Genomic DNA, 276,659 nt, shown 5'->3' on the forward strand with positions numbered 1-276,659 from the left:
GTTGACTTTAATGCACAAGGTTTCTTCTCAGGGTGAATAATATTTAATATTTCTATCTACAGACTGTTAGCAGAATTCTGGCTATCATAAAACAAATTAATAAATCAAGCAATATCTGGCCATAATTAAGATAAATAATACATTGTGTGTCACTTGTTTTGGTATATTGAGTGAAGCACAGGCAGCTACAAATCAAGCATTGAATACAAAGATAGACTTCATTTCAAAGGTCAAATCTTAAAATTTAAATGTATCCTAACATGCAATTATTGGATATAAATTGACAAATGCTTAAGGGCCAGATAGAAGATGCATATAGATGATTACGGTATTGCAATGGTATGTGGGGAAGACCTTGGGAGACAGGGCAAAGAGATGCTAACTAGGGAATAGTCAGGTAAGGGATACCACAGAGTGTGCTTTAATGGTAAATCTTAAACAGAGCAGGATAAAATTCTGCTAAATGGAATTTGGCAGCATGACACTGACCCAGAGTCATCCATGTGAGCAAATGGGATTTGTCACAATGACTAAGACAGCTTCTTTCTCTAAAAAAAATATGCACCTGCAATTAATTGCAGTTTGAGAGACTTATTATGGATTTAGGCTTTCTGATGTGACATGTTCTCTCATGAACTAAATGCCATGCTATCTTCTTGTACATATGGTAATCGGGGAGAAACAGGAAACATAGTATGGATGGGCACTGACTTCAGGAACAGTTGAAGAACTGTAAGTAGCATTTTTTTCCTCATGCTCACAATGTCTGAGCAAGAGAGAAAATATAAATATAAAGCAAGTGGATTGAAATATATAAGCAAACAAACAAAAAGTACTCAAAGAAGGCGAAAGATTGCTATTAATGCTGCATGTTTTTTTTTTTTTTTCATTCAGACAAGGCCCTTCTGCAATTTGGCCATACATAAGAAGCAGATGAACAAATGCAATATGAAAATGATTTTAATTTAAAGATAATGTCTCTGGCTAAGGGCACCGGGGATAGTAAAACACCACTAGATACATCATTTTACTCTAATCCAATGTTTTCAAAAAATACCACTGTCAGCACACTCAATAGACAATTTGCACAAATTAAACAATTTATTTCTTGAAATGTTTTTTGTAAGGATACAGGTTGTGGTCTAAACTAATAACTGATTCTTATTTTTTTCTATCTGGTTCTCTGATGTTATGGGAAGGATGCATGTGGTTGCTTCGGATTGAGCAAGGAGTGCTGTGCAGATCTGGGATGGTCTGGGGAGAGGGCATGGGATGGAAAGGATGTGTGCAGGTGTCACATGGGTCAGAGAAGGTGCACAATGGGGTGGCACAGATCAGATAGGGTACGTGTGGGTGTACCAAAAGTGCTGTGGGCCAGGGAAGGCATGTGGGGCAGCAGCATGAGTTGGAGAAGGCACAGATCTGGAGAGCACATGGTGTGTGGCATGGGCTGGGAAGAGTGCATGGGGGTTCATTCATCCCTGTTCTTCCTTTCTGTCTCTTCCTTTCCCTTTCCAGTAGGCAGGTAAGTGGCTGTTGCTGGATAGGGAAGGGAGCAAGGGAATGGTAGACTGGCTGGGAAATTCTCATGGAACCTTGAAAATGGATCATGTGTCCGCAGCAGCAGCACAGCAACGAATAGTAGCACTGAAGCAGTCATGACATCCCCAAATTTCATTTCTTGGAAGTTATGGGTCCTGATTTTGGACATTTCATTTCTTGGAAGTTATGGGTCCTGATTTTGGACATTCCATAAGTTTTGTCAATTGAGACACCTTAGTTCAAAATTGTTGCCCTGTGATGCACCATTTCATCCAGTTAAATGTCATGACAATGAGAGTTTTAGTAGGAGATAGATTGTTTTGTTTATAAAATGTGCGCAGCCAATGGTGCAGACTAGAAAATTCATATAAATAATAAATAATCCATTAGAGCAACAAACATTTCACAATTCCACTGTTAGAAAAAACAAGAAAAAGGGATATATGCTCCTCAGAAACATGTGCTCAATTTAAAACAAAATCCTTTTTGAGATTTTATGTCAGGGAATAGTATATGCAAGGCAGGGGTGGGTTCTACTTACCTTTACTACCGGTTCGCATCGTGCCTGCGCGATGCGCAGATCACTTCTGATAACGTCCGGGTCAGTGGGCGGAGCCTCCTGCCAATTTTACTACCGGTTCTTGCAAACCAGTCCAAACCAGGGGCAACCCACCACTGATGCAAGGAGAGATTGAGATGTCTATACTACATACACTTCACCAGTGGCAAGCATTTTGAGGTCTGAAAAAAAGATCCAAATGCAATCCAGCAAAAGAAAACAATTCAAAAAAGAAAGAAAACAAGACACAATTTCTCCTGTTAAATGGACCTATTAGGCTTCTTCATTATTTTTGTGATGGAGATCCTTCTGGGGAGAAATTATGCCACGTCAAAAACAAGTTCATTTTATGAAACACACATGCAAACAGAACTGGCTGCGTGTTGGCATGTAAATAGGAAAATTTAATCTTGCAAGTTACCGTAGGAGGAAACATGGAAATGTATATCAAAAGCAGTCTACAATGACTCAATCAGATTTCCCCTTGCAAATTCACAGAGCAAAGTGCAAGAGTTAAATTGTTCAGGAAGAAGAGAAGTCCTATCAATGTTCTTCTGAGAGGCTGAACTTCAAAGAGTCAGACTGGAGATTTCTTTTTCTCTTTTTCGCTTGAGAAACTTTCACCTTACAAAAGCCACTATATACCGGTAAGTCTTTTACCAAATCTATTTTCAGCCTCCCGTGGTACTGAACATATTTCTTTTATATCAAGCCTTTTTGCAAGAGAAAAGGTGTTGTGTCATTGGTTCCGGTGCATGGAGATTGAAAAATATTAATTGCAAATGATGATGCCTCCAGGGGACTCTCGTCAAATAAGAGCGCTATCTCTGTCATGTTTTTAATGACAGGAGTGCTCACCTTGGTTTCCCTTTCTCTTTTCTAGCTCTCATATAATTACAGCACTCCCAGGGAGAAAAAGACACCCACAAACAGGCACCTTTTTATTATTGTTACAAAGAAGGGTTGATGAAAATAGCTTGCTAAGTAGATATGGTTTGCTAAATGCATAAAAGGAGAGGAAGTAAAAACTAGCTCCTAAAAGCTAAGGTCCATTCAAGCGCCAGTAAAGTGGCATACTGTTTTCTTAGTCATGCACTTCTGAAAAACCTTTAAAGCTAATTACTATGATGTAGTTTATATGAGGCAACGCCAGAGGAAATTTTTAAAAAGAGGCTTGTAATGTGGCAGCTCTGATTCTCATGCTAAATAATTGGAAGCAAAAAGGGTCATTAATATGAAATTGTGCCAAGAAACCACAACAAGGTAAATTCCAAGGTTGCTTAAAACAAAGCACAATTTGAAAGCTTTGCTTAGAATCGGGTCCTGCCGCATGACATATTCGGCCACATAAAAGGACTTCAGCATCATGGGGCACCTGGCTACCCAATAGATTTCCGTAATCTAGTGCCCTCAGAGCATTGGATTTCACTCACTAAAATTCAAAATAGTCTTTTGGAATAAGCCATAAATAGAGCTCAATAAAAATAGCAACAAGGCTTCCATATAGCTTAACAGTGTTTAATAATATAAACAAATGTGCGAGTCAAGGCCATTGGCTTTTTTTTTTTTTTTTGTGTGTAAACAAGTTTTATTAAAATTTTTCTTAGGCCATTGGCTTTTCTGTTAAGACTTACTGATCACAGTCCTTCAGTACTTTAGGCTGCATTTACCAGGTCTTGCTCTGGATTGAACCTGACATTCTCCATCAAATAGCATTAATGTAGCTGATTTACAATATGTATAGTATACAATTTGTTTAGAGATTTTTGTCTGCATTTCCTAGTAAATATCTTACTGTCCAGTTAACTCTCACTTATACTTTTGGGGTTACCATATAAGGAGCTGGATCATCTTTCCTCTCTTTGTTATTTAAGACCACATTTTTGTATCCTTTGAGTCATAAAACATATATATTCCATGAATACAAAAGCAACACTATTATTTCTTGTTCATAAATTCTGAGGTGATGAACAAAGTATAAATCAGTTCTAATAAGATCTAGATTATTGTGCGGAACATTGAAGATTGAAGAATAAATTGACTTATTGAAATTCATTTGATTAAATGGACATAGTGTTAATTTAGCACTTAGCCACAGCCTCACTGATGTTTCCTGTGCTTGGTTTCCCCCTCTTCTCCCCCTCCTCTTTGGAAGAAATATTAGAGCAAAAAACAAAATGGTGAATTCTGGGAGATCATAACTTACAATACTTCCTATAACCATGATGGTGAACCTATGGCATGTGTTCAAGAGGTGGCACGCAGAGCCTTCTCTCTGGGCACGCATGCCGTTGCCAGCTGCTCTTCCGGGTTCCGTCGTGTGCATGCACACCGGCCAGTTAGTTTGGTGTGCATGTGCACCAGCCAGCTAATTTGGTGCGCATGCTCACCGACTAGCTGTTCTCTTCCGGGTTCCAGCATGTGCATGCACTCTGGCTAGCTGGTCTTTAGGGGTTTCTCAAAGATGGCACCTCTGTGTAGAAAAACGTGATCTCCAATGCCTGATGAGCTTCTTCCAAGGGATGTATCCCTGATTCTAGGGAATGGCATTTTGGGGAAGTAAATTTAGTCTGCTTCTGTTGGTTTACATTATTGTGGTTTATATTTTTCTCCTTTTCCTATTATTTTAAATATCTGTTTCTGCTGAATGCTGCACAGTGCCTTTTAGAGTAGAACAGCATAGAAATATCAGAAATGAATAAATAAGCAAACTGTACTTGAAGAAGCAATTATAGAAAAGAACTGGTATTTTAAGAGAACAGAAAAATAAAATACTTCTGTATCTTTTCCTAAACCAAACAGGATGAATAGTCACAGCAAATTTTTAGGCTGAGCAATCTTATTACTTGCTGTAGAAATCCCAGAAGCCAATGGCTGTTATTCAAATTAAATGTCTGTCAGAAGAACAATTTCTCCCCACCAATACCCACGCACCCATAAGGTCAGGCCAGAATTATTTACAAATCCTAGTAAATGTCTATGGGAATGTCCAGTGATCAAAGAATGCAATTTATATATAAACACTGGGGATGAGTTTATGTTGTTGATTTTGGGATATTTAGGAATGTAAAAAATAAAGACATGAGAAATAAAGCTTTCATATTATTCTCTAGAACAAAGATTAATTGATATTAATTGCCAACATTCTATATTTTTTGCAAATACTAGTGGAGTTAGTATATACAATGATAAACTTTGGATAAAAGTTGATACCATAGGATAAAATGAAATGTTATGCATTTTTTTAAAGGAAGCAAACCAACCACAAATCCATTACATCTAAATAATCTCCTTTAAACTCCCAGGGGAGAATGTTTAGAGCACTCATATGGAAACTTTCTAACTTTGGGACACTGCTGTTTTCCATACCAGCCATCATGTTACTGTGTCCATCCTTGTAGCCAAAAGAACATTGTGTATGCAAAAGAGGCATATATCAGTACAAACTAGAGAAATACCATTTGAATAAATATATTGTAGAACAAAACTTTGTAGAACAAAACTGTAGAACCCCCAAAAGCTTAATGAATGCTTACCCATAGTTGCTCTAATAGCCCATTTGGTCTAAGGGTTAAAGCACCAGGCTAGAAAGCAGGAAACTGTGAATTCAATTCCTGCCTTAGCTATGAAACCCAGCTGGGTGACCTTGGACCAGTCACTATCTCTTAGCTCAATCCACTTTACAGGATTGTTCTGGGGAAAAAAGAAGGTGGAAGCTGTGTTGGACATATTCACTGCTTTGAGTTATTTGTAAAATAATAAAGGTGGGACAAAAATTAAAAAAAAAATTAAATGAAATAAACTTAAAGAGCAGAGTCAAACCCAATTAGAGCAGGGGTATCAAACTCAATTTCATTGAGGGCCGCTTCAGGGTTGTGTTTGAACTCAGGGGAGTGGGTGTGGCCAGGGTGGGTGTGGCCAGCTCAATGTCACTCATGTTGAGGTCGCCTGTGGCAGCCCAAGCGCTCTGCCAGAGAAAACGGGCTCCTGACCTCCGTTTTCACTGGCAGAGGCACCGTGGGCCGGTCCCTCACTGTTTCCAGTGTGGCCGCATGGGCCAGATCTAAGCACCCTGCAGGCTGGATCTGGCCCCCAGGCCTTAAGTTTGACACCCTTGAATTAGAGTATTCCAAACATTTTGTTGCAAGTCCCACTTGTCTGTCAGAAAACAGGCCTTAAAGTGATTTCCAGGATATGTCCTACTGACCAGTGCATGTGAGGTACTGGCCAGTGTTTCTGCAATTAATTCCTGCTCCAGTTGAAAAATACTTACATCTAAAAACTACCAAAATATTATTTCCATTGTTTTCATATATTCTCATTCAATTTCATGGGAAATAAATTTAATTTTCATTATTTTGTTTTAAAGGAAAAAAATAGAAGGAGAAAAGAGTATTGGGTATGTTTGCCAGCTTCAGTTACTTATAAAAATAATAAAGATAGATAGATACATAGGTAGGTAGGCAGACAAACAAAATACATTCTGATTAAAATCTAAAATAGGAGTAGAGTGGAGTTGTGTACTTATCTTAGTTGTAAGATGATCAAGGATGATCTATGATGGTTCATGAACTGGACTGCGCAAGTGGTGGGCGAGCAGGGAAAACTCCATTTCCTCAAGTGATGGGTGCGCACACTCATAAATTTGCCCACTGCTTGCGTGGAGCCATACCCTCTTCCCGCCGCCACCACTGCCGCCGCTGCCGCAGCTGCCACTGATCCACAGAGCCAGAAAGGTTGGGTACCACTGATCTATGACATTGTACAATCTTGTGATTCATACTATTATCTTTTTTCCATCTGTCTACAACTTACCTGATTAAACAATTTTCAATTTAGCCACAAAGGAAAACATCATTAAGAAATTCCTCCATTTAGCTTTTTCAGATTGTGTTATATGCTTTCCCAGTAGTAGTATAAAGAGATGAAGAGTCATGTAACAACAACAAAAATCTACCTTCAGCATAGCCTAACACGAAGCAATCAATTAAATTCAAAGATACAGAAAGGGAAGGGAAAGGAAGGAAAAGTATTAAACTGAGGATGAAGGATTATAACACCTTTTCATAGGGAATAGAAATGTTCAGGAAAAGCACTTTTACTTAAAAATCATATAATGTTTAATATTTATAAATTATAGGAGAAATTTGATAATAAATAGAGCACAACAAACTTTCATTTTGGATAAAAATTCTCCAGCGTTTCTGATGCCTACATTATAATAAAACTTAAGGTACATTGGGACTCCAGAATTATTACAGGAACCTTTTAGGACTTGCTATTTCAGAGCTGTGCAACATTTCAACTGGGTGATTGGATTCAAAACTGATTTAATGGAAATATTGTACTACAATGATCCTACAAAGAATGTTCTTTGTGAGTGCATCAGAACACTCAGATTGCTTCTCTGCTCCTCACTTTGCACAAAAAGTTGACTGAAGCAGATTGGCCTTGATTCAAGGTCTCTTAAGTTCTGAGTATGTAGGCATTGGGCAGTAAAATCTGAAGCACATTTCCTCCTGTATTTCTAGAGCTGGGTTGAACACAGACATCCTGGTTAGAAACACCAGGAACCTCTCAACCCATGTTTTGTTGGGTCATTGCTTCAAAGATATTTTCTTATCTAAATGGGGAAACAGAATGGCAATAGGCCAAAGCAGTGGGAGCAGGAGCAAGTTCTGACTCCCTGTTGGTTGTGGAGGGAAGTGGCAGGGAGTGTTGTAAATCATGATCATGTGACTATGGCTGACCTTGATGGTATGGTGGTGTCAGTACAACTGATCTGAAAATTTTTGAAAATTTCACTCCCACTAGGTTTGAAATAAGTCTAATGGGTCCTGGATTTTGAATGCATTTTTTAAGTTAGCTCATTTGAAGAACCTTGATTCAGAGTTATTGCCCTGTCATGCACCGTTTTGCCCAATTAAAGGTTACAAAGAGACAAGCAGACAGAAAAGTTCTGGTAGTATATAGAGTGGGCAACTCTTGAAAAAGGAATCTGCCAAAGGAGTTTGAATTGTTTTTGTCCTGTTTGAATATTCCTCTTTCTTTGCACAACTAGATTTAACCTAGATTTCATATAGAACTAGATTTCATATAGAAGCATATGCACAATCATTGAAGCTAAGTTACTTAAACAGTTCAGACTTTGGCTTGACCATATAATTCATAGATGAGCTTAGTTTATTATTACAAGCCTTCTTCTGTCCCAGATTTACCCTTTTACATGATCTTTTTGCTTTATAATAATACAAAAGACTTGTTTTTGACAAAGTTCGTGGGAAAACATCTGGCTTCAGAACAGGATCACAGATACACTTGTACTAAACTGTATAACAGTAGTTGTTGGCAGATAAAGAAAGCAACCTACAATGCAGATTTATAGAATTTGTTCCAGTGTATTTTTATTTATAATCTTGTTTACATTCCAAGAACTTGCATTAGAGGTTGCCAAGTTTTGCACTTTAAAAATACTAAATAAGAAATTGTAAATAAAACAAAGTGGATGATTATATTGACATGTGAAAGTCTGTCCCATATTTCAATAGATTTATATAAATTCATTATCAGGAGGCATGTGTCCAATTTTAGAAGAAAAGTATCTTTTAAGACCAGAAAAAGGTTTTGCAAGTATGAGTTAGGTAGCTAGAATCAGAGATATGACCAGAAGCCTAGAGCCAGGGCATCTTCAGTGGAACTTAGCAGTGTCAAAATGGCAGGCTGATCAAATCCCCTCTTTTTTATGTGAGTATGATGCATGTGATGACCATTAAAAGGGTGCAGGGCATTAATCAGCAAGTTCCACCTGCCACTTTGACTCCTGAAAGACGGTCCTACCTACAGCACAAAACATCTTTCAGCTTGATAATCACACTTACCAACTGAGTAACATGTCTGTTGTGAGTGCAGACTAAAAATATAGGAGCCTAGACAAAATTAAATTGTAAATGTATATTTCATTCAAATTAACAGTTAATATGCTTATTTTTTTCCAGTAGTTAATAATTTATCCCTTCTGTCACATTAAAAAGTACAATTCAGCAACCACTTTTAGAGGAACCAGGGTGTCAGAACTTCTACATAGTGCTTACACATTGTGGAATTCAGCTTTACAAGTTATTCTTGAGATTCAAAATACACCACAGAGCAGGGAATAACATAATAGTTAGGGGAAATTGTTTCATAGCATAAAAACATTTGGTAGGCAAATTTTGATCTTTAAGATTTGCTTAAGGACTTCTAGATCGAGGACACAACATTAATTAAATATTACCCAGCCTCTTCTCCAAATCCTAGAAAATTGTTACATAAAATATTAGTGGTGTCTCCACCCAAGCACAGTCTCTTTTTATGTGTTCATACACTATCTTGCTTTTTACTGATCTGCAGACTTTTTACACGTTGCAGACACCAGTGTGAATTACTATCCAATGCTCCAATAGTGGAAATGGGAAGAGAATTTTCAGAAAATTTACCAGAATTTTCTTTTTTGCATAAAAACAAAACGATTGAGGTTCACATCACATGCTTGGTTAATTTTGATTAGTGGTTAGGTTATGATTCAATTGAATTAATTCAGTAAACCATGGTTTAATTCTAGCAAGCCCCAGGATGTTGTGCAAATAAACAAATGTGATGTCCTTGGTGCTCTTTGAGCTTCATTGTTTTCTTGGATACATTTCATTTTATATACTAGTGGCTTGCCCTTTCAGTGTTGGAGAGCGGTTGCTTCTAGATTAGGCTGTCATTTATTGTTAGCTTGTTGGTCTGAGTTGGTAGTTCCTCAATTGTTTGTCTAGAATTAATCTTGGTGTTACTCTCTATTCATTTGGGTGTTGATTTCTGGTGAGGAAGTATTTTGGTCTTTTTGTTTCCTTTTTGGCTTTTTTGATTGTCTCTTTTGGATGGTATATGGCTGTTACCAATGAAGGAAAATATATATGTCCCAAGATAATGATGTGAGATCGAATTTGGATCAGTCACCAGGACCAGAGATTTCTGAGCTTTCGGACTAATGCTGGAGTCCATCTTCAGGGAATTTCTCTCTGCTGAAATATGTGCTTTGCGTTATTCTGTGAGTTGTGTTTATGTGGTGCTTGTGTAGATGTTGTTTATTTATATGTGCCTGTTGATGATACAGTATATCTGAGTGCCAGGCTTCCAGGAACTCTCTAGTGTTTTTTGATTTGGTTGTTTAGGATGCTCACAGTTTCCAGGTTGAAACTATGTTAAGTCTGTCCATGTGTTGTGAAATTAAAGAGTTTCATCATGTCTTCTGACTGCTAATTGGTGTTCATTAATGCATTCTGCTAGTTTTCTGCCTACATAATGGCTGTTACAATCCTTACATTGTATGTTGTAGATGACTCCTTTTTTTTTCTCTTCTAGGGCTGCTAATCCATTACTGGAGCCTAATATTAAGTTTCATGAGATACATAATATAGCTCCAGAAGAATCTAAAAATACCCAAATAAATCAAAATATGCAACCTGAATATGGAATACATCCAGATGAAAATACTGATTTAAAATTCTGCATCTCTGCATGAACTTTTATCTATAATCCCAGTTTTGAAACAGGCATGTTATGATTATAAGCAGCAACCTCCCACCCAAATTCTTTTTCTGTTTTTTTTTAATGATAATGATGATGATAGTAATGATGATGATTAACATTATCATCATTAGTATTTCTTGACTGGCATCTGTGGGGGGACAATTTTGTATTCTATTTCATAAATAGAACATTGACTAGCTGATTCCAGCCTTAGTTCACATATTTATTTAACTATTCATGTGGATTTATACCTATTTAAAAATTATCAATCTTTTTAATAGATTCAAAGTAAGGTTTTAAAAATTTATATATTTTAATCAGGGGTAGGTTCTACTTACCTTTACTATTGGTTCACAATGGGAGTGCGCACATGCGCAGATCATCAATTATGATGTCCAGGCTGGTGGGTGGAGCCTCCTGCCACTTTTATTACCAGTTCGCAAGAACCGGACAGAACTGGGAGCAGCCCACCACTGATTTTAATGGTGGTTTTTGTTAATCTTCTCTCAGATGGGCTTAATTCCTATACTTTCATGGATATATTCATATATTTGTTTTGCAAAAATATGGAAGTGGTTTGTCATTGCCTTCTTCTTTTGGTATGCTTTTTCTCCCCTATTTTATCTGAAAGTCATGTTAGAATCTGAATTGTAACTAAAATAAACAAAATTAGCATTATTTAGTTAGATTTTAAGCCTGCTCTTACACCAGGAATCATTGTGGTTTATAGCCAGATTGCCTTTCATTATCTCTGTAGCAACAATGCTATGAAGTTGATTGAGCTGAGAGAAAGAAACTGACCCTGAGTCATACAGAATGCTTCCATGGCTTTGGTATTCTTTCTATTGTAACTCTAATCTTAATATAACATTTTAAGAATAATATATTATCTTTCTGAAGTATAAAAGTCTTATACTAATAGTTCATAAAAGATATTGATAAAATATTGTTCTTTCATCTGTGATCCTTATGATTTAATTTGTTGAGTGAAGATTGAGATCGACCTTGGTCAACTTATGGTGGATGAATTATAATATAGAACTTGGTTCAGATGGCCTAAATTCATCAGCATTTGATTCACCATTAGGGTGGCACATAACATTCCATGGGTGGTTCTTGAAAGAAAAACATTGCTGAGAACTGACTTAACACCAATACTGTATGCAACCTCTCACTATTGAGAGATTATTGTCTGCAAGAAACTAAGCAAGCTCAGAGACCCCACATTTCAACCCTGAGTTACAAATATTCTCCTTCATTGGACCATCTTATTTCTCAGATTAAAAAGTCATTTTCATTTTATAAGGTATCAGGAATCTTGAAGGATTTCGTAACATATAAATTCATTAAATAACAAAATATTTTTCTGGAACTCATGCAAACTCAATGGTTTTCTATTTAAGAGTCAGTAAAAATACTTATATGCCTCATAGAGCAGCCATTAGTTCTTTATTACAAATTGTAGGCCCTTTGATTAGAAATTCCATTTGTAAAAAGTAAATGATTTATTAAGTCAGAAAGTGACAAAATGGACTTAATTAAATATGTAAAATGATAAAAAAAAATCCCTTTCATAGCTTCTCCTGAATAAATAACAGTCATGAAACTTATATTGCTGAAGAATAATTGCTTTTCAAGTAGCTTACACAAAATACATGAATATAAACCAATGTAGTGAACATAATTAATTTTGGATAGTCAAAAAGCTGTCACTTGATAGTATTAACATTTAGTAGGACTTAAATTTTAAGATGATTTTGTACATTTAGCGGTCCAACTTCTGCTATCTTTAGTTTTGTGTCATACATTACGCATTGACATATGAATCCAGCCAGTTATGGCTAATTCAACAAACAATAGGTAAACATATCCAAGTTATTGTGATGCATAAACTCAGGCAATAACAATTAATAGATGCCAGTTCTACTATAGATTATAAAAACCAATATTTGTGAATATGTATAAATATCCAGCTTCAAACTGTATTCACTTATGTTTCCTTTGAGGAACATCTACTTATAGAATAGACAGATTGATTTTGATATTTTGATATTGATAATATTTTGTGCTGTCAGGGTTTGTTTAACTATGGTTTCCTTAATAAACCACAGTAATTATATATGGTTTTTAAAACACAAACAAGTGATGGGCTGTCTGATAAAATAAAGAATAGAATAGAATTCTTTATTGGCCAAGTGTGATTGGACACACAAGAAATTTGTCTTGGTGCATATGCTCTCAGTGTACATAAAAGAAAAGATACATCCGTCAAGAATCCTAAGATATAACACTTAATGATAGGATACAAATAAGCAATCAAATCATATTAGGAAACCGTCAATATAAATCGTAAGGATACAAGCAACAAGGGTTACAGTCATACAGTCATAAGTGGGAGGAGATGGGTGATAGGAATTATAAGAAGATTAATAGTAGTCCAGACTTAGTGAATAGTTGACAGTGTTGAGGGAATTATTTGTTTAGCAGAGTGATGGCGTTCAGGAAAAAAATGTTCTTGTGTGCAGTGCTCTATAGCGTCATTTTGAAAGTAAATCAGGAAGCCTGTAATTGTGGAGTGTGTCTGGCAAGAACAAAGGATGCTTGTCAACAGGAAATATGCATGTGTAAATCTTGTAACAATTCTGGGTAGTTAGAAAGCTGATAAAAGTAACAAGAGTTAGACAACTTGCAGACTTCAGCTAAAGGTTAAGAATAGAGATGGCCTGCAGCCAATAAATTGTGTATTAGATAAGTCCTAGGGCATTCATTAGCCAAGACTTAGGAATAGGGACAGCTAGACACCAATAGAACAAATTGTAGAATTATTACTAAAATGTTTATTAGATGATATTTTTTATTATCTCGCCTTGTCCCGGCTTCTCCTTTCGTGAAAATGTATAAAGCTTACTTAATTCTTTGTTCTTGGTTCCTGGTATTTTGGCCAGGAGCCCTTTTCCTTGGAGTACTCCAATAAAAACAATCAGAAAACCTGCACCTCATGTCTGGCGTCCATCATTGGCTTCGGCACCAGGCTCAGACCCAATTGGGGACAACACACGTGTGTTCCAAAAACCAACAAGTGCCCTAGTATGGTAAAAATCATATTATGGCACTTGATATAAATATACTCTATGGTCAGAAAGAATAATTAAATCCAAGTAATAATGTTAAATGAACCCTATTAATTTTTTTAATTCCAGTATTAAAATTCCAATGCCAAGGTAAATGTTTCTGTCACTGAACAAGTAGCTTATTAAATAAAAGATCTGTTCTGGGTAGGTTTTATCTGAGATAGAGGAAATAGATTCCATAAAGGATCCTTACTTTAAACTGTAAAACATTTTTAAAAGCATTCTTTCTATTGAAAATTTGTGCTAATAGAGCTATTATATCAGTGCTGCAAAACTAAAATGTCCATTAGGTGGAGATAGTTTACTGTCCCTCTTTGCATATATCTACTAGAATGATTAGTTATTTTAAACGAGAACTGCTAGCTTTAGTGTGGGAGCAGGGCTTGGCTTTATTTTGTCTGCAATTACACACTGCTCTTATTTAAGATATTGTTATGACCAAGTGATGGTAATTCCCTGGATATCCTCATAGAGTCTTTAGGGTACAATGTACACTGAAGAACATCATCCTAAGATCTGTTATTTTGTATTGATTTCTTCCCCTTCCAGCTTTCTTCTCAAGAGAGAAAAATGTTATATATAGAAATAGATTTCCTTTTTTAGTTATTTTATCAGAGAGCTTTTATTACACTACATATTTCAAGCTTGGAACAGTAATTTCTATGAGATTTCTCTATGATTAATTAGCCTCCTGTGATTTAAAATACACTGTTCAAGATATATCACGGAATTCTTTGCAGGAAGAAATTGATTAGATTTCTAGACTATAGCCATTTTCCCTCTGGTGACTTATAGCAATTTCTAGTGATGCTCAACAACTATTAAGGTCATGTAAAACCTGTTCTCATAATAGTTATACCAACCATCTACAATTCAATGACATTGGAAGATGCTGCAAGTCTCTCCCAGAAAAATGTCCTATGATAGGACTACATTATAGACATTGTAGTGAATGGAACTTTTTATCATTCAGCTTATGCTTTTTATGCATCAAACTTTTCATTGAACAAACTTGGCTGTTTGCAGTCTAATTTTTCTGCAAATCAGAATATTCCAATGAAATAGAATTGTAACTATAGAAAAGAGAAGGTGAAAAGCATTTTAACACCAGGCTTTATTGCCACAATCTGGATTCTTGTGGATTCTGGATTCTCTTCAACTATTTTGGCAGAAAGAACAGACAGTTAAAGTATTCTGGGATTCCTCGGACCTGTAGTGATCACATCTCCTTCATAAATGCACAAATATCAAAAAGGAAAAAAAATGAGAAGGTGGGGAAGGTAGGGAATGGTCAAAAGCCCACTCAACAAATATGAGATATTTCATTTATTACTGAGCTAGCTTTGGTTTTGCTCAAAATAATTTATTAATAATTATTTTTCTGCCAGGCAATGGCAGAACTCAATTAAGAATGGCAAAATATGGTACTTTTTGTAGTATTTCCATATTTGAAGCTTACCTGGTTGGTCATGAAAAAGTTATGATTTTCAGATTCAATTATGGACTGACTATTGAAAGGATGACTTTCTAAATCTCCTATTGTCAAGTTACTTTTCAATCAAATCCAAAAAATCTGCTAGCTAACACATTGAAATCACAAAACATAAACTGAAACTATATATAAACTATATATTTATTTGAACCTGTAGTGCAGGGGTATCAAACTTTATTTCATTGAGGGCCGCATAAGGGTTGTCTTTGACCTTGGGCTGCTGGGGTGGGTGTGGCCAGAGTGGGCATGGCCAGCTCGATGTCACTCGTGTTGGGGGTGCCTGTAGAGGCCCAAGCACTCTGCCAGTGAAAATGGGCTCCCATGCTCTGTTTTTGGCTCCAGTGGCATCCTCCAACCTTCTGCCAGCGAAAACGGAGCTCAGGAGGGCCGCACGCAGTTCTCCAGAGCTCCGTTTTCTCTGGCAGAGGCACCACAGGCTGGTACTTTTTTGTTTCCAAGGTGACCCCATGGGCCATATCTAAGCACCCCGCAGGCTGGATCTGGCCCCCAGGCCTTGAGTTCGACACCTCTGCTGTAGAGGATAGTGAAAAAAATCATGCCAAAATGTTCAGATATGCAAGAATAAAGGAAAATGTGAATCTGAATTGCCAATCAAATCTAAACTTGTACACACAGAAAGTGGATGGGACCATCAGAGCCTTGAAAGTTAGAAGCACCTGTTTCAGGTGAAACAGCCTTGTTATTAAGGCTCACCTGTTTCAGGTAAGCCTTAATAACAAGACATAAACATTCCATTTTGCCTTTGTTCCTCTTCATTGAACTGGTTCATAACCAATTCCCAGGGATCTGGAAAGCAGAGATCTTAGAACTATATAGCAATCTAATGAGCAGTTCAGCTTCATGTTGTTTAAGATTTTTGATCATCTGCAATTTGGGGAAATGTTCTTTGTTTTACTTTCTTCTTCTGAGTTTTATTTTCTTCTACTCTTGTTCAGTTTGAGCATGTCTAACTGGAGAGCAGGTGGCTGAGAGAAATATCTTCAATTAATTTTTCTATTCTCCATTTTGTTTTTCTTTCTCCTATTGTCTTCCAGCCTCGAAGCAGTTCCTTAATGTAGACATACATAATACTATAAAAGACTTTCATTAACTCAGCACTCTCACTCTGATGAAAAGTTTGTCAATTACCTCCACTCCCCCCCCCCCCAAAAAAAAGGAAAGGTAGAAAGTTAGCACCTACCCCTCCTGGAAGAATTTAATATTTTAGGAAATATTAAAAAGGCAGAATATTATATTCCCCTAAAAGAAAAAGAAAAATCTTAAGGGAGACGGAAACTCAGAACTTCAGCTCCCTGTCCCCAGCAGATATTTGGTGCTCATTGAGAAGGACTGGGCCAGCCTATCTACAAAACAAAAGACCTTCAGATCCAGGGTGATGGGATTAAGACATGACCGTCCAGGGCATAATAGGATTATCTAGCAGCAGGGCTCACTGCATTGTGAAATCACCTGGGGACGTTGCATCACCCTCCAGGCTTCAACCAAACTTGATTCTGACAAACTGACCCCACTTGGCCCCATGGGAGTCTGACTACAGCCAATAGAATACATTTCTTGCACAGGAACAGGAAGCTCAAGGGCAAGGCCTAAGTGGGGGTATAAATAACCCTTACTCTCCACTCCATGTGGTCAGCTGCCCGGACCTCAAACCCATGTGGTCCTGTTCATCAATAAACCATTTTTCCAATCAGTCTCCATGTTTCCAGTGTCTTTCTCCCTGCTTGGAATTGAACCAGATGGAATTTTCTTCCAACAGAAGGAAGGAAGGAAGGAAGGAAGGAAGGAAGGAAGGAAGGAAGGAAGGAAGGAAGGAAGGCAGGCAGACAGGCAAGCAAGGCTGGAAGTTTTGACTAATGTGAACGATGGCACCATACTGAATAAGCTTGACGAGGGAGGGAAAGGTGGGTGGAGGATCTAGAGCAGGGGTTCCCAACGTGGGGCCCACACCCCACAGGGGGGCAATTTGATTTTTAATGGGGACAATTTGAACCTTGTTTAAACCATGTTAATGGCCTTTTAGGCTTCCTCCGCATGAGTAGAGTTCACTTTTTGAGTAAAGTAAGAATTATATGTCACCGTGGGGGAGGGGAGCATCAGGATTTTAGAGATGCTTAGGCAGGGCATGGCAAAAAAAAGGTTGGGATCTAGAGGCCTTTTGGGAGAATCAGGATGCCCAATCTGCCATTTCTCCAACTGTGTGTGTATGTGTGCAAAGTTGATATCAAATCGTATGAATGATTAATATCCCAATTGGATGGATAGATAGATCAGTAATTTTATTAAAATAATAAATTGAAGAAGTGAAAGAAATGTCAGGGAAAAAAGCATGATAAATCATTTTAACAGTAAACTGTTACAATTCTATATGTATTTAGCTAATGCAAACATTACACAATGTATTTAATTATTTATATACTTTTAATACACATAACTTGTTTTGTTAATAATAAAAAAGCAACATAAAAGTATAATGTATATACTTTTAATACACATAACTATTGTTTTGTTAATAATAAAAAAGCAACATAAACAAACATTTCTAACAAATGAATGCCAATGACAGCAAATATGCATTAATGTTAAAGATTTATCTGATAATTTTCAGTAAAAAAAATCAGTGCAACTGAATAAGCCATGGATTGCAACGTACAATTAATCATAAACCTAGCTACTTTTTCCATTTGCATGTAAATGGTTCTTAAATGTACTGATTCCTTAATCTAGTGGTTAGTGTACAGTAATAGTTTTCTGATTGCAGAAGAATTAGCAGTTGTCAAGTTTTCTTTCAAGAGGGTGATGGGAGAAGCAAGATTCTAGCAGCTTCTTCCCAACATAATGAATGGGCCATTTCCCTTGTCATTAATTTCTTTCCTGGAAGGCTGCAGATGCAATTTTTCACAGGTCCTTTGTTTCCTGGCCAGTGGCAGAGGCCAGAATGTGCTTCCCTTCAATTCAGTTCTGCCAGAACAATGTTTCTTAGCAATTTCCCTATTGCCCACTTATGACCATTATAAACTGACAGACTCATATCCGGAAGATGTGTTTACTTAGCCAAAGCCAAAGATCATTTCTATAAATATATTACATAGGGCTGTCAAATGTATTGTGGTCAGCCTCTCTCTAACTTTAGAGGAAATCCATGAGCCTAGATTGCTATGAAAAGACAACAAGAACTGTTACGGAAAACACTGAAAAGTATTAGGAAATCAATCGACATTGCACTAGTGATGAGAAAGAATTTGGAACAGAGAGGGAAAATAGCATTAAAAACAAAAGCTGTGGTGTTGCAGAACAATAGAACAAAAGTGAGCTTATTTATTTTATTTCATCAACTTAGATAGCTGCCCATCTCACATTCATGTCTCTGGGCAGTTTAAAATTAAAACCAAAAAAATGAAACAGCCTTACAAATACCACAAACATTAAAAACAACCAATTAAAGACATGTAATGTAATCAGCAGGAGAGCATAGCTGTTCAAGAGGTGTACAGTAGTCCTTGATTTATGACCACAATTGAACCCAAAATTTCTTGTGCTGAGTTTTGTTAATTGAGTTTTGCCTCATTTCATGACCTTTTTTTGCCAAAGTTGTTAAATAAATAATTGTAGTTGTTAAATTAATAATACAGTTGTTAAATGAATCTGGCTTCCCCACTGACTTTGCTAATCAGAAAGTTGCAAAAAAGTGATCACATGTCCCCAGGACACTACAACCGTCATAAATATGAGACAGTTGCCAAGTGTCTGAATTTTGATCACATGACCTTGGGGATGCTGCAGCAGTCTTAAGTGTGAAAAACAATAAGTCACTTTTTTCAGTGCCGTTCTAACTTCGAATGGTCACTAAATGAACTGTTGTAAGTCAAAGACTACCTGTTCAGCCATTTAATGGGCTCCATACCATTGTGGGCTTATTCAAGTCCACATTTTTAACCAGGTATGAGCTAACCTAAATTGCAGTTATGGATTCCCCACTGGGTGGATCTAAATCAATGTCTCAACTGCTGCTACCATCACTCTCTTTGCCAAATCCTTCTGTATCCCAGATGTTGCTACCGGAGGATACCCAGCAAGGGGAATCACTGGCACATAAGTTTCCACAAGACCAGCATACTCTTAGTAGCCTCTTACAGAGCAAACTGAAGAGCTGATTGGGAAGAAATTTAAATGGGGAAGAAGTCACAGGAGAAAGACATTACCATTTACAATTCTTTCCTTTATACATTGCACACCTCCTCCTCCTCCTTCCAAATCTCAGGATGCAAGGAAGGGATATTTAAATCTTTACTGTTGTTCCCTAAGATAACCAAATATCAGTGTCATGTCCGTCTGTGTAACTGTGCATTTATCTACATGTGTATGAGATGAGTAAATGAATGTGAAGGCTAGAGTATGGGTGACCAACTCAGCTCTTGGCTTTTTCCCCCCTTCACCTTGTCCCATTAACTATAAGTAATGAGTTTCAATCCACAGGAAAACAGGCAATCACAAAATAAAATCCTTGGGCTTCTCTCCAGGACTTCTATTCAGCATGGGGTACAGTCAGGCCAAAGCTCTTATTAAACATCATGTAAGCAGACACAGAGTGCTAATTGGATTTAGCTAGGATCCCAATCTCTATTGCCAGAAAATCCAATAGGTACTTTGCCTTCCCTATGGCATACTTAATTAAATTTGAAGTTCCCAAATGCTGGAGGGCCTTTATCTCATATCATGTCCTCCCCTAAACTGGCCTTGAAGTTTAATACAGGAAGATTGCTTACCCAGAAGGAAAATAAGCTTGTGATTCTGTACAAACAGAAACAACAGAGCACATGCTTCTCCAGTGCCTGTATTATAGATGTACTAGCTTTATCTTACCATTTGTTGTTGTTAGTCAGGAAGTCCTGTCTGACCCATCGCGACCCCATGCACAATGTTCCTCCAGGCCTTCCTGTCCTCTACCATCCTCTGGAGTCCATTTAAGCTCACGCCTACTGCTTCAGTAACTCCATCCAGCCACCTCATTCTCTGTCGGCCCCTTCTTCTTTTGCCCTCAATCTTTCCCAGCATTAGGCTCTTCTCCAGTGAGTCCTTCCTTCACATTAGGTGGCCAAAGTATTTGAGTTTCATCTTACCCTTACTGCATAAAAATGAGGGATCACAGAAGACCCATTTCCCTATTGCTTTCAGACACCAATCCTGCTACAACATATAATGTTGCCTTGTTCTAGGCAGCAGCTCTTAAAATTCCTTGGATGATGACCTGTGCTATAAACTAGACTTAATTAGTATCCAGTTAGCCATTCTAGTGTGCTCTGTAATTTTCCACATGCTAACCTTTGTATTCTCGTACACCTAACTAATGCTCCTTCCTTCTTCTTTTAGATTCTTTTAGACTCTGATGTGTCTTCCATACTTTTACTCACTGTGCCCCACACTCCTTAAGTTGATCTATGACTGTGATTTGATTTTAGTAAGTGAATTACCGTACAATAGATCAAGGGAGTAGTTCATATTTATTTCATATGTCTGTGTGCATATTTCAGAGTTGTGGGCCATTATTCATCACTGCAACAGAGACTTGTTGATTTAATATTAGCAAAAAAAAAAAAAAAAAGATTAAATATTTATAGCTATGCCTATATGGGATAGCTTACCCACACTTATATTTACAGTTCTTTAGGCATAGCTTTGAACACAGAGGGAGTTTATGGCTCAGCATCTCAAGAGCTAACAGCCTTTGCGTGCAAAATATAGATGGAAGCGAGATTCTTGTGGACCATCTATCAGTCGGCCGAATTTTTGCAGCTCAGATCCGGCAGCCCTATGTGAAAGTAGATTGATCAGATGAGCGTGAGTAACCATTATCATGCAATCGCGAGCCGAGAGATTTATATTGAATATCATATACTGAATATGATAAATTTCCAAAGTAGTCAATTTATATAGTTATCTCCTTTGGGCTTGTGTGTGATTTTAAAAGCCTCTTTGTACAACGCCCAATCTCCTTCTCCCGCTTTCATTTCATTTCTACATTTTCAGTACAGGAAAAAGAGAGAGATTTCATGACCGCATGGCTGAATGTCAGTAGTGGGATTCAAATAATTTAACAACCAGTTCTCTGCCCTAATGATTTCTTCCAACAACCAGTTCACCAACCTGCTCAGAAAGTTAACAGCTGGTTCTCCCAAAGTGGTGCCAACTGGCTGAATCCCACCACTGCTGAATGTTGCAAAGAACCTTATCTACACTTATCTATACTTAAGTCAGGGGTCTCTAACCATGGTAACTTTAAGACTTGTGGATGTCTACTCCCAGAATTCCTCAGCCAGCTGAAGTCCACAAGTCTTAAAGTTGCCACGGTTGGAGACCCCTGACTTAGGTTGTTACAGTGATCGGAGACAAGGATTGCATTTCCCTCAACTCTCCTCTCCTCCTTAAAAAGGTAAAGGTTCTCCTCGCACATAGGTGCTAGTCGTTCCCCTCCAAAGGTGGTCCCTATTTTTCTACTTGCATTTTTTACATGCTTTACACCTGCTAGGTTGGCAGAAGCTGGGACAAGTAACGGGACCACTAGGGATTCGAACCGTCGACCTTTCGATCGACAAGCTCAGCGTCTTAGCCACTGAGCCACTAGGTCTCCTTTAATTTCTTTAGGCTTCCTTTCAGCCCAGATCCAAAATCCATTCCCACTCCCTTGAATGTTCCACAAGGGATTTGCGAGCCAAAGAAGCAAAGTCTTGAGTTTACTCGGAAGTTCGCAGCCTTGAGAAAGTCTGCTTTAATTTTTCTATGTTCCTCGCCTCAAAATTCCACCGAGGCGGTTCGCTTCAAGGTTCACGGACAACGCGATTGGCTAGAGGTCGGTTTCTTTGCCCGCCTTCTGCTTCCGACTGCGGACTGTCGCCATTGCTCGGTGAATCCGGGAGCGTCCCTGGGATTGGCAGAATGACTCGGGAGGCAGGCTCGGGGTGGAGTGAGCTGTTATTTGCAGCCAGCGTCGGTTGGGGAGGAGGCGGCGGGTTCCGGATTCGTAGTAAAGAGCCGCAGAGGGGTTGGATGTAAACAGTAGACCATGGGGTAAGCGGGAGAGCATCGGCGCTGGGCCGTTTTGCGTGGGCTGCTCGGAGCCGTCTTTGGTGCTCAAGCGGCAGGTGGAGCAGCAAAGCCGCCTCTTAGGTTTTCTAAGGCTTCGGCCCCGGCCTTTCTCTTACGAGAGGCTGCCAGAGGAAGATGCCCGGGCTCCGTTCGTCCGAGCGGAGGGGGCATTGCTGCCGGGAGTCCGGCCGCGACTCTCGCCATCCTCAGCCCTAATTTTAAGGCCGAGATGGAAAGAGCCTCGAACGGTGGCGAAGTGCTTGGACGATGCGGCTGCGGCTGCTCGGTCGCTTTTGCCCTTTGAGCTCGTGAATCCGGATCGGTCGCCGGGCACTCCCACCCTCCGGTCAGGGCGCTGTTTGCACAGGGCGCAGTTGATCAGGGCTCAGGTAGCTCAAATCCTCTGGATTAGTTCGGTGTTGCAGCGCTCATTTTATACGCGCGATCCTTTGGAAGCGAGGCTGCGCTTGAAAAGATGTGAAGACGGGCCACCCTGGTTTGGTGGAGGGCGAGAGAGAGAGAGGGGGGGGGGGCGTTGATTGGGCTTATATACTTAGGACGGAAGCCTTCCGCGTTGTGCTTAATTCGAAAGTCATTTACGGTCTCTGCTCCGTTGAGCGTATTTCTGGGTGTCTGGTTCGGTTCTACAGCGTGTTGGTTTCTTGCAATCAAGCAGTCAGACTTTAAATCGCGCTTTTAAAATTTCGGTATTCAAGTCGGTGCCCTTGGGCTAGTTTTGGACCAGATTTCCCATTTTGGCTGGGGTGGATGGAAATTGTAAGCAGCCCCATAAACACTCAGGTCTCCTTAAGCACTTGTCAAAGCAGCAAGTTAAAATACCTGATAGAGTGGAGTATTTCACCTAATTTCTTTTTTTTTTCTTTTTAGAAAAATAATCTGAAATGTGAATTGAGCTATGCAGGATGTGTATGGAATGGGATGGATATCATGGGGTTTCGATTTCAGTGAAACACAAGTTAATGGAGAAATGAAAGTTCAACATCTGAGCATTTTTGGATTCCTAGTATCTATACAAGAGAGCCAGTTTGGTGTAGTTGTTAAGACATCAGGCTAGAGTCTAGACAGTGGCCATGAGTTCTAATCTCACTTTAGATACAAAGCCAAATTGGATGATCTTGGGCCAGTCACTCTTGCAGTCCTGCAAAGGAGGGAATGGCAAACCACTTTTGAACTCTTGCCAAGGAAACTGCAGGGACTTGCCAGGCAAAGTCAACACTGAACCCATACAAATAGTATCTATCTATCTATCTATCTATCTATCTATCTATCTATCTATCTATCTATCTATCTAAGATAATATTTCACCCAATTAAAGTTGCTCCCAGATTCCGATAATAATTCTATTTCTTGGTTGGTTTAAGTTGGACAATTGTATTTAATTGTCTTTTAAAATATTTTCTTATACATTGCCACATGTATATGTTTCTGTCCAGAAAGGTCTTTAAGGTGGCCTGCACTGGAAAATTTTACAAATTTCAAAGCTTCAGATAAAACAACTATTGAAAGCATAACAAAAGGAATAATCAAAGCAGAAGACAATATTCTTAACCATCATTTTAAACTTAATTGGCATACTAAAAAAAAGATTTGAATGCCATCTTTAAATGAAACTTCACAGCTATATAGCAATATATTTCAACCATGGTATTTTGTTCTTAGGTAACAGAATACAGTAATATTTTAATTTATTTTCTTCATAGATTAAGCCAAATTTATTGTGGCCATGTGGTCAAGATTTTGTAGCAAATCAATATCTACACTACTATAAGAGGAAAAAATGAATTCTGACAAATAATGGAAGATTTTGCTAAATATAATGGTTTAAAAACAAAACAGGTTTTTCTGGTTTAAAATGGACTTTGGATATAGTGATATCTGGGATCTTGTATGTCTTGTATGTCTTTCAGTTATATCATAATTTCATTTGTGATCTTACAACTTCCCATATATTAGCAGGAAGTAATTAGTCGTTGCGTTCTAAAATGTGTAATATAACTGTAGCAGTGTTTCCTCAAAATGTTTATTGGAAAATTTTTATGGCAGGTGTGTTTAAGATTGTAGTATATTTTTAGAGTTGATTTACTATGGGCACTTGCTTTACTTTGCAGTAAACTATTTAATTCAGTGGAATTGTTTGGGATAGAATTGGTTCTTCTGCCTCTTTTGAGATAAAATGCATATTGTTTGAGAAAGGTTGTATTGAATTATAATTATAACAACATACTTCAGAAAGAACTGGCTTCTTTTTATTTGAGAGTAAATGAGACTTCCATGAATTTGAAGTATTCAAATTCATGGTGCTGATGAAGAACAAGGCTTATTCCACTTCAAATTTTTTAATTTTAACTTAAGGTTTTTTAATATACAAAAGACGTTTGATTACTCAAGGTTTTTATTATGAAATACAGGTAGTCCTCAACTTATGATCACAATTGAGTCCAAAATTTCTGTTGCTAAATGAGATACTGGTTAAATGAGTTTTTCCAATTGTACAACCTTTCTTGCAATAGTTCTTAAGTGTAGCTGTTAAATTACTAACACAGTTGTTAAGTGAATCCCCATTAACTTCCCCATTGGCTTTGCTTGTCAGAAGTTTGCAAAGAGTGATCACAGGAGCCCAAGACACTGCAACCATTATAAATATGAGTTGGTTGCCAAGCTCTGAATTTTGATCATGTGACCAAGGGGCAGCAGCCAAAAGTGTGAAAAATAGTCATAAGTTACTTTTTTCAGTGCTGTTGTAACTTTGAACAGTCACTAAATGAACAGTCGTAAATTGAGGATTACTGTATGGTATCTAGTTTAGTATTAGATTTTATAGTTTTGGAAATAGGATCTGGTTTGGGTTGCTGTGGAGATGATTTGATCCACTTTGCTGCTGAGATTCAGAGTAAGATTGGGGAAAACAGTGTTTTATAATCCTAGTATAGCTTAATGAAGGGGGGAATATCTAAGAAAATAAGTATGAAGTTTGGGTTCTTCAAACCCAAAACTTTATTTATGGTTGTAAATTCTGATTTATAAAAAAATATTGTAACTCAAAATTTAGATTAATCCTACATTTTTAACATTTTAGCAAAGTTAGAAATCTGGTTTTTCTGTAGAACATTTGAGGTTTAATATCTTTACTATGCTAGACCATTTTTAATTTTTAACATTGATTTGTGATTTAAATTTTAATTCAATTTTAGTTTTTGTTAATGTTGTTGATTTCAATTTATTGTGAAAATGTTATACTATATTAGGTATCTAAAGTTTGTGAAAGTGAGTTGGATATAATTTCATAAATAATAACCTGTATATGTTTTGGGACAGATTGTGATAGTAGCCTGATAGTAGCAGAGGGAACATTCATGACAACTGTAGAAAGATAGACTGAAATATCATTGTACAAAAGAAAATGGGAGCTCATTTCCTGAATATGGTGAAATTGTTTCCCCCCCCAGAAAATTTCATATAAATATAAAAATATGAATTTATTAGTTTTATTCTTCATCATTATTTCTGCTGAACATTGACATAGTGAAAAGATAAATATTATTCCAAAGTTATAGAATTATATATCTCAGAATGAAAATAAATCAATGCTGTTCCAAAAATATTATCATATCACTTATAGAAAAAGAGACTGACAATATTGCAGTGAGGTTCAGCTGTGAGAAACTAATAGTCAATAAGGAATGAGATTTGGATTAATAAGAATTATTGGGAAAAGGTTAGCTTAACCTCACAACTATTTCAGCAAGTACTTCGACATTCCAAAGAGAAATGTCTGTATACATTTCTATATAAGTGCTTTGGAAACAGCTGTTGGACACGTTATTCTGTGAACCAGCTGTCAGATTGTACTACTGATTTAACTCTCAGCATCTCTCTCAAGGACACTGATAGAGTGAGCGATGATTAAATTAAATACTCAGTTTACTTTAAGAATAATGCTGTAGCTCATTAAAATCCAGTTATTGATTCCTCTTTACAGTGCTGAATAAGTAAATGATTTAAAGCTTTTTTTTGGCCTGGTTGCTGCCATAATGCCACTTTTTGCAGCTCTCTGAGGAAAAATGGCATGAAACACTGTGATGTTATATGGTTGCCATAGTGCACTTACTGTAGCCAACATTGCAAATGAGTTGAAAAAAAGCAAGAAAAGCTGAATATTTAAAAAGTTTGTACAAACGAGTCTCCCCATTAAATCAGCTGCATCTTCTATTTATTGTTTTATTTATGAAATATATATGCTGGCCTTATCTATCACAATTCTGGTTAGCTTACAGAATCTAACAAAAAAATCTTAGTGCAACTCATCGAAGGTTCATAGTATATTCATAATTTTTCTGGAATCAAAGACAAGCAGAGATGTAGCTGATGCTTTGGTGTTGATTGAATAACTTTGGATAATGAAAGTTCAGGTAAATAAAGTTCTGCACAGAGAATATTTCCATATTGATTAATATTTGAACCACATAGAACTACATTTATAAATGAGATTGTTTTCTTTTGATTTGCACTGTTGGAAAAAGATGGGAATTCTTTACCAATATTCTATTTTTTTATAAATCACATTTGGAGTAAGATAATGAACACAACTCAGAGAAAATTTGTAAGCTGTTCAGTCATTTTGGAGTCAGACAGAATTAAAACCCAATAAATAAAAATAAATTTTCTATAGTGTTTTAAAATGTGGTGTATCTTATTTATTTATTTATTTATTTATTTATTTATTTATTTATTTATTTTTCATATTTGTATACCGCCCTACTCCCGAAGGACTCAGGGCGGTGAACAGCCATAATAAATACAAATACATATAGAAGTTTTAACTATTTAGAAAACTATTAAGAAACAGATTAAGTAATTTAGGCTCAAAGATTAAAAACATCCAAATTTATCTAAAGAGGTTTAAAACCCAATTTAAAAGCCAGTTTAAAAGCCAATTAAAAAGGGAGAGTTAGGCCAGACCAGCTTGTTGGAATAGAAATGTTTTCAGGGCACGGCGGAATATGCGTAAGTCTTGGATGTTTCGTAACTCCAGGGGAAGCCCGTTCCAGATGGTAGGTGCCCCCACAGAAAAGGCTCTCCCCCTGGGGGCCGTCAGTCGACATTGTTTGGCCGACGGCACCCTGAGGAGTCCCTCTCTATGGGAGCGAACTGGTCGGTGAGAGGCTATTGGTGGCAGGAGGCGGTCTCGTAAGTACCCTGGTCCTGAGCCATGGAGCGCTCTAAAGATAGTAACCAAAACCTTGAAGCGCACCCGGAAGACCACTGGGAGCCAGTGCAGCTCGCGCAGGAGGGGGGTTACATGAGAGCGCCACATTGCTCCCATTACCATTATCTTAGCCTTTGATCATACATACTGGCTTTTAAAGTAGTATCTTTTCCAAGATAACTAACTTTATTTTTTCTGCTGTTTCTTGCATAGTAAGTAGATTTCCTCCCCGTTAAGCTATCTTGATACTGTATGTTCCTGATAGAAAAAGGAAGTAAATGAGATATGTAAATGTCATATAGCCTAAAAACTTTTAAAATAATTTCCTCTACTGAAAACATAGCTTTAATTAATGTAGACTTTAAAAAAAAATAACCCATGATTTTATTAAATATAAAGGCTGAAAGTAACTTTATAAATATCATTTTAATCTTATTATATTTGGGCTGCTGTGAAAATATCATGTAAAGGTATAAAGCAATTTAAAGCAGGTGTAAAACTATAACAGGAATTATACATTCCAGTGATTATCAATATGGACAATTAATGAGTTGTTACTGAATTCTATACTCCAGTTATGTCAGAATTTAATATCTCAGATTCTTCTCAGTTTGAGATTCTTAATTTTGCCCTCGCCCAAACCCCAGATCTCCTGTTTGCCCTGCAGGCTCTTCAAGAGGAAGGCAATCGAGCTTTTGCAATCCAAGCCAGCGCTGCTGCTTCTGCTCCCCTTTCCTCCTCCCTGGAGCCGAAGCAGAGAACAAAAGGATGGCTGGGAAGAGTTTAAAAGAGAGAATCCAAGGTGCTCGTTCTCAAGTTACACACCGCTGGGGGGAGGGAGGAAAGGGGAGCAGGAGAAGAAGCCCCGCCTCCCCCAGCGGTGTGTAACTTGAGAACCAGCACCTTGGATTGAGATCTTGGATTGAGATCTTCCCGTGCTATTTGCACGGGAAGCAAATTAAAAGCTGCCACGATTGCTGGAGGCAGCGGCCTGAGCGGAACTGGCGAAGCAGCTGGTCGGTGCTCTGGCACCAGTCCTCCTGCAGCGGGCCTATGTTTAGGGGCCTCCTGAACCTGAAAAATAACAAGACTCCCCTCCCCCTGATAATAAGGCCAAGGCCATATTTCGGGGGTCAAAAGAAAATAAGACCCTGTCTTATTTTCGGGGAAACACGGTATTAGAATCTAATCTAGCATATTGTTTTCAAGAAAACAATGTTGACAGGAACCTTAAAATCCCCCCCCTCCAATATTATAAAATCCTAGTTTGATAGGAATTATAATTGTTTTCTGAATATCCTGTTTAAGTTAATTTGAGCTTTCCTCTCTCATGGCCATTCTATTTTACATGAATTCCCTTATTTTCTTTAAAATGCTACCTGAACTCCTGTTGATATTTAAAACTGACTTGGATTTTTCATATAGCATAATCTTTTATTATAAATAAAAAAGAAATATTCTAATATATTATTAGAAATTAATGAAAATTCAGCTGCATTATCCTAAACACATTGATAGATAATACTAATCTCAGGAGCTATGTTGCATTGATGAATTAGAGTTATTTAAAATTAGTATAAGAGAGTTATCAATTACATAAAAGCTTTTGATTGTGTAGAACACAATAAGCTATGGGCAGCTTTGCACAAACTCTCCCAGCCCACCTGATCAGATTTATCAGGTCACTCTACACTAATCAGGCAACACTGAGACCACTTTATGGCGACAGAGACTGGTTCAGAATCAGTAAGGGCGTTAGACAGGCATGTATTTTATCACCTTTTTTGTTCAAACTGTATGCTGAAGTGATCTTAATTAGATCTGGAACTGCCTGATGTTGGAGTGAAGATTGAGGGAAGTACCATAAATAATTTAAGGTATGCGGATGATGTAACACTATTGGTTGAAAATAAGAAAGACCTGGAAAAAATGATCTGGAAAATCAAGGACGAAAGTGGAAAAAGTAGGATTGAGTCTCAACATCAGGAAAACAAAGATACTAACAACAGCTGCAGGTGGACATGAAATATTTAATATGAACATGGAGGAAATTGAATTAGTATGAGAATTTATCTTCCTTGGATCAAAAATTCTTCACGATGCCATTTCTACTCCTGAAATAAAATGCAGGACAACTGCAATGGTTAACATGAATAAGATCTGAAAAAGCAGAGATATTGATATAAATACAAAAACCAGGCTAGTTAGAGCAATAGTCTTGCTCTAGTAAAAGGGGCAAGCAAAGAACACGCCAGCTTGATAACATCAAATCTGATGTACAGCTGAATATACAATTGACAGAAGTTGTGTTTGACAGGGTAGCATGGAAAGCACTTGCCTATCAAGTCACCAAGAGTCGGACACAACTAAATGGTTAAAAACAACAACAAATAAGAGAGTTAAAACTCTAGTACTTACCATAATTAGTTTTCTGAACCATATAAAGTGGATAAAGATTTTGGACCAAACCAAAAATCTTAAATTGTGGTTGGAAATTGATTTAAGAACCTCGTTTACCTGAAGTTGATAATTACACTATTATATTATATTATATTATATTATATTATATTATATTATATTATATTATATTATATTATATTATATTATATTATATTATATTATATTATATTATATTATATTATATTATATTATATTATATTATATTATATTATTATATTATATTATATTTATTATATTATATTATATTATATTATATTATATTATATTATATTATATTATATTATATTATATTATTATATTTATTATATTATATTATTTTTGAAATGTGAACCATGTTAACATGCATTTCAGAACTGCAACAGTTGAGATCCAACTGTTGATTCTGAAAGCAAGGTTTTGGGAAAACCCAAGGGGTCGCCAATAGACAGACGATCTCTATATATCTGGAATTGTCACCATGCTATGGGGTGGTCCTACTAAATTAGTATCAACAGAGTGGCATTGACTAATACACTAGTCTACAGCTGTCCCTACCTTTTTGGCAATGGCCGGTTTTGTGGAAGACAATTTTTCTACCGACTGTGTGTGTGTGTGTGTGTGTGTGTGTGTGTGTGCGTGCGCGATTTCGCTCACTCGTCTGCTGTTTACCTCCAGCTGTGCAGCTGGAGGTAACAGGCCACCTACAAAGCTCTGTGGCCTGGAGGTTGAGGACCCCTATATTAGAGTGTTCTTTTGCAGGAGAAACTTCACAGTCCTACTTTATCTTGTTTGGAACATTTATATTGTTTCCTGTTCACAAAAGCTTGTGCCTTAAAAAATGGTGTTAATATTTCATTTACTATTGGATTCTTGAGGTCTGCTGCAGCAGGCTTTGAAGAAATGTGTACTTAAAAATTTATTGTAGTTTTTAATTGAAGAACAGATGGTTTTAGGAAGTGATTTTTGTTTGGGTACGTCAAGGTCCAAAAGAATGTTTTGACCCCAGTCTTGATCAGAGACTCTTAATAGTTGTTATTTTAAAAATGAAAATAAATATATTTAAATATGAAAGGTTATCAAATATTTAATGTAACATGTATTTTAAGTTTAGCAAGGAAATCATTTTCACCTTGTTATTAACTCTTTTTTAGTCCAATAAGCTATCATTTCATTTCCTGCTGTGTAATGTATATTACACTATCACAAAAGCTCTCCCTATGAATCCTACTGAACGAAATAGCATTTCTGCCATCCTATAGTTACTGCTTAAAGGCCATAACATTCATTTTGTGTGTTAATTTTGTGGTTGATCTCTCTTACATATATCTCAAACAAATCACTTCAACAGCACTTTTCAAAATGATACTTCCATTTGTTTTTTCTCTTTTCAGTCATCTAGACCCTGCTGCAATATTCTAAGAATGGACAGAAATATTAATGTTAGCATTGTTCCCAGTATCACTCAGTTGGAAAATTTCCTCACTGAACATAACTCAAATGTTGTTTGGCTCCTTGTTGGTATGTAATATTTGGTTTGTTAAATATTTCTTATGTTTTCCAATATTATATCTAATATCTATTTTATCTCATCTGACATGAAATGTTTGGCAGCAGCTATTTGTTTTAGAAAACATTGATTTTATCCTGGGTGATTTTAAACAGAATTTAATTACTAATCTCAAAACTGGAGTTAGTGGAATGTTAAATACAATTTCATGCAGTTTCTTAATTTTCCATCTTTAAGTTTATTAAAGTTCATTTTTATATCAGCTTGCAATTTAAACATTAAAACACATTTTGCTTCATATTTTCTCTTTATATACATTTTATTGTCTTGTTATAGTTTAAATAATTATATCTATATGAATATAGTACACCATTTATTGGATCATGTATAGTGCACAATATAGAACATAGTCAATACCTAGGCAAAAAAACCCCCCAGCATTTGAAATGTAGTGTTATCTGCAATAATCTGGTTAGTATAAAGCTTCCGTTAAGGCAGTAAGCTATTTAAAAAGCATAATTACCAATTGACATTGCCCTTCCAAAATAATACTGTGCAGCTTTATGTGAAACTGTTTTAGAAAGCTATTTGACACATGAGATTGGGGCAAGGAGGGGAGGTAATGATGTGTGTCCTCAACCACTGTGTGCCAATGAGCATATTTGGAATTTTAGGAATAGATCATGAGCAGCCTTGCAAAATGGCTACCGTATGGCTGGTTACAAGAACCCATTTACCATTAAGTAATTTGGTAATATTGCTTCCCATTGAGTGTGTGGCAGTCCATATCTCTCTCACTTCCAAATAGTTTCTGTGTTATGAATGTATCACTTCTGTGTTTTTTAAAAAATAATTTCCATTCCTCTAAATATATGAATATTTGTTTTGCAGCTACAATTTTGTCCTGTGCCTGGATTATTTACCTAACTTATTACAATTCCCGAAACATTGGCTTTATTTTAACATTGATCCTTAACAGATTACATAAAAATGGCTATATCCATATTGGTAAGTGATCTTGATTTAAATATGAAATGCCAGTATATTCTGAATCACATTCGTAATATTATATTGATAAAAAACCTAGTCAGTGTTACATATTTTATATTCCATTGATTTCAGCAAGAGAAAAATTAAATACGTTCAGTTATTTTATTAACATCAGTGTGATGAAAAGATTAATCCTGTGCTGAGTTTACTTTGCAATGGTGTGGTTAAAATCTGGGCTGCTGTTGCAAATGTGAAATGTCTCCTGTATCCTATATATTGCGAATTTGGGAATATAATTCAAATATGAACCAAAATATTAGATTCATCCATGGCATCCTTTGACTAAACAGGGACTGTGGGCGTACTCATGTCATGCATGGACTCTTAGCAAGGCTTTTTACACTTAAGAATTCTCTTGTGTCACTGTGCATGCAATATAAACTGTGTATTGGAGGGGAGAATATCGTATTTAAAGAGGTTCGGAGATAAAAGACTTAAGCTTCAACGTCATCTAGCCACAAAATTTAAGTTTCAAAACAAAAAGACCATTAGAGTCCAGAAACATAAACTCCTGGCAATCATCCAGTACTGGGTTGTTTTCCCTCTCTTGTAAGATTTTATTATATTTTATCTGTATTTTAATGGGAGGAACAGAGCAGGTTTTTCCTGTTTGACTCAGAGCCTGGTGAATGAGGATCAATTCCTGGAAATCTAGGAAATTTAGTGCAATCTAAAAACTTGTATAAGCTTATTGTGAATTAGAAACTTAAATTTTGTTTTATGAAAAATTATTCAAGTTGTTATTTTTTTAGCCATTCTTTGATTTTATTGTCTTGGCTGTATATGCATTATTGGCTAAATGTCAGGCCATTAGTCCACTGAAGTCACACTTTTTTTCTCTCTTTCTTTGACTTCTAACCATTCCCGAAACATTGATATGTGTAACAAAAGGCTTGAATTTCTTAACTAAACTAGCCTTTCACACTGAAAGGACTTTACCTTTAGTACACTCTCCCCAGTTAGATAAACTAGGAAGACCTGGAAATTTTGCCACTTTTTTCTTCATGAATGCATATATGTAATGAGGGATTCTTCCTTGGAATAAATAGGTAGTTGCAATATACTGAATATGACCTCACCAGTGTTGCAAAATGCAGTAGGGAGGAAAAAACTTAGGAGCCTCTGCTTGACGCAATCAGAGGGATCTCAACCCAATTAATTGCATATCCATGAATGGTAATACATCATGCAAATAGAATAGATAGCTCTGGAGATCAGTAATTTGAACGCTAAATGTTCACTATCCCCTGTACAAATGAGCGTGGAGGAAATTATCTTCCTTGGGATCGTTCTTTGAACCAAGTATTAATTTTGTTTGAGAAAAGGATTTTCCTTCCTTGAGAAGTTTCTTTCCACCAAGTAATCATTTTAAAAGTTTCAATGGTTTTTAAATGTTGTTATTGTTAAATAGGACCAAAGGGGGAGCATAAAAGCACTACAACATCATTTTCTGTAAAATAAAATAAATATTTTAATTCTTACATAGTTTCTGCTAGTTCTTAGATTGTTAGTATTTCCTATATCTCTTACTCCAATTTTGGCTTTGTTATTGCCTGTGAGCAAGAAGAGAAAGAGGCTTCCTTAAGAAAGAAGATACAGCAAATACAAAATGGAATCCCCCATTCCTTCTCCAGAAGCACTGTTGAAAGAGAGGTTAAAGTTTGTACTTGAGCTTGGAGTTTGAGTTTCTTGGGCTTTGATGATATCCATCCGTTATCTATATTAGAACTGATTGAACTGTACCTTTAATTTTTGTTTATTGTGCTTGAGATGGGATGTTTCTATTACACCCTTCCTGTTAGATCTACTACAGTTTGTTCAGTATCAGTGTTCCAGTACAGAACATTCTTTATTGCTCAGGACAAACAGTAGGGTGACACAAGAGAAATCAGTACCCACATAGTTCTTTGCGTGGTAAGTGCAGCGTTTGTATGTCAGAGATTCAAAATTATTCGAGAAGAGAAAAACTATGGAAGGGGGAGAGAACTGAGGAAAACACGAATATTTATTTAAGATTGATAGTGGTATATGATTAAGAGTAGTTCAGAAGTTAAGACACTGAGCTTGTCAGCTGAAAAGCCAAAAACAGCCTGGGTTTAAGATCTGAGTGCTTGGTGACAGGGTGAGCTTCAGTTACTTACAGGGTGGATAAAAATTGATGATTTAAAAAAAAAAAATTTAAAAAAGGATTTTTTTATTTAAATTGGATTTTTTTTTATTTTTATCAAATTTATTTTAATAAAATGCTTTTGGAGTAAAAATTTATCTAAATATAGTTTTCTATTTAAGATATATTAATAATTTGGTTCATTCAGCATGAAATGGAGCCTGGTTATGTAGCATGAGGCTGTATATTCTGCAATATTGGGACTGTCGGTGAGTCAACAGCAGGTCAGAGGAGGAGCCTCTGTGGGACAGAGATGACAGTTGCTCTTTAAAAATTATGATTTAAATCAAGTTGATTTAAATCAAGTCTTTTTACTAGTGATTTAAATCATGATTTAAATTGTGATTTAAATTGCCTTGATTTAAATCAAATCCACCCTGGTTACTGCCAATCTAGCAGTTCAAAAGCATGCAAATACAAGTAGATAAAAAGGTACTGTTTTGGTGGGAAGGTTACTGAGTTTCCACATTTTCATGCTGGCCACATGATGACGTAAGTGTCTCTTAGATAATGCAAGCTCCCTCGGCTGAGAATCAGAGATGAGCACTGCCTGCTTGAGTCGGTCCCGACTGGATAGGGGAAACCTTTAAACCTTTAAACTGTTGACCTAGTGATAGGTTCTCTTCCATTTGTGCAGAAGTTAGATATTCATTTTCTGGGATGCTTTAATTGGATTCTTCTGGAAAGTAGGGAAATACAACTTGAGAACTTAAAAGACTCCTTGGTATTCTGTGATTTAACAGAAACCTTTTTATTGCAGGATCCTTTTCATTCTCTGTTCTGTCTGGAAAAATCATGGTTCGTGAAATCTATTATATTACAGAAGATTTCTCCATTAGGTACTTAACTTTTATACTGTTTATTTCACAGTTATGGCTTTATTAAATTTTATTCCCATTATAGCATTGCTTATAGATAAAGATAGGCCCTAATATGGTTTAGAATATAACATCTTATTTTGTATTTTCATGATTGGTATAATAAGAAAAATAATTCAAAGAAAAAAGAGTTAGGTACTTATTTTGTGACTATGCAAAAATTTCTAAAAGGGACTGTCTCTGTAAATTTAAGGAAATAAGATTTCCCTTATGTAGTAAAATTTGTTATCCTTCTAGAGTTGGATCACAATAATCTAGCACAGTGGTTCTCAACCTTCCTAATGCCCTGACCCTTTAATACAGTTCCTCATGTTGTGGTGACCCCCAACCATAAAATTATTCCTAAAACCATTGAAAATATGTGTTTTCCGATGGTTTTAGGCGACCCCTGTGAAAGGATCGTTCGACCCCCAAAGGGGTCGCGACCCACAGGTTGAGAACCACTGATCTAGCAGATCTGTTAAAAGAGTTATGAATAGCAGTGAGTCACAGGAGCTACAGCAGGATGTCTAACCTATGGATATCTTTTGGTCCTTATTTATTAATCATATTTGTTAATGACATTTATATGACCACCCATTTCACAAAAAGTGATTTCATACAATAGTTAATAAAACAACGATATATAAAATACAAACATAAATATAGAAAATTGTTCTATTTACATTTTTAAATTTAATACTTAAATAATTATTTGAAAACAAAAAAACACTATAGAAAATCTAAAAATTAACCAGAATGGAGCCATCTAAGTATATTTCAATTTCCCTGAAACCACCCCACTCCCAGGCCCAGCATCACAGTCAGGTCTTGAGAGACTTCTGGAATGATAGCAAGGACAACCTGACTTACTTGCTATTATTCCAGAAGGGATGGGGGGAATGATCCTTAGAGTGGGCATCATGGCAGAGAAGGCTTGGATTCTGGAACCAACCAAATCTAGGTCCCTGGCAAATGGTACCTGCAGCATGCCTTCTCTGTCAGATCTAATGGACTGGCTGATGTAATTGGGTAGAGGCAGTCCCTGAGATATGCCATGATATGCCCCAAGCCATGAATGGTTTTAAAAGTAATAACAAATGTTATATGCGCTCTTCTAGGAGCACACATATTTTCCTACACTGCACTGCTGCATTCTGCACCAGCTGAAGCTTCCGGATATTCTCAAGGGCAACCATGTGTAGAGCACATTACAGTAGTACAATCTGGAAGTGATTATGACCTGAGTGACTTGTGAGCCTCCTGATCCAGGAGAAGGTGCAGTTGGCAGACAACAGGAAGAATATTTTAGCTTTTACATGAAAAAAATAAGAAAACAAGGCTCACAAAATAGTCTAGATGAGTTAAAAAAACTAATTTTAAAGTTGAGAGAATCTATTTGGAGTGGTTAAAGATAAAAAACTTTGAGATAACAATAATTTCACATTACTTTACGAAAGTAAAATCTGATAGGCTGTTAAATTGATGTGATCATCTTTTCTGACCTTATAAGCAAAGTCAATGGGAAAGCCAGGTTCATTTAACAACCATGATACTAACTTAACAACAAGAAAGGGCAAGAAATATCATAAAATAGGGCAAAATTCATATAACAAACATTTTGCTTGGCAACAGAAATGTGCTCATTTGTTGAAGACTACCTATAAATCCAGGAATTCATGATAGGTGCAGGATCAGCATAGAAAATTCCCTTCTTTCTTACCTTAGTGAAAATTATAAAGATAAATCTTTCTGTGAGCAGATTTGGGTTGAAAAGCTCAGGTCCTTGAACAAATTGCAAAGAAGCATGTATTTTGGTATTTCAGCTCTTTGGTATCTTTTCAGATTCCGAAAACAGGATGATAAATTCACCTTTGTGTTATTTGAAACAATTTCTTATTAATTGCATATAGAACATAGGTACACTTTAACAGCTCTTTTAAATATTTTATTTATGTAAATACTTTTAGAATCCAAGATGGATTTATTATATTTCGTTGGTGGAAGATGTACAATCCAAAGCAGAAGCAACATGGTAAGTTTCTGCCATTTAGATATTGCTAGATATTGAAGTAAATAAATGATTCCACAGGATATTATTATTTGTAGTTGCAAAAGAAAGTCATTATTTGTAGGTATGCAATGAAATGGGAAAAAAGTTGTATAAATATATTTTAAAGTCAAATGTTTTGAAATTGCCTAGTGTAGGTATTTAAGCCTATTAGAGAAAGGTGATTGACATTTTCTCATTCAATGTTTCCCTGAATTTGTGATTGCATTATTTCCTACTAGCTAATAAATTAGTGAAGTATCGTTTGTAATCTATGCTTTTTGAAGGTACTTGCATTACTTAGCTTGCAGTGATTTCCAAAGGGCAACATGGGTTTTAAATAGGCATAAATATGGATATAAGGTGCAGGAGACATTAAAAAACAAAATGCCTATTGATAAGGGTTAGTGTAGTTCTATATTACAAATGAAATGCAGGATTATTGTGCTAAAATCACTAGATGTTTTGAAGCTAAAGTACCCTAAATATGGAGCTATGATAGTTGGAATTCCCATCAGGAAAATTAATACCTCAAAACATTTGAAATCTGGTTGGAAAAAACTGCAGAGGTGATAATCAAGACAGAAACTAATTGCTCTGAAACTGGTTCTTTGAAAAAAAAAAGAGATTACTTAGATTCCTTATGTTTTAGCCCATTAGACATCAGACCAATAGCAAGGATAAATTTTCACTGTCATAATTTTTAATTATTTGGATGGCTTAATTTGCTATAAGTTATAAATGCCCTAGAAGCTAGTTGCTTCGACGTGTTTTTTTAGAAAGGGTGAAATTATTTATTTTTCTTGCTGTATCTCTAAAATTGAAAATGTTACATTCTGAAGATATCTTTCTTCATTGTGTATAGTTAAAAAGTGAATAAATAATTTGCTAAAAGTATTCAATTAAAACTGTTCAAAATGATTTGTGTGCGGTAGTACTCTTATGTGTTTTTAGGGAAAAAGAAAATTTTCTACTACTTTCTGGATAATTATAGAATACATAGAAAACTGCTAGTTATATAATGTAGTTTAAAAGACCCAGTTTATTGAAATATCAAAGGAGTTCATGTCTCTTGAGTAGATAAGTAATAAGGTTGTCTTTAAAGAAAAATAATGAGTTAATTATAACAAAATTATGTTTAATTGGGTCATACTATATGAAGCTAAAAATATGTGAATCACTGATATGCTACTTCATTATTTATAATCATTTACAGTTTTTTAATTTTCTAAGTTTATAACAATTAATTTTTACCATTTAAACATTATGCTGTGTAACAGTGCTTCCTGACCTTTTCATTTAAGTTGATAATTAATATTCTTGAAAACTTTTGGAGAACAACATATAAGATATGGATTACAGCAACATGTATGCCACTGAATTTGTGAATTTCACATTAAATAAAATTAATTACATTGGTTTTAGTAAATAGTAAAAATCTTGTAAGATAAGATGTCAAAATTTCAAAAGATTTGAGTGTATAATGAGATTGTGTCCAGCTTAATCACATAGATACACTCAGCTGTACATCTCCACCCTGGACCACCCCAATGATGCCCTTGAAGTGATGTCCCGGTGCCTGGAGGCTGTGCGGATCTGGATGGGGAGAACAGACTCAGGCTCAACCCATCCAAGACTGAGTGGCTGTGGTTTCTGACATCCCAATATAGTCAGTTGGTGCCATCACTGACTATTGGGGGCGAGGCATTGGCCCCCACCGAGAGGGCTCGCAACCTGAGTGTCCTCCTGGACTCACGGCTGTCTTTGGAAGAGCACTTGACGGCTGTGGCCAGGGGGACTTTTTATCAAGTTCGCCTGATTCACCAGTTGCGTCCCTTTCTGGATCGGGACTCGCTAAATACGGTCACTAATGCTCTCGTTACTTCCCGCCTGGACTACTGCAATGCTCTCTACATGGGGCTCCCCTTGAGGAGCACCCGGAGGCTCCAGCTGGTCCAGAATGCGGCCGCGCGAGTGGTTATGGGAGCGGCGTGGCGCTCCCATGTGACCCCCCTCCTGCGTGAGCTGCACTGGCTCCCGGTGGTCTTCCGGGTGCGCTTCAAGGTTTTGGTTACTACCTTTAGAGCGCTCCATGGCATCAGACCGGGGTATTTACGAGACCACCTTCTGCTACCAATAGCCTCTCACCGACCAGTACGCTCCCATAGAGAGGGGCTTCTCAGGGTGCCGTCGGTCAAACAGTGTCGACTGGCGGCCCACAGTGTATATAAGGGTGGGCCTCTGCCTTCCCATTGGGCGCAGTCCTGCTGGCTCAGCTTCCTGAAGTGGAAACTGGAAAGGTTGGGGGGGGGGAAATGTGTAGTTTCCCTTGGCAAGAAATAGAATAATATGACCCGCTGCACTTTGCATGTAGGGACTTGGATGGCTGTAATGGATGGGATGGGAGAAGGCAAATCAGAAGAGTGATTCAGGTGGTCCCTGCAATCTGTTGTCTTCCAGAGGTTCCAAGCTTTTGCAGGGAGCCCCTTGGCTGAATGCTGCGGATTTGTGGCAAGGCTGTGGGTGGGTGGGCAGAGATGCATGGTGCTTCTGAAAGGGAGAGATTGGCTAATAATGGAGTCCTACCAAGCACATCCAGAAATCAGGAATTTGTTTTCAGTTTCAGGATCAGGCTTCCTGTGTTCTGAAGAATATGTCAGAAAAGTTTACATAATACCTGAAAGACAAGTAGTGCTGAAATTAAAGACAACTTTTCTGTCAGGTTACAAAGAAGAAAAGGAACCTGAAATGAAGTACTTTGGAATTATCAGTTTCAGCCACATTTGCATAACAAAACCCCCAAGGAAGAGGCATAATAAATATGAAGGAACCCTCTCAGAAAAGGAACTGTCAAACCACATCCTGAAAGCTTCTCCAACCGAGCGTGTTCTCTGTAATTGTAGTCAGTGAAAATAAAATGAAAACATTAAAGAAAGTGATTCTCACAGAGAGACAGAGAAAGAAAGAGGGAGAGAGGGGGAAAAAAATCTCAACATCCACTTGCACAGGAAGAACTAGATGAAATGTCATTAGGCATATGAAAATGTCCAGAAAGATGTTTGCAACAAGTGTTGCAATCTCAAACCAATAATCCTGGTCTGTCATACAACTATTCTTCTAGTCAGTATGTTTTCTTTGATCTTATTAGGATAATGTTTCTGGGGGATCAATATCAGGCGTCTTCTTCTCCTTTTCTGCCTTCTCCTTTCTTTCCCCACTACAAATCCCTCCCTCCCAAACAAGATCACCTCTTTTTTAAAAACAAGGACTAGTAGTCCTCATGCAAGATTTAAGTTCTAACTATGTTATAAAACTAAGTGCTTTTCTCTATAATAAAAAGTGCTTAAAGAGTTCACTGCAGCTTTATACAGAATTACAATTTACTTCTTTTTCAGGTGTCCAGACCATAAATAAAATATTCTCAATTCTCCTTATCCTTGTCAGAATTAATGAGATCAGACTCGATCAGGGCAGTGTTGCAATCCCCAAATTATTAGGATTCTGAACACATCACTGTCCTGATGTGATCACTGGAGGGAGGGGGAGAGAAAGGATATGCCTGATACTGAAAATCCACCAGAAATATCAGTCATCTCCTACTCTTCCACCTTCTCTCCCCTGCACCAGTGATCACATCAGGGCAGTGATATATTCAGAGTCTGAATAATTTTGGGATTGCAGTCACTACTCTGATCAAATCTGATCTGATCTCTGCACACAAAGTGCAGCGAATCATATTATTTTGCTTCTTGCCAGGAAAAAACAACACATTTGCTCTACCTTTTCAGTTTCCACTTTGGAAAGCCAAGCTGGTGGGACTGCATCCAATGGGAAGGCTATGGCCCACCCTCTGGTGCGTGGATTTGCTGCTGGGTCACGCGGCTATTTGTCCCATACTATGAATTGGGCCGAGGTTGCTTGCCTGCCTTGTGTTCACTGTGGCGGGACTGCGGTGAACTGGGTGCAGCCATGTATCTGTGGCTAATTGCCCCATTCCAGACGGTGTAGTAGCTTTGCAAATAAGAGGTTCAGGGGTGGGCTTCATTTACCTTTACCACCGGTTAGCTGTGCATACACTCGCTTCTCAAGTGCATGCACTGTTCACACATGCGCCCGGCCTTCTGCACATGCGCTTTGCTCGCTCGCGCACCTTCCGCACATGTGCCCGGCCTTGAAAACGTGCCTAAATAGCACAACTTAGAGCCATGGCAGGTGGGGTGGGGTGGGGTGGGCCCACACACGATCGCCACTACCGGTTTGCCCGAATCGGTGCGAACAGGCTGACTACCACCTCTGAAGAGGTTGTAGGTGAAAATGTATACAAAATACATACAAAAGTGACTTTGGGTGCCTTTATTTGCTTCTATTTGTTTGCCCATCCTCCTAGCCATTTAGGATAATGGCATGTTAATGGATAAAAAAGACACAAAAACAAGAGAAAGAGAGAAACATCTTGCTTTTCTATGCAAAAAAATCCAAAGTGTATCTTGGTCAGCAAACATATACCGTATTTTATGCACTATAAGACACACTTCACCCCCCCCCCCCGAAAAGTGGGTGGAAATGTCTGTGTGTCTTATGGAGTGAATATTGCTGAAGCCCCACTCACCCACGGCCCCCACAATTGGCCTCCGCACCCGCTGTTTTTGGCCTCCACGTGCCCAGTTTTTGGCCTCTGTATGGGATGCCTGTCGCCGGCTATCGCCGCTGCCATCTATCGTTGCTTCTGCTCACCGCCACCTATCGGCAATTGGATCAGCCTCCCAGAATATAGCTGATCAGTTGTTCCAGATGGTGGGGATCGCTGCCACCGCCGCCGCCATTCATGCGGCGAACGGTGGTGGTGATCCCCGCCACCTGGAACAGCTGATCGGCAGTATTCCAGGAGGCTGATAGGCAGCAGTGGCGAGTGGCGGCAGTGAGTAGTGGCGATAGCTGGGGAAGCTGGCAGCAGACAGAGAGGAGGCAGAAATAGCACCATTTCTGGTTGGCCAGCCCGCTGATTGGTGGGACTACGGGAGGCTGGGATCCAGCTGTTGCTCAGCTGATCAGTGGTGGGCGCAATGGAGTGGAGCCCTGACAAGCCATGTTCTGGGGCTGGGAGGCAGAGGCAGATCTTTTGTTTTCTTGTTTTCCTCCCCAAAAGCTAGGTGTCTCTTATGTTCCAGAGCGTCTTCTGGAACAAAAAATACAGTATTCAAAACAAGTCATTTAGACTTCACAGTAACAGCGAGCGCTTTTTGGTTTGCTTCTGTGAGTGTTTGTAAATCTTTCCAATCATTTTTTTTGTCTTTGAGAAGAATTCCAGCCATAGCTAAAACCTATTTTGTGTTTAATTATTAATATTTTATTTTCATCTTACTTGCTGGCTACTAGACAAAAGCTACTAACCAGTATTCTCATGAAATAATTGTTATAAGTCTTGTTGTTGAATGTTGACTGATAATACAAATGATGCATGTGATTGTTTACAAACTGAATTAGATACATTATTCATGCATATTAGTTGGTTAATTATTTTAGAAGGTCATCCTTGTGTATGTGGCATATAATTAATGATTTTGTGTATAATATACATGCAATTATATGTCTCTACATTTGTTTGTCGACTCTTAAAATCAGTTTGCAAATGAAATATACATCTTGTTTAACTCCATAGATCCTAAAGCAGAAACAAGATTATATATCATGGTGAATGATTATGAATTTCACGTCTACAACCGCTCTTCTATTTATGCACAACTTCAGGAATTATTTGGTTTAGAGCCAACCATAATTCCTCCAAAAACAAAGGATGAAAAAGCACAAGAAAATGGGCAAGAGCAAACACATACAAATCTTGACAGGTAAGGATTATGTTCATTCACATAAGTCTTTGAACATGGTGTTAACTTTACTGCTTTACCAGTAACTTTTGATTAAAATTTACCAGTTAATTTAAAAAAAAACCCACAATGAATGATTCCTTCCTTTGGTTCTAAGAATTAGATCTCTTACTAGACTACTAACCATTTTAGCCATTCAGTCCTTTATATGATAAATCCGTATTGAAGGAATATCTAATATTTTAAGACATTTGAATACAGTACAGAAAGTGGTTTACGCTTAATTTGATCATGTGATTATTTAGCTTGGACCTACTGATTCGTGCACTGGGTTTTTAGAAAGAATTAGCCTGTTCAGTAATATGCTTTACAATTGAGGTATTTATACATTAAGATGGTATCTCCCATTATCTACAACTAAATAGTAAATAAATGCACTCTTTTAAATAAAATATGTCCAGTTATTGGGAGTATTTCCATTAAAATTCTTTTGCTCTTTTGATGGCATTGTATATTTTCGTTTCTTATCTAATCCATGTGCAGGTCTTTCTATCTTGTCTTGTGATGCCAAACATGTATCTTTCCATGCCTCTTTGTGCCAGTTATAGCTTTTGTATTGAATTGGAAATGGAAATCCTTATCTTTATGCCCAACAATACATTTTAATTTGTAATGAAATGGAAATGGGCTGGTCACATAGGAAGAACTAATGGCAGATGGACTAAGTGGTATCCATTCCAGTCATTCCAGTCATAGAATGGATACCACTTGATAAAAAGCATCCACAAAAGAGACCTAAAACAAGATGGAGCGACATCAGTAAATATTGGGGGGCCTAACTGGCAAAGGAAAGCTCAAGACCATATTGGTTGGAAACATGCAGAAGTGGCCTTCATCCTTCATAGCCTTCATAGACAATGGCTAAGATGGTGATGGTGATGATTATAATGATTGGGAGTGTACTTATTTTATCAGTTTTTCCTCCTAGCCAAGTTAAAGTGTGTCCACTAGTTTCCAAGTTGGCAGAAACTATATGAGTATAAAATGTACTACTACTACTACTAGTCCCTGTCCTGACACAGGTATCATGCTGGCAAAAGAGACTATCCTAATATATGCTACATAGGATCATTGAAACAGATTGGTTGATTGCTCTGGCTATGTTTCTCCCCTCCATCAAATATCACCTCCTGGTTGGAAAACTATTTTTTAAGTCAATTTTTTATTTTATTCAAAACATTAAAATACAAACTCCAAAAAAAAGAAAAAAATATACAAAAGCAAAAGAAAGCAAAACAAGACTACACCAAAATAAAAGTGCATAAATAGAAGAAACAAAACAGACATATACATAAATTGTCCCCCTTAATTTAATATTGATAAATATATTTCAAAGAAAACTACTCCCTTTTTAAAATCTAGAAAATGCTGAAATGAGGGCTGGGGGAGGATGAAGTTACCGAATCAATCTTGCTAAGGCTGTTGAAAAACATCTCCTGTAGACTGAAGATACCTTCTGAATGTGTTGGGATTGATGATACCTAGTTTCCATCCCGCTCCTGTACCATACAACTGCTCAGGGTAATTTTCTGATTCTTGGAAAATCATTTGGAGAATGTTCCCAGGTGGAATAGACATAATCTTCTTTCTGCTTTCTCTTCTTTCTTATCTGGATTGAAGCCAAAATTAATTAAACATTATAGCAATATAGCATTTCAGAATAAGGCAGGGCATTACTTTGAAAGGTTTTGCATAATACAGTTGAAAATATTCTTAAAAGATTACTGGAACTGCCTGCAGTTGTTTTGTTTTACCTCATATTTTAGCCTAATTACAGTAGTTTAAGGCGAGAGCATGTCCAGGGGATTATTGGCCTAAATCAGATGTGGGGAACTTTGGCCCCTTTATGAATTGTGGACTTCAACTCCCAGAATTCCTGATTCAGCATGGGCCATAGTTCCCCACCCCTGGCCTAAGAGCTCTTGCAGAAAATTATCTCATTATTCAGCTTTATATAAGACATCACTATTTTTAGAATCATTGTTTTCTTAAGTGGAAAATCTGTGGGAAAATATTATTACAGTATTTAAAAACATAATTGGTCTAATAATAGGTGCCACTAATACAAGTTTTCTTCCCACATGACACTCTTGAAGTATGAAATTTTCTAATAATGACTTCTTTGTAGATATTTACTGAAGATAATACTAGTATTTTTGATTCATTTGTTATTTTCAGTTCATTCATCAACGTGCTTTGTATTCAGAGGAGGCCTACAGGAAAGGAGATAGACTTTTGTACAATCAGGCAAGGAATGTATTAACAAGAGAGATCAGGGTACCAAAGAGAAGCTATTCCGAAAAGCTGAGAAATCGGTTCTCAGCTAATGAACCAGCAACTGTGTGGAGAAGCCTGAAGAAGATCATTGGCTACAGCTGACCTCCATCCTTTTGGCTCTGTTTTGGCCAGAAAAGTGCCAGATGAGGCCTGTGCAGGCCAAAATGGTGCATTAGAGGGGCAGGCCCATCTTTCCGAACCTCTGTTTTGGTTGGCAAAGTGCTGGGCGAGGCCTGCACAGGCTAAAACGGAGCACCGGGGGCGCAGAACTGCCCCTCCGAAGCTCCGTTTTGGCTGGCAAAGTGCAGAGTGGAAGGGAATAGGCAGGACAAATGTTACAGAGCCTCTGCTGTTGTTTGTAAGGGTGAACAACTGCCATGGTGCTGCAACATTTGTAGTTTTGGGATTTGTTTGTAAACACTAGGGGGCGCTTATTGCATAAATTCAAATGTTTGCTAAGGGAATGCTCATAACCCAAGGTTATGAGTTTTCCTGTATATTGTGCAGGTCAGAAGGAGGGTTGAGAAAATATCTACAGACCCCTTGCATCCTAGACATGAACTTTAAATTTCTCCCCTTGGGATGCATGTCAAAATATATAGGGCTTTGCATGCCAAAGCAACTAGACACAGGGACAGTTTTTTTCTCTTGTACCAGCCTCTGCTGAATATCTAATGCTCACATGTGGTCTATGTATATTCACCCATGTAATTAGTCTGGCTGTAGTATATTATTATCCTTCTTGTTATCATCTTTACTACCCCCTCTTATTGCTATTATTATTATTATGATCATTATTCTGTTGCTTTCCATGTACACCAAAAGCTTCTGCCCAGAGACAAATTCCTTGTGTGTCTAATCACATTTGGCCAAATAAAGCTTCCCGTCCATCCTATCCCACACTTATATTAATGTATGTGATTATTAACATAAGGTTAATGCATGGTGGGAAAGGCTGAATGCATGGTGGGAAAGTTTTAAGGTAATTGTCATAAATTATAGCACTGTGTTATATATATTTAGCTTTTTAAAAATGTGTGTTGCAAGTATTTTGTTTTTCTGGTCATGAAGTTCTGTTCCATTTTCTTGATACGAGTTGATTTGCATGTAACTTTGGGGCTTCTATTTGAGGCAGAGGAAGATTTCTTTTTCTTCTTTTCCTCACAAAAAAGGTAGGTGTGTCTTATACTCCGGTGCATCTTATACTCCAAACAATACGGTAATTTGTTTTTTTCCTTCAGTGTCAAAGCAAAAGGTGATTCTTACGACCCCTCATCTTCATGGAGATCTCTTATTCCTGTAATTAAAGTCAATGTTAGCACGGTAAGTAAAACCTGATCATCTGCGTTTTAGATGTTCTATGGTTTTTGAAGATCACCTTCTTCAGTAGTCATTATAATATTTCATTTTGATCTTAGAAGCATTATTTAGTTGACATGATTCAAATATGTGTGTGCATGTGCATATGATTTCATATGTATTTCTACAGGTGATATATATGGTTTGTTTAAAATGATAAGTAAAATTGTTTAAAAAGAATGTCTTGCTACCAAAGAATTAAGAATTAACATGCGGTTGCCTTTCTTTTAAATTAGGGCCGCTTAGCCTTTGGAAATCATTATCTGCCTCAGACTATATGCATTAACTTTGATGATGCTTCCTTAATTTATACCACAAAGCCACCTTCAAGCCATCTGGATCAGTTTATGCACATTGTAAAAGGAAAACTGGAAAATGTGAGAGTTATGCTTGTTCCAAGTCCAAGATATGTTGGTCTTCAAAATGATGAGTAAGTATTATAAGTTAAAACTATAGATGGTATAATATAGTAGTGGGGTATCCAACCATTTAGGAGTGAAACAGTCTTAATAATTTACAATTCCAATGAACTGTCATGGGTGTTTATATAAAATGACATAGGGGAATGAGACCTGCCTTACTGAGTGCTTACCTATATGCTAGGCATAACTTTTCGATCTCCTAGCAAAACTCACGATTTTGTTCTTTTAATGGTTAATTTCCGGATTATCCCTTTGCAGAGGATAAGTATTAGTTACAACCAAATATTTATTATCATGGCCAGAGCATATTGTTTAAAAGAATAGTGATATGTACTCTCAGAGTACATCTAAGTTCTATTTTAACAGGAAACTATTTATAAGTGACTGAAATATAGGACAGGATATAACTTTTTTAAAAAAATAAAAATAAACCAACATTTAAATTATACTGTGAAAAATTTTCAATTAAAAATTTAGTTTGGCTACAACAACTTTCTCTACCACAATCCAATAATTTTAGGAAGTTTATCATGTTAAAGTTTAAAAATGTATGCTTTCAAATGATTCAATTAAAATCTTTATTTTGAAATTAATTTAGTTAATACTAGAAAATGTTAATATGATTATCAATATCTTACTATTGATGAATCAGGCAACAATGTTTTGGATCAGTCCAAGCATGAGAAAAATGCAGATTTTTTATATTGCCTCAAAACCTTTTTAAAGATTTTCTTAAGTGAGTTAACTAGAAAAACAAAGGCTAAAACTTAACTTTTAATAGTCAGAAATTTTCATTAGAAGTCTTGTGGCAGTTGTCAGGGTTCCAAGTAACACCCCCAATGAAACCAAAACTCAAAGGCAAGCATTTACCTCAAAGTTTGAATTTATTAGAGATGTCATATTGGCACATCTGGGAAAACCCAAATCTGAAAGCTCCAGGGTTTCCCCACCCAAAGTAAATTCAAAGTTCCTTCTCCTACATCCACATGGTCATCATACCGTTCAATCAGGTCACTGTCGCAACTGTAGATGACTCCCAGTGACGCCTCCCCAGGTGCAGGCTGAACATTTTTGACTCCCAAGGGAAGAATGTTGTTATGACTATACACCCCACACTGTCTCCAACAACCCCCACCTGTTCCCACAGCTTGCCTATCCACCACTGTGGCAGCCCTGAAGATTCCAATTTAAAGATGGCCCCAGGGCTGATAGGCTGCCCTCCCCCCCCAGCCCATGAATAGCTCCTGAAACTAGATAAGCGGTTAGTACGGTTGTTCCTAACGATCGCTCCTTCCACAGGGGGACCCTTAGGCTTGCTAGGGAATTTAAAGACTGACATATGGATTGTAACTTTCCATAGACTAGAATCCCATTGATAAATGCAGTGTTTACATTTTTCCTTTTCCTTTTTTATTTCTCTCTTATAACAGGCCTCCAAGATTAATGGGAGAAGGCTTTGTTGTGATGCAGTCAAATGATGTTGACATCTATTACTATATGGATGAACCAGGTAAATGTGAATCTTCTCATTTAAGTGTAATAACAATTTTTTCCCAATGTTTTGAACTGGAAATATTCATAGAATAGTTAACCTTTCCCTTTTTACAGAGAGTACGTTTGTCCATTTTGATTCAATTTAGTCTTGCTTTTTAACTTAAGAAATGGCTTAGTTCCTCATCATGGATTGGTACCCAGTTTGACTCTATCCTAAATAGCTATAGAACTATTACTAATGGCCTTTAATTATTGAACAATTAACTTTAAATCATCAAATTATTTGAGTTGCTGCTGTGCAATGACTGTGAGAGTGAGCTGCAAATTTCAAACTTTACTTAGTTTACTAGCTGATCTTTAAGTAAATTAGCTCACCAGCCCAACCCATCAGCTGTTTTTTCCCCCTAAAAATCAACTCTGAAAATTTGTATAATTATGCCATTATCAGATTAGATATTGTATTTGCTAATATAAAATGGCAGGAATTGTTTGATGAAAATATTAGCAAAAATACATCTGAAATTGGATTGCATGTCCATATTTCCAGACTGTTTAATTGTAGGATTTCTTTGTGTAACAGATCTAGGTTTCAAGAAGAGTGAAATTTGATATAGCTATGAGGCCTCCAGGTTTTTTCTTCTGTGCTATTTTACAATTGGAAAATTCTAACCAATGTAGCAAAGTACTGGATTTAGATAAATGTTGATTCTTGTGATTTCTGGGAAATTCTTAGTTTTACTGACTAAATTCTTAAGTTTCTTACCATTCAAGGTCAGTACAAAATATTTCAACACATTTTGTTAGAATTTTTGGTAGTATTTGTGTATTTCTGGTTTTTAATTTTAGCAGGCTTGTAAAATGTCTTTTTAATCCTTTATGTACTTGGTTTTATGAACCATTAATTAAGCCTTCAAGTTACGAGTTAATTGAATATATATTATGGAGGGGACTGTTTCACAAAATACAGGTCTTGTACCAGAAGAAACAGATGAAAGCAATGAGGAAGAGACAAGTAATGAAGATAGCAAGTTGCAAGACTTACCACCATGCTGGGGATTAGATATTGTTTGTGGCAAAGGAACAGACTTTAATTATGGACCATGGGCTGACCGGAAAAGGTACTGTTATCATTTTTAAAATGACTATGCTAGAGAAAGTGACGAATGTGGAATAAAGTTCATGTACAGATGTTCTGTTCATTCTTGTATATGTAGAATAGAAAAACAATTATGTTTCTTTAAAAAACATTTCTTCCTGCTGTTCTTAGAAAACTTCTAAAATCATATAATATAATATATAATATAATGGCTTTCTAAAAATAAAATTCACCATTACCAAGTGACAGAACAGCTGACAATTATGAAAATACAATCCATTTATTAATTTGGTCTGTATTAATTTTTTTCAACCTTTTTATTTTGGATGAATTCTTAAAATAATGTTCAGTTTTCAGGGAATCCCTGTAGAAAAATAGCAAGAAATAAGAAAGCTTCACAATACAGTTCACTTCTGACATACACAATCCACTTGTTAGGTTTACAACAATAGCAAAGTCGCAGGCCAACAGATGAATTGCAATGAATAAAAATTCCCACTACTATGTTTGTGTTACATAGATTTCATAATTACAAATATTTTTTAAAAAAAACACAATCTCCTGCGGAAATCTAGGATTTCATGAAAACACTATTGAAAAAGATAGATCTAGATCAGAGGTGTCAAACTCTATTTCATTGAGGGCCACATCAGGGTTGTGTTTGACCTCAGAGGGCCGGGGTGTGTGTGGCCGTGAGTGGTCGTGGGCATGGTCATAGTGGTCGTGGGCATGGTGGGCATTTGACACAGGCTCAAGATTCATTTTCCCCCTTCTCTTCTTTCTTTCCACAGTTCTTTACTATAACCATTTTCTTATCTCTTCTACCAGATATTACTGGCAAACATTTATTACTTATTCTTCATTAAACTTTTTATTTCTAAATTTATATCCAATTGTTTAATAGTAAATTGCTTTTCCAAGCAGAAAAGCTATTTATACTATTATATTTTTATTATTCAACTAATAATAAAAATATGATAACATAAATAACATGATAGTACAAGATCTAACAGCAGAGGTAAATTTCCAGAATAGTAAATAGAAATAGCTATCAATTATAGATTGTAGATTAAAATCTAACATTAAACTTAGTATTAACATAGGATGTTGCTTGTTTTCTATCCAGATCAGGCACTTACTTGAGGCCACATAATTGTAATTCAGTCCAATCCAGTCCTCCTGCAGCACTCTGCCAGCCAAAAAGAGGCTGCGGGGGGCCACACATGGCTACCCTATGGCCCATTTTGGCTGGCAGAGGCACCACGGACCGGTCCTTTGACATTTCCAGGCTGGCCCCACGGGCCAGATTTAAGCATTCCACAGGCTGGATCCGGTCTGCGGGCCTTGAGTTTGACTCCCTTGATCTAGATGTTAATCTAGGGATAAGGCAAATACATGACTTATATATTTAATAGGCCAGTATGTCTCTTCAAAGATTTTGATTGCAGGATCTCATTTAGCAATGTAAGGTGATCTTTATGAAGGACTAGATGATCTCCCCCCTACCCAGTTCATTTCAAAGATATTTGCTTACTGGATTAATGCCTTCAACAATGGCAGAGCTTCTGATGCATTGGAAAAGTTCTTTAAAATTCAGGAATATACTCAGAGTTGTATCTGCCTTGAAAGCATGGTGGATTTGATTTAAATTAATTGATTTAAATTATAATTTTTAAAGAGCAACTGTCATCTCTGTCCTGCAGCAGCTCCTACTGCTGTTGACTCACCGATAGGCCCAATATTGCAGAATATACAGCCTCATGCTACATAACTAAGCTCCATTTCTGAATAAACTAAACTATTAATGTATCTTAAATAGAAAACTATCCTTTTTTACTCCAAAAGCATTTTATTAAAATCAATTTGATATAAATAAAAAACCCTGATTTAAATAAAAAAAATCTGAATTAAATTTTAAAAAAATGTTTTTTAAATTATTTTTTTAAAAAAATCATCGATTTTTATCCACCCTGCTTGAAAGTAGTCCATGTTGAACTCTATAGCACAGTCATACATCAGGAGCTGACAACAAGAAATGCTTTATGACATTTTGCATCATGTCATAAAATGTTTTATTACAAAATTGCTGAATGTTAATTCCATGGGAGTCATGGGTCCTGGATTTTGAAAGCATTCTGTAGTTAGCCCCGTTTGAAGTAGTTTGGTTCAGAAACTATTGCCTTATAATATACCATTTTGCCCAATTAAAGGTTACACACAAAGAGGAATATTAGTAATGTATAGAGAGTCAGTGATTGATGAGGATGCATGAAACCTGGCTCATTCATTCATGGGAAATTTTTTAAATGTAGCTTGATCCTGAGGTAAATTCATATAAATGTAGAGAATTTGAATCATCAGTGTTGCTCTTGTGTAAATATACTACAGAAAATATTCATAAATGACTGACATTTATTTTAGTGTAATGTTACTCTTTGGATTTTTCTTTTAGGGATTGTTTGTGGAAATTTTTTTTCCCACCCGATTATCAAGTAATGAAAGTTACAGAAGTTCCAATTCCTGGGAAGCTAAGACAGATCCTTGCTTTTGAGCTACGTATGAATATTATTGCAGATGCTACTATTGACTTGCTCTTTACAAAAAATAGGGTAAATAAATATAACTTGGCTAGAAGCTTTGGAAATTAGCACTAGTTGTTGCAGCACATGTATTATTTTCTTTAATAAATAATTTCTTTTTTTAATAAATAATATTTCTTATAATTTATTTTTGGAAGTATTGAAAATAGTACAATACAGAAAGCCTTAAGGGAAAAAGTGTAGTTAAGCATTCCTTCATATTTGAATATTATGGTTTTTTTGCATTTTCCAACAAATCTGTATTTTTAATTTTGTGTACCTGGTATATATGTGTGTGTATTTTTCTTGATCTATTGATCAAAAATATTTTTTCTGTACCCGAGATATTGCTTCACATCAAAGTAAACAAACACATAGACACACCAACACACAAACATAAAGAGACATGTCTATTCTCTAGTTTCCTATAATGTTAATCCATATTCTAAGAAAACAAGGTTTTTCTTGAAATGGAGGAAATCTGCCATACTCTAGGAAGAATTCACTTGAGTCAGTTCATTTAAGAATTTTGCTTGTTAAGGAGAGTGTAAAGCCTTCAAGCTGAGTTTGATTCTTAGTGACTATATAAGATATATACATACATACACACACACATATACATACACACACACATCGTATATATACACATACTGTGTTTTCCCCAAAATAAGACATACCCTGAAAATAAGCCCTAGCCTGATTTTTTAGGGTGGTCCTCTAATATAAGCTGTACTCCAAAAAGGCAGGCAATCCTGGCGGATCTACATGGGCTGCAGGCAAGCCGAGAGATGCGAAGATGAGCCTCCTGTGGCCAGACACCCACTCCATCTCACGTCTCTTGGCTTGCCTGTGGCCCCCATGGCACATCAGGATTATGTGCTTCCTTCCCATTTCTCTGCTGCTGTTTACTGTTTGGACAGGTAATCAACCTGCGCTGCGCGGGCTGCGCAACCCCAGAATGCGCTGACCAAGGGGCCAGCAGACTGCAGCTGCTGTCAGACAACGTCAGCCCACACGTTCTTGCCGCCTTTTTTGCATGCACTGAGAGGATGTGACACCCAGCCAGGCTGATCACCTTGAAATCATGTTTCCCTGAAAATAAGCCCTATTTCTTATTTTGGAGCCTTCAAAAATATAATGGTATGGAGACAATAACTTGACACTTTAACACCAATAAGACTAATGAGCTTATAGTGAACTATAGAAGGAATAGATCAGACATCCAGCCTTTGCTTATCAATGGAGACCGAGTGGAGCAAGTGGCCAGTTTTAAGTTTCTGGGTATTATCATAAAAGAGGACCTGACCTGGAGCATCCACATTGCAGCACTGGTCAAAGGGGCCCAGCAGAGAAAGATTATACTACCTGAGACTGCTCTGGAAACAACAACTGAACGAAAAACTGCTAGTGACCTTTTACCGCTGCACCATAGAAAGTATTTTAACTTACTTGTGTATGGCTTGCCAATTGCGCAGTGGCGGGTAGGGCAGTGCTCCAGAGGGTTAACATCATTGCCCAGGGGATCATTGGTTGCTCTCTCCCCTCTTTAGAAGAGCTTTATAGTTCCCGCTGCCTTAAGAAAGTTCAAAACATTCTTAAAGATCCATCTCATCCTGGGCACACTTTTTTTTGAACTATTACCATCTGGCAGACGGTACAGGATAATAAAAACAAGGACAAATAGGCTGAAAAACAGCTTCTATCCCAGAGCAGTAACTATATTGAATTCTACTGTATAGTGGAATATTAATGCAATATCGGGGGTTTTCAATTCTATTGTATAGAATGTGAAGGATGTGTGTTTGTGTTTTATTTTTATAGTTATAATGTACACTGAAGATGGCATTTAATTTTGTTGTACAAGGTGCAACGACAATAAAGTAAACTAAAAAAAATAAGACCGGCTCTTATTTTCGGGGAAACACAGTAGACATACTTATACACACACACACACACACACACACACACACACACACACACGCACACACACACACAGATACATTTAGATTTCTTGGAAGAGTATGGAATGTTTACTGATGCTTTTTTCTAGATTTTTGTCTGTTTATTCTATTTTACAGCTTTGATATGTACAACTTTGTTATGTACTCAAAAGACACAGTATTTTTTCTCCTTTCTGTTTCTAATTTTTATTTTATTTTTAATTATTTGTACTATATTTGCTTTCTTTAATTTTTACATATGATGGTTATACAGTAGCTTGAAACAAGATATGTTAATAAAAGTAATTGAACTAATTCTGAAATTCATTGGCAGGAAACTAATGCAGTGCATGTAAATGTTGGAGCAGGTTCTTACTTGGAAGTTAATATTCCCATGACTGTCACTGAAAATGGTAAGTTGAAGCAAAAAATTTTTTGTATTCTTTGTGGTAAACTATATTGAAGTAGTGACCCTTACATATTGATTAGCATTTTTAAAAATTCAGTGTTTCTTAATATATCTCAACCCCTATTAATGTAGAAAGTTTGTTGTATATTATTTTCTTTTTATATAATTTTTTATAGAATATTAGTCTACCAATGTAGCTAAACTGATTGGATTCAGTTTTTCTGTGCCATATGATAAGCTACATAGTGAATTCTCAAAATATAATTCTAAAAATTTTGATGACTGAAGATGCAACTCTATTTGCCATTCTCTGTTATAGTCCACAAATATTTCTTATTTATTTGTTAAAACTTTCTACAAAGAATTGCATTGACAATGTATCTGTAATATTCACATCACTTTCCTTTATTAAAAATAGACATTTGATCCAAACTGTTTATTTTTAAATTGATTCAGTTCATGTTATATATTTACTACTGATAGTATGCATGAAATAATTTTAGAAATAGATACTTCCTCAAAATCATGAAGTTGGAAGGGATTTCAAATTCTTTACTCAGTACAGCTCTGCTAAAACACTTTAGATTGATGGCTACCTTTAAAGATCTCCATTGAAGAGAAACATACCACTGTATAAGACAATTTTTGAAGAGAGGCATAATCCTAAAACAAAGATTTGTTCTGTTTACTAGGTTACTCTCCCACTATTAAAGGACAACTTTTACATATAGATGCTACTAGTAGTATGCAGTTCCGGACTCTCTTAGAAGCTGAAATGTTAGCTGTAAGTAATATGCATACTCTCAGAATAATTTCTGTTGTATTTGCTTTCAATTTACTTCAACAGCAGATCCAAGTGATTGTAGATATCTGAACAATATATGTGATAACAATATATTTTTTTGAATAAGAATCATAAGAAAAAAACACATAAAAGATTAGAAATTTCCCCAAATTTGGCACTTGCATATAAATAGTGTTACTTGATTATGTGGAAGTTTAATATAAAACATCGTTTCCAAATTAAATAAGGTTTGTTTTTAACACTCAGTAACTCAAACCTGAGGAGGGGCCTGTTGCAGATTTACCTGCAATCTCATCAGGGTAGACTGGAAATGCTATCAGGAGGGCTAATGATTTGGCTCTTCTGCTTTTGGATTTTTGTTTAGTATTCAAGTATAAATACTTCAATGGGACTTTTATTGAGGTACATATTTGGAGACTAAACTTGCAATGTTGGCTGTTACAGTTATTTAATGCTTCCTGAATAGTCACATATCTTTCATGGATGGAAGTAAAAAAAACTTTATGTGATCACTTCAAAACAGTTTCAATCTTTACAAAATAAAATCACTGTTCAGTGAGTTACTTATGGAAGAAAATCTCTGGGACAAAGCTTTCAACATATTTGTTATCAGAGCATTTGACAATTTTCAGCTAGATGGTTTTGTATTTGAGTAATTAACAGAAGAAGGATTTGTAAGTTAATAAATAGGCGTTATATGGCTCTCTGTTTTATCTTTGCTGTTACAGTTTTTGGTTGTGAATTATACATTGTTAACAGTATCTATTTTTTTTATGTCTATTTTTTAGTTTCACATTAACGCCTTTTATCCCCAAATATGGAACATGCCACAACTTTGGCAGACTGAAGTTGAAGTATATAAAGCTACTTACCATTTCATATATGCTCAAAAAAACTTCTTTACAGGTATTCTGGATCATATATAATTTGTTGTATTCAATTATACCATTGTCAGCATGATAGAATGTACTATCACACATTGAAGTTACATATTCTCTTACTTTTCAGACTTGATTGAAGATTGGTGTGGTGACAGTTCTCCTGATATCTACTCATTTGTTCCCTATACATGGAATTTTAAAGTGATGTTTCATCAGTTTGAAATGATTTGGTCTGCAAATCAGCACAATTGGATTGATTGTTCTACAAAGCAACAGGAAAATGGTGAGAATTCTGTGTTGTAAAGTATGCATACTAAATTTCTTCTCAAAGCTATTTGAGCAGCTTAAATTATTATAATTATCCAAAAGATCCAACTGTATTTAAATAAATACCATGTCACCTGAAGATTATTCCAGATCCTTTTTAATCTTTTTTTGTGTGATTGTAATAGGGTGGGAAATGTGCAATGAAAGAACTGTTACTGGTATATACACATATTTCATTTTCAACAATTACTAGATTTGCATTATCAGTGAAGAATATTCCGTAGAGGAAAACATATTTGGCAGCTAAATAAAATGATTATTTTAGTTTAGTTTATTGTCAATGCACCTCGTACAACCAAATTAAATGCCATCTTCAGTGTACATCATACATAAGAAAATTATAAAAATAAGACAAAAACATAAATCCGTCACATTCTAAACAATTGAATTGAAAACCCCTGATACTGCATTAGTATTCGTATTCGTATTTAAATTTCCCACATACTGTATCTAACCCTCAGATAACCATTTTTTCTACTTGCTTTTGTTATTTCCACTGGAAGGAAGGAAACTGGAAGGAAACGTGTTCTGTGGTAGTCTTTTCTGTGAGTGAGAATGCATTCTGGGGGTTGATTTTTGTAGGTGGAATAACTTAGTTTTCAAGCAATTCATTTGAGAAGTAATTGTTCAGTTAACCCTAATCATTTTGCCATATGCAGCCAGGGTGAAAGGAAGGAAATCTGCTACATTGATTTGAGTTGGAACTGGCGTCCTGAAGCTTGTCAAGATGATGAAACTGGCCATTGTTTTTCTGTCTAGCTTTTATTAATGGGGTGGTGGTGAAGCATACTAAATTTAGGGTGTCTTCTAGTCAGGTAAACCCCCCCCCCCCCAAAAAAGCTGTACATAAGAAAGAACTATAATAATTTAACAATATACAGGATAGCAGTATTTTTTAAAGGGCAATTCTCCTTGTGTATTTTCTAAAGTAAAATTTAAATCAGGATAGTCTGAAGCTGTGAATACAAACTTTTAAATAGGTATTTATTTAAAACATTTTATCACTAACAAAAAGGTTGTTGTAATAACCACAAAGACAGTAATGAACTAAAAGGAACATTCTTAAAATATATTACATATATTTGCTTTTAATGTAAATAAAAATAGAAGTGAAACGATTCCCACAAAGACAAAGTCAGACAGAAATGTAGTTTTTTGTGTCAGAAGTATTTAATTGGCATACTGTATAATACTGAATGAAACAGAGAACAACTGTCTACAGTATTTCTCTTCACAATGAGAAGAAAATAGCGAGGTCAGTTGGATAAAGGGAAAGACACTGGGTGCTACTCTTAGTCCAGGACCTCATTGTCCCTCTTCCTTCAAATGGAGAGAAACAGAAACAAATGTCTAAAATGCCTCTTTCTCATTCTGTAAATCAATGTTTGTACACAACATATTTTTGTTGAGGAGGCACAAGTCTTCATCTATCTACTACAATATGTACAAAGTACACAGATATTGTCTGCCTTACACTTCCCATAATAATAAAGTATTTTTAAATTGTATACAATTGCAACTCCTACATAGAAAAATTAAACCAATATTATGAGACGTGGAGGCTAGGGCACAGTTCTCATCTTCGTTTCTTGGCCAAGAGAGCTAGTGTTTCCGAAGACAATTTCCATAGTCACGTGGCCAGCATAGCTATATGCCAAAGGCGCACAGAATGCTGTTGCCTTCCACCAAAGTGGTATCTATTAATCTACTTGCATTTCCATGCTTTCCAGCTGCTAGATGGGCAGGATCTGGGGCAAGTAATGGGAGCTCATCCTGTTGTGTGGAGCTTGGGTCTCGAACTCAGCTTTCCCGCTCACAAGCTCAGCATCTTTAACTGCTGAGACATTGGGACTTGGTGATGCAATGGCTTAATGACAAAGGAACTGCCAACCAGAAATGGTCTGTACTCCGGCAGTTTGAGCCTGGCTCTGTGAGATGGAATGAACTACTGTCACCTGATCCCTAGTTCCTGCCCACCCAGGAGTTGGCAAGCATGTAATATTGTGAGTAGATAAATGGGTACCCATTTTGGTGAGAAAAACTAGCTCTGTTTGTGTGTGTGGAGAGCAGAAGCTGGCGCTGAACCTGGACCGAGACATTGCAAGGCAAGGTGAGACTGGAACCCGAGTGCTGCTAGATAATAGATGTAAAACTAGATTTAAGCAGCCTGCGGGCTGGATCCAGCCCACAGGCCTTGAGTTTGACACCCTTGCCCTACATTAAATAAATAATAATAGAAAAAAAAATCTCTATTATTTTTAACTAAAGCTCCCAAGCTAGTTGTCATTCCATTGCTTCTCAGTTCCAGTACTAACAGAGGCTTCTCCTGCATTTTTTCCTTAATTTTGCAGGTGAGCATTCTAACACACAATAATTTTTTGAAAATAATTGCAGAGAAATTGTAGAGCTCTCAGTTTTAATAAGTACTTAAGTAGTTTAATATACTTAAGTGTATTAGGAAGCATACTTTAATGGTGCTTATAGAATAGCAAATAGTCTTTATAATGTCATTTTGATAAAAATAAATATTTGTCTGATTAATTTATACAATGTTTTTCTCTTGTTCTCTTTTAGTTTATGTGGCTGCCTGTGGAGAAACATTAAACATAGTTTTCTCTTTGCCTTTTCTTGACTTTGTTCCAGTTACATGCAGTACTAGATTCTCTTTAAGGGTAAGTGGGTATCTTGATCTTCAAAATAAATTGCATTTGTTTCCATAATAAAACAAAAAACAAATAAATTGGAAAATAGAAATTTGACAGTATATATTGAAGCAGGACCTGAAGAACATGAACAATGATGTCTAGCAGGAGCATAGAAAATTCTGGCTCAGATATCATTGCTTAATTGTTCATGTCCCGCTTCTGAATACATGCTATCAATTTTCTCTTTTTTTTCAATTTTTTAAAATTACTGGACATGTAAGGCGGCACACATCAAAAATTGATCCTTTTATATTGTCTTTAAAAGTGGTTTTATAAACAATGATAAAAATTTTATGTTAGTTCAGTATTTGTGCCATTAATTTTACCTTTAAGTATATAGATACAGTAACATTTGTAATACTGAAATTTGAATCAAATATAAGAGGTTGACATTTGAGACCATACAGTACGTAGTTTATTCTATACTATACAGACAGAGTACTAGTATAGTCCTTTTTTGAAAAGGTAGATTCATTTGAAAAATATTTGTTTTTTAATACTGAAATTATTTCAATTGATTTTAGGCTACTTAATTTTATTGTACATTATGCACAATGTACAAAGGGAAAATACTTGATACTTTTTCCCCAAGGCATTGTAATAGCTCCTTCCTTCTATATAAAAATTGAAAATACTTTTGTTATGAATAACTGTCTTTCTTATATAAATTTATAATGAATGTTGTCATTTTCCTAGATGTCAACAAAGTCAAATTTGTCATGACTGATTATAAAATTAAAGAAATTTATGATCGTAATTAAAATAAATAATCTGCTTGAGAGATAACTAAAATCCAATAATGTCTTTTAACTTCTAAGAGGTATTAGTTATGTTTCATTTGTTTTTATTATTCACAAGAATAGATGAAGTCATACATCAAAAGGAAAGATTTGCTCTATGGAATAAAGAATGTTGAATGCCATTTACTTGTGTCAGTTTCAATTTATTTCATGACAAATTGGATTCTTTGGGCAAAAAAAATGAGATACAGAAATACTTTTGTCCACTTCTATATGTTTTAAATATAATAGATTGAAATATGCATTATATTGTATTTTCAGGGAGATGGTCTTGATGTTCACTTACTTCTTCCTGATTGCCATCCTAGTAAATACTCCCTGTTTATGTTGGTGAAAGATTGTCATCCAACTAAATTAAATCCTGAGTCTTGTGCTCCTGCTGATAGTCAGAGTGGTCAGAAGCTAAGCAAGTCCAAATGGAGGAATATGACTCAAGAAGAGTAAGTTTGGTTTCTCTTACTTGAATGTCAAAATATACAAGAAAGTAATGTGTAAATTATTAAAATAATTACTACATAGACCATTTTTTTAAATAGGGCTGGCTGGGTTGAATGCTGGACAATACCAAGTATTATGCTTACAATTGATTATGTTTGGCATCCAATTTATCCTCAGAAGGTTAAGGAACATTTGATCCAATCATGTAAGTTTGTTTCTTTTTATTCAATTGTTTGTTTCTCTTTATTCAATTGTTTTTTTTATTCAATTGTTTATTCAAAAGTGGGCCAGACCAGGCACAGAACAGTTTGCTTATAGAAATTTCTTGGTTTTTTTCCTACCTTCTACTACGCCACAGAATGGAGATATCTCTAAGGGGATGATGTTCCAAAAGTAAGGTAGATCCTTCCACCCAAGGATCCACCTCCTGGGAAGCCCAGCTGAGCTGTTTGGGGAGTGAATAATGGCCATTCAATGGAGCACCTCCTGTGGTCTGCCAAAACTGGGCAGCATTAAGTAGAACAAGAGGTGGCTCTGTAGCCACTCATCAAGCTGTGACCCCTTCACAGTCCCCTCTTTGTAGTCAAACTTTTCCTTCCATAAACATACGATAAAAACAGTTTTAAATATGCTTCAGTGTAAAGTACTTTGAAGTGCAATTGCATGAGAAGTATTGTAGAATTGTATCAAACAAACAAAAAAGTTAATATACTGAAAAAATATAAGGAGCAAATTCAAACAGATAAGATCGACTTTTCATTCTTATCATTTCTAAATGTGCCAAATGATAAAATTATTTTGTGCCTATTTAAAATGTTGAAAAGAAAAAGCATATAAAACAAATGCCTATCATAGTTTTCCTTAATTTACTATCCTTTTCCTTAATTTACTACCCTAAAATACTGTTATGCTCTTATTGGGCATGTCACTTTGAATTATATATTATTAAAAATAAAACCTTGCATTTAGATCTTCAGGTTAGTTGAGAAATACAATTTAAAATAATACGAAACACCAACAATAAAACAAATTACATAGCTTTTATTTTCTTCAGATTTGTTGAATATAAGTCTGATTTTTTTTTAAAAAAAGTTTACTTTCACTGGTACTCTGGTGAAATGTTATCAGTATTCGCTTAATTGTTCTACTTTTTCATTTATGAAGTGTCAGAAATGGAAGAAACCATATTATCTGCCCAGCGACCATCACAGAAAATGGCAGATAGAGGAACATCTCCTTCAGCTTCTTCCCGTCTTCCTATTGACCCTTCTGAACTTCCGCCTGACAAGCTTCGTGTAGAACTAGAAATTTCCCCAGATTCCCAGATAACTTTATATGGACCACTTTTAAAAGCATTCCTGTCTATAAAGGTATTAGCTCTCCCTGGATTGTAAAATATACATGGGCCTTGTTGTCCTATTAAAAAATGTAGTATTTTGTAATTATAACTTATTCTTCTACATGAAGAAAATCTCCAATCAGCCTTCTATTTTGGGGGGATCCTTCAAATGTGTTAAATCATAATTGTACATTTCTGACTAGCATGAGAACGGAATCAAATGTTTCCAAAGTTGCTGTCCATAGAGTGGACAATATTAAAGAGCGTTCCTAGTTTACCAACAACTCAAATATTTGATATGTTCTACTCATTGCCCCCAGCTTTCCAATTACTTAAAATGTTCAGAACCCCCCTTAATCTCTAAAACATTATCAGTATATGTGGTAATCATACAGACTATAATGAAGAAATGAAAATTAATATTTCTAAATGACTTGCTATAGGAAAGCTATACTAAGGTGTGAAGGTTTATTTATTTGTATCCATCTTTATTATTTTTAATAACTCAAGGTGGTGAACATATCTAACATACCTATCAATTTTACATTATTATAGTTATATTTTATACTTATATATATATATATTGTTGTAATCTATTTATATTATACCATTTAATGAATATTGTTAATTCATCTCACTAGGAAAATTATTTTGGTGAAGATGATATGTATACTGATTTTGAAGAAGTCATTTCAAGCCCTGTACTTTCTATGTCAACATCTTCAAGTTCTGGGTGGACAGCAGTTGGCGTGGATGCTGACAAAAAAGAGTGTGATGCATCAATGAAACAAGTTAATCCTCTAACTTTACGCCCATGGGATATTACAGTGCTTGTTAATGTGTACAAAGTTCATGGACGCTTGCCAGTAGTAAGTATTATGAGTACTTTATCCCTGATTTTAGAAAATTGTGCAGATTTTCTATAGTTGGCCTATGAATATGCTAGATTTTGTCCTTAAAAACATGTGAAAGAGGCCTTCATCCTGCAGTGGATAGACCAGTGATGATTAACCTTTTCGGCACCAAGTGCCAAAACTGGAACGCATGCATGCGCATGCGCACATGCATACACCGGAACACTAGAACCCAGAAGAGAGCAACTGGCTGATGCACATGTGCGCCGGACCAGCTGTCCAGCGTGCATGTGCATGATGGAACCCGGAAGAGCAGCTGGGGACAGCTCGCGTGCCCACAGAGAGGGCTCTGTGTGCCACCTCTGGCACATGTGCCATAGGTTCACCATCACGGGGATAGACAATGGCTGAAATGATGTTCCTTAAAAACACATTACAAATAGTTCTTGCTTAATGACCTTTCTTAGCCTGGTAGTTACACCAGGTCCTAAAAGTTATAGTCATTAATGTACCCCCATGATCACATAATCAAAATGTGGGTGTTTGGAAGCCTGCTTTCACATACCATCACAGGGGTGCCTCATATAGAAGATTTATCTTGGTTTGAAACGTAACAACTTCTAAATGAAAAGCATATTGATAAAAATAAGGAAGTTCACAATTTGTTGTGGGGGTTGCTTTTTAAATAGAATTTATTTATGGAATGTCATGTATAGCTGTCATTTTTGCTGTCTACATAATGCAGCTTTGGGCTGCTTCCTTCAATTTACTTGAATGCCTCTTACATATATTGTGCAAGTATCTCATTATAATTTTTATTGTGGTGGAATGAGATGGTAGATTACTAATTATGATTAATTTAAGATTAATTTAAATTACATTGGTATTTTAATTTAAAATTAAATTAAATTAAAATGAAATCAAATCCAGGTTTTGCCCTAGTTTGCTCATTTCTTGGTCTCTTTCCATGCATTCTTGAGACAGAAATAAAATGAGTTCTAGGCAAAAGCTATGTTCTGATCTTCTGATATGAAGGTTTATTCTCATTATAACTGAAGTTGGGTAAAAGTAGTTACACAGTAATACTAGTTAGACTGAGATTAACTAGCCTTTAATTCTTGAAGGTAATGCATAGAAAGGATATTTTCCTGGTTCTTCTCCAGTCTCAGAATTGTTGTTTTACTGGCTAAGAATAGTTCAAGAGAATTTTTCATGAGCAACTTAGCAATACAATATAAAATAAAGAATGATTCTTAACTTTAATAGTTTTAGAAGAATTACCCACTGATGTTACAAAATGTGATGTTACTTTTTGAAAAAACTGTTATCTTCCAGTGTGACTTTTGCCTTTTTAAAGACTATTTTAAATATTTTCATAATTTAACAATTTGAGAATTATTAACATTTAATTAAATGGTTATTTCTCATTTTAATATTCTGTATTCAGCATTGCACCAGTGATGGCCCAGAATGTCCTACTGGTTTTCTGGAAAGATTATGTTTTGAGATGAAAAAGGGATATAAGGAAACTATGTTGCAACTTGTATTATCACCATTGAATATATTCTTGAGTGACAATTATCAGGTAATATTACTTAAACTTACTTTCCAAGCTAGTTAAATAACTAGGAAAAGTAAACATAAGTAATTACCTTTTTTTTATCATGCTCTAAAGTGCTCCATTTAACACTGTGAACCAATTACAGTTATTCCAATTTGAATGATTTTTCTCCTGATGTTCCCTTGTAATCAAATCATCGTTGTTCTAGAACAGAGATGTCAAACTCACAGCCCGGATGCATCATGTGGTGGCCCCGCTCGGTTTAGCGAAGAAAGAAAAAGTCCCTATATGTCATGTGATGCCGCCATGACGATGTGAATTTGACACCCCTGTTCTAGAAAATCTTCCCACTGTCAAGAACAGATTAGTTTGTATGTTGTGACAGCATGACCAACATGATTTTTCTGTGGAATGACACCATTTATCTCAATTTATATACCTGCTTTAGTTACATTTATTGTTCATCTTATACAGATACACCCAAAGGTAGTTCCCTGAATTTACTTTTTTTAAAATGTATATAACTATGGTTTCATGTGACTTTATAATTTGCCAACTTGATTCATTGATAAACAAAACAGGAAGTATAAACAGCTTGTATATTGCTTTGCATATTAAATGGCATAATGACAATAATATAAAGCTAACAAAAGCATTAGTGTTTACTAGCTATATAGCACTAATCCCTACCCAGCTTGCTTTTTTAACAGAGACCTACTGTGGATGAAGTACTTCGAGAGGGTCATGTAAGCCTTTCAGGTCTGCAGCTACGAGCCCATGCTATGTTTTCAGCAGAAGGTTTGCCTGTGGATAGTGACACTTTGGAATATGCCTGGTTAATTGATATTCAGACTGGGAGCCTGACAGCCAAGGTTACGGTTCCACAGGTTTGTAACTAAGTTTCAGATTAAAATGTGTACATTGCTATTTTAGCATATGTTTTATGTATTAAAGGACAGAAATAGAAAAACAATTAATTAGAATAAATTCTTTGTGGTTTTCTTTACAAATGCAACATATTTGTGTAAATCAAAGGAGTTCAATAATCTAGATAGGAATTTCAGACTGAAAGAAATTAGAATCCTGCATTTGTGAATATTAAAATCTCATAATACTTATCTATATTCTCAGAATTCATAATTGACTACTTCAAATAACATCAAGGTTAGGATCTTGGTTTACATAGGACTTGTTTGGTTTACATAGGACTTGTTTGGTCTAAATTAGAAAAAAGATGCAACTATTTTTCTGAAAGTGAATCTATTTAAAACTGAAATAATTAGTAAAATATAATATACATGTTTAAAGTACTACTAGCCTTGATTATTCAACTCCAGTTTCAGCTCTTATTCCATGAGAAATCTGGATACTTTTTAAGGGTATAAAAACATATTCAGTAAATTCTAACATTTTTGTTAATTATTATTGCAAGGCCCATGTAATGTTTGAATTCAGAGGAAGAGATGCCTCAGAGTGGGCCTGAAGACATGAAGAACTTTTTAGCAACTTAAACAAAGGAGAGAAGCTGTACAATTTTAGAAAGAAACAGCTACTTTTTAGTTTTAATTCCATTTAGTATTCTGTACTTACCTTGCTTTGCCTTTTAACGCATTTCCACAACAATATTTTTATTTCTATCAAAATCTTGCATTATCTGTTTCCTATAATGTTCTATGCCTTTTCTTTTTTACTATGTTCTATGTTTTTCTTTGTATATAAAGTATAAAGAAAAGTTAAAGAAAAATTCATTTTCCCATCCACATTTTGGAGCATTCATTCTCTTCTGTGTGTTTTTTATCCTCATTCATAGTCTCTCTCACTTCATCCTTCCATGAAGCATCCTTTTCATATTTCTCATTAGCATTCCATGTAATGCTTTTTATTTGGTTTCAAGATGATTTCACATCCTTTCTCATGTTCATGTTTGATCCATTCTTTTAAGAGGTTTATCTTTTACAAGCATCCTCCACAGTCTTGAATAGATGATACCAATTCATACTTTATGGCATACATTTTTAGCCTTTTCATTTTTAATTACACAATTGTTTCTCTTCCATCAGCTCTACAGGATCAAATCACCTTAATCTTTTCCTTTTCTTTAATTTCATATCTATTTTTTTCATTTCCTTTTTCAATTTACACTATTTGCCATTTATTATTACTTATTTATTAAATTTATATGCTGCTTATTGTGGTTTGGGGCAACTCTGAGCAGCTTACAACATAATAAAATGTATGGATATAAAAACAATTATAAATATACAAAAGATTAAAATTACAAAAGATTAAAACAAACTAAAAAACCATGGGTTTGGAGCAGAAAGGTGATAATGGCTTCTCTGTTAGTACATTAGCCACCTCCAGCCAACAGCTTCAGGGCATGCCAAGCAGATATAGACAAGTTTTAAGGCATTTCCTGAAAGCCAGGAAAGAGGAGGAAGAAGAAAATGTGTTCTCCACTTTAAAATACTAATTTTCCACTGCCCATATTTTCTATTCTTTTTCTTGTGCGTAATGTAAAGATTGAAAATGCATCCATTCTATTTTCAGAGTTCTAAACACAAAACAATAGAATTAAAGTAATGATTGCACATACAGTAAGTAGATTTTCATCTTGTGAAATGTTAGTTTCATGTAATGTCTTATTCATCAAGTTTCCTTCATATTTTTGCAAATTAGTGGAAGTTGCTCTGTTTCTAATTTCCAAAGTACCCCCTTTTGCTGTTAAAATATAGCTCACTGTATTAATTATAAAGTATAAAATTTAGTTTAGTTTATAATTTGTTGCAAAAATCAAGAACTGTAATCTTTTCAAAGATCCATATTTCTCTGAGTATATTTGATTTATGTGTAGTCAATAGTCCTTATTTATTTTCAGGTTGCATATCTATTTGAATGGGGACAAACATTTGTGTTTCATGTGGCATGTCGTGAGTTTCAACTGGAAAGACCAAAATCTGTCGTCATATGTCAACATGGAATTGATCGTCGTTTTTGTGAAGCTAAGGTAACATCTTGTAAACTATATAATCTGGCTTTCTGAACAGTGGTTTAATGAGGCTATGCCTTATAAATATACAATTAGCAAGGCATTCTGCTTTTTCAGTTCTGTTCATTGTAGAAGCATATGTACAATATTGTTCTTAATATTTAAACTGATGACAAGGGACCAAATGTTTTTTACCTTGACTTCTGTTATCAGTGTATCCAAGTTTTTATCTGACAGTCTAGAACATTTTACTGTAGTTGTTGTACCAGTGTGCTTTTGTATTTGTATTTTTATATCTTATTACTGTGTGAGCCATAGGCTTAATATTTGATCAGACCAGTAAAGTATTTATTTTACTTTAAACAATATGGAAATACTCATATACTCATATGAGTATAAATACTCATTCAGTTTTAATTGTTGGGTTTTTAATTGAATTATTTTTCTATTTCATTTTATTGTTGTCATTTTATTGTTGTCATTTTATTGTTGTGAGCCGCCCCGAGTCCTACAGGAGAGGGGCGGCATATAAATGTGAATAAAATAAAAAAAAAATATATATACTACCAGTATAATTATATGACTATAGAAGAACAAAATGCTTTCAGCTTCAATAGCCTTAATCTATCACTTCATCTTTTTTTGAAGTAAAATGAATACATGCCAAGGATAACATTTATTACTATCTTCTGCCCTCCGCCCCCCCCCCCCCCAAAAAAAAAAACCCCCTTTAGATGAGTTGCATTTCTGGCCCTTGTCTAACATCTGATGAATTAAAATATGCTATGATCCGCCTGGCAGTGGATGGTGCAGATGTACACGTTGTTGATCATGGTTGTGCTACAAATATAAAGGTAGTAGTACTTGTCTTACTTCACATCTTCATTTTTGTATACAGATAATCCTCAGATTACAATAATTCATTCAGCCACTATTCAAAGTTACGATGGGCTGAACAAATGGTGCTTATGACAGATCTTGTAATTCTGCCCTCTGTAATCACACAATCATAATTTCTGATATTTTTTGCCAAAATATAAAAAAGTCAGTGTTTTAAAATAAAAGAATTTATTTTCAGCATGATTTTAAAGCGATTTCTATAGCATATATATTCTTTGTCTTGAATGTTATTCTTATGTGTAGACATTATTATAGAACTAATTTTGGAGATCTTTGGCATAGGCTATAACAATTTGATTTTTAATAAACATAATTATTAACATTTATGTCTAATTTGAGAAACAAATTGGATTACACACATACACACTCACACTTATTGCAGAAACATACTGATCTTCATATAGTTTGGTTTATTAGCTAAGTATGATTTCATCATATCATGATATCAAGCCTACTTACAGTTTGAATTACCATCTTAATATTAACAATTTTATTACAACTTGTAAATAAGAAATATAGAATCTCACATTTTTATTACTAGGGAGTAAATAACCTATAGTAATTTGAGTTGGTACTCTTCTAGGATTTCTCCTGATCTTTTACTTGAATTTGATATTTAGATGGGTGCTGTGCGCATTGCTAGTTGCAATCTCCACAATCAGTCAGTCGGTGAAGGTATAAGTGCTGCCATTCAAGACTTCCAAATACAACAGTATATTGAACAAGCAAATAACTGCCGAACTAGTCTTCAACCTGCGATACTACGGAGGGCATATTGGCTAGAAGCAGGATCAATCAATTTTGGCCTTATCACTGCTGATGTTGCTTTAGCAGCTGACCGCTATTCAAAGCATGAAGCACAGAGACATTTTTTGGAAATTCATGATAGCAGAACAAAGAGGTAAGAAAAACAAATAAAAAAATAGGTTAGTAAAAAGATCTGTTAATGAAAAAATGAACATTCATGTTAGATTCTCCAAAAATGTAAAAGTTTTATAGATGTCTGATGCAGAAAATAGATTCCAGAATTTTTGTTATTATTATGCATGTGTGTATCTATATGTATCTATGTGTATGAATTTATTTTAAAAATATTCGTTATTGGCAATGTTTTAATATAGTTTCATTATAATCTAATGATAAAGATCTGACATTTTTTGAAGTTGAAAACTGTTAACAGTGGCAGAATTTTATATTTATTTTATAATATGATCACATCTTTTAAATCTATTTCTGGGAAATAAAATCTATTTAGAATGTTGTATCCCCAACATTTATTTTCCAAAAACTGAATACATTTGTTTTGGAGGATTTGGGTTGTTGTTACTGTTGAATGAATAGAAATCACTGTTGTAACAAACTCTTCTTACCTTTGTCTCACCATTGCAAAAAATTGTAATAGGAAAAAGAGAATAGGAAATATCCCCATATCCTACACAATTGTAGAAGCTTATGACTAATCTGATGCTTCCACAATGAACTGTGTTTGATTTTTGAAATAGCCAACTTCCATTTTAGTATCTGAGCCAGGTTCCATGTATTTTCTGAAGGATGCAGAGTTATGGTCGGAATGGAACAGAAAAGACTTGTTTGCTTGACCCAGTTATTTGTAATGAAAATTAATTTTTTAAAATGAGGTACAGAGAGTTTTCTCTTAATGACCAATCACTTGAAGACCATTCGAATTTACAAAACACTAAAAAAAAAAATTACTTAGCACTTTGAAGTTTGGGTGCTTTGCAACCAGCTTGCATTTACAACTGGTTGCAACATCCCATGGTCATGTGACTAACATCACATTTTTTGTCATTTTCCATCAGGAAATGGGGGGAAAAACACTCATTGGATAGACTGGATTTGCTTAATTACCACATAACTCACTTAACAATCACAATGACTCACTTTAAGACTTTTGTAAAAATGGTTGTAAAATTGAGTCAGGTCAAATGGTGACCTGCTTAACAACTGCAATGACTTGATGATTAAAATTCCAGGTCCAGTTGTGATTCTTAAGTGAGGACCATCTGTATTTCTAAAACAACTTCATTCCTGCTTCATATAGGCTTATGCATTGGTGAGGAATCTGAGTGGATGCATGTTATAGATAATGTCATTAATAATGGTTACCATAGAAATCTCTTAACAATACTTTCACTCCGTGTATTTCAATGAACTCCTTCTTTTTCTACTAGACTATGGTTTTTATGGCCAGATGATAATATAAAGAATAAAAGAAGCAAGAACAAATGTGGTTGTCTTGGTGGCTGTCGTTTTTTTGGTGGCCCTGGGTCAGGATTAGACTTCTTCAAGTTTGAAGAATTGACACCATCAAGTAGCTCTGCTTTTTCAAATGCAAGTGCAGAATCAGATATGTTTTATGGGCAATCTTTACTGCAACCTGGAGAATGGATTATTACTAAAGAACTTCCGAAAATTCCAGATGGTAAAAGATTTGCGTCTGTCTGTCTAACTGTCTCTATCTGTAAACCTGTAAAAGTTTACCGTTAATTAAACATTAGCACAATTGGAATACACGTATTCAAGTTAAAGAAATCATGCATTTAACAGAAATATTGCAGAAAAAGTGATACTGAGTACAAACTTTTGCTCACACAAATACATACTGTTTAAAACATGCAATTAGAGTTATGGGAAAATTCATGATTACAAATATTCTACTTTAAAAACTAGGCTGGTTTGCTAATAGCTGTCACACTTTTTAGTATCTCTTAAAAGAATATGCTATGTATTTATTCATTTATTTAAAAAACAAGAAAAAATATTGGTATCTTTAATATTCATATAATTTAGCACAAAATATATAATTGTTTTTAGGTAAGGCAAATGGTGTAAAGACAAAAGAATGGGAATGCCGAACTGTAGGTACAGAATCTGGAAGAAAATCCCAGCAATTAAATTTGCAAGTACCTCTGCGATCTCATAGTTCTTCATCATCTTCAGAGGAGAATAGTAGTTCTAGTGCCGCGCTTCCCTTGCTTGCAGGTGATCGGGAAAGTCCTTCTTCTGCCATGGAAGACCACTTAGGACAAAAGGCGCTCTTGACAGGTTCAAAAAAAGAAGATGCTCATGGAAGGTGAGATTTACTTCTCAGTAACATCTTATTTCACTATGGAATATCACGTTTACGTGTTTTTTCAAATATTTATTGTTTGCTTTATTTGAGTAAACCCTCCATTGTTAAATTATGCTGCTTGGGATTTGGGAGAATTGAAAAACAAAGTAGGGGGTCATGTTTCTTCTAGAGAAAGTATGGGGAGCCAATGACTTTTTGGAGGTTATTTAACTGCATTTCTAATCACTGATTATGGTGGCTAAGGCTAATAGAAGTGGGTTTCTATTAGCCTCAGCTAATAGAATATATTAATATTTATTATATTATATTATATTATTATATTATATTATATTATATTATATTAATAATATATATTTGTAATATATATATATATTCTTACTGAAACACACACACACACACACACATACACACACACACACACACATACACACACACACAGATATATATATATATATATATATATATATATATATATATATATATATATATGTAGGTCTTTGGTTATTCGGGTCTTCTCCCACGTAAAATTGGAAGTGTCTTGGCGACGTTTCGACGAAGTCTCATTCGTCATCTTCAGGCTGGTGTTCTCGGCTTCGTGCTTCCAGGAGCAATGTGAGATCGCAGCTGTCTCTTCCTTTTAACTGCTAGTGGAGGTGTGAGCTGATTGGGTGAGAACTTGGCTGTGTTCTGATTGGGTGGAGGTGTGTTCTGATTGGTTAGGGGCTTGGCTGTGCTCTGATTGGCTGGGGTTGTGTTCTTTTTGGGTGGGGGCTTGGTTGTGCTCAGCTTAGTCTGAGTTGCAGGGGGATTTGAGCTGGTGAGCTGCGTTGTTGTTGTTGTTTGGCTTCGTGTTTGTGGCCGTGCGAGCTCTTCATGGTGGGTGTCAGTCTGCTTCATGTATGGATTGGAGGGGTTTAAAGTGGCTAATGATGCAGCTGCGGTCTGGCTTCTGGTCCTTGGTCGTGGCTCATTATCAGTGTGGGTTTGAGTCTGCTTTCTGCGTGGATGTGTGGTGGTGACATCAGGTGTGGCACTTGTGAGTGTGGGTCTGGTGTCATTCGTCGTGTTAGGGACTCGTTTGTCAATAAGGGCGGGTTTCCAAATGGCTGGTAGGCGGGAGGTATCGTCTCGTTTGTTCATGCTGTGTGGGCGTTTTTCTATCTCAATGGCTTCTCTGATTATTCTGTTGTTAAAGTGTTCAGTTTTGGCGATAGTTCTGGTCTTTTTAAAGTCAATATCATGTCCTGTGGCTTTAAGGTGTTGGACCAGGGAAGAAGTTGGTTCCTCTTTTCTGACTGAGTTCTTGTGTTCTTCTATGCGTGCACTTATTCGTCTGTTGGTTTGTCCGATGTATGTGGTGGGGCAGGCGGTGCATGGGATTTCATATACTCCTTGATTTTCTAACTCAATTTTGTCTTTGGGGTTCCTTAGGATGGTGGATATTTTTCGGTTTGTGCAGAATGCTGTCTTGATGTTATGTTTGTGGAGGATTTTGCTTATTCTGTCTGTGGTGCCTTTTATGTATGGGAGGAGGGCCTTGCCGTTTTCTTGTTCTCTGTCTTGGATTTTAGTGGGGGTTTCTTTTTGGATTAGGTTGGTGATCTTATTTCTTTGGAATCCATTGGATGTGAGTACGTTAGTGAGGGTGTGTAGTTCGGTTTTTAGGTGTTGTTCGTCAGCTAAGCGTTTTGTTCTGGAAATGAGTGTCTTGGCTACAGAGTTGATCTGGGCAGGGTGGTGGTGTGAGAGTGCGTGCAGATAGCGGTTTGTGTGTGTTTTCTTCTGGTATATAGTGTGTCCTAGGGAGCCATTGGATTTTCTGTAGACTAAGACATCCAGGAAGGGAAGTTGGTTGTTCACTTCTGTTTCCATGGTGAACTGTATTTTGGGGTGTAGGCTGTTGAGGTGTGTGAGGAAGTTGTCCAGTTTTTCTTTCCCATGTAGCCAGATTATGAAGGTGTCGTCCACATATCTGAGCCAGAGTTTGGGTTTGTGATCGGATTTTTCTAGAGCTTGGGTTTCAAAGTATTCCATATAGAGGTTGGCAATGACAGGTGAGAGAGGTGATCCCATGGGTGCTCCTTCTGTTTGTTTGTATTTCTGTCCATTATAGATGAAGTATGTGTTGGATAGGCAGTGGTTGGTCAGATCTAAGATGTGCTTGGGGGGGTTATATTTGTTTTGGATAACTGTCAAGGCTTCTTTGATTGGTACTTGGGTGAAGAGGGATATGACATCAAAGCTCACGAGTAGGTCACTGGGCTGTAAGTTTTGTTGCTTTATGATGTCTATGAACTGGAATGAGTTTTTTACGTATGAGGTGATGGATTCTGCATAGGGCTGTAGTTGTTTGGCGAGAAATTTGGCTAGGTTTTGTAGGTTTTGTAGAGGTGAGCCTATGGAGCTGACTATGGGTCTAAGTGGGGTTCCTTCTTTGTGTATCTTGGGGAGACCATAAAGCTTGGGGCATCTGGATGATTTCTCTCTGGGTATGATTCTTTGCTGAATCTCTTCGCTGATGGGGGAGGCACATACATCGGACAAACCAACAGACGAATAAGTGCACGCATAGAAGAACACAAGAACTCAGTCAGAAAAGAGGAACCAACTTCTTCCCTGGTCCAACACCTTAAAGCCACAGGACATGATATTGACTTTAAAAAGACCAGAACTATCGCCAAAACTGAACACTTTAACAACAGAATAATCAGAGAAGCCATTGAGATAGAAAAACGCCCACACAGCATGAACAAACGAGACGATACCTCCCGCCTACCAGCCATTTGGAAACCCGCCCTTATTGACAAACGAGTCCCTAACACGACGAATGACACCAGACCCACACTCACAAGTGCCACACCTGATGTCACCACCACACATCCACGCAGAAAGCAGACTCAAACCCACACTGATAATGAGCCACGACCAAGGACCAGAAGCCAGACCGCAGCTGCATCATTAGCCACTTTAAACCCCTCCAATCCATACATGAAGCAGACTGACACCCACCATGAAGAGCTCGCACGGCCACAAACACGAAGCCAAACAACAACAACAACGCAGCTCACCAGCTCAAATCCCCCTGCAACTCAGACTAAGCTGAGCACAACCAAGCCCCCACCCAAAAAGAACACAACCCCAGCCAATCAGAGCACAGCCAAGCCCCTAACCAATCAGAACACACCTCCACCCAATCAGAACACAGCCAAGTTCTCACCCAATCAGCTCACACCTCCACTAGCAGTTAAAAGGAAGAGACAGCTGCGATCTCACATTGCTCCTGGAAGCACGAAGCCGAGAACACCAGCCTGAAGATGACGAATGAGACTTCGTCGAAACGTCGCCAAGACACTTCCAATTTTACGTGGGAGAAGACCCGAATAACCAAAGACCTACATACAAACACCCGCGAAAACCTGAGAAAACAAATATCCCACCTCTACGGGGAGGAAATCCACCATCTGACCAGGACCTATGAAAAACTCGAAGTCCAAAGAGCTTCCATTTTATGTGACCTTGCATTCCTACGCAACTGCCGAGATCAAAATTTAATCCCCACAGGCTTCCAACTGAAATTCCACTTCAACTCTGCAGCCACCAAACGCATTCTGAAAAGAACAGAACTAGCCCTAATCAGAAATGAACTCCACAGAAAAAGATTCCTCCTAGACCAAATCAACAAAGATCTCCTCACACTTCACCTCAAACTCAGCAACAAGATCCACCCCGCACTTTGGGACAAATCCAAACAACTTGCCATCTGGAGAGCCGAAACACAGACCACCCTCAAGACAGACACACACACCAACAAACTCCGAAGACTACAAGAACGCCAGAAACAATCCCCTCCACCCTCACAGCCACACATGAAACAAACAGTGCATAACATCTCAGATAGGATCCTCACCAAAGCCGAAACCAATGTCCTTTCCAAAGGATTCAACTTTGCAGTCGCTCCCAAAAGCATCCCCACTGAAACCATTATATGCGGAGTTGAAACCAGCCTGACCAAAATCAACCCCGACGATGCAAACAGAATCAGACTCGAAATCACCAATATCCTCTGCACCAGCAAGCCACCCAAAAGTAACTTACCCAAAGAGGAACAGACAGCACTACTTAACCTGAAAGAAGACACCAGCATAATAATCCTACCAGCAGACAAGGGCAATGCCACGGTGGTTATGAACACATCTGACTACCAAACCAAATTAACCAACCTACTCCAAGACTCCATATACAAACCCCTAAACACAGACCCCACCACCTACCTGGAAAAAACCACCAGATCCAAAATAAAAGCCTCCCCCATCAGCGAAGAGATTCAGCAAAGAATCATACCCAGAGAGAAATCATCCAGATGCCCCAAGCTTTATGGTCTCCCCAAGATACACAAAGAAGGAACCCCACTTAGACCCATAGTCAGCTCCATAGGCTCACCTCTACAAAACCTAGCCAAATTTCTCGCCAAACAACTACAGCCCTATGCAGAATCCATCACCTCATACGTAAAAAACTCATTCCAGTTCATAGACATCATAAAGCAACAAAACTTACAGCCCAGTGACCTACTCGTGAGCTTTGATGTCATATCCCTCTTCACCCAAGTACCAATCAAAGAAGCCTTGACAGTTATCCAAAACAAATATAACCCCCCCAAGCACATCTTAGATCTGACCAACCACTGCCTATCCAACACATACTTCATCTATAATGGACAGAAATACAAACAAACAGAAGGAGCACCCATGGGATCACCTCTCTCACCTGTCATTGCCAACCTCTATATGGAATACTTTGAAACCCAAGCTCTAGAAAAATCCGATCACAAACCCAAACTCTGGCTCAGATATGTGGACGACACCTTCATAATCTGGCCACATGGGAAAGAAAAACTGGACAACTTCCTCACACACCTCAACAGCCTACACCCCAAAATACAGTTCACCATGGAAACAGAAGTGAACAACCAACTTCCCTTCCTGGATGTCTTAGTCTACAGAAAATCCAATGGCTCCCTAGGACACACTATATACCAGAAGAAAACACACACAAACCGCTATCTGCACGCACTCTCACACCACCACCCTGCCCAGATCAACTCTGTAGCCAAGACACTCATTTCCAGAACAAAACGCTTAGCTGACGAACAACACCTAAAAACCGAACTACACACCCTCACTAACGTACTCACATCCAATGGATTCCAAAGAAATAAGATCACCAACCTAATCCAAAAAGAAACCCCCACTAAAATCCAAGACAGAGAACAAGAAAACGGCAAGGCCCTCCTCCCATACATAAAAGGCACCACAGACAGAATAAGCAAAATCCTCCACAAACATAACATCAAGACAGCATTCTGCACAAACCGAAAAATATCCACCATCCTAAGGAACCCCAAAGACAAAATTGAGTTAGAAAATCAAGGAGTATATGAAATCCCATGCACCGCCTGCCCCACCACATACATCGGACAAACCAACAGACGAATAAGTGCACGCATAGAAGAACACAAGAACTCAGTCAGAAAAGAGGAACCAACTTCTTCCCTGGTCCAACACCTTAAAGCCACAGGACATGATATTGACTTTAAAAAGACCAGAACTATCGCCAAAACTGAACACTTTAACAACAGAATAATCAGAGAAGCCATTGAGATAGAAAAACGCCCACACAGCATGAACAAACGAGACGATACCTCCCGCCTACCAGCCATTTGGAAACCCGCCCTTATTGACAAACGAGTCCCTAACACGACGAATGACACCAGACCCACACTCACAAGTGCCACACCTGATGTCACCACCACACATCCACGCAGAAAGCAGACTCAAACCCACACTGATAATGAGCCACGACCAAGGACCAGAAGCCAGACCGCAGCTGCATCATTAGCCACTTTAAACCCCTCCAATCCATACATGAAGCAGACTGACACCCACCATGAAGAGCTCGCACGGCCACAAACACGAAGCCAAACAACAACAACAACGCAGCTCACCAGCTCAAATCCCCCTGCAACTCAGACTAAGCTGAGCACAACCAAGCCCCCACCCAAAAAGAACACAACCCCAGCCAATCAGAGCACAGCCAAGCCCCTAACCAATCAGAACACACCTCCACCCAATCAGAACACAGCCAAGTTCTCACCCAATCAGCTCACACCTCCACTAGCAGTTAAAAGGAAGAGACAGCTGCGATCTCACATTGCTCCTGGAAGCACGAAGCCGAGAACACCAGCCTGAAGATGACGAATGAGACTTCGTCGAAACGTCGCCAAGACACTTCCAATTTTACGTGGGAGAAGACCCGAATAACCAAAGACCTACATACAAACACCCGCGAAAACCTGAGAAAACAAATATATATATATATATATATATGCATATTCTTTCTAGCCAGGTTTTAGAAAGAATATGCACATAAAAGCCTACGAAAAAGAAAAAGACATATATATATATATATATATATATATATATATATATATATATATATATATATAATTATTACAAACTATTCTAAAAATATGAGTTCCAGGTATATTAGTAAAGAAAGAAGCAGACATCCTGCGAGTTCCGGAACTTAAAATTTTAAAATAATTAAAATTTTATTTTACTAAGCTTTCGTCAGCCATCTGCTGACATCGTCATAATGAGAGCAATCACCCCATGGCACATAAAATCAGTTGTATTCGGTAGGATAGATACTCATTGTAGTACACCAGCAGCTAAAGCCAAGGTGCGGGCATATCTTTATCAGGTCTGCAAGCTCAACGGATATTCAATGGACTTTATCCAAAGGTGTGCTACACCTAGGGTTCGGCAGCCTATTGAAGGTGCTAGTGGAACTGCTACATGGAGGCTGCTCCCATATGTACAGGGGGTATCCGAAACTGCTGCATGTATCCTCTCGGCACATGGAGTCAAAATGACGCATAAGCCGGACCAGACACTGAGAATGAGAGTAATGCGCCCAAAGGAAGCATTACCCAAGGAGGAGACATCTTCAATAGTTTACTGCATCAATTGTAGTAATTCTGCAAGCAAATGGCCAAGCGGTTACGGACCAGAGTACACGAACACGATCTGGCTATCCGACGCAAAGAACAGCGCTCCCAGATCTGGACGCATATGAAGGAGCACAACCACATATTTGATTTTCAAGAAGCTGAGGTTATTGCCCATGATAGGACTAAAGGAGGACACCTATTAAAAGAAGCCTGGTTCTCCAATAACAATTACATCAACAGGCATATCGAACTGCCACTGGCCTACGAGGCTTTGAGACACCAGGAAAGACCCTGCAGGATGAGCAGAGACAGCTTTCCATCAGTGAGCAGGGATCAATGGTACCCACCCCCAGTCGAGGATCAGAAGAGCCGAGACCCCCCACCTCTGAGCATGCAGACTCAGAGTCAGTCCTGACCAAACACAGAGCAACCCGGCAGGGCTGTCTCAAACTGTAAGAGATAGGATTAATGAGAAATGAACCTGGCCAACCCAAGGTCATGGACAAGGCAGCAAATTGCAATAATTGACAGGTTAACATCATCCCCCACTGATAAGCAAGCTAGGAGGGAGGTAGAAATGTTCTGCCCCAGCTCCAGATTTCCAAGGATATTGACACACACCAACGGTCCTTATCAAATTTATTAAGTAGCAAGAATAAATAAGACCGGCAAAGGTTGGCAACCAGCCCAGAAAACAAGATATGATAAACCAAAATACTTTGATAATAATATGAGTTGTTTCCAGCAGGAATGCACTAGCTGTGTGTGACTTAAATAGGCTAAGGGAATGGCCAATTATCCTCAAGCCCTACTCTCGAGTAGACCTCCTCCTCCTGAGTAGCCACTCCTGCCTTTTGGCAGCCCTGCGTGCTTTAGCATTGAGGAGAGGCTCCTCCACTTTGCTCTCTCCACTTGAAGGAGCCTCTGGAGGTTCTGAAGGCCCTGGCTGAGTCTCTCCCTCTGTCATCACACCCTCTTCAGCCTCCTCGCTGTCCGACGTGAGCGCCGGCTGTGCAGGCTGCTGGCGCAACCCCACACCAGCCTCCTCGTCGGGATCAGCCACGATCCGCGCAGGCTGCTGGCGGGCCACAACGAGAAATTAAGCCTCCATCATCCAGCATGACGACAGCAAAAACAACTTGGCTAATTACAAGTGGGAGACGGCTGGAAAGGCCTATTACACGTGCAATGGCCAAATTGATTAATGACATAAAAAGGCAGAGATCTCTGTAATGGTAGTTTAATACTCTGACGATGTCAGCATGGCTGATGAAAGCTTAGTAAAATAAAATTTTAATTATTTTAAAATTTTAAGTTCCGGAGCGGATTGGAGCTGAAAGGTGAAAGGGATGCAATATGCTCCGTCCCACATGCTGGGTAGACCAGGTGCCTCAAGATCTTTATACAGCCATAGTTCAGTGAAATCTCATTCACTAGTTTTTAGGCTTTATCAGACATCAAAATGCTGGTTTGATGTCTGATAAAGCCTAAAAACTAGTGATTGAGATTTCACTGAACTATGGCTGTATAAAGATCTTGATTTACGTAGGAAAAACCTGGCTGAGAGAATAATACGTGTGTGTGTGTGTGTGTGTGTGTGTGTGTGTGTGTGTGTGTGTGTAAATGTTTCTAATCATGCATATTTCCTTTCAAGTTTCTCAGTGTAACTGTGAAAACCTGTGCGCTTTTTTTGTGTTTGAAAGAAATCTACAATCACAGTTTCTATGTCAACCCTGGATAAATGTTATTGAATTCTGTGCAGTTTGCATCACTGTGTATAATTTTTTTTTTCTAGTAGTGTAGCAGAAGGATCAGCAAATAGCCCAGTATCTCCTAATCTACAAGAAAAGCCTGTTGGACAATCTCCTCTTAGATCTCCTTTGAAACGGCAAGAGTCAGTATGTTCTGGTCGACTTGGAAGCACCAAAAGTCTTACTGCAGCTTTCTACGGTGATAAGCAGCCTGTTCCAGTTGGTGTACAGTTCAGCAGTGATGTTTCCCGTAGTGATGAAAATGTCTTAGATTCTCCAAAGCAAAGAAGAAGTTTTGGTTCTTTTCCTTATACACCTTCTGCAGACTCAAATTCATTTCATCAGTATCGTTCTATGGACTCTAGCATGTCAATGGCTGATAGTGAAGCCTACTTCTCAGCTGCTGAGGACTTTGAACCCATCAGTAGTGATGAAGGCCCAGGAACCTATCCTGGGAGAAAAAGGAAGAGAAAACAAGCCAAACAAATTGATTATGGGAGGGGATCAATGTATCACAGTGTAGAAGGACCACTTACTACTACCTTTCAGGGAGAAACTACTCAAGATACAAAAACTGTACCAATAAAAATGCATCCCTCGCAAGCTTCGTTTGTTTCTGCTTTGGGAGGAGAGGATGATCTTGTTGAACATATATATATCATAGAAACTGAGAAGGCTCCTGAGAATGAACAAATCACTTCCCAGCAGCCTTTAATGAACTGCTATCAAAGCTACCTCACTCAGTACCAAGTGATTAACTGGTCAGTAAAACATCCAACAAATAAAAGGACTTCCAAATCATCTTTACATAGGCCATTAGATCTCGACACTCCAACTAGTGAAGAAAGTTCCTCATATTTTGAGCAACTTTCTGTTCCAAGTTTTAAGGTAAAAACCACAATGTATTTATTTGTTGAGCTACCTGTCTACATGTATGTGCAAAAACAAAATGGAAAAAAATCAACAGTAAAAAAAACCCTATCAATCACTTATGGTAGTCCTAATTCAGATTACCTGGGGGGGGGCTATAGTTTACTATAGTAACACAAATGTTTACTTGTTTTTGAAACATAACAGAATAGTAGAGGTGGAAGGAATCTTGGAGGTCTTCTAGTCCAATCATCTGCTTTAACACCCACATTAACGGTGGATGCTACATATTTTTAGGGAAAGGTATTTCAAAGAGGGGGGGGCTATCCCACAGAAGCCTGTCATCCTGTCTGTCTGTCTGTCTATCTGTCTATCATATGGCATATGACACATGAATTAGCAATATATATAACCTTTCATCTAGATTAGTAAAAAACAATAAAATAAAATGTTAAAAAGATCAATATTCAAATACCAATGTCTAGACCATCTAACCATGTGATGTGATATACAGTTTGATGTGGGACCACACAGTCACACTGAAGGGAGGATACTATGCCCCATTTATACTTTATACAGAGAGACCCAGCAGATTGCGTGGGAGGTGCAAATCCTATTCAGGATTGTCTATTGCTGGCATAGTAACTCAAAGCCTAGCACCTTTTTTGAGGGGTCATTTATATATCTTCTTATGTCTTGAGTATTCAGCGACCCATTTGGCTTTCATTGGGAATCAAAGTTGTTGGACAGATATTATACAAGTGCAAATGGGGGCTTCCTTGATTTGAGTCTTCTAGCTGATAAATGAGGAAAGTCGGCATGTACTGGTAGGAGTGAGTTGTTCATAATTTTTCTGTAGTCATCATTTTTATTTTACATGCACTGCTTGTGGGGAAGGAATTCTTAACATGCCTTTTCTAGATGAGTAGATCAGATAGCAGAGTCAATTCTGGCAAGACTTGGCCTGATCTTTCTTTCTTCTGTATCATGACCAGCACTTTGAATTGGGCCTGGAAGCTTAGTCTCAACTGATACAGTTGCTTTAACATTTATATTATTTCATATGCCACTGTTAATAATTTTATATTAGTTACATCTTATCAGATTTCCAAATGCATCCCCATGTTACTGCAGTTCAATTAGACAATGATCAAAGCATATCAGAGTATTATGATTCTGGTAGAGTTGCATTTGGCATACCAGCCAGAGCTAGGCAAAAGCCCTCCCCCCCCCTCCCCAGCCTACTTACTGAATAGGAACAAAAAGTCCATGAGAACCCTCAGGATATAATCCTGTTCTGAGTAAGTACTTGGGATTGTGTCACTGCATTCTTCAAATACTTATTGAGAAGTGTTAATGTTCTCTTGGTAGGATTTAATTTCAAGGTTCTTTCACTCCATATAGATCATAACCGTTTCCAGATTAGCATAAGATTTCCATATTGTCTGCAGCTCAGGCTGGGGTATCAGCTTATAATTGAATGTCATCAGCATGCCTCACCCCAAACCAACAGATAACTTCTCCCAGCATTATCATATAAATGTTGAACCACTTCAGAGAAAATCCTGATTGCTGAAGGACTTCACATTGGCATTTTCATGGATTTCAGTGGTTTTATGTTACAATAACTGACTAGAATCATCCATGGATACAGGAGTGGAACCATTCCAAAAGAGGGTCTTCAGTCTTTTCAGTCAATTGTAAAGAATATTATGATCAATTATACAATGCACTAACAAGAAGTCCAATAGGATTAAAAGAGTGCATTCCCTCCCATCTCTATCTTGAGAAAGGTTATGAACCAGAGTGATGAGTGCCATTTCTATTTCATAACTAGGCCTGAATGGAATTAAAAAGAATCTAGATAATTTGTTTCTTCTAGAATTTCACATCACAAATAAATTGTAAATAATGCATTCAAAATAATTTATAATTTCACTGAATCCTTAATGGTGAATTTTTGAAATGTTAAAAAAATATAGAAAAAAATTTCTGTTTCCAAATGAATGAATTTACTCATTTGGAATTTAGCATAGTAAAATCTGTTTGAATTAGGAATTCATTTTGAAAGCTCTCAAAGAGTAATAGCATATTATTTTTTCCAGATTGTTAAACAAGGTCTTAAAGCTAATGCTCTACTGGATCGAGGCATGCAGTTTACAGGATCAACTTCTAAGTGAGTAATAAGTTATGATGCATTTGTAATATGTTGAAAGTTAAATTCTCCCTTTTACATATTACAAAGGTGGTGTCTATAAAGTTTTGTTCCACATTTTGGGAATATATATATGCATATATATATGCAGAAAATTAAAATCTTGAGTGTTTTCCCACGTCATATTAAATAAATATTAAATAAATTAAATAAATCATATTAAATAAATTCGTTAAAATGTTTAAAATTCTGGTTAAAATCCTAGCTTAAAATCTTCTAAATATCCTTACAGAACACTCTGCAAGGATTCACTCCTGTAAGGATTTTTAGAAGATTTTAAGCTAGGATTTTAACCAGAATTTTAAACATTTTAACTAACTTATTTAATATGACGTGGGAAAACACCCGAGATTTTGATTTTTTGCATATACACACCCGCGAAAACTTAAGAAGACGTGTGTGTGTGTGTGTGTGTGTGTATGTATACAGTTAATATTTTGGGTTTCTTCCCGTGTAATTGTGAACATATCCCTAAAAGGGTAGAAGCGACGTTTCGACAGAATCTCATCTGCCATCATCAGGCTTATGTGAAGGGTCTTTTGCTGTAACTGCCGTTACTATTTCAAATCTGGTGCTGGTAGTCTGGGATGGCTCCACCTTTCATTATGATTGGTTGAGAGTCTCAGTTTGTGTTTATTGGCTTGGCTTCGGGTGTATGGTCGGTTTTTCTCCACCAGGTGGCAGGGCTTCATCTTTGTGGCTGGCTGGAATGTGATTTGGCTGGAACTTGTGTCCATACAGGCCTTTTGATTAACACTTGATCTATGTTTTATATTTTGTGTTAAGATTCGTCTATCTATGAGAGCAGGTTTCCAAATAGTAGGCAGACGTGAAGTGTCATCACGTTTATTCATGCAATATGGTCTTTTCTCTATTTCCATGGCCTCTCTGATTATTCTGCCATTGAGATGTTCTATTTTTGCAATTGTTTTGTGTTATTAAAATTAATATTATGTCCTGTTGTATTTATGTGTTGAACTAATGATGATGTGTGTTCTTGTTTTTGTATTGAGTTTTTGTGTTCCTCGATGCGCACACTCATTCTTCTGTTGGTCTGTCCAATGTATGTTGATGGGCAGGAAGCACACGGGATTTCGTATATGCTTCCTGCCCATCAACATAGAAAAACCGACCATACACCCGAAGCCAAGCCAATAAACACAAACTGAGACTCCCAACCAATCAGAATGAAAAGGTGGAGCCATCCCAGACTACCGGCACCAGATTTGAAATAGTAACGGCAGTTACAGCAAAAGACCCTTCACATAAGCCTGATGATGGCAGATGAGATTCTGTCGAAACGTCACTTCTACCCTTTTAGGGATATGTTCACAATTACACGGGAAGAAACCCAAAATATTAACTGTACACACATATATACTCGTGAAAACTTACATAGACAAATATATATATGTGTGTGTGTGTGTGTGTGTGTGTGTGTGTGTGTGTGTGTGTGCGTGTGCGTATATGTATATGTATATGTATATGTATATGTATATGTATATGTATATGTATATGTATATATATACATACAGCATTTCATTATATACAGGATTATATACATTATATACAGGAACAATTGTATAAGATACAAATATTCAGAGTGTGTGTGTGTAAGTAACAGTCCCCTTCAGTGGTGCTGAATATTTGTATCTTATACTATAATTGTTCCTGTCAAAAGATAATGAAATGCTGCTCATATTTATTTGCACTGAGTTTTCACACTATAGAAGTAGCTTCTAGGTTGTTGATTTTTATAAGCTGAATTTGTTTTCTGACTATTCTGAACATTTTTCAGATTCAGTAATATTTATTAGATTAGCTTTTTTGAAAAGTAAGCTTTTAAAATTTTTAAAGGAAAGTTAAATTCATATAACGTTATCTAAGAAATTATGAGGCTTATGCTGTAGGACTTAATTGATATGATGAAATGTATAGTAAGCTGTAGCTTGCTAAGGATAGCACAAACATGATGAAAAGTATTTATGAACACTGTCTTATATTTCCTGTGCATGTCAAATAGTTTCGGTACTATGCTTAAGAAAAACACCTTGCTTTAAAATGTCTTTGGAAGGCAAAAAACTGATGAATTCCTGTTTAATCATTTAAATGTAATTCATATATCATTTGGATATATTTTTATTTATTATTGATTAAGAGGTCTTCATTATATACAGTTTGTTTACAATGATGAACCAACATATATTTTCAAAAAGAGTGACATTTATTTGATGTCAGAAATATTTATCATTTAAGACATTCTAGTATTTGAAGCTTGGTTTTCATAATAATTGTAGAAATATAATGTCTACCACCTTCTTATACCAAACCGGCTTATTGGAGGATATGTCTTGTAAATATAATATTAGATAATGCATTTATATCTCTGATTCTATTGCTCTGAACCGGTAGGATACATTTTATGTTTTTGTAAAAAAAATAAATAAACTACAGATAGAAAAATACATTTAAAATTAGTTCAAACCAATAACTTGAGAAAGCATCAATTCAGTACTCGGTTCTATTGTCTTCTGGATACTTATCCATGTTATTACTTTGTTTTTGTATGTGAACGCTTATTACTTTTCAAATTAGGAAATTTACACTTTCTTCATTTATTGCACTTATCATACATAGATCATATTCTCCTGAAAAGATGATTAGGTAAATAATCTTTTCCAATAAATTCTATTGTGGCAAGTAATCAGCAAAAAGATACAATTAAAAATTTAATGTTTTGTTTTTCACTTATTTATTTAGCACTCCATATACTCCTTTGGAAAAGAAAATCCTAGATAACACAGATGATGAAACAATAACAGAGGAATGGACTCTTGATCATCCAGTTTGTCAGACCAGAACAACAGCTATTGTTGAAGTAAAAGGAACAGTGGATATAGTTCTTAGTCCTCTTGTAGCAGAAGTTTTAGACAGGTATTTCTTTGTTTCAAGAGCTATATGCATATAATATGGTTGTCACATTTCTTCTTGGCCTGGGACAGTACAATGTTGTACTGAAACAGATATGAATAGAGTCTTTTCAATAGTTTTTTTTGCCCTGCAGCCTCATGTGCTATGTCTTCTTATCTCTCTTCTTGCATTACTGGAAATGTATGGCCATATAAACCAGTATAATAGTAAAGAGACACATGGTCATGTAAGTTATAGAAACTTACTATGTGACTTTGATGTCACCCAGCTCTTTTAGCCTAACCTACTTCACCAATTTGCTATTATGTGGCTAAAATGAAATGTGATCACATGTAATCTTTCTTGAGCTCCTGTCTTATATTGGTACTTATAGGCCAAACAAAACCATTATTATGGCTGTACTTGAAGTTCCAGCAAAGAGCTTATTCTAGGGAGATACTAGGAAAAAACCCAAGCCATTACATGGAAAAACATTTCTTCATTTTTTTTTTTTTTCATTTTTATCCTGCCTTTTCTCCAAAAGCTCCTATTATTTTCTTCTGGAAAGTATCAGCAATGTAAGATAAGTTGAGGTAAGAGAAAGAGACTAGCTTAAATATACTTGAGTTCCTTAATCAAGTATAGACAGACAGAAAGTTATTTTCTGGCTAGGTGGCCATTCAGAATCTAAAAACCAATTTTGTCTAGAAAATATTAGTTCTATAGTAGCAAAATTGTGGAAAAGGTTTTCCCTGTTCAGTCATTTTTGACTCTATGGGTTGGTGCTCATCTCTGTTTCTTACCAAGGGAGCCATTGTCCAAAGACATTTCTGTGGTCATGTAGGCATCAAGATTATGCGCCAAGGGCATGAAATGCTGTTAGCCTCCCACTAAAGTGGTACCTATTTATGTACTTACATTTGCATGCTTTTGAACTGCTAGGTGGGCAGGAGCTGGGGCAGTTAACGGGAGCTCACCTTGTCAAGTGGCATTTGCATTTTGAATCTTGTCTGTCAGGTTTCTAGCCAACAAGCTCAGCATCTTTAACCGCTGAGCCAACGCGTCCTCCCCTTATTAATCTGATACACATTAATATATCCCAAACTGATTTGATGTCCTAACACATATAATCTTTTTTAAAATTCCTTATGATTGGTTAAGGTTAAGAGGAACAAAAGTATATTTTGATAAAACAAAGGAATTGGCATTTTGGATTACACTAGTTCATTGATTGATATAATTCTGTTTTCACAAATTAACTTTTTAATGTTTTTTTAAATGTTTTTCATGCGAGCTACCAAAGCCATTGGGAGATCAGGCAGCGGACAAATTTAATAATAAATAAACTATTGGGCTTCCCTATATTGTCAGATCCTAAATTTTCTGCTACCTGCTTATTTATTTATTAAATTTATATGTTACCCATCTAGCTATCAAGTGAATCTGGATAGCTTACAGATTATTAATAACAATATAGACTGTAAGAAGTTTAAAAATATAAAAACATTGAAATTTAAAACAGAATTTTTAGTTTATGAAGAAAACTTAATAGCAATAGCACTTAGACTTACAGTATATACTGCTTCACAATGCTTTACAGCCCTCTCTAAGCAGTTTACAGAGTCAGCATATTTCCCCCAACAATCTGGGTCCTCATTTTACCGACCTCAGAAGGATGGAAGGCTAAGTCAACCTTGAGCAGGGGGCCATATCATGTTAAGGGAGCACGCACCCGCTGTCTTCAAGCGGTAGGGCGCTCCGGCCCCCAAAGCTCTACTCGTTTTCCAGGTTGCACAGATCCTCAGGGCCTGTGCCTTTGTCTGATGTTGTGCAACGCCAGGTCTGTAGTAAATAAAGCCCCCCTCATTTGTGATCTTATTCAGGAGGGGGAAGCGGACCTGGCGGGTATTACGGAGACCTGGTTGGGCCCAGAGGGAGGGGTCCCTCTGGTAGAAATGTGCCCACCAGGCTTCCACGCATTCCATCAGCCAAGGCCTCAGGGGAGGGGTGGGGGAGTAGCGGTTATTATTAGAAAAGGCCTTAGGCCGAGGGAGACCACTGTTCCTCAGACAGCCGGTTGTGAGTCCCTCCTTGTGAAGTGGGGTCATGGGGTTCAGATGGGCTTGTTAATCACGTACCTGGCTCCCTGCCACGTGGCTGCAGCCCTGCCCGAGCTACTCAATGTTATCGCCCCGGTGGCGGTTGACACCCCCAGACTCATGGTCATGGGGGATTTTAATCTGCCGTCCGCGGGTGAGGCATCTGAGATGGCTCGGGAGTTCATGGCTTCCATGATGGCCATGGACCTGACCCAGCTAATTCATGGCCCTACGCACAGGGGGGGGAAACACACTGGACCCGGTTTTTGTCTCTGGACAGTGGTTGAGTGATCTTGAGATAGGGGACATAGTCATTGAGCCCTTGTCATGGTCGGATCACTCTCTCCTTCGCCTTGACCTTCGAACTGCGGTACCCCCCTGCAGGGAGGCGGAACCGGTAAGATGGTACCGCCCCAGGTGCCTGATGGAACCTGATAGGTTCCAGATGGAGCTTGGGCCAATCCCCGAGGATCTTGCACACGCTTCGACTGGAGACCTAGTGGCCACCTGGGATAGAGCGGCCGCTGGAGCTCTGGATCGAGTCGTGGCTTTGCGGCCTCTGACCCGGCGCCGTTCTCACCTGGCTCCTTGGTTTACCGAGGAGCTGAGGGAGATGAAGCGCCGGAAAAGACGCCTAGAGAGTAGTTGGAGGGCTAGTCTTTCTGAATCAGACCGGACACTGGTAAGATCTCATATTAAGAATTACCTAGTGGCGATAAAAGCAGCAAAATGTACCCATTTTGCTGCTCTTATTGCGTCATCAGATAATCGCCCGGCCGCCCTGTTTAGGGTGACCTGCTCCCTGCTCCACCAGGAAGCGCGGGAGGACCCCTTAGAGGGAAGAGCCGAGGACTTTGTTCAATATCTGCATGACAAAATCACTCAGATTCGGGAAGGTCTGGACTCCGACTGGGTAGGTCCAGCAAGGGTGACGGAGGCAGGTCTTGAGAATGTTATCTGGGACGAGTTTGATCCTGTGACCTCAGATGACGTGGACAGGATTCTGGGTAAACTGAACGCGACCACATGTTTATTGGACCCATGTCCCTCCTGGTTAGTACTGCCTTCCTGGGAGGTGATGCGAGGCTGGCTCCAGGGGATTATAAATGCTTCATTGGGTGAGGGTACCTTCCCTGCCGCCTTGAAGGAGGCGGTGGTGAGGCCTCTCCTCAAGAAGCCTTCCCTGGACCCTGCAGTATTGGCTAATTATCGTCCAGTCTCCAACCTTCGCTTCGTTGCGAAGGTTGTTGAGAGTGTGGTTGCGCGACAGCTTCCCCAGTACCTGGATGAAACGTCGTATCTAGATCCGTTCCAGTCGGGCTTCAGGCCTGGGTACAGCACGGAAAAGACATTGGTCGCGTTGGTTGATGATCTCTGGAGGGCTCGGAACAGGGGTTGCTCCTCTGTCTTGGTCCTCTTAGATCTCTCAGCGGCTTTTGATTCCATTGACCATGGTATCATGCTGCACCAGTTGGTAGAGTTGGGGGTGGGAGGCACCGTACTACGGTGGTTCTCCTCCTTTCTCTCCGACCGGTCGCAGTCTGTGTTGACAGGGGGGCAGAGGTCGACCCCAAGGCCCCTCATATGTGGGGTGCCGCAGGGATCGGTCCTCTCGCCCCTTTTGTTCAACATTTATGTAAAGCCGCTGGGCGAGATCATCCGTGGTTTCGGGGTGAAGTACCATCAGTACGCTGACGACACCCAGTTGTATATCTCCACCCCGGACTACCCCAACGATGCCCTTGAAGTGATGTCCCGGTGCCTGGAGGCTGTACGGATCTGGATGGGGAGGAACAGGCTCAGGCTCAACCCATCCAAGACTGAGTGGCTGTGGTTTCCGACGTCCCGATATAGTCAGCTGGTGCCATCGCTGACTATTGGGGGTGAATCATTGGCCCCCATGGAAAGGCTCGCAACTTGGGCATCCTCCTGGATTCACGGCTGTCTTTAGAAGAGCACTTGACGGCCGTGACCGGGAGGATTTTTCATCAGGTTCGCCTGATCCGCCAGTTGCGTCCCTTTCTAGATCAGGACTCCCTACACACAGTCACTCATGCCCTCGTCACCTCTCGTCTGGACTATTGTAACACTCTCTACATGGGGCTTCCCTTGAGGTGCACTTGGAGGCTCCAACTGGCGCAAAGTGCGGCCGCGTGGGTGGTGATGGGAGCAACGTGGAGCTCCCATGTAACACCTCTCCTGCGTGAGCTGCACTGGCTCCCGGTGGTCTTCCGAGTGCGCTTCAAGGTTTTGGTTACCACCTTTAAAGCGCTCCATGGCTTAGGACCTGGTTATCTACGGGACCGCTTCCTACCACCAATAGCCTCCCACCGGCCAGTATGCTCCCATAGAGAGGGGCTCCTCCGGGTGCCGTCGGCCAAACAATGTCGACTGGTGGCCCCTAGGGGGACAGCCTTCTCTGTGGTGGCACCTACGATCTGGAACAAGCTCCCCCCGGAGATACGGAGGATCCCGGATCTTCGCACCCTCCATCGCGCGCTTAAAACGTTTTTATTTCATCAAGCTGGCCTGGCCTAAATCTTCTCCTTTTTTAAATTTAAATTTTAAACACAAATTTTAATGTGTTTAATTATGGGGTATTTTAAAATTCAGCCTAAATTATTTAATTTGTTTTAATCTATTTTAAATTTTGTATCTCTGTGTTTTTTTTTTTTTATTATTATTTTTAACATTTTATATTTTAAATTACTAACATTACAAACAACATATACAATATTTCACCCTGTGCTATACATAAGAAAGGAAGATTTGGTTCTTCGGATATATCCTCATGATCGCCAAAATTCACGTTCTCGGGGTACAGGTACCGAAGCATCCAATTTTCCCAGCGCATAGTCCACAAATGGTTTCCAAATTTTCCAGAAAATATCTTCTTTATAGTCACCATTTCTAATTTTAATATCACATGTCATTTTATCATTTAAAGCTAATTTCCACATTTCACAATACCATTCTTCTATTCTAAAATTCACATCTAATTTCCAATATCTGGCTATTATAATTCTACCCATTATAATCATAATTCTAATCAATTCTTTCTCATATTTTGTTGGTTCTATTTCCTTAATTATCAACAGTAATATAGTTTCTGGTATCAATATTATTGCTTTCCCCATCATTTCAAATATCATTTCCTCCAATTGTTGCCAAAACTTTTTAACTTTTATCACATTTGTACCACATATGTTCATAAGTCCCTAATTCCATATCACATCTCCAACATTGTTTACTAATTTTTTTATCCATCAATGACAATCTTAATGGAGTCAAATACCATTTCCATCTCTGTGTTTTATCCTCTGGCTGTTCACCGCCCTGAGTCCTTCGGGAGAAGGGCGATATAGAAATTTAATAAAATAAATAAATAAATAAATAAATAAATTGAGCCAATCAGGATCGAATTGCTGAATTGCTGGCAGCTGGCAATCAGCAGAAGTAACCTGCAGTACTGCATTCTAACCACTGTGCTACCACATGTACAAATGTAATCATTTAAAAAAATAAATTTTACAGATGCATTTATTATAAATATCTTTAAAGTTTTAAACATAAGTTAATTTGGCTATATTTTTCTCAAGCCTTTTATAAAGAAACAAGTAGATAAAATCTTGTTTGAAATCTGCTTTCAACATATATTTTGGACTAACTTTCCCTATAGGTATATAGAAGCAATGGTGCACTGTGCAAGCACACGTCATGCAGCAGCCATTGTGGATGATTTGCATTGTAAGGTTCTCAGAGAAGCTGTCCAGAATAAAAAAACAACATTTTCAGAAAATGTATGTATAATTATCTAATTAAATTTCTTATTATGGCAAAGGTTTATTATTTCCATACAGCTTGTTGCCTTCCCCAAATGTGCTTTGGCTTTTTTTTTTCTTATTTGGCTTACTAAACAACAACAGAATAATAATATTGTATATTTAGTCCTCAAAGATAGATGAAAAGGAAAGTAAACCCTTGCTTCAGGAGATGGGGTGGAAGAGGAATATGTTGTATTTACTCCATTTATTTTTTATAAATAAGTATATGCTATAGTACATAAGCAAAGAAAAAATGCTTTACATAAGTAAAGAAAAATATTTTTATATTTTTGGACTTCAGTTCAAAAATTATTTGCTTGAAAATTCAGTTCTCGTCATTCTCTCACCTATTACCAAAAACATAACTGCCAAAATGGAGAAAGAGTCAAAAATAATATGTGGGTTCCAGAGAGAAAGGGATGGTGGGGAGAGAATATGAAACAAAATGGAAGATTTATGGAATTACATTTAAAATATTCTATTGTCTAAAAGAATTAGGACTTCCTGAATTTGGAGTATATCTGGTGGTGCTTATTTCTACTGATATTGGATGAAAGGGTAGAAGAAAAGACATGATGCTATTCTGAAGCACTGTAACTTTAAATTAAATTAAAGTCCTTTTATATTTTATTGTTCCCTTGCCTACTTTTTGGAACAAGACACGCCAGTTCTAGGCCAAATAAAACACTTGATTCAAAACAGTTAAACATATTTCCTTTAAATCTTAATTGCAATGTGTACTACTTGTTCTTCTGTTTTAAAGCTATCTTCTAAACAGGATGTGAGAGGAACAAAAATTGAAACTCCGGCTACTGGAACAACTCAAGTAAAGACACAAGCCAATGTTTCTCTCAAACAAGATAATGTGACTATTAAAGGCCTACAAGCCAATGTTACAGTACCTAAGGTAATTAACAGTTTGACCGAGTAGCCTTGAAAAATGCACTAGAGCTTAGCAAGAATTATCTTGAATATAAACAGGTTGGAAGAACCAAAACTCATTTTGTGCAGATTTGGGCTAGGTGAAGGATCTAGGTTTCTGGTATCTTCACTATTTAAAAAGATGACTACCTAGTCTGGATCCTAAGAGAAGAACACTAATATGTTGAAGAGAAGCATAGGCATGAAATTATTTGAAGCTATGTATCATGACCTTGTAATTGTACTAGCTGTGTCAATGCCAAAACTGGCCAGTGGGAAAATGGTAATCAGCCTCAGTATGGATTCCTTCATTGTCTACAGAAATACAGGTAGTCCTCATCTTATGACCACAATTGAGCCCAAAATTTCTTTTGTTAAATGAGACATCTGTTAAGTGAGTTTTGCCCCGTTTTACGACCTTTCTTGTCTCAATTTTTAAGTGAATCACTGCAGCTGATACGTTAGTAACCTGTTTGTTAAGTGAATCTGGTTCCCCATTGACTCTGCTTGTCAGAAGGTTGCAAAAGGTGATCACATGACCTTGGGATACAGCATAAATATGAACTAGCTGCCAAGCATCTGAATTTTGATCACATGATCATGGGAATGCTGTAATGGTTGTAACTGTGAAAAACAGTTATAAGTCACCTTTTCAGTGCCATTGTAACTTTCAGTGGTCACTAAATGTACTATTGTTAGTCAAGGACTACCTATACCACATAATGTATTAGTTGGAACAACAGCTAAATTACTGGTTCATTTAGCCAATTGCAAATGCAGGTAAATTTCCAGGAAAGTGATTATTATGTCAAGGTACTACTGGACCAAAGTAGCACTTACAAAGATTCAAGATGTTTATGACTAAATAAAGAAAATATGGATGAGTCAGGAACATTTTATTTCTAGTAAAGAATAGGGCCATACTGGTTCCATGCAGCAGTGTAGAAAAGAATTTCATGGCTGAGCATAATTGAACACAGAATGCTGAGGATGTTTTTTTTCAAATACTAGTTGTACTTTCAATAATATATAAATCTCCCATAATATATCAATTGTACTTATCCTAATTCAATGGCAAAATGTGCAACATGAATGTTGATAACATCTCTTTAGATAAAGTGATGCTCATGCTTTCATGAAATTTTGAAAAACATTTGTTGAATGAAATAAAAACACTTGATTTGTATGTCTCTTCTTAAAACTATGGGATAACTTTTCTAGGTAAATTTATGCTTACTTCAAGCATCGATTGAAGAATCATCCGGGACAGCCACAGCCAAAAATGTAACTCATGTTTCTTTAGTGGCTTTGTGCTTTGATAGGATTGCCACACAAGTCCGTATGAACAGGTAAGGCAACGTTTTAAATAAGTCATACCTTAGTTACATTTTTAATAGAAGATTTAACATTGTGACAAAATCATTGCTTCAGGATTCTTCTTCATCTCCATGGGGTCCCTGTAGTCCAGATTTGGTCTGTATAACATATTTTTAAAAATCTTTTTGTTAAATAATATGGGGCAGATTTATAATATAAATGAGTAGCAAATGCCTTCAGCTATGCATATGTATTAATAAAAATATTTTGTTAGCAAACAAAAGTATTTAAATTACTGATACAAGAAACTGCATTTCCTGAGATGTCTCAAATATTTATCTTTTTTAATTAAAAGAGGTGTGGTTGAAGAGAATACAAACAGTGCAGAAACTAGGAGAGGTTCTGTAACTTTTGAGAAGTATGTCCATTCCAATAAAATGCAGCCCCAATCCTCTGGCTCTCTACGATCAAATGCTGGAGCAGAAAAAGGAAAAGAAATTGCAGCTAAACTTAATATTCATCGTATTCACGGGCAACTCAGAGGCTTAGATACTTCAGGTAAGCCTTTTTGTAATGCTAATTTGGCAGTGCTTTGCTACAAAAATCTTATTAAGACTAGAATATGTCTTATTAAGACTTGAATATATATATATGCAAGAATTTCTTTTCCCCCCTATTTTTATTTTAGTTGAGAAAAGTTAAAGTGCAAAACTCCAAAAACAAAAACACACAGAACAAGACATTTTTTAAAAGTGCATTAAAGAAGAAAAAAAAGATCCTATATATACACATATTATCCCCCCTAGTTGAATACTTATTAATAAATTACTAAAATATTTTTTTCTTGTGAAACAGACCCCCCAAAAAATTTAAACTACAAGATCTATTTTATTTCATTTTTTTGAATATACATCAATATCAATACATGAACAGTGAAGCATCTGTATATCATTCATTTGAATACAGTAGTAATGATAGTATTAATATTATTTGTTATTTAAATCATGTAATTGTAATATTCTTATACATATTTGACTTTAAATATAAGCCTTCATTATTTAATTGTTCAACATTTTAGTCCCCCATTCTAATAACAATAACAGTACCATCTTTGAACCTCTAATCTTCATATTCATATTTCAACCTCTAATCTTCATAAGACGCCTAGAGAGTGGTTGGAGGGCCAGTCGTTCCGAATCCGATCGAACACTAATTAGGTCTCATATTAAGACCTACTTAGTGGCGATAAAAGCGGCAAAGTGTGATTACTTTTCTGCTCTTATTGCATCAGCAGATAATCGCCCAGCTGCCTTGTTTAGAGTGACCCGCTCCCTCCTACATCAGAGAGCGCGGGATGACCCCTTGCAAGGACAGGCTGAGGATTTTGCACAGTATCTGCACGATAAAATCACTCAGATTCGGGAAGGCCTGGACTCTGACTGGGTAGATTCCGGCGGGGTGGCTGAGGCGGGTCTTGAGAATGTTATCTGGGATGAGTTCGATCCTGTGACGCCTGAGGACGTGGACAGGATTCTGGGGAGGTTAAACGCAACCACATGTTTACTGGACCCGTGTCCCTCCTGGCTGGTACTGGCTACCCGGGAGGTTACGCGAAGCTGGCTCCAGAGGATTATAAATGCTTCTTTGGGGGAAGGTTTCCTGCCGCCTGCCTTGAAAGAGGCGGTGGTGAGGCCCTTCCTTAAGAAGCCTTCTCTGGACCCGGCTGCTATGGCTAACTATCGTCCTGTCTCCAACGTTCGCTTTATTGCGAAGGTTGTTGAGAGTGTGGTTGCGCAACAGCTCCCTCAGTACCTGGATGAAACCGTCTATCTAGACCCGTGCCAGTCCGGCTTCAGGCCTGGGTACAGCACGGAAACGGCATTGGTCGCGTTGGTTGATGATCTCTGGAGGGCTCGGGACAGGGTTGCTCCTCTGTTCTGGTCCTATTAGATCTCTCAGCGGCTTTTGATACCATCGACCATGGTATCATGCTGCACCGGCTGGAGGGTGGGAGACACCGTGTTGCAGTGGTTCTCCTCCTATCTCTCCGACCGGTCGCAGTCTGTGTTGGCAGGGGGGCAGAGGTTGACCTCGAGGTGCCTTGTTTGTGGGGTGTCACAAGGGTCGGTCCTCTCGCCATTCCTGTTCAACATTTATGTGAAGCCGCTGGGTGAGATCATCCGTGGATTTGGGGTGCGATGCCATCTGTACGCTGATGACACTCAGCTGTACATCTCCACCCCAAATCACCCCAACCATGCCCTTGAAGTGATGTCCCAGTGTCTGGAGGCCATGTGGGTCTGGATGGGGAGGAACAGGCTTCGACTCAACCCTTCCAAGACCGAGTGGCTGTGGATGCCGGCATCCCGATATAGCCAGCTGGTGCCATCGCTGGCTATTGGGGGCGAGTCATTGACCCCCACAGAGGGGGCTGGCAACTTGGGTGATTCCTTGTCATAGTATCATGAATGCTTTGAAACATTGCCACCAACTCTTTTTGCAACCCACTTATTTCCCCCTGCTGAAACATCTTGCCTTCTTTCTTGATAAGTCCAAATATCACTCAGTTGTCTGTCAATGTTCTATCACTGCCCCAGAGTCTCAATTATTTTTGCTCTCAGAAAGTTGATTTGGAAACTTTTCAAAATTCAACTTTCCATGAACTTTGAATTCACTCAGTCCTGATGTTTCTCCTCCAGAAATACAATAATATGGTTCTTCAGGTCCCACAGTTAGTCAGTTTAGCTTTTTTTAGGTAATCCAAGAAAATTTCCAAATGTCTCCTTAAGTTCCCACTATAAGTTCAATCATAGTTCCTGATATTTAAAAGTCACTTTACTTAGATATCTTCCGTTTTTTCAACATTAGAGCTCCAGTAATCATGGAATAAATAAGTATAAAGCAATAAATAGCACAGCAGTCTTCCAGGTGTTATTTCCACTTTCTCCTCTGTCTTATTAGTATTTTTCTCAGGATTGTAGGGATGTAATGTATTCCATTCACCAGTAGATGGTGCCTTCCGTTTAATTGCAACATTGCATAGATTCGAACAAGTTCCGTTTGTATTTATTCAAACAAATAATCAAAATTCTGACAAGTAATTCCAGCATTTTAAAATGTCTTATTGCCAATAAAAATTAGAGATCCAGTCTTTCTGTGTTTTTAAAGATTTTGCACTCTCTTCTTAATATCCTTTTCTTTTCTTTCGGGTCTGTGATTTTTCTCTTTGTAATTGTTCACCACTTAAACAAACTCTTCAAAGAGTCCCTTTTCCAGAGTTTATTTTCTTTAAGGTAGGTTTCAGGTGTAAAAAAAAAAAAAAAAAAAAAAAAGTCACGTCACACAGTTTCAGTCACTGTTTATCCACACTGCTCCAGCACAGTCTTTGTTTCTCTGGCTGCCCCAGCTTCACAGCAGCCATAATGGCTGCCTATTTGTCATCGGCTGGGAGGGAATTAGCCCTGGGTTAAGCAGGAGACCCGCCACTCTCGGTGACCTGCAGGGTACCCCTCCACTCTTCGTCATCCCTACAGGGTGACTAGCCCCTTATGGGGCCCTCCAACGAAGGGATTTGGCGCAAGTTCGTGGAGCTCTGCTTTTCACATCCGATAGTGCCGCAATGTCAAGCGGAAGTCTATTTGCAGATTATTGACCTGTCATCTTTATACTGTATTAATGACAAAATAATTAACAGGAAAAACAATAATAATAAAAAAATGTAAAGTTAGTTTTAAAACCAAATAACAAAACTATTATTACAATCAACCCCAACGATGCCCTTGAAGTGATGTCCCAGTGCCTGGAAGCTGTGCGGGTCTGGATGGGGAGGAACAGGCTCAAGCTCAACCCTTCCAAGACTGAGTGGCTGTGGCTCCTGGCATCCCGATATAGTCAGTTGACTCCATCACTGACTATTGGGGGCGAGTCATTGGCCCCCACAGAGAGGGCTCGCAATCTGGGAGTCCTCCTGGATAGGCAGCTGTCCTTGGAGGAACATCTGACGGCTGTAACCAGGAGGACCTTTTGTCAGGTTCGCCTGATTCGCCAGTTGCAGCCCTTTCTTGATCGGGATTCCCTGTGCACAGTCACTCATGCCCTCGTCACCTCTCGCCTTGACTACTGCAACGCTCTCTAGATGGGGCTCCCCTTGAGGAGCACCCGGAGGCTCCAGCTGGTCCAGAACGCAGCAGCGCGGGTAGTGACGGGAGCAGCATGGTGCTCCCATGTAACACCGCTCCTGCGCGAGCTGCACTGGCTCCCGGTGGTCTTCCGGGTGCGCTTCAAGGTGTTGGTTATCACCTTCAAAGCGCTCCATGGCATAGGGCCTAGCTATCTTCGAGACCGCCTGCTGCTACCGATGACCTCCCATCGACCCGTGCGCTCCCACAGAGAGGGCCTCCTCAGGGTGCCATCAGCCAGACAGTGTAGGCTGGTGACCCCCAGGGGGAGGGCCTTCTCTGTGGGGGCACCTACCCTCTGGAATCAGCTCCCCCCAGAGATAAGGAGAATCCAGGACCTCAGTGCCTTCCGTCGTGCCCTTAAAACCCATTTTTTCAAGCAAGCTGGGCTGGTTTAAGATGAAATTTTTAATTGTTTTTAAATGTTTTAAACGTTTTAATTGGTAATGAGTTTTAATTGGGCCAAATTTATATATCTTTTAATTGTTTTTTAATATTTGTCCTGCATGTTTTTAATTTTGGCTGTACACCGCCCTGAGTCCTCAGGGAGAAGGGCGGTATAGAAATTCAATATTAAAAAAAAAATAAAAAAAAAGTTTTAGAACTTTTAGAAAATTTATCACGGCATTTTATCTATCCCAATTATTCTTAAATCTCATCCTAAGAGTTAAACCAATTTGTCACTTCTCCATTTACTCAGACATCTGCTATTGTAAGAGTGTAGGCTTGAATTTCAAAGAAGTATATGCAATCAGCTCAGTTAGTTCTATGTCTTTATAACCCATATCTCTTTCCAATGAGTCTGTAGCTTTCAAATTACATTACATTTGTGAATCTAATTTATCCAGCACTACATGTATCTGAATATTTTCCACAGCCATTATCAATTTATCAGACTTTTAAAAATGCTTTCAACCAAGAATTGTATGTTACCAAAAAGTTTTTTTTTCCCAGATATCACCCACTCTTGCTTATCATAATTTGATACATTACTCTGTGTAGCTTAGGCTGAGGCAAAGGTATTTTATGGATATTTTGATTCAAGATTAAAAGGATAATTAAAAAAAAGAACTTGAAATATTTTGCTAATTAAAAAAATGCAAAAAACCTGTGGTGAGAGTCCAGTATTAATGCAAATCAAACGAAAGCATTTTCCCTATCCAAGAACATGCTGTGTTTCCTTATGGGAAAGCGAAACTTATTCAAGACGATAACATAAATCAAAGCGAAATAGAACAAAAAAAGCTAGAGTCCGGCAGGAGGTTGAAATAAATCAGCATTCAGCCAACCAGTGAATTTTTAAAGATAAAAAGCAGAGTAAAACAGAAAATTCAAAAAGTGAAGTTAAAACCCAGGCATACTTAAGAAAATGAACTGCCGAGAGGAAGATGGATGACCGGTGACTTTTCAACCACTTCCAGAAAAACTGGAATCTTCAAGATACCACTGCCCAGATGGGTCCACAACCATCCAAAACCATCTTGGGTCATTCCTCAGGGTTCCCATTCAAATCCAGGGTGCAACACTGCCAGAGAACCAGCTTTTGGCAGCAAAATCAGATGATCATCAGCAAGAGAGATAAAAAAATCCAAGTTTTATTTCTTTGAGAATGTTTTTGGCTTGTCTTTCCAGAACTTGGAAAGGAATTATTTCAATTTACGAGAAGCAATGTTAGAACTTTCCTTGTTGTAGTTCCAGAACAAATGGAATAGAAATATGTATTCTGCTGTAGGAAAAAGGTTGTTTCTAGAAAGTCCAGTTTACTGTAGTTTTTTATTGAAAAAATAATCTTTCCAATAAAATTCTCTTATTTTTTACATTGCAGATATGGGAATCTGTGCCATAACAGCCATTCCATTTGAAAAATCAAAAGTTCTTTTCACTTTGGAAGAGTTGGATGATTTTTCTTTTGTAGATGAAACTGATCATCAGGTAGTTCAAGATGTAACACGAATTGGGCCTAGCCAAGAAAAATGGGGCTGGATAATGTTTGAATGTGGAATTGAAAATCTGACAATAAAAGGTAAATGATTTTTCAACATTTTTAATATATGATAACACTGGAAACATTGTAAAGAAACTGATACTTTCTATGTTTGTATATTGACAGGTGGTAGGCAATGTGGTGCTGTATTATATAATGGATTTGGGAATATAAGTAAATCTGTAGCTACCGACAGAGGTGGATTTCTTGCATCGAATAATTCTTCAGATTCTCCAACTGGCAGTGGTTACAATACTGATGTGTCTGAAGAAATTCTCCACTGTGATTGCGCTAGTGCTGGTTCTGATACTCGTTCAAATTCAGTTTCAGATGAGCAAGTAAGACAGTTTTAAAACAGTCTTTGGACCATTGCTACCTGTTACTATTATGACAATTAAAATATTTTTCAATTTGCTAAATTAAGCTGTTTTTCAATCTGATTCACTTTTCTGAGAAAATATGTAATTTGCATGTTTTGATAAAAAAAGTTATGCCTTTTATTTTTTTGCAGGTGACACAATAAGCTTCCATCTTAAAAACAAATTTAAGAAATCTGACCATCCACTTTGGACCAGGGGTGAAATGCTCCCAGTTCGGACCCGATCGCCCGATCTGGTAGCAATGGCGGCGGGTGATCGTGCGGCTCAGCTGGGATCATCAGAGGCTTTTCAAAGCATTTTTTTCTGCAACCTCTTGGCCGAAGAGGTGGTTAAAAAAATGCTTTGAAAAGTCTCTGACGATCCCAGCTGAGTTGCCTGATCGGCAGAGAGGTAATTTTTTAAAAAGCCTCTCTGACGATCCCAGCTGAGTTGCTTGATCGGCAGAGAGGTAAAAAATACTTCTCTACCATCAGGCAACTCAACTGGGATCGTCAGAGAGGCTTTTAAAAAAATACCTCTGCTGATCAGGCAACTCAGCTGGGATCGTCAGAGAGGTATTTTTTAAAAAGCCTCTCTGACTATCCCAGCTGAGTTGCCTGATCGGCAGAGGCTTTTCAAAGCATTAGAAAAAGTGCTTTGAAAAGTTAAAAAAAAAAAAAAAGTTGGCCAGTCACATTCCCCCCCCCACCAAGCCACGCCCACAGAACCGGTAGTAACAAATTTTACATTTCACTCCTGCTTTGGACTAATCTTGCACTTTTTCATCTTTATTACTCTTGTTTAGGATGAAGGGGTTGAATCTGATGAACTAAAAAAGGATAATCCTTTACGGCCACCCCCACCTGACTCTTGCAGCATGAAACTGACAATCAAAGAAATCTGGTTCAGTTTTGCAGCTCCAACAAATGTTCGTTCACCTGCCCATATATTTTCAAGGTGTGTTGGATTCCATTTCATATTATTTGAACTTTGGTCAATGGACTGTAGTATATTTTATTGTCTAATATATAAAGCATTTAAAATCTACATGGATTTCACATACAAATTCATATAAATTTAATTTATGGAGTTCATTGTGTAGTTTAATCTAGAGTAGATACCAACTTTTTTTTGAGAATGTGCACTAGGCATTTCTACTTAAAATATATTTTATGTACAGACAGGCACATTTTTAGAGTTATAATTTTGTTGCTGAATGAGAACAATAGTAGGTTAAAATTACAAATTGGAATATTTATGTTAATAGATACAGTTTAAATTTTTAAAAATTCTTTATAAATAATTAAATAGTTCAATCTTTTTTGTGTTTGTTATGATTAGGGTAAAGTTCAGGTATCAGTTCTTTTAAATACTTGAATGATTCAGACTGCTAACTTTTTATTCCAAAGTGTAGAGTGCTATTTTGCCCTAAGATCTCATTATTGATATGTTTCTGTAATTGCAATTAACTCAAATTGTGATACTTTTTCACTGTTTTAAATAGTTTACCTAAACTCTTTTAATCTTAGTTTTGTCTTTGATTGCAATGGTCATAATAGAAATATTGATTTTTATATATATTGTAGTTATCTAGTCTTACTTTTGCTATCCTATATATACAAATGAAAATCAAAAATTGTTATGATTGATATTTCTATGAAAGTAGTCAAATTATGCTGATAATCTTACCTATTTGTAATGAAACGTCTGCAAGAAAGCAACCAAGATCAGAGAGCACAAAGGACCCCATGATATTTAAATTAATTCCTTGTACAGTTATGGATTACTATGGATATTATCCTGTTTCCCCTAAAATAAGACATCCACTGATAATAAGCCCAATCGGGCTTTTGAGCACATGTGCTAAAAATACCCCCCCCGAAAATAAGCCCTCCCTGAAAATATTTAAACACATGCGCAACCAATCCCCGCTATTTCCTCTGGTTTCCTCCATGTGCCCCAAAATAATAAGACCTCCTGAAAATAAGGCCATGCGCTTATTTCGGGGTTCAAAACCAACTGTTTTATAATTCATCTTTTTTCTAATATTGTAGGCAACTGAATCTTCTGAGTACTGCAACTCCAGCCATTGGGGCTTGGCTTGTTCCTATTGATCAAGTAAAGTCTTCTTTAAACAAATTAGAAACAGAGGGAACCTTGCGTGTTTGTGCTGTCATGGGATGTATTATGACAGAAGCCTTAGAAGTAAGTATCTATTAAGAGAAAGAGTTTGGATATATTAGCCAAAGACTTAACTCTTGAGAAGTGTACGATACTGGGAAAAGTGAAGAGAAAGAGAAGATGACCAGCAGACAGATGTAAAAAGATTAAAAAACGATTTAACAAGAAAAAGAATATCATACCTCTGTAAAATGCATCCAATTATCTCTATAAAGCACAGAATGTTGCTCCCTTTAAACCCCATTTCTTAACCATTAGTTTTGAAAGACACACACAATAACAATATAATATTATTAGAGGATGATCATAAAAACTAATGAAGTTCTAAATAATTTTGTATTTAGTTTTTCAGTAAAATTAGACTGTTAGCATAGATTGTGTGTATAGATATTAGCCACAATATTAGATTGTGAAAAAATATTCTCTCTATAGAACTCATATAGCTAATTGCTTTTATGTATTCAGAATAAAAGTGTACATTTTCCTTTGAGAAGCAAGTACAACAAGCTCACAAGATTATCTCGTTATCTACAAGAAAATCCTTCGTGTCTGCTGTGCAATATACTTCACCATTATCTTCATCAAGCAACTTTTTCCATCATTGAGGAAGCAACCATGGTAAGTTACTGCTTAAGAATATGGTCTAATTAAAAAAATTACTAAAAATTTTTATTGCTAATAACAAACTCTAGAGCATCCAGAGAAAAACAAAAGCCAAAGAAACAAAAACAGAACAGAGACTTAACAAAGAAGCATTGTTAACACGTTCAGAAAATCCCTACATATGTAAAAATATTTTATTTTATTATATTATTATAAGCACAAAAATGAATATTGTATTGTGTTTTTGATCAACATAACTTTTTAAATTTATTTTATTGTTATATTGTTATACTGTTATTATTTTGATATAGTGGTATTTATGTAGTGTTGACTTCACTCTAATATAGTCAACATTACATAAACACTCCAGTGTTTAATTTTTTATTTTTTATGGTCTCAGTTTTATCACTTTTTATTGTGATTTAAAATGTTGATATTAATAAGCATAAGATTAGCTATTACATCCAGGAATTTAACAGCTGCCAAGTATATCAAACTATTTGTTGCACAATAAAAGCTTCTATCTTAAGGTGATCACTTAATGCTAAGATCTCCAGTGTGTTATACTTGTTGTTTATACAAAAAAGAAAGAAAGAAAATAAAAATAGAGCAAAATAGACAACAACAACTAAAAAGAAAAAAAAAAGGGAAAGGGCTTATCCTTTGAACATTTTAAAAACCTTGAATCTAAATTGTAGGAATAAATAAGAAAACTCAGAGGTATTTATTTGCAAGCAAATTTGGATGTGATGATATGTAAGGGGGCATCCCTTTTGGAGCCTGCATTTTAGAATGTTCTGGGTATGTGTTTGTATTCTAGAGTGATGGCCTCCCTGCTCTGGTGACATTAAAAAAAGGTCTCATTGCATTAGCAAGGCAATGGATGAAGTTCATTGTGGTAACCCCAGCCTTCAAAGGGGTAAGTTTACACAGACCAACTCAGCCACTAAAACTCCAGTCAACTGTACAACAGGAACAAGAGAATGGCTTAGGTTTGGACAATGTGGGAGGACTTCAAAGTGACACAAGCGCTGATGGAGCAGAATTTGAGTTTGATGCAGGTATTGTATTCATTTTCACATACTTTCTCTTCCTCTCCCTCCTCCCTTCCCTCTGTCCCTCCATCCCTCTGTGTGTTCTTAAGATCAGTTTATTTTGCATTCCATCCACATATGGTATTCTTTCCTCTTTAACACATACTTGGAGAGAAATATGTTTTAAAAATTATTTAACCTGGCCCTGTCAGTGCATAAAATGGATTTTCCTTCCAAGTGCAATTATACATTTGTAAAATATTGTAATATTCTAAGCTAATTCACGGGGGAAAATATAGGTGTTTACAGTAGCATAAGCAATATAATTTTAAAATTCATAATCACAATAATTAAAAAGCGGGAGGGAGACTGAAAAGATGTTATAAATAGAAGAATTTCAAAAAATACTGCTTCAGTTTTACTACTTGCTGTTTTGCTGAGATTATTGAATTACATTATTCAAATATTGCTGTTTCTTTCTTTTCCTTCCTTATCTGTACATAGCAGCTGGTAGCTGATAAATTGATTCCCTTAAATTAATACATAGCTAACAGATACGGAGTTGTAATCCTGGCCTATCACTTAAGCAAAGACCTGTGCTGAGTGTGCATTTTAAGGGGAATTGTAATTTATATATTCAAAAACCAAGATCTGCAATAACCATTTCTTTTTCTTCATGTTTTCTTTTGAGGAAAGAATATTTGGATTTATGAATTCATTTTTCTTTTTGTGTTTCGGTTTAAAATAATTGGATTTTAATTTGTTCAGACAATTGGTGACTGCCTTTCAAGATAGATTAGATTAGGAAACAGATTCCACAGGAAGCCTAGAATTATATTTTATTGAAATAGGCTAAAAATTAGAATTTTGCAAGTCTATATTTTCATTCATCTTCTTTTTATAGCCCAGAAATTTGAGGGATGGGAATTAGCATGAGTCTTTCTATAATATTTTCCTTCCTCTCTGAGAGTTTTCATAAAGGTAGCCTCAATTTATGACCATTTGTTGAAATGAACGTAAATCATTGAAATTACAAGGGTGTCAAAAAGAGCAACTATGACCTGTATTTGCACTTATGACTATCACACCAATCGCACAGTCATGTGATTGCAATTCAGACATTGGACAGCCAACTCACATTTACAGTTATTTTTTAATGTCCTGCGGTCATGTGGTATGCTTTGCATTTTTTGCTGATTTCCAGCAAAAAAAATCCCCTTGGGGAAGCTGGATTCACTTAATGACTGCAGTGATTTGCTTAATGACCGCTATAGAAATTGTTGTAAAATCAGGTCCGAGACAAATTACTACTGCAATGATTTAGGATGGAAATTTCCCCAATTGTGGTCATAAATTGAGGATTATCTATATGTTTCTTCTGCACCTGCTGTTTCTCTAACAGCCTCTGGATTCCTCTACAATTGCTTATCTGACTTATCTTGTATAAGTAGCAATAATTATGCATGGTAATATGCTACCCAGCCTGTTTTACAGACTGAATTTATAAATTTCCACTATAAATAACTGCATATAAGGGTGTTCCAATCATCTGTAGGATATATACCTTGGTGGTTAGCAAATGCTGGTCTCCCTGTTATGTAGCAAAATCCCTGTCACAATTCCCAGATTCTGTTCCCAGGCTGGTACAAAAAACCATCAAGGCTTATCGCCTCTGGGGATATTAATTTATATTTGGATGGCATTGAGTTAGGACAACTCAGGAGTTCATGTCAGAAAGATGTTCTCCATGTGGGATTTAGTTGTTTAATGTGTGGATTAAGGCTATGAGATACCATTGCAACATCCTCCAGATTGGCTCATAGGTGGTGCACTAAGTGGAACTGGGCAGCCATGGCCTACAACTACCTATGGCCTACAACTACCTATGAAGCAGTAGCTATGGAATGCCCAAATCTGGGCTGGTTGTCCATAAAGAGATAACACCATAACTATTAAAGCACCTTAATAAAAAAGAGGAACAAATACATTTAAGTAACTTTTTAATTGTGTTGAATTACATTTTAATTATTTATTCTGGAAAATATCTAGTAAACAGATACCAAAAATCCTTCGAAGTTTTGAAAATATATAAATATATATATATATATATATATATATATATATATATATATATACATACATACATACATACACATACACATACACACACACACACACACACACACACACACACACACACACACACACAATATAACAGCTTTCCAGCTTTGCGAACCAGCGGGTGGAGGGAGAGAAGGGATGGGTCCGTGCTTGCCCACCGCAAGCAGCTCCATTTGTGCAAGTGGAAGACATGCACACCGCTCATGCAAATGGTGCAAACACGCTCTCTCTGCTGCTTGCGCAAGTGAGGATACGTGTGCACTCACTTGCCACTTCCGTGGCCTGGTTTCCAATGGCTCAAGGCTCGATAGTGGGCCACGGCCTGGGGGTTGGGGACCCCTGCAATAAAATGTATGCACTCCAATAAAACTCTTCTAAAGTTTTTCAGTACAGGTAATCTTTGACTTAGAAACATTAGTTTAGCTTCAATGGGGGAAGGTAGATTCACTTAACGACTGTATGACTCAGTTAACAGCTGAATTGATTTGCTTAACTGTGGCAAAAAAGGTGGTAAAATGGGACAAAATTCACTTAATAGCTGCCTTGTTTAGTCAAGGAAATGTCAGGCTCTCATAAATCAAAAACTGTCTGATTAATGTAAATTGGCAGAGAAGTTGTTTAATCAAAAGTACTTGTAAAAAGAGTCCAATATATTTATTGATGCTGAATGAGCTGATTCAAATTTCAGTATTTTTCTTGAATTTTGGATACTCAATATTAATAAGAATTTGTTGTCAGCTAAGCAATATCTATTTTAGTAACTAATTGTCTTGGCTAGATTTATCCTCTTGATAATTTCTCCATTTCTCAAATGTTTTAGCTACTGTCAGTGAACATACGATGCTTCTGGAAGGAAGTGGTACACGCCCCCCACCTGCTGCTGGGCCTGTAACTGGCGCTGAGATTATGAGAAAATTATCAAAGACTCATACTCATAGTGATTCTGGCCTTAAAATAAAGGTAAATCTGTTTTATTCCATATCAGTATGAAATTTTATATCCTATGCATACATATACTTTTTTCTTGAAGAAAAAATACAAAAATATAATTTGTATCTAGATCTTAGCATTCCTTATAATTATAATATGAACAATGCATTTACCACTTTGTCTCCAGGTAGAGTTTTATTCAGGTTAAGTTCTTGTGATCACCAGCTATTTCTTATACTATGAATAAATCTGGGCAGAAAACAGATTGAATTTAGTGGGAATTAGCAATGGATATGTATTGGAGTTGGTTTCTTGTTATCTTATTAACATTCTATGTGTATTTGCTTTTCAGGGTATCCATCCATATCATTCTCTGAGCTATACCAGTGGAGATACAGCTACAGACTCACCAATGCATGTTGGTCGTTCTGGGCTACTTGTTAAAGAAAGTCCAAGAAAAGAGAGTTTACTTAGCTATTTGACTGGAAGTTTTCCTAGCCTACATAATCTTTTGGATGGGACTCCTCAAAAAAATACCACCGCCCCCAAAAGTAGCTCTTTAACAAGAACAGGTAGAAATCATTTCGTTGCTATTGCATTTTATTGATGAAAGCAATGAATGATGGCTTAATATCACACTATTCATTGTTTTCAGTATTACTTCCTTAGAATTCTCAAGATACTATAGCAATTTTCTTTTCACCAAGCACAGGTTCAGATGTAAACTGCATAGCCACTTCTCTAAAACTAAACTTGATTAAAGTGGCAATAAATCAACTGGTACAAACACTGTTACCAAAAGAGATCCATATTACTTTTGGAATATTTTTTTAAATAAAGTGTAATTTATTCTTGTGTCAGTATCTGTGGACTTAAAAACAAAGTGTAAAATATCTCTTCTTGGTCTGTTACTTAGATGTTTGTCTGCTGTCAGCTTATTTATTTAAGCTATATCCTCCTAATAATGACCTAATAAATAAGTAGAAGAATTTGTAGACAATTTTGTAACATATAGAATTCTGTTGTATGCTATGTATATTCTGTGTATATGTAATTCCAATAAAGTTTATTATACAGGTTTCAGTTCTATAGAAATTTTATTGGTAACCTATTTTCTCTGTAATTTATAAAAATATGGCCATATGGCTTTTTTTTTTCATTGTGCCTTCTGGTATCTGCCTAGAATCTGTCTAGATTTTTTAAAATCATTTCTACTTTGGGTTTTTATGGTTCGTCACGCACTCAGTCAGATGTTCAGACTAGATTTGATATTTTTGCATGACTATTAAGTCCTTCCCTAGGACCCTGGGATAGGCAGATATTGATGTTTGATGGTGTTACAGATACCACCGCAGGATGTAAGCTGTTCCAAGTAAAGCTCCCTTTTATAATTGATGAATGTTGAATTTGACAATGCCGATGGTGTGCAAATGTTGCCCCAATGGTTTTGGGATTGTAACCAAGATGCCTATTACTATTACTTTTGCTCTCTTTTGCCACTCTGTATTTCTATTTGCAGTCTTTGTATTTTGTTATTTTCTGCAGATTTTTCTCTTCTATTATTATTACTAAAATGTATTAGTGTCCCAATTCCTTTGGACTCCAGTAGAGATCTAGTTTCTATAGAGATACATAGAATCTAATTTCTATGTATCAATGTACAATTTCATTGTAATAGGGCAAAGAAAGTTCTTCTAGCTTACTTTTTATTAACAAGAAATTGACCAATATTTAATGCTTGGTTGACACTTCATCATCAGTGACAGAAATGTATGTAGAGTACAAATTTTTTTGCATAATCTCTTAAAATGAATTTCAAATTGGTTTGAAAAATATATTATCAACATTTGTTTTTAAGGGCTTACAGTATGTAATTATTTTTATTCCTATCTAGCAAACACCATGCAATCTGAAATTCTATCAGAACATCCATTATTATCAGAACCAACTGTGAGTTTTTATAACTGGATGTCAAATGCAGTTGGCAATAGAGGAAATACGGTTCAAGAATCTCCTGTCACCAAAACTGGTCACAACAGTCTTCCAACAGGTATTCTGAAATTCAGAGTTTGCTTTAATACAATAACTGAATGCCTAAGTAAAATAAAATAAAAGCTGTCTTTAAAAATAATCTACTCTGTGCTTGTTAATTGAAATGAAAAAATTAAAAGAATATACTACTGAACTTAAGGTATTTAAAATAGTAATATAAAATGAACTCTAATGATAAACTTGCCCATTATCCTGTTTCTAATAGCATCATCTAAACATTTTCAAAAATTCATCAAAGAAAATTTTTCTTAGTAACTGTCCCATTGAAGTCAGTTTGGAATATAATGATATATTTATGCCTTTTGACCTTAAGAAAAAAGTCTATATATTATCATTTTCAAAGTCGAAAGTTTGACTACTAATAGTTATCCCAAAGGAGTATGGTCCTGAATTCAAGGCAATGATCTCTCCTCAAGAAATTTTAGAATGAAAAAACTTCCTCTTTCACAATTACTACGTTCTCAGTAAAACTGAGACTGTACTTGGAAAAAAAATATATTCCTTTGAGGTGAATGCAGTATTTGTTTGATGTGCTTTATCTAGTAATGAAAACAATGTAAGATAATTGTGCAGACATTTTAGGCTCTGAAGAGATAAAAACTTTTTGGCTATTTTTCACCTGCTGGAATTCATGATTGTTCTTCATATTCTGTGTCAATAGTGATGTATGTTTGTGTGTGTGCACATATATATACAGACACACACACACACACACACACACACACACAAACACACAGATGCTTACATACATCAACTGAAATTGATGTCATGCAGAGTGTATTTTCCTCAGGATTGAATTTTTCTTTTATCTGAATAATTTTTGAGCTTTCTGAATCCTGAATATAGTAGAACTAAGTTTGCTACTAGAAAATTAATACAGGAACTGTTTTATAGGTGTGGCTCCAAATCTTCCAACTATACCGTCAGCATCTGACTTCAATACAGTAATGTCTAGTGACCAAAACACATTGGATGGAACACAGTCACAACATAGTACTAGCCAAGATGATATTGTTGGTATTGAGGAGGCAAACCAGGGACTCCCTGCTGTTCAACTTGCTGATGCACAGGTATATGCTTGTATTTAAAATTGGAGGCTAGGCATGGTAAATAAAGTTTATTGTATAGTGGTTAAGGCACGAGTGTAGAAATCAGGAGACTGTGAATTTTAGTCCTGCCTTAGGCACAAAGCCAAGTTGACTTTGGGGCTATACCAATAATTAGGCTGTTCTGTTGCAGGAAAAAAAAGTTGTATACAGTATATGGAGATTTTCTACTGGAAGATAAAATATTCAAGTTCTATATTTATATATTAGACCTAGGGTTTAAATATGAAGCTTTTTCCACTTGACTTTTCAAATCAACATAATTCTTTTCCAGTTTAAGAATTGTAGACATGCATTTCCTATCTACATAAGTTTTCACTCTACATAGGTTTTCATCTCTCCAACTTCAATTATGTCTTTGGCATGAGAATTATAAATACATTGTTCTTCCTTCTTTTTGTTTAATTGCACACTAAATTGAAAGATACACATAGACACTGAATTTATTATGTCAACCTGCAATCTTTCACTGCTTTAAAATATTGGAAGCATTTTCAAAAGTGTAGTAACATTTAATGAATGACAATTTCAATAGTTATGATTTAAGAAAACACCTGACTTTATTTTTTATAGGTTGTTTTCAAACCTCTTCTGAGCCACACAGGAATTCAGCCTCAGGATGTAGTACCATTGTGCTACAGGATGTACTTTGGTGAACATCTCTCATTCTCAGGAACTCTGGATTGCCTTAGGGCAGACATTGTTGATTCAGATACAGCAAAGGAGAGAAGAAGTAAAAGAGCCCAAAGGTATGACACTCAAACTCCAAAAATACATTTCATATTAAAAAAAATTAATTTTATTTTCCTCTTTATGAAGTCAGAAATAATGTAGTCCTTAAGAAAATTATGAAATGGCATGCAGCAGGCAAATTAGATAATCATGTAGTTGGGATATCACTTTCTGAAATGTTACCTAAATAATGTAATTTCAGTTGCTTTTATGGTTCTTAATGTAAGAGTAATTCTTGTGTTTTGTTTCCTAGGCAAGGATTAGTAAATCTTCCTCCACTTGAATTCAAACCAGCATTAATGTTGGAAACTTTTAGTATTAGTGCTGTTATAATGGAGAAGTCGGTGAATACACCTCAAAATTCTACCAATGCTCTTTCTTTTCATGACTTTAACAAACGTCATTATAGCACATTTCATTGCAATTTTACAATCTCTTGTCAATCTATAAGCCAGCATGTTGATATGGCACTTGTTCGACTTATTCACCAATTCAGCACCATGATAGATGATATTAAAGCTACACAAACCGACATCAAACTTAGTAGATATACAGCTGGCTCAGCTTCTCCAACACCAACCTTTAAAACTCGGAAACACAGAGACTTCCGTTCTTCTGATTTCAGTCGCAGTTCTCGAGGCAGTCTTAATGGTGTCAACAGAGTGAACAATGCAAAAAATAAACGCTCAAACAGTGAGAACAATAAAAAAGAATCTCGGAATAAAAATTCACTGGGAAGGGCAGAAAGAAGGACTTCTAAAGTATCCAGAAAAGGTTCCAGGGATGTTGTTGACCATGTCACCATTCATATGGATGACTCTGATTCAATTACAGTGTCGGAACAGAGTGAACCTTCTGCAGAGTGCTGGCAGAATATGTATAAACTGTTGAACTTTTATTCTCTTATCTCAGATCCCACAGGGATTTTAGAAAAATCTTCTGAAACATTTTATCCAGCAGGTAAGAAAATCTTTGATGAATTACCATAATTTGCCTCTCTTGGAGAGGGCAAATGAATTACATTCTGCCCCTTATGATCCTGCATGCAATGTCCCAAAGGACAGAGCTTGCATCATACCTACATTACATATACATACATACATACATACCCACCTTTATTATTTTTAGAAGTAACTCAGGGAGCCAAACTTAACATATTCATTATATTTTACTGCTTTTTAAGACTAAATAAAATAGCCTACAAGATAAGAAACAGTACAGATATAAAAGTTAAAGACATATTGAATTCATCAGGAAACAGTGTTACGTATTGCCTTGTTAAATTCATACTTGATGGGCATATTTTTATGAAGTAATTATTTCTGAATAAATTATATCAATATTTCTTGGTTTTATTTCCATGTCTTGTAGGAATTCGGAGCCCTACAGAACCTGCATGTAAAGTTGCATTTGAAAATGAACAGGATAGCAGCAGCTTGAGCAGACCCCAGAGAAAACGTAGTTTGGTCACAACTGAACCTCAGCATGTGACTCTAATAATCTTTGGAATTGGCATGGTAAACCGCACACATCTTGAAGCAGATATTGGTGGGCTAACAATGGAATCGGAACTGAAGAGAATCCATGGTAGCTTTACACTCAAAGAAAAAATGAAAGGTAAGAAGTTTTTAATTGAATACATTTGTTTTGACTAATAAAAATCCGGATATAGAATAAGATATATAATACAACAATATGAGCCAGACTGCTTTTGGAAAAAATGTTTCTCTTATTGAATAATGAAAAAAATGATTCTGTTTAGTGTGCTTTAATGTAAAAGTAATTAGGATATTGCTTGGAATCTCAGATTAAAACTGGAGAGATTTGAATTCATACTCTTACTTACGTATATGAAGCTTACTGGGCAACCTTGACTAATACAAATCTTAGCTACCTCATTGGCTTATTTCGGGAATAAAATGAAGTGGTATTATGGATCACTTTAAGTTAAATGGATAAAATGAAGGGTATAACAGTGTTTTGCAAAACCATAAGAAACTGAAAAAGTATATTAGTTGCCTGGCCCAAATTATATTAAAATGTTCTAACTTCAAAATTTGTTATTAAAAATATTCATATAGTCTACTTTCTCCAAACATGTTAGAAAAGTTTATTGTTATAAGGCTATAAGAGCGTTATATTTTGCCTGTTGTATTTCTAATAAGAATTGTGCATGAATGTAAATAAATAATTTTTCACTTTAGTTTAAATATCCCTTTTTCTTATTAAAGATATACTGCACCAAAAGATGACCGAGACAAGTGCTACTGCTCATATAGGTGGCGTTAATATTGTTCTCCTGGAAGGGATCACACCAAATATCCAGTGAGTTCAAATAAAAAGTGATATTTGTATTGTTATCTATAAAGACAGAAGGTATGCCCAGTATAAAGATTAGGTCCATTGTTTAAGAAGTAGATAAAGACTCAAGGACCATTTTGATACAACAAGATTTTAATTAAATCATTAAACTATGTTAATCCTGCCACGTTTTAATTTGATGTCTCTAATATATTGTCTTTTGGTCTTTTTCTGTCTCTAGCAATTAGATGTATTTAACCTAACGATAACAATTACGATCAACCTATTACTATTTTCTATGTCATATTTTTTTGTTTCTGATGATCATGCTGCCATTTTTTTCCTGATGATTCTGCCATTATCGAACACTGTAGTTATTTATAGTTATGGAATTTTTGGCAAGAATAATTTAAAAAAGAAAAAGTTATTTTCTTAATATAAATACATTTTCACTGGATTCTTTTTTGACAAATTTACTAAATTATGTGTAGGATTTCCTAGAAGAACTTTTTTTAAAAAAAGTATTCTTAATTGAAGTAGTTATATTTTTAGAATATGTGTTGCTTGGTAACTAATCATTTAACTTTGATGAGGTTTATTTGATGTTAAAACAATTGTTTCTCTTTTTGTGCATTTTAGTCCTTGAATATTTTGCTAATATATATATATATATATATATATATATATATATATATATATATATATATATTTCATTTTCTGCTTCTTGCGCACTTGAAAATGTATGGTTGTTACAATTTTATACTTAAACACTTTAAATAGAATAGCAATGTCAGGACACTATAAGTATGTTGGATAGTTCACTTTCACATATTTCATCAAATCTATCTGCAGTCATGTGAAAAAAGAAAGTATACTCTCTTTAAATTCTGTGCTTTTACAAATCAGGACACAGTAAAAATCATCTGGTCCTTAACAGTTATTAAAAGTAGGTAAATAACAACCTCAGATGAACAACCAGACATGACATATTACAGAAAGCCAAAATGAAGAATGGGTGTACTTTCTTTTTCACATGACTGTAGATAATGGATTTTTTTTTCTGTCTGTAAAATATATTAGTTAAGATTAAGAGAATATGGGATCAACTAATTTTTGGATCAGCTTTTCCCAGGTGCTATATATTTTCATATCAAAGATGTTGAGAGTCTATTAATTCTATAAAATCTTTTTCTGGATAAATTTGCATTTAACAAACTTAAATAAAACATATTAATTATATATTACTTAAAAAGATAGCCAGATGTTTTAATGTTTGTATAAATGCAGTATTTACAGTAATAAGAATGCTATAACAAAATAAGAATTAATTACAAGACTTCTTATAAATTTGCACCTGTCCTGAGAGTTCAGTGTATGATCCAACAGGTGAAAGAGGTTCTTATCTGATTAAATTTATCCAGTTATTGATCTGATAGAAATTTTGCATGCATACACTTTTGGAGCAGCCAGAAACATTATCAATATAGTATTTATACTGAAATGAATGGCTTGCTTATTATTCTTTGCAGTATTGAGATTCACCAATTGTCACTGCTTATATAATAATATTTCAAGTATTTGAGCATATTTTAAATTAACAATATCTGACTAACTCTTCTGCATGACTCTTTATTCCTTAATTTGCTTTGTTTTGTTTTTGCTTTCATCCAATCTTCACGTGTAGGCTGGAGGATTTTCCTACATCACCAACAAGCACAGCCAAACAGGAATTTCTGTATGTCACATTGTCTTTAAATGACTTTCAGATAGAATGTAGTATAGTTGAAGATGTATGTAGTACAGTTAAGATGCATTTTTTGTGTATACTTAACTAGTTTTATTATGAAATACAGTACAAATACAATATGAAATTTGAATTGGCATATGTTAGAAGTTTTGAACCATGAGTTTATGCTTTTTATTTATTGACAGAATGGGACTTCTGTCAATAAATTGACAGTCCTATTGTTATACTATAGTACTGTTATATTAAATACTGTTAAGATGTTGCAACAAAAATTGTTACATATTACAGAAATATTTGATATAAATGCCATCCCAAAAGTGTGCATGGAATTTCTCTTCTAAAGGAGCTTTTCTGTATACAATGTAAGCATTTACAGTATAATATTTTTATGCACATAGCCGTGCTCCTGATAGCACAGGTTCTAAACAGATATTATCATTACATAACCTGATACTTCTCTTAGTGGAATGGGATGGGAGGAAGCGGAGGTCTAATCCTAACTAATAATTGTGTGACAGGGTCAGGACTTTTTTGCCATACCTGAATAATCTGCATATATTATTGAGCCGCTTTGACTATTAAATTATTTGGTTAATTATATGCTATGAAGTCCTCATTGACTCATAACAACATAAATTGATTTGCTCCATGATAGTGTATCCCTAACCTGGTCTTTCAGTTCTTCTAATAGTACACCCATCACCAATTTAACTGAATTAATCCATCTCACTACTGGCATCATCTTTTCTTTCCTTCCATCTTCCCAGCATGAGAACCTTTTCTAGAATACTGAATTTTCACATAATGCGTCCAAAGTATGATAATTTGAGCCTTGTTATTTGTGCCTTATGATAAATCTGGATTGATTTGTTTGAAGGTCCATTTGTTTGTTTTCTTGGATGATCACATGAATACTCTTTGCCTTCTGGTTCTTCAAAGTCCAACTTTTGCTTCCATAGACTATTACAGGGAATAAAATTGCTTGCACTACTCTGATATTTGTAAATATAGACACATTGTAATATCTTTTCCAAGGCCTTCATGGCTGCTGTTCCAAATGCTAATTTATGGCATATTATTATTCTTTTACTATTGATTGTTAATCCTAAAAGGCAGAAGGTATCTACTAGATATCTTTATTATCAATTTTAATGTTTTGTTTTCATTAGTTTGGTTTTCTTTATATTTATTGTTAATTCCATTTTTCTCACACTGCTTGGCTTTTATTACTAGACCTTGCAGATAGAGTCACCAACATAGCATCGGTTATTTGATGTTTCTTCCTCCAAAACTATATTCACTGATCCAAATTACCTTAATCTGTATTCAGCACATAGATTAAATAATTAAGGTGTGATTATACACTCTTGTCTAATTCTTTTGCCAAACTGGAGCCAATTTAGTTTTATTTATTTAGTTTTATTTGTTTTGCCATGTTCTGTCCAGACCAGGGGTGGGCAATTAATTTTCCCAAGTGGCCACATGGGAAACTGGGACTGTTATGGAGGGCCAAACTAATAGGGCTGCTGCCGTGGGCCAGACAGGGACAGCCAAAGGACCAGATTTAGCCCGTGGCCATAGAATGCCTAGGTCTGGTCCAGTCTGTAGATCACAGCTTAATGTGTTCAACACAATCAAATGCCTTCCTATAATCAATTAAGAATAATGGTACTAATTAGGCTCAGCTGAACATTGGCCAAAGGCTGCTAATATTATTTGATAATACAAAATAGACTCATTAAGGCCACTAAACATATTTTAAATGTTTTTGAAGAAGCTAAGCATGTATTTTCTTTTTAGAACTGTGGTGAAATGTAGTATTGCCAAATCGCAAGCTCTTTATAGTGCCCAAAGAGGAGTGAAAACAAACAATGCTGCCATCTTCAAAGTAGGTGCTATCAGCATCAACATTCCTCAGCATCCAGCTACTCTTCACAGCATGATGGTTCGCAGTTCTCATCAGCTTTCAAAACAAATATCGGATCTCATCAGACAACCATCTGCAGTGTAAGTATTTATTTGTTTATTTATTTAGTAAGCTTACATTCCCTTGCCTAGAGGTTTTACAATTGGTACAGTCATCACGTGGAAGCCTAGCTCACTATACAACTTTAACTACAGTTCTTTGACCAAAACAGTATTACACTGTTTCAAACATATGATAATTGTATGTCCCTTTTGTATAAATAGTACACAACCTCCCAAAGAAGATATTGCAACCCCACTACCTGCAGAAAAAACACCTACAAGTGTAAACCAGACACCGGTGGAAACAAATGAATTTCCGCAATTGCCAGAAGGTTTGGAAAAGAAGCCGATAGTTCTTAAATTCAGTGCCATGATAGATGGAATTGCTATTGGAGCAGCACTCTTGCCTTCATTGAAAGCGGAGTACAAAATGGGAAGAATGCGAAGTCATGGAATGACAGGTAATGAATTTTATTATTATATGAAGCATCTTAAAGTAACAGTTGTAATTCCATTCAACTAAAATTCTAATACATGCCACTCAGATTTGTACAGCTCCTTCAGTGGGATATTTTTCTGCATTTAACAAAGGAATTTTGTCTCCGTTTCATGCCTGTTTGTAAACTTCTCTGAGGCTCCTCAGTTCAGAATTCTAATACAGAATAATTGATAAGCAAATTTGTGCATTTAAAATAGCCAGTATCGGTAGTTCTTTGGATCCTGTTTCTCTTATGAGATTGACTACAAATTTTAAGATGCAGAAATTGGAATGGGAATGAAAAATATTGTTAAAACATTAAAAATTTGGATTGTGCAGCATTTTTAATTTTAAGGGAGAAGATACTTCAGAGGTAAGAACATAGCATCTTTCAGCCACCCCTTGAAGTAGTGTTTGGATTTTTCCAGGATCAAGGGCTACCCTCTGTAAATCCCCAAGCTAGGTATGCTTGCTGCAAGAGCTTGCAGGCAGATGTATTGTTTATACTCCTGTGTCTTGTATTGCATCTTTTTCATTTGAATTAAAGGGCTGCACAAACTTACTAAAAATATTTTCACACAGAATATATATTATCTATTTTGCAATGTGTTATCTGTAAAAATATGCTCAAAAATCTAATATTGGTTTATTTAAAGCAGGTTTGCTTATTTCCTTAGTGGTCTGTTTGAAACTTGCAAAATTTGAAATGGCTGTCACTAGGCAAGATGTTAGTCACAGTATTTTGAATAAGAATTGCTCTTCTGAATTTTAGGGTACCCCTTACTCAAAAATGTACAAGGATTACATAGTCTTCATGCATTAATTTATAATGTATCTTGGGTTTCTTGGTTTTATGGAAAAATTAATAAAAATATGAATCCATGTGCATTTGGAAGTAGCTCACTGTACTTAGAAAGTAAACCAGCAGGTGGGAAATTATTTCTATAATCACTGTACTTATAAGAGATTATCACACTGACCTTACATCTTTTTCCTTTCCCAGGTGCACAAACAAGATTTACATTTGAACTCCCAAATCACAAGTTACGATTCACTTCCAAAGTGTCTGCCACTGATATGTCTACCATACCTCCTTCAGCTAGTCTCAACCTCCCTCCTGTGACAATGTCAGGCAAATATATTATGGAGGAACATGATACTTACTCAGATCAAATATGGAGTATAGATGAACTGCCAGCTAAACAGGGCTATTATCTCCAGGGAGACTATTTGCGTTGTGTGGCTGAGGTTTGTATTACAGTTTGCCTTTGCAGATAGTCCTTTACGTATACCCACAATTGAACCCAACATTTCTGTTGCTAAGCAAGACATTTCTTAAGTGAATTTTTCCTCATTTTACGACCTTTCTTGCCACAGTTGTTAAGCACATCATTGCAGTTGTTTAAATTAGTAACACAGTTATTAAGTGAATCTGGCTTTCCCATTGACTTTGCTCATCAGAAGGTTGCAAAAGGTGATCACATAACCCTGGGACATAAATATGAACCAGTTGCAGAGTGCCTGAATTTTGATCACCTCACAATAGGGATGCTGCAGTGGTCGTAAGTGTGAAAAATGGTCATAACTCATTTCAGTGCCATTGTAACTTTGAACAGTCACTAAACAAACTGTTTTAAGTCAAGGACTGCCTCTGCTATCTCATTTTTTTATTTTAATTTAAAATTTAATTTAATTTATTATAAGATAAAATACAAATAACAAAAGTCAAGAAAGAGGAAAAGAAAAAGAAAAGGTGCAAAAGTAAAGAAAGAAGAATAAAAAGCAGCAATGTCCGACTTTTCAGTGCAGGAAAGTACAATAGCTTTTCCTTTTGCTTTACATTTATTATTAATTCAGTCTGTTTGTATAACTAGTCAATCTAACCATCAAAACCTTCCATTTTGAAGTCCAGAATATCCCAACTTTTATCTTTTGAGTCCTTTTTAATCTCCGCGTATAGTACCACTGGTTGACCATATCTAGGCTGGCAAAATGAATATGATTGAGTCTGATTAGTTCTTCAGCGGGAGACTTTGAGGAAATACTATGTCCGTAAATGAGATAGGGACATTGAAAAATAACATCCTGATAGATGACAGTGTCAAATCAGTCCTATATGTCTGCAAATAAAATTAAATAGATACAGCAGTCAACACAACCTCAAAGAAAAATTTCCTTTTTCAACATCCAATATAATTCTTAATTTGAATTATTTAACAAAGTCAAAATTACATATCATGAATTAATATTTAACACATTATCTTCTTTCTCCTAGGTTGGGTCCTTTGAGCATAACCTTTCAACAGATCTTTTGAACCATTTAGTTTTTGTGCAGAAAGTATTTATGAAAGAAGTCAATGAAGTAATACAGAAAGTCTCAGGTAGTCTAATGGCTTTAAACTTTTATTAAGCCACTTGATGGGCTAAAAGGAGTGTTTCTTAGGCTATTTTAAGCACAAATAATCTATTGTTTTAATACTTTATAAATTCTACAAGTAAAAGCAAGTACTGAGTGTATACTCTTTGTTAAAATATTTTTGAAAATCATGTAGTATTTGATGAGACCAATGAAATTAAAATTGTCCTGGAATAAAATACAATCCCATAAAGGACAGAATTAAGATTTATGACTTCTTGGGTTTATTAATGTTTAAGTCTCAGGAAGGTGTTTAATGTATTGCAAATGAACTGTACATTTTTGTTTTTCCATTTAGAAATGAATATTGAATTTAATGCTGTTTGTTCCTAAATAAATATATGAAGGATTGCAGCTGTAATAGATCCATTCAGTTCTATTAAAATTTTATAAAGCTTTATGTGGACTAACTGAACAATTGTCAATAATTACTGCAAAGACTACAGTATAAAATAAATCATTACATTTGTTTTATAAATCAAACAAATAGTATTCAGAAATCTGAGCATATTTTAGGATAACACTAAACAGCCAAACACTAGCATTGCATACTCTCAACTATCTTCAATTATCAAAATAAAGTCTCCTTATTTTTGGTTCTAGATAATTACCTTTGGAGTGATTTTTTTATTATAACCTTAAATTGTTTTGAAGATTATGGAATTTCTTCATTTCATGAAATAAATTTATTTTAGGAGCAGATTTACCTGGCCTTGTATTCTATTTTTAAAGAGAAATCAGAGTTTATAGCTGGGCTGGAATAGGATGTCAAATATTAGTCCAATGATCAGAAATAAAGATACATTAAGCATAATATAATATTCACCTACTACCACCATGCAGCTCATTGCAGTTTTTTAAAAAATAATGGCAGATAATCATGTGTAGTTTGGCTCTTAAATATGATATCAAATATTGATTTTAATAACAAGATACAAAGTTATGTGTACAATTCTGTAATTATATTTATAGGAGGGGAACAACCTATTCCTCTATGGAATGAACATGATGGAACAAATGATGGAGAAAAACCAAAAATTCTCCTTTATTCTTTGAGTCTTCAATTTAAGGTATTTTTATTCTATTTGAATCTGGAGATTTGTTTAGGTGTATTCCAACTGGGACAAAGAAATTCTTTAAAAAACAAATTAACTATAGAATGAATTATATGTGTGTATGCAGGTAGGAATGTTATTTATATGTTATTTTATTCAACATCTCAAGTAGTTTCAACACATTTGCAACTTAGTAATTGACCCCTTTTACCTTTTCTTTATTAGGGAATACAGGTAACAGCTACAACACCATCAATGTGGGCTGTACGCTTTGAAACAGGACTGATAGAACTGGAGCTTTCAAATAGAATACAAGCCAAAGCCATGCCTGGTGGCACCAGTTATTTGAAACTTTTTGGGAAATGCCAAGTGGATTTAAATTTGGCTTTAGGACAGATTGTTAAACATCAGGTTAGTGCTTATTATTAGTTTCTGTAATTACAGTTTCATAACCAATTGTAATATATTCTTTTCCCTCCCAAAGGATTAAAAAAACTAAAACATTAAAGCAGAGTGTGTCCAACCTTGGCAACTTTAAGACTTGTGGATTTTAATTTCAAGAATTCCCAGACAGCATGGCTGGTTGGAGAATTCTGGGAATTAAAGTTCACAAGTCTTAAAGTCCCCGTGGTTGGACACCTCTGCATTTAAGGCTCAGTCCAAAGAAAGTGAAAAAAAGAAAAGACTGTTTTTTCTTCAAGTTTTGAAACTGATTTCCACATAATATTAAACAAGTTTCCAATTTTTTAATGAAAGAAATACAGGTTCTCTTGTATATGTGCTGTTTGTAAGGGAAATTCAAAATCCATGTAAGGGTATAACTGACTGCCCTACTCTTTTCCTTTTTAGTATTATATGAGAAAGCTAAAGCACTTCGTATTTTCTTCATCTGATGGGACTTATAAAGTGGACATCAAAGCATTCCTGCTCTTTGGAATAACATTTCCTTAAAGATTTGAGCCACTCTGATCCTAGAAATTTTGATTTGATCTTAAAGGCATAACTCTTCCCCTAAATTCTGGGATAGACTGTGTCATGCCCATTGGGTTTGGCTTGGCTATGGCACGTCACTCTCCTGTTATGCACAATTTCATGTTATTTTTCTGTGGGGCCTAGATTATGGTCTGTAACTATACACCATCTAAATAAAGTGACTTACAAGTCTTATTCTTAATTTAGATCTATACATTCAATTATAATATCAATTATAAATATAAATAATAGTATCAAGTTTGGTTTTTCCTATGTTATATTCTAACATGAAATATGTTTTGAATATATAAAGGTATATGAAGAAGCTGGTTCCGACTTCCATCAAGTTGCTTACTTTAAAACTAGAATTGGATTAAGAAATGCCCTTAGAGAAGAAATCAGTGGTTCATCAGATCGAGAAGCTGTACTTATTACTCTGAATAGACCAATAGTTTTTGCTCAGCCTGTGGCCTTCGACAGAGGTACTAATGGGACTGAATCTCTTTTTATTTTATAAAGATAAAATAAAGGTGGTATCCATGGCATTCCCAATTTATAAAAATAGACCTGAACCTGTCTATGGTAAATAACTTTGAACATTCTCAAATTTTGTCATCAATTCTAATATGTCTGTTATTTTGGCCAGAAACAAAAGCACACTTCTAGACAGCCCCATTTCCCAGCAATTCTGATAAGCACCCTTTCTTATGGTTGAAATAAGGGGATTAGCAAAACTATGAGCAGATGCAGTTTGATCAGCTTACTTTCTTGTCCTCTGGATCAAAACTAAATTTTTGCCACCAAAACATAGTATATAAATAGGCTTCATTTAAAAGTTAAGCACTTTTTGAAAGTCCTGTGGTATAAATTCGAATAAATATAAGTAATCAAAACTTTGAGGTTTGTTTCATTATTTGCTCCAAAGGACTGCGAGAAGGAAAGTCTGATCACTGTATATAGTTATCCTGTGCATTGTATTTTGAATGATTTCTCAATCATTTTCCAAGACCCTAGGAATGAACTCCTCAATTTCCATAGGCACAAAGTCTTGTTAACCACAGTGTTGTCACATCTGTTTGCTTGCTAGAAAGTACCTCCCATCATCAATGAGGCCTATATACAATAATGTGACTATATGGAAAGGAGTCTGTTAATTTACATTAAAAGGCCAGTTGTAGGAATTTTGCGGGTTTGATTTGCTATAATGTTTATTTACTTTGTTGTAGAACAGAATTTAGAAAGATTGATATTCTAAGGTTGTGTAGTGTGTTGGATTCAATTCCGAAAAGGTGCTTTAGAACTTAAAGCAGGGGTGTCAAACTCGCAGCCCACAGGCCAGATGCATCACGTGCTGGCCACTCCCACCCATGGTTTAGAGAAGGGGGGGAAAAAAATCATGATACATCACGTGACGACAACGTGATGCCACAAGTTTGACACCCCTGGCTTAAAGGATCTGTTTCCATTATTGCATGACTGTAGTGGAAATGTCTGTGTGGTACCTATAAATTTTTGGAAAAAACCACAATTATTTTAATGGAGAGATGGTATATTTGTACTTCTACCTGTTCCAAAGTCAAATTCTTTCAGGGAGCAGAACTTATTTATTATTATTTTTTTTAAATATCCTGGAATCTTAGATCAAGACTCAAAGGTCTAGTAATAGAAGATGGGCTTTAGTCTTTCATGGAACACATGAAATTTCCCTTTCCAGAGTACCTGTTTTTAGCTGCATCCGAGCAACTGCCCAGCCCTAGTATGTTCCTGTAGTTTTTCTACCTTCTCTCTCTCCCTCTCTCTCTCTCTCTCTCTCTCTCTCCCTCCCTCCCTCCCTCTCTCTCTCTCCCTCCCTCCCTCCCTCCCCCCCCCCCTCTCTCTCTCTCTCTCTCTCTCTCTTCTATTTTTCTTTCTATTTTTTTCCTGCAATTTCTATTATTTTATTTATTCTTTTATTTTTTAGGTTTGTATTAGTTTTTATTGTAATAAATTGTAATTTTTAATAAAATTTCTATAAAGAAAGAATAATTATAAAAACATGAAATTAACATTCTGTAGTATTTCCTTCTGAAAATAGTGAAAAATATATTTGTTTGTTTATAAAGCTGTGCTCTTTTGGCTGAATTACAAAGCTGCTTATGATAACTGGAATGAACAGAGAATGGCCTTGAATAAAGATGTTCATAGGGCTACAAAGGAAATTGTTGATATGCTACCAGGAATACAGCAGACATCTGCTCAAGCTTTTGGAACCCTTTTCCTCCAACTAACAGTTAACGATTTGGGAATTTGTCTCCCAATTACAAACACACCACAGGTAATACTAAAAATAATAAGAATAAGTACACCTATTTGAGTTGTTAACTTTTGTTCAGATTAACAATTCTTAAAATCCTTGATATTTTATTATTGTGGCAGCAAAATACTTTGGAAATACTGCTGATTTTTAAAAAGAAAAGCAATTAAATTGTCTTGTAGCTAACAATTTGAAATAGTTCTATAAAATGAATGTTGTGTTAGAGATCTTTTTAACTTCTTTGCTGCTTACCAGAATGAAACTCTTATTTGAAAGCTAACGGAACTTTTGTTTAAAATGAATGCTTAGTTTAAAGGTTAAACAGTTTATTAAAAAGCATATTTAGATTTTGTGATAAAATCTTCAGTTTTGAAAATAATTCTTGTTAATCTTTTGAACTTTGCATATAACTTGAATTTTTTCTATGTGACATGCATTACATACATACACAAACATGTATGTCTAGAAAAATCAATATAACATAGGACATAGGTAATATTCCTTTGTATATTTATGTTACAGTTTCCAATTTTTCAATTTTTGTTTCTTCTTAAATTTCATGAATTTCCCCCTTCTGTTTAATATAATGTAACTAAATCTTAATAGTGAAATGCTTACATTCATCACTGAGTTCATTTTAGAATTAAAAATGTATTATATAGATTTCTGCTATTGTTTAGCTATTATTGAAAGCCTAATATTTTAAAAATGCTTCTTAAAACATGTTTATTTTTGACTTGCTTGACTTGATAAAGAAGTAGTACTTTTGTTCTAAGGGCAAGTTTTAATAAACTATTTCAAAAATAAATGGTTTGTTAAGCATTGAAAAACATTTATTTTAGAGTAACTCTGAACATGGTGTGTCTAATGAAAAAAGAGACTATAAGGATTGGGAGGAGAATTCTTAACTGTGAAAATTTTGATGTTGAAATAAATTTTACTGCTATAGTTACCTTCTCTTACTGCAGACAACCCACACAACTGACCTGGACACTGGCTCTGCATTAGTCTTGACTATTGAAAGCACTTTAATTACTGCCTGCTCTTCAGAATCCCTGGTCAGCAAAGGTCATTTTAAAAACTTCTGCATCCGCTTTGCTGATGGCTTTGAAACCAGCTGGGATGATTGGAAGCCAGAAATAATAGGAGATCTTGTGATGAATGCTTGTAAGTATTTTTCTTAGTAACTTGACTTTTTAGAATTTTAAATATATATTCTAGGCTATAGTTTAAGTTTACAGAGGTAGTAGAGTTAGTTCTCATGAACTTCTTAATATATTGCATCACAGAAAAATAGCTCTTAGTAAACAACTACAAAACTGGGAATTTCAGTAAGAATTTGCCAAGCATTATATTTGTCCAAATCAATGGCTTATAAGTTTGAGAAGGACAATACATGTCAGGGTTCCAAGTAACACCCTAAACGAAAGAAGACTCCGAGGCTTGAAGTTCCTCAAAGTTCCATTTTATTAGAGATGTCATATTGGCTAATCTGGGAAAACCTGAATCTGAAAGCTTCCAAGTTTTTCCACCCAAAGGAAAGTCCCTGCCTAGCACCTACATGTCCATCACATGGTCCAATCAAAACACTGTCCCAACTGGAGATGCCTCCCAGTCACGCCACTCCAGGTGCAGGGCAAGATGTCCTTTACTCTCTGAGAAAGGAATGTTATTATGACTATATCAGTCATGCTCCATACAATCCCCCCTCCCAATTTCCCACAGTAGTAAATGTGGCAGGTCTGAAGGCCCAATGCAAAAGATGGCTTCCAGGCCTGACAATACATTTAATTCAATTTTGTTTAAATGCTTATATACCTATAATTTAAAATAAATCTTTGGTAAACTGGTATGTTCATTATGTTCTATATTCTTCATTTTTTAGGTGTAGTACCAGATGGCACCTATGAAGTGTGTTCAAGGACAACTGGGCAAGCAGCTGCAGGTAAGATTTAGGCTCCTTTATTGGCAGAATTTTACAACGTTGTCTTAATATTCTTTTTCAAGTCAACTTTGATAACTACGAACAAGTATTTTTTTTCTAGCATGCGCCATCTTATCTCACTGTTTAAATTAAGAGAGTTAAATTCAGCAACAACAAACTGATTGCTATTGCCAGATTTCACACCAGGGTTTGGTAGTAAATTTTAGCTCTCCAGACATTTAATCATTTTGACAGAAGAAAACTCCGATCTGAAGCTTTATTGCAGACAAGAGCTAAGCTTGAAAGATTTGTTTGCCCAGCATGATGCGAAGAAATTGGAGCCTTTATATACACCCATGCTCCAGAATTTAAACTTTAAAGTTTTACTCATGACTTTCCAAGTTAACAGATATTTAACTGGTCTCTGGGTAGCCTGGAAGCAACAAGTACATAATGCTTCCCTCTAGCCTGGGATCCTCAGTTCCTGCCTTGTCAGTCTTAGCTCTTACCTTTTTTTGATTCTTAATAGTAAGTAGTACATATTTTTAAACAAATGAATCAGGACACTAGACTATCTTGGCACATTTTAGCATAATTTCTTTTCAACATATGAGAATGATGTATTATAGAATATGATGTCAACTTGAAGAATAGAGTATTACATTTGCTTTAATTCTCTATTTGAAGGATCTTATAGATCCATCCTTTTCTTTATGGTATTTGTTTCCTGTGTATCAACAAAAAAAGAGTTTTATATTTCGAACTATTATGTGTGATATGGTTTAAAAATTGTTCACATATTCCTTAGCATGTCTAGCGCATAAGATTAAGACTGTCTTAAAAGGATTTATGCAACACCCTATCTTAGTTTTGCATGCTTCAATCTTTAATTTTTGAAAAGCATAATCCTAATACATTTCCCCGATTTCTGTTGAAACAGAGAGTAACAGTGCTGGAACATGGACTCTTAATGTGCTGTGGAAGATGTGTGGCATTGATGTACACATGGATCCTAACATTGGGAAAAGATTAAATGCTTTAGGAAATACTCTCACAACTTTGACAGGGGAAGAAGATTTAGATGACATTGCTGATTTGAACTCCGTTAATATAGCTGACCTATCTGATGAGGATGAAATTGATACAATGTCTCCCACTGTTAGCATGGTAAGTGAACTAATCCTTCCTTCATTTATTGCACTAACAATAAAAACAAGTAATATATTATGCAACTCAGCAATAATATAAAAACAAGTGCACAATTATGCAAACTTTAGGTTGTCGTACTCTTTTCTTCTATATATATATGTTATCACAGAATAGTGTTAATCACTAAAGTGCTCATATTTAGCAGTGCTGAAGATGTATTTGTTAGGACTTGGTTTCTTGCTGGTAACTTACATTATCAAAATAGAATCCTTAAAGTTTTGTGTAATAACTTTGCATATACATTCAAATCTTGGAAATTATTACTAGCTTCAAAATATGAACTGATATTTAAGAAAAACAAATCTAAAGTACCCTGGATTTCCAGAACCAGTTTTGCAGTAATTATTTGGTGAAAGATACACATTGTGAACCCAAAGTTAGTTGAAATTAGCTCAGTTTGCTTACCCAGAATAGTATAAATTCAAATTGATTGACCATTTTGAATTATGACAAATAGTGGCTGTGATCACAACATAGGAGATGGAAAGCAAGTCACACTGACAACATGTAGTTTGGGAATAGTTAGTAGCGTATTTAGGTAATACCTGAATAAAGTCTAACAAAGATGTTTGAAAGAATACTACAGGCAGAGAAGGGGCAGACAATAAGAAAAATGGAAGTTTCATTTCCTGAAGTATTAATCTTGCTATTTATTATCATCTAGAGATCAGATGGTGGTTCTTTATATGGAGACATATGCAAGCTCACTTTGGGGCAGCGGATTGTAAATCACCTCTTGGGTTTGAGCCCCAAAAGTCAACGTTACTCTGTTCCTGTAGAATATCTGGTGGGATCAGCATCAAGTTATACGTCTTATTCTAACAGTTCACACTTACAAGTGGGCAGGTCTTGCTCATGGGGACATGTATGTAGCATGGGTAGTATCTCTTTAAACAAATGATGACTATATGGGTATTGGCAAATCAAAAATCATCTGACTTCTTAAACTGATTCTGCATGTATTTTGATTGGTGGTGCTAAACTTCTTCTGTCTTCATCTTAGTCATTAAAACTGCTTGTGGGCAATGAAGTAAATGCTTTCCTTATTTTTTTAAACAGGAGAATGCTGACTATCGGAAGCAGGGATCATCTAACAATCAGCCTGGAGAACAAAGAGGAAGAAAGTATGTGAAGCGCTTAGTTGATATCAGGGAGTTGAATGAACAGGCTAAAGTAATTGATGACTTAAAGTAAGTATGTTGTTTCCAAGCAACTTTTGGAAATTATTGTTTATTTTTATTTTACAAAGATTTAATTAAGAGGCTCTCAATCTGTGATTTGACACCCCCTCAGGCAATTTTAAATTGAGGAATTGCAATCTTTTTTTAAAGCTAATCAGAATTCAATAAGGAAAGTAGGAATGATGTGAAAACTGACTTCCATTTTGCCTGCATGAACTCTGAGCAAGTCTTAACAGTGTGCCAACTTTACCTGTGTAAGAAGTAGGAGTACTGTCAAAACCTACTCCTGCTTTGCCCACATAATCCCACAGTGCAGTGACCCTAGAAAAGTGTAAACACAGTCAAAATTTGCTAGACTCTTTGTTTCACATTTGCATGTGCAAGTCCCAATCATTTTTGCCAGTAGCTAATTCCATGGTATGCACTAGTTTCCCACTAGAGGTTAGTGAGTTTCAATGTGGTGAATAGTAGCATAATTGTTATTGTAGTGCCCATGGTAGTGTACATTAATGACATTTTTGTTAACTATTTCATATTTCCAGCTTTTCAAAAACCAAAGTTTTGATTGAGGAAAGAAAAATGTCTAAAAACCAATCTCTAGATATCACTGATAAAATAAGCTGAAGTTAAGACATTAAGATAAAGATTCTGTGTATTTTAGAAAGTAATGTATTTGGCTGTTGCCCAGCATTAATTCTAGTTAAATCGTTAAATATATTATTGTTTTTTCCCTCAGAGATTGTGGTGTCGCTCAATTTAAGAACCTGTGCTTTAATTAGTGGTGCCTGACAGAATTCTTTTTTCAATTTATACCCTCTGCTAAAAATTACAGGTCACCAATAAAGGAGAATATTTGTAACCCAGGGTTGAAATGAGGGGTCCTTGATGCTCTCAGCTTGCTTGTTTTCTTGCAGATGTTTCATTACCCTAAGCAGATAACATCATCAGTGCTAGGAAGGATGATGTCACCTAGTTAGGGTAATAAAACATCTCCAAGAAAACAAGCAAGCTCAGAGAGCACCAACTGCTCCTAATTACAGGTCATTATAAATCCCTTAATTTATTTTGGCAAATATATTTTGCCAATTTACTATAGTTCATGGCAATAAGTCAAAGTGTTTTGCATAATTGTTTTCCTTTATGGCCACCTTTCAAGATGAAGAGAAAACCTCTGCAAATGAGCCATCATTCTTAACAAATACTATTGCTATTGAATGATTGATTGCGGGATTTTATTTATCAATCTTGTCTTTAGGAAACTGGGTGCAAGTGAAGGAACAATAAATCAAGAAATTCAACGATACCAACAATTAGAGTCAGTAGCTGTCAATGACATTCGCCGAGATGTCCGTAAAAAACTACGCAGGTCAAGTATGAGGGTGAGCAATTTTTAAGCTCCTTTTCACTCATATCAATTTTGTTTTCATATTATTAAAAATAGATAGAACATAGTCACACATGCCAAAAATAAGATTTATAGATACTTTTTTTTTTTTTTGAGATATTGGTGGGACGTCATTCAGTACTGGAATTTTTCAAAAAACAAAGTTAAATTTAAATCCACCTCCATCTAACTTGAAGTAATCTCCTTCTCCATCAATCCTTCCTAACATTCTCTAAAGGCTTTTCAAAGGTTGCAAAATATTTCAAGGCAAGAAGAAAAAAGTTAATTCTATCTATTACTGTCTGCTTGCAGAATATTTTGTTTTCAGCTCCCAAGTCTCTAACCTGTTTACAGTATATACTATTTTTATAACTGCTCAGGGCTTTATAGAAACCTAAGTCTGCTTATTTCTGGATTGCAACTATTTAGTCTTGTGTGATCGTTAGTATTTTATTTGCCAAATTCCTGAATTATGCAAGAATACTGTCAGATTAAAATGTGAGAATAATATGCTTTGTATATCTCAGGCAGCATCTCTGAAAGATAAATGGGGCTTAGGATATAAACCCAGCTATAGTCGAACTAAAGGTATTTCAGCTTCAGGAAGACCACCTCTGAAGAGAATGGACAGAACAAGGTAAGATGGGATAGGGATCTTTTTTAGATCAGTAATATTTTGATTTTTGAGTATATGCAATGAGAAAACTTACAAAATAGTTGTTATGAAGACTGTGGCCAGTTGTAAGTCATGTATTGTAAGAAAGTAAGCTACATGCTCAGAATGTTTTATATCATCACATTGAGCCCTTGTGAGCCCAAAGGCTTATTAGAAATAATGATCAAGCTTTGTTTTGCATCATGTCCTCTTTAATTATTTCTGTTTAATGTTATTTATAATTTGTTAAAAAGTGAGGTTTCTGTTAGGCCCCATTGAGTATCACTTTGCCAGCTCTAGAGATAACAGTGATTTGAAATATATGCTAATATATGAAAAGAGCCAGCGCCTTTAAACTACATGCTTTCTTTGTAATTTTTTAAAAAATATTTGAATAGTTCCTTAAAGTGTGTTCAGGTTTACATGTATTTAATTTTTCCCATTAGTATAACAATAGCTATAACAGAGAAATGTGGCATTTTGGGGGAATGGAAGGAATCATATTTTGCCTTCTCAAGTAGTAGTAATAAAATATGAGTATTTACAAATATCATAATTCCTTGTTACTGTAATTTTATTGTACAAGGCTTGGGGAAAGTGAAGAAGTTCCAGAAATTTGTGTTGAAGGGCCATCTGCTGGGTCCAGAGTAATTTTCAATCTACAAGATATGGTAAGGCAATACCTAAGAAGTTCACTAATGCTTTGGGTAAACATGTATGCTAAGATTATTTCTTTTTATTTGTGCCAGTGTCATATATTTACACACACACACACACACACACACACACACACACACACACACACACACACAGTAGAATTGGAAGATGCCTCTAGGTCAGTGGTTTCAAACTTGATTTCATTGAGGGCTGCATCAAGATTGTGGTTACCCGCAGGGGGCTGGGTGGGTGTGGCTCGGGTGGTTGCGGCTGTCTGGGTGGGCCTGGTCAGCTGGACAATGCTCGTGTTGGAGGGCACCTGTGGTGGCCTGGGAGGAGCCATTGTCTCCGGCAGAAGGGGTGGGACCAAGGCAGGTGCTGGGGACCTCATCTACCAGAGGAGCCTCGCGAATCCTGCAACCCAGCCCCGCTTTCCTGGGTGGACTCCTGGCTGCGCTTGCCTCCTTCTCGAGACTGCTGCTGCTGTGCTCAAATTCTTTGCCTGGGCTGGGAAGGGGCTGAGGGGTTGTGTGGCTCCTCCTGGAAGGGTGGCTGCTAGAGGGGGCTGCTGCTGTTGGTGCCGCCGTCGCAAGGTGAAGCAGGTGGAGGGGCATGGGTGGTCTAGCTGCGGGGCCTTAAAGTGCGTGGGTGCAGGGCACATGGGACAGCTCCGGGCTGGGCTTGGGTGGAGCTGGGAGGGGAGTCCCCGCCCTTCCCGTTCGCCAGGGCTGTCAGAGGTGAGGCGGACGGCATGCTCACTGGAGAATGAGGTTGGATGGTGGGGACAGAGTGCTCAGGAGGAGCACAAAGAGCCCCAGTTCTGCCATCTGGCTTTGTGCGTTGCCGCTGTGGCTGAGATTGGGCAAGCAGCGGCCGGCAGGCAGCGGCCTGGTGTATACAGCAAACCAGATTGCATGCCTCCCCCCATGCCTTTGCCTCTGCCTGCTGCTTGGGCTGGGCCGGTGGTTCTGGCGCTCAAACTCATCTTTGCTGCATGGGCTATGGAGCCCCGGCTGCTTTTGGGGGATGGGGGCTCCCCACATTTCCTGTTTTCCGGGGCCATCACAGGTGGGTTGGCGGGTGGGTAGCTCGTCCCACGTTTGTGGCGGAGCTGAAGGACGAGGTTGGACGGTGGGGGCTGAGCCTCAGGCAGGTACCAACAGCATGCGGAAGCAGAGGCACGGGGGAGGCGTGTGATTCGGTCCATGGGGCAGCCATGTGGCCACCTGGCTTGTCCCAGCTGCGACGGCCTTGTGCAAGCAAAGACAGATAGTGGACTGGAGCAGGTGGGCGGGCAGACAGCTGCTCAGTGCATCTGGCAAGCCGGATCATTGCCTCCCTTTGCCCCTCTGCCTGCTGCTTGGAGGGCCAACTCAGTGGTCACAGCACTCAGATCCACCTGCGCTGCATGGGCTGAGGAACCTCTTGTGCGTGTGCCAAGGAGGGTGCCTAGGTTGGCCTGGGAAGAGGAGGCCGGTCCCTCGCCATCTCTGGGGAAGTCTTGCGGGCCAAATCTGGGCCCATGTCTGCTCTAGGTCATCTACTCTTAAATCGCTGCTTGAATTCACAATCTGCTAAAGTATTTTTGGCAAATATATACCTATTTATTTGAAAATCTATAGTGAAAGCTGACATACTACTTAATGGAGCAGCCTACTCCACTAGGTGATCATTTTTACTATCAGATAATTCATTTCAATATCTAATTGAATCTCCTTTCCTGTAGTCCATCCCTCATGTTAATGGAGAACAAACCTACTTCTGTAGGACAACCCTTTAGCTATATGAAGACTTCTGTTCTGCTTATGTTAGCCTTCTGCTTTGCAGGCTAAACATACCCTCATGGGACTTGGTTTTCATCCCTTCATTACGTTATAGCCTTTGCTGTAATTTCAGTCTAGTTCATTAATCTTTTTTAGATGTCAGTGTGATCTACCAGAATCTTTGGATCGTTGTCACATTTACTACTTCTGAGTCAGGACTCACCCATCCTGCACTTGTGTGTCTTTCTATTCACTTTTTAAATGTTAGCAGCTGCAAATTTGGTATTCCTGGATTAAAGGGAATATATTGATAGGAATATCCCGTTCCTTAATCTAGGTCTTTAATAAAAAATATTGAAACAGCAGAGCCCAGGATTATGTATTGTGTTGTTTTAATAATTTCTCTTTTTCGTTTTTAATTAAGTTGAATGGAACAGGTTTGGGGATTGCACAACAATCCAGCTATCCAGGGGAAGGGTATTTTCAGGTATTTGTAAAATCAACAGGTATACTAATTAACTGCATGGAAAATCTGCTTCATTGATCATATCTGCCAGCTAAGCAGCGCACATTATAATACAGTAGGTCACTGTATTATAATACAGTGGAAGTATTATAATAATTCAGTATTACTTGTTATTTTGGAGTGAGAGTATTCATCAGTGTACTGAGGGAATACCCCTTGGCACCATTTTTTAATAGTTTTTGAATGATAAAACTTTTACACCAAAAACAACTAACTTGTAGAATAGAAGCTCATAGGAAACCTTGTAAAATAATTTTAAAAATCATTATTTTTCAGCCATTTTGGTTGATATAACTTACTGATAGTTCAATAATAGGTGTTACTCACTTTATGCTTTCTAATTGAATTGTCTAGGAATATAAATACAACAAAGAGGGTGTTACTGAAATTAATTCCTTTCAGTTATGAAATTAATTTTAAAATAATTCGGTTGAATCCAGATGTAAAGAGTTGACACTACATTAAGGCACTGTTAATTAAGTTACACATGGTTTATAATCCCTACCTTTGTTATACTTGGAACAAAGTCCGTCTAATTTAGTCTGTGTTGACCCCAGTTCTTTTATCAAATACTCCTCCCCTATGCTGTTAGCAAGAGGGAAAATCAGAATATGTGATTACTTGCTTTGAACCTGAATCACAGATTTTATAAAAATCTAAAAATACCATATTTCTTGAGAGAGAATGACTTTCTTCTCCCAAATACTTTACTGTGCGTTAGAGAGAAATAACAAAAGATGCATGAATGAGTGAAAATGCAAGCCATTGATGATGTGAATTATGACAATTATCTTTGAAATATAAATGAATTAATAATCCTTGGGAGAGGTCTGCTATCCTAAATAAGTTAACATTTTCCTAAGGATACCATTCAATTAACTCTTCTCCCACCTTTAACCAATATTATTCCTCATTTTCTTCACCTTCCCTTCCTACCAATGTTACCTTTTTCCATTAACCTACCTCTAGTGATCTTTTTCATCATAGTTGTTTTTGATGAAAGGAGGATAGGATAATGTTTTTCTGTGTAGTATGTTTCTCTGTATAGAGGGGTGAATGTATGTGTGAAACCATAGATGCTATCAGCCTTAGATTATAGATCATTTTAAACATTAGCTTCAATAAATTTTCTTCTTTGTGCTGGCCCCACCCAGTTGTGGTTTGTGACTGCCAACAGAAGGCTGTGTGTGTGTGTATGTGTGTAGATGTGTAGAGAGATAGACAAAATGTCATGTTTACATATTTATTGGATGGGGAACTCCAGGATTGATTTCAGCTGCAGTAAACATAAATCTTTGTCTCTGTGTGTATGCACATGTACACATGCATGCATTCAGAGACACAAAATACAAATAAAATAATCTGTCTTTTTGGAAGACAGTTTTTAGCAGCATGACTTACATATATTAACATTAATAATATTTTATATATGAAGAGCAGGCTTCCAAATAAAGCTTCAATATTATAAGAGCATTTTAGGAATCAAGTCCTGTTACTGGTTTTTCTGGGTAGAAAAGAATGACCTCTAGTAATGGGCATGCTGTAGTTTTCTATTGGACTCTGCAGCCTTACACAGTCTTTGGAGTAGCTCTCTGTACTACTCTGATTCCCATAATCCTTCTCCTTTCCCATGTGCTGCCTCTTTTGATCCTTACCCAAGAGCAGGAGGCAAATTTCTTCCATTACCAAGCTGTTATTACCAATTTCTTGAAAGGATCTGTTTCTGTATAGATCGAATGAGTTTTTCATTGTGACAGTTATCTGATAATTGAGTTTATTTAGTGAGAGACTTCCCTAGACACATAGTGATAAAACAGTGCTTTCTGAAAATTGGCAATGACTACAACATGTGGTGAATTATGCTTTAAGACTTCAATAGCCTTTCTCTGCCAATCTCCGCATTGATATTGTTGAGTGCAGGAGATTTGCAATACAAGAAAGGCTTACCATAGTGCTTTCATATGCATGTATATGAATATATACACAAATAAGAGGCTCCTGAATAGTCAACCCAAATCATTTGTGATCCTTAGAACCAAAGAGGTTGTCTATCCTCAAGCTTTCACTGATAAGTGACAGAGCTTCCAAGTTTTCTATCTGGACAAGTATGAAGATATAAATTTCTTCTAGTTTCAGTTAAAGTTGAGCCAACATTAATTTAATCAGTTCATTACAATAAACAGTTTACCATTTATGGTAGTAGATTCCATTTTTACTTTGAATTTATGAGTCGATGCTTAATCATAACTGTTCCCAGATATTCATAGATATTCCAATGTGTACAGTATGCATACAGTATCCAGGTGTGTTAATTTTTGTGGAGCATAAAGATCATTAGAGTCATAAAAGCAAAAGTCTTCAGGTAAAATATAACAACCAAGTACAATCAGCATCTCAGTGCTGCAGGTCATCATCATTGGTTCATTTTGCGCGAAGCACATAGGGCAGCAGTGTTGCTGGTAATGAGCAGCAATTGGAAAAGCCAAGCACAGCCATGTTTTTTTCAAGAACATTTAACTCCATTCTATTCCCCTTTCCATCCTTAATTTTTTCCCATAGTTTCTTATCATTCCATACTTATAGAGCATTTTACCCCACCACTTTTTGGGGCTATTTTTCTAAAACTAGTTTTTAAAAAGTTGTGCCTTTGCAAACCTTAAGGGTTTTCCACACCTAATGATATCTTAGATTTACTTGAAACCTGAAGATTTACATCTTAGCTTATTTGGAAGCAAAACAACATTCCAGAAATTCCCCTCAGAACATTACTGTCTAAAAATCTAGCTTTTTAAATTAATCATATTTACTACTTTAAAATGAGATTATAGGGTGCATACTGTGCCAGCATTTTGCATGAGCTTCCATTTTCTAATAATTTCTGCTAATTTCTCTTGTTAATTGGAGGCCTATAAGGTTCTTGCTTTTTTATGCTTTATAATGCTTATTTCAATTATTGTAGTAGGATATATTGCAATCTAAGCTGTTGCTATATCTAAATAACATGCATTCACTTTTCTTTTTCTGATATACTTCTTCAAGGCTATTCAATCATCTATTTTTAAAACATATTTCAAGGATGACTTCATTTCTTTGGCCTGTACAAAATGAAACATTTACTGCTTTGCCTTTAAGAATCTGATTTTTCCTCCCCACTCCTTGAGATAGTTGGTAGCTATAACTTGAATATTTTTTTTGTCTCTTTGTAATCAGTTTCCAGAGGAGACAGAATTGGATCTTTTGTCAGTAACTATTGATGGTCCATCCCATAACTCATACACTAGTGAAGGATCATGCTCAGTATTCAATTCACCCCAAACTCCAGCTGTCTTCTCACCAAGCATTCCTTTCCAGCCTGAAGAAGGAAGACGAGATGACAGCTTGTCTTCATCAAGTGAAGATTCAGAAAAAGAGGAAGATCATGACAGAGAGAGGCCATATGTTTATCGGAAAGCACTGTGAGCATATTTGTAAAAACAATATTCATTTCAGCATAACCACTCTGAATATGTGCATATTGATGAATATAAAAAAACCTTTGGCTTTCTTTATACAATATTTGGTCTGAACTCTTTATGTTATGCTGATGTTATGAGCTATTAAATTTTTAAAATGGCAGGATATTTAATCTGTTCTGATAATTCAGCTAGCAGAGCTAACAAAAAACACTAAATGCAGTTGCCTGTGGCAGAAAATAACCATGACTCTTGGAACTCCTGCCTTGTAACTCAATATTTGACACATCTTTGGATGTTTAGGATGTCAAGTAGCCTGAGAAAGTTTCCTTTCTATTTAAGTATAATGGCAGGTAGCTAGTGCATTACAGATCTGATTTGAATGCAATTAATAAATTATTCATAAATTTCATATAAAAAATTGTTCTATATTTCATTAAACAACAATATAGCATCAACATATTAGGAACCCAACATTTTCATTTGCACTTCCTGTTCTGTTTTTAAGCTGTAGAAATATAACATTTGTTGGGAATTTGCTAGTTACTTTGAATGGGATGAGCGTCTGGAACATTTCTTAAAACATTATATGCTGCTATATTAACATTTAATCAGAGCTGCTTTGTGGCTGCATAAATGTTTTTTTAGTGTAGTGTAGGTTTAAATTAAATAGTGTAAGAACACTGTGAATAAATTATATCTTTTAAATTCTTTTAAAGCAGCTATTTTGACTAGTTTTGGTTTTCTCCCATGATCCATGAATAGAAGAAAAAAACCAATGAAGATTACTATTGTATATTTGTGGATTTTGTTCTCAAAGGTTAAATGTATTTTAGTGAGAAAATGAGATAGATACATTACATTGTAATGGACCTGCCCAATCACAGAATCTCCATACCACTTTCAATGAAAATAAAATACTGGTTATCTCAGATAGTTTAACTATTGAATTCATCAACACTGTTAAAAATATCAAGGGAAATATATTTTAACAAATTGCATGCAGTAAGGTAAGTTTGTCAAATCTACATTTTTAAATATTTTGCAGGACTGCTTCTCGTAAGAAAGCTACAGGTTTTGCTGCCGTTCACCAACTGTTTACTGAACGTTGGCCAACATCTCCAGCCAACAGAAGTGTAACTGGAACAACTACTGAGAGGAATATTGACTTTGAACTTGATGTGAGAGTTGAAATTGACTGTGGGAAGTGTGTACTTCATCCAACAACACTCCAGCAAGAACATGATGACATAAGCTTAAGGAGGTAAAATCCTGCAAAAAGCTGAGCAGGTTTACCAAACTACTGTATGTTTAGAGCAGTAGCAACATTTTTTATGTTGAAACTTGTATGAAATCTCTAGTGATATTGATCAGCAATCAGTTGCAAAATTCCATATGAAGACAATTTGACAACTTGAATAATGTCCCCTTTTTTGTGCCAAGAACTTTGACATAAAAACTGTGTAATCAAAACAGTCCATCTTACTTAAATTGCATATAAAATAGTCATAATCAGGTATGGGACATACTTTGGAAAATGTTGGCCTACTTAAATCTTGTTTAATCAGATCAAACTTAAGCAATTTGTATGACTTTTTACAGCATGATACGTTATTACTGTTAATTCAATAAACATCCAACATTTCTGGCTTTGTTGTGTTATGAATGGAAGACTGAATATGATGCCAGAGGAAATAAATATTTAAATGCAATTAAACACATTACAAATATATAAGTACAATAATGCATTTACAGAAGTAGAAGAATTTGTTTCATTTAAAAATAGGCTTGGCTACAAAATAGACTCTGATCATGGAAGAGATTCTCTTCTCCCACCTCCACATTTGTTTTGGAAGATTCCCCAATGATGTAGTGACGACATCACTACTTCTGTCTACCAGACAGAAGAAGGAGAAATATTTCTCCTTCTGGTAGAAGGAAGAAGGAGAAATATTTTGCTGTTTTAAAAATTTACTCATGGAAATCATGAGTTATTTCATCTTGTCTTATCTTTAAATTTACTGGCTGCCCAACTCCAGTAGACTCTGTATAATGCACAAAACTAGAGAAAATATACAGCTGAAACCATTGAATCACATAGACAAGCCAGACTTTAATTACATTTGTGAAAGTTGAGAGAGTTTCTCAGGACAAGGGTGTTATTTATATCAACAACCAACAGTTATCCAGCTTCAAGGCTAAAACTGTAGAGTAAAAAATCTATTAAGTAGTGAGAAGTGTGGAAGAAAGAAGTGTTGGAATTTTTTAAAAAGTGTATATAAAATTGAATTGGACTGTTGATAGAGGACAATCTAATACTTTAGTGGCTTCTTCCTAGTTCCCCATTTGTGTCAGAGGGCACTATTTAAGGTGCTTCTGGGTTGAAAGGATTAGCTGGTGATATCAGTGTTTTCAGGGGTGGGGTATGCCTACAGGGGCTCCTTTCATGTCCCTATTAAGGAGCTGGAGCAAATGACAGGAGTTCACCCTGCCATGTAGTGGCACTTAGGTTTCAAGCATGGGCTTGCTAACTTCCAACCCAGTGTCCTAACCAACTGAACTACTACACTCCCTTCTTCCTAGTTGATAAAGATTCTTTCCTACTATGCTGTGTGCCTGAGAGCCTTAAGCCAAATGTAAGCTAGAGCATAATCAAGTCATGCCAAATATTTCTGTTCTCGGTTCTCTGAGGTATTCTCAGTGAGTTTAACTAACAATGAATATTCAGAGCTTTTGAAATGACTTAATATTGCCTTTATGTCCAGGGTAATTAAATAATGACTATGTGTATGTATATATATATATTATAAATATATATATTTTAGGACCTATGATCGCAGTTCCCGAAGTTTAGATCAAGACTCTCCCTCTAAAAAAAGGAAATTTCAAACTAACTATGCATCAACTACCCACTTACTGGCTGGAAAGAAAGTACCAGCATCTCTTCAAACAAAGTCTACTGATGTGGAAACAACAGTATTTTACATTCCTGGTGTTGATGTTAAGGTAAAAAATAAAAACTTTGACATTTCCTCTATATAATGTGATAAAATAGAATTGCAGTTTCACATTACTTTCCTTAGCCTGTCATGTAATGTAGTTGTTGCTTTGAAACAGGTAAATATGCTAGGAAATGCAAGTATTATTTCTGATAAGCATTAAGGCTAATTTAGAGTGCCTCTGTTCAATGCAGAATGTATGATTCATTATATGTCTAGCATGTCCACTTTATTGTCTTCATAATTAAAAAAACATTTTAATATCAAATTCTACAATACCTTTATCCCTGGAAATACTAGTAAGATTGGATGAGTAATTATTTGAAGAATAAGTTTTGAGGTAAACCAGTGTGCCACATTGCCAATTCAACAGATCAGTGGCACTGTCAGTCACACAAGAGTTGCTACCATGTTGCCAGTGATAATTTTTATCCTTCTCTCTATGTCTCACTTGTTATTTGATAGCATTATTCTTGTATATATGTGCTGCATCCACTTTGGATGTGTGGCACAAACTTATTCTTCAAATACACTACCAAATCAAATATATTTGCATACATAATTCTATCTGAATACGATTTCAGATAGTGAGGCACGGGAATTTTGTGGTGGCAGAGTTTTGAAGAAAAGAGAAAGAAAAATTAGGTGTCTGGTACAGTAGTAAAAAGGGCTGACAAACGTTGTATATGTTATAGAAAACTTTAAGGCTTTTTCCTAGGCAATTAAAGGCTAGGATAAAGAAATGACAAGTGGGACATATGATGCCAACAAGATCTACATTTTAAAAGTGATTCATGTTATTAAGTTGCTGGTGGAGAAGATAAACATTCATTTTCAGAGAGGGTTATTGCATCTAAATACATTTTGTTTAACAAGATCTCCTTTCTTTGTCCTTAAAATACATTTCACATTGAAAACATTCTTTTTGCTGTAGTTCTATTGTTTTAAAATGGCAAAGATACTGGGATTCTTTTCAAAAATAATTTCAGGCATCATTTAACAACATTTACAAATGAAATAGATTAATTATATCCAGTCAGATAGTTCTACACATTTTATAACTTATTTAATACTGTTGTTTCACATAACTAGGAATAACTGTACATCATATACTGGTAGGCTGTGTCTACACGACCTAACTTTCCAGAACATTTTTTTTATCTAATTTGGCCCATCAAAATTCTGTCAGTCCCTATATTTTCCATTTCAGTTAAAGTGTTATTTGTAATTTATGCTCTTCTATTCTTTACACTGCTCTTTGCCCCCCCCCCAGCAGTTTTGGCTATGCAGAAACCTATGGTTTGAATCTTATTTTGTCTTGTTTCAGCTACATTACAATTCTAAGATGTTAAAAACTGATTCGCCAAATACATCTCGAGGCTCATCTCTTCAAAGAACCTTTTCCAAAGAATCAAAGTTGTATAGTATGAAAGATGTTATTCCTCCTACCCGGATCAAGGCTAAAACCTTACTAGCTCCTCAACCCCCACCTATTCCATCAGGTAAACATTTCTTTTTTTCATTGTTTGTCTTTTAACTTTAGTAATCTTTTGTCATAGTGTAGAGGCCAATACTTAGATCAGTATTTGTAACTTTATTAAGTATTTTTCGGACTATATGTCGCACTGGTGTATAAGACGCACCAAGATTTCAAAGAGGTAAATAAGAAAAAAAAGGTTTTTGTCCTCCTCAGCCCCCAGGAGCACTCTGCAGGCCTTGCAAACCCTTTGCGCACCCCATTTTTCACAAAAATGGGACGAGCGGTGCTTCGCGAAGCCAAAAATGGCTTTATTCGGTGTATAAGATGCACCAACATTTCCACCCTCTTTTAGGAGGGAAAAAAGTGTGTCTTATATGCCGAAAAATACGGTATTCTGTTTGATGATGCGATACATTTTTCGACATAATTTTTTTATTTTTAGTACTTCTGATTATTTTATTAGTTTTTCTCTTTGTTAAATTTTACTTTATCAACTATTATAAATGGTTTTTCTTATATTCTTTAGTCTATTTTTGCTGCATTAATGTGTCAATGTTTGGGAAAACTGGAAATAAAATTTGGATAATTTTCACAATTCCTAAATATGCTTGAAATCCATTATATGTGGAAGACAAGAAATCAGTGATTCTTAATGTAGAATGTTAAATAGAAATCCTTAATTTCAGAATCGTGTCTCTAAGTATATACACATTTTATAATACCTAACTATTTGAATTCTTACTAAATTTTGCTGAAATTTGGATAACAGAGGAACTATTTTAGGTAGTAGTTTTGATTTTAAAAAAGGACTACATTTGCAAAGATTACTTAGAAGCGTGTAACTCATACATCTTTCATCATTTTAGAAGGCTAAAGAATGAGGACTTCCGGTTTGCTCTTCGTCGCTGCCAGACGGTCCCTCGGGACCGCCAGCCCCATCGCCTGTAAAGAGCCGCCTTTACAACGGAAAGGTGGCTCGAAAAACTCCATTTCCACAAGGAAATGTGAGATAGAGCAGGTGAGGGCAGGTAGAGCTCTCTGCGAAGCCCCCAGAGTTTTTTTTTACTCTTGGGGGCGAAGCAGATGAGGCTCCCTATTTCCCTTGCCGCCGCTCCGGGCTTTGGGAGACCTCTGCCTTTTTGCAGAGCCAGGCGATGAGAACAAGCCTTTTAAAGAAAATTAACAGGTTAATTAAAGAGGATGAGATCTGGACCTGTGACCCTAAACCGCAAGTATTTTCATTTACTTTATAAAAGATATTGAAGAAAGGAAAAAAGAATTTTAAAATGGCGACTGCCGAGGCTTGAGAAGGGAAAGCTGAAAGGGAAAGTCCTTCCGTTTCTTAATAAGCCACAAAGTAGCGGAATAAATACTGCTGGCTACAATTGAAGAAAAAGTTCTACTTTTATGTTTTCTTTTTCCTGGAGATCTGATACTGATCTTGTTCGGAAAGAAGCTTTCTTTTCTTTTTTTAAAAAAGAGTTTGTCTGTGTGGAAGTATGGCGTTTAAATTAATAAAGCCAGACAAACAAGCAGTGGGGGGGGGATTCCCCCATCTACAAACTACATGAACAAGTTTTAAACCTACAGACTCAGAAAAATGATTTTAATTTAATTGAATTTCTTTTGGGGGAGATTGTAAGAAGGAATGAGATTGTGAATCAGAATCTTGAAAAATTCAAGCAGGAATTAAAGAATTGATGCAATTAAAGTATGATAATTTGCAACGAAAGATTGTAACAGTGACTAACGGTTTTTCAGAAATTGCTATAAAGTTGGATACAAATATTAAGTTATTAGAGTCTAAAATGGAGGAAATTGATGACAAGATTTACAATTTGGACAATAAAATACAAAGAATTGAAAATGATTTGATAAATACTCAAGACAATAGCTTAGAAGAAAAATCTAAAATGGAAGCTGATCATAAGACTTGCAATGTAGAAAATATAAAACAACGGATTGAAAAAGAAGTTTTAATGATGCAACACAGCTTCACAGAATTTGCGATTAGATTGAGAGGATTACAGGAAAATAACAGAGATAATTTAAGGAAAATATCTGCTGAAATTCTGGCTGGGATTTTAAAGGTTCATCCTGAGGAAGTATTTTGCAGGATTGACAGAGTCTACAGAGTAAATTCTTGGATTGCAAAGCAAAGGCAACTGCCTAGAGATGTGGTGATTTACTTTACAGACAAAGAAATAAGAAATAATATTGTGCAAAAATCTTTTAATTCTACTTTACAACTGTATGGAAGAAAGATTTGGATATATAAAGAGTTACCGCCCAAGATGTTATTGGATAGAAAGAAATTTGGATTCCTGGTGACTGAGCTTAAAAAACAAAATATTTTATTTAGGTGGGATGTCCCAGTTGGTATAATATTGAGATATCAAGGAGAAAGATACCAATTAAATACTGTTGAAAAAGCGGAAGAATTTTATCATAAGATTTTGAAAATGAGTTCAATATCTTCATGCACAACACAAGATAAGCAGAAGGAGTTGGAAATAATGGAAAAACATTGAGCTACAGAGGTCTTTGTAGATGAATCGCCTTTGGATCCTTTAGATGTCTCAGTTGGACTACCTATAAATAAGAGAGAAGCGGCGTTGGATTCTAATGTGATGACTCATCAAGTCACAGACAAGCATGGAAATCAATCAGTTGATACACAATTTATAGAAAAGAAACATGAATGGCGATCTAAGCCACAAAAGCAAAACCAACAAGATCAAGTTATAGATCAGAACGAAAACCGAACAGTTGATATACAACTCATAGAAAGGAAATTAGGATGGAGATCAAACCCACAAAAAGTCAAGAAAAAAAGAAATAGGTCTCACAAAAACAAAAATTTTTTAAACTAGGCAACAGCGAAGCCAGTTATCTAAAAGATGGTTGAATACATGAAAAGACAGTCGAGGCGAAGTATTGGTTAATATTATCCTGAGGAGAGTGACAGATCTCTGCAATGCCGTATTTTTGGGATGTGAAAAGGGCCTTAAACTGTTGGATTGGAATTATCTATTTTGGATTCTTTGATAAATGTATTACGTTTATGCTGAGTTATATGGCAAGAGAGCTACGTTGGGGCACGCAGAAGATCTGGTTGTTACCCCATTATGATGGTTGGAATTAATAATCTTGAAGAAAGCCACTACTACAGATACTATATGGAATACAATTATAATGTCACTCGGGTGGTTGTTTTCTTAATTTTTATATACATGAAGATATTTATTATATTGATGGAGGCAGATGATAACTGACGATTCCGAACATTCTGTTGGAATTAGGATGTGATGTTACCCTAATATGGGTGATGGAGTTAACAATCCAGTTGAAAGACATTATAGAAGACATTATATGGATTACAAGTTTAAAGTCATTGATTTTATCTATATAAGGGAATATTTTTAGTAGGGTGGGCAGAAGAATAAAGATATTAAGAATTGTTATGTATGGTAATTTTGTAGGAAAGTGGGTGGAGACAGGCTAGTTTATTGATTGTTTAGTTTAAGAAAAGGGATGTTAAGAGATATATTTATGGGAGTGGAGGAAATGGATAGACTATGAGTTGAATAAATGTTAAATTAGGATTTATTATATAGCTTTATAGTGGAAGGTTGCTTTGAAATGTTATATTAATATACACAAAAGATTAAATGTTAAATTAGGATTTATTATATAGTCTTAAAGTGGAAGGTTGTTTTGAAATGTTATATTAATATACAGATATATGTATGGGGGAGGAGAAAAAGGGCAGACTATTGCTAAATTGGGAGTTATAATAATATTACTATGCTAAATCAGAAGTTATTATACAATGTTATAGTAGAATGTTATTTTGAAATGTATAGTAAAAGGGGGATGTAATAATATTATTAGAAAGAAAGGGTCAGTATTTGGGGGATGGAGTAAGGGGATGGTAAAGTATTATATAATCTGTTATGAATTCAGATCTTACTTTGAAGAAGTCACAGGGGGAGGGGTGGTGAGGGGGGGTTAGGGAGGGGGGGAGAAAAAAGGGGGAAAAATCTGTATTTGAAAAACTTTTTCAATAAATAGAAGGCTAAAGAATGGGAATGGGAGTGATTTGTAAATCTTTTCCATTGCCACTCTTAATTCATGCCCCTTAAAACTGTGAAAAATGATAAATACCGGTAGTTGAACATGCCTTAACGTCTATTAAATTCTGAATAATTTCTAGCGTTTCAACTTTCGGAACTGTTTAATGGTAAGAAAATTAATGGGAAATTTTTACGTAACAAATTACACCCATTCCCACTCTTAAGTTCTTAAGCTAAAAATTGTTCCAAAAACGCACTGCTAAAAATTAGCTATTTCAGCAAATACTGGTAACATGATCTTGGGTTACTAGTACTGCAAGCAGACTACATTTTCCATGGGTTGCTCAACTTTGTATATTGATTGTTGTTTCCTTCAAACTAAATGAAGAATGGGTGTGGGGAGTGGGGGAAGTATTGACCATGAAGGGTTGTTGATTTTTTTTTGCTTAGCATGAGAAAAACATTTGAGTTACATACTTATTTACAGGATACTTGACATATGCTGAATATGTTCAGACAATGTGGCAAGTCGGGCATGTGTATCTGAAATCTCATGGTTTTAACTAAAAGAATCCAATAGTGATCTTAATCAAATAAGATCATCTTAAAAACTGAGGCATGATTTCATGCACATGCCTCCTATACGGGTGATACCATATATAAGAAATAGCAGCTGATATAACTCCAGGCAAGCCTTAAGCCTAGTTTGCCATATTGTTTGACTGCACCCATTCATTCCAGTCTGTACAGGTACATACAGCATCCTTATTTATTTAAGTTAGACCATTTGAGGGCACTCTACACTTGGTTTTTCTCATTTTCCCTATCCACAGTTGGCCACAAGATGAAACTAGAGAATTACTAGTTTGCAGTACTGGTGCTGTAATCATATCTTTTTCTTTTCTTTTCTTGGATAATTATAGCGGAGCTAATCCACACTAGAGTATTTTGTCACAGGAAGTATCCAATGTTTCAATTTACATACATACATACATACATACATACATACGTACGTACGTACATACATACATACATACATACATACATAAATACATAAAGTATTTTTCTGTTGAAGCACCTGGTCTACCCCAATATGGGAGGGAGCATACTGCTTCCCTTTTGCCTTTCAACTCCAATCCAGGAGCCCTCAGGCAATCAACTGCCTGAGGGTTTCTGGATTGGAGTTGAAAGGCGAAAGGGAAGCAGTATGCTCCCTCCCATATTGGGGTAGACCAGGTGCTTCGATAGAAAGACATTTAATCTCTCCCCTGGCTCATCTGATAAAGGGAGGAGAACTTGTGGCTCAGAGGTTATTACAACTGCCTAATATGCAGGCAGCCCAAGTTCGAATCCGAGTAAGGGTATGGCTAGCTGATGAGAGCTAAATAGCTTGAAATAGATCTATACTAGTCTCCCTTTATTTCTTTATCAGCAAATATAAATTTGATCTATCTATCTATCTAATGGAAATTTCATTTTAAGATTTTAAAAGTGATCTTTTTTAGTTATCCTGATTATAAAATTAGAAGCTTTATTAAACTGCCAATTTAAATGTATTCTTGATGGTTTAAATCAATCTCAATTAAGCCATATTCTCTACAGAAATGCTGAGGATCTGTTGGATTAGCCAGAGATACATTATTGACTTAATAATTTAAGTTATTAAATACCTCAGGAATTGGGTTAAGGATACCTCAGGAATTGGGTTAAGGTAACCTCACCTTTGATCTATCATTAATTTTTCTTACTTTTTTATTTGTGTTTTATTTGATGTTTGTGATCTGGTATTTCACTTTATTTTTCAAATCTTTCAGCCAAAGGTAAAGGAAGTGGTGGCGTAAAAACAGCCAAATTGTATGCTTGGGTTGCACTTCAGTCTTTGCCTGAGGAAATGGTGATTAGCCCTTGCCTGTTGGACTTTCTAGAAAAGGCCCTTGAAACAATACCTATAACTCCAATAGAAAGGAATTATACAGGTATCATACTTTTCTACCATAATTTTTATAACATATTTTTCATTTTTAAGAAGTTATATGTAATCACTTCCTTATTCTTTTAAAGCCATCAGTTCACAAGATGAAGATATTGGGCAATTTGATATGCAAGATCCTTTAGAAGAATCTACAGCTTCCTTAGTATCTTCATCAACATCAGCATATTCTTCTTTTCCTGTTGATGTAGTGGTATATGTAAGAGTTCAGGTGAGCATGGATGTCAACTTAAGTAATACCTTAAAGGCTGTTGTAAATTGGTAGGACTTATTTGTACACAGACAAATATTTTGTTTTTCAAATGCTAAAATAATGAATTCTATTTTAAATTGGGACTTTTTTCATTTATTCTATAGTTTCTATTTCATCTTCATATGAGAAATACTATTGATACCTTGTAAAGAAAAGTACTTGCTGTGTCTGTTCGCTTATTTATTTATTTGTATTGCTCTTAGAGCATACTTTGCTTTAAATGTTGCACTGTCTGGTAATGAAAACTAGGTTATGAATTTAGATATTGTATTCTAACTTTTTCCATGGAATCTAAAGCAACATTTGGTTTCACAACTTCATGAAAGTCGGATTAAGCTAAAATCTGCCTATGGTTTGGCAGTGACACTTGTAGCCAAATGTAAAATTGAATGTTGCTTGCTTAGACTCAGCAGTCTAATCAGATGGAACAAATTAAAATTCATTGCTAAGATGTTTGCAGCTTGTTGACTCAAACTATACAGAGCCAGGAAATGTGAAACTAGGGCTGATGCTTTTATTAGCCAAGACGTACTAAATTCCACTTGATGTATTTAATTATATAGTTCTTCTCTACAATATACTCTTCTCATGTTCCATATGTGGTGTCATACTCCTTAGAATTTCTTAATACAGTTTTTATGAGCCCCCCAAAAGTCTTGTTTTAAACCTTCTGGAGAGGTAACATATGTTACTTTCCTTATTTCCGACCCTAGGTCATCATCTGAACACAATTATCTTCTATAACTTAGGATACTTTCTGGCCCTTCTGTTGTTCTTGAATTCCAATTTATAGTTTATCAGCCTAGACCCAGGAATGAAGGATATTTAGAATTGAATTAAATAACATCTAGATCAGTGATGGCTAACCTTTTTGCCATCATGTGCCAAAAGCAGGGGGAGCATGGGGGGGTCGCAGGTGCCTGTGCCCACATCCATAATTCAATGCGCCCCGCCCTCCCACGCATGCGCACGTGACCCCCCCCCCCACACTTCCCCTGCTTTTGACACGTGATGGCACGGTGGGCCCAGTAGGCCCGTTTTTTCCCTCTCCCCAGGCTCCAGAGGCTTTATAGGAGCCTGGGGAGGGCAAAATCAGCCTTTTCCCCCCAGAGGCCTTCCGGAGGCTGGAAACAGCCAGTTTCCTGACTTCCAGTGGGACCGGAAGATCTGAAAATCAGTTGGCTGGTGTGCGCATGCGCACTGGAGCTGAGCTAGAGCAACACTTGCGTGCCGACCAATATGGCTCCGCGTGCCACCTGTGACACCCATGCCATAGGTTCGCCATCACGGATCTAGATGGTCACACATTATTTATCTCTCGCATTAAAAATTTATAGTATTCCATCTTTAAAATTGTTCTGTTGCTTGTTGCTTTCTTGTCATTTCAATTCTCCGTGTATGATAAACACTGTTTTTCTTTTCTTTAGCCTTCACAAATCAAGTTCAGCTGCTTACCTGTGTCACGGGTAGAATGCATGTTGAAACTTCCTTCCCTTGATCTTGTATTTTCTTCTAATCGAGGAGAATTAGAAACTTTAGGTTCAACCTGCCCTACAGAAAATTCTTTACAAAGTGGATCAAAGATGCCAGTTAAAACTATCTCGCCAGGTAAAATCCATTTTTATTGAAAAACAATTTCAGTTCTTTTTAAGGGTGTATTCAGGTCTAATATAAAATAAGAGTTTAATCCTGCAAGAATAAATTGTGGATCTTCTGGTTCTCTCAAAAGACAGAAATTAAAATGTGTGCTTACAACGATTACCAGTATGCCTTAACAAAACCAGTGGTTAGTATTAACTTTAAGATCAAATTAGAATTAAAAATTTGAAATCACAATACAGATTGTGATCTTTCAGACATAATTGCTTGTTTTGTAAATAATGGTTTGATGTATGTCTGAGCTCCATTATCAACTTACCAAACTCCTTTTGATCTTAGCCTAGTATGACATTCTGGTCAGTGATTATAATAATAAACTAGACTACATTGTACTCCCCACTAATTAATTTAGCAGGAGGACAGCTGACACAGAAAAAAATCTTTCACATTTCAAATAATCTAGCATTTATCCATATTAGGCTGCAGAAAGAGATTTCTTTATCAGATCTTATAATGAGACCAGTATGAGGGAAAAGCAGTTCTTTAGATGCATTGATTTAAGCCATTCATGGAATAATGCTGAAAGCTTGTCCAATACCAGTTTGGTCTAGTGATTAAGGCATTAGGCTAGAAAGTGGAAGATCATAACTTCAAGTCCTGCCTTAGGCATGAAAGCAAGCTGGGTCACTTTGGGCTGGTTACTCAATCTCTCTCACCCCAAACCACCTCACAGGGTTTTTGTTGTGGGGGGAAAACAAGGAGGAAGATGTGTTGGACATGTTCGCTGCCTTGAGTTATTTGTAAAATGATAAAGATGGGATAGAAATGAATACATAAAAGAAATAAAAAATAAATAATTTGTAAGATTCAAGCTTATACTGCTATGAGTTGTCATCTCCAATAATGCATGATTGTAAGAGTCTCATCAAAATATGTTTCTATTTTCTTTTTAAGGAATGTACCTTGGCTGATCTTTGTGATTTTTCTAGAATACATTTCTTTTTCTGCTTTAGGTTCTTCTCTTGGATTAGGTAGCCCTTTTGGCAGAACACGGCATAGTAGCAGCCAATCAGATTTGACAGGTTCTAGCAGCAGCTCTTCAGGTTTGAGTTTCACAGCCTGCATGTCTGATTTCTCCCTTTATGTATTTCATCCGTACGGAGCAGGAAAGCAAAAAACCACTGTGGCTGGCTTATCTTCTGGAACAGGTAACAGAGAATATTGTGGTTCATAGAAATGTATTGGTGATTTTTTTGACTTTTTAGATTAGCCTTTAAAAAGGAAATACAAAATCCCTTTAAAAATGACATTGTTCTGGTTTAACAGAAAGCAAATATTTAAATTTGTATGAAGGTATATTAAAATATGTTTTGCATTCATATCTCACAATACATCTATATAGTAAGGCAATACAGTAAATGCAGTAAAAATTATTTGTTCAATTGTTTAGAAACAGTATTAAAATTATTACATGATATAGCAATAGCACTTAGACTTATATACCGCTTTATAGTGCTTTACAGCCCTCTCTAAGCAGTTTACAGAGTCCACATATTGCCCCCAACAATTTGGGTCCTCATTTTACCCACCTCGGAAGGATGGAAGGCTGAGTCAACCTTGGGCCTGGTGAGATTTGAACTGCCAGATTGCAGGCAGCCGGCAGGCAGCAGAAGTAGCCTGCAATACTGCACTCTAACCACTGAGTCACCATGGCTCATAATAGCATATAGCAAGCAATATTTTATAAACCATATTTTATACCATCCAAAGTTTGCACACACTTTTGTGCAAAGCTCAACATCTGCAGACATTATGTGAGAATAGGTTTCATCCGTTTAGATTTAGCCAAAAAAGCATTTACGTTTTTCATGGTTTCAGGGACTATAGATGAAGAACCCTCATCAGTTACTGGTCGCAAGGATTCATTGAGCATCAACCTTGAGTTTGTAAAAGTTAGCCTTTCAAGAATAAGGCGTTCAGGAGGTGCTACATTTTTTGACAGTCTCTCTGCAAGCAAATCTGCCAACAAGATGGAGACTACATTAATAAACATATCTGGTATTTATCAATCGTATGAAATAAACTTATTGCAGCATAGAAAATACTACTGCATTACATGTAACAGTATCAAACTTAACATTTTTTCTCCTGTGATACTGTAGGACTTGTAGGTCTTTTGAATGGATGTTGCATAATTGCATTTTAAGCTAATAATAAAACTTGATATATCTTCTCTACGTTTCATTAAACAGAAGCTCTTTCTTGATCTTGTCATAGCTCTCTACAGCCAATATACAGATAGTCCTTGATTAATGTTCTCATTCAATGACAGATCGAAGGTACCGCAGCGCTGAATGAGGAGGACTTACAACAAGTCCTTATACTTGTGACCAGCAAATTCCTGCAGTCACATGATTAAAATTTGAATACTTGGCAACTGGCTAATAATTATGCTATCAATGCATTCCTTGGTCACAGGATCACTATTTGTGACTTTCCTGCTGGCTTCCAATGAACAAAGTCAACAGGAAAGCTAGCTGGAGGTCACAAATGGTGATCACATGACTGCAGGATGCTATGATTGTACAAGATTTGCCAAACAACAGCAACTTGGATTGCTGGAACTGCTATTGTAAATCAGCATGATCACATCACATTGTGCCTTACGATTATGACAGTTAGCAATGGAGTTCCCAGCCCCAATTAGCACCAGTAAGTGAAGATTACCTGCATAATCAAAATAATAGGCAGATCCCTCTAGGAAATATTTGAGAAAACACAAATTCGCAAATTCTTAATGAAATTTTTAAGGGGACCCGGGAGGAGGGATGGAAATAATGATTTTTAAGGGGAACTGGGAGGAAGACCAAGGGGTTTGGGGAGACAAACCCACTAAGGTCAGAGCCGAGCCCGGCCCAGGGGGACGGCCTGGAGGGTGCGAGTCGAGGGATTGGGGAGGGGCTGGAGGACCATCCGGAAGAGGAATTTTCCATCAGCACGGTGAATGGGAGGGGCAGATATGGCGGGAGTAGGGGACCATATCATGTGCTGGGGGTGCGCACTCGCTGTTTGAGAGCAATTGCGTGCCCCAGTCCCCAAGACTCCACTCAGATACTAGGTGGCTTAGATACTCAGGACCTGGGCCTCCAGCTGATGTTATGCAATGCCAGGTCCGTAGTTAATAAGGCCCCCCTCATTCAAGATCTTATACAGGAGGGGGGAGTGGACCTGGCAGCTATTACTGAGACCTGGTTGGGCCCGGAGGGAGGGGTCCCCCTGGTTAAGATGTGCTCACCGGGCTTCAGAGCATTTCATCAGCCGAGGGCGCAGGGGAGGGGCAGAGGGGTGGCGGTTATTATTAAAGAAGATCTTGGTTCGAGGGAAACCACTGTGCTACAGATTGCCGGATGTGAAACCCTCTTTGTGAGATGGGGCCATGGGGTTCAGATGGGCCTGTTGCTCACGTACCTGGCTCCTTGCCGCGTGGCAACGGCCCTGCCTGAGCTACTCGACGTGATAGCCATGGTGGCAGTTGATACACACAGGCTTATGCTCATGGGTGATTTCAACTTGCCATCCGTTGGTGAGACGTCTGAGATGGCACGGGAGTTCATGGCTTCCATGACGGCCATGGACCTGACCCAGTTAGTTCATGGCCCCACTCACAGGGGGGGTCACACTCTGGACTTGATTTTCGTGTCTGGCCAGTGGTTGAGTGGCCTTGTTATAGGGGATATAGACATGGAACCCTTGTCATGGTCTGACCACTCGCTCCTTCGCCTAGATCTTCGAACCGCTACACCCTGCTGCAGGGAGGCGGAGCCTACAAGATGGGTCCGCCCCAGGCGCCTGATGGATTCTGATAGATTCCAGATGGAGCTTGGGCCATTTCCTGAGGTTCTAGCTCAGGACTCGGTCGGGGACCTGGTGGCGGCCTGGGATCGGGCCGCTAGCGGAGCCTTAGATCGAGTCGTGCCTTTGCGGCCTCTGACCCGGTCCCGATCCCTTGCGGCTCCTTGGTTTACTGAGGAGCTGAGGGAGATGAAGTGCCGGAAAAGATGCCTGGAGAGTGGTTGGACGGCCAGTCGCACCGAATCTGACCGAACACTGGTAAGGTCGCATATTAAGACCTACCTAGTGGCGATAAAAGTGGCAAAGTCCAATTACTTTTCCCCTCTTATTGCATCATCAGAGAATCATCCAGCGGCCCTGTTCAGAGTGACCCGCTCCCTGCTTCAACCGGGAGTGCGGGAGGACCCTCTGGAGGGCAGGGCTGAGGATTTCGGACAGTATCTGTATGACAAAATCGCTCAGATCCGGCAGGATTTGGACTCTGACTGGGTAGATCTGGGCAGGATGACGAGGAATAGTCTTGAGAACGTTATCTGGGAAGAGTTTGACTCTGTGACTCCGGATGACGTGGACAGGATTTTGGGGAGACTTAATGCGACCACATGTTTACTGGACCCGTGTCCCTCCTGGTTAGTACTGGCTTCCCGGGAGGTCTCATGAGGCTGGCTCCAGGGAATTATCAACGCTTCGTTGAGTGAGGGTCACTTCCCCGCTACCTTGAAAGAGGCGGTGGTGAGGCCTCTCCTCAAGAAGCCCTCCCTGAATCTGGCAGTATTGGCTAACTATCGTCCTGTCTCCAACCTTCACTTTGTGGCGAAGGTTGTTGAGAGTGTGGTCGCACGACAGTTCCCACAATTCCTGGAGGAAACGTCCTATCTAGACCCGTTCCAGTCGGGTTTCAGGCCTGGGTACAGCACGGAAACGGCATTGGTCGCGTTGGTTGATGATCTCTGGAGAGCTTGGGACAGGGGTTGCTCCTCTGTTCTGGTCCTATTAGATCTCTCAGCGGCTTTTGATACCATCAACCATGGTATCATGCTGCACCAGTTGGAAGAGTTGGGGATGGGGGGCACCGTGTTACGGTGGTTCTCCTCCTTTCTCTCAGACCGGTCGCAGTTCGTGTTGGCAGGGGGGCAGAGGTCGACCTCGAGGCCTCTCATCTGTGGAGTGCCACAAGGGTTGGTCCTCTCGCCCCTTCTGTTCAACATTTATGTGAAGCCGCTGGGCGAGATCATCCGTGGCTTTGGGGTGAGATACCACCAGTACGCTGATGACACCCAGCTGTACATCTCCACCCAAGGCCACCCCAGCGATGCCCTTGAAGTGATGGACCAGTGCCTGGAGGCTGTACGGATCTGGATGGGGAGGAACAAGCTCAAGCTCAACCCTTCCAAGACTGAGTGGCTGTGGTTCCCGGCAACCCGATATAGTCAGCTGACCCCATCACTGACTATCGGGGGCGAGTCTTTGGCCCCCGTTGAGAGGGCGCGCAATCTGGGAGTCCTCCTGGATACGCAGCTGTCTTTGGAGGAATATCTGACGGCTGTTGCCAGGGGGACCTTTTGTCAGGTTCGCCTGATTCGCCAGTTGCGCCCTTTTCTTGATCGGGATTCCGTGTGCACAGTCACTCATGCCCTCGTCACCTCTCTCCTGGACTATTGCAACGTTCTCTACATGGGGCTCCCCTTGAGGAGGCTCCAACTGGTCCAGAATGCGGCCGCACGGGTAATTACGGGAGCTGCATAGCGCTCCCGCATAACACCGCTCCTGCGCGAGCTGCACTGGCTCCCAGTGGTCTTCCTGGTGCGCTTCAAGGTGTTGGTTACCACCTTTAAAGCGCTCCATGGCATAGGAGTTATCTCCGAGACCACCTTCTGCCACCGACGACCTCCCATCGATCCATGCGCTCCCACAGAGAGGGCCTCCTCTGGGTGCCATCAGCCAAGCAATGCAGGCTGGTGGCCCCCAGGGGGAGGGCCTTCTCTGTGGGGGCACCTACCCTCTGGAATCAGCTGCCTCCAGAGATAAGGAGAATCCAAGACCTCCGTGCCTTCTGCTGTTCCCTTAAAACTTTCCTTTTCCAACAAGCCGGGCTGGCCTAACAATGCCTTTTAAATGATTTTAAATTTGTATGTTTCTTAAATTTTTGGCCAAATTGGGATATTTCCTTTTAATTTGTTCTTAATGTTTATATTATGTGTTTTTATCTGGCTGTACACCGCCCTGAGTTCCCAGGAAGAAGGGCGGTATATAAATTCGAAGTAAAAAAAAAAACATGAATACCACTGCTTACTTGACATTGCCCATTCTTCCCTCTACCATGTGGGAATATCACTTTTTGAACTTGCAAACAAAACTAATACTACTGTGAACTTACATTTGTATAATTCTATTTAAAAGCCTTTCAAGCATGTACAGGTCTGGTTCACCATAACACTAAATCAAGCTTTTGATATATTACCATTTTTTAACATCTATTTCTATTTTCCTTGATCCTTTTTTTGAGATGAGATAATAAAATTGTGCCAGAAATTGCTGAAGAAGAGGGAGACATCTCTTCTTATAGCAAGCAATTTCAATATTGAATACATTGGAGTGATACAAACATTTTTGAGCTGACTATTACTGTAGTGAGCCTAGAGTTCAGTGCTACAATGCTAAAAGAGATTAAAAATGATATATAATATAGACAAGTTTCTTCTGAAAAATGAAATGTACTCTAGACTTGCAATCTACAATAGCCATCAAGCATCAAATTGATTGCAGCAGGTTACAAATCAAATAAACAAACATTGATAACCTTGATCCTGGGTGGGAGATCCGTAGCTCTTTCTATGTTGTGCTGAATTAAACTATAGTAGGCCCAGTCAGTTTGATTGATGGTAAAAGATACTAAAGAATACAATCTAAATTAAATTAATTATCCCAATTTTGACTATTTTCATTATAATCTATTAAGCACTTGGTTTTGGTTTATAAATGATGGATGTTACAAGAATGAACAAAACAATGTGAAATGTCAAATATAAACATATTTTTGTAATATTTTGCAGCTGTTTGTGATATAGGATCTGCTTCTTTTAAATATGACATGAGGAGACTGAGTGAGATTCTAGCATTTCCAAGAGCGTGGTACAGAAGGAGTATTGCAAGACGCCTCTTTCTAGGTGATCAAACAATAAATATGCCAGGTAAATAGCCAAAAGAATGTGGAAGACATTTTTTTTCATAATAATCAGTCTTACTGTGATTGACGTTAAAAACATGTTATTTTTTCCATTTTGTGTTAGGAATGCTATGATGAAATAAGAAGCTGGGTAGCAAATGGATTAGAAAATGTTCGTGCTTAAAAGCTGTTTGAATGTCTCCCTTGGTTCCCTTAAAATAGCTGGTTTTAGATTATTTTTAAACAAAGAATCCCCTAGTCGCTAAATAAATAACTAGGTGACATTTGAGAATGGCATATTGTAATAATCTTGGTAGATTTGTGTTGAATTAATAACAAGCTAAACAAATCATTTATTTTGTTATATGTGTTCCTAGTAACATCAGGTCCTGGGACCCCAGATTCTGTTGAAGGGCTGAACCAGCACATGTCACCTGAATCATCAAGAAAAGCATATTGTAGGACCTGGGAGCAACCAAGTCAGTCTGCTTCATTTTCCCACGTGGCTCAGTCACCAAGTGTTTTCAATGAGCACAGTACTAATAGCAATATGGCCTGTGGAACAGGGTCTCATAACTTAAAATCCCCTGCTGTTTCAAGATCCAGAAGTGTATCAGATTCTTCAGTCCCTCAGAAAGGTGAAAAGAAGCTTAATTTCACTACTTTTGAATCACACACCACAGTGTAATATGGGCAACTGATTATACATCTACAAAAAAGGTCACCAGCATGTAATCATTTGCCATGTAAAACACTGAAATGGATTAATTCTACATTATTATGAAAACTAGAATACTGACATTGAACCTAAAAGGATGCAGTTTGTAGAATTAATCCAAAATTGCTCTGCTTTATGATTTTTCTTCAAACAAAACAGAATTACTAATTTCTTTTCCATAGACTTGTGTATTGCCCTACAAAGTGTATTGCTCTACACAAAATACTAAGGTGATTGAAGGCCTGGAGACTAAAACAAATGAAGAATGTTTGCAAGATTTGGGTTTGGCTAGTCTAGAGTAAAGGACTAGGGGGGACATGATAGCAGTATTCCAGTATTTGAGAGGCTGACACAAAGAGGAGAGAGTCAATTTATTTTCCAAAGCAGCAGAGGGCAGGACAAGAAATAATGGATTGAAACTAATCAAGGAGAGAAGCAACCTGGAATTAAGGAGAAGGTTCCTAACAGCAAGGACAATTAACCAGTGAAACAGCTTGCCTTCAGAAGTTGTGGGTGCTTCATCAATGGAGGTTTTTAAGAAGAGACTGAACAGTCACTTGTCTGAAATGGTGTAGGGTCTCTTGCTTGAGCAGGGGGCTGGACTAGAAGACCTCCAAGGTCCCTTCCAGTTCTATTCTGTTTGATTGAAAATTTCCCTGTATTGCCTTACAAAGTGAGAAGAAACTAATTTTACATGCCTTATGCGTTTTAAACAGACACTTATGTAACACAAGGAAGATGCAAATATGTGAAAATGCTTTTATTCAAGTGTGCCTGGAGAACCCATTCTTATTTCATCTCTAAGGGTTGAGGAATACTGTACCTTGGAATAGTATGGAGGAAGTCCACTGAAGAACTGAAAATTTAATCAGGCAACACAGGATGGAACAGAGCTTAAAATTTCAATAGCTTCTGGAAAGAAAAAAATAGTAAAAATATTTAGTATATTTCATCAAACTTATCTTGGAAGATTTGGAAAAGAATATTTTCAGTAGTCCCAGTTCAGTTGCACAAATGTTGTTCTATTCTGTTCTCTGTCAGTTAAACAAAAGTATAATTATTCAGGCTTCGACTCAACCCTTCCAAGACCGATGGCTGTGGCTGCCGGCGTCCCGGTATAGCCAGCTGACGCCATCGCTGGTTATTGGGGGCAAATCATTAGCCCCCACGGAGAGGGCCCGCAACTTGGGTGTCCTCCTGGATGCGCGGCTGTCTTTAGAAGGGCATATGACAGCCGTGGCCAGGGGGGCTTTTTGTCAGGTTCGCCTGATACGCCAGTTGCGCCCCTTTCTGGACCGGGACTCCCTACGCACGGTCACTCAAGCACTTGCCACTTCTCGTCTGGACTATTGTAATGCTCTCTACATGGGGCTCCCCTTGGGATGCACCCGGAGGCTCCAACTGGTGCAGAATGCGGCTGCGCGGGGGATTATGGGAGCGACGGGGCGCTCCCATGTGACTCCTCTCCTGCGCGAGCTGCATTGGCTTCCGGTGGACTTCCGGGTGCGCTTCAAGGTGTTGGTGATCACCTTTAAAGCGCTCCATGGCTTAGGGCCAGGGTACTTACGGGATCGCCTTCTGCCACCAATAGCCTCCCACCGGCCAGTTCGCTCCCACAGAGAGGGCCTCCTCAGGGTGCCGTCGGCCAGACAATGCCGGCTGACGACCCCCAGGAGGAGAGCCTTCTCTGTGGTGGCACCTACCCTATGGAACAATCTACCCCCAGAGATACGAGTGATCTCCGACCTCCGGATTATTCGTCGGGCCCTAAAAACTTATTTTTTTCAGCTAGCCGGTCTGTCCTGACTTTAGGGTTAGTTTTAAAAATTTTAATATTTATTTTAATTGACAAGTTTTAAATTATGGGCCAAATTTATAAATTATTTTAACTTTATTTTTAACTGTGATGTTTGTATAGATGTTTTTTATCTGGCTGTTCACCGCCCTGAGTCCGAAAGGAGAAGGGCGGTATAGAAATTTGAATAAATAATAATAAATAAATAATAAATAATAATTCAGCTGTAAAAAAACCTTTGTTTTTTAATTATTAGAGTTGAAAGGTAAACTTCAGAAATTTTAGCAATATGAAAAGTTCACATTTCTATCCCATATATTTTCTGAGCATCACCGTTGAAAACATTTAAATAATATTTAGATTTAGAAATCTCTGATGTTTAAAAACTCATTCAGTTGTGACAACTACCATGTTAAAATTATCATTCACTGAGAAAAAAGTTCTCAAAGGTTCACAATGTACAAATCTTCTCCCTAGATTAAATTGACCAGGTATTGTGCAAACAGATGAAGATGAAGTTAAGAGTCAATCAGTATGCTAGTTTCTGTTTGAACTCGGTTATTCTGAGGTATTTTCCAACAAAATCTGCAGAGTGGTATTAATATTTGATTTTTTTCAGTAATTCTTTGCAATATTACATTTACAGTATTTGCTTTGTGTTTAATTCCAGATCTGCTGTCAAAAACATCAACTCCATTTAATAAATCAAATAAAGCTGGAAATCAGCAAGTGACACCATGGGAAACACTGGTTGTATTTGCTATTAACTTGAAACAATTAAATGTACAAATGAATATGAGCAACGTGATGGGAAACACAACGTAAGGAAACCTTTTTAATTAACCATTTTAATTTTTTGTATATTCCAAACAATTTTTTTAAACATGCAAAAGTGTGTGCATGCACATGCAGGTATATTTGAAGAATGCTTTGATTCAGGAAGCATCAATTTTCATTTCAAGTTAGGTTATGTAGAATTGGAGGACTTTGAACAGAGACTTCCTTGAAAATCAGCTGTTTAAGACATTGATTAGCTGCAGAACTAGCTAAATGTTCCACCCTTGTTCTTATCTTACTATACTTACTGATAATATAGAGATGGTCCATTAATATTTTTATTATCAAAAATTTGAGAATTTGTTCCATCTTGTTTTGCTAAATGAGATTGAGAGAATTGTGTCTTTACTACCATGTACATTATGTTAAATGCATTTCACAACTTGCATTTTTGCATGTGAATGGACAAATAAGGTAAACAATATTTTTTTCATATTTTGTGCATGTTTTAGGTGGACTACTAGTGGTCTGAAAAGTCAGGGTCGTTTATCTGTGGGCAGTAACAGGGACCGCGAAATTAGTATGTCAGTAGGACTGGGAAGATCACATTTGGATTCTAGAGGTGGAGTAGTTGGTGGTACCATAGATGTTAATGCCTTAGAGATGGTGGGTAAGTTGAAAATTAGCAAATATTTTTTGTCAATGATTAGTTTTTGTATAGTGAAGACATCAGCTAATTTTGTTTTAATTGAAAAATTAGCATTAACTGAAGTAGCAGGCTACTTCAGCTGACTGCCAGCTGCAGTTCAGCAGTTCAAATCTCACCAGCTCAAGGTTGACTCAGCCTTCCATCCTTCCGAGGTGGGTAAAGTGAGGACCCAGATTGTTGGGGGCAATATGCTGACTCTGTGAACTGCTTAGAGAGGGCTGTAAAAGCACTATGAAACAGTATATAAGTCTAAGTGCTATTGCTGTTTACTCATTACTTTTAAATTGAGTAACTATTAATTGTTGAAAGCATTTTCTGGACATTTTCAACACTATTTGTGTGTGTGTATGTGCACTAATACAAAGAGAGAGAGAGTTTGGAGGCCTTTTGATATTAACTGGAAGCTAGTGTTAGAGAGCCAAAATAAAATATCTTGTTGTTTCCCTTTGCTACTGAACTGATATATAAATGTTTTTCAGCTCATATTTCAGAACATCCTAACCAGCAGCCAAGTCACAAAATTCAGATTACCATGGGCTCTACTGAAGCTCGTGTGGATTACATGGGGTCTAGTATTCTAATGGGTATTTTCAGTAATGCAGACCTTAAACTGCAGGATGAGTGGAAAGTTAATCTCTATAATACTTTGGATTCCAGCATAACTGATAAGAGGTAAAGATTTTTGCTTTATCTAATGTATATAATCTGCGGTTTTAATCAAATCGTCACTAAATATTTTTGTATTAGCTATTCTCTCTTCAAAGCTTAATAAAGCTTTATAAATTCATGGAAAACATTATTAATTTTATATTCCAGTGAGATATTTGTCCATGGTGATTTGAAATGGGATATTTTTCAAGTCATGATTTCCAGATCAACTACACCAGATCTCATCAAAATAGGAATGAAGCTCCAAGAATTCTTTACTCAGCAGTTTGATACAAGCAAGCGAGCTCTATCCACATGGGGGCCTGTTCCGTACTTTCCTTCCAAAACTGTTGCCAATAATATAGAAAAAAGTTCACAACAATGTATGTATAAAACCAGTTTCTTTCATGTCATGAAGCTTTTATCAAAAATATTACATATAGCCTTCCCAATTTCTGAACCCAGAGTACATTTGACTGTTGTTAATACTATGATGGCAGGAGAATATGACCATTTTTTTTCATTATGACCTTAGTTTAGTATCCATGCATATCTTCTTCTTTAGCAGCATCACAGTGTTTTTTCCAGAATCTATTAAATAACCCTGGAGACGGGCTAGAAAAGAGTACTGTAATAAAAAAAAATGATCTAATCTATATTTAGAACAATAGACAGTGAGGTATCTGGGGGGGAAAATGAGCTGATATCCTAAGACTGAACCTCAAAATCTGAATTTCAGCAAAAATTTTATAACTGAGCATTTTGAAAAATAATAATGTGTGCATTTTACTATGGAAAGACACAAAATGGTGTCCACCATTTCCTTTTAGTCATTATGTCATACAAAACCGAAGCCATTTGAAGCACATAATACTTCTAAATATTTAATATTGTATTAAGTTATACAAAAAAAATACAGGTAAACCTCGACACACTAGAATTTCCATCACTAAACAATGCGGTCATAAAATGAGATGTCTTAACAACAGCACTCTCCACTCAAGTCATTAACCAAAAATCATAGGTTGTTAAATGAGTACCCATTTCAAGACACTCCAGGCTTGGTCCTTCCCAGCTCCAAGTCTCACTCCAAGGGCCTTCTTCAACTACCCTCTGTGGCTGCCCTGCTCCCTGCCTTGCAGGACAGTAAGCAGCCCCAGAAAAACGTGGGTCTAGGACTGACTGCCCCTTTTGGGAAGCCTTGGCCACTACCCAGAAAGCATCAGCATTATTCATTCACCCAACAGCCTTCTTTGCCAGTTCGCACACTGTAAATACATGCTTGTTGCGAAATGGTTGGATTTTGATCATGTGACCATGGGGATACTATAACTGTCATAACTGCAAGAACCAGTCATAAGTTACTTTTTTCAATGCCATTGTAACTTTGAAAGGTTGTTAAATAAATGATCATAAATCAGGTATCTACTAGTGGATTCTATGACAATTTTAAAACCTATTTGCTATACACAGATGAAAATCAGAACAATTATTTGTTCGTCCCTCTCCTAAGCACAAGCATTGAAGTCTAGAAAAAAATGAAAATTTATTAATGAAATTTCTGTTCATTATTTGTAGCTAAGGCTCATCATTTTTAGAAGGATTTTTTGAATCCATAAAGTTAATTGTAATGCCATTATCCTCCTTTATGTGTGCTCCATTTTCTAGTACTAGATGCAGCACATCATCGTCACTGGCCAGGAGTTTTAAAGGTGATGTCAGGGTGCCACATATCCTTATTTCAGTTTCCCTTACCAGAAGATGGAAAGTTTGGAGGCTCTATGAGTTTGCATGGAAATCACATGACTTTGGCATGTTTTCATGGACCTAATTTTCGTTCAAAATCGTGGGCTCTGTTTCATCTTGAAGAACCTAATATTGCATTTTGGACTGAAGCACAAAAAATATGGCAAGAAGGTATTCAGGCATTTTATGCCTTCTGTTTAATCTTTTCCCATATTAAGTTGTAACCAATACTTAAATAACAAAGACTAAACATTGATTGAATATTTTAATTTTTGTTGTAACCTACATACTAGATTTAATAAAATTCTACATGGGTGTTAAAACGATAGTTTGCCATGGTATCAAGAGATTTACTGAGCTCATACAAATGATCACAAAGGAAACTGTTCTCGCAGGGGATATTTTCTTAGATTAATTTCACTATATGTAGACTGTGCATACAATGGCAGACTACTGAAGTGATGACTTTAGAAAATACACAAGAATATATATTTTTTAATTGCTATGCTCAACTTTTCCTAGGATCCAGTGAACAATCTACATACGTTGTGCAAACACTAGACTTCCATTTGGGTCACAATACTATGGTAACGAAACCATGTGGTGCCCTACAAAGTCCCATGGCAACAATTACTAAAATAACAAGGAGACGTCATGAAAATCCACCACATGGAGTTGCAAGTGTAAAGGAATGGTTCAATTATGTTACAGCTACACGAAATGAAGGTAGGAACAAATAAATTTCTCTTTATTGGTCATTTGGAAAACTGGCATAAATTTAAAACAGTTCCAATTAATAGTATGAAAGAATGGCATGTGATGGAAAGATGCCCAAATATTCATTATTTTCTTAGTTTAAATCTTGAAATAATTGTATATTAAAAGGATGCACTCAACTTTACAGAAAGAGACATAAAAATAATAGTATTAACATCAGCAAACACCATCTGCCTTCCTAATTCTTAGGAAGAATTCAGTGGGTGGTCAAAAATGCCAAATCCAGTTTAAATATATATGCAATGAATCATAATAATAGTAATAATGTATTAAACTTATATGCCACCTGACCCTCAATGACTCTGGGCCGCTCACAAGAACCAAAGAAATTACAATAAAATTTAAAACAGAAAAGGTAAATATAAAATATGGCAAACACAATGAAATGGGGGGGGGCACTTTTTTATACCAATATATTATAAAGGTTGTTGATTTTCATTCACTTAAAGATTCACAATGTGACTTATTTTTTACATACCTAAATTTTATTCATTCCCCCCCAGCACAATACACCCACTTACACAAATATCTGAAGAGTCGTCATTTCTAAAATGATGTGCAACATCTGCATGTCTTAAAATTGATTCTGTGTAGAAATATAAATTTTGGTAACATGTAATTTCTATAAACTGAAATACTATTAAGTTACCTCATACGAATAATTTATTTAAATGTGTTATCTCAAAAACATTGCTATTTTCTTTCCAGAGTTAAACCTTCTCAGAAATGTTGATGCAAACAACCCAGAGCATACTACAACAGTGAAAAGCTCCAGCTTGTTAAGTGGTTTCAGAGGTGCCTCCAGTTACAATCATGAGACTGAAACAATATTTGCATTACCAAGGATGCAGCTGGATTTCAAATCCATTCATGTTCAACAACCTCAGGAACCTTTATTACATGGTAGCCTGTTCTTTTCTTTCTTTCTTTCTTTCTTTCTTTCTTTCTTTCTTTCTTTCTTTCTTTCTTTCTTTCTTTCTTTTTCTTTCTTTCTTTCTTTCTTTCTTTCTATCTATAAATATGAGATTAACTTTATCTGTATTTCGTGTAAGTGGAATTACAGCATAATTTTATTTAAAAAATGGAAAAATAAATTTAACTCATGACAATTGTGACTCCATACATATCACTATTAAATGAGAATTGAAATAGAATCAGGTAAACTTCTTAACACTGCAATTCTATATTGTCTACTTGAGGGAATGTCCCACTAACTTCAGTTGCATGTAGCATGACCAATATTGCATAATAGTTTAATTATAAAATATGAAAACAAAGTAGAACAAATTTATAGATACCATAGTTGATAGCTGCGCTTCCAGCTGTGAGTATAAAATGTTGATTTTTATTACAATTGATTTATTTCACATTGATGTGAAATTACCTGATAGCAAGTGCTTTAAACCAAATATAGTATCGTATAAGAGTTCATTGGTTGTGCACACAATCAAGAGGACTTCATTTTAGAATTGCTTTAAATGAATGCATGTTGCGTGTACAAAGGAATTGTGCATCAGTCAGAGACATTATAAGGCCTTAAGTACAAAAATATTCTGAGGAATTTCATTTCTAATTTATGCTGAAAGAAAATCAATACAGTACATACAATTAGCATTTTTCCCTATTTTGCATTTTAAAACTTTTTCATTAAAATGTTTTATTCAGGATATTAATTCATGTAATTACCAGTTTCTCTGAATGATTTATGGAATTACATTACAGATGCCAGTGCCAAGCCAAAGGTAGAATGCAGTGTAGTAACAGAATTCACAGATCACATATGTGTAACTATGGATGCAGAATTAATAATGTTCCTGCATGACTTAGTTTCTGCTTATCTTAAAGAAAAGGAAAAAGGTATGTAAATCAACTAACACTAATCCTGTGGGTTTATATTATGTGCTCTTACTATTCATATAGTAATTAATCTGAGTTTTTTATATATTTTAGTAGTAAAATATTTGACTTTTTTGGGGGGTCTGCCATATTGAATATCAATCTTCTGGAAGTGGTTATAGCTAATGAAGCTTCTTAAAAATAATTACTAAAACCATTTTTCAGGATAAAGGGTCAGGGTTTGTTAAATTCAAAACATCCATGTTATCAATAAACACATTTCCAATTGATGCTCCATTGAAAACTATTGTGAATTTGTAGTAGTATTGTTAATTTAATTGTACCAGAGATTAATTCTGTGTTTTAATCCCAGTTGCTACTCAGTTCTTAAATTTTAAAAATTCAAATTCGGTGATAAATTTTTAAATATGATAAGGAAGATCTACTCCTCTCAAAATGCAAAAATAATGATAAATGGTGATATGACAGAACAATTTGAAATATCAAAAGGAGTGAGACAGGGATGTCCCCTATCCCCCTTATTGTTTATAATATCGTTAGAAACGTTATTAAATGAAATCAGGAAAGATAAAGAAATAAAAAGATTGAAAATCAAAAAAGAGGAGTACAAACTTCAAGGCTTCGCTGACAATGTAGTTTTCATCCTAGAACAACCAGCATTAACAGGAACCAAATTGTTAGCAAAAATAGCAGAGTATGGAAGAGTGGCCGGATTTAAAATTAATAAACAAAAAACAAAGGCATTAACGAAGAATCTTACAAAGCTACAGGAAAAAGAATTAGAAGATAAATTAGGAATACAAATGGTAAAAAAAGTAAAATACTTAGGAATCTGGCTCACCAATAAGGGATCATCACTCAGAGAAGATAATTACGATAAATTGACAAAACAGATAAAAAAGGATTTAGAAACATGGAGCAATTTACAACTATCATTCCTAGGAAAGATTGCATCTACTCTGTACTATATTTGTTCCAAGTAATCCCGATAAGGCCAGGAAAAAACTTTTTCAAAGATTTTAATAAAATGATTGCAAACTACATTTGGCAGGGGGAGAAGGCAAGAATTAAAATAAGACATCTTCAGGACACACGAGAGAAAGGAGGATTAGGACTACCGGATTGAGAAACGTATTATAAAGCGACATCATTGATTTGGATAAAAGATTGGATAGAGCTCAAAAATAAAAGAATATTAACATTAGAAGGTTTTGATTTGCAAAGCGGTTGGCACGCATTTTTGTGGGGGGGGGAGACATACACCAAAGATACTTTCAACAGCATATTATTAGAGAAGCATTAGAAAATGTGGCAAGAGATTAAAAAAGTACACTATGACAAAATCCCAGAATGGCTATTGGCCATGGAGACGCAGATCTATCCCAATGCCAAGGACATGGATAAAATGAAAACTTACAAGGATCTGTTGAACAACAAAGGAGAGCTAAGATCGAGACAAGAACTGAAAGAACAGGGTAGAGACATTGATTGGTGGCCATATTTACAGATAGAATCCAGATACAAGACAGACCTGGTGCAATTCGGATTCCAAAAAGAGCCATATGAATTAGACAAAAGTTTACAAGGAACAAGATGATAAATAACCAAAACCTATAATTACTTATTAAGATATATATTAGAAGGAGTGGTCAAAGAAAATATAATTTGGGCGAAAAATTTTGGATATAACATTGAATTGGAAAAATGGGAAAAACTATGGAACATAAATTATAAACTAACAATGTCTATACCCTTCAAAGAGAACATATATAAAATGTTCTATAGGTGGCATCTCCCCCCTGCGCGTCTAGCAAAAATGTTTCCGAATACCTCCCCAATTTGTTGGAAGTGCAAATTGCAAAAAGGAACGTATTACCATATGTGGTGGTCTTGTCAGAAGGCAAAACTGTTTTGGCAGGCAATTAGGATACAAATAGAAGAAATCACAAACCAGAAATTAGAAATGAAGCCAGAAATTTTCTTATTAGGAATAATCACAGGTCATTACGAAAAAGAAATAAAATATTTAATTATCCACATACTAATGGCAGCAAGGATAGTCTTTGCCCAGAACTGGAAACATGAGGATATACCAACAGAAGATAAAATAATCACTAAAATTATGGAATGTGCAGAAATGGACAAACTTACAAAAGAAATACAGGAAAAGGAAGAAACCGATTATTATTTAGTATGGCAGAAATGGTATAACTGGTTGGAGAAAAAGAAAGGAAAATAAAAATAGACACACAAAAGAGAGGTCGAAATACATAGACAAAAATTGGGTACCAATTAAGAAATATAATTAATTAAACATGGAGTTTAAGATACTATTTTGCATGTAAATATATAGAGATAGAGATAGGAATATAAATATAGTTTACTGATGTGACAAACTTGAAAAAGAAGTTGCAAGACTTGATTTATGTTTATTTGTTGTGTATGCTGTACTGTTCTATGTTTATACTTTTTAATCAATAATTTTTAAAAAAAAAAATAAAAAAAAGAAAACTATTGTGAATTTGTAGTAGTATTGTTAATTTAACTGTACCAGAGATTAATTCTGTGTTTTAATCCCAGTTGCTACTCAGTTCTTAAATTTTAAAAACACACTTTTTACATTATCTTGTCATATAGTGTGAAACTGAATGTTTCCCTTTACAAGTATGGAAATACTATGAAATATCGTGGGTTAAAATCATGTTGTTTTGAAGTATACGGACTCAAATTGTTTTATAGTATAGTACATATAGTATACAATATAAAGTATATCTATGCAAAAATATAATTGAAGTTTTCTGAAAAAAAATAATTTGTATCACAAATACATGATAAAGGTATACTTCAGGAATAATGTGCAAATCATTCAGCGAGTACAGCGCTAAGCTGTTTGTCTGATGGAGGTGCCTTCACATGGGCATACATGCCTAGAAGGCTTGTGGAGGGCTTTAAAGCAACTGACTGAAACTCTAAGTACTTGTGCTAGTTTACAGCTTCACAGAATGCATCTTTACTATTGGCAAAGGTGTGTTGTTTGCACGATCTAGTAGTAGCATTTAATAGTTCTCTTCCTTATAGCTTTTGATATGCAATTTTTATATAGGTAATCAATAGGTTACAATGGCAATTGCAGCCACAATTTCTTTGCTAAACTATGTGGTCATTAAGCTGGTCGTGACTGCATTCTTAGCGATAGCAATCCTGCAGTCCTGGTTGTTATCAGAACCCCAGCATTATGCAGGTCATTAAGCAAGATGAGGTGGGAGACCAAGGTAAGCACACTAGGAGGTATGCAGGTGCTGCAGGCAGATATTCTGGAGCATGGATAGGTGCTGCAAGGGGCTATGGGCAGGTACTCTAGAGTGCAGGTGGCTGAAAAAGCAATGACTTCCAATTTCCTGCTGGCTTCTCCATTGACTTTGCTTGTAGAAAGCTGGCAGGATACATTGAAAATCACAACCACATAACTCTGGTTCACAGTGACATCATAATCACAAGCCAGGACTGAGTACCCAGTTCACGATCACAGCTGTGGAGATGCTACAACAGCTGTACCTTTGAGACCAATCATCAATCCCTCTTATTCAATGCTCTCGTAACTTTGGTTGCTAAACATGTGGTTGTAACTTGAGAACTAGGTGCATATTAATTTTTTTTGAAATAGAACTATTCACTTAAAGAAAACTCATTTTTTATTTTGAAATCTTTCCAAATACTATACTACATTAATAACTCTAGATTTTAGTATAGTATGTAAGTATTAAGTAATTTATGGCACCAATGAATTTATGTCATGAAAGTTATAAGAACGTGACAATATAAATCAAATGGCTTGATTTGCTGATAATTTTTAGTTTTGTTTTATTTCACTTATTTTATGGTGGTTATTATCAATAACCATATCCATACTTTTAGTATCAATAATATGTGCAATTCTAATAGTTAGGTCTCAGTATGCAAGTCAACAGTTTTTTCTGACCAATCAGTATAATTTTGTTATATTAAATGTGCTACAAACCTTAAATTTTTATTTCTGGAATGATTGCAATACTTCTCTATGACCAAAATGAAGTTTATGGCCTAAAACAGAAACATTTCTGTTCTTTTTCTAGCAGTCTTTCCACCTCGTGCTTTGTTTAGTCGGCCAGGACAAAAAAGCCCCATCAGTGTACTTGATGAGAACACTACTGAAAAAGAATTGGAAGAAAGTGCTACTTATACAACTGTGGATTGGAGAGAATTTATCTGTAATACTTGGCATTTGGAGCCCACATTGAGGTAATTAACATTTGTTTTCAATAATCAATTTGAGTTTCAGATAATTATTCCACTACTTATTACTACACAGTGAATTGTCATTTAGAAATAATTATTTCTAAATGAAAATTCTAACTAACTGTAAGCAACTCTAATGCCTACAGTTTTCACACGGCTAGGAACTATTTACAAAAATGCATAGAAAAGAAAATTTATACTATGAATATTTTTTCTATATTAATACAGTTTTATATATACCACTGAACATATTAAATATTAGTATTTAATATTATTTATATATTGTATATTTTATATATTAGTAATTAACATTAACTGTAATCACTGTGGTGGCATTTGCCACTTAGCTTTTTATTTATTTAGTTTTAAATTTATATTTATATTCTATCTTTAGAAGTTAGAGGCAGTGTTTTATTCTTGCAAATATTTATCATGTGAAACAAATTGCGCTGAGAAATAATGATTGGCCCAATGTCGCTTAGAGAGTGCCATGATTCTGTGGGAATAACTTGGATTTCCTCCAACCAAATCCAACTTCTTAACCAGAGTAGCAAAAATTATCTTTCTATACCTATCACAATTTTTTGTGCTGTATCACATTTTTCTGGAAAAATAAAAAGCTACAGTGGCATTGTTTATGACTTATCTCCTAGCATTTAAACTTTCAAACCCAAAGACATAAAACCATAAGTGCAGCCATCAATGTTCCCCTCCCCCTAAAACAGACTGCATGTGGCCCTGGACAGCTAGTAATGCAACCCCACAGGATCATAAACATTTAACATTATTATATGATCTATATACATTAACTATATTTTATATCTTATATGCAGCCCAAGACAATTCCACTTAACTCAATGCAGCTCAGGCAAGCCAAAAGATTGGACATCCATGCCTTAAAATAAAAAGAGAATAGCAATAGAAAAACATTTACACTATTTGTTCATTTGATTTATGTCTCTCTCTCTCCCCCCCTCCAATTTTATAAAGTTCAGTATTACTACAAAGCTTATGCCTTAGAACTATATAAGAGTGCAACCTGGTGTCTTTAGAAAACTCAAGCTAAGGAACAATATTTTTTAACAATGCTCATTTTACCCAAAAGCATCAGTATTATTTATTAAATTGGTACAAACATATTTTTCAAATCAGCAAAATAATTTTTAAATAGATCATATAATTCACTTGTATTCACTTTTGTCCTTAGATACTGGCAAATGGAATCTAAGACTGTAATCTCCACAGACAATAAAAAAAAAAAAACCAATCCAAGGAAGAGTCCTCCTTCGCATATACAAATAAAAAACAGAAAAGGTAGTATAGTATAGCTGGAAATTAGGGATTGCCAACCATTCCATGCATGGAACAGTTGGTTCTCCTTGATCTGTACCAGAACTGAAACATGTTTTTGATGTTTTGGTTCATAAAACCAACTTCTGAGTAAAGGGAGAGGGAAGGGGAGGGGGAGAGAGCAGAGAAAAATACCAACTATTGGGTAGTGGCAGGAAGATTAGTGGGACAAACAGGCCAGGCGGCAGGGGACAAAATCTGGGACGGCCGAGGACAGGAAAGGCAGGGCCTGGAAAGATGCAGGGAGATGCAAGACCTATAAAATCCCCTTACTGTGGAACCTACATATATGTAGAACTGTAGAAAAATAATTTATTCTTGCTTATTGAAAGTGATATGTTTTAATTTATAGGTTAATCTCTTGGACTGGAAGAAAGATTGATCCTGTTGGTGTGGATTATATTCTTCAGAAGCTTGGTTTCCATCATGCAAGAACCACTATTCCTAAGTGGCTTCAACGTGGAGTCATGGATCCCCTGGATAAAGTTTTGTCAGTTCTCATAAAAAAACTTGGCACTGCATTACAGGATGAAAAAGAAAAGAAAGGAAAAGACAAGGAAGATCACTAAAAATCCTAGAATTAGGATGGCAAACAGAGACTTTTTAATTTAAAATCATTTGTTTTATGGTATGGTCACTGTATAATTTTAAAACAATTTACACTGAAAGAACCTAACGGCTTTTTTTGCTGCTATATTTAAAACTTCATCAATATTATGAATAACTTATTTTGAAAGAGGATTCCATTTTGTGTTCAGTCTAGCACTGCATGACCAATGTTGTGAAGAAAACTATGAAACTATGAACTGTTTTGATATTTACAACTATATTGTGTGCAATATTCTGCATCAGTTGTATCAGTTTGTTATACTTGAAATAAAAATTAATATCAAATGTAACCAAGTTTAATTGATCATTTTTTACAAGGTACATTTATAAATATTAGACGGATATATGGGGAAAGTACTGGATATTGTCAAATAAAAAGCTCCAACACTAATGGCATTATTTACTTTCAGATGAGATTTTAAAACCGTGTATTGTACCCATTGTGTTACTCTCACCAGAATACCAATTTAATAGACAATATCTACATAAATGTAACTATACACCGTCATATATTTTGGAATATCTTGATCACACATTTTTAAGATTTCAGTGAAAAAGATTAAATTGAAGTGCAGTATTCCTTCTAAATTCAATGTAAATTAATAACATACATTAATGGCAGGAATAATAAACATCCCAGATTATAGGTTTAGGATCCAAATACATATTGACAAATATGTATCTGTGTGTACACCAGAGGTGGGTTTCAGCAGGTTCTAACCAGTTCTGGAGAACCGGTAGCGGAAATTTTGAATAGTTCAGAGAACCAGTAAATACCACCTCTGACTGGCCCCGCCCCATCCTCTGCCTCCTGAGTCCAAGCTGATTGGGAGGAAATGGGGATTTTGCAGTAACCTTCCCCTGGAGTGGGGAAGGAATGGAGATTTTACAGTATCCTTCCCCTGCTATGCCCACCAAGCCATGCCAGGCCCACAGAACCGGTAGTAAAAAAAATTGAAACTCACCACTGGTGTACACCCTATAATCTGGGGTGTTAGCTATTCCTGCCAGTTTAGTGTAATCTAAAAATTTGATGAATTCCCCTTCTGTTCCCTCATCTAAATTGTTTATGAAGATAATGAGTACTGGGCCTACAAGAGTATCTTGTTGTACCCCACTGCCTACTTCCTTCCATGTAGATGTAAAACCATTAAGGACTTACTCGTTGAGTAGTTTGTCAACCAGTTACAAATCCATCTAGTAGTGCTATCTATCTATCTATCATCTATCTATCTATCTATCTATCTTATCTATATATATATCTAGTCAAGCATGTATTTTATGACAAATACAAGTGTAAACATAACTAGAAATACATGAAAAGGATACGATTAAAAGAAAAATATTAGGACAGGGACGATAGGCATGCTGGTGCGCTTATGCACGCCCCTTACTCGCATCTTTCTAATTTATCAAAAGTAGGTTATGGTCTACTTTGCTGAATATCTTACTGAAATCCAGGTATAGTATGTCCATAGCATGTCCACATGTATATTCATTGTTATGTATGGCGGAGGCTGTAAAGTTACATTTGGGCCAGCCAGACTCGGTAATACGGCCAAGCTGAGCCAAGCGGCGCTAGATCCATCAGGTGTAGCTTTTCCCACTAATTCCGCCTCGGAATAAAGACGTTTCAGAAGCTCCCTCTCCCTATTCGTCCAACTCCTTAAAGCGGGCGGCAACCCTCGCTCTTAAAAACGGGCGGCCAGATAAAGCCGTCTTTTCCTTTCCAACTGATCCCACCTCCCTTCCACAGACGCCGCTCCGCTCTTGCAGCGGCCGGGAACGCTCGTTTGTTTCCAAGAGGATTCCCAACCAGCAAGCCGCCGCCCAAGAACGTTAAAGTGTCGGGCGGAGGAGGAGGAGGAGGAGGAGAAGTGTTAACCACGTGACCGGCAGCCTTAAAAGCGGGCGAAGACGGCGCTTTCCCGCGTGGGATTCTAGAACTCCGGAGGTTCGGTCCCGCGCGGTGCGCGCTTTCTTTTCAGCTTCGTGTAGTTTCTCTCGAAGGCGGAGTTTCCGTTGGAGCTCGTTGGGTGGGTTGAGGGTTAGTGAGTGGCCGCCTTCGTTTCCTAAGGGTGGCAAATTCCCCTCCTGCCCCACCTTCCCGCCCATTCTTCTCCTTGGCGCACAAGGAGAGCCGCCTTTATTGACGCCGGAATGCCCTGCTGATAGATAACGCGCTGTTGTTTCGACTTGGTTTTTAGGTGAGAAAAGATGGCAAATGACTGGGCTCAGGTTTCTAGAGTACCTAGTTTTGCTCAAATGTTGAAGAAGAACTTGCCTGCCCAGCCATCCCAACCTTCTGCCCCGTCTTCGTCTCACAGTAGTTTGTTTCGGCAAGCGGAGAATGCTAAACCGATGTTTTTAATCCCAGAAACATCCAGTGTATCAAACTTGGCGTCTAAGGTGACCCCTATTACAGGTATTGGTTTTGAATGATGGCTTTCCCTATTATGTTGTCTACCAACATTAAGGAATTAGGATTTAAAGCATTCTATAGGCAATGTAGTAAATGCATATAAACTAGGACTATGATTAAACTATGGATATGTGCCTAGCCCAATCTTTGGATGGTAGATTCTCATCCTTAAAGGTAATACCTAATATGGTATTAAAAGGTAATACCATAATACAGATGCTGGTGTATAAGTGTAATGAGGCCTGGCTGCTTTTACTTTAATAGATTAACTTGGTTACAATTTAAAGTATTCCTTTTTAAGTTATAGTTTAATGTAAATTTTAAACCTTTATTCCACATATTCTCCCATTGTTTAAGCATTATATTATACTCAAAGTTCCTTGCCCACTGAATCATACAATGCTTTACTTGTTCATTTTCCAGATTTAAATTCAATAACATTTTATAGACTTTAGCAATAATATGTTCATCACTACCACACAATAGAATTTATTTTTGACAAAGTTAAACCCATAATTCTTTTTGTCTACTTTAAATCTTTCTTTCAATTGTAGATATGTAAACCCATGGCAGACATGACCTGAATCTAGCTCCTTCTTAGATTTGAGGGTAGGGTCACCCAAATTGAAAGATTATTTTACCAGAAGTCTTAACAGTTTGGCCTCACCATTTCTTTTCTTTAAAAAGCTTCCAGTGGAGAAACCCAAAGAGGCAGCTTCATGGAAAACCTTGTTTTATATTTATTCCAAACTCTCAAAATGGCAAGTCTGACAAAACGGTTGTTGAAATCAACATTAACTTTCTCATACCATAGGTAACCTTGCCATCCAAATCTTAATTCATGACCTACCAAGTCCAGTAGCCTCTTATTCTGAAGGTTCACCCATTCTTTTAGCCAAACCAAACAGCAGGCGTCAAAGTACAGTTTGAATTTAAAGTATTTCTTGATTATTTTACATTTTTGCAAAATTGTTCTATAGAAGCATTTGATTCAAAAAGTAATAACTAGCAAAAAGAGTTATCTTTCCAACATTTAATAATGACCATAGTAAAATTAGTATATTGACACTTTTGAGCCTTGGAACAGAACATTAAAAGAAAACAGTATTTAGAGTAAAATACTAGAATTTTGAAAATAATATTGAAAATAACTGGCTGGGAGTTGAAGTCCACACATCTTCAAGTAACCATGATTGAGAACACTGGTATAGTGAGCAAAGCAATATGTAGTTGTAGCATACAACTACAGTATAGTAGTGGAAAACTGTACACTGTTTTCTTTTTACTGAGGTCAGAATTCAGATATTCCAGTTTCACTTTTGGATCAAATCTTTACAGTCCATTTGAATCTAAGGCAACCATCGGACCTGTTCCAAGTCATTCTTTTTCATTTAAGGGTGATTTCATGGGCAAGACTAAATTCTCACATTGGATGGGCTTAACTGTTCTTTTTGAAATCAATTCTCTTGAGACAAGACATTTTTTATTTGGCAGTGTATATGTTTGATATTTTTTAGCTTTTTTAAAAAACTTCATTGAGCTGGAAACCATAAATTTTCTTCATAAGAAGCTACTCTTGATGGAATGCTTAGGAGCCTGGTGGCAACTCTCTCAGATGTTGCAATACACCTCCAACCATATGAAAGACAGTATATTCTTTGCCACTGGCCAGTTTTAAGTCTGCTCCCAATTTTTTCTTGGCATAGTATTCGGCAGTGTCTCATTAAAGCTGTTTCCAATTGTTCAAGACGTAGGAATTTCATTGAGAATGGGAGATATTTCCTCCTGTTGATTAGGATGCAAAACGTGTGCTGCCAGATGAGCTGAATTAAAACAAAATTTGGATCTCTCAAAAGACAGTTTTCTTATTTTTCCTTCATTTTTTGTGTTCTGGTGATTTGGACAAAATCTCAAGTGTTAATAAAGTTATATACATTAGGAGCATTTGACAGATAAGCCCTATCTCTACATTTCTTTTTTTTATTATTATATGCCGCCCTTCTCCGAAGACTTAGGGTGGCTTACAATGCGTTAAGCAATAGCCTTCATACTATTGTATATTTTATACAAAGTCAGCTTATTGCCCCCACAAACCGGGTCCTCATTTTACCTACCTTAGAAAGGATGGAAGGCTGAGTCAACCTTGAGTCTGGTGAGAATTAAACTCACAGTAATTGCAGGCAGGTGGAAGCTAAATAGTACATTTAACAGTAGCATTAGTCTGCTGCGCCACTCAGGCTCCTTTTCTTGATGGACACTAAAATTGATAGAAACAGATTGAATATCCCAGAGTTGCTTTTTTTTTTTCAAAGGTCAATTGAATTTTCTTGGTTTTTTTCCTTTGAAAACTGAAGAAGCTACTTGGATGAGAAGTGGACAGGAAAAAAAAAATAAAATCCAGTTGCATTTTGGGGGAAAAAATAGCACCTTTGGCATAACCATGACCTGGATGACTGAGAATCTCCATTGACAAGCAAATTGAACGTTACTTGTCATTGGATACAAAACACATCAATAGAAAGAATTGGTTTCTTTACAGTGGATTGCAAATTTATACAACATTGTGAGTTGTGGCTATCTGTTGTGAGTATCTGTAGAGACTTATGTCTTTGTGAAATAAAATCCAATTGTTAGAAAAGATCTCATTTAATGCCTTAAGGAAAAGCCTTATTAAGAATCATTCAAGAATATTTGATCTTGGACGGACCAGAGATAATGATTGCTGTGACTTATGGTAGACTAGAAGCCATTGTGGACTTTCTGTAAATGAAGTACAATAAATAGATTGTTAACTGAGGATTTAGAAGTTTAATTCAGCTGTTGAATGTTTTCATATATTAGATAGATGCCAGGCTAAGTGGGTTGGGTAAACAGTATTATAGAAATTGGTCTGCCTGCTTCACAAGGTGGGGAATAGTTATTATTTTTGAAATATATTTATGAGTTATTCAGCTGGGGGGTACAATTTATGTATATGTTTGTTTTGTCTTGTTTATGAACTTTTTTGATTTAGTTTTTTGTTTTTGTATTTTATCTTTTTGGAATTTGTGTTTTAATGTTTTGAATAAAATAAAAATTGAGTAAAAATTTTTGGTTTTGAATGCTCTGTAATTTGGGATATAAAATCATTTGTTGTAGTACATTGCTAATCGTTATTTTAAAAAAGAAAGATCTGAAAAGGAATGGTAGCTGTATTGCTAGTTTCCTGGCATTAAGCCTATTTTCTTTTCCATGGTTCTCTTTCTAGAATCTTCAAACTTTAATTAGCAAGATATTAATTGTTGAATAGTTTCACAATAACTATATAGTTTGTTACTATTGTACAGTATTCCCATTTAGGTCTCTTACCAGAGTATGAGATAGACAATACTATACAATTACATTTAATATTTTCACTGCAACTTTCATGTTATTCATTATCAGTTATAAGAGCTGTTGTGAGACCTATATTTTCAGTCTGTACAGTTAGTAATTTGGCTACACATATACTAGTATGCTAGATTTGGTAGTACTTGCTTCTCCATCATATTGCAAACATAATGTTCATTAACAGAGTTCTTTGAATATGATTATCCATCTGACATTAGCTGTTGATACAGCTTGACAAACCTTTGGCACAACTGTTTGAATTGTTCTTCTTAGATGTTGCTCCAGTTATACATATTAATGCATTTGTAGTTCAGAATATCCAAGCATTTCATTTTGTTATATATATAATTATTTAATCTTACTAGTTACTGATTTTCTCATACAGTATTTATCTTGATAAACTTATAATGGTATTTTTTAAATAACTGTTAAAAATTCTATCCTTCCCTGTACAGGTTCTTAAAAGGGGCTGTTCAAGAATAAAATAGAATAAATGCAGAAAAAGTCTCATTTCTAAATTGACTCTAAAGAGGAATTTTTGGAAGAGAAGAAATATAAATAACAACAATGAAGGATTGCTATGTTTCAGATCAAGTAAATGTTGTGATTCACATTAGTTTTTTTGTGCTCTTTACCAATGCACTTTAGGTCATGACTATCAATATACTAAAACTGTTCCTATAGTTCCAATTACTTCACTTCCCCCCAAGAAAATTCCAAAGGAATTCATTGCAAAATACAAGCGAGGGGAGATCAATCCAGTCTCAGCTTTGCATCAGTTTGCACAAATGCAGCGCGTACAGCTTGAATTAAAGGAAACCGTGGCAACAGGTAATTTTATTTTTAATTGTAAGTTATCTGCACTGTCCTAATAGCCGGATGTTGAAATAGCTTAGGAAAAGCCTAGGAAACTGGTTTGCTGTAAATAAACTGCATATAGGACTCAATGGCTTGTTACTGTGTGGTTTTTCCTCAGTGTGGTGCAAGAAACTAGCAAACTAAAGTTTTTTTGACACACTGGTGGTGGGTAATTCTTTTCAGCTGGAGGCTGTATATTTATACCAGCATTAAGGAGGGGTTAACTGATGATGTCATGATGGCTCCAATTTTGGCCCATTGTGGTTCTTTTCCAAAGGTTCATACGATCTATAATGGGTGTCAAATTCGTGACCCATGGGCTGGATGCGTCACATGCTGGCCATGTCCATCTCCATTTTAGCAAAGGGAGGAAAAGTCACAATATGTCACATGACAACAATGTGACGACACAAGTTTGACACCCCTGATCTATAAGATCCGAAGCCAAAGCAGAGTATGAAATTTATATTTATTAGATCCAGCCTTTATTTGTACAACTCAAGGTCTTGAACATAATGTTCCTGCTTTCTATTTTTTTCCCCACAACAACAACCTGATGAGGTGGTTTGAGTTAATAAAGATTGGTCCAAAATCACCCAGTCAACTCCCATGCCTAAGGGAGGACTAGAATCCATAGTCTCCCAGTTTCTAATCCAGTGTGTTATCAAATGGTGAAAGGGGAAAAATAGGGGAAAATATTAGACGTGCCTTAAGCTTCTAGAAGGCTTAAATACTTACTGCACTTTTTAAATTTCCAACAAAAGAAAATAAAAATGTATCCCAACTACTATAGAGGCACTCCTGAATTAACCAGACCTAGTTAACATATTTTCTGAATTAAGCTATAGGAAACACTCCGAAAGCAAATCAAAGATCTTGATCCCAAAACTCAGAAATCCTGGTATAGTATATTTGAGAAATATGTGATGGCTATTCTAAATTCCATCTGTCAAGTATTCACATTGTTCTACAGGCTTAGTTGTGAAGTCAGATCCTTAAATTGCTGTTCCCAATAGTTTACTACGATATTGCCTGCCAGACTTAAATAAGATTGTTAAGATACCTCTTATCACCTAGCTAAAATCTAAAATTCTCTTATCTAGAAATCTGATATAACACATTATGCTAGGAACTGGTAAATGGATGCTTACTTCACCCATTTATCAGGAAGAGGGTTTTATTTGGTGGTATGAAACAACTGTCACCAATCAATTTTGGAATATTTAAACATGTATTTCAATTTTGTTACCTTGACAAGAAGATTGCAATTTAATTGCATTTTGGATGAGGACAGAAAATCACTAAAGTGCTAACATGCTTGAGAATAACTTTTATTTTTTATTTTTTCTAAATCGAGGTAGACTAGAGTTTGATATTAGTAAAACATGCTTAAAGTTGGATGAAAACGTGTTAATTTTTATAAAACTAGAAATAAATGTTTGCTTTCCTTTTTGCATTTTGAAGGAAATCTCTTGGGAACTTACTTTGCTTTTTGTGCTGTAGTTGATGGCATTCAGTATAAGACTGGATTGGGCCAAAATAAAAAGGAATCAAAATCAAATGCCGCAAAACTTGCTCTTGATGAACTTCTGCAATTGGAAGAGGCAGAACCAAAAGCTTTGGAAAAACCAGGTAAAGCTTTTATCTTGAAACATAAATGGATATTCTCTGTGTGCAATTGGAATTTGAGTGATGGAAGTAATATCGCCCCAACTGTTTAGTGCAGCGGCCCCCAACCTTTTGGGCGCCAGGGATCAGTTCCATGGAAAGAGGTTTTTCCAACAACTGGGAGGGGGGATGACACGTGGTTTCACATGCTGCCTGCATCTCGAATATGCGCTGATGGAGCTTCACTCGTTTGCTCGGTTCAGCTTCTGATGCCAGTCCATGGCCCAGAGTTTGGGGAACCCTGAATTAGTGGTATTCTTTATATCTAAAATTTAGTATTAGGGGCTTTGGAGAAAAGGGCAGATAGAATAATATTTCCTAACCTTGGAGTGGTAGGTAGGTTCTACATTATTGGAATACATTATCAAATGTAAAATAAGAATAGATTTAATATTAAGAGTATAACATTTTCTTTAGAACATTTATTTATTTGGTAAATTTATGTAGCTACCCATCTCATATATAGTATGTGACTGAATAGCCTACAGATTTTTTTAAAAAAACACAAAACAATACTGCAGAATAAACCACAAAAAAGCCAACAAAAATATGAGAACAATAAAAATCATTCAAAACAATCTGCTGGAAAGCACTCAATTTTCCTACCATATGAGTCTAGATGAAGAGAAGTTGAAATCAAATTGTAGAGTCCTAGATTTAATCTTTATGTAGAAGCTGCTGCCTTAAATAATGTTACATTTACAGGAGTCATTTTATAAACCTACCTTGGTAATGTTTTCTCTTCTGCCGATATGATATTATTCTCTCCACATCTTAAATTGTTCTTAAGCATGTGATATTGAAGTGCTGATTTCCCTCTTACTCTGCTGCCATTGAAGAACAGTTCCACTATCTCATAGTTTTGTTAACAATTACCTTGGAAGGAAGTCATTTGACTGAATTAACTGGGAATAGGGTCAGGACAGAATAGTAATGAGACAGAAAATTTCATACCGGAATATATTGGGGGGGGGGGGGTGGCTCAAGGATAGCATTTTACCTTAGTAGTATGGAAGGGTTTTCTCTTTATAACTGCTACTATGTTTGCAGGTCCTGTCAGAAATTTTGCTGAAACTATACATGCAACCAAACCTCAAATAACAGAAAATATCTATTTTACAAAGATTCATTATGGTAGGAATGTGCTGTTTTATTCTTAAACACCTTTTTGAACATCTAAATAGTTTATCCATTTTATTGATGAAGTAATGCAGTATCTGTGACAGCATTGAATTATCAGTCTGTTAAGTGCCTGTTTATCTGTGTTGCAGATAAACACGCCCACCCCAGCTTTGCAAAGGCAAAAAATGCATCACGATTCGGCCCATGATGCGATCAGGTTTGACACCCCTGGTCTAGATTATGGTTGTCCAATCTTTTGGTTTGGCTAGGCCACATTGAGTAAAGAGGAATTGTCTTCGGCTATATACAATGTATATATATATTATAATTAAAGTATTTTTTAAAATTTCCATTATTTTTTATATTTTGGGGCAGCATTACTAGCTATGCAGGGATACATTTGAGCCAGGGGTTGGATGTGCCTGATCTAGATCTTAAGGGGCCTTTCCAGTCCTCTGGTTCAAGGGAAAATGGATTTGGCCTGGCCTGGATTTGAGACTCATACAGTTCTGGTGATTATGGGCAGAGAAATCTGCATTTGGAGCTAGATGGAGCAATAATACATGCAAGAAGGTCACAAATAGTGATCATGTGACTGCAAAATCTTGTAGTCATAATTATCACTATACAGTATCATTGTAAGTCCAGTCCCTGAATATGGAGTCATTGAGCAAGGACCACCTGTAGTTCAAATGTCTAAGTTTTGATAGAGGGATAAAGATCACTAGCTACATAATACATTAAATTTTCTCTAATTGGTTCCAAGTACAATTTTACTTTGGTATTATCAAGATAAATAGAGTCCTACAGATTTCAAGAAAATGATTTTCCACTCACAAATTACCCTGTTTATGCACTGAAAAATGCAAACTTTAATGTTCTTTTTTTTTCTTGAATAATTATATCAGTATAGCTAAAAAAAACCCTATCTTGTTTACTTTTTTAAAAAAATATTTTACTAGAGGGGCAGCATCTCGCACATAGAAAAATTTCTCAAGTTGTCAGAGAAACATTCGATAATTTGGTGGATAAGTATCCTGAGTACCAGAGTTGTAGCAGTTCAGTAGCTGCCTTCATAATTGAAAGAGGTAGGCATGCTTTCCGTAAATAATACCGTTTAGGTGTTGGTTGTCTTTTTAGCCTGAACACAAAAAATTACTCTTTTCCCATAGCTACAAAATATGAAGTGGTAGCTGTTGGAACAGGTGAATTTAACTATAGCCAATGCAGTCATCCTGATGGAAGAGTGTTGCATGATAGTCATGCAGTTGTTACTGCAAGGCGCTCTCTACTTAGGTAAGTATATAATGATGCTCCTTCCCCCGCCGCAGTTACATTTATGTAATTCTATGTTGTTGAAGTTCATAGAAATTCAACTGAATTTAATATGGATTTTAAAGATTTGATATCTAATGTCTAAAATGTTAATATTTCTTTAAAGGTATTTTTATAGACAGCTTTTGCTTTACTACAGTAAAAATCCTGCTATGATGGACAAATCCATATTTTGTACTGAACCAACATCTAACCTGCTTACATTAAAACCAAATATAAAAGTATTTCTCTACATGAATCAGTTGCCAAAAGGATCTGCTCAGATAAAGTCCAAGTTGTAAGTAGTGTTTTTAAAGGTAAAGCAGAGTTAATTAAAAAATACACAATTTCCCTCATAAACACATTCTTGATTATGTATTCCTGAGGCTTTTTAATTTATATATTTCATTGTGTTTAGAAGCCCAAAGTGGTATAGATAGTGCTGTCTCCTATTTTTTGTTCCCCCAAAGCTACTCTTTGAGGTAGGTTGTCCAAAAGCTATTCATTGAATTCCTGAGACTGAGTGGATTAGAATCTGTATCTTTGTACTCCTTGTTCCACACCTCATTTGTTATACTGTGATAAAATATTAGTGCAGAACAATAAAATACTTTTCAGTGTAGCTTTTATTTCAGTGTTTTGTATCTTCTTTAAAATATTGTTTTTATTTCTCTTATCTATATGTTTGGGATACATAAGGGCTGAACTCTATCCTTTGTTGTAGACACCTCAATCCAAACTCAGTATCTGCATTTGAAGCTGATGAAGAATTGTGTCTTCATGTGGTTGTTGAAGGCAAGGTTTATCTCACAGCTTTTTGTCCTGCTGAAATTGCCACAATAAGCAGCATGTCTACCAGTGATAAACTGACAAGGTGGGAAGTATTGGGTGTTCAAGGAGCCCTACTAAGTCACTTCATTCAGCCAATTTATGTTAGCACAATAATTCTTGGTAAGTAAATTATTTCTAATTCAGTAGTGCTATATTATAAAGATTACAGTCATGTGAAAAAGAAAGTACAACCTCTTAGAGTTCTATAGTTTTAGTTAGCACATAACTAAAAATTGTCTGGTCCTTTGCAGATCTTAAAAGTAGGTAAATATAACATCAGATGAACAGCAATGCATGACATATTACATCATGTCATCATTTATTTTACAAAAGAAAACTAAAATGCATATGTGGAAAAACTAGTTACACTCTTACTGCTTCCATAGGTATGAAGCAACTAAGTAGCGAGGTGGTGCTAATCTAGTGCCCTTAATTAATTGATCATTGGCAAATGTGACTACCTTTATAAAAATCAAGATTTTAGAAGATTGCTGATCTCCAGCATAGAAGTGTTTGTTAATACAACACCAAAGAGTAAAGTCATCAGCAGTGATTTTAGAGAAGCAGTTGTTGCTGCCCATCAATCTGGGAAGAGTTATAAAGCCATTTCCAAACAATTTAAATCCCATCATTTTACAGTGAGGAAGATTACTCATAAGTGGACAAACATTCAAGGTAGTTACAAATCATACCAAAAGTGGATGTCCCAGCAAATTCACTCCAAAGTCAGACCATGGAATGTTCAGAGAAATTGCAGAAAAATCAGAGTTACAGCTCAAGACTCCACAGGCTTCAGTTAGCATGTTAAAGTACATGACAGTAAAATAAAAAGACTGAACAAGTATAGTTTGCTTGGAAGGGTCACAGGAGAAGGCCTCTCTTCTCTCTAAAAAAAGAACATGACAGCATGGCTTAGGTTTACAGAGTTGCATCTAAACAAGTCACAAAACTTCTGGAACACTGTCCTTTGGACAGATGAGACTAAAGCGGAGATGTTTGACCATAATGCACGGTGTCACTTTTGGTGAAAACAATGTATATCAGCACAAACAACTCATACCAACTGTCAAACAGGTTGGTGGAGGGGGTGATGTCTTGTTTTGCAGCCACAGGACCTGGGCATTTTACAGTTTTTGAGTCATCCATGAACTTTTCTATTTAATAAAATATTCTAAAGTCAAACATGAGGCCATCTGTCCGACAGCTAAAGCTCTGTGGCATTGGGTCATGTAACAGGAAATGATCTCAAGTGCATCAGCATATCTATAACAGAATGGCTGAAAAAAGAACCAAGGATTCCAATGGCCCAGGCAAAGTCCAGACCTCAACTCAATTGAAATGTTGTGGTGAGACCTCAAAAGACTTGTGAATAAACATGCCCGCAAACCTCAATGAATTGAAGTAATGTAAAGAAGAGTGGGTTAAAATTCCCCCACAATGATGTGAGAAAGTCATACAGAAAACAATTACTTCAAGTTATTACTGCTAAAGGTGGTTCTACAAGCGATTGAATCACAAGGTATATTTAGTTTTTTACAGATGATTTCTCCATTTTGGTTTTATTTTTGTAAAATGATAGTGTAATATGTCATGCATTATTAATCCAAGATTGTATTTACCCTTTTCACATGTCTCTATTATAAGAGTGAAGTTTATTAGATAAAAATACAGGTTTAAATCAGTGGTGGGATTCAATTTTTTTAACAACGGGTTCTGTGGGCGTGGCTTAGTTGGGGGTGTGGCTTGGTGGTCATGTGACTAGCTGGTCATGTGACCGGGTGGGCGTGGCTATGTGCATAGGGACTACTCAGGGCTGAAAAAAGTCATTTCTGACAGATCCTCGCACTTTTGACCGGTCCTCGCACTTATGACCATCCTCACATTTATGTCCATTGCGGCATTCTTAACAACCGTGTCAGTCATTTCACCACTACTTCTCTTCACTATGGTGACAAGATAGGGTGCAAAAGGTAAAATGTGAGGACAGTCGTAAGTTCAAGGACTGATCAAAAGTGCGAGGACCGGTCAAAAATAATTTTTTCAACCCTCTGAGTAGTCCATATGCACATAGGGACTACCCAGAAGGCTGAAAAAAGTAATTTCTGAGAGATCCTCGCACTTTTGACCAGTCATCATTTATGCCATCAATAATTTTCTAGTCCAGAGATCTCCAACCTTGGCAACTTTAAGCCTGGCAGACTTCAACTCCCAGAATTCCCCAGCCAGCTATGCTGGCTAGACCTCCAAAGGTCCCTTCCAACTCTGTAATTCTGATATTGGCAAGCAAGCACAGTTAAGCTACTTAAATCCTCCAGAGCCTTAGAAGATGGTAAAGCAAAGCCCACCCACACCCGCCCCGGCTTTCCGCCCAGAGCCTTTTCTTCTCTTCCTAAGGCTGAATCTCCCCTAGTTTTGGAGGAACTTCAGTCGCAACACTCACAGCGTGATCTAGATTGGGATCTACCTTGATGTGGTGCAACTTCAGGATCGCCCCCTCTTTCTGCACCAAGGTAGCAGCTCACGATTGGTGGGGCTGAGCCAGCCTAACTTGGCTCAAATCAGCGGCCCAAGCACGAGTTCTGGCTTCTCACAAATCGGCGGGCCTGGCTCTCTCCACAGATTTGCTGCCTTGCTTCGATCAATCAATCCAGCCCCACTTTCTCCCTGCCTCCACGGTGGAGCCAACCCCAACATCGCTTTGGCATCCCTCAGCGTTGCCCCTTACCAGGCAAGGGAATGCCATTGCGTCCCAAGAGAGCCGCAGCAAAACCCAAGGACCGCCCCGATTGTTGCCGCCAGAGGGATTCAGCTTGCCCGCTCCTCCAAACGCCTTAGTAACAGCGTTCCTGCCTTTAAGGGGAAGACAGTATGGAAAGGGGAAAAATAACAACAACAACTCTCTGCCGACGCAAAAGGGGCCAACTCGTAAGCGGCTGCTTTAAATTGGTCAGAGCCAGCAGGAAATTAATTCCCTCGGTTTCTGGAATGGGAAGGAAGGAAGGAAAGGGAGACATTTCTCGGGAAATAGCTGGGCTGCTTATTATATATACTGTAAAACAGAGGTCTTCGAACTTGGCAGCTTTAAGACTTGTGGACTTCAACTCCCAGAATTCTCCAGAATTCCCCAGAATGGGCTAGGCGGGAGTTGAAGTCCACAGGTTGTAAAAGAGCCACAACTGCCCACCCCTGGGCTAGGGTAGGCTGATGCCGCGCGTGTGGGAGGCGGGGCAGGGCTAAGGGTGGGCAAGCCAGCAATTTAACAATCGGTTCGGTGTGCTGCGAGGCCAATAAATTACAAAAAAACCACCGAACAGTTAGTTAAATTACTGGCTCGCTCGCCCCGCCCCGCCCCCGCTATTTTTTGGCAAGGGGCAGGGTGAGCCAGCAATTTAACAAACGATTCGGTGTGCTGCGAGGCCAATAAATTACAAAAAAAACACCGAACCGTTTGTTAAATTACTGGCTCGCTCGCCCCGCCCCCACTATTTTTTGGCAAGGGGCGGGGTGAGCCAGCAATTTAACAAATGGTTCGGCCGAACCGCCTAGAACCGGCAGAATCCCACCACTGGTTTAAATGCTACATTTATTTTCAATTAAAAATATGAATTGTTTTGACTTTCTAAACAAGGTATACAAAATTGCAGTGCTGAAATTCTATGAAATCCTCATTCAGAACTTAAGTATACAAATTTCAGTATGTATTCATAGGCAGTCCTTGGCCTAACTGATGCTAGTTTTATAATGAATGATTTAGGAGATTTATGTATTTAAACTGATATATGAATCTGCTATTTAGTTGCAAATGCATTGTAAATAGGTCTGAAATAATAAACGCAAATTTTATTGTCAGTATCTGGTTTTCAGTAGCTTTAAATTTTACTGCTCTACATAAGTAAATGTCTACTGTAATTTCATAGAAGTTCAGCTTGATATTTATAGTGACAGTGACAATAGAATTAATTTCCAAGTTAATTCTTTGATCTTTTTAATATTTGTGATATGAATCTCAATTTTTTTTAGGGGACGCAAACTGCTCTAGTACAAGAGGATTAGAAATAGCCATCAAACAGCGCATAGATGATGCACTTAGTAAAAAACTTCCCATGTTCTACCTTGTGAATAGACCTCATATTAATTTGGTAACTGCTGCATACGCTGTGCAGATTGACCTGGACCATAGGTCTCTTAGTCTGAATTGGTCACAAGGGGATTTATCCCTGGAGGTGATAGATGGATTAAATGGAAAAATCATTGAAAGGTCAGTGTTGCAATAAACTCCATTAAATAAAATATGAACTAACATACTTGTTCTTTAGAAACACAGACATCTTAATTTTATTGAAATAATTTTGACAGGGATTTCTTTCAAAATATTTTTCAAATTTATTACGTAATGATAGTTTACAGTTTTAACCAGTGGTAATTGTTCTTGGAATATGCTCATTATTATTGCTATCTTTTTCAAAATTAGTTCACCCTTCAAAAGTGGTATTTCAATGGCAAGTCGTCTTTGCAAAGCTGCAATGTTAAGTCGCTTTAAGTTAGTGGTTAAAGAATCAAAGAGAGAAGATTTACTTAAAGCAACAACTTACCATGAAGCAAAGGTAACATTAGCTAAAATAAATGTGGTCTAGTAAAAGTGTCATAATTTCTAATGTAGAATTATAGCTATTGAACTATTGGCTTCAAAGCTAAGTAATAATCATGGTGTGATTTAAGTATTAGCAAGGAAAAGTGCCATTATTTGAGATTTGTTGGAGAATTGATATTAGATTTGGAAAGTGGATCTGCATGTTTCTTGTCTTAACTTCACAGGATGACTTCATGTTACTGTCTAGTCTATAAGTAGGAATCATATTATCAAAAACAAGCCACTTTTACTTAAGTTAATAGCTGTTTTCAGAATTTCTTCCCATCTTTCTATCCCTTGTTTCTTTTTTACACTTGTAACAAAAGAAGAAAAATTATTGAATATTCTTTCATTGTAGCCTTGAGGAATTTAGGATATGTAAAGAAAAGCATCCCATACTATGTGTGCTTTTTTATAATGGCACCTATAATTGGATTTCTCACAAAATGGAAACGAAAATAAATATATACCTCTTTTGTCATCTAAAGGCAAACTTTGTGCTAACTCGTATTTAACAACTAAAATACGGGCTAGATAGAAAAAATGGAATTGCCTATACGATCTGCATAGGCTTTTTCCTATTCCCCCAAACTACTACATTAATAGATTGTGGAAAGCAAAAAGTAACGTTCAAGCTCAACTTCATTCTTAGCAACTATAGGACCAGTATACAACCCTAGGATTTATTTATAACCTCTGTCCAATGAATCCCAATACTGTTTACTGTTTCTGTTCCATATACATGTAGTCCTCAATTTACGACCACAGTTGAACCAAAAGTTTCCATTGCTAAGCGAGCAGTTAAGGGAGTTATACCTCATTTTGCAACCTTTTTTGCTACAGTTGTTATGTGAATCATACAGTCATTAAGCAAATCTGGCTTTCCCCATTGTCTTTGCTTGTCAAAAGACGCCTGGGAAGAGTACAAATAATGATCTCATAACCTCAGAACAGTGTAACTTACAAATACATGCCAGTTGCCAAGTGCCAGAATTTTGATCATGTAATCATGGTGTTATAAGTGTGGTAATAAGTCACTTTTTTCAATGTTGTTGTAATTTCAGTCGCTAAAAGAAAGGTTGTAAGTTGAGGACTACCTGTAGTGACTTCTGTTCAGATCATTCATTCATGTGTTCATTCATTCATGTGACAGGTGACATACAGCTCTTCTTTAACTTAAAACAAAATGTAAACAGAATAAAAACAAAATAAAGTCAAAACCATAAAAATCACAGTATAAGAGCTAGAAAAAGTTCCAGCCATCCATTATATCAGTTAAAAATCAGAAATAACATGCATTTATTGAAAAGGGTTATTTTTAGGATTTCTTACCAATTCCTTATCAATTCCTCTGTTTGTTTGTTTTTTATTTAGATTATGGCAGAATCTTACCAAGGGACAAAATACTTGCTGAAATCCTACTTGGAGCAACATGGTTATGGGTCTTGGATTGTGAAGTCTCCACACATTGAATATTTCAGCATGTAAAGGTTAATGTACCAGCTCTATGACCTAAAAAATAAGCTTTTGCTCTTGAGAAGAATTTTGTAATTGGTTAATGATTGTGGATCAGTGTTGACCAGTAATATGAGCTGATAGATAAAAAAAATGTGCATAAACATAAGCAAAATAAATACAATATTTAGTTAATATATGCAGGTCTTTTTATTTCTTTGTCAATGTAAAAATAATAAAAGTTGAATTAGTTTATGTTATGTACTTGGTGCAACCTGCTATCTCAAAGACTGAATTTGAGGAGTACCTTTGGGAAAACAGTGTGGTTGACAATAGTTTTGATCTGTACCATGTTATACAATAGTAGAACCAGCTATATGTCATTGACTTGCTTTCTGAAAAGTTATGTGCAATTCTGGCATAAAAAGCCACAGTTCACCTTGTTAATCATATTGAAACTTTGTGGGTTTAAATCCCTTTTCAGTTGTGGGACTTAAATTTATCTGCAGGAAACTACACAAATTATGCTTGCATTACAAGAGTAAACGCCTACAAATACATTTTGAACAAAGTGTGTTATCTGTTTGCTGTATATTATGGAATTAATTCTGTAACTTGTAGAACTTTCAAACAATATTTGGCTCATTAATATAAACAACTTAGAAAATGTATTGGGTATGTCAAAATATTTAATTTGTAATTTGATTCCTTTGTTTTTCTTAATACTTAAAGTGAATATGGATACTGCTTTGTATCATAATACTACACTATTTCTAGTAAAATAAGCATGATTTGACTAATTTTTGAGAGTATAGTTCATTAATATACTGAAACACTCCAAGCCCATAAAGTACTTTTTGCTGGAAAAGGGCAACAAGCAAGAAAATGCAAAACTACAAGCAAAAGAGAATATTCCTTAGAAGTTAAACTATTTTGAGGGTGGGACAACCTTTAGAGTTAAATATTTTCATTGAAATGAAAATTGAAATATTGAACATAGAAAAGTGTTATAGAATGGCCCTATGGAACAGTTAAAACTATTTGAAGGAGTAAATCTTACAACCACTTTAATCGATAATTCACTTTATGGATTTGTCTTTAGTTTAAGAAAGAATCTTCATGATGGTTACTGAAAATGATTGTTTATGCAATTGTACATGAATGCAAAGTATTTGCCTTGTAGAGACCATACCTCTCATAAATGATTTCCTTTTATTTGTGGACCAACCAAACCACTGAAAGTCAATCTTTTTTTTTTTTTAATTTTTTGGGTGATTAGTCTTCCTATGTTTAAATTTGGCATAAGAATTTGTATACAAGCATTTTTACTTTATTTCATTGTGTGTATTGAAATCAATATATAATAAATTTAGCAATATTCAATGTTTATTTCTTTGCTAAATTAATATTTTCCAGTAAAACTAGTCTCTGCTATAAATCAAGAATTGTCTAAATTTTCCTTTTATAAGAAAATGAGCCATTTTCCCTTCCCTGGAGCAATTTTTTTCAAGTAGTATTACAACAGATCTTTGGAGAGATTATTCTTCCCAATCATAAAATCAAGCATTCAACAAGTAATAAGCAGATATTCTATATGTATCTTGCTGAAAAGTTATACAGTCACAAGATTTGCTAGGAATTGTGAAGAAGCGAATGACATTGTCCTTTTTTCAAATCTCATGTCTGTAGACCTATTCACAGAAAAGCACTTGTTCCTAATGGCAAGTATTTATTTGTATGACCCTGTATAGCAGCAGCCTCCAGCTTCTCCAGCATTGCGGACTGATGGGGAGAGAGGGGATGGTTCCATGCGAGCAGCTCTATTTGTGCAAGCGGCAGGCATGTGCATCTGCTGCTCATAGAAATAGAGCTGTGTGCGCTCACCTCTGCTGTGCATGCAAGTGAAACAGCATGCATTTGTGTCCGCCACTTCTGCAGCTTGGTTCTGAATTGTCCGTGGCCCAGGGCATGGAGACCCCTGCTGTATATGATTGAATTTTGCAGGTGGTATACAAACAATCTGCAATTTATCAAAATGCAATCTACAGAAGGAAACAAAGATAATTGCCATAAAGAAAAGTATTTCATGAATTTATGATGATAACCTAATATTAAACTATTGAAATCAAAGCATGGGTGTAGGCTCCTTGAGTCATAGGGCAGATAATGTAGAACTATCTTATTGATGAGGTTGCAAGACTAATCAATTAATAAACTATTCTAATTTAGAGCTGTCATTAAATAGTAATACTTCTTGGTTTTAAGTCCTTTTACATTATATGGCTTAAAGACCCAGGCAGTGTCTCTTGAGATGGATATCTAGATCGGTTGATTTTAATTAGACAGTCCTGGAACAGAGTACTAAGCCTTGTAATATTTAAAATGCTTAAGCGAGCACCTTGAATTGGTCAGAAATTACTGTAGTAACTAATGCAGCAACCTCAATGTATATGTGACACTACCAGATCTGTCACTTCCTGAACCAACTGCAAGTTCTGGGATAGATTCAAAGGAAGCTCCATGTAAAGGATGTCCAACTTTTTGGATTACCTGGGACACATTGAGTGAAGAGGAATTGTCTTGGGTCACATATAAAATATATAGCTAATGTATGTATATAAAAACTTCCTTTTTTAATACATGATGTGGGGCCAGCTGTTCAGGCGCATGTGGCCATCAGTTGGACATACGGGGTCTAAATACAAGGGCATGAGTCACAGTTGCAAGAGAGTTTTGATCGAAAAAGATAGAACATATAGAATAACAGAGTTGGAAGGGACCAACTCTGGAGGTCTTCTAGTCCAACCCCCTGCTTAGGCAGGAAACCCTACAGCATTTTGGGCAAATGGTTATCCAATCTCTTCTTAAAAACTTCCAGTCTTGGAGCATTCACAACTTCTGGAGGTAAGTTGTTCCACTGATTAATTGTTCTCACTCAGGAAATTTCTCCTTAATTCCAGGTTGCTTCTCGGTTAGTTTCCACCCATTGCTTCTTGTCCTCCCTTCAGGTGCTTTGGAGAATAGCTTGACACTCTTCTTTGTGGCAACTCCTGAGATATTGGAACACTGCTATCATGTCACTCCTAGTCCTTTTAATCAAACTAGACACCCAGTTCCAGAAACCATTCTTTATGTTTTAGCCTTCAGTCTCCTAATCATCTTTCTTGTTCTTCTCTGCATTCTTCCTAGAGTCTCAACATGTTTTTTACATCATGGCGACCAAAACTGGATGCAGTATTCCAAGTGTGGCCTTACCAAATCATCATAAAGTATCCAGTACAAATGGATTCAGAAATGTCCTATTTTGGCAGAAACATACAGTATGTTCTTCAAAGCTGATATGTCCCCCTCTCTCAAATAAACTGATCATTTACCAAATAAAATCTTACCTCACAATTTATCTAGCCACTCAAAGAAACCAACCCCTAGGGAATATTATCCACTTCCACAGTTTTTATGAATTCAAAAGAACTTTGATTGCTCTTGGAAACCGGAAGTAAAGTTATAAGATTGCCCCAGTGGCATTTTTAAGTGAATGAAAATAATTTTATCTGCAAATAGCATCAGAAAATTATTATAGCAGCCAATGGATACATCTTCCATTTCCAAGCAAATTGATAACCCTAGGTAACCCTTAGCAAGGCTCGCAGTATACAGATAGTCCTGGATTTAATACCCCCACCTCTCCTCTTCCTAATGTTGTCAAATCATACAGGTTACTAAAAGGAGCTTCCTTGAAAGGCCTATCCTGGAAGAAACTGCTATTTTCTGAATGCCTACGTGGAATTATGGCTGCTCAGAAAATAGCCGCTTCCAGGATCACATTGCATGGGTCAGTGTTCTGGCGGCGCAGAAGCAAGCCTCTCCATTGCTGAGTTGCACAGCACAATTTCACAAGCAGGTATCATTCTTTTGAGTGGCTACTTCCAGGATGATTCTCTGCAGCCACAAGCCAAATGGCACGATCCCAGAAGTGGCCACCTGGAAAATTGTGGCCGCATGTGGGATTGCAGTGTAGTGCAGTGTGATCCTAGCAATGGAGAAACCTCTTGGCTTCACTAATTCGAGCTCTGCAGCATTCTGCTGCTTTGGAATGTTGTGAAATGCTGCAGAGCTCGTGTTAGCTAAACAAGCCTCTTGCTGAGCTGCAAGGTGTGATACTGGAAGTCTCTATCATTTTCCGAGAATCCACAATTCAGTGCAGCTGTTTCTTCATTTTTGGTGTTCTTTAGAGAACTAAGGAGACACTATCCCAAAGGTGCTTTTTCAAGAAGCGACTGGACTTTCTGGTTTTTCTTTGAAGACATTTTTCATCCAAGAAGCTTCTTCAGCTCTGGGACTACAGATGTTAATTGGATGCAATCTTGCGTTGTGCTTTACTCCGCATTGAACTCCAGAAAGCAATCATGTATACTGATTGCTGAGGAAATCCCTAAATGCTCTTAATAAATTATTTGACTCAGGCACCTGTGTCAAATCAGCTTGCTTGGCCTATCACCCGTGCAGCGGTCGCACAGTCTAATAATTGTGAATAAAATAATGATCTGACTATAGCAGTGGATTGATAACAATGTCCTCCAAGTTTAGATCATGCTGCCATTGTACCAAAAATTAGTATATGATCATTTGTTTCAGGACAGATATGATATAGGACAAGATCATGGAAGCTATGGAATCTGAAGTCTGACCAGAACTCATATTCAGGGAATAAAAATCGGAGCCTAGACAACTCCAACACAAATTCTCATTAAGAGTTGCAGCTTTATAGGATTTGGTATAGGATTTGATGGACATACCTTGGACAGGGCCACATTGTCATCTTCATTCAATTTAGTTTATGTGATGCAGTTGTGTATTTATTTATTTATTTATTTATTTATTTATTTATTTATTTATTTATGTATTTATTTGATTTCTATACCGCCCTACTCCCGAAGGACTCAGGGCGGTGCACAGCCAAACAATAAAATACATACATACAAAATTTAAAAGTAGAATTAAAATCAAATTAAATAGTTTTGGCCCAGACAAATTAAAACCCCAATCAATTTAAAACCAATTTTAAAATTTGAATATATAAAATACTAAAAGATATTAAAAATCTTTTATAAAAGGGAGAAAATTAGGCCAGGCCCGCCTGGTGAAATAATAAGGTCTTTAGAGCACGGCGGAAGGTGCGCAGATCCGGGATCCTCTGTATCTCCGGGGGGAGCTCGTTCCACATAGTAGGTGCCCCCACAGAGAAGGCTCTCCCCCTGGGGGCCACCAGTCGACAATGTTTGGCTGACGGCACCCGGAGGAGCCCCTCTCTATGGGAGCGTACCAGCCGGTGGGAGGCTATTGGTGGTAGTAGGCGGTCCCGCAAGTACCCAGGTCCTGAGCCATGGAGCGTTTTAAAGGTGGTAACCAAAACCTTGAAGCGCACCTGGAAGACCACCAGGAACCAGTGCAGCTCGCACAGGAGGGGTGTTACATGGGAACACCATGTCGCTCCCATTACCACCCGCGCGGCCGCACTCTGCGCCAGTTGGAGCCTCTGGGTGCTCCTCAAGGGAGCCCCATGTAGAGAGCATTGCAGTAGTCCAGGCGGGAAGTGACGAGGGCATGAGTGACTGTGTGTAGGGAGTCCTGATCCAGAAAGGGACGCAACTGGCGAATCAGGCGAACCTGATGAAAAATCCTCCCGGTCACGGCCGTCAAGTGCTCTTCTAAAGACAGCCGTGAATCCAGGAGGACGCCCAAGTTGCGCGCCCTCTCCGTGGGGGCCAATGATTCGCCCCCAATAGTGATGGCACCAACTGACTATATCGGGACGTCGGAAACCACAGCCACTCGGTCTTGGATGGGTTGAGCCTGAGCCTATTCCTCCCCATCCAGATCCGCATGGCCTCCAGGCACCGGGACATCACTTCAAGGGCATCGTTGGGGTGGTCTGGGGTGGAGATGTACAGCTGGGTGTCGTCAGCATACTGGTGGTACTTCACCCCGAAACCACGGATGATTACTAATAATTATAATAAAATAAAAATAAATACAACCATAATTAAAAACAACAAAATAACAAAAAATAGCAGCCAAGAAAACTCATAAACATTCAAATTACCCATAAAATGGGTTCACCCATAAAATCGGAGCTTTGGGTTAATGGCAAAGCCAGATTTTGGGTGCCTTGTGGAAAGCCAGCAGGGTTGAGAGAAGTGTGATTTTTAGAGATGATGTTCCATAGGATGGATTAAAAGTCTTTCATTCTGAGTCCTGATAGTGACAATTTTGTGGATGGAATACAGAGCCTGCTTCTACTGCCAGATCTAACCGGATGGGTAGATGGTACTGGGGAGATATTATCTCACAAGTAACACTTTTAGCATCCTGTATTAAAAGAGTGTTCTTTTTGCTGTTATCTGTGCTTTCAGGTGAGGCAGTTTCATGCCCAGATTCTGATCCTGGCTCTGTAGAAGGAATTGTCATAGACTAGAAGGATGGAAAGTCTGTAATGGGGAAGACAGCAGAAAATTGCAAGAGTGGGAGGAGACATAACCATACCAATGTGGCTGCTCTGGGAAGTTACAGCCTGGTCATATTCTGCAATTTGCAGAATCTTGGGAGGAATTTAAGAGAAATGTTGGGGTTTTTTTTAGAGAACACTCCTTCAGCTACTCCACCATTTGATATATCTTCAAAATTAAGGTTTCATGAGATTTATTGAAAATAAATTAGGTTTCATGAGATTTATTGAAAAATAAGCAAGCCTCTCTTTTCTGTTATAAATACAATTTTTACTCAATGTTTTATATATTTACTGCTTATTTCCACTGAAATAAGTTTATAAAGCGGTGAGCTCTATCATTGCCTTAATTGATATAAAATAATATATTTAACTAATATTAAATATATTAGTTCAAAATTAAAAATTAATTTTGGATTGCTGCTATATTTCTTGCTTAGTCCTAAACAGAATGAAATCATCCATTTTCTCCATGAGGCTACATTGGTCACACAAATTTATTTTAGTATTTTAAGAGGCATTTTAAGAGCATTGCTCTTGGGACTCAACAGCCTTTGCAGTCTTTAAGGCAGAGGTCTTCAAACTTGGCAGCATAGCTTAGTTGGCTGGAGAATTCTAGGAGTTGAAGTCCACAAGTCTTAAAACTGCCAAGTTTGAAGACCTCTGCTTTAAGGTGATGGTTATCAAACTCTAATAAAACTAAGAGGACCTACTGGACAAGGTAATAGACGACATAAAATGATAGATGGATTATCGAACCATGGGTTCATTTTTGAATGAGCAAAATTCAATGATTTTGTTCAGGCTAGTGATTGGCATTTGGGCATATAAGCACAACGAAAACATTTTTTTCTATCACTGGGTGGAAAATACAAGATACAAAGGATTGTGAAGAAATTTCTAGTGATTAAAATAGATCCACTTGCAATAAAAATCAACCAGAGATACAACTGAATAGCAGTGAAAAATTGCTTTTGTAGCACACTGTAATTTCAAAAAAAAAACAAAACCTCATAAATTTTAGAGTATTGTAAGTAGTGGCAAACAGGGCAAAATAGGGCCCCTTTTGATCTAAGAGGAAATACTATGTTGCCAAGGAGACCTGACAACTTGATGACAAATAAGGCTCCTAACACAAGTTTGTAACTTGTTTGTACTCCAGAAATCTTTTTTTTTTTTTTTTGAGCCCCTGGTTCCCTTAAGGCTTAGGGTTCAGTGACTTACTTATAAATATAGCAAAAGGATCGGATCCTCTCCAATTATTTTGGTAAGTTCATTGGTTCTATTTAGTTAGTTAGTTAGTTTGTCAAACATGTACGAGATAACAGATATAAATATAAACATGGATATGAACACAGGAAATGGGTATGAATAAATGGGGACAGTAGTCACGCTGGTGCGCTTATGCACGCCCCTTACAGACCTCTTAGGAATGGGATGAGGTCCACAGTAGACAGTTTAAGGTTCAAGTTTTGGGGGTTTGATGAAATAACAACAGAGTCAGATAGTTCACTCCAGGCATTGATCACTCTGTTGCTGAAGTCGTATTTTCTGCAGTCAAGTTTGGGGCAGTTTACCTTGAGTTTGTATCTATTGTTTGTTCGTGTATTATTGTGGTTGAAGCTGAAGTACTCATTGACAGGTAGGACGTTGTAGGTCTTCTTTTTAAAAAAGGGTGCTTCTTTCACCTTTTATTGACACTGTAAACAAGATGGAAGTTCTTAGAGTGTGGGGGAATAGATAGAGAGAGAGGCCATGACTATTTCAGGTTTTGGAAAGGGCCTTTTTTTTAAATTGTAAGTCATATTTTCTGTTTAAGCTCCTTAATGAATTAGTTTTTAGTTTTTATTTCTTTTGCTGTGCTGAGTTTTCTTTTTCCGTGTTGAGGAAGGTGCTTATCAATTTCATTGGAAAGTGTGGAACACTGACATTATTCTTCAGGAAGATCACCAATTTGCATATTGAACTACCAAGGTCAGATAGCTCTTTTCTATTTCATTATTTCCTGCAGCAGAAAGAGGATGATGTAGAAAATTGAGATGATGTAGAAATTAAGACAGTGTCTTGGGGAGAGTTTATTTATTAGCAAGTATTTTGAAAAATTTTGAAAATTATGGAGAGAAATAGGGGCAAGCTCTGTGCTTTATTTACAGAATTGGTATGGTATGTACCAACAGGTAACAGTCTCCAACTTCCACATATTGGCACATTCAATTTAAAGCACTTAAGTTACATGTGCATTAACTGAAGGCTTGGGACTGATAAGTTGTCAGCCTTACAAGCAAGATCAGTTTAAGAAAATGTCTCCACAGGAAACTTAGAATTATACTTTACTAAAAGTCCAGGCTTCAAATACACCCTCATACATTGCTATGGAACTTAGCAGTTTATTCAAGGTCAAGAAAATAACAAATAATGCAAACCAAAACAGAATCTCAGAAAGTAGCTTGCACAAGTGGTTTTGCTTTTAATGGGAGCACACAGAAAAAAAGTCAAAACCCAGTCCAAGATATCAAAAGCCAGGTCAAGGTTGTCAACCAGTTCAGAGTCAGAATTCCAAGAGCAAAATCCACAAGAATCTCATGCAACAGCTGGATATCAGACAGTTGATTCCAACAAAGAACCATGGGTTAGGGCTATCTCTTAAATTAGTCTGCAGTCAATTGTCTTTAATCAAGAGATTTACTTCCTTGCTTGGCAAGGAGCCTTATAGAATACTAGCTGGATACCTGTGCTTCGCTATGAAACTATGTGATCGGGCTTGATAAATTGACATATATCTGGAGAAATGAAGGCTGCTGCTGAGGCCCTGCCATGATACTCCCTATACTGTGGTAGACCTGCCCCTGCCCTTTGAAGGTTGGCATAAAATTTTCCTCCTTCACTTCTCTGGCTCCAAAAGACATAATTTGGAAGCATCTGTTGTACTTCCGGGCAGCGGAAAGAAAGTGCTCTGCCACTGGATGCTGGTAGGTGAGAAAGGGTTCAGGGTAGGGATTAAGGATAATCAATCTGAGGTTCATATTTAAAACCAGACAAATGCTTATTAGTCCAAGGCATTGATCTGATTTGTGATATCTTTTCATTGTATTTAGTTGTAGCTCAGTGGTGGGTTCCTCCCGGTTCCGCCCGGTTCCGCCGAGCCGGTAGCGATGACAATATGACATCACCAAACCGGTTCTCCCCCCCGCCCCCCTGACCCCGCCCCCCCTGTGTTATTCTTACCTTTTATTTGGCCCCACCCCCAATCTATTGCTGCCTCCCGAGTCCCAGCTGATGGCTAGAGGGAAAAAACTGTTTAAACTCTTGCCGCGGGGCTTCAAAGGGCAGCCCTACAGATGATCAGTGTTAAAAGAAAACAATTGAGTAGACCAGTGCCTGCAAAAATAAATGGGTAGACCAGTGCCTGCAAAATACATGAGTAGATCAGTGCCTGCAAAAGTAAATGGGTAGATCGGTACAGCTCTGCAAGCAGTTAAAAGCCTGGTAGACTAGTACCTCTGCTAAATCCTAAATAATTGTCACATGACCATCAAGCCACGCCCACGAAATAAACCACGCCCACAGAACCAGTGGTAAAAAATTTTAGAACCCACTCCTGCTGTAGCTGCCTGATTAATGTAGGGGTTACTAAATGTATACTTTTTTACAGCCTCTCTATTGACTTCGGCATGACTTTGACGATACTTTTTTACAGCTTCCCTTACTTATTTTCCAAAATTTCTGTTGCGAGACAGTTGTTAAGTGAGTTTTTTGCCCCATTTTATGTTCTTTGTTGCCACAGATGTTAAGTGAATTACTTCAGTTGTTAAATTAATATTACAGTTGTTAAGTGAGTCTGGCTTCCCCACTGACTTTGCTTGTCAGAAAGTTGCAAAACATGACTGAAGGACACTGCAACCGTCATAAATCTGAATCAGTTGCCAAGTGTCTGAATTTTGATCATGTGACTATGGGATACTTCAACTGTCATAAGTGTGAAAAATGGTATAAGTCCCTTTCTTTCAATGCCATTGTAATGTTGAATGGTCACTAAACAAAATGTTGTAAATTGAGGACTACCTGTATTTGAAAGACAGTAGCTTAGATGAAGATAATGTAACTATTTATGAATTGTTGGTAAAAACATTGGTCATTTTCCCATATACATATATGTTAAATATATTTTTATGCATAGAGATAATATTTGAACTGTTAAATTCTGCTATACCACTTATGCTATATTAAGCAATGCAAAAATAATAAATTACATTTTAAATAATTCAAGTTATATTTTAAATAACCAAGCAGATTTTTTTCATTGAAATGTATAGTGTTTTCAAAATCCAGTTTGATATGCAAACTGTAGAAATTCAATCAGGTGTTTAAGAAAAACTTTTGAATGATGCGCTTCATACATTTCACACTGAGGACACGTATTTTCTTGGTTAATATTTTGTAGATCTTCTCTCTGCAATTAAAGATATGAGACTACAATTATTTCATCTAATGAATAATAATGAGAGAGAAGTCTTTCTTGTCATAAATATGATTTATATTGCTAACAAGATAATAATATTAAGAAAAAATAGCCATAGCAAGTTTGTTAGTCTGTACAGTTTGTTTCTGATGCCAACCTGCCCAACAGTATATGTGTTTAATCTCTATTCAAGATTCACATAAATAAATATAACTAAGTTCATACTGAAAATGGAGAAACTTATCTGTATTTTTCTACACATAATTGCTAACATACTGAAAAGAGAAAGAATTCAACAACCCAAGTTTTTATAACAGGATTAAGTTTCCCATATGAATTCCATTCCCAATTTTCACCTTATTACCAATTCCTAATACAAAATGTGGCAGGATTATGTCTTGTTAGTCACAATTTTAATTGTAGATTAACAGATATTATTTCTTTTGGCATAAACTGTTAATATCTCATTTATTACTTCAATGTATACATTCTTCTTGAGAACAGCAACCAAAATGTAGCTTCCTATGTTTTCCTAGATGACATTTCATTAAAGACGTAAATGATAAAAGATTTAATTTTATTTTGTGGACTGCATAAAAAAGATTGTCTTTAGATCTCATGCAGTTTACAAGAGTAATGAGAATTAGGCTGTAGTCATTTGAGTTCCTACATTTTTCAAGACTTAGGTTATTTACAGATTTTGGCTTTAAAATATGTAAATGCTTAAAAATACTTACCCAAATATCATCGATATTTCTTTGAATACGATAAATAATATTAGTGATGTTTTCGTTATCTTGATTTTCCTCTTTTAAAACTTCAACTTCTTTCATAAAGCATTTTATGGCCATTCTTGTACAATTCACCTTAAATAAGTAATGTGTCATATGTTACAAAAGGAAGTAAAACATGTGCATGAATAATATAAATTCATTAACTGCAAACAATCTTAAGAAATATTTTTTTATGGAATACTTCCACCTATTCTTCTTTCCTTTCATTCATGATCAAATTGGATGGATGGATATCTTTATGTACAATTTCAGAGATTTTACCTATAGTGCTCTGCATACATATTTGGAAATAAATCCTATTGAATCCGTGGCTTTTCTGAATACACACACACTAGAATTGAAACGTGTACGGTAATATATGAAGGAGAAGTTCAACATTGTCATCCTCAAATTTCAGTTTTGTTTAGCTTTGGGAAAACACACTTTGAATATCTTTGCATTTCCCAAATTTTCACTTTACTCACTACATGACTGGCTTGGTGCTTGTAGCGATAGAGTTGGTGGTAATCTTGGAAAAGACATTTCAATAAAAAATAGCTGATTTTTGTAAAAGTCACCTTGGTGTTTATGTCCTTCTGCTGTTATAGAACAGCAAGAATATGTGGAAATACATAGTTGCAATGATCAAAGAGAAAAGAAGGAACCATATGAAAAGTAATGGGTTCATCTCAAAAATACTATAAAAAAATGGAGCTAAAGTAAGTTTAGGTTCATTCAGGGGAGTTCTTGGTAATCCAGACTTCTTCAGGTGTTTGCCTGAACATATGATAACTTGAATATTGGGGAAAGAAAACAGGTTTGCATGCTTAACTAGCCCCCTTCTTATTCCAGCCTTGAAATATTAAGCTGTGAGGTCTCATGAAAAGTCACATATAAGAGATTGTGGCAATATATAAGAAAAAGGCAATGAGTTTGCTTCTAAACTGTTGGAGTTGGAGAGAAACTTGATTAAATTTGCAAAGGCTTTCTTTTTGTAGGTTGCCAATTGAAATACTTAATAGGAAAGTAAAGTAGCATAAAGAAAAATATTTTTTAAAAAGCATTTGATTCAGAAAAATCCAAAAGACTGAATGAAATAGAAAATGTATCTGCACTATTTGTATGAAAGTACAGATACATCATTTTATTATCATTGCAATTTTTATTATCAAACCATGCAATCCAGTCTAATCAGGGGTGAAATGCTCCCGGTTCGGACCGGATCACCTGATCCGGTAGCGATGGTGGGTGGTTCGGAGAACCAGTAGCAAAAATCCCTGCCCCCCCCATGCCCAGCTGAGCCACACGGTCATCAGAGGCTTTTTTTTTTTACTTTTAAAAAGCATTTTTTCTACAACCTCTTTGGCCAAAAAAATGCTTTTAAAAGTAAAAAAAAAAAAAAGCCTCTGATGATTGTGCGGCTCAGCTGGGATCGTCAGAGGCTTCTAAAAGCATTTTTTCTGCAACCTCTTTGGCCGAAAACGTTGTAGAAAAAAAATTCCTTTAAAAGCCTCTGGCGATCCCAGCTGAGTTGCCTGATCGTCAGAGGCTTTTAAAAGCATTTTTTTTCCTGCAACCTCTTAAGGTTGTAGAAAAAATGCTTTTAAAAGTAAAAAAAAAAAAGTTGGCCATGCCCACCCAGTCACATTACACCCCCCCATCAAGCCACGCTCACAGAACCGGTAATAACAAATTTTACATTTCACCACTGAGCCTAATCCAAACTGTATGGTCCATTTTGTTTTCAAGCCCTCACAAATTTCAGGTCTTTAGTTTACTATATCTGATACTCTAACTTCTTTTCAAAAACTAGGAAAAGTGAAACCTAAAAGTCAACATAACAAACCATGTACTCCAGCCCAAACCAAACATGGTCCTTCCCCCCCCCAAGCTCTCATAAATTTAAGTGAATGTCTAAAGTAGTCTGTATGTAAACCATCCTTGTGGTCTGCGCAACTTTACTTGCTTTTGATTGCTTTCATTCCTTGTGACCAAAGCATTATTTTAATTATAGAGGGATCATAAAGCTCTCTTGCCTTTGTCAATCTGGTATTTGATAAGAAAAAACACAATTGATGGCAGTCTGAATAAATTTCTTGCTGAGTAAAATGAATGGGGTCAAATACAGAGGACTGAAATATAAATAGTAAAAAGGGACCTTTAAACCATATCTCAAAAGTACAATTTAAGATACTCAATTATTTTATATTTCATCATTTTATATTAGGTATATGTTCACATTTCAAACTTATTTGGCCACAGTAAAAGATAAATACCCTGTGACACTCTAGGAAAGCAAAAGTTGGACTTTAAAGGAGCAGGATAGGAAGAGTAGTGATATCTTTGGCAGCCAATGGATTATCAAAAAAATCAAGCCATAATTTTCTCTCAAGGCACAAATGACCAGGCTCAAATTATCCTACTTCAGGCACATTATGTGAAGACTTAGATCTCTGGAAAAGGCACTAATTCTGGAAAAGATGGAAGAAAAGAAGAGGAAGATCAACAGCAAGATGGATGGAGTCAGTAACAGTGACAATGAGTGCACCATTGGGTGATTTGAAAGAACAGGTTAGGAATAGATTGTTATGGAGAAATTCTGAATGCTAAGAGTTGAAAACTACTTATGACACATTATCAATAAAAATATGAATATGAATATTGAAATTCAAGAGAATTGCATGCTGAAATTTTACAGTATAAAAAAGTTTTGATTTCAGCATTATATATTATATTATATTATATTATATTATATTATATTATATTATATTATATTATATTATATTATATTATATTATTATATTATAACATTGCATTGCATTGTATTACATTATTATTATTATTATTATTATTATTATTATTATTATTATTATTATTATTATTATTATTTACTTTGGAAAAGGATTAAAAGGCAAGACAAGAAACAATGGTTGGAAACTAAGCAAGAAAAGAAGCAATCTAGAACGGTGAGAGCAATCAACTAATGGAACCGCTTGCCTTCAGAAATTGTGGGTACTCCATCACTGGAAGCTTTCAAAAAGAGACTGAACAACCATTTGTCTGAAATGGTATAGGTCAGTGATGGCTAACCTTTTCTGAACAGAGTGCCCAAAACATGTGCGTGCGCATGCCTGAACCCCCAAAATGCAATGTGCTTGCCCTGTGCATGCACCCCATCCCATGCATGCACGCCCCCGCCTCCACACATGAATGCCCCCATGTATGTGCCCCACCCCTGTGCATGCGCGCACGGCCTCCCACATGCAACCTGCCCCCTGTACATGCATGCACGTGCCCTGTACGCCCCCATCCCCTGTGCACGTGCACCCCTGCATGCACCCTGCCTATGCGCCCCACCCATGTGCATGCCCTCTGCACGCCCGTGCCCCCCCACGCCCATGTGTGCAGCAGAGACCCGATGACTTGCTGTCTGGTGGGAGGCGCGCAGGCATGCCTGGCAGAGCTGAACTGGGGCAACGGCTCACGTACCCACAGAGAGGGTGCTTCGGGCTACCTTTGGCACGCGTGCCAAAGGTTCGCCATCACGGGTATAGGTTCTCCTGCTCGAGCAGGGGGTTGGGTTAGGAGACTTCCAAGTCCTTTCCAACTCTATTATTCTATGTTCTATCTTCTGTCTAGAGATTAAAGATATCTCTTGAATGAAATATAATGCTTGACATGTCCCTTTATACTCTACTTGTCCAAGTCATTCAGTTTATAATTTAATGTAAATTTATGAGTTAGCAGATAGGACACAAAACAGGGATGGGCTCAGGAAGACACTCCATCTGCTTTCACTGGAAGAATAAGGCAATCAAGTAAGCCATTCCTCAGTATCCTCTACTATGCTTTTCCCAAAACTATTCCTGATGGTACTGAAATTGTGCAAGGGAAGAGACAATTCTCCTCAACAACGTCCTTCCCTAGCATAACAATCAACAGGACTTTGAGAAGATTAAATAAAACCTCACTCTGCCTCACCTATTCTCTTCAATATTGCTATTCCCTAGTAATTGAAGCAGCATGAAACTATTCTCTTGACAGCTTAGTTGAAAATGTTGTGAAAAGGTAGAAACTTTCCTTTGAATTGAAACAATATTAGGAGAACTATACAATACCTATTAATACAAAATTAATTACTTTTAGATAGTGCCACCTACATCTTTCATGTGTTAGCTGACATCATGCATTAAACCAAAACTTGGATTTTCATGCAGACCCGGGTACATAAAATTCAAGTCACATCATTTCTGGTATTTTGTTTATACATACCTACGCTAACTTGCAAAGCAGAACACAGCCACTTTATTCAATATATTTATATATTAAAACTAATAACTATGTAGGAAACACTGGATATGTAGGGATAAGCTTAAGCCTGTAAAATTTTACTTTTCAACTGAAATCACTGGGATTTTAAAATAATCGTTGAAGGCCTGGAGTCTCTAACATTTTGATTTAGAAGCACTCATACAAAACTCCATTATTTGATTAAAAGGCAGAACGTGCATGCATGCATTCCACTTACCCCTATATTCTTTGGTGTGTATAATTTATCTCCATTGGACTGTAAAAGAAATAAAATAGATTTAGCATATAACAAACTCAGTGCATCAAATAATAACTTCATATACTTACTGGCAAAATAGGTAGAAGCATGCTGATATCAGCCAATATTGCATCTATACCAGCTTGATTGGTTAAATGTATTTCATCTACAAAAACTAAGATTTGTACAATAGCACATAACTGTAATCTTTCATACATTGTGCAATTGTTTGAGTAGAGTTAACTAATTGATATGTGTCAATGTAGCTCTCTCTATCTAGACACACACAGTATAAATTTTGGAAAGAAAGAAAAAAAAAAGCTGGGTGACACAAGTTTTAACCCCTTTTTAAATTCTGACTAGGAAATAATTTTTTCCTTCCATTGATGACACTTTGGAATTTCTATTCTGAAGGAATACAGACAAACTTGCAACAGAAACCTGCCAATAAACTATCTATACTTTTTCCTTTCAAGGTTTTCCCCACCTTCTCAATTTACTTAGACAGGGACAAGCACTTGAATAGTGAGCTATGTAAAACCCTATGAACCATGTAGGTGGGGGGACAGGACACTGTTCCACTGTTAAGCAGCCTATTTTTTTTTAATTGATTATGTCATTTTTATTTACAAATTCTCTGGGTACATTATTTTCCTGAGATAAAATTTTAATATAATATTTTAATAAGTTGGGAAAGCAACAAAAGTTTATCTAAAAATCATAACCTTGTAGTTTAAAGAAAGAAAGACTGCTTCATATATAAGTAGGATTTCTTAAAAAAAAAAAAACCACTTACTATTTCCACAAACAATGAATTAAGCCTAGCATATAAATCTGGACACTGTACTGCTTCTTGCCAAATAAGCTATTTTATTTAATTATTTAAAACATTTATATAGCCAAAATGTTTTATGGAGAAATGCATAGTCTCAAATTGTCTTTCAGCTCTCCCATCCCAACCCCAAATTATTGGCCAGAGCTAAAAAAAGAAAAAAAAGGAAGCATTCATATTTAAGATTCCCTCTTCTCAGAAAACAATAAAGCAAATATTTTCTAGAGGTTTCTAGATCAGTGATCCTAACATACTGGCAACCTTTTATTTTGAACATAATATAATGCTTATCATGTAATCCTGGATAGCCTTCTCATCCATGAATTAATGACAAATATTACTATAACTAATGGTAGCATATTCCACCGTTTTCTCACCATTTGTTGTTTTGTCCTGCATCTCTCACCGTGTAGTTTCAAACCTAAAATCTGTAGTTTCAGATCCTAAAATTATGAGAAAGGGAAAACCACTTTCTCATAAAAAAACAACAAATGGTGTGATAATGAGCTATTAGTTATTTCTCATAAAAAAGCAAGTTTCTCATACAGAAATTGTTTGCTCATCCAGAAGGATCTTGACAGATATGAACTCTGGGCCCTATCTAACAAAATGAAATTCAGTGATGGGAAAAGTAAGGCTCTACATTTAGGCAAGAAAAACCAAATGCACATGTATAGAATAGGTGGCACCTGGCTCAATAGTAGTAACTGTGAGAAGGATGTTGGAGTCCTAGTTGACAATCACTTAAATAAGAGCCAGCAGTGTGCTGCAGCCACCAAAAAAAAAAAAAAAACCCAGCACAGTCCTAGGCTGCATTAATAGTGGGATAGAATCAAGATCACATGAAGTGTTCTTACTATTGTATAAAGACTTGGTAAGATCCTACTTGGAATATTGCATCCAGGTTTGGTTGCCATGATACAAAAATGATGTTGAGACATCTTTCATAATAAAAAGGACCAACTAGAGAACACCCATGAAACTATCGACATTTTCCTTTCTGGATATCCTTATTAGGCATTGCAGAGACTGCAATGGCAAACTAGAAACCCAAGTCCACCAAAAAAACACCCACATCAATCAAGTATTCAACTACCAAAGTAACCCAACTCCCACAAGAGAAGATGTGTAGATAACTATTTAGATGAACACAAACAGAAATGGTTATCTATGCAACTTCACCAAAAACTGCCTGACCACACAACCCAATATAGCACAACTAACACAAGCTGTGAGAAGGATAACAATGCCATATGTCAACCATATCTCATAAACCACCAACAGACTATTACAGCCATATGGCATCAGCTTAGCACACAAGCCAACTAAAGGCCTCCAAAACATCCTAAGTAAATCAAAAGACCCAGCAGCTTCCAAAGAAAAAGTAGGAGTCACCTACAGCATACAATGGAGACTGCAACAGCCCCTAGGTAGGATAAACAGGCAGAAGACAAGCAGAATGCATCCATAATACCAGCTAGCAATCAGAAGTCATGATGAAAATGCTTTAATTTCACAACACATGGACAGATTTAACCATAGTTTCAGTTGGAAAACTGTGACCATCCTAGACCAAGCCAAGTCCAAAAACACAAGGGAATTCTTGGAAGCCTGGAATCCTTACAAATCGACCATCAATAGACTCATAGACATAAACAACATCTATATACCATTCAAAAGAGTCAACCAACAAGACAAAAAGGGAACAAAAAGACCACAACATCACCCTCCCAGCAATCAATTCCCAGATAAGCTTGATTAACATCAAGATTAACATCAGATCAACAGTCAAGAAGGAGACAATACCCCAATCAAGGAACTGCCAAACAAGTTAACAGTAACAGCATAACCAAGGAACCACTAAGACCAGGGGTGAAATGCTCCTGTTTCGGACCGGATCGCCCCATCCGGTAGTGATGGTGGCGGGTGGTTCGGAGAACCGGTAGCAAAAATCCCTGTGCCCCCCCCCCCATGCTCAGCTGAGTCGCACGATCATCAGAGGCTTTTTTTTTACTTTTAAAAGCATTTTTTCTACAACCTCTTCCAACAAAAAAATGCTTTTAAAAGTAAAAAAAAAAACAAAGTTGACCATGCCCACCCAGTCACATTACCACCCCCCACCAAGCCATGCCCACAGAACCGGTAGTAACACATTTTACATTTCACCCCTGATTAAGACCACTCCCACAAACAATGGCAGGACAAGCCATTAGAATATAAATTGAGAGCCAACCCCGCTTCCTTATAATACTGATGATGTTACCTAGTTGGGTAATGAAACATCTGTAAGAAAACAAGCAAGCTCAGAGAGTACCAAGGACCCCTCATTTCATCCCTGAGCTACAAATAGTCTCTTCCTTAGTGAATATATTGTTTAGTAAACTTTAATAAAAGTATCATACTATCACTGGAAGTTCTCTGGGCCCATCAATTGCCTAGGGCAAGGAGGGGTCACCCCAAAGAACTGAAAGGCAACCAGAGAGTGAGTTATCTATGACAGTGGACTGATGTTAATGTCTTTCACTTCCAGATTTCAACCAAGCAGATCAAACATATGGCATCAACTATGCATTGGGCAATCAATGACTTGGGACAGGTCCATGATTGCCATGGAGTCTAGTCCACAGACTCCTGAGTTACCCCCTATTTAACATTGGAGGGTGGCAGATTGAAATTCTCAAGAACCAGCAGATTTTAGGCTCCACTGACAGCCCAGGAATGGAAATCAGCAACTTAGGCAATGAAAGCTCTGGGCAGCAGGAAGTGTCCCAACTGTTCCCTTGATTCAAACTTTAGCCAGAGCGCCTCATATCTTATACCACTTTTCTTCTAGTATTCAGGGTAAATTTAATATTCTTCTGCCGCTGAAATTTCCACTGTTGAATATCTGTTTCTACATCTACTTCTGCAACCATTTGATCTTTGACTTGTTCAGTTTCTGAATCAGCTTTGTTTTATTTCTAGTTGCAGCTTAAATTGTTATTTTTTTCTGGATTCAGTCTGAACATGTATTATTATGAATCTTTCTTTAGCATCTTAGGTTTGTTCTTCTAGACACCATGATAAATTTTTCCCATATACAGCATCATTTTTTTTCTGCCTGCCCAAGGCACTATATTTTTGAGCAATATATTTGCTTCCACACATTTTTGCATTGTCTTTTTAATACTCAGTGTTATATGGGCTACTTTCTGATCCAGGTTTAGAGGCTGGTTTCAGAGTCATTGCATATTAGTGACGTTTGAAGTATTTTCAGGTGGATAGAATGTAGTCATCTGTTTACTTCATCATTTGTCATCACTATTTGAATGTAAATCACATCAATTTAAAGGAACACAGTTAATCCTAACTTGAATCAGACAGGAAAAAAATCCTCACTTTAGTAATTGGTTTGAATAAAGTTTCCCTTTGTATTACTAAATATTTTTATTTCCATGTTCTTCTTACCAGATTCCAGTGAGTGAAAATGTATAAACCTATTAATTCAAATTGGGAATTTGGGAATTGGGAATTTTTCATTTTACTTTTCAAAATCAGATAGTGGGTCTGATTAAGGATAATATATAAAGTAAATTTATTAACTTTAATGGATTTATATTTAGCATGACTAATATTTGCTTCCCACCCCACCATCCCCTTCTCTTCAATTATTTTTTAAAGATCTCTAGAGTTCCAGAGTTTGGATTAGAGAAGTAGAATGGATTACTTTGCTGCACAGCTACATGCTGTAATTTTGCGAGTGGTCACCATTTTCCAAGTGGCCCCAGTGAATTGTTGCTTGGAAAATGGTGATCACTTCAAGAATCTTGCCATGCTGCCATGCAATGAAGCAATAGGTTCTGCTTCCCTAATGCAATTGGTGCACCGCTGTGTAGCACTGTTCAGCACTGCAGAAAGCTGTAGAGCTCCAGTGCTTTCCACTGCATTGAGCACATTGTTATGCAGTGAAAGTACCAGGGAAAGGCCTGCAGGCACCTGGTGTGTATATGGGGGAAAGCAGGCCCAATGGCTGTGGAGACCCTAAGGGTCCCTGTGATCTGCTTAATGACTCACATGGCTGTTTAGTGACTGCACCAGGGAGAGCAGGGGGTAGGAGGTCCTTAAATGAGTCTGTCTCACTTAATGGCCATTGTGACATGCAACCATTAGGGACAGGCTCCATTATGGTTGTAGGTTGAAGACTGCCTGAACTATGCTAGAAAATATATAACTAATATGACTTCTAGGAGTGGGTTCGGTCTAATGATTAAGGCACCAGGATAGAAAGCTGGAAACTGTAAGTTCTTGTCCTGCTTTAGCCATGAAAGCCATGGGTGACCTTGGGCCAGGCACTGTCTCTCAGCCCAACCCACCTCACAGGGTTTTTGTGGGGAAAATAGGAGCAGGTGTGTTGGATATGCTTGCCATCTCGAGTTATTTATAAAAATAATAAGGGCAGGATATAAATAAATAAACAAACAAACCAGTGGTGGGTTGCCCCCAGTTCAGACTAGTTCACAAGAACCAGTAGTAAAACCGGCGGGAGGTTCTGCCCACTGACCCGGATGTCATCATAGGCGATCTGCGCATGCGGGCACGATGAGATCCGGTAGTAAAGGTAAGTAGAACCCACCCCTGAAACAAACAAATAAACAAACAAATAAATATTTGTTATAAATATTTATTATATAAATATAATAAATGTATTAGATATAATAAATATATTTATTATATAAATATAATAAATATATTAGAGATAACTGACCCAAAGTTTTTCATCAACTCCATATTTAAAGTGGGCACTTGATTCCTGTTCTCACCACTCAGTGTTCAACATCTATGCATACTTCTATATTAATGGAATTATCACATTCCTAGTCTTTGTCATGTGCTTATTCTTGTTCTTTTGCTCTGTCCTGCTTTGTCCTTCTTTTTTTTCTTCACAGCTGTTTAGATCAATTTGTGCAGTGGAAAGATATTTTTTTCCCTCCTCTCTAGGCATTTAATTGGCTACTCGTTAAATTTAACAGACAAAGCTAAGAGAAGAGCTTACCATAACCAGATAATAGTAACTTCAGATTTATTTTCTTGTAAGGAGATTCAAAAAGCCAATGTAGTGTACGGATTCAACTCTGGGACCTTAGGAAGCCCTAGACAGCAGACAGTGGCAAATTACTTCAAAAATCTTGCCAAGAAAACATACAACAACAACAACAACAAAAATCTAAGTGCATCAGCATGAAGAAATTTCTTTCCATGTTTGTTGGAACTGCAACTTACATTTTACTGTCATAGTTGGAATGTACAATGGAACAAATAGATCTATGGGAGCTTTGGGCCATTTCACCAGCCCCTTCAGTCTGTTTTGGTGCCCAGTCCAAACGGCATTTGGTGATGAAGACTGCAAGTCCAGCCAGGGAAAGAAGTTGAACCAGTTTTTCCTCTTTTTAAGTATTGAAGATGCTACAATTGTTACTGTAGCAAGAAAACAATTACTTGTGATTTGAAAGGAGAATAATTGCAATACTGACTATAACTAAATAAACAGTTGTAATGAAAACAATGAGCAACATGTAGACATTGCTGCTCAAAGTTTCAGTAAACCGTTGCTGAGGAAGAGCTATTTGCATGGTGAATATAAACCTTTGTAATGTCTAAACAAAGTATTTCTGCTTCCCTCCCCCACCTCTTCCCTTCTCATTACCATTCAGGTTTGTTCACTGTCCTTTTCTCTTTTTTTACCTTCTTTGTGTAAGAATTCTCTTTCTCTCTTCTAAACTTTACCCCCTCCCCTTTGTTTTTTTTTCTGTTTCTTATGGAGGAACGGAGGAAAATACGTTTTTATATACTTGTGTATGTCTTCATATACATAAATATATATGCCAACCTAGCAGTTTGGAAGCACATAAAAAATGCAAGTAGAAAAATAGGGACCACCTTTGGTGGGAAGGTAACAGTGTTCTGTGCGCCTTTGCCATTTAGTCATGCTGGCCACATGACCATGGAGACGTCTTCAGACAGCGCTGGCTCTTCGGCTTTGAAATGGAGGTGAGCACCTCCCCCTAGAGTCGGGAACGACTGGCAAGTATGTGCAAGGGGAACCTTTACCTTTATATGTCTTCATGGGATTGCTTATGTGCAAGTGAGAGTACTGATAAGGGAAGGGGGTCCTTGGTGCTCTTTGAGCTTGGTTGTTTTCTTGCAGACGTTTCATTACCCAATTAGGTAACTTTATCAGTGCTAGTTCTAGCACTGATGATGTTACCTAGTTTGCTTAATAAAAAGTCTGCAAGAAAACAACAACACTTAGAGAGCACCAAGGATCCCTCGTTTCAATCCTGAGCTACAAATATTCTCCTTTATTGGTGAGAATACTAATAATTTGGCCAGATGAAAATAAATCAATGATTGTTCTATTAATATTTAGTGTGTATGCATTATGCCTCTGCTCTTTTTTTGAGCATGGCTTTTGGTGGATCTTTAAGCAGATATTTACATACAGGTATGTTACAGAATAGAATAGAATAGAATAGAATAGAATAGAATAGAATAGAATAGAATAGAATAGAATAGAATAGAATTTTTTATTGGCCAAGTGTTATTGGACACACAAGGAATTTGATCATCAAGAATCATAAGGTAAAACACTTAATGATAGTCATAGGGTACAAATAAGCAATCAGGAAACAATATCAATATAAATCGTAAGGATACAAGCAACAAAGTTACAGTCATACAGTCATAAGTGGAAGGAGATGGGTGGCGGGAACGATGAGAAGATTAATAGTAGTGCAGACTTAGTAAATAGTTTGACAGTGTTGAGGGAATTATTTGTTTAGCAGAGTGATGGCATTCGGGAAAAAACTATTCTTGTGTCTAGTTGTTCTGGTGTGCAGTGCTCTATAGTGTCATTTTGAGGGTAGGAGTTGAAACAGTTTATGTCCAGGGTGTGAGGGGTCTGTAAATATTGTAAATTTAAATATAAATTTAAATTTAAATATTGTAAATGTAAATACAGCATCTATTTGGTGAGTCAGGAGAAATTCATGTACAAGTAATCCTTCCTGATCTAGGATAGAAGGGAGTTTATAAACAATACAAATGTTGCTATCTTTGAGCAGGAGAACCTCCAAATTATGTAGTTCTTCTGTCTGAAGTAGTGTTCACTACTTCACCATTCACTACTAAAACTAGAAAATTAGCAGATCCAGGGGGCTCAACAACAAAATCAGAGTTAACCCATAGCCTATTCATCTCAATCCAGATCCCTACTGCTTCCAAACACTGAGACTGAATCTGTACAGATCACTCAGCCAACAAAGGCCGTATATGTACAGCTGAATACACAGGCACAATTCAATCCAAAGTCCCATTAGTTCTCTCATTCCAAGCAGCAACTAAGGCTTTACCCCAACTGTACACCAAACTTTTGGGAACAACTCCAAGTTTCCCCAGGAACTTGGAGCAGACTATGGAATAGTTCCCACCATCTGCAGCAGGCAGCAATCCTAGATTATTCTAAAATACTCAGTAAGTGATCTAATCATGACAGTAAAGTGAGGGAACAATTTCTCAACTTAAAATCATATTGCCTCTTCCCCAATAAAAAAACAGGTTAAACATATGGTCACTTCTATGTGTCATGCCCATGATTACCAGTTTCAGGCCTACCTTGATGGCCAGGATTGATTTTCAGATAGAGCTGGCAACCACAGTTTAACAAGATGAGGAAGATGGGCATTGGCCTTTTGTTAGTAGGCAGCAACATTTTGGTAAATGTTTCTCAATCTCAGCAATTTTAAGATGTGTGGATTCCAACTTCCAGAACCCCCTAGCTATCATTTATGTCTATGACTTTCCCTAGAACGAGCTTGATTCAAAGAAAATTTTGCTTCTTTTACTATTTTTAGTGCTTTTCCCTTTATTAGTCTGAATTAATATTAGTTTTTACCATCTTTAGATGAAGAAGGCTATTCTTCAGCCATCTACATTGGGATTCCAAATTGTTCCCTGTAAAAGATGAATAGAGAATGCAATATTAAAGAAGGAAACCCTGGGGGTTAATTCAGAGGACTGAAACCCAAGTTTTCATCCAAGTAGTTTCTTAGAAAAGACCTTTTTCTATTTCTCCAAATTAAAATTGTTTGTGAACCCAGGGACCAAGGCACTCATATTTTCATTAAAACAGTTGAAGCAGGCAGGGGAGAGATTTTGGCTGAGAATCATGAAAGGGGTAAAAAAAGACGTATTCTACGCTTCACCATAAATAGCCTAGATTGAGATCAGATCTTGTGGTCTGATCACTCCCTTCTTGCATCATGTCAGTTTCCAATTTATTTTTATCAATTGTTTTTTGAAAAATCAATAAATCTGAGGAGTGCAGAGTCTAGCAGCATCAAAGACACTGAGATCTGTTGGAAGACTCTAGTGCTGAAGTGTGCATTTCTCATAATTTAAGAGAAGGCTGAAATAAAATAGGGTATTTCCCTACACCCCATAATTGGTCTATTAAAATTCATGAATGGATACAGGTGAAATCTGAAACATAGCTACCTTTTCTCCTATTCTTAATAATGTCTATAAATAATCAAAACACCTATTTGTGGTTTAGCAACATTAGTGCCACGGATGAGGCATAAATTGGATGGAACACAGGGGATTCCCCAAAATGGCATTTCCTTGATTGTGGCAAGTATGGGGGTTTCCTTTCATCTTCCTACCTCATTGCTTCTGCTGAGGATATCGTTTCTTTCAGATTAGCTATCCCCTAGGACATTGGAAATTAGAGATAAATGCTTAGCCAGTTAGGTTTTAGTCAGGTTTAGTCAGGTTTTAGAATCCAGCAGGTTCTGACAGGTTCTGGAGAACCGGTAGTGGAAATTTTGAGTAGTTCGGAGAACCAACAAATACCACTTCTGGCTGGCCCCAGAGTGGGGTGGAAATGGGGATTTTGCAATATCCTTCCCTTGGAGTGGGGTGGGAATGGAGATTTTGAGGTATCCTTCCCCTGCCACACCACCAAGCCACACCAACCAAGCCACAACACGGCCACCAAGCCACACCCACAGAACCGGTAGTAAAAAAAAAAATGGATTTCACCATTGGTTTTAGTCCCTATATTTTGAAATGTCCAATGAATAAAGATGGTATAAATTGGGCAAAACATGCTGTAACTGTCACTCGAATAGCTGAAATGGCCATGAACTTCCAGACAGTATCATTTATGAGACAGAATAGAATCATGCATAATCTATTACTTGTTTAGTGCAAAATTAGTAAAGTATTGAAGATTAAAGTAGAGTGTTCATCCCAAATCTTTAACAGTCGTTCTTCTGCAGACTAGATGTTTCCTATTTCTGCTTCATATTATGTTAGTATAGGTTCTTTTTTTCTACATTAGGAAACTATATGTAATTCTAGATGCTTTTTCTCTAATAACAGTGTCCAGAATGACAGTGCTTTTCTGGCTGTGCAAGACTGCTTTGATATTACAGGTTCAAACCTTATTGCTCTTTCCTATCCATTTGCCTTGATTTTTTAAATTCTTAACAAATGTGAATACTGCATATTCTTCTAAGTGCTATGGAAGGCATTCCTTGTCTCAGCAGGGCATTACTTCTTGGAGAAAATAGGCAGGGTCCATAAATAAGCCTGCCCCTTTCAGGTATTGCATTGTCCACTAACCAGACTTTTTCTGTCTTCTTATAAGCAACAGTTAAGGCTGGGTTTTATGTAGCAGGTCTGTTTGAATTCTACAATCCCAAAGCACTTCAACTTCTTCATTTTCTATTGCTTCTATTTTGTGGTCTCAATCTCAGTTCTTGATTACAGGCAAATGGTATTGCAGTGCATCATTGTTTCTACTTTGCCATGGCATTATTGAAAGTGGAAAAATATAATCTTGATGAATATGGTTTGCAGTAATTTAATAACCTGTTATAAGATAAAAAAATATTAACACAGTGTTTGTTGCAGTTGATTTCATATCTTCTTCTCTTGAGGCAAGGGGGCTATCAGCTTTCAGTAGCTTAATTCAGTGAGATTCATAGTATCTTCCTAGTAAGTCAACCATACACACACACACACACACACACACATACACACACCATGTATGTATATATGTGTGTATGTATATGTATATGTATATGTATACATATATGTATATATGTATATACCATGTTTTCCTGAAAAAAGATCCAACCAGAAAATAAGCTCTAGCACAATTTTAGCATATGCCTAATATAAGACCTACCCCCAAAATAAGCTCCAGTCACACCCACATCCAGGGTGTGGGTGGCCTGGCTATGGGGTCCTGAGGTGCACAGGTGTCCACTTCCCACCTGCCTCCCCTCATCTAGTGGCGTCTGCCTCATTGCAGCTGCAAGCAACCAGATGGTGGGACAGGAGTGTCTTGCAACAGACCTCTGGCTGATGATCCTGTCAGCCAGAGGTCTGTTGCAAGACACTCCTGTCCCACCATCTGGTTGCTTGCAGCTGCAATGAGGCAGACGCCACTAGATGAGGGGAGGCAGGTGGGGAGTGGACACCTGTGCACCTCAGGACCCCATAGCCAGGCCACCCACACCCTGCCACCTGTTTACCAGGTGCCACTGCTATGGGAACTTGGGATTGTTAAAATGCAGGACATGCTTTGAGCGCTTGAGGAGATGCTGGACCACATGCCATCCCACACCGGCATGCTGCATGAAAAGAACCTCAGCAGCCCTTTGAACCACTCTGGGAGCTGGGTCAGAGGTGCTTGTGGGCCAGCAGGCCAAGAGGTAGTGGCCCTTGATTTGGTCCACATTGACCATATGGGCCTCCTGGACCAAGTCATAGGCCAGCTGGTCCAGGTACTCCTGGGGACCAGTCAGGCGCACAGCCCACACCAGGCTCTCCAGGAACTGCTCCCCTGGCTGCTGCTCCATCACCCCGAAGGGGTCTCTCCTGGGTGGGAGCAGTAGCAGCAGCAGCAGAGCAGCAGCACCCATCCAGAACAGTGACAAGTGTCCCCAGTGGCCTCCATCACAGCTTGCCATGGTGAGACAGCATCGGAACAGTGGGCTACAAGGAAAGAGAGGGGCATGAACAGGGGTGGGTTGTACTTACCATTACTACTGGTTCACAATGGGATCATACATGCACCCTCACTTCGCTCAGGCGCGTGCCTTGCTTCTGCGCATGACAACATCCAGGGTGGTGGGTCGGACCTCCCGCCAGTTTTATTATCGGTTCTTGTGAACCAGTCCGAACCAGGGGCAACCCACTACTGAGCATGAAGGGAGCCCCCTGGCCGGCCAAGCATCAGAGGCCTTCCTCGTCTCTGTCTGCTCTCTCGTCGCCTGAGGGCAAGGGTGGGTGGGCTGACTGTGGGGGTCCTGAGGCTGTGGGGGTCTTGAGGTGCATGGGTGTGGGGAACATGGGGTAGCTCCACTCCCTGCCACCTGCCTTGCCTGACTTGATGACAGCAGCAGCACCACGCCACACGGCCGCTGCCCTGTTGCAGCCGCAAGCAGTAGGATTACTACTTGCGTAGGATTAGCTGAGAGTAGATCTCCCTGGTCATCATCCAACATCCAATAACTAGTGCAGTTATTACTGCACTAGTTCACTTTTGTTTACATTAGTTGGGTTTGTACAGTGCCGTAGACTAAGGAGTGGTTTTATAATTCTCAAGTGTTATATGTACTTAGCCTATTGAGTTAGTTCAGTGTACTGTACAATCCAAGCAAATTAATAAACCAAGGTTAACATTAAACATAGATTACTATATCATATGTAAAAACTGCTATTTGACTTTATATTGACTATGTATAAATAGCATACCGATCCATGAATGAGTCAATCACATTTTCGGCTAACATATTATTACACTGCATTTAGAAAGTATTCAGATCCTTTTATCAATTTGGTTATGCTGCAGCCTGATTCTATAGTTGGAATTCATTTTTTTCTCGTTAATCTACACTCAGTACTCCATAATGACAAAGTGAAAACAGAATTTTAGAAATGTCTGTAAATTTATTAAAAAGAAAAAACTGAAATATTACGTTGGATTAAGTATTCAAACACTGCAACAAAACTTAAAGTTTAACTCAGGGGTTTCTCATTTCTCTTGATTATTGTTGACATGTTTCTACACCTTAATGTGGTAAATTAAATTGATTGGCATCTCTATAGAAGGCCTCACAACTGACAATGCATACTGTGGCAGAGCAAAAACTGCTACAGTATAAGATCAAAGGAACTGCCTGCAGAGCTCAGAGACAGAATTATTGCAAGGCACAGATCTGGGGAAGGTTACAATAAAATTTCTGCTGCACTGAAGAGCACAGTGGCATCCATATTATCAAATGGAAGAAGCTTGGAACAGCCAAGATGACAACTGCCTTGTCAAACTGAGCAATCAGGGGAGAAGAGTCTTAGTAGGGAAAGTGACCAAGAACCCTCATTTTGACTGAGTTCCAGAGATCCTGTGTGGAAATGGGACTGAGTTCCAGAAGGACAAGCATCATTGCTGACACCACTGATTTGGACTTTATGGCAAAATAGCTGGACGGAAGTCTCTCCTCAGTGCAAACTACATGAAAACCCGCTTGGAGTTTGCAAAAAAGCACCTGAAGGACTCTCAGAGTGTGAGGAATAAGATTTTCTGGTCTGATGAAACTAAGATTGAACTGTTTGGCCTCAATTCTAAATATTATATGTGGAGAAAACCAGGCACCACTCATCACTTGCCCAATATCACCTCAACAGTGAAGCATGGTGGTGGCAGCATCATGCTGTGGGGGTGTTTTTCAGCAGCAAGGACTGGGAGACTATCAGGGTTGATGGGAAGCTGGTTGGAGCAAAGTACAGGGATAACCTCAATGAAAACCTGTTCCACAGTGCTCAGGACCTCAGACTGGGCTGAAGGTTCACTTTCCAACATGACAACAATCCTAAGCACACAGCCTAGACAACATAGGAGTGGTTTAGGGACAATTCTGTGAATGTCGTGGAGTGGCCCAGTCAGAACCCTGACTTGAACCCTATTGAAAATCTCTGGAGGAACCCGAAAATCGCCATCCAACCTGACTGAGCTTGAGAGGATTTGCAAGGAAGAATGGCAGAAAATTGCCCAATCCAGGTGTGCAAAGTTTGACATGTCATACACAAAAGACTCAAGGCTATAAGGCTGCCAAATGTGCTTCAACAAAGTACTGAGTGAAGGATCTGAATACTCAATGCGATCTTTCAGTTTTTCTTTTTAATACATTTACAGACATTTCTAAAATTCTGTTTTCACTTTGCATTACAGAGTACTGAGTGTTGATTAATGAGGGGAAAAATGAATTTCAACAACTGTAGAATCAGGCTGCAGCATAACAAAATTGATAAAAGTGAAGGGGGGTTGAATACTTTCTGAATGCATTGTAAATTGTTCTCAGTGTGACACATCTGAATTACAGGACAGGATCTAGGTCCCATCTGCAAAATCCAGGCAACCACTAGATGTCAGCAAAAGGTTACTGTTTTCTGTTCTCTTTTAGTTGCCTATTGGTTATCAGAAATTTTGCAGCTAAGATCTGGTAGCCCTAGTAAAGAAAGAGTGCAATAGAAGGTTACTTCCATTATCCATTCAGGTTCTGATTTATAACTAGGAAAGTAGAAGAGAGAATTGCTGTTATTCTTTCGATTCTTGATGTTGGGTGAGGAGTGTTTCTAAGCAACATAAAATAATTGAAGGGTTTTAAAGCTTCATATTTTTGATTGCATAGCTAAATTTGAGATCATTTCAGCACTATACATTTAACTTACAGGAATCAGGCATTTTGAAATTGCACTTTAAGCCAATTTAAGCAGAAATTAGTACCCCATCTATACTCAAGAAACCATTGCTGAACTCCATCATTCTGGACAATTTTTATCTAGTCTCCACTTCCCTTTTCAGGAAAGGTGGATGAGAGAATGTGGCTTTGCAACTCCAGAAAATCTTGGAGGAAATGGATTTCATCAGGTCTCAGGCCCTGATATAGAACAGAAACATCCTTGGGCACATTCATGAATGATCTTTGGGAGGAGCAGGATGGAAGTGGTGCATCCATCCTTGCTCTTCTTGACATCTCAACAGCTTTCAGTACCATTGATCATGGTATTCTTCTGGATTGATTTATGGAGTTGGGAGTGGGTAGACAATTCTGGGCCAGTTTGCCTCCTTCCTCAGTCAACCCCAATTGATGTTGATAAGGATCAAGAAGCCCAACTCTTGGCTCCTGCTTTGCTGGTTGCTGCAGGGCTCAGTGCTTTCTCCACACCTGTTTAACATCTACATGAAACCACTGGGTGAGATCATTCATCACCATGAGATGAGATACAGTATCTACAGTATACAGCTGTCTTTAAGAGCACTTGACGGCTGTAACCGGGAGGATTTTTCATCAGGTTCGCCTGATGCGCCAGTTGCGTCCCTTTCTGGATCGGGACTCCTTATGCACGGTCACTCATGCCCTCGTCACCTCCTGCCTGGACTATTGTAACGCTCTCTACATGGGGCTCCCCTTGAGGAGCACCCGGAGGCTCCAACTGGCGCAGAGCGCGGCCACGCGGGTGGTAATGGGAGCGACATGGCGTTCCCATGTAACATCCCTCCTGCGCAAGCTGCACTGGCTCCCGGTGGTCTTCTGGGTGCACTTCAAGATTTTGGTTACCACCTTTAAAGCGCTCCATGGCTCAGGACCTGAGTACTTGCGGGACTGCCTACTACCACCAATAGCCTCCCACCGGCCGGTATGCTCTCATAGAGAGGGGCTCCTCCGGGTGCTGTCGGCCAAACAATGTTGACTGGCGGCCCCCAGGGGGAGAGCCTTCTCTGTGGGGGCACCTACTATCTGGAACGAGCTCCCCCCAGAGATACGGAGGATCCCGGATCTGCGCACCTTCCGCCGCGCTCTAAAGCTCTTTTTATTTCACCAGGCGGGCCTGGCTAACTTTCTCCCTCTTTTTAAACATTTTTAATATTTTTTAATATTTTTTAGTATTTTTAATATTCAAATTTGTTTTAAATTGATTGGAGTTTTAAATCTGTCTGGGCCAAACTATTTAATTCGATTTTATCTCTGCTTTTTAAATTTTGTATGTATGTATTTTATTGTTGGCTGTTCACCGTCCTGAGTCCTTCAGCAGTAGGGCGGTATATAAATCAAATAAAAGCAAAGTAAAGTAAAGTATCTCCATCACAGGTGAAATGAAAGATGCTGTAGGTGTTCTTTCACAGTGCCTGGAGGCTGTAGAAGCTTGGATGGGGGACAACAGACTTCAACTGAATTCTGGTAAAATGCAGGGGCTGTGCATCTGGGAATTCATCATCTTTGGTCTTGGATGGGTTGCACTACTCCAGACAGACCCAATACTTAATCTGGAGGTCCTCCTGGACTCCTACTTGAAGAGCAGGTGGCAACCATGGCCAGGAGGGATTTTGCTCAGCTTTGTTTTGTGCACCAGTTATGCTCATTCCTGGATAGGGAGGCTATCTACTTAACTACTCATGCCCTTGTCAACTCCTATTTGACTATTGTAATGCACACCATATGGGACTACTCTTGAAAAGTATCTGGAAGCTTCAGCTAGTACAAAAATGCAGTCATTTGGGTGATTTTTTATGTCCAAATAATGGCATACATAACACCTTTGCAATGTAAACTGCATGGATTGCCATTTTGCTTCTGGGTCCAATTCAAGCTGTTGGTTATGACCTTTAAAACCCAACATGACATGGAGGCAGGTTACTACCGAACCGTCTTTATCCCATTACATCAGCCTGTCCCACCTGGTTGGGTAAGGAATGTATGTTTAGGACTCCATCAACCAAAGTATTCAGTGGTGGGTTTCAAATTTTTTTGCTACCGGTTCTCTGGGTGTGGCTTGGTGGGCATGGTGTGGCTTGGTGGGCATGGCAGGGGAAGGATACTGTAAAATCTCCATTCCCTCTCCAATCCAAGGGAAGGTTACTTCAAAATCCCCATTTTCTCCAGATCAGCTGGGACTTGGGAGGCAGAGAATAGATGGGGGCAGAGCCAGTCAGAATTTTTACTACCGGTTCTCCAAACTAATCAAAATTTCTGCTACCGGTTCTCCAGAACTGGTCAGAACCTGCTGAAACCCACCTCTGAAAGCATTCCAATTGATAGAGTCCAGGAAGAAAACCTTCTCTGCTATTGCCTCAGCCATGTGGAACACACTTCCCACCCCGCCCCCCCAGAGATGCCCACTCTCCTTGCCTTCCATAAAGATGTAAACACAAGGCTCTGTACCTTTGCTTGGGGTGTACAGATGAGTCTGCAGCTGTGGGGTTGGTTGGTGTCCTGAAAGTCCCCCCACCCTCGCCTTTTAAATAATTCTTAACATCCAACCTTAACCCTTGTCTCTTTTAATGTTGCACTTAAAAATACTGTCTTATGCTTTTAATATTTTATTTTACACTGCTCAGAGTCCCTCTGTGAGGGAGATGGGCAGTTCTTAAATATGACAAATTAAATAAAATACATTTATAATTTAGGGTGTTTTGCTTCAATACCACAACAGGTGGCAGTACCTTGTCAACATTGGCTGATCTTGAAAAAGCTAGAAAGAGTCAAGAGCCAGTCAATTATTTGCATGAAAAACTACCAAGCTAAGGTATGGCCTTAGGGCTATTCTCAGAACTCACCAAAAACCAACTTGGAAGAAGGAAATGGCAAATCATCAATGCCAAGGGAGAAAACATGGACATATCCATCGAACTACCAGGAGTCAATACCAGCTCAAAGGAAACCTTGACTTCTTGAGTTTTAAACAAAACATCACAAAATAAGAGTTTCTGAATGTAATATAATTTACAGAATAGGAGTTCCATGGTTTATGATAAACAAGTTGCTTCGAAGTTGTAGTTTTGTAAAAGAATATATACTACAAGAATAAATCGTATATTTGAATTTATTTCTTATTTCAAATTTTAAATACATTAGTTCAACTAACATATAAATAAATCATATTTTAGAATTACATAAGCATAATAAATATTAAATTAAATAGTTAGAAGGACACAAGAGTGCAGGCAGCATCCAGCACAGGCTAACTTATATTGAAATACCCGCTGATAAGTTATTGTTATCATAAACAAATATTTAATCTTCCCTAGGAATAAATTATTTTCTATTATTTGCCACAGTACAAATTTTCATCAGCTTCTTGTCTTTTGGAACCTGTTCTCAGCAAATAATATTAAAAGACAGTCTAAAGTGAATTGAATTTGATCAAGTCCATTCTTGCTGTCCATATGAATTTGGTAATACATAGCATTACCAAAAGCTGAAAGAAGAATGTCTTTCTCTATGGTTGCAAAATGTCCAAAGCGGTAAGTCTACATTTATATTAATTTACTTGGTAGATTGAAAGTATACATTTTGATAGATTCTTTCAACAATTTGATTTAGGCATCCCATTGGCCTATACACAGCTTTTACAAAAATTGACTCATAAAAAAAAAGTCATAGCATTAATCTGAATATATGGTCATAATGGCATACACTTGGGAAGAATGCTGTGCATAAATCCTGACTTAGAACATAGCCTCATTTAATCAGACTTTCTACCAGGTCTTGCTCTGTAGAAAATAAGTACTGGGATGCAGCTATGACTGTTGCTTTACTATTAATGTAGTCTATAACATGGAAAATTATTAATATTCTTTAAGAATAAAAATCTGCTCTATTAAAAACTAATATAGTCTATTATTTTATTTCAATGGGAAAACGTATTAGCCCCAGAAAGGGCAATAAAGGAAAAGTAAGACAGAAAGGATTTTCATCTGGATAGCATTTAGTTTATGCCACTTTTAAAATGAGAAAAAACAGATGAATATGCAATGTGTGTCATTGTGGATATTTAATTAATGTTAGTGATTACAGATGAAAATCTATAGTGATTTTTTTTTATCTAAAGGCATACATAGAAAACTGCAATGTGAACAGGCACATAGGTGCCCAATATACCTATTCAAGGTGGGTAGCTAATGCAGAAGATAGAGAAGACTAAATTTGAACTATTCTTCACATTACTTAACTATTAATATTATTAATAGAAATTAAGCAATGCTTTGTACAAAAAAATTGATAAATTTTATAGATGAATTCCAATACAAGACACAATATTTCTTCTTCAGGTTAAGACAATATTTGCATAGCTTATTGTTCAAGGTATTGAATAGATACATTCAATACATTTAAAAAAAAAGGAAATAACATATCTCCATAGAATGATAAATTAATCCAAGTTTTAAAATATATGTGAAACTGAATTTCTTTTCAATGAATTCAAATATTCAGTTTTATGATAATTTTCATGTACGTTAGATCCTTAAAAAGGAGTGCTTCCTGGAGCATACGCATGAAGTATCTCTCTTCTTATTAAGCAGCTGCAGATTTTTTTCACACTGATATGGAAAACCCTGAAAAAATTCTACTCATGTAATTAAAAAAACAACACCCATACCCTCAACTTGAAACAACAAATGTTCCATTATAATGAAAATTTAAGGAGTAGATCTTCTGTTGCCTTTAGGTCTCATAAAAGTACTTTGATAGAGCTGTAAAAAATAAAAATGATTGAAAATGTTAAATCAACAAAATTATTCACATAGAAATTGTAAGAGAAAATGTCAATAAGAATAAAAATAAATCATTACCCTTTGCAGCAGTGTTTTAAAGTCTTCCAAAAATTCTGTTTCTGGTTGCTTTGAATAATTCGCACAAGGATAACAATTCTGGAAGACAAATAAAATGTCATTTTATTAACAGTATTGGGTAACATAAATCAATATAACTCATTGGAACACAACATTTTTGCAGATTTAAGAAAATAATGCTTTTATATTACAATTGGCAAATACAAGCATAAAGAAATGGCTGTGTTCCAATATCATTTATTCATTGTTTTCTAACATCAACTGTGTGATATCCTTACACCAGTGTTAATCTTTAGAAATATTACAGTATAGATACAGATTACCAGAGTTGGAAGGGACCTTGTAGGTCATCTAGTCCAACCCCCTGCCCAGCAAACCCCAATATCTTTCTGTAGCTATCAGCCTTTGATGTAGAAGACTTGCTTTCAGAGAATCTAATGTCTATTAGAAGATCCAGAATCAAACCACACATTAAAAACTACTATCATTCAGCTGCCTGCAATTACTGCTAGTTCGAATCTCCCCAGGCTCAAGGTTGACTCAGCCTTCCATCCTTTCTAAGGTAGGTAAATTGAGGACCCAGTTTGTGGGGGCAATAAGCTGACTTTGTATAAATATACAAAAGGATGAAGGCTATTGCTTAGCGCATTGTAAGCCGCCCTGAGTCTCCGGAGAAGGGCGGCATATAAATCAAAATTAAAAAAAAAAAAAAAGAAACAATGCCCAATTTCTAGGACAAATGAAAGCATAACTATAGTATATATAGTATGTCAAAGATTTACAGCAAATCACCTTTTTTTTTACATAAAATCAGATGTTTGATTTAAAAACTAAAATAAATGTGGGAGGAGTTGGAATAGATTCTACTACCAAGTTTTGAGAATGAAAACATGATTCATAATGTCAATTCATTAGCTTAGATAAAGTGCTCAGCAATAAAATATTATGTTCTAATTTTAGATAGGATATTTTAGATAGGATGTTTCAGAAAGTAAAATTTCTCACAACACCAGCATTGTTATTGAATTTTAGCATTCAAAGTGTTTTTTTTTAATGAAAAATCACTCCAGTTAATAGAACTTGTACAGTATGTTGAAAATCTGCTTAATACCAGAGATGCTTATAAAATTATAACATCATTCTCAGCACTTTCATAAGATTATTCTTTTGCATAAAAATATTATATTGCTTTAGCTTCAGCAATACTAATTTGCCTAAGGCCAGGCTTTCTGTATCCATAAAAAGTCTCATGTTTTGAAGGTTCTTATTATGACCACTTCTGCCACGCCAAATACAGTAGGACTAATTAAGAATTTTGAAATATATTCACAAATTAGTAGTAACCATGTGTTAATAGTGATCTCATTATTACTTGCATCTTTGCTGATAGGATGGATATCCAATAGCCAAAAACACACCAACCAAAAATCAAGGAAAAACCTTTTCCATATTGGTGCCAAGAAACCTGTATTGACAGGAGTTGAACTTAAATTCAAAGAAACTTTTCTTTTTATAATATAGTGGATTTAAGAAGAATATATCTGAAACTGTTAACCAATTTATTATAAAATATATAGTAAATATAAACCATACCTTGTCACAATCAGACTCAGAATTACAAAGGAAGACCTGAACATTACGCTGAGAAGATTGGATGCGAGAAAGAGTGGTGTTGAAAAGTTTCTCACTTTGACTATCTGCTGGCTTTAAAAGTAAGGTTTCATTTACAAAGCATTTAAATGCAGACCAGCAACAAGGCTCCTGGAACAAAAACCACATAAATCAGTGTTGCATGATCTTTCCGAACAATACATTTTCAATAATAGAATAAGCAACTTCATTGATGTCCTGGGCCGCCATACAGACAGCTTTCAAATTTTTTTAGCAAATGTAATTATTACTGTGCATAGTAAGAAGTGATTTTTAAACATTCAAAGGTGTTATTTTTTTCTACTTTTGATGTTTGCATGATAAGTTAAAATTTAACAGTATTTGAAAGAAATAGTTCAAAATAAATAAAGGTTCTATTGAACGTCTTCATAATCAGCATCAAAAAAGTCAAAAAGTATTTCCCACTACTATCACTCTTTAAAATTTGTATTCTGTTTTGCAGTGTCCTAAGATGGCATCTGTGAGACTTTTTCCTCTCCCGATGCTTTGGCTGGCATACTCATATCATTTATTACACAGTGTTTATATTTAATAAGACAGTATTATGGTACTCTAAGGAAAAAGCATTTAGCATTTTAATAAAAATTAAAATGTTATTCCCAAGAAGTAGCAGACAGTTAATAAGGCACAGGATCCCAAACTTGCTGTATTATTACTGAATATTGTAAAAATATAAAGTTTACTATCTAGTAGGGATCTGCAGTGCTTTGGAAATTGAGAAAAGATATTCAGAGTTCAGAAGACCACAGACATAGTAATTATGTGTTGCTCTTTAAAGCATCCAGGAATTCTCCAGGGATTGTATAAGTAGCCCTATTTATCTATAGTACGGTAATTATTTAGATTAGTAATGTAAAGTAAGAGTATCTCTTTCCATTTTCTATTTTAAGCTAGGATAAGGAAGTTAAGAAATTCTACCTATATACATTTTTTAAAACACTAGGGGCAGTATATCAGTACTTAAATTTATTTTTCTGTCACCTGGTATATTATAATCAATTTAATTTATTTGGTGAATAGAAAAATTAGTTCCAAACTTTCCATCTTCCAGATAAACTGAGAATATTTTAATTACTTCTGAGAGACATACACAGTTGTATATTTATCATGTAAAACTTCACCTACATAATTAGATATAGATGGGCTAAAAACTGACTGAGCAGTTATGTCACTGCACTGTAAATGTACATAGATGAGTTATATAAATGTTGTGGTCAGCATTTACAATATCCTTTTCTTAACAAAATCTTTTTTTGAAAAACTTCTGAAGGAAATCTATTTTAAAACTTAGCTGGGGATAGTAGCATAATACTTAAGCAAATAGTTCCATATTGCTTACTCTAGCAAATCAGGTTCACTGATGCTAAGCAATGCCAAAAAGACAAAAGATCATATTATTTTTGGCTTTAAATTGAATGGAGGGAGGGAGGAACTTTGATGAAACAGAATTATATTAGGAGTCCTTGGTGCTCCCTGAGCTTTGTTGTTTTCCTGCAGACCTTTCATTATCCAAACTAGGTAACATCATCAATGTACAATGTGAGTATCTTCATATAAATATTCTACATTTTGGACCAACTGCATTTTTCATACTGTCTTTAAAAATAGCTCCATGTGGGCAATATTGAAATAACCTAATTTGGAAGTCATTACATCTGTATAAAAATAAAACTTAAGTCTCTCAAAGGTTGCGCTCAAGTTTTTGACTTCACAGACATACGGTGTCCATGTAGGTTTTTTGGCAATGATATGAACTTATTTGCTATTGCTATAACTGTTGAGCTGTTGAAAAAAATGCAGCTACATTAGCCAAGGATAACAAAAAGCAGTCCTGGCTATTGCTCCCCCTGAGCCTTCAAGGAAAAATCTGTGCAAAAGCATTCCCCAGCTATATATAATGTAACATAATATAAATAAAATGCCAGTTTGTTTAGCAATGTAAAAAGTGCACACATATTAAAATAATAATCCAGGAAGTTTCTACTGTGCTGAAGAAAAGTTGGTCAGGTCTTTAAAAGATGCTTGCATGTGTGTGAAACCACTAATTTCCTGAACTTGGCAGGCATATTTGTTGAGAAGTTATGATTAAGCAATTAGTTGCTAGCTGTAATTGTTTTGTCTGTGGAACACTGGCAATTTTTAAAAAGTGATAAACAAAACTATTTCATGCAAACATTGGAGCATTCTGATTAGAGATTCTTGGGTTAAAAAAAAGAAGCACATCAAGCAAAGAAGTGGAATATATATTTTGCCCATATTAGCACCAAAACTAACAAGTCTGTAATGTTGAATGTACTAAAAGAAAAGGAACAGGTGAGTGGAAGTTGTTTATCTTGTTTCTTTAACTTGCAATTCGATTACAATTCTGAATATAAAGCAATTGCTATGTACTACTGAAATGTCAGTGAATGGAACCAATGATTTTGCATATTTCAGATTTCAGAAATATCCTTTCTTTTAACATTTCTGTTGATGTTAACTGGAAATTTGAAGATTTATGGAGCAATGTTATTCTGCTAGGTTTAATTATCTATGAAACATGTTCAAAACATCTAGTAAATGTTTTTATCTGGTTCAGAATTCTTGTTATATGGAATTATTTACTGCATAAAAGCAAACTTTATGAGCTAATGCCACAGTGCTAATTAGGAGTTTCTACCAGGGCCATTTGTCTGATAAAGCACAACTATACAATGATGACTTAGCAATATATGTTGTAAATATCCATCACTTCAGAATCTTATACTTTGTGATACACACTGTTCAAAATCTTTTACATGTGCCTATAATAAAACAAGTTATAGCAAATTTTGATAAAGTCTTACCGGGATATTTCTGGGTGAATGTAGACTTTGCATACCCTAAATAAATGCAAAAGTAAACACATATTAGTGTTTGCAATTTCATATAGTATTTCAGTTTTCAGTAGTCTAGAAATGTGACTTTTCACATAATAATTAAGTAGTAATTTATAATAAAAAATATACATATTGTACTTACCACTTTTATACTTTTACGCAGAATGTCTATACTCTTAATGACTTCCCCATACAAAACAGCTTCATTAATGGGTGTAGTGTTTATCAAGCTGAATGTAAAGGCACAAACCAAAAAGCAAGCAAATAACAGTTTCATATCTGCAGGAGTTTAAGTGTTCTCTGATGAGTTGAATTAATTTAGCTGTCCTCAAGTACACTACCTATTTATTAACATTTTATGGACAGATAAGAAGAAAACCACGCATTTCACTTTGGAAAGCTTTATTTCATGGATTAATGAGTAACCCTTTTTCTTTTCCATTGGCCAGATGAATATAGGTAAGTGAGTTTGTGCGTAGGAGCCAGGATTTATGAAGCTAATGAAAATGTGTCCCATTCGCACATTAAAAAGGAAAAAAAAGTGAGAGGGTAATTCCCATTTTCAGTATGAGTCAGACACTACAATACAACATATCTGTACACATATCTTGATGTACAAATCTACTAGCAAAACAAACTTTGCATCAACTTCTAAACCTGAAGGTGGGTAATGGTTTTGGGATTTTTTCTTATGAACACTTAAATTGGCATGGAAGGAACCATGATAGAGATGGGATATTCCAATATTACTCACTCATAATTACAAACTGATCATTAATATTTTAAGGGTTGGTTTTAAATTACCTAAGATATTGAAAAGAGTCTTCTGCAACTGTGTCAGATTATTTTAAAAGAAATATAGATTTGAAATGGTCCCCTGTCATAATTCTGTATCATGTCAAACTTTTATAGATCAGAGAAAAGTACAATAAGCTATTTGCTTGTGTTTACTGAACATTTTCTTCCAATCAAAAAGGTAGCAAATAATGGTCATTTATTATTCTACTCACCCAATAACCCAGTAAAGCAGATTAAGCTGAGGTATTTTGACAGGCCCATTGTGTCCAACATAGGTGGACTTGAACTTCAGTGTGAGCAGTCTGAATTGAAAAGAAATTGCATTGTGAGGGTAGGGCAGTCACACCTATTTCAGGCCAATCAACCTCATATGTTGTTGTTATGGGAATAAAATGAATAGAAATACCCTTATAAGATACTTTGACGACATGAAAAAAAAGAAGAATATAAATCTAATAAATAAGGAAACAAACAAACAAACAAACAAACAAACAAACAAACAAACAAACAAACAGGAAAGGCCTAAGTGGCTAAAAAAAAACCCTCACTTAGCTACTATGTGGATATCTGGACAGAGAATTGAATCAAAGAGCATTTTTTACAGAAAATGAGCTTAACAGAAGACATTGTCAGCATTTCCTAATATCTTTATCTCAATTTCAATTTGTTTACTATATCTAGTCCATCAATCTTTGTTGTCTTTGAGTTGATGATACATGAGCCTGAGTCTTTGCAGATATTTGAATATTGAACTTTTCAAATAATTTCAGCCACCAGTTGTAGGTATTGAACAGCATAGAAAACAAGATGAATGCTTGAAGATTTCTGTAAAATCTTATCTAAGAAAGATTAGAACAGTAATCCTATTTCTAAGCCCAGGAACTACTGGGACCACATAAATATGATATAAATCTAATAGTTTTGCAGTACCTAGTACTTCTCCTCCCCTCAATTCTTCTTTATATTTCATTATATACTGTATAATCCACTAGAAGAAGCAAGGCAATCTCAAGAGGGTCTAGGACAACTTGGTGTGGCCAGCTCACTGCCACCAGCTTGCCAATGTAAAGTTGGCGCTGCCAACTCACATCAGCCAAGTTGTTACAGGACAATGCTACATGGTCAACTCACCACAGGGACAACTATAGCGGGTGGCTTGAGGGAAAGCTAGGCAGGTAAGCAGGCAAGCAAATGAGTGGGCAGAGCACAGAGCAGTGGCGGCAGCTGGAGGGAGGCTTCCCACTGGAGGGAGAATCAGGCAGACAGCTGAGCAAGTGAGTGAGTAAATTCAGGGTGGTAGTAGCCAGGGATTCCTGTTTTCACATCCCTTGCTGCTGCCATCACTGCCACCACACTGAACTCCAGGCTGTTTGGATTTCAGCTATTCAGTGGCAGCAGTGATATTCAGGGGTTCAGCAGTGGTGGGCAGCAGGGAGGAAGTGGTGACCGAAGGCATCCCATTTTCACACATACTTTTGCTGTGGCTGCCACAGGCCATTCAACAGCAGCAATGGTGGTTGGGGTGTTTGTCAGAGGTGACATTGTTCGGGCTGTTCAGAAGTAGTGGCAGTGGGCATGGCAAGCGAATGGAGTTAGCAGTTCTATTATCACACATACTGCCACTGCTGTCATTGCCACTCTGAGCTCTGGGAACTCTGCTCAGGGAAGGTGATGTGAAAATAGGAAACCTGCGGCAGCTACTGCCACTCTGTGCTCTAACCCACCTGCTTCCTTGCCCACCATCTGGCTCTTCCTCTGGCTGATCCTGCCAAGTTAGTATGTGGCAAGTTGGCCATGTGGAGCTGTCCTGCAATGACTTGGCTGCAGTAAACTGGCAGAGGCGACTTGGTGGTGGCAAGATGGCTCTCAAGATCAGGTCAGAAGTCAGTTACATGCCCATTCAAGCATCAGTATTTATATTTATTCAGAATTTCAAAGTTCCAAACAAGTGCCTTAGAAAGCAAGAATGGGACATAAACTAGCACATGTTTGCAATTCTTTAAAGCAGTGACATCTTTTCCTAAGATCATGTGTAGCTACAGAAGAGAGCCAGAGAAATCCAGAAAGGAGGCAGCCATTTTAAAAAGTTGCAAACAAAAAAAAAAAGCTATGTCCACACATCCTGCCTTCACAGCCTTAGTAGTAAATAAGACTAAGGAATGAATTGAGAAAAATACAGGATAATTCTGCCTACTAATAACCTTCTGGATTTCTTCCATTGAACTGCTGTAACTTTGGCTTCATTTTCTGTTCTATCAAACATTTCACTGAAAATTTTTCTGACACTTTGGTTTAAAGTGATATTGTGGTCACAGTCTTATATATGTCAGCATTTCTAGACATCCTACAGATTCCCAAAATGACTTGCAAAAGTTAAGACATATCAATGTATTGGAATTAAGACCTTTCAGAATTGTGACACATTTATTATAAAATAAGCACAGCCCATCATTTTGTTTTACACACATTACTCACATGTAGGCATACTGAAAATATACATACCAGGCTTACTATATCTAAGCTGCAGAACTCCTGGCAATCTTTAGATAGCACCAAACTATTAGAACTTTTGGTATCTCTTTGCTTTTGTCTAAAGGTCTCCCAGTTTCTGTAAGCCCAATGTGGAAACACCATCATACACAGTTACTGGGTCAAGCACAGGAGTGAAATGCTACCGGTTCAGACTGGTTTGCCCGAACCGGTAGTAAAAAATGCTACTGGTTTGGGCGAACTGGTATTTCCAATGATCAGCTGTGCCGCACGATTTATATTCGCTAGAAAGCAGGAGATCCTGCTTTTTAGTGAATCTAAATAACGCGGCACAGCTGTCCCCCCCCCCGCTGTTCTACTTACCTTTGCAGACTCAGAAAAGGCTTCTTAATCCTCCTTTTTCAGTGCTGCACGGTAGTGCCTGCGGTGCACATGCGCTTGAAGCCTGCATTTTGTGCGTACCATGCATGTGTGCACAAAGCAAAACCGTAGCGAAGCGAACCGATAGCAGACATCAGAGCATTTCACCCCTGGTCAAGCATTTTAAAAACTCCTACTGTATCTCATTTACTCATAGTTTGTTGAAGAGGTCAATGTTGACTAAGTTTGCACATTCTATGAAGTCATAAATCTTGTCTTACAAACCATAAGGGAGCTAGGTTCTAAGAATATACTAAGCCAAATCACTACTCCATATGCAGAAATTCAGTCATAATTCTTAATCCATGCATGCATAACACATATGTACTTACTTGTATCAATTTCTATAAACTTTATTTTAATGTATTTATGATGTATGTGAATCAAATAGTTCTGAAATAATTTTATTTTTGTACTGAATAGCCTTCTTTGGCATTTCCAGGGCAATATTCAAACATCCCTCTTGGCAAGATGGGCAACATATAAATTTAATGATAATAAAAATAATAAAAATATTTTATTTTAAAATCAAGTCTAAACATCAGTTATAAGCACACAGAATATAACCAAAATCACTCAATAAATATTCAGATAAAGTAGACATAGATTTAAAAGTCTGAATAAACAAACATTCATTTATTTAGCAAGTGCTAGATTTGTAATGGGTGATGTCAGCAAAGGAAGTGGGCTCCCAGGGGAGGATGTCACTATTGATTTAAAGTGATACAATTCTCCGTAGTCCCCCTATGTCATTCTTTCTGAAGCCTGATATACATCTCATCTGGTAGCAACAAATGCTTTTTCTAACCTGTATCTTGGAAACATGCTGAATCAACAATTTTCATGCTTTGAAGTTTAATTCCACTCTGGAAAGCTCAGGCAATTTTACTTCACTCCGCCCATTTACTCTCCATTTCTTACTTCCCGGTTATCTTACTGTCTTACATTATAATATCTAAGTTTCCCCACCCACCATTTTTAATGTTAAGAAATGATTTTCCTATAGTTTAGTCATTATGGGTTAGATGCAGTTCATCTGTTAAAAATGATTGAGGGGAAGAACTGCTTTCAAAGAATGTGACAAAATTAGATTGTGAAATTTCAATTACCCTGTGAAACCAGGTACATTATAATTGTGGATTGTAGATCTCAAGAGATAGTTGGAGGTTTTATTTGATAAAACCTGTGCATATCTTGTGCTCATGAATTATCTAAGTGCCAAAGAGAAATGCCTTGGAAATAGATGATTCACCCTTTCTCCCCAAACCACTAAAAACTAAACAGGTATGATTAACTATCTCATTGTTGAAATTGTCATTGTGTTCCCTTCCTATTTGCATGATCATAAGCACTGCAATTTTGAGGTTACTATTCTGGCAATGTGGTTACATTTTACTTGAAACTGGTCTGCTGCCTTTAGGGACTTTTTTTTTCTTTTTGTCTTTTGCCTCAGTTCTCATGACATCAATGAAAGCTAAGCTGTTTTTCTTAGTAAACATTTTCCACAGAATATGCTAAGACTTTAAAAAAAAAAGACATCCTGCAGTTAAAACGAAAACATTAAAAAAATCTATTCAATATTATTTTTACATTCATGTTATTCCTATCAGTATTTTAGATCAGATATCTGGGGCACATTTAAATGGGAATACTAATCAGTATAAACATCTGGATAAATTTGTGTGAAAGATGAAAAGATATTTTCTCCAAGGAAATACTGGTAGTTACCTTTCAAATCTGTTAAGTATATAAAAAAGAAGACATTGCAGGTTATTCAATCAATTCAGTAGTGTTGGAATATTTTCAATAAGAGTAAAAAATACAAAATTAGTGGCTTTTATATTAAATGCCACTGTCACCTGTTCAATTAGTGAACCCAAAACAAGGAAACACTCTCAGGAGAATTGAATTTCCAAAAGTAAAACTTTTTTTTTATTCTTTTTTTTTATTATTAAAGAGTTTTACAAGACAAAAAAACATTTTTACAAGAAAAACATGAACCGTTTGCCATCTTTCCATACGCGGATTGTACAATCACATTTGCAAATTAACAACCGCTTTAGAAAAAAAAACAGTTACGTAAACTCAAAGAACCTCTCCAGATTCCTTACACATATTTTCCTTTCCCTCCTCCCCCCTCCTACCCCAACTCTCCCCCCCACCCGGACTTCCCAGAGCAAATACAGGATATAGCATCTAACAAACATATATTAAAAAAAAGAGAAGAAAAAAAAACTTTAACTCCCCTTATTCATATCTAAATATAACTATTTAAACCAATTATTATTTAAAAGTAATCGATCCAACTTCTTTCTTATCAGTTCTTCAATAATAAGCAAGTCTTCTTTCTTCCAGCATTACACAATCAGAACCCGGTTACAATTAATCATCTCATCTCCAACCCTTACATATATTAACACATTAGCAAAATATTTTAACCAATCTCAAATAAAATATATTGTAAAAATCCTTATTTTCACTTTTTGCCCCACAAACTTATATTAATTCTGCCTGGAAACATTCCTTGCTTAATAACTTTATACAAACTTATTCATCTTGTTCTCTACAAATCCATTACATATAATCAAATAACATCTTCACTATTTAAAGTCTATAAAAAATATTATAAAAATCTTCCCTCAACCCTTGCACCATTTCCCATAAGCTTATACAAATTCTTCAACAAAACATTCCTTGACATATAACTTTAGTATTAATATGCTTCGAGACAATGGTAAAGGTTTGGTCAGTAATCCATAACAATACAAACATAACATCATTTAATATAACTTTTTTAGACAAATCATATCCCCAAATATAAGTAAATCATTCATTTTCAGTATAATATAACTTTTCAAAACAAATCATATCCCTAAATGCAGGTATACTCATTCATTTTCACTATTACTATCCTCCCCCAACAAAAAGATTGTAATTTTTCCATCTCCATTTTTTTCCTAACTTTTTTGCGAACTTTCTTTTTCAGTCTTATTCCTCCACCTTCATCTTGTTCTCGTCACAAAATAATTCCTCTCAGTGGACACATCTCCTTAACTGCAATCAAGAATCCATTTTTGTAAAATTTTTTGTAAAAAAATTGTAAAGTTCCACTTCGAATCTTCTTTGTTATATTAGGAATCCCAACACCTCCTGACAATTTTCCAATTGACTGTAACAAAGTCTTTGGGGAAATCTCACTCAGTGTTTCCTGATTATGCTCCTTCAAGCCTCTCAGCCTTTCCTTCTTAATTTGAGAAACATCCATTCCGTTTCCCGGAGGCATATTAAACTGAATTTCTTTCACCTCTTCATTCAACAATTCACTGTTATTTAACAACTGAAATTCCAATACAATATCTCCACTTGACTCTTTGTTTTGAACTTGAGTAAAATCCTTTTTAAAAAATCCTTCAATTTTCTCTACTATCACAGAGGTAAATGATTCTAATATTTCTTTAAAGAGATCCCCAATCAGTATTTGTGTCTTTAATGATGTTTATAATAGTGATCCTTCAAGACTTTCAACAAAGCCAGCCATTTCTCTTTTTCTTTTTCTCCAACCACTTTGAACAATGCTGGATGTTAACAGCTTTAACGAGAGTTAAGTTTCAGTTTCACGCCCTATTAAGCACAAGCGCCATTTTCTTCCTTTCTTCAATCAACTTCCAAAAGTAATGATTTAAGCATGAAATTAAGGGCTTGTTACTTGCAATTGTCTGCGTAGATAAACACCTTAAATCTCAATAAAGATTGAAGAGACGGTTGCGATGTTTTTTTCTGCTTAAAGCAGAAGTGCCCTGGATCTCGGAGTTTCACCGGATTTCCTGGGGAGCTCTCGCCCTCCTAGCCCCCAAAGCTATTTCAGGGGCTTTTGAGGAGCTCTACCCCCATCCGATTGCTCTCCTTTCCCTCTTCTCCCGAGGGAAAAGTTTTCCAGCCATCGGACAGCTGATTTGCACTGTCAGAACGGCTAACAAGATCACAGGGCTGGCACTCCAAAAAAGAGCATCCAGCAACGTCAGCGGTGCCGGCGGAAGTCAAAAGTAAAACTTTATTGGATACACCATGTTGGTACTGAAGAAACAAAACCAGCTCTGGTTTCCTGCACAAATGCTTGCCCAATTAAACAACCCTGCTCCTTCTCCTCCTTATATAGGTGCTCGTGTAGCACTTTGTTGATTAGTTGCATGCACACCGCAGGTGCTCCCCAGTGGTGGGTTGCTCCCGATTTGCTCTGATTCTTGTGAACTGGTAGTAACAGCAGCAGGAGGCTCCACCTACCCACCCGTACATCATCATGAACAATCTGCGCATGCACAGAAGCCTTTGCGCATGCACACACACATGCTCCCACTGCAAACTGGTAGCGGAGGTAAGTTGAACCCACCCCTGGTGCTCCCTACAGCTCAAAAAGCATGACTCAATAATTGGAAAAAACCCTAAAGGACAATTGAAAGCGGTTTCCCACTCACTGCCTTCTTTTATTCTTACTCGGTAATATGCTTCTCTCAGGTCAGTTTGGTGAATACCTTTCCCTTGGCCAGAAGAGGCAATCGCGTGCAAAGCGCATGCACAAGAGAACCGGTAGTAAAGCTGGTTAGAACCCACCATTGATGCCAACCCCAATATCATTACCTCTACCATTTTCGAGGTTACTATGAAACATATAGTTTCCTCATGGCTTCCTGATCTCAGGATTAATGGTTCGGTTAGACATTTGGCTGGTAGGCCCCCAGTAAGGGAGCCATTGACTTGCTTAAACTTCACAGATTGTCTCAATTTTTTAAGTCTCAGTCCAGTGGTAGGTTCCTCCCCGTTCAGCCTGGTTCGGCCGAGCTGGTAGCGGTGACGATATGACGTCACCAAACCGGTTCTCTTTGTTTGGGAGCTGGGGGCCCCCACCCCCCGCCCCCCCGTGTTATTCTTACCTTTTATTTGGCCCCACCCCCAATCTATTGCTGCCTCCCGGGTCCCAGCTGATCGGCTAGAAAGAAAAAAACTGTTTAAATTCTTGCCGCAGGGCTTCAAAGGGCCGTCCTACAGCTGATCAGTGTTAAAAGGCAGTGTGGTGGTAGACCGGGGCCTCCAAAAACGAATGTGTAGACTGGGGCCTCCAAAAACAAATGGGTAGACCAGTGCCTCCAAAAACAAATGAGTAGACAGTACAGCTCTGCAAGCAGTTAAAAGCCTGATAGACCAGTACCTCTGCTAAATCCTAAATAATTGTCACATGACCATCAAGCCACGCCCACAAAATAAGCCACACCCACAGAACCGGTAGTAAAAATTTTTAGAACCGACTTCTGTCTCAGTCCCATCTTTTCCACAGTTCTCAGATTGACCAAGCAGTGGGGTACTGAGCAGTCTATCAGGGCCATAAAGACACTCCTCACCGCTGAGTGAGGCATTAGCATCTCCACCTGGGCAGTCAATTGGGCGATGATTCTACTTACCATTGGATCATCATCACCCTCGCTGTTGCTTTCATAGAAGACCAGGTTGGGGTTGCTGGGAGTCGGAATTCCCTCCCCTTTGCTAGAGGGGGAAGAGATCTCCATGACCTGCTATGCCACCCGCGTCTTCTCTTTTCCCCTCTTCTGCACCTTCTTGGCCTTTGGCTGGCCTGAGCCCCTTGTTGCCGATATGGGTTGTGGGGCTAGGCAGTTGGCTGCTCGATGACCCTCTTTTCCACATTGGAAGCAGGCTCCAGGCAGGTGCAATGGGTTCTCCCTAGGGGTGGCAGGAGGGGCTGTTGATCCCTTGAGCATTGGTAAGCATCTCTCCTGGCCTCAGGGGCAACTCTCATATGCTGTGTGCTGATGGTACTCCAACAGGTCTAGCTCCACTGTGATCACCAGCTGGTACCATGCCCTGAGATTGTCTGGAATTCCTCAAGGCAGGCAATTTTGGTACAGCTCCTTATTTAGTCAGTTTCAGAAGTGGTAGACTAGTATCCATCCTCTCAGCTTCCCAACTAGGCTATGATACTCCTGAATGTATTCGGCCACTCGCCGACTCTGCTGCCTTATGGCACGGATCGTAGATTCTGCTCAGTGGACCTTGAAGTACATCCAGGAGGACATCTGCTTTCCCCAGCTTGGACGCTCCTTCATCGTGGGTGACATTACCCACTCTGCTGCCTCATCCTTTAGGTTGGACGTGATGGCATTCACACAGGCAGCTTTTTCTGGGTGCATTGCCCCATACTGCTCCAGAAGATTCCACACCTGGTTCAGGAAGTAGGCTAGTTTCTCCGCCCACCCATCAGACATGATTTTTAGAGGCAGGGGATCCTGATCATCCCAAACTAGCTGCTGGAGGGATTCCCTGGGCTTGCCCCTTAGCTGCACAGGGGCAATGTCAGCTCCTGCTGGGGGAGCCCCAGCTCCTTGGACAATACTCTCCAGTCACTCTCTGTGGTGGAGAAAGGGAGGGGGCTACCGACACTTGGCCCATCCTAAGCCCCATTCCCAGGACTGACACTGGCATTGCTCCCTGCATCTCCATTTTGGCAAATATTTCATGCAGTTGCTCCACAGATGGGCTACGGCATGCTGTTAGGAATTTCCACTCCCCTGACTCTTCCTAGTCTGCAGCCCTCCGTACCTTTATTTACTCTCTTGAGTCATGGCCACTCCAGATGGAACCAAGGGGAACTCCAACTCAACTGCATTCTCCACTCTACTTGGTCATCGTGCCTTCGAATCAGGGCAAATGGATCCAGCTACAATCCCCTCCTCATGCACCGTGGTTACTCCGTCTTCTCTACTCTCTGTTGTGGCCGCCGGTGGCTAGCAGAGCTGGCAGCAGTGTCAGACAGTGAGGAGATTGGGAAGAACTTGGGCCAGTCCTGGGGGCTGGGGAAAGCTCGGACAAGGGCTCTGCGTCAGAAGCAGAGAGGGAGATAGACAGCAGCGAGGCAGAAAAACAGCTGGAGACCGTTCCCAGTGTGTGCATGTGCAGAGCTGCCAGAAGACAAGAACAATTAAGCAGGGTCGACTTGGGGACAAGGCCACACCTTGGAGATAATTGGCCCCTCCCATAGGACATAAAAGAGGAGTGAATGGGACGTAGGCTTTTGCAGGAAGCAATTAGTTCATTTGGTTGATTCAAGATTGGAAAGTTCTGTTCGTGACTCTAATAGAATCTGTGTCAAGTTTGGCCTTGCCCTGCATTTGGAAATTGGTTCTCTGGCAGTGTTCCAAGTGAGATATGGTGGGTGTTGATAAACATTCCTCTGAAAGACTGTTTGCCAAAGCCTTGTTGACTGGGAATGACAGTAATTCACAGTTGTTGGCTGGAATTAATACTTTGCTTCATGGTTTCTAAGAAAGCCTAGGTCAGAACACTCTCACTTTGGATGGTGTTACCACTGTCTGCACTCCGGCATCCACTTGAACGACTACTGGTGGCTCCCTAGGGGGGAGCAATCCCGGCTTCACTGTGGCATCAGCTTTTTGCTCTGTTCTGGACATTGTTAGGTCACATCTCTCTTGGGTTTCCCTAAGTAAACTGAGTTGAGTTAGGAGAGCAGGTTTAATGTCAACTGTCTAATTAACGAACCCAAAACAAGGAAACACTTAGAAGAATTGAATTTCCAAAAGTAATTTATTGGATACACCATGTTGGTACTGAAGAAACAAAATCAGCTCTGGTTTCCTACACAAATGCCTGCCCAGTTAAACAACCCTTCTCATTCTCCTCACTCCTGGTTGATCACATTGTCCAATTATGTTTGTTGTGACAACAGTCCATCTCTTTCTCAAGCACCTATAGCGGTGAGTTTACTGGCTCCAAGCTCTCTGCCTACATTCTCCACATTCCATCTCCCTCCTCCCAGTTCATTGGCAAGTTGAAAAGCAATAGATTTGAAAGAAGCAAAGCCGTTCAATCTTGATGGCCACAGCATGATTTTAAGCAATACTGAATTCCTAATTATTCCCCTCTTGTTCCCTTGCCTGTCACCTGTGAATTAATTAAGCTTAACTTGGTTTAAACTGGAAAGGCAATAGAATGGCTGCTTGGGATGTGAATGTGACTCAGAGTGCTGAGAAATTCAGTCCGAAGGAAGTTTGGAAGGCTGAAAGAATCTTATTTTATTCTTTAAAATAAGATTTTACTGAATCATACTGTATCTAGATCTGAATCAAATATGCCTCTCAGTTTTCCTTTTTGTCTCTGCCATTACCAAATGCACTCCACTTTTTCTCTTCTGAGATATACTTCCCCTTTCCTTTCTAAGGGGGAATTGGTGTGACCAGTGAAATCTGAACTAAAGGGATGAGGTGAGAATGTCTCTGCTTATTTGATAGCCTGAGTAACAGTTCATCTGAAGGCTAAGATCCTATACTATTCAGGAGCCTGTTTTCAGATCATACTATACAATCAATCTTCATAAACTATAATGATCCATCAATTGGATTTACACAACACACTAAACCATAAACTCAGATTAACAAAACAGTTCAGCATTCATGTAACATGCTATGTCCAAATACAATAACCACAGAATGATTTAATTTGATTCTCTGGTTTCCACATTATACTGCAATATAGAATACCCAAATTAGCCAAGCTGGTGAAAATTCAGTTTCCCTACTGTATTGCCAAAAATCTACCAAAAATGGAAGATAAGAACCCCACTATAGACAAAGGAAGAAATTTTGTCTTTAAAAAAATTAAATGTTCTCAAACATTTAAAAATAAGAGAAATTTTCCAGCAAACAATCTTTCACAACTGCAAAGATTACCATTTTCTGTCTAAAATAAAAAACTGTATAAAGCAATCTTCCCATTTATTTTTTAGATTGTTGTGAATTCTGCAATTTTATTATTAACTTAAAAAATGAAATAAAATGTACACAATTGCCAAAAAGTAACTTGTCAAATGTTTTATTTTTAAGAACTGCACATACCATAGAAAACATAAATAATTGGCAAAACTTAATCATATTTCATTTTATTATGATTTAATTACAATAAAGCTATAACTTAACAAATATAATAGGAAAGAGAGATTAGGAGACATTCCATATGAACTATGATATTACACTGCTAATCAGTAATAAAGACAATAGAAAATTCTTTTCTGCTGTGGCTCCGCCCTCTGGAATATTCTCCCATTGGAGGTGAAGTCCATCCCCCACCTCCTGGTCTTTCAGAAAGTCCTAAAAAATTGGCTCTGCCACTTGGCCTGGGGTCCTGACAGGGGCCTTCAACATTGGGGGTGTCCTATGGGGCAAGAATATTCTCATCCTCCGGCTGCCCATCACCTTGGTTTTTAATTTTTAACTTTTCTATTCAATTTTAACTTATATTGTAAGCTGCCCAGAATCATTATATCAGTGAGATGGGCAGCAGAAAATTGGAATTGAATGGGATACACAAAGTCATAGCAATATATGCCATACTTTTTCTAATGAATAGGTATGACCAAAGTTTTCTTTCTACATCTCTCAGTATTTACTTAGAAGAGGATACTATAAAAATAATTCTTTTTTTTTATTGAAAAGTTTTTAAAAATTGAAGTGGTTCGGGAATAACGAGAGGCACAACCAAGCAAGTGACAACAGCTCTTTAATTTACAGTGAGACTTCAGCAAAAGCTCAGAGGCTGCAGCCCTCCTTATATACAATCCTGGAGGGACTGTCAGCCAATCAGAAACATAGGCAGGTTTGAAACTCCCGCTCAAAAGTATCAATACATAACACCCCTCCCTTCCCAGAAGGCACTAACATTTAAATATTTACATAAGTACACACAAAATCTCGCAGGTGCCCAGGCCGAGTTCTCGTCCTAGTTGACCTGCGCAGTTCAGTGTTTGGTGGGGCGTCGAGCTGGTCGGAGGGACTTTTTGTCTCTCCCGGCTCCGCCAATGGAACCTCCTGGATTTTGTCCGGGGCGTGGTTATCCCCGGTTGGGAGTGGCGACTCGCTGGGGCAGCGCTGGAACCAGGGCTTGTCAGCTAAGTATTCTCGCGAACCTGGGCTTGAGTTAGCTGTTTGGGGAAAGTTGTTATAGTTAGGCTCGGAGATATCTAAATTGATGTTTGCTTCGCCGACTACCCTTCTTCTCAGTTGGTCTATGTGGCGCTTCCAGAGTCTGTCTACTCCTACGTCTACCGTATACGATTTCGGGCCTGTTATGCCCACTATGGTTCCTGCAACCCATAGAGGTCCGCTGGCATAGTTGCGAGCGAACACCGGGGACCCAACCTGGAACTGTCTTAGTCCAGATGTCTCTCCCCTGAAATTTTCGTGCGAGTAGTTGGGGTGAAGCCTATCTAACACGCACCGGAGCTTCCTGCCCATGAGGAGCTCGGCTGGGCTTCTCCCTGTGGCTGTGCATGGTGTGGCATGCTGAACAGCTAAGAATTGGTCTATCCTGGCCTGCCAGTCCCCGTTATCAAGTCTGGATAGGGCCTCTTTGGCCGTTCTTACAAAACGTTCGGCCAATCCGTTAGAAGCCGGGTGGAACGGGGCCGATAGGGCATGGCGAATGCCCAGTCCGGCCAAGTAACCCTCGAACAGGGTTGCCGTGAACTGAGGCCCGTTGTCAGATACTAGAGTATCCGGTAGGCCATGTGTGGTGAATAGTTTGCGAAGGGCTTTAATAACTGCCTTGGCTGTGGTAGAGGGCATTAGAATTATTTCGAGCCATTTTGAGAAGGCATCTACTACAATTAAAAACGTTTGCCCATGGAAGGGGCCAGCGAAATCGATATGGATTCTCCCCCATGGCCCTTTTGGTTTCTCCCACTCTCGGATGGGCGCTACCGGGGGATCGGGGCGAGACTCCTGGCAGGGTCTGCACTTCCCCACCCACTCGGAGATAACTTGGTCCATGTTGGGCCACCATACATAGCTGCGGGCTAAACTCTTCATTCTGACAATGCCCGGATGCCCTTCGTGCAGCAATTCTAAAAGCCTTGTTGGCACCACCACCCTGTCGCCCCACAACAAACAACCACCTTGCGTAAACAGTTCGTTTCGTTTGTTTACAAAACCTTGGTATTCCCCCCCATCCACCTTGACCGGCCACCCTTTCAGCACCCACCCCATCACAGTGCGAATGATCGGGTCCCTGGCTGAGGCTTTTGCCACTTCGGCAGAGGAAATAGGTCCCAAGGTTACTGAGTCCAGTAGAAGGACGGAGGCCTCTGGTGTTGGATTGGTCAGTAAGTCAGGCAGGGGGCAGTGACTGAGGGCATCCGCGTGACCCAGGGTCCGTCCAGGTCGATGCACAAGTTGATATGAATAGGCCGAAAGAAAAATGGCCCATCTAGTCAAACGTGGGGAAAGGGCAGCGGGGGTGGGCCTGTCGCCTGCCAAAAGTCCTAGCAAAGGCTGGTGATCAGTCACAAGTTCGAATTGCCGGCCATAGAGGTATTCGTGGAACTTTTTAACCCCCGCAATTGCAGCCAGAGCCTCTCTGTCCAACTGACTATAGTTCCGCTCTGCGCTTGACAGGGTGCGAGAGTAAAACGCAATGGGCGCCTCTAGGCCGTTCGGCAGTCTATGGCCTAGGACGGCACCAACTCCTACGGGGGAGGCATCACAAACTAATACAAGCAGTAGCGCTGCATTGTATTGTATTAGGAAACTGTCTTCTGATAGAAGTTCCTTTACTGCCTCAAAAGCGGCAGCTTGTGGTTTCCCCCAGACCCATGGTACATTCTTCCCCAATAGTTTGTGTAGGGGATCTGCGACGGTAGCTTTGTCTTTCAGGAACATTGAATAAAAATTGAGCAGTCCAAGGAAGGCTTGGAGCTCTGCTTTGGTCTTGGGGGCAGGTGCGCTCCTAATAGCTCTCACCTTGCTTTCGGTAGGGTGGATGCCTGTGCCGTCCACCCTGTACCCCAAAAATTCAATGGAGGGGACAGCGATCATACATTTGTTCTTTTTAAGTTTAAGTCCCGCTTCCCTAAATCTAGACAGGACGTTCCTTACTCTGTCCCCTAGCTGACGTTCGTCCTGGGTGCTGACTAGAACGTCATCGAAATAGGGCACCACTCCAGGGAGCCCTTGCAGAAGGCGCTCCATGGTGCTTTGAAATAGGCCGGGTGCGACGCTCACCCCAAACTGGAGCCTGGTGCATTTAAATGCACCCCTATGAGTCACAATCGTTTGCGCCTCTGCCCTGGCATCATCAACTGGTAATTGTTGATAGGCCTGAGCCAAGTCTAATTTAGCAAAAAAATTTCCGGGCCCCAGGGAGTGTAGTAGATGATGCACGATCGGCACCGGATAGGCGCTCGGCAAAGCCTTGTTGATCTTGCACTTGTAGTCAGCGCAGATCCTAATTGAACCATCAGACTTTACTGGGGTCACTATAGGGGTTTCCCACTTTGCATGGTCAACGGGAACCAACACCCCTTGTTTAATTAATTTGTCCAGTTCCGCATCGATCTTCGGTTTCAATGCGAAAGGCACCCGTCTGGCCTTGAGTCTTATTTCGGCTACGTTGGGGTCTAAATTAAGGGAGATAGGGGTCCCCACATACTTGCCCAATGTGTCCCCGAAAACATCCTGGAACTCAGTCAGGAGACTGTCTTTTAACGATGACTTGAGCATCTGGTGGACGCCGGTGAAGCCCATGCCGAGGGCTCGGAACCACCCCATGCCGAGAAGGCTGGGAAGCTGCTTCGTGACGATGGTCAGCGGCAGGTCTCTTTCGTAGTCTCCGTAGGTGACTCGGAACGTGCCCACGCCTTCGAGGGGGACTCGGTTCCCCTGGTAGTCTAGGATGCGCAGTCTCTGTTTGGAGAGCTGGTCCTTCCGGAACGATGGCAGGAGGGTCTTTAGGGTCGCCCAAGACATTATGGAGAGAGCCGATCCGGTGTCGATCTCCATCGAGCATGGCTTGCCGTTGATTTCGACCACCTTGCTGACTTTGTCCTCGATTTCCGCGTTGGCCTGGTCTATGTGAATGCTGCGGCCATCTCGAGGTTCAAATTTGCGCCGTTTTTTCGCGCCGCCTTCTCTCGTTGGCTGTTTCTGGCGCGCTGATTCTGGTTGGCTGCGGCGCTCACGTGGTTGGTGTTTTCTGGGCAGAATGGCTCTACAGACTCACGCCAAGTGCCCTTTTTTCTCGCAACGCCTGCAAATCGCCTCCCTGTACTTGCAGGACAGTCTGTCATGGTGCCCTCCACAGCTGGGGCAGCTTCGCCACGGGCTGCCCGTGTCTTTTCTCTGGTGCTCTGTTCGGAAGACGTCCTCATCTGACTCGGACTCCGAGCTGGATCCGGCGTCTTCTCTGTGCACCGGGGCAGATTTGGGGTTATCTTTGCTGATCAGCGGACGCTGCAGCGTTTCTGCGGCTTTTGTGGAGGCTTCATGAGCCCTGGCCTCGTCTAGGGCTCCAGCAAGCGTCTAATCAGGCTTGGCAAGCAGGCGCCGTTGTAGCCTAATGTCCCGAACGCCACAGATAAGTTGCTCAAGCAACGCATCGTCCAAGTCTCTATAGTCGCAATGAGTTGCGGCTTTTCTCAGGCTGGCCATGTAAGCACTGACCGGTTCTCCCTCTCGCTGAACGTGCTGTCTGAGTTGGTATCGTTGCACGAACTTGGAGGGCACGGGAGCATAGTGAGCCCGGAGCGTGGCCATCAGGGTGTCCCAGGAGACGGTCTGGACCGGAGTTGGCTCACACAGTGACTCTGCCATCTCGAACACGTCAGGTCCGCAGTGGCTTAGGAAGAGGGCTCTCTTCCGATTAGTGGAGAGCCCTTGCATGTCGCTGGCTTCGAGCGAGCATTCGAACCTTGTTAGGTACGAGACCCATTTTTCGCGGGTCGGATCAAAAGGCTTGGGCGGAACGTAGGCAGACATGTTCGGTATGTCTCCTGTAGTTCGCCTCGTCGCCTAGCTGAAGCTCGTATCTCACTGGTTTGCTTCTTGTGCTCTCTATCCCATCCTCGTCGCCAATGAAGTGGTTCGGGAATAACGAGAGGCACAACCAAGCAAGTGACAACAGCTCTTTAATTTACAGTGAGACTTCAGCAAAAGCTCAGAGGCTGCAGCCTTCCTTATATACAATCCTGGAGGGACTGTCAGCCAATCAGAAACATAGGCAGGTTTGAAACTCCCGCTCAAAAGTATCAATACATAACAAAAATGTTACACATATTTTCCTCTCCCTCCTCCCCCCTCCTGCCCCAACCCTCCCCCCGCCCGGACTTCCCAGAGCAAATACAGGGTATAGCATTTAACAAACATAAAAAAAAAAACATACGCTAACTATCTATAGATTTATCTCCCTCTTGCACTTTAACTCCCCTTGTTCATATCTAAATATAACTATTTAAACCAATTATTGCTTGAAAGTAGTCAATCCACCTTCGTTCTTGTCCGTTCTTCAATAATAAGCAAGTCTTCTTTCTTCCAGTATTACACAATCAGAGCCCAGTTACAATTAACCATCACATCTCCAACCCTTACATATATTAACACATTAACAAAATATTTTAACCAATCTCAAATAAAATATATTGTAAAAACCTTATTTTTACTTTTTACCCCATAAACTTATATTGATTCTTCCTGAAAACATTCCTTACTTAATAGCTTTGCATAAACTTATTCATTTTATTCTCTACAAATCCACTACGTATAATCAAATACCATCTTCACTATTTAATATCTATTAAAAATATTGTAAAAACCTTCCCTCAACCCTTGCACCACTTATATTTTTCTTATAACCCACAAGTTTATATTTATTCTTCAACAAAACATTCTTTAATATAACATTAATGTAATTTAAAACAAAGTATAAAGGTTTAAGTAATATCCTTCTTCTAACCCATAAACTTATATTAAATGATCCACACTGTCCATAACTTTTATATCCACAATATTTTTCTTTTAACCCATCAGCTTATATAAATTCTTCAACAAAGCAGTCCTTTCGTAAGACAAAAGTGAAAGTTTGGTCAGTGGCCCATAACAATTCAAACATAACATTACTTAATATAACTTTTCAGAACAAATCATGTCCCTAAATATAAGTAAATCATTCATTTTCACTATAATATAACTTTTCAAAACAAATCATATCCCTAAATACAGGTATAGTCATTCATTTTCACTATTACTATCCTCCCCAACAAGGAGGGTTATAATTTTTCAATCTCCATTTTTTCCTGACTTTTTTGCGAACCTTCTTCTTCAGTCTTATTCCTCCGCCTTCTTTTATTTTTATAAGTTCTTGAATTTTCAACTGAAGTTGCTGTACCTTACAATCTTGTTCTCTTTGCAAAGTAGTTCCTTTCAGTAAACACACCTTTTTAACTGCGATAGAGAGTCCATTTTTGTAAAAAAATTGTAAAGTTCCACTTCGAATCCTCCTTCTTATATTAAAAATCCCAACGTCTCCTGACAATTTTCCAGTTGACTGTATTAAAGCCTCTGGAGAAATCTCTCTCAGTATTTCCTGGTTACGCTCCTTCAAACCTCTCAGCCTTTCCTTCTTAATTTGAAAAACATCTATTCCGTTTTCCAAAGGCACATTAAACTGGATTGTTTCTCCCACCTCTTCATTCAGCTGCTCACTATTATTTGGCTTCTGAAATACTGATACAGTATCTTCACTTGTATCTTTGTTGCAAATTTGAGTAAAATCCTTCTTGAAAAACCTTTCCATTCTTTCCACTAACGCGGAGGTAAATGATTCTAAAATTTCTTTAAACAGATCCACAGTCAGTATTTCTGTATTTACTGATGTATATAATGGTAAGCCTTCATCACTTTCAAAAAAGCCAGCCATTTTTTTTCTTCCCAATAAAACTTTCACTTTATACTTTTCCAGCAGCTAAATCAATTATTCCAATTCTTAAGTGGTACAAGTCTTTTTTTAGAAATAATTTTTAAATCCTTCTCCTTTTAAGATAAAATCCTCTTCTTTTAAACAGGGGCTTTCAACACAACATAATACTTTGTATCTAACTTTCACTTCTTCACGCCCCGTTAGAATCAAACGCCATCTTACTTTCCCTTTCTCCCATAGAAATTCAGAGGGAAGTGATAGACTTTTCGGAGTTTAAAGTTTAGTACTTGCAATTTTAGTTTCTCCTGTATTTGCTCTGCCAGCTTTCAAGTCCATAAACTTTTTTAAAATTGAGTTGCTGGGGTGGTTGCGGCGTCTAGTTCTGCTTGAAGCAGAAACATCCCGGGTCCGGAGCAATGACGGGCTTTCCGGGGAGCTCTCACCCTTTAAGCCCCAGATTTAAAAAGAAACCTGGGGCTCTTGGGGAGCTCTACCCACATCCATCGGCTCTCTTTCCCCCCTTCTCCCAGGGGGAAAGTTTTCAAGCCACTAGACAGCTGATTTTCGCTGTTCTAATGGCTCTAACGGAATCCCGGGGCTGGTGCTCACAAAGGAGTGTCTTTCGGCGCCGGCGGAGCCACCGGAATCTATAAAAATAATTCTTTATGCTCTCATTCTTATTCCTTTCTTATGATAATTTTATGATCCAGGCAAATAATAGTAGATAATATTGGATCAAAAGACTTACTTAGACAATAAGATTTATATATAATATAATAAAAAGGTAGGAAAACAATTAATAGACTGATGTCTATTAGGATAGAAGAGCACAGTTCTCCCAGATGAAATGTTTTAGAACAAATTTAGAACAATTTTAGAACAAATCCAGCAGTCATGCAGTTAATTTATTCACAATTTTTAGACCATTTTACTTAAAAGATTATTTGAAGGATTTATTTCAATATGGTAAAGGTAAAATCAGCTAGAAAACAAAACAATGTTTTAAAACATTCCTATTACTGTGGAATATATTGGATTAATTGTTGCTGGAAAGGAATGGAAAAATATTTGAAATGTTTCTTTTTTCAAATTAGTATTAACCAAAAAAACCAAAATTATCTACAGATAATTTTATCCTATTAAGTTCTAAACCCACACATAGGTACACACATATATACACAAAGATAATATGGACAAATGAAATAACATTTTCAGATATGGTAGGAAAGTAAAATGATAGTATTCTGATAAATATTCTAAATGTAATTAAATAATCATATTATACAAGGAAAATTAAAAAACAAAAATCAGCATTTTCAGCGGAAAATTAATAAAATATTAGAAAATTACATTATTAACCAAATTTTAATGCAGCAAAGAAGAAATGAAAACAACTTAATAAGCATTGTTTTATTACATATGGAAACAGACAATGCTTTGAAGTCACCTATGACATGTGGAACATTTCAGAAAGTCATCATAACATAATTTCTATTCTATTCATGATTATCTAAATATTTGCTGAATGATTGATGACAGTGGAGTCTTAACTTGTCAGATTCTCTTAAAGAGAGGGTAATTTATCATGAATTCTGCTGAAAAGCTAATAGTAGGCTACAATGCAATCAGTGACTACTGATTAATATGTTGTTAATATGCCAATTATCCAAATTTATGCTTCAACTACTGATGCAGAAGAAGAAGTTGTTGACAGTTTTTTTTAAAAAGGATGTCTTAAGTATAAAGGTAAACTTTTCCCCTGTCCAATTGTGTCTGATTCTAGAGTTGTCAGAAGACATTTCAGTGGTCATATGGCCAGCATGACTGGCCATATGCTGAGGTGCACGGAATCCTAATTTCAGATATTGTATTGTAACCTCAGATATGGAAAAAAATGTTTAGCTACTTATCTGGTCATTTTCTGTACACGGACTAAAGAATAGGAACAGGGCAAAAAAAAAAATCTCTTTGGGCAGCAAAATGTCTTGGTCTGGTGTTGAAGAGATTAGAAGCAAAGAAAACCTTTGCTTTTTTACTCAGTAGCCTGAGAATAAATCTGTCTTGTTTGTATCCTTTTCCATATTGGTGACCCATAGCTTTACCTATTTAAATCCATGTACAGCTCATCCATTCTGTTCCTTGTGATAATTTTTTTTCCTGCAAAGAAAAATATTGGAAGGACTGAAAAAAAAACACAAGGAGGTTATCAGTGAAAGATAAAATTTTCTTATTTCCTACCACCCATAAAATTATGTGAATGAGCAACATGATTTCACAGTAAAAACCTTGACGGAAAGCATCTTTAATCATATTATCTGTGTATTCTAAACAGAACTAGAGATGTTTTTTATAGATTATTGACTAGTTAAAAACAAAGCAAAGACTAGTAAATAAGGATAATTGAGCAATTTGCTCAATGGAGAAAAATTAAGAACTGGAATCTCTCAAAGAGCTATTTTGGGAACAAAGCTTTTTAATGTTAATTAATTATCTTGAAAAAAAAGCTGTCAACATTTTAATGTTTTTATATGAATATATATGTGTTCAATTCTGGTTATATCACAAAAATGATATAACAGAACTGGGAAAAGTACAGAACACATTCTCTAGCTTGGAAAAAAGGCAACTGGGGATATAACGAAGTGGTATAAAGTCATGCATAGCATACAGAAAGTATTTTTATCCCTCTCTCACAACACTGAGACCAGGAATCATCCAATGATTGGAAGGAGGTTTAGAATAAAGCCCTTTCCACTTTGCCTAAATAATCTGTGGAATTCATTACTACAGGATCTAGTGATGACCACTGACTTGGATGCTTTGAAAGGGCATTGGAGATATTAATGAAGGACAGGCAGTGGTGGGATTCAGCCAGTTCGCACCACTTCGGGAGAACTGGTTGTTAACTTTCTAAGCAGTTTGGCACACTGGTTGTTGGAAGAAATCATTAGGGCAGAGAACCAGTTGTTAAATTGCCTGAATCCCACCACTGAGGACAGGTATATTAATATTACCTACTGCCAAATTCCAGTTGCAGGGAAACAAGAGTAGAGAAGAAGTATAACTGGGTCCTCACAGGCACTGGTTCTGCTTTGCCATCCCAGCTGTTCCACTTCCTTCTCCCTAACCTCTTGTCACTGATTGCTCACTTACCTTTCAAAGCTCAGGAGGTTGGGGTAGGGAAGGAGGACAGGCCGCTCTGTTGCTGGGCCATGTGGCAGAATCCCACAAGTAGACATCTTTTTCTGAGCAAATAATAATGTTTAGTGAGAAAGTTCTCCTTCCCTCACTAAACACTAGCCTTAGTTCCCCCAGCATTAGCAAAATCCTTACCCTATTAGCATTGATGATGTTTCTTAGTTTGGGTAATGAAACTTCCACAAGAAAACAAACAAATTCAGAGAGCACCAAGGAGCCCTCAAAGAGGAGCATATTACCGTATTTTTCAGTCTATAAAACACTCTGGACAGTGGTGGGATTCAAGTAATTTAACAACCGGTTCTCTGCCCTAATGATTTCTTCCAACAACCAATTTTCCAAACTGCTCAGAAAGTTAACAACCGGTTCTCCTAAAGTGGTGCGAACTGGCTGAATTCCACCACTGGCTCTGGACCATAAGACGCACATTAGCTTTAGAGGAGGAAAACAAGAAAAAAAAAATCTGCCTCTGCCTCCCAGCATCCATCCAGTATTCATCTGGCTAGCATCCTGGCAGCAAACAGCAAACAGTCTGGTCAGCTTCAGCATGTTATTGCAGCCCCAGTACATGGCTTGTCAGGGCTCCACTCCATTGCACCCACCACCGGTCAACTGAGCGACAGCTGGATCCAGGCCTCCTGTAGCCCTGCTGATCAATGGGCTGGCTGACCGGAAACGCTGCTATTGCTACCTCCTCCATGTCTGCTGCCTCCGCCATGAACGCTGGAGCCTTTGCTGCCTAGCAGCTGATTGGCGGTTGGATCGGCCTCCCAGAATACTGCTGATCAACTGTTCTAGGTGGCAGGGATTGCTGCCATCACTGATGGCTGCCACCGACTATCCCCACCAGCTAGACAGCTGATCGGCAGTATTCCGGGAGGCTGACCCAACCACTAGTCAGCTGCTCGGCAGCAAAGGCTCCAGTGTTCCCTGGTGGCACCAATCCCCTCCCCCCACCGCAATATTCACTTTATAAGATGCAGACATTTCCACCCACTTTCGGGGGGGGAGTCCATCTTATAGACTGAAAAATAGAGTAATTTATGCTAACTCAATTGTGCTTTTTTCATAAAGATTTAATTGATATTTGAAGGTTTCAGAAGTCTTTGTCCAGTTTTGCAATGAAGAGTACTTGCAAATAAATTAGTGAGAGACCAAGATAATGATTTCTGCCACCACGAGTACATGAAATGGAACAAACTAAATTTCTAAATTTTAAGCATAACATAGCATATTTTGGGTAACCGCATAGGGTCTGCCAGGAGACTATATTTATATTTTGTTGGCTAATAACTAAAAGCTGATCATAATTTGAGTCTCATGTGGTATTTTGTGCATGGTTATAATCAATTCAATAATGTATTAATTTCATAGTCTTGTTTGTTGAAGTTTGATATTTGACTGGGTTTTGGCTATAAAAATAATAAAGAGCTATATTGCTTTGTTGCCAGTTTTTCGGATAAGATGCTGCTGTATGAAGGAGCACAAAGTATTTGATGAGTGAATTTATTTTCCATTATTAGATTTTTGGTAATTTTATGAAATTCTAGACGTCTCCTATTGTTTATTTTTTCTTTGTATTTCAATATCTGTATTATTTTTGTATAATTTTGCACTTTTATGAACTGATTCATAATTTCATCTTTCTTTTCCTTTGCATCTTTGTGTTTTATAATATTTGATTTCTACAAAATACTGGTCAATGACCAAAAAAGGGACTTTTTTGTTTTGCTTTATCAAAGTATGGTTAAGATTAAACAAAAAGGAAAAAAAAATAAAGAGCAATTTTGACAGAAATAAAGAATTGTTTTGGAAATGGAGGTAAACAGAGACCTTCTGCAGAATGAAGGGTATTAAGAATAAAAGTGATGATTTGGGGGGGGAATGAAATTGAAACAAGGAAATACTAGAAGGGGCATTTTTAAAGATTATAGGAATGATACCATTATGTCCAACAGTAGATTAAAATAAATCCCATTCTTGTCAATGTCCATGAAAAAAAAAGTCCTAAATCCTGAACCTGGGAAAAAAGATCTGCACATGTAATTAGTGCAAAAATGGAGAAATATTTGTGGATGTGGTTTGCTTATAGTGACAACTTGTAGGACATATGAGACGTCAGCGTCTGTGTTTGGTAATTGGAAGAATACCACATCCACATTTATTCCATTTGCAAAGTGAAAGGTAATAGCAATGTATGAAAAAAATAGAAGTGATTAATTTGCTAAATACACCTGAACAAATGCTGACAGTGAAAATTAGATTGTTTGATGCAGCAAGGACTATCAATCTGATAAAAAAGTATCAAAAGACTAAGACAACTGTGTTTGACAGAAAAAGTAAATGATTATATATTATACAGAGCCAGTATGATGTAACGATTAAGGTGCTGGTTTACAAACCAGGAGATTATGTGTTCTAGTCCTTTCATAGGTATGAAAGCAGTTTGGGAGGCTTTGGGCCAGTAACAATCAGCTCAACTCAGGGGTGAAATGCTCCCGGTTCGGACCGGATCACCCGATCGGGTAGCGATGGAGGCGGGTGGTTTGGAGAACCGGTAGCAAAAATCCTTGCCCCCCACCCCCCATGCCCAGCTGAGCCGCACAATCATCAGAGGCTTTTTTTTTAATTTTTAAAAGCATTTTTTTCTACAACCTCTTTGGCTGAAAAAATGCTTTTAAAAGTAAAAAAAAAAAAGCCTCTGATGATCGCGCGGCTCAGCTGGGATCATCAGAGGCTTTTAAAAGCATTTTTTCTACAATCTCTTCAAGAGGTTATAGAAAAAATGTTTTTAAAAGGAAAAAAAAAAAAGTTGGCCATGCCCACTCAATCGTATTACCCCCCACCAAGCCATGCCCAAAGAACCGGTAGTAACAAATTTTCACTACTGGCTCAACTCACCTTAGAGTTATTGTTGTGGAGAAAATAGGAGAAAGGAGTATTAGGTATGTTTGCAGCCTTGAGTTGCTAATGAGGCAGGATAAAAGTAAATGGCAACAAAGAAAAGCAAGTAGATAAATATGTATTTTTAGCATGTTAATTGTTGAAAACCTGTTAAGAAATGTGAAGATATGCAAATTCTGGAATTACAGTGATGAATAGTATGTAGTTTGTTAAAAGGAATCCATCTTTGTCAAAGGATGTGAAAACAATTGTGTAAGAGTGCATTTCTGTCTGTATTCTCACATAAATTGAGCATGTCAAGAGAAATGAAGCAGTTGAAGACAGTTTAGTTGAGCATGTTGGCAATTCAAGAAAAGACATAATAAAAATGAATGGATACTGAATAAACGTGAAGGCAAAAGATAGGACTAGTATGAAAAAACTTTGCGGTGGTTTGCACATTTAGGGAATGATCAAATGAGATCAAAATATCTGACAAAATAAATGGAGAAGACATTGTCAGATGTTACTCATGAACTCAAATGGTGAGAACAAAAACATTACATAGGAAGTAATATAGGAGAATAATTTTTAAGGGTAGAAAGATATGGAAAGGCATGGTGAATGGAATTGTTATAAACAAAGTTGGTATCCTTTTTCCTTATTGCTTACCTTCTACTTCTGTTACTTTCTATTTCATATTGTTTTTCTTCATTTTGTATTTCATAGCTTAATTTTAACAGGAGACTGGGGAATACACACACACACACACACACACACTGTACATAGAATAAAACAGAGAAGCTTTGTGTTTTGAGTGATAAAGCTGATAATTTTATGGTATAAATGTAAATAAAGATTTAGAAAAATAATCCAGAGTTGCACATAAAGTAACTTTTAATCAAGGTCAGTTTCGCTATGAATTGCAAAATGGAACTTTAAAAAATGTTCTGTATTGTTACTGTAAACCTGAAGAAAAAAATGTAGGTGGGAATCATCTTTCTGAAGTTATCCTTTAATCTTATATATTAGCAGAAATCCCCTTTCGTCTTGGGCAGAGTCCTTATCTTATACTATGCTTCCTTCCCTGGAGAATCTGGTTATTATGACTCCACATCATGTGTTCCGATGCACGATCTTCTTCATATTTTCATCTCTACTTATCTAATTTCCAGTCTCCCCCAGATGGGTCTAATTTATGGCAATCTGGATCATGATTTTAGTACTTTGATGGCCATTTCAAGAAGAGAAAATCGGTGTCTGCCTTAATGATTAGAAACAAAATAGTAGAGAGAAACAAAAGTTAAAATAGTTTAGTCTTTGTTAAACATACAAACATAGACATAGGCAGCCAAAAAAATTAGATTCATTGGACATTATGAATACAGCACACAGATCACATCGAATGGAATAAATGATTCATACGAACTTAGTTCTGAGTTTGTTTTCTGCACAGTAAGCACTGTCAACATCTATTATACGATTTGGAAATCAAACACACATTAACTGAATCACCAAATTGCAGATCCCATCTATTTTCGATATCACTATTGCATTATTATTGCCAACTATTTGGTTAGGCTGCCAGATTAATTTCTTTTAATATTACATTGATATCTTCATTGATTAGAATTTCTGAACTTCTTAAGGGAGGATTTGGACTCCCAGATTAGGAATTTTACCATCAAGCGGTGGCTGTAACATGGCTTAAGGATTGGATAACTCTTAAAAATAAAAGGGTACTAACAATAGAAGGCCATGACCTACAGTTGGGCTGGCACGCGTTCATCTGGGAGGGAAAAAATAAATTTCATACATATTTTCAGAGACATCAGGTAAGAGATGCCTTGTTAGATGTGTGGGGGAAAATCAAGAGAAATCCTTACACAAAAATCCTGAGATGGCTATCGACCATGGGAGCAATGATTTACCCCAACGTATTAGACTGGAATAAGGTAGTGACATACAAAGAGCTATTGGATTGGCAACGAAAACTTAAATCTAACCAAGATCTAAAATCTCAAGGGATAGAAATAGATTGGTGGCCATATTTACAAATTCAAACAAGATATAAAAAAGATTTAGAAAATTTCGGCTTCCAAAGAGAACAACAAGAATTGGATAAAATATTATTAGGGACAGAGGAAAAAATGATAACCAAAACTTACAATTGTTTTTTAAAATTTAAAATGGAGAAGGAAACAGTGAAAGAAACTATGATAATTTGGGCCAAAAACTTTGAATATAACACCGAATTGGAACATTGGGAAAAATTATGGGAGAAAAATTATAAATTAACAATGTTGGCAGCTTACAAGGAAAACATGTACAAAATATTTTATCGTTGGCATCTACTCCTGGCAAGGTTGGCCAAAATGTTCCTCAATAAATCAGCAAACTGTTGGAGATATAACCATGAACAAGGGACTTTCTATCACATGTGGTGGACATGTCAAAAGCTAAGAGGTATTGGATGAAAATTAAAAAATGGTTAGAAGAAATTACAGAACAAAAAATCAAGATGAAACCAGAACTGTTTTTATTGGGTATCATAAAAAGAAACATAAGTAAAAAGATTCAACACATCGTACTCCATATTATAAAGCAGCCAGAATTACATTTGCCCAAAACTGGAAACAAGAAAACACGCCATCAAATGCAATGATAATAAAAAAGGTGCTTGATTGTGCAGAAATGGATAAATTAACCATGGAACTAAAAGATAGAGAGGAAACAAAATACTATAAGATATGGAACATGTGGTATAAATGGCTAGAAACTAGATGTAAAATTAATGCATAGAATATACATAGAAATGTTAAAATGTAAACTATATATATGTATTAATATGATAAAGGGACTATGTAAATACATATAAGTATACTTAATTTACAAAACGTATATATGTATTTAGATATATGAATATAAAAAAACCTACATATATGTACAAAACAATAGGCCATAAATGGAAAATATTAACTAAAATTGATACCGATAACTGAAAGTTGTAAAAGTGGAAATGTGATTTTAAAACTAAAAAAGGTTGAATAAAGATTATATTAAAAAAAAAATAGAATTTGTGAACTTCTGAAGTGTCAAGATTTATGAATGGGTTACTAAACATCTGTTATCTGGTAGTATAGCATTCTTTCTGACTTTTCAATAGAAGAATTGGTATGAAGCAGTTTCTTGGGCATATGCGTCTGTTATGTTAAAGGACAAATTTAGGGACATAACAGCATGTTTGAAATGCAGGAAAAAGATCAAAGTCACCCTTTGATGTTTGCCATTATGTATTAATTTTGGTAATCTGTAAAAAGATTAACAGTTATTTGTAGAAATAAAGACCTTGGATAATAAATGTATTGAATTATATTAACATCTAACATAAAAACAAATCCGAAATGTGAACATGCCTCCTACAAAGATGTTTACTTTTTTTTATCCAAGTTGAAAGACAATACAAACATTTCAAAAATTCAAATGCTGTAATAATTTTGCATATACACATTTCTGTATGGCATGGCATGCAAGTCCCAGAAGTGGCTTAAATCAAATTGAGAGAACTAAGCAAAATTTGGCATCAAATATAGCAAGTGAAACATGGATATAAATCAGAGGTCTTCAAACTTGGCAGCTTTAAGACTTGTGGACTTCAATTCCCAGAATTCTAGCATAGCTGGCTAGAGAATTCTGGGAATTGAAGTCCACAAGTCTTAAAGCTGCCAAGTTTGGGGACCCCTGATATAAATGGTCAGAATGGTGGGATTCTTTAAAATTCTTTTCATATTAAAACATTGTACTATCTTATTCATTATAGCGACCACAGTAGTTTTTCATTGTTATGCAAGAACCAAAATCAAGGAAAGCAGCTCTCTAGCAATAGTGAGATCCTAGTAAGAAAATGCAATGGCAATCCTTCAAAAACTAAATTTTGCCGCTCAATTATCTGTTAATAGGGTGAAAAACACAATGAAAAAATAGTCAAAGGATACATGCTAAATTCAGTTTTTGACTGAATTTCAACAAACCGTGTTTTCCACTGTTTGGCAGATAATTGTTTAGCTCTGTTTTTTGGTGTTGAAAATTTTCTATAGCAATTTTCTTCTAATAGATAAAGCAATTTGAGGTGGATTTGACAGGAAATTTGTAGGGAAAAAAAGTGAAAGTTTAAGCAAAGACTCTGCCATGTGGCTTAATATCAGCCTTTCTCCTGCCAGTTTAAGATACAAAAACTAATCAGTTGGGAGACTTCTAGTCTTTTTTCTCTTAGTATCTGGTACAGTTTGACCATTAAACTGGTGAGTACAAACTTGAATACCAAAATGTCTTTTTATATATTTTCCTTAAAACTAACTCCACAATTGTTAAAACATTACTATTTCTCCCTTTTTGAAAACAAAGCTGAAATAGACCTACGAGACTATTCAGACATATAAAGCAGTTTGGAAAATCTTTTATAACTGAGGGTAAAAAAAATACAACTCTTATTTCAGGTTGCCATATGGATAATGCTTCAAGAGAAGAACTTTTATTATTAGCATTATAGAAATATGAGACACATTGTAGGTTTTAATTTAATATTCTTTAACTACACAGCTAACAAGATCTTGAATGAAGTAGTGTAGCACTATACTATAGATGCCTCAAGAGAAAAAATGTGATTGGGTTTTCTAACTAACATAAGGAACTTGGAGGCTTCTGATATCCTAAGAACCAGTTTGGTAAATATATGATTTAGACTCCAAACCTCTTACCATCTCTGTTGCTCTTTTCTTCACTCTTTCTAGGGCCTCAGCATCTCTTGTGTATTATGGTGACCAGAACTGGACACGGTATTTCAAGTGTGGCCTCATTAGTGCAGTATAAAGTGGTATCACTTCCTGTGATCTTGATGCTACTCCTTTGTTGATGCAGGATAGAACTGCATTGGCTTTTTAGCAGCTGCAGCAACTGATGGCTCAAACCCAAGTGGTCATCAACTAAGACAGCAAGATCCCTTTCCACAGTTACTGCTATTGAGCCAGGTACTGCCTACTCTATACTTCTGCATTTGGATTTCTCTGCTTAAGTATTAAGACCTTACTTTTCTCACCACTGAATTGCATTTTGTTGGATAGAGCCCAGTGTTCAAGTCTGCCAAGCGCCTTCTGAATCTTATCTTCCAAAATGTTAATGATTTCCGCACAGCTTGGTGTTGTCTGCAAATTTGATGAGCACCCCTTCTATTCCTTCATCTAGATCATTTATGAAGATGTTGAAGAGCAGTGAGCCCAAGACAGAACCATGAGATACACCACTGCATGCTTCCTTCCATGTAGTTCTGATGAGGACTACATGCTGAATGCATTTGGTCACCCAACTGCAAACCCATCTGGTAGTGATCCAGTCTATCCCACACTGCCCTGTCTTACCAACAAGTAGGCTATGATCTACATGTGATGGTGAACCTATGGCACGCATGCCGGAAGTGGCACGCATAGCCATCTCTCTGGGCACACGAGCAACCGCCCGTTGCTCTTCTGGTTTCCGGCACATGTATGCGCACCAGTCAGCTGGTCTTCGCGCACATGCATGCCAGAAACTGGAAGACCGGGTGACCAGTGCACATGCCAGAAACTGGACAATTTTCCCGGCACACGTATGTGCACCAGGCGGCTGCTCTTCTGGTTTCTGGCGTGCGCATGCACACCAGCCAGCTGGTCTTCGTGCACGCATGCCAAAAACTGGAAGATCAGGTGGCCAGTACGCGTGCGCGTGAAACCAGATCATCATCTGCTCCTCCAGTCTCTGGCACACGCTCAAGCTCCCGCTTCGGCACTCAGTGCCGAAAAGGTTCACCAGCACTGATCTACATTATCAAATGCTTTACTGAAATCTAAGTTTACTATATCCACAGCATTTGCCTGATCCACTAATTTAGTCACTTTATCAGCAGACATTATAAGGTGGGTTAAAAGCAGATCATGCCGAACATGAGCATGCTGGCTTCTAGTAATCATCTTGTTCATTTCTAGAATGGGCATAAGTCCACTGTTTACCTTTTCCATGATTTTCTCAAGTATTGATGACAAGCAGATTGATCTGTAGTTTTCTGGATCCAGTTTTTTCCTCTTTTTGAAAACTTCTGAAAGTGTTGCTAAGAAAACTGGTGGCCTGGTGGCTCAGCAGACTAAAAGCATTGTGATTAACACCAGTTGTCTGCAATTACTGTAAGTTCGAATCTCACCAGGCTCAAGGATGACTCAACCTTCCATCATTTCTAAGGTAGGTTAAATAAGGACCCAGTTTGTGGGGGCAATAAGCTGACTTTGTATAAATATACAAAACTATGAAGGCTATTGCTTAACGCATTGTAAGCTGCCCTGAGTCTCCGGAGAAGGGCAGCATATAAATCAAATTAAAAACAAAACAAAACTGCAGGGACTTGTTCAAGCAGTCACCAGGAGTCAACACTGACTTAAAGGGGGTTCAAACTCAGACAAAGACAGACCCAGACACCTAGACACTCACACAGATGTCCTATTCACCTAATGTTTCTTAATTTTCCCTTGCTATTCTTTTTCATAAAATTAGACTTCTGACTTTGATGCTTATAGCAATAGAGCAAAAAAACTACTACAGGTAGTCCTCGATTTATGACAATTAAGCTTAAAAAATCTGTTTTTACATGAGACATTTGTTAAGTGAGTTTTACCCCATTTTACAATATTTTTGCCACAATTGTTAAGTGAATTACTGCAGTTGATAAATTAGTGCTGTGGTTAAGTGAAATCTGGCTTCCCCATTGATTTTGCTGATCAAAAGATCACAAAGGGTGATCACATGACCCTGGGACACTGCAACCATCATAAGTATGAACTAGTTGCCAAGAATCTTAATTTTGATCACATGATCATAGGGCTGCTACAAAGATTGTAAGTGTGAAAAATGGTCACAAGTCACTTTTTTCAGTGCCATTGTAACTTTGGTTACTAAATGAAATGATGTAAATCGAGGACTACCTATAGCTTAGTCATTATTTAAACCTTTTGTGGCCAGGTAAAGCAAATTTGTATTTAACTGTATGTGCCAAATATGATGCAATGCATGCATATTAACGTATAACTTTATTCTAAAAAATAGTTTTATTATCATCTCCCTTAAATTCAGAAAATAACCCTGTTTTCTTAGGTGCAACAAGCTTTCTAGCATGTATGAATCATAACTTCATCACAATGATATAAACAATAAGTTTCTGATTTTAAAAATCCATTCCAATCAGATACCTTTTTGGTACATTATAAAACAGTAAACATATTTATAATTTTCAAATCATTTTTAAAGGTAAAGAACCATTAATATAGATTGGTCTTCTTCATGATTCTCAAGAATTCTTCCTCATTTATTTCTCCATCTCCATCACGATCAGCTTCATCTATCATTTCCTGGGAAGCAAGGAGAGGAGAGGAACACTGAAGATTAAGCACTGTTCGAGAAGCATCTGACACCACTTTCATGGAATACATCCTCAGTGTTAACTTATAACTTTTATAATGTTTAAACTTCAAATATTATAGGAGTTATATATAGTGTAAGAAGTTATAGTTGTGTGTAAAGTTATATGTAAGAACAAATTTATAAGTAATCGTATCTCTTAAACATATAAAAATGGCATCACCCTTCTACCAGTGATAGAGAGATTAGGCTTGAAAAAAATATCCTGGTCTGTAGAAATACTCATATGGTTCAGGAAAAAAGGAGAGGGGACAAATACAGGCTATTTTTCACAGAATATATACAATGACCTTGTAATGTTGAATACCAGGCAGGGGAAAAGAAACAAAACGGTCCAGATGGATTGTATATTCTGTAACAGTGTATCACCACTAAATGCACACTGAACATGCTCATTTTGTATAAGGCTCTTTATTATTCTATAAACTCTGATAAACTGGAAAAGTTTAACTACATTTAAGCAGGTTATAAGCTTCTGTAATTCTTAAAATATTAAAAACCTATTAAAATAATTTTATCAGCTCTTTAATGAGGTGCCCCTACTTAATTTCAGACCCAGAACCAACAAAATGTGGGTTAGAAACAGTGTATCAAAAAGATATCAAGAAGATTCCACCTCTACCCCATCTATGCATGAGTTCTTTATCCACTTTTATTATTAAATTCAATATTTTAATTTAATGCCCAATGTTTTAATGTTTTTAATCCTTTTAAGTGTTTTATTCTGGTATTTATGGCATTATAACCTACCCAGAGTTGCTTGATAGTAAGATAAATGGCATATAAGTTTAATAAATAAATATAAAACTGATTTAGATCCTTTTAATTATTTTATCTCTTTGTTTTGCTTTTATTCACTTTTTAAATTCTGATCATGTATTGAATTGTCTTCCACTTTGTAAACTGAAGCATTAAAAATAATAAAATTTCTGTAAAAAATATCACGAATTGTATATTAGCAGCTAAATCAGACCTTAAAGTGAAGTGTACTGAAAAAGTAAATAAAACAGACTCAATAGTTTAACCACACAGGAAAACAACACCAGAAAGACCAATCAGTAAAAATGAATCAAAGCCTGAAGAGAAGATAAACTTTTATTAGAAACCAATAAAGAGCAGGAATTACAACTCTTAGGTGACATGATATAAGAGTCCAATATGCTATGCAAAACTGAACAGTTACCTGCAGTTCTTCATCTGTTAAATTTTCTCCAAGTTCCTTGGAAACCCGCTTTAGGTTTTTAAAGGAAATCTTGCCTGTACCATCATCATCAAAAAGTCGGAAAGCTTTCAGAATTTCTTCTTTAGAATCTTTTTCATTCTTACAAAAACAAAGGTAAAATAGTAAAATAAAACAAAAACACCCCCAAGCATCCTACATCTCTCTATAATGACAGTAAAATCATGTTACCATTTTTGTGGTCATCATTGCTAAAAAGTCTTCAAAGTTTATGGTGCTGCTTCCATCTTTCCCAGTGTCTGCTATCATCTTTTTAATTTCTTCTTTCTTTGGCTCAAAACCAAGAGCACGCATTGCAACCTGCAATATAAAAGCTAATAACTTGTACATGTCGAATACATACTTGAAAATTACCTACAAACTTTTCTGCCTAAAAGAGTTGCTCCTGATTAAAGAAATGTTAGTCCCATAGTTGTCCCAGGTATGCTATAGGTTCTTAATGTGGTGTGCTCCACCAAACTGAGTTCCACCAGACATAGAGATCTCTGCAAAGCTTTATTTCGTACAGAATAATGTATTCATTTATTTATTTGTTAACTTTATTTGTTGCCTATTTTGCTTACTCTATGCTACTCTAAACATCTTAATGTAGATTCCAACTCAAGCATGTCATCTATTTCTTTTATACAGTTTTTACAAAGTACATCCCATTAAAGGAATATACAGTCATAAATAATTAAGTCTTAGATCTTTTACTGCTTTTACTCCTCCAGTCTCACTGTAGGGGTTAATAGGGATCTGCAATTAGCTTGTTTTCTGTTTAATCCATGGAAATTGTCCTATTGTTCTTACATTTCATATCCTGTTGGTTTAATAATTTCCATGAAATTTCATTTCCATATATTTTTATTATCTAACTCTAATTTACAATTTGCTGTTGTTTCCTTGAGACTGCTGTCTCCCTTTGCCTTTCTCTCCAATAAGATAGCTGCATAAAGGCTGGAAAAACATCCTGTGCTAAACGTTATCAACAAGTATGTGTTTCTGTTCATAAAACAATAGGTTAAAGATGTCTGCTAATGAAAGTAATGGTTTGGAGCCTTGTCCCAGGAGGGACTTCTATTTTCTCATCTATAGCAGATGTTTTTTTCTAAGCACATGCTTGCCATTTGCTGTTTTATAAAGAGATCTATGTTCCAACATGCACAACCAGATTAAGGTTAAAAACTGTTAATCTCTGAAACAACAATACATATTACTCCTGAATGTATTTGTACCTGGTAGAACTCAAGTTTCAAATCAGAAACAAGAGTTGATCCATAAAGCACAAATGTATGGTATGCTCCCTCCACAAGAGGCCATCTTCGGACCCAACTGTTTTTGACAACTACTGACCAATCTTCATCCTTCCCTTTTTGGGAAGATTGTTAGTTTGCAACTGATTAAAACCCTGGAAGAAACACATTATCTAGACCCATTTCAGTTACATTTCAGGATGGGATTTAGTACTGAGACAGCCTTTGCTGATAACTTTTGGCGGATAGTGCATCCATCCTGATCTAGAAGCTTTCAATACTACTGACCACAGTATCCTTCTGAGCTGACTCTTTGGGTTGGGGATTGAGGGCACCATTTTATGGCAATTCTCTTCCTTTTTTCCAAGGCCTGTTCCAGTTGGTGCTAGTTGGTTGGGAGATTGTCCCCTGGACTCCTCTGTGACATGTTGCAGGCTTCCTCTATCTCCTCCTTTTCAACATCTACATGAAACCACTGTGTGAAATTATCTGACCATTTGGGGTTTGGTATCATTAGTTTTTTACTGAAGTACTGTACTACGGTACCTATATTTTGCACTATTTTCTTATTACAATTAACACAAAATTTATTTAAGCAATGAAACAGCAAAGTTAAATAAGGCAACCTGTAAATTGGGCTTCCATGGGCATGACGAGCAGATCTGGCAAAGTTGGATTTTGCAAGGTAGTCCTGAGGTAGCCTTTAATAGACCACTTTGGGTAATATCATAGGGTTGTAAGACTATATTGCAGCATAAAAAAATCCAAATAAAACCAAATTATTAAAGAATACAAGGAAAATTAATATATACCTTCAGTTCTTTGACATCAATGCTACCGCACCCCTCAGTATCAAACAAATCAAAAGCTTCTCTGATCTCCTGCTTCTGATCTTCAGAAAGCTCATGTTTTAACCCACCACTTCTCCGACGATGGGGGCCACTCAAACCTGGTTTTTTGAATCCAGATGCCTTCAATAAACACAAGTTAAAATAGTATTTGAAATGTTTATTTCATTAAACTTATTTTCCACATTGCCAAACAAGCCAACAGTAAACAGCCCAACCAAAGAACCTCTAAGACCACCTTCCCCAACACTAACATGGCAAGCCACTAGAATATAAGCTGACACCAAACCCCTCTCCTTACCAGCACTGATGATATTACCTAGTTTGGGTAATGAAAGAAAACAATCAAGCTCATAGAGTACCAAGGACCCCTCATTTCAACCCTGAGCTATAAATATTCTCCTTTATTGGTACATGTTGGTCAAGTGTATATGTTCACTATATGTGGTACTTATATTTTCATTTGTACTGCACTTAGATATAAGCAGATATCAAAAATATTAGTTGGTAGAAAACATAAAATTTTCCTCCGTAAAACCATATTTCAATTACATGTACTTTATCTGTCTACACAGAGGGTTAATTTGGATGCTCTCTCAAGGGGAACAACCAGAAATACTTGAAGGATGGAAATAAACTTTAAAAACTCGCAATTTTTAGTAAGACTGGGAAGCTGGAGTCATACATGGCACTAAGCCATGTTTACTTTTGAGTGTGTTGTGGAAATACGGCTCTTTTATAAACTATGATTTTCAGTCCGCTGGAGTTTAGTCAGCAAGTTATGGCTGCTTACATGCATGCAGTGCCTTTTTACTACAAGTATTAACACTGCAAAGAGGAAACAAAACCCGCTGTATTACTACATTAAATATTATTTAAATCGCCTCATGATTCCTCGTGAAGCATTTCTTGATTTACGGTTGTTGGGCTAACTTTCTACACGGTACTTAGGACTCGGGTATATTCATTGGCCAAAAAAGGCACCAGTTTTCTGCACACTCATCCAGGAATAAATAAGAAAACTTTTTTCTCCCTCCCAGCAGAACTCCAGAAGATTGAAATACAACACTTGTTTTTTTTTTTAATCTGATCCGTTTTTACTTTGCTCGGGTTCTAAAAATATCCGCTAGTAAAATAGGGCATAGATTTTACTACAGCCAATCAGGCTGGATTTGGCGCGAAAAGTAATCCGAAAGCCACCGGTTCAGGACGATTGCACGTTGCAACCGTGATCCTTAAGAGATTTAATGACGCTGTAACTTAATTCAGTTAACTAGATCCAGAGAGGGAAATGCGTGAGAACGGCTACAAAAAGATGATCAGATATTTATTTCCTTTACCAAAACCTGGGAAAGAAACACTCACCATTATCTTACAGAAGTTGGGCTCACTTGTTCAAGAAACCACACAAACCAAACCACCTGCAAAAACCGATTACGTTCCGCCTCTAACGTGCCCGGATTGTCCAATGACAGAAAAGATTCCCGCGAAAACTCTCCTCTCTTCGTTACACCAAGGCCAATCCAGAAACGCGAGTGACGGCCGGGCTTTGTGACGCCATTTAGAGCTCTCGTTGCAGTTTCCGCTGGATACAACAATAAACGAGGCGCCGGCGTCCTAGTAACCAGACCCGTTCCCGAGGACGCGAAGAACTTGAGCGTTGGTTTCCCTGGGCAGCTGCTGGTTGACAAGTTATTTTGCAATAAACCGAGTGATGGCAGGGTGGGTTCAATCTGTGCTGAGATTATTGCGGTAGGGTGACCCAGAATAAGGCGTTGGCTTTTGACCACTTCACGACTTTTGGCTTTTGACCACTTTCATTAACGAAACAGCAAGGTAGCCACAATGGTTTGGCTAGGTGGCTCAGTGGCTAAGAAACTGAGCTTGTCGATCAGAAAGGTCGGCGGTTCGAATGCATAGTATAGGTCTCCTGGGTGAGCAGCGGGTTGGACTAGATGACCTCGAAGATCCCTTTCAACTCTGTTACTGTTACTGGTCCAGTAGGAACACCCTCAAGTTTCTTGGTGTCTAGCCATTTACTTGTCACAGAAGCAAGCAGTGAAGATAAATGTATCAAGGTCTCAACAGGATCAGAACGATAGCATTGGAAACTATTGCGATTTATTTCCTATTTATTTATTGCGACTTATTTCCAAAAGTGTTTTGGCTCAAGCCTTTCATAAAATCCTTCGGAATCATTGCTTACAGTTGTAAAGCCTCTTGTTTATTTTTTTTTAAATTTTTTATACTTTTCTATAAGGATCGTATTAAGCTGAAGGACTATCGGAAATAATAAAAAAACTCAAGCAAATATCTGAACGGAAAGCAAAGAGTTAGCAAATAATGATCGACATGAATGAGTTCCTAGATGAAATAACAGACAAAGGAAGCAAAAGTATATCTTTAAGAGGATCACAGGATAAAAGCGATTCGTGAACTTCCTGTCGGTTGTTGATAGTTCACATAATTTACGATTTTCAATGAGCTTTAATAACTGACCTGAATATATCAATGCTTTTTTTGAAGCAAATATTAAAAGTACACAAAATATTAAAACTAACATTTAAAATGTAACAAAAACATTACACCTTTTTTTGAGCTCGTGAGCAGAATGCATTTAAGAAATATTGTAGACTTCAAAAGTAATTTTCAAAACAATAGGAAAGAGCAGTGCAACCTAATACAGTCATTAGGATCCTTACTCAAAATCCACTCCCTGCTTTTATTTAGTTCTTTGCAACTTAAGCTCCAGTCGAATTATATTAATACTTATCATCCAGTTGGAAAAGCTTCCCGTGGTCTCAACAGACTTTATATTTCGCTCGCTTTCTTTTCGCTGAAGTAAGGGCAGACTACGGGCAAAAAGCTTCAGATGCTACTGAGCATGCTCAGCAGAAGACATTTCCGTCCGGGGCAGCAGCGATTGCTCGGAATGTAACCTCCTTTGCAAAGAGATGCAAGGCTAGGCCCCTTACGGGAGAAAGATTAGTAGTTTCTCTCGTTCAAACCGCGGATTCTAACTTTCACAAGGGAGCTAAAGCTGAGCAGGTAATTGCTTTGTTAAAGCCGATTCAGTTCGCGGGAGATATTTGGCGCGCTCCTTTGGAAAGCCTCCATCCCAATTCTGCCCAACTCATCCCCGACTTTACTGGGCGAAGGATGCGGGGGGGGGGGAGGCGGTGTCATGTAGGGCGGAATCCGAGGAGCGGCAGATGTTGCTGATTGACACTCGCGTTTCTGGTGACACGAAAGGCATCTGCCTCGACCGCTTCTCTGCTTCCCCAGAGCAGGGCTCTCCAACCTTGGCAACTTTAAGCCTGGCGGACTTCAACTCCCAGAATTCCCCAGCCAGCAAAGCTGATTGAGGAATTCTGGGAGTTGAAGTGCGCCAGGTTTAAAGTTGCCAAGGTTGGAGACCCGTGCCCCAGAGGACTGGGTTGGGAATAAGAAAAAGAGCCTCCTCTATTTTCCCCCTTATATTACCCTGAATCTGGAAAGACAAAATACAAGGATTGGGAGCGGGTCTGGATGCGGTCCAAATCAGTGGTGAAATCCAAATTTTTTTACTACCTGTTCTGTGGGTGTGGCTTTGGTGTGATGTGGCTTGGTGGGTGTGGCAGGGGAAGGATATTGCAAAATCGCCATTCCCTCCCCATTCCTGGGGGAAGGATATCGCAAAATCTCCATTCCCACCCCACTCGGGCCAGCCAGAGGTGATATTTGCCGGTTCTCCAAACTACTCGAAATTTCCACTACCGGTTCTCCAGAACCTGTCAGAACCTGCTCGATTTCACCCCTGATCCAAATCCTTCCCTTGTCGCCCAGAGGAAGATGGTTGGGCAAGGCAGAGCAGACGGGGCGGAATAACTGCTGTTCGGGGGTTTCTCGCTTGCCGCACAGAGAAACGGGCAACCAACCCGAGGGTCTTACTGAGCTCTTGGGTTGGCAGGGGGAAGGTTGTGTGTGTGTGTGTCTGTATCGGGTGGTGGTGGTGGACGGGATAGTATTAAGCAGCTAACAAGAGTGTTGCGGCTCTTCATGCTGCCTTCGGTCCACTTCTACTAGTCTCATCTGGGTGAGCAAGAGGGTGAAGAGCTCTTCCAGGTGGCAACCAGCAGCTACTTGTCCCTTGGGCAGGAAGGGAAACCAACTGAAGAAATCCTTTTCCAGATTTCGGCCTCTTCCTTCCCCTTCCTGGGCTATGGTGATGACCAGCTGTTCTGTCTGAATAGCTGCTGACAAGGTCTTAAAAGAAGTGGTAGATTTCCCTGCTTCTGAAGCCCTTTGCCTGCCCAGGGGGAAACAAGCTCGCTTTCCTTTTCTTTCTGTGAAGGACTTTCCTTTTGAGGAGGGGTGGGACAGGCACAATTTGTGTTAAAGAGGAACCAGGTAAAACTATAGTCGGTTTCACCTTGGTGGGGGAAAAAGTCCTTCCACTGCTGGGGCTATTTTCTATATATATAGAAAAGGAGTTGGGCAGAATATATATAAAGTTTGCCTTTTCATACCAGTGGATCATTCGACCAGTGAAACAAATGCCATTTTCTCATCCACTGGTCAAATAAGCAAAAGCCTAATCCAAGGTTCTGAAGCAATTTTTTCCCCCCAGATGAATCCTGAAATATTTCTTATTGTGTCAGCAGAAAGAATTTTAGCAAGTGAAAATAGTACCCTGCTGACCTCCCTGAGGACTTTTATACCAGAGCTCTGCACACTTCAGGGCCTACTTTAGACCTGTTTGATATCATGTTGCCCATTTCGGAGTGCTGAGTTTGTTAGTGACTCTGCTTTATTATATTTGTAATCACAGCATAGCTAGTTTCCTGTGAATAATTGGGTTCTGTGGACCTTAGTGATATCATTTCCCTTGGTAGGAAGTCTTGCCTGGCTAGGGAATTCTGGGAATTGAAATCCACACATTTTAACATTATTGATACAGTGTTCCAGAAAGTATAGCATCTGGTCTCTTCCTTATTTAGAACTTCCCTGAAGAAGTCAGCATAGCAGTATGCAGCCATGGTCCCATCTGATTTGTTGGGAAAAGCACTTGTTACAAAATTACCAATATGCTGATATATTATCATCAGAATTCAAATTTGAAATGCAACTGAGGAATGACAGCCAAAGTCTCTGAAATATTTCAGTGTGGTCCTTTACATACTTTACAATCAATCCTAACTTTTGGAACTCCTCCTATAATGACCATCAAAGTTTATTCTGCCAGCATAAGATATGAAATACAAATAAAATACATGTACAAAACAAGACTGAGGTGTGTTATCAATTTGTTTTCTTTTGCATGAAGTGGAGATGAGCCTTTTTTCTTGCAGGACTATTGGCAGGTAGGAGATAGTGACAACGGAGGATGATTTTCTCTTGGTCAGGTGGGAGAAAGGAGAGTAAGCACAGCTCATCTCAGGATGTTTTTTTCATTTATGGCCTGCTGCACTGAAGATAATTAGGTAATGTTTACATTGTTTTCTAAAGGATTGAAGAGGAGGGGTAGAAATTCAGATGATGTGGATGAGCCCAAGTGGTGATGGGAAGGTTTTACAGTTGTGCAACATTGACATAAACCCTTCCAATCTAGGCACTTCTGCACCTTTGCAACAGCTGACTATACTCTTGTACAGCTTTATTATGTGAATTATTATATTCCAGTTATTCAGCTCTCTCCAATATAAAGTTTATCTTCTAGTATGCTATAATGCATAAAATTTTATTCCTGTTCACTGACAATGAAATTATTTACCCAACACTTCGAATCATACAGTTACTACAATGGATTTGTCCAACACACTGAGCCACAAACTAGTTGATTATAGTGTGTTGTGGGAACACAGCCTAAATATTGTTTCTTGTATATTCCTTGAGAAGTTTTGTTGGTTCTAAAAAGAGCAATGCAATTTCATTATTTTTATTAAGACAACAGTTGGTTCCATAAACAATTGCTTTGATGTTTCTGTTTTAAAAAGTTGTTTAGAGACAAGACTGATATAAGTAGCCCAGCAAATCTAGATTATGAGCAAAGAAAGTTGCCAAGAAAAAATTGCTAGAAGAAATAACCAGTTTTGTACTATATATTTTTCTTTTCTTCCTTCTGTATTTATGCATACATCTAAGAACTTTTTAAGATAATAAAGAAGTTGATTAGTTTAAAGATACGTCCAAAGCATTTATTAGCAGATGCAATAGATATGACCATGGCATAATTCTAATTTTTGGAAGCTTTATAAACTTACTCTGTTCATCTGTCAGAAGAATGGGAGAAAAAGAGACTTCAGATTCCAGAGTAAACTTTGATTTTAGTACAAAGAGAATCTGCCTGTATGCCTAGTCAGAGCAAATCTAGAAATCACAGCAGTTTTTTTTTTATTTGCTTGAATTAATTGTAACACTATGCACATATAGTTTTTTTAAAAAATGACAGTATTCTGGAAATAGAATTTAATTTCTGTCTGAACTGGGTGCAGCTCTATCTCAGAGAGAATGTCAGTAGTGTCCAAAGGGTAACATAAAAGCCAAAACAAATAAGGCACAAGCAATAAATATGTGTTTCATTTGCAGCTGTCCTGGGAACATGGCTTTCAGAAACGTGAACACAAAGAGACATATTGGTCTGCAACATCTTTCAGCTTTGGCTTCCACTGGACGGACACTTTTAGGACCCATGAAATTGTCCAAATTTATAGTTGATGAAAGTATTCCTGGTGGTATGTTAATTTGCTCTCCACTGAGACTTCTTGAGAACATGGATTTAAGTAGTGCTGTGGGGCAGCTTCTTAATGAAGCCATCCAAGCACAGAACAAAGATTTTAAAACAGGGATGAACACTTTGCTCTTTCTTGTTGGTGCATGGAGCAATGCTGTACTTGAGTGCCTTCAACATGATGTTCCACTCTCACTCATAGTAGCTATAATGTCTGAAAGCCTGGATTCTTGCATTGAACAAGTGCAGTGTATTACGTTATCACTACACAACATACAGCAAAAGCTAAAGGATATTCCTGTAGAATGTGAAGGCATGAGCCTTATCAATAGTAACTCTAGCTTCTCTGGAAAACAGTTTACAGACATTAAAAAAACAGTTAGTAAGTCTGGGACTAGTATTTTAAATCTACTTAAAAATGAACTATCAGAAGAAAAATCAGAAGATCATATGATCCAGCAAACAAATGATATCAATCCAGTCATACCCCTCACCAACAGTATGAAATGTTTACTATCTGAGTCAATGAACAGCAATTTTGTTTTCAGTGTTTGCAAGACAATGATTCAGAAAAACTCTGATTTGCATAATTGTCATGTTGATGCCTTGACTTACAACAGAAGATCAAAATTAACCCACAGTCGATACTTTAGCAATGTAAATAAATGTCAATCACCACAACAAACAATACATCTGGATGAATGTCCAAAACCTTTTGACAGTTATTTGGGACAACTAGCATTATCTCTTAGCCATGGAAATGAATCTGCCACGAAAATGATACAGGACATTCTCAGATGCCAGCTTCCAGGTGCCAATCAAAAAACTGATACCTGTCCGTTCCAATTTGATATTTCAGAAATTGTGACATGCTGTTTATCAGGAATATCTGAAAGTCATTCGTGTGTTCACCCTGGCTATATCACGCTTGTATGTCCAGCAAAAGCTGCTGCTGTGAAGCAATTTCAGGATATGCCTATTCGTGTTATTCTTATAGATGGTGACCTAACTGAAACTTATCACCATTTAGGGTTTAATAGATTAGAGAATATGAGCATGTTTTCAGAAAATGTGTCTCATTCAAAGGAAAGCCCAAGCTTATGGGTTGATTCTATAATGGACATTCTGATTCAGTCTAATATTAATTTAATTTTGGTACAAGGTGACACATGTGAAATTCTAGAAGAAAAATGTCTCCTACATAAAATAGTGATAATTAATCATGTGGACCATAATGTGTTGAGAGCTTTTAGTAATATTATGAGAGCTGAGATAGTGACTTATATCAATCAAGTGAATGAGGATTGTATTGTCAAAGGCATTTGCGTGAATCTCTATGGAACTCTGGAATTAAATTTGGTGGAGGTCAGTGGCCAAATCCCACTTGCTTTAACAGCAGAAGGACTTCGATTGGTAACAGTTGTGCTCTGTTGCCCTTTTATGTCAAAGATGCAAGCTATGGAAGATCAGTTTTGGACCTGCGTGTACCGTCTGCATCATGCACTTCTTGATCAGGCAGTTTTTCCAGGAGGTGGTGCAGTTGAGCTCCTATGCCTCAGTTTTCTTGAAAAACTAGAAGAAGCAACCCCAAACTCTACAGGCCAATTTAATTTTGCCTCTTCCTGGTTTGCAAAATCCTCAGAACAATATAAATCTTTGGTGCTTAGTGTTTTGGCAAGTGGTTGGCGCCAGTACTTGTTTGCTGTCATGGGTAATGCTGCAAACTGTGCATCAGAGTTTGAAACCCACACTGTCATACAGCAGCATCTCAGAAGAGCAGCTCTGCATGGTTCACCATCAGCCTACATCCTGGAGGAATATAGTAAGGGAAAGATAGGAGTAAGCATTGGACATTCTGATATAGGTGGAAAGGCTTTGAAAGTGTGTGACAATATTACTGCTAAGATAGAAGCTTGGCGCAGAGCTCTAGAATTGGTGCTCTTGGTCCTTCAGACGGATGCTGAAATTATTGCAGGCCCAAAGAAGGATGAATTGTTGAAATCACAAGACTCATGTGACTTCCTATTTTTATAGGATTCTGTGTTGCTGTTAACAGATAATTAACAGTATTAATTAGCTATTAATAGTATTTGTGGGCAAAGTCAGAAGCAAAAAATGTCTCTGAAAACACACTCCAGAATTATGGAGCCTTTGTTTCATAAAACAAAGTTCACCCTCAGGGAATGAGTTCAGTCCCTGAAAGACTCATTTCCATTATTTCAATATAAATTATAACTCTGGTTTCCTTAATTGGCAATGATGTAATCTGGTGAAAATTTAATTGCAGCTGCATCCCCTCTTCTAAGTGGGACTTAAACCCCATTAATTCTGTGAAAAATTTGTCTTTCATCAAATAGAAATATTAAAGAGCTCAATAGTATAGAAAAGGTACTTTTAAAGGCAATGTTTGTATCAACATGTTCATTACTTTTTTTTAAACAAATGCTTATTGAGCATTTACGTTTACAGTGTAAAACAAGTTTTTAAAAATGGTTGTTATGTGTATGTGTAAGCAATAAATTAGCTCTGGAAAATAATATTTTAAATATCAGAAACTATACTTTATTTTTCTGTTCTGCTTTGACTTAAAATAATTAAGAGTATTGCTGTTCTTAAAATAAAATCTATATGTATACATAATCTCTTGTACAGACCCAATTTCAAGTCTTAGAGAAACCTGCAGTATAATGAGGCAGACTTACACAACCTGAGCTATTCTCCCCCATTTCCCCTCTGGATTTTATGTACATTTTTCTTTCTTTTGTGGATTTAGACTCTGCTGCCCATGGCTGATCAGATAGCATGAGATTCTTTAAAAAAAATCTAGTAAGAGACTGGTTTGTATAGATCAAGAAGCCCCTGGTTCAAATCTGCATTGTTTTAATGAATTGTC

General features: G+C 37.3%; 4 protein-coding genes across 5 annotated transcripts; 3 read left to right on the forward strand and 1 right to left on the reverse strand.

The window, feature by feature from the left end:
• Positions 1 to 22,291: 22,291 nt before the first annotated feature.
• Positions 22,292 to 172,880, forward strand: BLTP1 (bridge-like lipid transfer protein family member 1). Its single transcript, XM_070949053.1, has 87 exons — positions 22,292 to 22,363; positions 31,439 to 31,565; positions 32,446 to 32,562; positions 35,532 to 35,610; positions 37,599 to 37,663; positions 43,338 to 43,524; positions 47,082 to 47,163; positions 47,436 to 47,629; positions 49,052 to 49,131; positions 50,083 to 50,233; positions 52,664 to 52,820; positions 55,065 to 55,143; positions 55,832 to 55,923; positions 56,733 to 56,850; positions 56,953 to 57,108; positions 59,727 to 59,824; positions 60,919 to 61,097; positions 61,194 to 61,300; positions 62,260 to 62,465; positions 63,076 to 63,303; positions 64,736 to 64,873; positions 65,560 to 65,736; positions 67,728 to 67,856; positions 68,573 to 68,692; positions 69,359 to 69,639; positions 70,931 to 71,181; positions 71,574 to 71,832; positions 80,640 to 81,483; positions 83,571 to 83,641; positions 86,441 to 86,614; positions 92,369 to 92,489; positions 93,277 to 93,420; positions 94,656 to 94,783; positions 95,107 to 95,309; positions 100,755 to 100,952; positions 101,040 to 101,251; positions 102,078 to 102,229; positions 103,327 to 103,477; positions 103,919 to 104,071; positions 104,877 to 105,117; positions 108,032 to 108,171; positions 108,494 to 108,713; positions 110,036 to 110,191; positions 111,088 to 111,263; positions 111,873 to 112,048; positions 112,285 to 112,991; positions 113,403 to 113,648; positions 114,263 to 114,356; positions 116,017 to 116,067; positions 117,880 to 118,086; positions 118,270 to 118,508; positions 119,529 to 119,773; positions 120,801 to 120,906; positions 121,914 to 122,011; positions 122,222 to 122,407; positions 123,282 to 123,450; positions 125,071 to 125,282; positions 126,230 to 126,428; positions 127,147 to 127,206; positions 128,126 to 128,352; positions 129,059 to 129,259; positions 129,454 to 129,584; positions 130,831 to 130,954; positions 131,487 to 131,596; positions 132,201 to 132,285; positions 134,459 to 134,521; positions 137,771 to 138,015; positions 139,061 to 139,276; positions 140,838 to 141,018; positions 142,339 to 142,513; positions 148,382 to 148,543; positions 148,629 to 148,768; positions 150,238 to 150,418; positions 151,423 to 151,617; positions 152,288 to 152,467; positions 157,315 to 157,452; positions 157,805 to 158,065; positions 160,611 to 160,761; positions 161,230 to 161,387; positions 161,906 to 162,098; positions 162,243 to 162,457; positions 163,743 to 163,991; positions 164,343 to 164,546; positions 165,306 to 165,500; positions 166,320 to 166,454; positions 170,567 to 170,732; positions 172,432 to 172,880. The coding sequence occupies exons 2-87, from the start codon at positions 31,469 to 31,471 to the stop codon at positions 172,646 to 172,648; spliced, it is 15,204 nt and encodes a 5,067-aa protein (XP_070805154.1). The 5' UTR covers positions 22,292 to 22,363; positions 31,439 to 31,468; the 3' UTR covers positions 172,649 to 172,880.
• Positions 172,881 to 174,905: 2,025 nt separating this feature from the next.
• On the forward strand, positions 174,906 to 190,390 carry ADAD1 (adenosine deaminase domain containing 1). Its single transcript, XM_070948742.1, has 11 exons — positions 174,906 to 175,113; positions 179,128 to 179,310; positions 180,802 to 180,969; positions 182,056 to 182,139; positions 183,090 to 183,215; positions 183,300 to 183,423; positions 183,569 to 183,739; positions 184,166 to 184,392; positions 188,293 to 188,530; positions 188,744 to 188,876; positions 190,277 to 190,390. Exons 1-11 carry the CDS (start codon positions 174,906 to 174,908, stop codon positions 190,388 to 190,390), a joined length of 1,776 nt encoding a protein of 591 aa, XP_070804843.1.
• Positions 190,391 to 263,512: 73,122 nt separating this feature from the next.
• Positions 263,513 to 268,518, reverse strand: LOC139320154 (uncharacterized). Its single transcript, XM_070948332.1, has 5 exons — positions 268,423 to 268,518; positions 267,022 to 267,180; positions 265,146 to 265,274; positions 264,918 to 265,055; positions 263,513 to 263,664 (listed from the first exon to the last, which is right to left on the reverse strand). The coding sequence occupies exons 1-5, from the start codon at positions 268,423 to 268,425 to the stop codon at positions 263,575 to 263,577; spliced, it is 519 nt and encodes a 172-aa protein (XP_070804433.1). The 5' UTR covers positions 268,426 to 268,518; the 3' UTR covers positions 263,513 to 263,574.
• Positions 268,519 to 270,089: 1,571 nt separating this feature from the next.
• Positions 270,090 to 276,164, forward strand: BBS12 (Bardet-Biedl syndrome 12). Of its 2 annotated transcripts, none has more exons than XM_070948738.1 (2): positions 270,090 to 270,105; positions 273,625 to 276,164. In XM_070948738.1, exon 2 carries the CDS (start codon positions 273,638 to 273,640, stop codon positions 275,798 to 275,800), a length of 2,163 nt encoding a protein of 720 aa, XP_070804839.1. In that variant the 5' UTR covers positions 270,090 to 270,105; positions 273,625 to 273,637; the 3' UTR covers positions 275,801 to 276,164. The 2 variants fall into 2 exon arrangements, with proteins under 2 accessions (XP_070804839.1, XP_070804838.1); XM_070948737.1 differs by lacking the exon at positions 270,090 to 270,105 and adding an exon at positions 272,431 to 272,519.
• Positions 276,165 to 276,659: the final 495 nt, after the last annotated feature.

This window comes from Pituophis catenifer, unplaced genomic scaffold (genome assembly GCF_029215685.1).
Source record: "Pituophis catenifer annectens isolate HBS135680 unplaced genomic scaffold, rPitCat1.0.hap2 SCAF_8, whole genome shotgun sequence".
NCBI classification, from domain to species: Eukaryota; Metazoa; Chordata; class Lepidosauria; order Squamata; family Colubridae; genus Pituophis; species Pituophis catenifer.

Coding starts and splice junctions, on each gene's coding strand:
- LOC139320154 (XM_070948332.1), bottom strand. Junction 265,056..265,145: donor CAATGATGACCACAAAAATG/GTAACATGATTT, acceptor TGTTTTTGTAAG/AATGAAAAAGATTCTAAAGA. Junction 263,665..264,917: donor TAACAGATGAAGAACTGCAG/GTAACTGTTCAG, acceptor CTTGCTTCCCAG/GAAATGATAGATGAAGCTGA.
- ADAD1 (XM_070948742.1), top strand. CDS start 174,906: ATGGCAAATGACTGGGCTCAGGTTTCTAGAGTACCTAGTTTTGCTCAA. Junction 183,424..183,568: donor GCAAGGCGCTCTCTACTTAG/GTAAGTATATAA, acceptor ATTTCTTTAAAG/GTATTTTTATAGACAGCTTT. Junction 184,393..188,292: donor TGTTAGCACAATAATTCTTG/GTAAGTAAATTA, acceptor AATTTTTTTTAG/GGGACGCAAACTGCTCTAGT.
- BBS12 (XM_070948738.1), top strand. CDS start 273,638: ATGGCTTTCAGAAACGTGAACACAAAGAGACATATTGGTCTGCAACAT.
- BLTP1 (XM_070949053.1), top strand. CDS start 31,469: ATGGACAGAAATATTAATGTTAGCATTGTTCCCAGTATCACTCAGTTG. Junction 122,408..123,281: donor GACAGATTGTTAAACATCAG/GTTAGTGCTTAT, acceptor GAATATATAAAG/GTATATGAAGAAGCTGGTTC. Junction 123,451..125,070: donor GCCTGTGGCCTTCGACAGAG/GTACTAATGGGA, acceptor TTGTTTATAAAG/CTGTGCTCTTTTGGCTGAAT.